This window comes from Salmo salar, chromosome ssa03 (assembly GCF_905237065.1).
Source record: "Salmo salar chromosome ssa03, Ssal_v3.1, whole genome shotgun sequence".
Taxonomy (NCBI): Eukaryota; Metazoa; Chordata; class Actinopteri; order Salmoniformes; family Salmonidae; genus Salmo; species Salmo salar.
This window is the reverse complement of record NC_059444.1, coordinates 95371205-95659562: the sequence shown is the minus strand read 5'-3', so window position 1 is coordinate 95659562 and position 288358 is coordinate 95371205. Positions and strand designations below refer to the sequence as shown.

The following is a 288358-nucleotide window of genomic DNA, read 5'->3' as shown; positions in this document are numbered from 1 at the left end:
GACTCCTAGTGGGGGAACACAGCCTTTACTAGACTCCTAGTGGGGAACACAGCCTTTACTAGACTCCTAGTGGGGGAACACAGCCTTTACTAGACTCCTAGTGGGGGAACACAGCCTTTACTAGACTCCTAGTGGGGGAACACAGCCTTTACTAGACTCCTAGTGGGGAACACAGCCTTTACTAGACTCCTAGTGGGGACACAGCCTTTACTAGACTCCTAGTGGGGGAAAACAGCCTTTACTAGACTCCTAGTGGGGACCACACCCTTTACTAGACTCCTAGTGGGACCACACCCTTTACTAGACTCCTAGTGGGGGACCACACCCTTTACTAGACTCCTAGTGGGGGAACACACCTTTACTAGACTCCTAGTGGGGGACCACACCCTTTACTAGACTCCTAGTGGGACCACACCCTTTACTAGACTCCTAGTGGGACCACACCATTTACTAGACTCCTAGTGGGGGAACACCCTTTACTAGACTCCTACTGGGGACCACACCCTTTACTAGACTCCTAGTGGGGAACACACCCTTTACTAGACTCCTAGTGGGGGAACACAGCCTTTACTAGACTCCTAGTGGGGGAACACAGCCTTTACTAGACTCCTAGTGGGGGAACACAGCCTTTACTAGACTCCTAGTGGGGGACACAGCCTTTACTAGACTCCTAGTGGGGGAACACAGCCTTTACTAGACTCCTAGTGGGGGAACACAGCCTTTACTAGACTCCTAGTGGGGGACCACACCCTTTACTAGACTCCTAGTGGGGGAACACAGCCTTTACTAGACTCCTAGTGGGGGAACACAGCCTTTACTAGACTCCTAGTGGGACCACACCCTTTACTAGACTCCTAGTGGGGGACCACACCATTTACTAGACTCCTAGTGGGGCACACCCTTTACTAGACTCCTAGTGGTACCACACCCTTTACTAGACTCCTAGTGGGACCACACCCTTTACTAGACTCCTAGTGGGACCACACCCTTTACTAGACTCCTAGTGGGGGACACACCTTTACTAGACTCCTACTGGGGGAACACACCCTTTACTAGACTCCTAGTGGGGAACACACCCTTTACTAGACTCCTAGTGGGGAACACACCCTTTACTAGACTCCTAGTGGGGGAACACAGCCTTTACTAGACTCCTAGCGGGGAACACACCCTTTACTAGACTCCTAGTGGGGAACACAGCCTTTACTAGACTCCTAGTGGGGAACACAGCCTTTACTAGACTCCTAGTGGGACCACACCCTTTACTAGACTCCTAGTGGGGACCACACCCTTTACTAGACTCCTAGTGGGGGAACACCCTTTACTAGACTCCTAGTGGGACCACACCCTTTACTAGACTCCTAGTGGGACCACACCATTTACTAGACTCCTAGTGGGGGAACACCCTTTACTAGACTCCTACTGGGACCACACCCTTTACTAGACTCCTAGTGGGACCACACCCTTTACTAGACTCTTAGTGGGGACCACACCCTTTACTAGACTCCTAGTGGGAACACAGCCTTTACTAGACTCCTAGTGGGGGACCACACCCTTTACTAGACTCCTAGTGGGGACCACACCCTTTACTAGACTCCTAGTGGGGACCACACCCTTTACTAGACTCCTAGTGGGGGAACACAGCCTTTACTAGACTCCTAGTGGGGGAACACAGCCTTTACTAGACTCCCTAGTGGGGACCACACCCTTTACTAGACTCCTAGTGGGGAACACAGCCTTTACTAGACTCCTAGTGGTACCACACCCTTTACTAGACTCCTAGTGGGACCACACCCTTTACTAGACTCCTAGTGGGGACCACACCCTTTACTAGACTCCTAGTGGGGGACCACACCCTTTACTAGACTCCTAGTGGGGGAACCACACCCTTCCTAGACTCCTAGTGGGACCACACCCTTTACTAGACTCCTAGTGGGGAACACACCCTTACTTACTAGACTCCTAGTGGGACCACACCCTTTACTAGACTCCTAGTGGGACCACACCCTTTACTAGACTCCTAGTGGGGACACACAGCCTTTACTAGACTCCTAGTGGGGACCACACGCCTTTACTAGACTCCTAGTGGGGGAACCACCCTACACCCTTTACTAGACTCCTAGTGGGGACCACACACCTTTACTAGACTCCTAGTGGGGGAACACACCCTACTAACACCCTTTACTAGACTCCTAGTGGGGACCACACCCTTTACTAGACTCCTAGTGGGGAACCACAGCCTTTACTAGACTCCTAGTGGGGGAACACACCCTTACTAAACCCTTTACTAGACTCCTAGTGGGGGAACACAGCCTTTACTAGACTCCTAGTGGGGAACACAGCCTTTACTAGACTCCCAGTGGGGGAACACGCCTTTACTAGACTCCTAGTGGGACCACACCCTTTACTAGACTCCTAGTGGGACCACACCCTTTACTAGACTCCTAGTGGGACCACACCCTTTACTAGACTCCTAGTGGGACCACACCCTTTACTAGACTCCTAGTGGGGACCACACCCTTTACTAGACTCCTAGTGGGACCACACCCTTTACTAGACTCTTAGTGGGGACCACACCCTTTACTAGACTCCTAGTGGGGGAACACAGCCTTTACTAGACTCCTAGTGGGGGAACACAGCCTTTACTAGACTCCTAGTGGGGGAACACAGCCTTTACTAGACTCCTAGTGGGGGAACACAGCCTTTACTAGACTCCTAGTGGGGGGAACACAGCCTTTACTAGACTCCTAGTGGGGAACACAGCCTTTACTAGACTCCTAGTGGGGAACACAGCCTTTACTAGACTCCTAGTGGGGGACACAGCCTTTACTAGACTCCTAGTGGGGGAACACAGCCTTTACTAGACTCCTAGTGGGGACCACAGCCTTTACTAGACTCCTAGTGGGGACCACACCCTTTACTAGACTCCTAGTGGGGGAACACAGCCTTTACTAGACTCCTAGTGGGGGACCACACCCTTTACTAGACTCCTAGTGGGGAACACAGCCTTTACTAGACTCCTAGTGGGGGAACACAGCCTTTACTAGACTCCTAGTGGGACCACACCCTTTACTAGACTCCTAGTGGGACCACACCATTTACTAGACTCCTAGTGGGGGGAACACCCTTTACTAAACTCCTACTGGTACCACACCCTTTACTAGACTCCTAGTGGGGGAACACAGCCTTTACTAGACTCCTAGTGGGGGAACACAGCCTTTACTAGACTCCTAGTGGGGGAACACAGCCTTTACTAGACTCCTAGTGGGGAACACACCCTTTACTAGACTCCTAGTGGGGAACACAGCCTTTACTAGACTCCTAGTGGGGGAAAACAGCCTTTACTAGACTCCTAGTGGGGAACACACCCTTTACTAGACTCCTAGTGGGGACCACACCCTTTACTAGACTCCTAGTGGGGGAACACACCCTTTACTAGACTCCTAGTGGGAGAACACAGCCTTTACTAGACTCCTAGTGGGACCACACCCTTTACTAGACTCCTAGTGGGACCACACCCTTTACTAGACTCCTAGTGGGAACCACACCCTTTACTAGACTCCTACTGGTACCACACCCTTTACTAGACTCCTAGTGGGACCACACCCTTTACTAGACTCCTAGTGGGACCACACCCTTTACTAGACTCCTAGTGGGGACCACACCCTTTACTAGACTCCTAGTGGGGAACACACCCTTTACTAGACTCCTAGTGGGGGAACACACCCTTTACTAGACTCCTAGTGGGGGAACACAGCCTTTACTAGACTCCTAGTGGGGGAACACAGCCTTTACTAGACTCCTAGTGGGGGAACACAGCCTTTACTAGACTCCTAGTGGGGAACACAGCCTTTACTAGACTCCTAGTGGGGGAACACAGCCTTTACTAGACTCCTAGTGGGGAACACACCCTTTACTAGACTCCTAGTGGGGGGACCACACCCTTTACTAGACTCCTAGTGGGGAACACCCTTTACTAGACTCTAGTGGGACCACACCCTTTACTAGACTCCTAGTGGGACCACACCATTTACTAGACTCCTAGTGGGGGGAACACCCTTTACTAGACTCCTACTGGTACCACACCCTTTACTAGACTCCTAGTGGGACCACACCCTTTACTAGACTCTTAGTGGGACCACACCCTTTACTAGACTCCTAGTGGGGGAACACAGCCTTTACTAGACTCCTAGTGGGGGACCACACCCTTTACTAGACTCCTAGTGGGGAACACACCCTTTACTAGACTCCTAGTGGGGGAACACACCCCTTTACTAGACTCCTAGTGGGGGAACACAGCCTTTACTAGACTCCTAGCGGGGGAACACAGCCTTTACTAGACTCCTAGTGGGGAACACACCCTTTACTAGACTCCTAGTGGGGGGAACACAGCCTTTACTAGACTCCTAGTGGTGGACCACACCCTTTACTAGACTCCTAGTGGGACCACACCCTTTACTAGACTCCTAGTGGGGGAATACCCTTTACTAGACTCCTAGTGGGGAAACACCCTTTACTAGACTCCTAGTGGGGGAACACACCCTTTACTAAACACCCTTTACTAGACTCCTAGTGGGGACACACCCTTTACTAGACTCCTAGTGGGGGAACACACCCTTTACTAAACACCCTTTACTAGACTCCTAGTGGGACCACACCCTTTACTAGACTCTTAGTGGGACCACACCCTTTACTAGACTCCTAGTGGGGGGAACACAGCCTTTACTAAACTCCTACTGGTACCACACCCTTTACTAGACTCCTAGTGGGGAACACACCCTTTACTAGACTCCTAGTGGGGAACACAGCCTTTACTAGACTCCTAGTGGGGGAACACAGCCTTTACTAGACTCCTAGTGGGGGGAAAACAGCCTTTACTAGACTCCTAGTGGGGGAACACAGCCTTTACTAGACTCCTAGTGGGGGAACACAGCCTTTACTAGACTCCTAGTGGGGACCACACCCTTTACTAGACTCCTAGTGGGGGACCACAGCCCCTTTACTAGACTCCTAGTGGGGGGAACACAGCCTTTACTAGACTCCTACTGGTGGACCACACCCTTTACTAGACTCCTAGTGGGACCACACCCTTTACTAGACTCCTAGTGGGGACCACACCCTTTACTAGACTCCTAGTGGGGGAACACACCCTTTACTAGACTCCTAGTGGGACCACACCCTTTACTAGACTCCTAGTGGGACCACACCCTTTACTAGACTCCTAGTGGGACCACACCCTTTACTAGACTCCTAGTGGGGGACCACACCCTTTACTAGACTCCTAGTGGGGACCACACCCTTTACTAGACTCCTAGTGGGACCACACCCTTTACTAGACTCCTAGTGGGGAACACACCCCTTTACTAGACTCCTAGTGGGGGAACACAGCCTTTACTAGACTCCTAGTGGGGGAACACAGCCTTTACTAGACTCCTAGTGGGGGAACACAGCCTTTACTAGACTCCTAGTGGGGGAACACAGCCTTTACTAGACTCCCTAGTGGGGACCACACCCTTTACTAGACTCCTAGTGGGACCACACCCTTTACTAGACTCCTAGTGGGGACCACACCCTTTACTAGACTCCTAGTGGGGGAACACACCCTTTACTAGACTCCTACTGGGACCACACCCTTTACTAGACTCCTAGTGGGACCACACCCTTTACTAGACTCCTAGTGGGGAACACACCCTTTACTAGACTCCTAGTGGGGGACCACACCCTTTACTAGACTCCTAGTGGGGGACCACACCCTTTACTAGACTCCTAGTGGGACCACACCCTTTACTAGACTCCTAGTGGGGGACCACAGCCTTTACTAGACTCCTAGTGGGGGAACACAGCCTTTACTAGACTCCTAGTGGGGACCACACCCTTTACTAGACTCCTAGTGGGGGAACACACCCTTTACTAGACTCCTAGTGGGGACCACACCCTTTACTAGACTCCTAGTGGGGAACACCCTTTACTAACTCCTAGTGGGACCACACCCTTTACTAGACTCCTAGTGGGACCACACCCTTTACTAGACTCCTAGTGGGACCACACCCTTTACTAGACTCCTAGTGGGGACCACACCCTTTACTAGACTCCTAGTGGGACCACACCCTTTACTAGACTCCTAGTGGGGACCACACCCTTTACTAGACTCCTAGTGGGGGAACACAGCCTTTACTAGACTCCTAGTGGGGGAACACAGCCTTTACTAGACTCCTAGTGGGGGAACACCCTTTACTAGACTCCTAGTGGGGAACACACCCTTTACTAGACTCCTAGTGGGGTTACACCCTTTACTAGACTCCTAGTGGGGGAACACACCCTTTACTAGACTCCTAGTGGGGGGAACACAGCCTTTACTAGACTCCTAGTGGGGAACACAGCCTTTACTAGACTCCTAGTGGGGGAACACAGCCTTTACTAGACTCCTAGTGGTACCACACCCTTTACTAGACTCCTAGTGGGACCACACCCTTTACTAGACTCCTAGTGGGGGAACACACCCTTTACTAGACTCCTAATGGGACCACACCCTTTACTAGACTCCTAGTGGGGGAACACCCTTTACTAGACTCCTAGTGGGGGAACACACCCTTTACTAAACACCCTTTACTAGACTCCTAGTTGGGGAACACAGCCTTTACTAGACTCCTAGTGGGGGAACACACCCTTTACTAGACTCCTAGTGGGGAAACACCCTTTACTAGACTCCTAGTGGGACCACACCCTTTACTAGACTCCTAGTGGGACCACACCCTTTACTAGACTCCTAGTGGGACCACACCCTTTACTAGACTCCTAGTGGGACCACACCCTTTACTAGACTCCTAGTGGGGACCACACCCTTTACTAGACTCCTAGTGGGACCACACCCTTTACTAGACTCCTAGTGGGGACCACACCCTTTACTAGACTCCTAGTGGGGGAACACAGCCTTTACTAGACTCCTAGTGGGGGAACACAGCCTTTACTAGACTCCTAGTGGGGGAACACAGCCTTTACTAGACTCCTAGTGGGGGAACACAGCCTTTACTAGACTCCTAGTGGGGGAACACAGCCTTTACTAGACTCCTAGTGGGGGAACACAGCCCTTTACTAGACTCCTAGTGGGGGAACACAGCCTTTACTAGACTCCTAGTGGGGACACAGCCTTTACTAGACTCCTAGTGGGGGAAAACAGCCTTTACTAGACTCCTAGTGTGGGACCACACCCTTTACTAGACTCCTAGTGGGACCACACCCTTTACTAGACTCCTAGTGGGGGAACACAGCCTTTACTAGACTCCTAGTGGGGGACCACACCCTTTACTAGACTCCTAGTGGGACCACACCCCTTTACTAGACTCCTAGTGGGGACCACAGCCTTTACTAGACTCCTAGTGGGGAACACAGCCTTTACTAGACTCCTAGTGGGGGAACACAGCCTTTACTAGACTCCTAGTGGGGGAACACAGCCTTTACTAGACTCCTAGTGGGGGAACACAGCCTTTACTAGACTCCTAGTGGGGGAACACAGCCTTTACTAGACTCCTAGTGGGGAAACACAGCCTTTACTAGACTCCTAGTGGGGGAAAACAGCCTTTACTAGACTCCTAGTGGGGACCACACCCTTTACTAGACTCCTAGTGGGGGAACACAGCCCTTTACTAGACTCCTAGTGGGGGAACACACCCTTTACTAGACTCCTAGTGGGGGAACACAGCCTTTACTAGACTCCCTAGTGGGACCACACCCTTTACTAGACTCCTAGTGGGACCACACCATTTACTAGACTCCTAGTGGGGGGAACACCCTTTACTAAACTCCTACTGGTACCACACCCTTTACTAGACTCCTAGTGGGACCACACCCTTTACTAGACTCTTAGTGGGACCACACCCTTTACTAGACTCCTAGTGGGGGAACACCCTTTACTAGACTCCTAGTGGGGATCACACCCTTTACTAGACTCCTAGTGGGGGAACACACCCTTTACTAGACTCCTAGTGGGGGGAACACACCCTTTACTAGACTCCTAGTGGGGGGAACACAGCCTTTACTAGACTCCTAGCGGGGGAACACCCTTTACTAGACTCCTAGTGGGGGAACACCCTTTACTAGACTCCTAGTGGGGGAACACAGCCTTTACTAGACTCCTAGTGGTACCACACCCTTTACTAGACTCCTAGTGGGACCACACCCTTTACTAGACTCCTAGTGGGGGAATACCCTTTACTAGACTCCTAGTGGGGGAACACCCTTTGCTAGACTCCTAGTGGGGGAACACACCCTTTACTAAACACCCTTTACTAGACTCCTAGTGGGGGAACACCCTTTACTAGACTCCTAGTGGGGGAACACACCCTTTACTAAACACCCTTTACTAGACTCCTAGTGGGACCACACCCTTTACTAGACTCCTAGTGGGACCACACCCTTTACTAGACTCCTAGTGGGGGGAACACCCTTTACTAGACTCCTACTGGTACCACACCCTTTACTAGACTCCTAGTGGGGACACACCCTTTACTAGACTCCTAGTGGGGGGACACAGCCTTTACTAGACTCCTAGTGGGGGACACAGCCTTTACTAGACTCCTAGTGGGGGAAAACAGCCTTTACTAGACTCCTAGTGGGGGAAAACAGCCTTTACTAGACTCCTAGTGGGGGAACACAGCCTTTACTAGACTCCTAGTGGGACCACACCCTTTACTAGACTCCTAGTGGGACCACACCATTTACTAGACTCCTAGTGGGGGGAACACCCTTTACTAAACTCCTACTGGTACCACACCCTTTACTAGACTCCTAGTGGGACCACACCCTTTACTAGACTCCTAGTGGGGGAACACAGCCTTTACTAGACTCCTAGTGGGACCACACCCTTTACTAGACTCCTAGTGGGACCACACCCTTTACTAGACTCCTAGTGGGACCACACCCTTTACTAGACTCCTAGTGGGACCACACCCTTTACTAGACTCCTAGTGGGACCACACCCTTTACTAGACTCCTAGTGGGACCACACCCTTTACTAGACTCCTAGTGGGACCACACCCTTTACTAGACTCCTAGTGGGACCACACCCTTTACTAGACTCCTAGTGGGGGGAACACAGCCTTTACTAGACTCCTAGTGGGGGAAAACACCCTTTACTAGACTCCTAGTGGGGGAAACACCCTTTACTAGACTCCTAGTGGGGGGGAACACCCTTTACTAGACTCCTAGTGGGGACCACACCCTTTACTAGACTCCTAGTGGGGACCACACCCTTTACTAGACTCCTAGTGGGACCACACCCTTTACTAGACTCCTAGTGGGGACCACACCCTTTACTAGACTCCTAGTGGGGACCACACCCTTTACTAGACTCCTAGTGGGGGACCACAGCCTTTACTAGACTCCTAGTGGGGACCACACCCTTTACTAGACTCCTAGTGGGAACCACCTTTACTGAAACTCCTCTGACCACAGCCTTTACTAGACTCCTAGTGGGGGAACACACCCTTTACTAGACTCCTAGTGGGACCACACCCTTTACTAGACTCCTAGTGGGACCACACCCTTTACTAGACTCCTAGTGGGGAACACCCTTTACTAGACTCCTACTGGTACCACACCCTTTACTAGACTCCTAGTGGGGAACACACCCTTTACTAGACTCCTAGTGGGGGGGACACAGCCTTTACTAGACTCCTAGTGGGGGAACACAGCCTTTACTAGACTCCTAGTGGGGGAACACAGCCTTTACTAGACTCCTAGTGGGGGAAAACAGCCTTTACTAGACTCCTAGTGGGGGAACACAGCCTTTACTAGACTCCTAGTGGGACCACACCCTTTACTAGACTCCTAGTGGGACCACACCATTTACTAGACTCCTAGTGGGGGGAACACCCTTTACTAAACTCCTACTGGTACCACACCCTTTACTAGACTCCTAGTGGGACCACACCCTTTACTAGACTCCTAGTGGGGGAACACAGCCTTTACTAGACTCCTAGTGGGACCACACCCTTTACTAGACTCCTAGTGGGACCACACCCTTTACTAGACTCCTAGTGGGACCACACCCTTTACTAGACTCCTAGTGGGACCACACCCTTTACTAGACTCCTAGTGGGACCACACCCTTTACTAGACTCCTAGTGGGACCACACCCTTTACTAGACTCCTAGTGGGACCACACCCTTTACTAGACTCCTAGTGGGACCACACCCTTTACTAGACTCCTAGTGGGGGGAACACAGCCTTTACTAGACTCCTAGTGGGGGAACACACCCTTTACTAGACTCCTAGTGGGGGGAACACCCTTTACTAGACTCCTAGTGGGGGAACGCAGCCTTTACTAGACTCCTAGTGGTACCACACCCTTTACTAGACTCCTAGTGGGGACCACACCCTTTACTAGACTCCTAGTGGGGCGACACCCTTTACTAGACTCCTAGTGGGGGAACACAGCCTTTACTAGACTCCTAGTGGGACCACACCCTTTACTAGACTCCTAGTGGGACCACACCCTTTACTAGACTCCTAGTGGGACCACACCCTTTACTAGAATCCTAGTGGGGGGAACACCCTTTACTAGACTCCTAGTGGGACCACTAGACTCCTAGTGGGACCACAGCCTTTACTAGACTCCTAGTGGGAACACACCCTTTACTAGACTCCTAGTGGGGGAACACAGCCTTTACTAGACTCCTAGTGGGACCACAGCCTTTACTAGACTCCTAGTGGGAACACACCCTTTACTAGACTCCTAGTGGGGGAACACAGCCTTTACTAGACTCCTAGTGGGGGAACACACCTTTACTAGACTCCTAGTGGGACCACAGCCTTTACTAGACTCCTAGTGGGACCACACCCTTTACTAGACTCCTAGTGGGACCACACCCTTTACTAGACTCCTAGTGGGACCACACCCTTTACTAGACCCCTAGTGGGGGAACACAGCCTTTACTAGACTCCTAGTGGGGGAACACACCTTTACTAGACTCCTAGTGGGACCACAGCCTTTACTAGACTCCTAGTGGGAACACACCCTTTACTAGACTCCTACTGGGGGAACACAGCCTTTACTAGACTCCTAGTGGGGGAACACCCTTTACTAGACTCCTAGTGGGACCACACCCTTTACTAGACTCCTAGTGGGACCACACCCTTTACTAGACTCCTAGTGGGGGAACACCCTTTACTAAACTCCTACTGGTACCACACCCTTTACTAGACTCCTAGTGGGGGAACACAGCCTTTACTAGACTCCTAGTGGGACCACAGCCTTTACTAGACTCCTAGTGGGACCACACCCTTTACTAGACTCCTAGTGGGACCACACCCTTTACTAGACTCCTAGTGGGACCACACCCTTTACTAGACTCCTAGTGGGACCACACCCTTTACTAGACTCCTAGTGGGACCACACACTTTACTAGACTCCTAGTGGGGGGAACACCCTTTACTAAACTCCTACTGGTACCACACCCTTTACTAGACTCCTAGTGGGGGACCACAGCCTTTACTAGACTCCTTGTGGGACCACACCCTTTACTAGACTCCTAGTTGGACCACACCCTTTACTAGACTCCTAGTGGGGGAACACCCGTTACTAGACTCCTAGTGGGGGAACACCCTTTACTAGACTCCTAGTGGGGGAACACAGCCTTTACTAGACTCCTAGTGGGGTTACACCCTTTACTAGGCTCCTAGTGGGGGAACACACCCTTTAATAGACTCCTAGCGGGGGGAACACAGCCTTTACTAGACTCCTAGTGGGGAACACAGCCTTTACTAGACTCCTAGTGGGACCACACCCTTTACTAGACTCCTAGTGGGACCTCTCCTACTGGGACCACACCCTTTACTAGACTCCTACTGGGACCACACCCTTTACTAGACTCCTAGTGGGACCACACCCTTTACTAGACTCCTAGTGGGACCACACCCTTTACTAGACTCCTAGTGGGACCACACCCTTTACTAGACTCCTAGTGGGACCACACCCTTTACTAGACTCCTAGTGGGACCACACCCTTTACTAGACTCCTAGTGGGGGAACACAGCCTTTACTAGACTCCTAGTGGGGGAACACAGCCTTTACTAGACTCCTAGTGGGGGAACACCCTTTACTAGACTCCTAGTGGGGGAACACATCCTTTACTAGACTCCTAGTGGGGTTACACCCTTTACTAGACTCCTAGTGGGGGAACACACCCTTTACTAGACTCCTAGTGGGGGAACACAGCCTTTACTAGACTCCTAGTGGGGGAACACAGCCTTTACTAGACTCCTAGTGGGGAACACAGCCTTTACTAGACTCCTAGTGGTACCACACCCTTTACTAGACTCCTAGTGGGACCACACCCTTTACTAGACTCCTAGTGGGGGAACACAGCCTTTACTAGACTCCTAATGGGACCACACCCTTTACTAGACTCCTAGTGGGGGAACACCCTTTACTAGACTCCTAGTGGGGGAACACCCTTTACTAGACTCCTAGTGGGGGAACACACCCTTTACTAAACACCCTTTACTAGACTCCTAGTGGGACCACACCCTTTACTAGACTCCTAGTGGGGGAACACACCCTTTACTAAACACCCTTTACTAGACTCCTAGTGGGGGAACACAGCCTTTACTAGACTCCTAGCGGGGGAACACAGCCTTTACTAGACTCCTAGTGGGGGAACACAGCCTTTACTAGACTCCTAGTGGGGTTACACCCTTTACTAGGCTCCTAGTGGGGGAACACACCCTTTAATAGACTCCTAGCGGGGGGAACACAGCCTTTACTAGACTCCTAGTGGGGGAACACAGCCTTTACTAGACTCCTAGTGGGACCACACCCTTTACTAGACTCCTAGTGGGACCACACCCTTTACTAGACTCCTAGTGGGGGAACACCCTTTACTAAACTCCTACTGGTACCACACCCTTTACTAGACTCCTAGTGGGACCACACCCTTTACTAGACTCCTAGTGGGACCACACCCTTTACTAGACTCCTAGTGGGACCACACCCTTTACTAGACTCCTAGTGGGACCACACCCTTTACTAGACTCCTAGTGGGACCACACCCTTTACTAGACTCTTAGTGGGACCACACCCTTTACTAGACTCCTAGTGGGGGAACACAGCCTTTACTAGACTCCTAGTGGGGTTACACCCTTTACTAGACTCCTAGTGGGGGAACACACCCTTTACTAGACTCCTAGTGGGGGGAACACAGCCTTTACTAGACTCCTAGTGGGGGAACACAGCCTTTACTAGACTCCTAGTGGGGGAACACAGCCTTTACTAGACTCCTAGTGGTACCACACCCTTTACTAGACTCCTAGTGGGGGAACACCCTTTACTAGACTCCTAGTGGGGGAACACAGCCTTTACTAGACTCCTAGTGGGGACCACACCCTTTACTAGAACACCCTTTACTAGACTCCTAGTGGGGACCACACCCTTTACTAGACTCCTAGTGGGGGAACACACCCTTTACTAAACACCCTTTACTAGACTCCTAGTGGGGACCACACCCTTTACTAGACTCCTAGTGGGGGAACACACCCTTTACTAACACCCTTTACTAGACTCCTAGTGGGGGAACACAGCCTTTACTAGACTCCTAGTGGGGGAACACAGCCTTTACTAGACTCCTAGTGGGGGACACACCCTTTACTAGACTCCTAGTGGGGACCACACCCTTTACTAGACTCCTAGTGGGACCACACCCTTTACTAGACTCCTAGTGGGACCACACCCTTTACTAGACTCTTAGTGGGACCACACCCTTTACTAGACTACTAGTGGGACCACACCCTTTACTAGACTCCTAGTGGGACCACACCCTTTACTAGACTCCTAGTGGGGACCACACCCTTTACTAGACTCCTAGTGGGGGAACACAGCCTTTACTAGACTCCTAGTGGGGGAACACAGCCTTTACTAGACTCCTAGTGGGGGAACACAGCCTTTACTAGACTCCTAGTGGGGGAACACAGCCTTTACTAGACTCCTAGTGGGGGAACACAGCCTTTACTAGACTCCTAGTGGGGGAACACAGCCTTTACTAGACTCCTAGTGGGGGAACACAGCCTTTACTAGACTCCTAGTGGGGGACACAGCCTTTACTAGACTCCTAGTGGGGGAACACAGCCTTTACTAGACTCCTAGTGGGGAACACAGCCTTTACTAGACTCCTAGTGGGGACCACACCCTTTACTAGACTCCTAGTGGGGGAACACAGCCTTTACTAGACTCCTAGTGGGGGAACACAGCCTTTACTAGACTCCTAGTGGGGGAACACAGCCTTTACTAGACTCCTAGTGGGACCACACCCTTTACTAGACTCCTAGTGGGACCACACCATTTACTAGACTCCTAGTGGGAGGAACACCCTTTACTAGACTCCTACTGGTACCACACCCTTTACTAGACTCCTAGTGGGGGAACACACCCTTTACTAGACTCTTAGTGGGAACACACCCTTTACTAGACTCCTAGTGGGGGAACACAGCCCTTTACTAGACTCCTAGTGGGGGAACACACCCTTTACTAGACTCCTAGTGGGGGAACACACCCTTTACTAGACTCCTAGTGGGGGAACACAGCCTTTACTAGACTCCTAGTGGGGGGAACACAGCCTTTACTAGACTCCTAGTGGGGGAACACACCCTTTACTAGACTCCTAGTGGGGGAACACACCCTTTACTAGACTCCTAGTGGGGACCACACCCTTTACTAGACTCCTAGTGGGGGACCACACCCTTTACTAGACTCCTAGTGGGGAACACAGCCTTTACTAGACTCCTAGTGGGGGACCACACCCTTTACTAGACTCCTAGTGGGGAACACACCCTTTACTAAACCTTTACTAGACTCCTAGTGGGGGAACACCCTTTACTAGACTCCTAGTGGGGGAACACACCCTTTACTAAACACCTTTACTAGACTCCTAGTGGGGGACCACACCCTTTACTAGACTCCTAGTGGGGACCACACCCTTTACTAGACTCCTAGTGGGGGAACACCCTTTACTAGACTCCTAGTGGGGGACCACACCCTTTACTAGACTCCTAGTGGGACCACACCCTTTACTAGACTCCTAGTGGGGGGAACACAGCCTTTACTAGACTCCTAGTGGGGGACACACCCTTTACTAGACTCCTAGTGGGGAACACACCCTTTACTAGACTCCTAGTGGGGGAACACACCCTTTACTAGACTCCTAGTGGGGACCACACCCTTTACTAGACTCCTAGTGGGACCACACCCTTTACTAGACTCCTAGTGGGGGAACACAGCCTTTACTAATAGACTCCTAGTGGGGGAACACAGCCTTTACTAGACTCCTAGTGGGGGAACACAGCCTTTACTAGACTCCTAGTGGGGGAACACACCCTTTACTAGACTCCTAGTGGGGGAACACCCTTTACTAGACTCCTACTGGTACCACACCCTTTACTAGACTCCTAGTGGGACCACACCCTTTACTAGACTCTTAGTGGGACCACACCCTTTACTAGACTCCTAGTGGGGAACACACCCTTTACTAGACTCCTAGTGGGGACCACACCCTTTACTAGACTCCTAGTGGGGGACACACACCTTTACTAGACTCCTAGTGGGGACCACACCCTTTACTAGACTCCTAGTGGGGAACACGCCTTTACTAGACTCCTAGTGGGGGAACACACCCTTTACTAGACTCCTAGTGGGGGAACACAGCCTTTACTAGACTCCTAGTGGGGGACCACACCCTTTACTAGACTCCTAGTGGGGACCACACCCTTTACTAGACTCCTAGTGGGGAACACAGCCTTTACTAGACTCCTAGTGGGGGAACACACCTTTACTAGACTCCTAGTGGGGAACACACCCTTACTAACACCCTTTACTAGACTCCTAGTGGGGGAACACAGCCTTTACTAGACTCCTAGTGGGGGAACACAGCCTTTACTAGACTCCTAGTGGGGAACACAGCCTTTACTAAAGACTCCCTAGTGGGGACCACACCCTTTACTAGACTCCTAGTGGGGACCACACCCTTTACTAGACTCCTAGTGGGGGAACACAGCCTTTACTAGACTCCTACTGGGGACCACACCCTTTACTAGACTCCTAGTGGGGGAACACACCCTTTACTAGACTCCTAGTGGGGGAACACAGCCTTTACTAGACTCCTAGTGGGGGACACAGCCTTTACTAGACTCCTAGTGGGGGAACACACCCTTTACTAGACTCCTAGTGGGGGAACACACCCTTTACTAGACTCCTAGTGGGGGAACACAGCCTTTACTAGACTCCTAGTGGGGACCACACCCTTTACTAGACTCCTAGTGGGGGAACACAGCCTTTACTAGACTCCTAGTGGGGGAACACAGCCTTTACTAGACTCCTAGTGGGACCACACCCTTTACTAGACTCCTAGTGGGGACCACACCCTTTACTAGACTCTTAGTGGGGACCACACCCTTTACTAGACTCCTAGTGGGGGAACACCCTTTACTAGACTCCTAGTGGGGGAACACGCCCTTTACTAGACTCCTAGTGGGGGAACACACCCTTTACTAGACTCCTAGTGGGGAACACACCCTTTACTAGACTCCTAGTGGGGGAACACACCCTTTACTAGACTCCTAGTGGGGGAACACAGCCTTTACTAGACTCCTAGTGGGGACCACACCCTTTACTAGACTCCTAGTGGGGACCACACCCTTTACTAGACTCCTAGTGGGGGAACACACCTTTACTAGACTCCTAGTGGGGGAACACCCTTTACTAGACTCCTAGTGGGGGAACACCTTTACCTTTACTAGACTCCTAGTGGGGAACACAGCCTTTACTAGACTCCTAGTGGGGAACACAGCCTTTACTAGACTCCTAGTGGGGGAACCACACCCTTTACTAGACTCCTAGTGGGACCACACCCTTTACTAGACTCCTAGTGGGACCACACCCTTTACTAGACTCCTAGTGGGGGAACACACCTTTACTAGACTCCTACTGGTGACCACACCCTTTACTAGACTCCTAGTGGGACCACACCCTTTACTAGACTCCTAGTGGGGGGAACACACCCTTTACTAGACTCCTAGTGGGGAACACAGCCTTTACTAGACTCCTAGTGGGGGAACACACCCTTTACTAGACTCCTAGTGGGGAACACACCCTTTACTAGACTCCTAGTGGGGGAACACACCCTTTACTAGACTCCTAGTGGGACCACACCCTTTACTAGACTCCTAGTGGGGGAACACAGCCTTTACTAGACTCCTAGTGGGGGGAACACAGCCTTTACTAGACTCCTAGTGGGACCACACCCTTTACTAGACTCCTAGTGGGGGAACCAACACCCTTTACTAGACTCCTAGTGGGGGAACACCCTTTACTAGACTCCTAGTGGGGGAACACCTTTACTAAACACCCTTTACTAGACTCCTAGTGGGGGAACACAGCCTTTACTAGACTCCTAGTGGGGACCACACCCTTTACTAGACTCCTAGTGGGGGAACACACCTTTACTACACCCTTTACTAGACTCCTAGTGGGACCACACCCTTTACTAGACTCCTAGTGGGACCACACCCTTTACTAGACTCCTAGTGGGAACACCCTTTACTAGACTCCTACTGGTACCACACCCTTTACTAGACTCCTAGTGGGACCACACCCTTTACTAGACTCTTAGTGGGGACCACACCCTTTACTAGACTCCTAGTGGGGGAACACACCCTTTACTAGACTCCTAGTGGGGGAACACACCCTTTACTAGACTCCTAGTGGGGGAACACACCCTTTACTAGACTCCTAGTGGGGGAACACACCCTTTACTAGACTCCTAGTGGGGGAACACACCCTTTACTAGACTCCTAGTGGGGGAACACAGCCTTTACTAGACTCCTAGTGGGGACCACACCCTTTACTAGACTCCTAGTGGGGGAACACAGCCTTTACTAGACTCCTAGTGGGGAACACAGCCTTTACTAGACTCCTAGTGGGGGAACACCCTTTACTAGACTCCTAGTGGGGAACACCCCACACTACTAGACTCCTAGTGGGGACCACAGCCTTTACTAGACTCCTAGTGGGGACCACACCCTTTACTAGACTCCTAGTGGGGGAACACACCTTACCTTTACTAGACTCCTAGTGGGGACCACACCCTTTACTAGACTCCTAGTGGGACCACACCCTTTACTAGACTCCTAGTGGGGACCACACCCTTTACTAGACTCCTAGTGGGGACCACACCCTTTACTAGACTCCTAGTGGGGAACACACCCTTTACTAGACTCCTAGTGGGGAACACACCCTTTACTAGACTCCTAGTGGGGGAACACAGCCTTTACTAGACTCCTAGTGGGGGAACACACCCTTTACTAGACTCCTAGTGGGGGAACACACCCTTTACTAGACTCCTAGTGGGGGAACACACCCTTTACTAGACTCCTAGCGGGGGAACACCCTTTACTAGACTCCTAGTGGGGGAACACAGCCTTTACTAGACTCCTAGTGGGGACCACACCCTTTACTAGACTCCTAGTGGGACCACACCCTTTACTAGACTCCTAGTGGGGGAACACCCTTTACTAGACTCCTAGTGGGGGAACACCCTTTACTAGACTCCTAGTGGGGGAACACACCCTTTACTAAACACCCTTTACTAGACTCCTAGTGGGGGAACACAGCCTTTACTAGACTCCTAGTGGGGGAACACACCCTTTACTAAACACCCTTTACTAGACTCCTAGTGGGACCACACCCTTTACTAGACTCCTAGTGGGACCACACCCTTTACTAGACTCCTAGTGGGGAACACCCTTTACTAGACTCCTACTGGGACCACACCCTTTACTAGACTCCTAGTGGGGACCACACCCTTTACTAGACTCCTAGTGGGGGAACACACCCTTTACTAGACTCCTAGTGGGGAACACAGCCTTTACTAGACTCCTAGTGGGGGACCACAGCCTTTACTAGACTCCTAGTGGGGACACCACCCTTTACTAGACTCCTAGTGGGGGAACACAGCCTTTACTAGACTCCTAGTGGGGACCACACCCTTTACTAGACTCCTAGTGGGGAACACAGCCTTTACTAGACTCCTAGTGGGGGAACACAGCCTTTACTAGACTCCTAGTGGGACCACACCCTTTACTAGACTCCTAGTGGGGACCACACCATTTACTAGACTCCTAGTGGGGGACCACACCCTTTACTAGACTCCTAGTGGGGAACACACCCTTTACTAGACTCCTAGTGGGGGAACACAGCCTTTACTAGACTCCTAGTGGGGACCACACCCTTTACTAGACTCCTAGTGGGGAACACACCCTTTACTAGACTCCTAGTGGGGGACCACACCCTTTACTAGACTCCCTAGTGGGGAACACACCCTTTACTAGACTCCTAGTGGGGGAACACACCCTTTACTAGACTCCTAGTGGGACCACACCCTTTACTAGACTCCTAGTGGGGACCACACCCTTTACTAGACTCCTAGTGGGGACCACCCTTTACTAGACTCCTAGTGGGGACCACACCCTTTACTAGACTCCTAGTGGGCACACCAACACCCTTTACTAGACTCCTAGTGGGACCACACCCTTTACTAGACTCCTAGTGGGGACCACACCCTTTACTAGACTCCTAGTGGGGGACCACACCCTTTTTACTAGACTCCTAGTGGGGGACCACACCCTTTACTAGACTCCTAGTGGGGGACCACACCCTTTACTAGACTCCTAGTGGGGGAACACAGCCTTTACTAGACTCCTACTGGGGGACCACAGCCTTTACTAGACTCCTAGTGGGGGAACACACCCTTTACTAGACTCCTAGTGGGGAACACAGCCTTTACTAGACTCCTAGTGGGGGAACACAGCCTTTACTAGACTCCTAGTGGGGAACACAGCCTTTACTAGACTCCTAGTGGGGAAACACACCCTTTACTAGACTCCTAGTGGGGGAACACAGCCTTTACTAGACTCCTAGTGGGGGACCACACCCTTTACTAGACTCCTAGTGGGGGAACACAGCCTTTACTAGACTCCTAGTGGGGAAACACAGCCTTTACTAGACTCCTAGTGGGACCACACCCTTTACTAGACTCCTAGTGGGACCACACCATTTACTAGACTCCTAGTGGGGGGAACACCCTTTACTAAACTCCTACTGGTACCACACCCTTTACTAGACTCCTAGTGGGACCACACCCTTTACTAGACTCTTAGTGGGACCACACCCTTTACTAGACTCCTAGTGGGGGAACACAGCCTTTACTAGACTCCTAGTGGGGGAACACAGCCTTTACTAGACTCCTAGTGGGGGAACACCCCTTTACTAGACTCCTAGTGGGGGAACACACCCTTTACTAGACTCCTAGTGGGGGACACACCCTTTACTAGACTCCTAGTGGGGGAACACCCTTTACTAGACTCCTAGTGGGGGAACACACCCTTTACTAGACTCCTAGTGGGGGAACACAGCCTTTACTAGACTCCTAGCGGGGGGAACACACCCTTTACTAGACTCCTAGTGGGGGAACACGCCTTTACTAGACTCCTAGTGGGGGAACACAGCCTTTACTAGACTCCTAGTGGTACCACACCCTTTACTAGACTCCTAGTGGGACCACACCCTTTACTAGACTCCTAGTGGGGAACACCCTTTACTAGACTCCTAGTGGGGGAACACACCCTTTACTAAACACCCTTTACTAGACTCCTAGTGGGGGAACACCCTTTACTAGACTCCTAGTGGGGGAACACACCCTTTACTAAACACCCTTTACTAGACTCCTAGTGGGACCACACCCTTTACTAGACTCCTAGTGGGGACCACACCCTTTACTAGACTCCTAGTGGGACCACACCCTTTACTAGACTCCTAGTGGGGGACCACACCCTTTACTAAACTCCTAGTGGTACCACACCCTTTACTAGACTCCTAGTGGGGAACACACCCTTTACTAGACTCCTACTGGGGACCACACCCTTTACTAGACTCCTAGTGGGGAACACACCCTTTACTAGACTCCTAGTGGGGGAACACAGCCTTTACTAGACTCCTAGTGGGGGAAAACAGCCTTTACTAGACTCCTAGTGGGGGAACACAGCCTTTACTAGACTCCTAGTGGGGGAACACAGCCTTTACTAGACTCCTAGTGGGGGAACACAGCCTTTACTAGACTCCTAGTGGGACCACACCCTTTACTAGACTCCTAGTGGGGGAACACAGCCTTTACTAGACTCCTAGTGGGGGAACACAGCCTTTACTAGACTCCTAGTGGGGACCACACCCTTTACTAGACTCCTAGTGGGACCACACCCTTTACTAGACTCCTAGTGGGGGACACACCCTTTACTAGACTCCTACTGGGACCACACCCTTTACTAGACTCCTAGTGGGACCACACCCTTTACTAGACTCCTAGTGGGACCACACCCTTTACTAGACTCCTAGTGGGACCACACCCTTTACTAGACTCCTAGTGGGACCACACCCTTTACTAGACTCCTAGTGGGACCACACCCTTTACTAGACTCCTAGTGGGGACCACACCCTTTACTAGACTCCTAGTGGGGACCACAGCCTTTACTAGACTCCTAGTGGGGGAACACACCCTTTACTAGACTCCTAGTGGGGGAACACAGCCTTTACTAGACTCCTAGTGGGGGAACACAGCCTTTACTAGACTCCTAGTGGGGAACACAGCCTTTACTAGACTCCTAGTGGGGGAACACAGCCTTTACTAGACTCCTAGTGGGGGAACACAGCCTTTACTAGACTCCTAGTGGGGACACAGCCTTTACTAGACTCCTAGTGGGGGAAAACAGCCTTTACTAGACTCCCAGTGGGGGAACACAGCCTTTACTAGACTCCTAGTGGGGACCACACCCTTTACTAGACTCCTAGTGGGGGAACACAGCCTTTACTAGACTCCTAGTGGGACCACACCCTTTACTAGACTCCTAGTGGGGACCACACCCTTTACTAGACTCCTAGTGGGGGGGAACACCCTTTACTAAACTCCTACTGGTACCACACCCTTTACTAGACTCCTAGTGGGACCACACCCTTTACTAGACTCTTAGTGGGACCACACCCTTTACTAGACTCCTAGTGGGGGAACACAGCCTTTACTAGACTCCTAGTGGGGAACACAGCCTTTACTAGACTCCTAGTGGGGGAACACACCCTTTACTAGACTCCTAGTGGGGGAACACACCCTTTACTAGACTCCTAGTGGGGGAACACACCCTTTACTAGACTCCTAGTGGGGGAACACACCTTTACTAGACTCCTAGTGGGGGAACACACCCTTTACTAGACTCCTAGCGGGGGAACACACCCTTTACTAGACTCCTAGTGGGGAACACAGCCTTTACTAGACTCCTGCGGGGGAACACAGCCTTTACTAGACTCCTAGTGGGGGAACACACCTTTACTAGACTCCTAGTGGGGAACACACCCTTTACTAGACTCCTAGTGGTACCACACCCTTTACTAGACTCCTAGTGGGGACCACACCCTTTACTAGACTCCTAGTGGGGGAACACCCTTTACTAGACTCCTAGTGGGGGAACACACCCTTTACTAAACACCCTTTACTAGACTCCTAGTGGGGGAACACCCTTTACTAGACTCCTAGTGGGGGAACACACCCTTTACTAAACACCCTTTACTAGACTCCTAGTGGGGACCACACCCTTTACTAGACTCCTAGTGGGACCACACCCTTTACTAGACTCCTAGTGGGGGACCACACCCTTTACTAGACTCCTACTGGTGACCACACCCTTTACTAGACTCCTAGTGGGAACACACCCTTTACTAGACTCCTAGTGGGGAACACACCCTTTACTAGACTCCTAGTGGGGGAACACAGCCTTTACTAGACTCCTAGTGGGGAACACACCCTTTACTAGACTCCTAGTGGGGGAACACAGCCTTTACTAGACTCCTAGTGGGGGAACACAGCCTTTACTAGACTCCTAGTGGGGGACCACACCCTTTACTAGACTCCTAGTGGGGGAACACACCCTTTACTAGACTCCTAGTGGGGGAACACACCCTTTACTAGACTCCTAGTGGGGGGACCACACCCTTTACTAGACTCCTAGTGGGGGACCACACCCTTTACTAGACTCCTAGTGGGGACCACACCCTTTACTAGACTCCTAGTGGGGAACACACCCTTTACTAGACTCCTAGTGGGGAACACACCCTTTACTAGACTCCTAGTGGGGGAACACACCCTTTACTAGACTCCTAGTGGGGGAACACACCCTTTACTAGACTCCTAGTGGGGAACACACCCTTTACTAGACTCCTAGTGGGGGAACACAGCCTTTACTAGACTCCTAGTGGGGGAACACAGCCTTTACTAGACTCCTAGTGGGGACCACACCCTTTACTAGACTCCTAGTGGGGGAACACAGCCTTTACTAGACTCCTAGTGGGGAACACAGCCTTTACTAGACTCCTAGTGGGGACCACACCCTTTACTAGACTCCTAGTGGGACCACACCATTTACTAGACTCCTAGTGGGGGGAACACCCTTTACTAGACTCCTACTGGTACCACACCCTTTACTAGACTCCTAGTGGGGGACCACACCCTTTACTAGACTCCTAGTGGGACCACACCCTTTACTAGACTCCTAGTGGGGGAACACACCCTTTACTAGACTCCTAGTGGGGGACCACACCCTTTACTAGACTCCTAGTGGGGGACACACCCTTTACTAGACTCCTAGTGGGGGACCACACCCTTTACTAGACTCCTAGTGGGGGAACACACCCTTTACTAGACTCCTAGTGGGGAACACACCCTTTACTAGACTCCTAGTGGGGAACACAGCCTTTACTAGACTCCTAGTGGGGAACACAGCCTTTACTAGACTCCTAGTGGGGGAACACAGCCTTTACTAGACTCCTAGTGGGGACCACACCCTTTACTAGACTCCTAGTGGGGGACCACACCCTTTACTAGACTCCTAGTGGGGGAACACAGCCTTTACTAGACTCCTAGTGGGGACTCAACACCCTTTACTAGACTCCTAGTGGGGAACACCCTTTACTAGACTCCTAGTGGGGGAACACACCCTTTACTAAACACCCTTTACTAGACTCCTAGTGGGGACCACACCCTTTACTAGACTCCTAGTGGGACCACACCCTTTACTAGACTCCTAGTGGGGACCACACCCTTTACTAGACTCCTAGTGGGGGAACACGCCTTTACTAGACTCCTACTGGTACCACACCCTTTACTAGACTCCTAGTGGGGAACACACCCTTTACTAGACTCCTAGTGGGGGAACACAGCCTTTACTAGACTCCTAGTGGGGAACACAGCCTTTACTAGACTCCTAGTGGGGGAAAACAGCCTTTACTAGACTCCTAGTGGGGGAACACAGCCTTTACTAGACTCCTAGTGGGGACCACACCCTTTACTAGACTCCTAGTGGGGGAACACAGCCTTTACTAGACTCCTAGTGGGGGAACACAGCCTTTACTAGACTCCTAGTGGGACCACACCCTTTACTAGACTCCTAGTGGGGACCACACCCTTTACTAGACTCCTAGTGGGGGGAACACAGCCTTTACTAGACTCCTACTGGTACCACACCCTTTACTAGACTCCTAGTGGGGACCACACCCTTTACTAGACTCTTAGTGGGGACCACACCCTTTACTAGACTCCTAGTGGGGAACACAGCCTTTACTAGACTCCTAGTGGGGGAACACAGCCTTTACTAGACTCCTAGTGGGGGAACACCCTTTACTAGACTCCTAGTGGGGGAACACACCCTTTACTAGACTCCTAGTGGGGGAACACCCTTTACTAGACTCCTAGTGGGAACACACCCTTTACTAGACTCCTAGTGGGGACCACACCCTTTACTAGACTCCTAGTGGGGGAACACAGCCTTTACTAGACTCCTAGCGGGGGAACACAGCCTTTACTAGACTCCTAGTGGGGAACACAGCCTTTACTAGACTCCTAGTGGGGGAACACAGCCTTTACTAGACTCCTAGTGGGACCACACCCTTTACTAGACTCCTAGTGGGGACCACACCCTTTACTAGACTCCTAGTGGGGAACACAGCCTTTACTAGACTCCTAGTGGGGAACACAGCCTTTACTAGACTCCTAGTGGGGACACACCCTTTACTAACACCCTTTACTAGACTCCTAGTGGGACCACACCCTTTACTAGACTCCTAGTGGGACCACACCCTTTACTAGACTCCTAGTGGGACCACACCCTTTACTAGACTCCTAGTGGGGGGAACACCCTTTACTAAACTCCTACTGGTACCACACCCTTTACTAGACTCCTAGTGGGGAACACACCCTTTACTAGACTCCTAGTGGGGGAACACAGCCTTTACTAGACTCCTAGTGGGGGAACACACCCTTTACTAGACTCCTAGTGGGGGAACACAGCCTTTACTAGACTCCTAGTGGGGAACACACCCTTTACTAGACTCCTAGTGGGGGAACACAGCCTTTACTAGACTCCTAGTGGGGAACACACCTTTACTAGACTCCTAGTGGGGGACCACACCCTTTACTAGACTCCTAGTGGGGGAACACACCCTTTACTAGACTCCTAGTGGGGGAACACCCTTTACTAGACTCCTAGTGGGGACCACACCCTTTACTAGACTCCTAGTGGGGACCACACCCTTTACTAGACTCCTAGTGGGGGAACACACCCTTTACTAGACTCCTAGTGGGGGACCACAGCCTTTACTAGACTCCTAGTGGGGGAACACACCCTTTACTAGACTCCTAGTGGGGACCACACCCTTTACTAGACTCCTAGTGGGGACCACACCCTTTACTAGACTCCTAGTGGGACCACACCCTTTACTAGACTCCTAGTGGGACCACACCCTTTACTAGACTCCTAGTGGGGGACCACACCCTTTACTAGACTCCTAGTGGGGACCACACCCTTTACTAGACTCCTAGTGGGACCACACCCTTTACTAGACTCTTAGTGGGGACCACACCCTTTACTAGACTCCTAGTGGGGAACACAGCCTTTACTAGACTCCTAGTGGGGGGAACACAGCCTTTACTAGACTCCTAGTGGGGGAACACACCCTTTACTAGACTCCTAGTGGGGGAACACAGCCTTTACTAGACTCCTAGTGGGGGAACACAGCCTTTACTAGACTCCTAGTGGGGGAACACAGCCTTTACTAGACTCCTAGTGGGGGAACACAGCCTTTACTAGACTCCTAGTGGGGGACACAGCCTTTACTAGACTCCTAGTGGGGGAACACAGCCTTTACTAGACTCCTAGTGGGGAACACAGCCTTTACTAGACTCCTAGTGGGACCACACCCTTTACTAGACTCCTAGTGGGGGAACACAGCCTTTACTAGACTCCTAGTGGGACCACACCCTTTACTAGACTCCTAGTGGGACCACACCATTTACTAGACTCCTAGTGGGGGGAACACCCTTTACTAAACTCCTACTGGTACCACACCCTTTACTAGACTCCTAGTGGGACCACACCCTTTACTAGACTCTTAGTGGGACCACACCCTTTACTAGACTCCTAGTGGGGGAACACAGCCTTTACTAGACTCCTAGTGGGGGAACACAGCCTTTACTAGACTCCTAGTGGGGAACACCCTTTACTAGACTCCTAGTGGGGGAACACACCCTTTACTAGACTCCTAGTGGGGGAACACCCTTTACTAGACTCCTAGTGGGGAACACACCCTTTACTAGACTCCTAGTGGGGGAACACAGCCTTTACTAGACTCCTAGCGGGGGAACACAGCCTTTACTAGACTCCTAGTGGGGGAACACCCTTTACTAGACTCCTAGTGGGGGAACACAGCCTTTACTAGACTCCTAGTGGTACCACACCCTTTACTAGACTCCTAGTGGGACCACACCCTTTACTAGACTCCTAGTGGGGAATACCCTTTACTAGACTCCTAGTGGGGGAACACCCTTTACTAGACTCCTAGTGGGGGAACACACCCTTTACTAAACACCCTTTACTAGACTCCTAGTGGGGGAACACCCTTTACTAGACTCCTAGTGGGGGAACACACCCTTTACTAAACACCCTTTACTAGACTCCTAGTGGGACCACACCCTTTACTAGACTCCTAGTGGGACCACACCCTTTACTAGACTCCTAGTGGGGGGAACACCCTTTACTAAACTCCTACTGGTACCACACCCTTTACTAGACTCCTAGTGGGAACACACCCTTTACTAGACTCCTAGTGGGGGAACACAGCCTTTACTAGACTCCTAGTGGGGGACACAGCCTTTACTAGACTCCTAGTGGGGAACACAGCCTTTACTAGACTCCTAGTGGGGAACACAGCCTTTACTAGACTCCTAGTGGGGACCACACCCTTTACTAGACTCCTAGTGGGGGAACACAGCCTTTACTAGACTCCTAGTGGGGGAACACAGCCTTTACTAGACTCCTAGTGGGACCACACCCTTTACTAGACTCCTAGTGGGGGACCACACCATTTACTAGACTCCTAGTGGGGGGAACACCCTTTACTAGACTCCTACTGGTACCACACCCTTTACTAGACTCCTAGTGGGGACCACACCCTTTACTAGACTCCTAGTGGGGACCACACCCTTTACTAGACTCCTAGTGGGGGAACACACCCTTTACTAGACTCCTAGTGGGGGAACACAGCCTTTACTAGACTCCTAGTGGGGGACACACCCTTTACTAGACTCCTAGTGGGAACACACCCTTTACTAGACTCCTAGTGGGGAACACACCCTTTACTAGACTCCTAGTGGGGAACACACCCTTTACTAGACTCCTAGTGGGGGAACACACCCTTTACTAGACTCCTAGTGGGGGAACACACCCTTTACTAGACTCCTAGTGGGGGAACACAGCCTTTACTAGACTCCTAGTGGGGGAACACAGCCTTTACTAGACTCCTAGTGGGGGAACACACCTTTACTAGACTCCTAGTGGGGGAACACAGCCTTTACTAGACTCCTAGTGGTACCACACCCTTTACTAGACTCCTAGTGGGGACCACACCCTTTACTAGACTCCTAGTGGGGGAACACCCTTTACTAGACTCCTAGTGGGGGAACACCCTTTACTAGACTCCTAGTGGGGGAACACACCCTTTACTAAACACCCTTTACTAGACTCCTAGTGGGGGAACACCCTTTACTAGACTCCTAGTGGGGAACACACCCTTTACTAAACACCCTTTACTAGACTCCTAGTGGGACCACACCCTTTACTAGACTCCTAGTGGGACCACACCCTTTACTAGACTCCTAGTGGGACCACACCCTTTACTAGACTCCTAGTGGGGGAACACCCTTTACTAAACTCCTACTGGTACCACACCCTTTACTAGACTCCTAGTGGGAACACACCCTTTACTAGACTCCTAGTGGGGGAACACAGCCTTTACTAGACTCCTAGTGGGGGAACACAGCCTTTACTAGACTCCTAGTGGGGGAACACAGCCTTTACTAGACTCCTAGTGGGGGAACACACCCTTTACTAGACTCCTAGTGGGGGAACACACCCTTTACTAGACTCCTAGTGGGGAACACACCCTTTACTAGACTCCTAGTGGGGGAACACAGCCTTTACTAGACTCCTAGTGGGGGACCACACCCTTTACTAGACTCCTAGTGGGGACCACACCCTTTACTAGACTCCTAGTGGGGGAACACAGCCTTTACTAGACTCCTAGTGGGGGAACACACCCTTTACTAGACTCCTAGTGGGACCACACCCTTTACTAGACTCCTAGTGGGGGAACACACCCTTTACTAGACTCCTAGTGGGGAACACACCCTTTACTAGACTCCTAGTGGGGAACACACCTTTACTAGACTCCTAGTGGGACCACACCCTTTACTAGACTCCTAGTGGGGACCACACCCTTTACTAGACTCCTAGTGGGGGAACACCCTTTACTAAACTCCTACTGGTACCACACCCTTTACTAGACTCCTAGTGGGACCACACCCTTTACTAGACTCCTAGTGGGGACCACACCCTTTACTAGACTCCTAGTGGGGACCACACCCTTTACTAGACTCCTAGTGGGGACCACACCCTTTACTAGACTCCTAGTGGGGACCACACCCTTTACTAGACTCCTAGTGGGGACCACACCCTTTACTAGACTCCTAGTGGGGACCACACCCTTTACTAGACTCCTAGTGGGGGAACACAGCCTTTACTAGACTCCTAGTGGGGAACACAGCCTTTACTAGACTCCTAGTGGGGGAACACACCCTTTACTAGACTCCTAGTGGGGGGAACACAGCCTTTACTAGACTCCTAGTGGGGGAACACAGCCCCTAGTACCACACCCTCCTAGTGGTGAACACCCTTTACTAGACTCCTAGTGGGGACCACACCCTTTACTAGACTCCTAGTGGGGGAACACAGCCTTTACTAGACTCCTAGTGGGGACCACAGCCCTTTACTAGACTCCTAGTGGGGACCACACCCTTTACTAGACTCCTAGTGGGGGAACACACCCTTTACTAGACTCCTAGTGGGGCAACACACCCTTTACTAGACTCCTAGTGGGACCACACCCTTTACTAGACTCCTAGTGGGGGAACACACCCTTTACTAGACTCCTAGTGGGGGAACACACCCTTTACTAGACTCCTAGTGGGGAACACACCCTTTACTAGACTCCTAGTGGGGGAACACAGCCTTTACTAGACTCCTAGTGGGACCACACCCTTTACTAGACTCCTAGTGGGGACCACACCCTTTACTAGACTCCTAGTGGGGGACCACAGCCTTTACTAGACTCCTAGTGGGGACCACACCCTTTACTAGACTCCTAGTGGGGGAACACACCCTTTACTAGACTCCTAGTGGGGAACACACCCTTTACTAGACTCCTAGTGGGGGACACACCCTTTACTAGACTCCTAGTGGGGACACACCCTTTACTAGACTCCTAGTGGGGGAACACACCCTTTACTAGACTCCTAGTGGGGACCACACCCTTTACTAGACTCCTAGTGGGGACCACACCCTTTACTAGACTCCTAGTGGGGACCACACCCTTTACTAGACTCCTAGTGGGGGAACACACCCTTTACTAGACTCCTAGTGGGGGACCACACCCTTTACTAGACTCCTAGTGGGGGACCACACCCTTTACTAGACTCCTAGTGGGGAACACACCCTTTACTAGACTCCTAGTGGGGGAACACACCCTTTACTAGACTCCTAGTGGGGGAACACCCTTTACTAGACTCCTAGTGGGGAACACACCTCTAAACACCCTTTACTAGACTCCTAGTGGGGACCACACCCTTTACTAGACTCCTAGTGGGGGAACACACCCTTTACTAGACTCCTAGTGGGGAACACACACCCTTTACTAGACTCCTAGTGGGACCACACCCTTTACTAGACTCCTAGTGGGACCACACCCTTTACTAGACTCCTAGTGGGGGAACACCCTTTACTAGACTCCTAGTGGGACCACACCCTTTACTAGACTCCTAGTGGGGAACACACCCTTTACTAGACTCCTAGTGGGGGAACACAGCCTTTACTAGACTCCTAGTGGGGACACACCCTTTACTAGACTCCTAGTGGGGGAACACACCCTTTACTAGACTCCTAGTGGGGGAACACACCCTTTACTAGACTCCTAGTGGGGGAACACAGCCTTTACTAGACTCCTAGTGGGACCACACCCTTTACTAGACTCCTAGTGGGGGAACACACCCTTTACTAGACTCCTAGTGGGGGAACACAGCCTTTACTAGACTCCTAGTGGGACCACACCCTTTACTAGACTCCTAGTGGGACCACACCCTTTACTAGACTCCTAGTGGGGGGAACACCCTTTACTAGACTCCTACTGGTACCACACCCTTTACTAGACTCCTAGTGGGACCACACCCTTTACTAGACTCTTAGTGGGACCACACCCTTTACTAGACTCCTAGTGGGGGAACACACCCTTTACTAGACTCCTAGTGGGGGAACACACCCTTTACTAGACTCCTAGTGGGGGAACACACCCTTTACTAGACTCCTAGTGGGGGAACACACCCTTTACTAGACTCCTAGTGGGGGAACACCCTTTACTAGACTCCTAGTGGGGGAACACACCCTTTACTAGACTCCTAGTGGGGGAACACACCCTTTACTAGACTCCTAGTGGGGGAACACCCTTTACTAGACTCCTAGTGGGGGAACACACCCTTTACTAGACTCCTAGTGGGGGGAACACAGCCTTTACTAGACTCCTTGCGGGGGAACACAGCCTTTACTAGACTCCTAGTGGGGGAACACCCTTTACTAGACTCCTAGTGGGGGAACACAGCCTTTACTAGACTCCTAGTGGTACCACACCCTTTACTAGACTCCTAGTGGGACCACACCATTTACTAGACTCCTAGTGGGGGAATACCCTTTACTAGACTCCTAGTGGGGGAACACACCCTTTACTAAACACCCTTTACTAGACTCCTAGTGGGGGAACACCCTTTACTAGACTCCTAGTGGGGGAACACACCCTTTACTAAACACCCTTTACTAGACTCCTAGTGGGGGAACACCATTTACTAGACTCCTAGTGGGACCACACCCTTTACTAGACTCCTAGTGGGACCACACCCTTTACTAGACTCCTAGTGGGACCACACCCTTTACTAGACTCCTAGTGGGACCACACCCTTTACTAGACTCCTAGTGGGGGGAACACCCTTTACTAAACTCCTACTGGTACCACACCCTTTACTAGACTCCTAGTGGGAACACACCCTTTACTAGACTCCTAGTGGGGGAACACAGCCTTTACTAGACTCCTAGTGGGGGAACACAGCCTTTACTAGACTCCTAGTGGGGGAACACAGCCTTTACTAGACTCCTAGTGGGGGAAAACAGCCTTTACTAGACTCCTAGTGGGGGAACACAGCCTTTACTAGACTCCTAGTGGGGGACCACACCCTTTACTAGACTCCTAGTGGGGGAACACAGCCTTTACTAGACTCCTAGTGGGGGAACACAGCCTTTACTAGACTCCTAGTGGGACCACACCCTTTACTAGACTCCTAGTGGGACCACACCCTTTACTAGACTCCTAGTGGGGGGAACACCCTTTACTAAACTCCTACTGGTACCACACCCTTTACTAGACTCCTAGTGGGACCACACCCTTTACTAGACTACTAGTGGGACCACACCCTTTACTAGACTCCTAGTGGGACCACACCCTTTACTAGACTCCTAGTGTGACCACACCCTTTACTAGACTCTTAGTGGGACCACACCCTTTACTAGACTCCTAGTGGGGGAACACAGCCTTTACTAGACTCCTAATGGGGGAACACAGCCTTTACTAGACTCCTAGTGGGGGAACACAGCCTTTACTAGACTCCTAGTGGGGGAACACAGCCTTTACTAGACTCCTAGTGGGGGAACACAGCCTTTACTAGACTCCTAGTGGGGGAACACAGCCTTTACTAGACTCCTAGTGGGGGAACACAGCCTTTACTAGACTCCTAGTGGGGAACACAGCCTTTACTAGACTCCTAGTGGGGAAAACAGCCTTTACTAGACTCCCAGTGGGGGAACACAGCCTTTACTAGACTCCTAGTGGGACCACACCCTTTACTAGACTCCTAGTGGGGGAACACCCTTTACTAGACTCCTAGTGGGACCACACCCTTTACTAGACTCCTAGTGGGACCACACCATTTACTAGACTCCTAGTGGGGGGAACACCCTTTACTAAACTCCTACTGGTACCACACCCTTTACTAGACTCCTAGTGGGACCACACCCTTTACTAGACTCTTAGTGGGACCACACCCTTTACTAGACTCCTAGTGGGGGAACACAGCCTTTACTAGACTCCTAGTGGGGGAACACAGCCTTTACTAGACTCCTAGTGGGGGAACACACCCTTTACTAGACTCCTAGTGGGGGAACACACCCTTTACTAGACTCCTAGTGGGGGAACACCCTTTACTAGACTCCTAGTGGGGGAACACACCCTTTACTAGACTCCTAGTGGGGGAACACCCTTTACTAGACTCCTAGTGGGGGAACACCCTTTACTAGACTCCTAGTGGGGGAACACACCCTTTACTAGACTCCTAGTGGGGGAACACACCCTTTACTAGACTCCTAGTGGGGGAACACAGCCTTTACTAGACTCCTAGCGGGGGAACACAGCCTTTACTAGACTCCTAGTGGGGGAACACCCTTTACTAGACTCCTAGTGGGGGAACACAGCCTTTACTAGACTCCTAGTGGTACCACACCCTTTACTAGACTCCTAGTGGGACCACACCCTTTACTAGACTCCTAGTGGGGGAATACCCTTTACTAGACTCCTAGTGGGGGAACACCCTTTACTAGACTCCTAGTGGGGGAACACACCCTTTACTAAACACCCTTTACTAGACTCCTAGTGGGGGAACACCCTTTACTAGACTCCTAGTGGGGGAACACACCCTTTACTAAACACCCTTTACTAGACTCCTAGTGGGACCACACCCTTTACTAGACTCCTAGTGGGACCACACCCTTTACTAGACTCCTAGTGGGGGGAACACCCTTTACTAAACTCCTACTGGTACCACACCCTTTACTAGACTCCTAGTGGGAACACACCCTTTACTAGACTCCTAGTGGGGGAAAAAAGCCTTTACTAGACTCCTAGTGGGGGAACACAGCCTTTACTAGACTCCTAGTGGGACCACACCCTTTACTAGACTCCTAGTGGGGGAACACAGCCTTTACTAGACTCCTAGTGGGGGAACACAGCCTTTACTAGACTCCTAGTGGGACCACACCCTTTACTAGACTCCTAGTGGGACCACACCATTTACTAGACTCCTAGTGGGGGGAACACCCTTTACTAAACTCCTACTGGTACCACACCCTTTACTAGACTCCTAGTGGGACCACACCCTTTACTAGACTCCTAGTGGGGGAACACAGCCTTTACTAGACTCCTAGTGGGGGAACACAGCCTTTACTAGACTCCTAGTGGGGGAACACACCCTTTACTAGACTCCTAGTGGGGGAACACCCTTTACTAGACTCCTAGTGGGGGAACACACCCTTTACTAGACTCCTAGTGGGGGAACACACCCTTTACTAGACTCCTAGTGGGGGAACACACCCTTTACTAGACTCCTAGTGGGGGAACACAGCCTTTACTAGACTCCAAGTGGGGGAACACAGCCTTTACTAGACTCCTAGTGGGGGAACACCCTTTACTAGACTCCTAGTGGGGGAACACACCCTTTACTAGACTCCTAGTGGGGGAACACCCTTTACTAGACTCCTAGTGGGGGAACACAGCCTTTACTAGACTCCTAGCGGGGGAACACAGCCTTTACTAGACTCCTAGCGGGGGAACACAGCCTTTACTAGACTCCTAGTGGGACCACACCCTTTACTAGACTCCTAGTGGGGGAACACAGCCTTTACTAGACTCCTAGTGGGGGAACACAGCCTTTACTAGACTCCTAGTGGGACCACACCCTTTACTAGACTCCTAGTGGGACCACACCATTTACTAGACTCCTAGTGGGGGGAACACCCTTTACTAAACTCCTACTGGTACCACACCCTTTACTAGACTCCTAGTGGGACCACACCCTTTACTAGACTCTTAGTGGGACCACACCCTTTACTAGACTCCTAGTGGGGGAACACAGCCTTTACTAGACTCCAAGTGGGGGAACACAGCCTTTACTAGACTCCTAGTGGGGGAACACCCTTTACTAGACTCCTAGTGGGGGAACACACCCTTTACTAGACTCCTAGTGGGGGAACACCCTTTACTAGACTCCTAGTGGGGGAACACAGCCTTTACTAGACTCCTAGCGGGGGAACACAGCCTTTACTAGACTCCTAGTGGGGGACACCCTTTACTAGACTCCTAGTGGGGGAACACAGCCTTTACTAGACTCCTAGTGGTACCACACCCTTTACTAGACTCCTAGTGGGACCACACCCTTTACTAGACTCCTAGTGGGGGAATACCCTTTACTAGACTCCTAGTGGGGGAACACACCCTTTACTAAACACCCTTTACTAGACTCCTAGTGGGGGAACACCCTTTACTAGACTCCTAGTGGGGGAACACACCCTTTACTAAACACCCTTTACTAGACTCCTAGTGGGACCACACCCTTTACTAGACTCCTAGTGGGACCACACCCTTTACTAGACTCCTAGTGGGGGGAACACCCTTTACTAAACTCCTACTGGTACCACACCCTTTACTAGACACCTAGTGGGAACACACCCTTTACTAGACTCCTAGTGGGGGAACACAGCCTTTACTAGACTCCTAGTGGGGGACACAGCCTTTACTAGACTCCTAGTGGGGGAAAACAGCCTTTACTAGACTCCTAGTGGGGGAACACAGCCTTTACTAGACTCCTAGTGGGACCACACCCTTTACTAGACTCCTAGTGGGGGAACACAGCCTTTACCAGACTCCTAGTGGGGGAACACAGCCTTTACTAGACTCCTAGTGGGACCACACACTTTACTAGACTCTTAGTGGGACCACACCCTTTACTAGACTCCTAGTGGGGGAACACAGCCTTTACTAGACTCCTAGTGGGGGAACACAGCTTTTACTAGACTCCTAGTGGGGGAACACCCTTTACTAGACTCCTAGTGGGGGAACACACCCTTTACTAGACTCCTAGTGGGGGAACACACCCTTTACTAGACTCCTAGTGGGGGAACACAGCCTTTACTAGACTCCTAGTGGGGGGAACACAGCCTTTACTAGACTCCTAGCGGGGGAACACAGCCTTTACTAGACTCCTCGTGGGGGAACACCCTTTACTAGACTCCTAGTGGGGGAACACAGCCTTTACTAGACTCCTAGTGGTACCACACCCTTTACTAGACTCCTAGTGGGACCACACCCTTTACTAGACTCCTAGTGGGGGAATACCCTTTACTAGACTCCTAGTGGGGGAACACCCTTTACTAGACTCCTAGTTGGGGAACACACCCTTTACTAAACACCCTTTACTAGACTCCTAGTGGGACCACACCCTTTACTAGACTCCTAGTGGGACCACACCCTTTACTAGACTCCTAGTGGGACCACACCCTTTACTAGACTCCTAGTGGGGGGAACACCCTTTACTAAACTCCTACTGGTACCACACCCTTTACTAGACTCCTAGTGGGAACACACCCTTTACTAGACTCCTAGTGGGGGAACACAGCCTTTACTAGACTCCTAGTGGGGGAACACCCTTTACTAGACTCCTAGTGGGGGAACACAGCCTTTACTAGACTCCTAGTGGGAACACACCCTTTACTAGACTCCTAGTGGGGGAACACAGCCTTTACTAGACTCCTAGTGGGGGGAACACCCTTTACTAGACTCCTAGTGGGGGACCACACCCTTTACTAGACTCCTAGTGGGGGAACACACCCTTTACTAGACTCCTAGTGGGGGGAACACCCTTTAATAGACTCCTAGTGGGACCACACCCTTTACTGGACTCTAGTGGGACCACACCCTTTACTAGACTCCTAGTGGGGGAACACAGCCTTTACTAGACTCCTAGTGGGGGAACACAGCCTTTACTAGACTCCTAGTGGGGGAACACAGCCTTTACTAGACTCCTAGTGGGACCACACCCTTTACTAGACTCCTAGTGGGACCACACCCTTTACTAGACTCTTAGTGGGACCACACCCTTTACTAGACTCCTAGTGTGACCACACCCTTTACTAGACTCTTAGTGGGACCACACCCTTTACTAGACTCCTAGTGGGGGAACACAGCCTTTACTAGACTCCTAGTGGGGGAACACAGCCTTTACTAGACTCCTAGTGGGGGAACACAGCCTTTACTAGACTCCTAGTGGGGGAACACAGCCTTTACTAGACTCCTAGTGGGGGAACACAGCCTTTACTAGACTCCTAGTGGGGGAACACAGCCTTTACTAGACTCCTAGTGGGGGAACACAGCCTTTACTAGACTCCTAGTGGGGGAACACAGCCTTTACTAGACTCCTAGTGGGGGACACAGCCTTTACTAGACTCCTAGTGGGGGAAAACAGCCTTTACTAGACTCCCAGTGGGGGAACACACCCTTTACTAGACTCCTAGTGGGACCACACCCTTTACTAGACTCCTAGTGGGGGAACACCCTTTACTAGACTCCTAGTGGGACCACACCCTTTACTAGACTCCTAGTGGGACCACACCATTTACTAGACTCCTAGTGGGGGGAACACCCTTTACTAAACTCCTACTGGTACCACACCCTTTACTAGACTCCTAGTGGGACCACACCCTTTACTAGACTCTTAGTGGGACCACACCCTTTACTAGACTCCTAGTGGGGGAACACAGCCTTTACTAGACTCCTAGTGGGGAACACAGCCTTTACTAGACTCCTAGTGGGGAACACCCTTTACTAGACTCCTAGTGGGGGAACACACCCTTTACTAGACTCCTAGTGGGGGAACACCCTTTACTAGACTCCTATTGGGGGAACACACCCTTTACTAGACTCCTAGTGGGGGGAACACAGCCTTTACTAGACTCCTAGCGGGGGAACACAGCCTTTACTAGACTCCTAGTGGGGGAACACCCTTTACTAGACTCCTAGTGGGGGAACACAGCCTTTACTAGACTCCTAGTGGTACCACACCCTTTACTAGACTCCTAGTGGGACCACACCCTTTACTAGACTCCTAGTGGGGGAATACCCTTTACTAGACTCCTAGTGGGGAACACCCTTTACTAGACTCCTAGTGGGGGAACACACCCTTTACTAAACACCCTTTACTAGACTCCTAGTGGGGGAACACCCTTTACTAGACTCCTAGTGGGGGAACACACCCTTTACTAAACACCCTTTACTAGACTCCTAGTGGGACCACACCCTTTACTAGACTCCTAGTGGGACCACACCCTTTACTAGACTCCTAGTGGAGGAACACAGCCTTTACTAGACTCCTAGTGGGGAACACAGCCTTTACTAGACTCCTAGTGGGACCACACCCTTTACTAGACTCCTAGTGGGGGAACACACCCTTTACTAAACTCCTACTGGTACCACACCCTTTACTAGACTCCTAGTGGGACCACACCCTTTACTAGACTCTTAGTGGGACCACACCCTTTACTAGACTCCTAGTGGGGGAACACAGCCTTTACTAGACTCCTAGTGGGGGAACACAGCTTTTACTAGACTCCTAGTGGGGGAACACCCTTTACTAGACTCCTAGTGGGGGAACACACCCTTTACTAGACTCCTAGTGGGGGAACACCCTTTACTAGACTCCTAGTGGGGGAACACACCCTTTACTAGACTCCTAGTGGGGGAACACACCCTTTACTAGACTCCTAGTGGGGGAACACACCCTTTACTAGACTCCTAGTGGGGGAACACACCCTTTACTAGACTCCTAGTGGGGGAACACAGCCTTTACTAGACTCCTAGCGGGGGAACACAGCCTTTACTAGACTCCTCGTGGGGGAACACCCTTTACTAGACTCCTAGTGGGGGAACACAGCCTTTACTAGACTCCTAGTGGTACCACACCCTTTACTAGACTCCTAGTGGGACCACACCCTTTACTAGACTCCTAGTGGGGGAATACCCTTTACTAGACTCCTAGTGGGGAACACCCTTTACTAGACTCCTAGTGGGGGAACACACCCTTTACTAAACACCCTTTACTAGACTCCTAGTGGGGGAACACCCTTTACTAGACTCCTAGTTGGGGAACACACCCTTTACTAAACACCCTTTACTAGACTCCTAGTGGGACCACACCCTTTACTAGACTCCTAGTGGGACCACACCCCTTTACTAGACTCCTAGTGGGACCACACCCTTTACTAGACTCCTAGTGGGGGAACACCCTTTACTAAACTCCTACTGGTACCACACCCTTTACTAGACTCCTAGTGGGAACACACCCTTTACTAGACTCCTAGTGGGGGAACACAGCCTTTACCAGACTCCTAGTGGGGGGAACACCCTTTACTAGACTCCTAGTGGGGGACCACACCCTTTACTAGACTCCTAGTGGGGGAACACCCTTTACTAGACTCCTAGTTGGGGAACACACCCTTTACTAAACACCCTTTACTAGACTCCTAGTGGGACCACACCCTTTACTAGACTCCTAGTGGGACCACACCCTTTACTAGACTCCTAGTGGGACCACACCCTTTACTAGACTCCTAGTGGGGGAACACCCTTTACTTAAACCCTACTGGTACCACACCCTTTACTAGACTCCTAGTGGGGAACACACCCTTTACTAGACTCCTAGTGGGGGAACACAGCCTTTACCAGACTCCTAGTGGGGGGAACACCCTTTACTAGACTCCTAGTGGGGGACCACACCCTTTACTAGACTCCTAGTGGGGGAACACACCCTTTACTAGACTCCTAGTGGGGGAACACACCCTTTACTAGACTCCTAGTGGGGGGAACACCCTTTAATAGACTCCTAGTGGGACCACACCCTTTACTAGACTCCTAGTGGGGGAACACAGCCTTTACTAGACTCCTAGTGGGGGAACACAGCCTTTACTAGACTCCTAGTGGGGGAACACAGCCTTTACTAGACTCCTAGTGGGACCACACCCTTTACTAGACTCCTAGTGGGACCACACCCTTTACTAGACTCTTAGTGGGACCACACCCTTTACTAGACTCCTAGTGTGACCACACCCTTTACTAGACTCTTAGTGGGACCACACCCTTTACTAGACTCCTAGTGGGGGAACACAGCCTTTACTAGACTCCTAGTGGGGGAACACAGCCTTTACTAGACTCCTAGTGGGGGAACACAGCCTTTACTAGACTCCTAGTGGGGGAACACAGCCTTTGCTAGACTCCTAGTGGGGGAACACAGCCTTTACTAGACTCCTAGTGGGGGAACACAGCCTTTACTAGACTCCTAGTGGGGGAACACAGCCTTTACTAGACTCCTAGTGGGGGAACACAGCCTTTACTAGACTCCTAGTGGGGGACACAGCCTTTACTAGACTCCTAGTGGGGGAAAACAGCCTTTACTAGACTCCCAGTGGGGGAACACAGCCTTTACTAGACTCCTAGTGGGACCACACCCTTTACTAGACTCCTAGTGGGGGAACACCCTTTACTAGACTCCTAGTGGGACCACACCCTTTACTAGACTCCTAGTGGGACCACACCATTTACTAGACTCCTAGTGGGGGGAACACCCTTTACTAAACTCCTACTGGTACCACACCCTTTACTAGACTCCTAGTGGGACCACACCCTTTACTAGACTCTTAGTGGGACCACACCCTTTACTAGACTCCTAGTGGGGGAACACAGCATTTACTAGACTCCTAGTGGGGGAACACAGCCTTTACTAGACTCCTAGTGGGGGAACACCCTTTACTAGACTCCTAGTGGGGGAACACACCCTTTACTAGACTCCTAGTGGGGGAACACCCTTTACTAGACTCCTATTGGGGGAACACACCCTTTACTAGACTCCTAGTGGGGGGAACACAGCCTTTACTAGACTCCTAGCGGGGGAACACAGCCTTTACTAGACTCCTAGTGGGGGACACCCTTTACTAGACTCCTAGTGGGGGAACACAGCCTTTACTAGACTCCTAGTGGTACCACACCCTTTACTAGACTCCTAGTGGGACCACACCCTTTACTAGACTCCTAGTGGGGGAATACCCTTTACTAGACTCCTAGTGGGGGAACACCCTTTACTAGACTCCTAGTGGGGGAACACACCCTTTACTAAACACCCTTTACTAGACTCCTAGTGGGGGAACACCCTTTACTAGACTCCTAGTGGGGGAACACACCCTTTACTAAACACCCTTTACTAGACTCCTAGTGGGACCACACCCTTTACTAGACTCCTAGTGGGACCACACCCTTTACTAGACTCCTAGTGGGGGAACACAGCCTTTACTAGACTCCTAGTGGGGGAACACAGCCTTTACTAGACTCCTAGTGGGACCACACCCTTTACTAGACTCCTAGTGGGGGGAACACCCTTTACTAAACTCCTACTGGTACCACACCCTTTACTAGACTCCTAGTGGGACCACACCCTTTACTAGACTCTTAGTGGGACCACACCCTTTACTAGACTCCTAGTGGGGGAACACAGCCTTTACTAGACTCCTAGTGGGGGAACACAGCTTTTACTAGACTCCTAGTGGGGGAACACCCTTTACTAGACTCCTAGTGGGGGAACACACCCTTTACTAGACTCCTAGTGGGGGAACACCCTTTACTAGACTCCTAGTGGGGGAACACACCCTTTACTAGACTCCTAGTGGGGGAACACACCCTTTACTAGACTCCTAGTGGGGGAACACACCCTTTACTAGACTCCTAGTGGGGGGAACACAGCCTTTACTAGACTCCTAGCGGGGGAACACAGCCTTTACTAGACTCCTCGTGGGGGAACACCCTTTACTAGACTCCTAGTGGGGGAACACAGCCTTTACTAGACTCCTAGTGGTACCACACCCTTTACTAGACTCCTAGTGGGACCACACCCTTTACTAGACTCCTAGTGGGGGAATACCCTTTACTAGACTCCTAGTGGGGGAACACCCTTTACTAGACTCCTAGTGGGGGAACACACCCTTTACTAAACACCCTTTACTAGACTCCTAGTGGGGGAACACCCTTTACTAGACTCCTAGTTGGGGAACACACCCTTTACTAAACACCCTTTACTAGACTCCTAGTGGGACCACACCCTTTACTAGACTCCTAGTGGGACCACACCCTTTACTAGACTCCTAGTGGGACCACACCCTTTACTAGACTCCTAGTGGGGGGAACACCCTTTACTAAACTCCTACTGGTACCACACCCTTTACTAGACTCCTAGTGGGAACACACCCTTTACTAGACTCCTAGTGGGGGAACACAGCCTTTACCAGACTCCTAGTGGGGGGAACACCCTTTACTAGACTCCTAGTGGGGGACCACACCCTTTACTAGACTCCTAGTGGGGGAACACACCCTTTACTAGACTCCTAGTGGGGGAACACACCCTTTACTAGACTCCTAGTGGGGGGAACACCCTTTAATAGACTCCTAGTGGGACCACACCCTTTACTGGACTCTAGTGGGACCACACCCTTTACTAGACTCCTAGTGGGGGAACACAGCCTTTACTAGACTCCTAGTGGGGGAACACAGCCTTTACTAGACTCCTAGTGGGACCACACCCTTTACTAGATTCCTAGTGGGGGAACACACCCTTTACTAGACTCCTAGTGGGGGAACACAGCCTTTACTAGACTCCTAGTGGGGGAACACCCTTTACTAGAGTCCTAGTGGGACCACACCCTTTACTAGACTCCTAGTGGGACCACACCCTTTACTAGACTCCTAGTGGGGGGAACACCCTTTACTAAACTCCTACTGGTACCACACCCTTTACTAGACTCCTAGTGGGACCACACCCTTTACTAGACTCCTAGTGGGACCACACCCTTTACTAGATTCCTAGTGGGACCACACCCTTTACTAGACTCTTAGTGGGACCACACCCTTTACTAGACTCCTAGTGGGACCACACCCTTTACTAGACTCCTAGTGGGACCACACCCTTTACTAGACTCTTAGTGGGACCAAACCCTTTACTAGACTCCTAGTGGGGGAACACAGCCTTTACTAGACTCCTAGTGGGGGAACACCCTTTACTAGACTCCTAGTGGGGGAACACACCCTTTACTAGACTCCTAGTGGGGGGAACACAGCCTTTACTAGACTCCTAGTGGGGGAACACAGACTCCTAGTGGGACCACACCCTCCTAGTGGTATAACACCCTTTACTAGACTCCTAGTGGGACCACACCCTTTACTAGACTCCTAGTGGGGGAACACAGCCTTTACTAGACTCCTAGTGGGACCACGCCCTTTACTAGACTCCTAGTGGGACCACACCCTTTACTAGACTCCTAGTGGGGTAACACAGCCTTTACTAGACTCCTAGTGGGGCAACACAGCCTTTACTAGACTCCTAGTGGGGCAACACCCTTTACTAGACTCCTAGTGGGACCACACCCTTTACTAGACTCCTAGTGGGGGAACACACCCTTTACTAGACTCCTAGTGGGGGAACACACCCTTTACTAGACTCCTAGTGGGGGAACACAGCCTTTACTAGACTCCTAGTGGGGGAACACAGCCTTTACTAGACTCCTAGTGGTACCACACCCTTTACTAGACTCCTAGTGGGACCACACCCTTTACTAGACTCCTAGTGGGGGACCACAGCTTTTACTAGACTCCTAGTGGGACCACACCCTTTACTAGACTCCTAGTGGGGGAACACCCTTTACTAGACTCCTAGTGGGGGAACACCCTTTACTAGACTCCTAGTGGGGGAACACACCCTTTACTAGACTCCTAGTGGGGGAACACCCTTTACTAGACTCCTAGTGGGACCACACCCTTTACTAGACTCCTAGTGGGGGAACACACCCTTTACTAGACTCCTAGTGGGACCACACCCTTTACTAGACTCCTAGTGAGACCACACCCTTTACTAGACTCCTAGTGGGACCACACCCTTTACTAGACTCCTAGTGGGGGGAACAGCCTTTACTAGAATCCTAGTGGGGGGAACACCCTTTACTAGACTCCTAGTGGGGGACCACACCCTTTCCTAGACTCCTAGAGGGGGAACACACCCTTTACTAGACTCCTAGTGGGGGAACACACCCTTTACTAGACTCCTAGTGGGGGAACACCCTTTACTAGACTCCTAGTGGGACCACACCCTTTACTAGACTCCTAGTGGGGGAACACACCCTTTACTAGACTCCTAGTGGGACCACACCCTTTACTAGACTCCTAGTGAGACCACACCCTTTACTAGACTCCTAGTGGGACCACACCCTTTACTAGACTCCTAGTGGGGGGAACAGCCTTTACTAGAATCCTAGTGGGGGGAACACCCTTTACTAGACTCCTAGTGGGGGACCACACCCTTTCCTAGACTCCTAGAGGGGGAACACACCCTTTACTAGACTCCTAGTGGGGGAACACACCCTTTACTAGACTCCTAGTGGGACCACACCCTTTACTAGACTCCTAGTGGGACCACACCCTTTACTAGACTCCTAGTGGGGGAACACAGCCTTTACTAGACTCCTAGTGGGGGGAACACAGCCTTTACTAGACTCCTAGTGGGGGAACACAGCCTTTACTGGACTCCTAGTGGGGGAACACCCTTTACTAGACTCCTAGTGGGACCACACCCTTTACTAGACTCCAAGTGGGGGAACACACCCTTTACTAGACTCCTAGTGGGGGGAACACAGCCTTTACTAGACTCCTAGTGGGGGAACACAGCCTTTACTAGACTCCTAGTGGTACCACACCCTTTACTAGACTCCTAGTGGGGGAACACACCCTTTAGTAGACTCCTAGTGGGGGGGAACACAGCCTTTACTAGACTCCTAGTGGGACCACACCCTTTACTAGACTCCTAGTGGGGGGAACACCCTTTACTAGACTCCTAGTGGGACCACACCCTTTACTAGACTCCTAGTGGGGGAACACACCCTTTACTAGACTCCTAGTGGGGGAACACCCTTTACTAGACTCCTAGTGGGGGGAACACCCTTTACTAAACTCCTACTGGTACCACACCCTTTACTAGACTCCTAGTGGGACCACACCCTTTACTAGACTCTTAGTGGGACCACACCCTTTACTAGACTCCTAGTGGGGGAACACAGCCTTTACTAGACTCCTAGTGGGGGAACACAGCTTTTACTAGACTCCTAGTGGGGGAACACCCTTTACTAGACTCCTAGTGGGGGAACACACCCTTTACTAGACTCCTAGTGGGGGAACACCCTTTACTAGACTCCTAGTGGGGGAACACACCCTTTACTAGACTCCTAGTGGGGGAACACACCCTTTACTAGACTCCTAGTGGGGGGAACACAGCCTTTACTAGACTCCTAGTGGGGGAACACCCTTTACTAGACTCCTAGTGGGGGAACACACCCTTTACTAGACTCCTAGTGGGGGGAACACAGCCTTTACTAGACTCCTAGTGGGGGAACACAGACTCCTAGTGGGACCACACCCTCCTAGTGGTATAACACCCTTTACTAGACTCCTAGTGGGACCACACCCTTTACTAGACTCCTAGTGGGGGAACACAGCCTTTACTAGACTCCTAGTGGGGCAACACAGCCTTTACTAGACTCCTAGTGGGGCAACACCCTTTACTAGACTCCTAGTGGGACCACACCCTTTACTAGACTCCTAGTGGGGGAACACACCCTTTACTAGACTCCTAGTGGGGGAACACACCCTTTACTAGACTCCTAGTGGGGGAACACAGCCTTTACTAGACTCCTAGTGGGGGAACACAGCCTTTACTAGACTCCTAGTGGTACCACACCCTTTACTAGACTCCTAGTGGGACCACACCCTTTACTAGACTCCTAGTGGGGGACCACAGCTTTTACTAGACTCCTAGTGGGACCACACCCTTTACTAGACTCCTAGTGGGGGAACACCCTTTACTAGACTCCTAGTGGGGGAACACACCCTTTACTAGACTCCTAGTGGGGGAACACCCTTTACTAGACTCCTAGTGGGACCACACCCTTTACTAGACTCCTAGTGGGGGAACACACCCTTTACTAGACTCCTAGTGGGACCACACCCTTTACTAGACTCCTAGTGAGACCACACCCTTTACTAGACTCCTAGTGGGACCACACCCTTTACTAGACTCCTAGTGGGGGGAACAGCCTTTACTAGAATCCTAGTGGGGGGAACACCCTTTACTAGACTCCTAGTGGGGGACCACACCCTTTCCTAGACTCCTAGAGGGGGAACACACCCTTTACTAGACTCCTAGTGGGGGAACACACCCTTTACTAGACTCCTAGTGGGGGGAACACCCTTTACTAGACTCCTAGTGGGACCACACCCTTTACTAGACTCCTAGTGGGGGAACACACCCTTTACTAGACTCCTAGTGGGACCACACCCTTTACTAGACTCCTAGTGAGACCACACCCTTTACTAGACTCCTAGTGGGACCACACCCTTTACTAGACTCCTAGTGGGGGAACAGCCTTTACTAGAATCCTAGTGGGGGAACACCCTTTACTAGACTCCTAGTGGGGGACCACACCCTTTCCTAGACTCCTAGAGGGGGAACACACCCTTTACTAGACTCCTAGTGGGGGAACACACCCTTTACTAGACTCCTAGTGGGACCACACCCTTTACTAGACTCCTAGTGGGACCACACCCTTTACTAGACTCCTAGTGGGGGAACACAGCCTTTACTAGACTCCTAGTGGGGGGAACACCCTTTACTAGACTCCTAGTGGGGGGGAACACCCTTTACTAGACTCCTAGTGGAGGAACACAGCCTTTACTAGACTCCTAGTGGGGGAACACAGCCTTTACTAGACTCCTAGTGGGGGAACACAGCCTTTACTAGACTCCTAGTGGGGGAACACAGCCTTTACTGGACTCCTAGTGGGGGAACACCCTTTACTAGACTCCTAGTGGGACCACACCCTTTACTAGACTCCAAGTGGGGGAACACACCCTTTACTAGACTCCTAGTGGGGGGAACACAGCCTTTACTAGACTCCTAGTGGGGGAACACAGCCTTTACTAGACTCCTAGTGGTACCACACCCTTTACTAGACTCCTAGTGGGGGAACACACCCTTTAGTAGACTCCTAGTGGGGGGAACACAGCCTTTACTAGACTCCTAGTGGGACCACACCCTTTACTAGACTCCTAGTGGGGGGAACACCCTTTACTAGACTCCTAGTGGGACCACACCCTTTACTAGACTCCTAGTGGGGGAACACACCCTTTACTAGACTCCTAGTGGGGGAACACCCTTTACTAGACTCCTAGTGGGGGGAACACCCTTTACTAAACTCCTACTGGTACCACACCCTTTACTAGACTCCTAGTGGGACCACACCCTTTACTAGACTCTTAGTGGGACCACACCCTTTACTAGACTCCTAGTGGGGGAACACAGCCTTTACTAGACTCCTAGTGGGGGAACACAGCTTTTACTAGACTCCTAGTGGGGGAACACCCTTTACTAGACTCCTAGTGGGGGAACACACCCTTTACTAGACTCCTAGTGGGGGAACACCCTTTACTAGACTCCTAGTGGGGGAACACACCCTTTACTAGACTCCTAGTGGGGGGAACACACCCTTTACTAGACTCCTAGTGGGGGAACACAGCCTTTACTAGACTCCTAGCGGGGGAACACAGCCTTTACTAGACTCCTCGTGGGGGAACTCCCTTTACTAGACTCCTAGTGGGGGAACACAGCCTTTACTAGACTCCTAGTGGTACCACACCCTTTACTAGACTCCTAGTGGGACCACACCCTTTACTAGACTCCTAGTGGGGGAATACCCTTTACTAGACTCCTAGTGGGGGAACACCCTTTACTAGACTCCTAGTGGGGGAACACCCTTTACTAGACTCCTAGTGGGGGAACACCCTTTACTAGACTCCTAGTTGGGGAACACACCCTTTACTAAACACCCTTTACTAGACTCCTAGTGGGACCACACCCTTTACTAGACTCCTAGTGGGACCACACCCTTTACTAGACTCCTAGTGGGACCACACCCTTTACTAGACTCCTAGTGGGGGGAACACCCTTTACTAAACTCCTACTGGTACCACACCCTTTACTAGACTCCTAGTGGGAACACACCCTTTACTAGACTCCTAGTGGGGGAACACAGCCTTTACTAGACTCCTAGTGGGGGGAACACCCTTTACTAGACTCCTAGTGGGGGAACACAGCCTTTACTAGACTCCTAGTGGGAACACACCCTTTACTAGACTCCTAGTGGGGGGAACACCCTTTACTAGACTCCTAGTGGGGGAACACAGCCTTTACTAGACTCCTAGTGGGGGGAACACCCTTTACTAGACTCCTAGTGGGGGACCACACCCTTTACTAGACTCCTAGTGGGGGAACACACCCTTTACTAGACTCCTAGTGGGGGGAACACCCTTTAATAAACTCCTAGTGGGACCACACCCTTTACTGGACTCTAGTGGGACCACACCCTTTACTAGACTCCTAGTGGGGGAACACAGCCTTTACTAGACTCCTAGTGGGGGAACACAGCCTTTACTAGACTCCTAGTGGGGGAACACAGCCTTTACTAGACTCCTAGTGGGGGAACACAGCCTTTACTAGACTCCTAGTGGGGGAACACACCCTTTACTAGACTCCTAGTGGGGGAACACCCTTTACTAGACTCCTAGTGGGGGAACACACCCTTTACTACACTCCTAGTGGGGGGAACACAGCCTTTACTAGACTCCTAGTGGGGGAACACAGACTCCTAGTGGGACCACACCCTCCTAGTGGTACCACACCCTTTACTAGACTCCTAGAGGGACCACACCCTTTACTAGACTCCTAGTGGGGGAACACAGCCTTTACTAGACTCCTAGTGGGACCACGCCCTTTACTAGACTCCTAGTGGGACCACACCCTTTACTAGACTCCTAGTGGGACCACACCCTTTACTAGACTCCTAGTGGGGCAACACAGCCTTTACTAGACTCCTAGTGGGGCAACACAGCCTTTACTAGACTCCTAGTGGGACCACACCCTTTCCTAGACTCCTAGTGGGACCACACCCTTTACTAGACTCCTAGTGGGGGAACACACCCTTTACTAGACTCCTAGTGGGGGAACACAGCCTTTACTAGACTCCTAGTGGGGGAACACAGCCTTTACTAGACTCCTAGTGGTACCACACCCTTTACTAGACTCCTAGTGGGACCACACCCTTTACTAGACTCCTAGTGGGGGACCACAGCTTTTACTAGACTCCTAGTGGGGGAACACCCTTTACTAGACTCCTAGTGGGGGAACACACTTTACTAGACTCCTAGTGGGGGAACACACCCTTTACTAAACACCCTTTACTAGACTCCTAGTGGGACCACACCCTTTACTAGACTCCTAGTGGGGGAACACACCCTTTACTAGACTCCTAGTGGGACCACACCCTTTACTAGACTCCTAGTGGGACCACACCCTTTACTAGACTCCTAGTGGGACCACACCCTTTACTAGACTCCTAGTGGGACCACACCCTTTACTAGACTCCTAGTGGGGGGAACACCCTTTACTAAACTCCTACTGGTACCACACCCTTTACTAGACTCCTAGTGGGAACACACCCTTTACTAGACTCCTAGTGGGGGAACACAGCCTTTACTAGACTCCTAGTGGGGGGAACACCCTTTACTCGACTCCTAGTGGGGGAACACAGCCTTTACTAGACTCCTAGTGGGGGAACACAGCCTTTACTAGACTCCTAGTGGGGGAACACAGCCTTTACTAGACTCCTAGTGGGGGAACACAGCCTTTACTAGACTCCTAGTGGGGGAACACAGCCTTTACTAGACTCCTAGTGGGGGAACACCCTTTACTAGACTCCTAGTGGGACCACACCCTTTACTAGACTCCAAGTGGGGGAACACACCCTTTACTAGACTCCTAGTGGGGGGAACACAGCCTTTACTAGACTCCTAGTGGGGGAACACAGCCTTTACTAGACTCCTAGTGGTACCACACCCTTTACTAGACTCCTAGTGGGGGAACACACCCTTTAGTAGACTCCTAGTGGGGGGAACACAGCCTTTACTAGACTCCTAGTGGGACCACACCCTTTACTAGACTCCTAGTGGGGGGAACACCCTTTACTAGACTCCTAGTGGGACCACACCCTTTACTAGACTCCTAGTGGGGGAACACAGCCTTTACTAGACTCCTAGTGGGGGAACACAGCCTTTACTAGACTCCTAGTGGGGGAACACCCTTTACTAGACTCCTAGTGGGGGAACACACCCTTTACTAGACTCCTAGTGGGGGAACACCCTTTACTAGACTCCTAGTGGGGGAACACACCCTTTACTAGACTCCTAGTGGGGGGAACACAGCCTTTACTAGACTCCTGGTGGGGGAACACAGCCTTTACTAGACTCCTAGTGGGGGAACACAGCCTTTACTAGACTCCTAGTGGTACCACACCCTTTACTAGACTCCTAGTGGGACCACACCCTTTACTAGACTCCTAGTGGGGGAACACAGCCTTTACTAGACTCCTAGTGGGACCACACCCTTTACTAGACTCCTAGTGGGGGAACACCCTTTACTAGACTCCTAGTGGGAGAACACACCCTTTACTAAACACCCTTTACTAGACTCCTAGTGGGGGAACACCCTTTACTAGACTCCTAGTGGGGGAACACACCCTTTACTAAACACCCTTTACTAGACTCCTAGTGGGGGAACACAGCCTTTACTAGACTCCTAGTGGGGGAACACAGCCTTTACTAGACTCCTAGTGGGGGAACACCCTTTACTAGACTCCTAGTGGGACCACACCCTCCTAGTGGTACCACACCCTTTACTAGACTCCTAGTGGGACCACACCCTTTACTAGACTCCTAGTGGGACCACACCCTTTACTAGACTCCTAGTGGGACCACACCCTTTACTAGACTCCTAGTGGGGCAACACAGCCTTTACTAGACTCCTAGTGGGGCAACACAGCCTTTACTAGACTCCTAGTGGGACCACACCCTTTACTAGACTCCTAGTGGGACCACACCCTTTACTAGACTCCTAGTGGGGGAACACAGCCTTTACTAGACTCCTAGTGGGGGAACACAGCCTTTACTAGACTCCTAGTGGGGGAACACAGCCTTTACTAGACTCCTAGTGGGGGAACACAGCCTTTACTAGACTCCTAGTGGGACCACACCCTTTACTAGACTCCTAGTGGGGGACCACAGCTTTTACTAGACTCCTAGTGGGACCACACCCTTTACTAGACTCCTAGTGGGGGAACACACCCTTTACTAGACTCCTAGTGGGGGAACACACCCTTTACTAGACTCCTAGTGGGGGAACACACCCTTTACTAGACTCCTAGTGGGGGAACACCCTTTACTAGACTCCTAGTGGGGGAACACACCCTTTACTAAACACCCTTTACTAGACTCCTAGTGGGACCACACCCTTTACTAGACTCCTAGTGGGGGAACACACCATTTACTAGACTCCTAGTGGGGACCACACCCTTTACTAGACTCCTAGTGGGACCACACCCTTTACTAGACTCCTAGTGGGGGGAACACCCTTTACTAGACTCCTAGTGGGGGGAACACCCTTTACTAAACTCCTACTGGTACCACACCCTTTACTAGACTCCTAGTGGGAACACACCCTTTACTAGACTCCTAGTGGGGGAACACAGCCTTTACTAGACTCCTAGTGGGGGGAACACCCTTTACTCGACTCCTAGTGGGGGAACACAGCCTTTACTAGACTCCTAGTGGGGGAACACAGCCTTTACTAGACTCCTAGTGGGGGGAACAGCCTTTACTAGAATCCTAGTGGGGGGAACACCCTTTACTAGACTCCTAGTGGGGGACCACACCCTTTACTAGACTCCTAGTGGGGGACCACACCCTTTACTAGACTCCTAGTGGGGGAACACACCCTTTACTAGACTCCTAGTGGGGGGAACACCCTTTACTAGACTCCTAGTGGGGGGAACACCCTTTTCTAGACTCCTAGTGGGACCACACCCTTTACTAGACTCCTAGTGGGGGAACACAGCCTTTACTAGACTCCTAGTGGGGGGAACACCCTTTACTAGACTCCTAGTGGGGGGAACACCCTTTACTAGACTCCTAGTGGGGGGGAACACCCTTTACTAGACTCCTAGTGGAGGAACACAGCCTTTACTAGACTCCTAGTGGGGGAACACAGCCTTTACTAGACTCCTAGTGGGGGAACACAGCCTTTACTAGACTCCTAGTGGGTGAACACAGCCTTTACTAGACTCCTAGTGGGGGAACACAGCCTTTACTAGACTCCTAGTGGGGGAACACAGCCTTTACTAGACTCCTAGTGGGGGAACACAGCCTTTACTAGACTCCTAGTGGGACCACACCCTTTACTAGACTCCAAGTGGGGGAACACACCCTTTACTAGACTCCTAGTGGGGGGAACACACCCTTTACTAGACTCCTAGTGGGGGAACACAGCCTTTACTAGACTCCTAGGGGGAACACACCCTTTACTAGACTCCTAGTGGGGGAACACACCCTTTAGTAGACTCCTAGTGGGGGGAACACAGCCTTTACTAGACTCCTAGTGGGGGAACACCCTTTACTAGACTCCTAGTGGGGGGAACACCCTTTACTAGACTCCTAGTGGGACCACACCCTTTACTAGACTCCTAGTGGGGGAACACAGCCTTTACTAGACTCCCAGTGGGGGAACACAGCCTTTACTAGACTCCTAGTGGGGGAACACCCTTTACTAGACTCCTAGTGGGGGAACACACCCTTTACTAGACTCCTAGTGGGGGAACACCCTTTACTAGACTCCTAGTGGGGGAACACCCTTTACTAGACTCCTAGTGGGGGAACACACCCTTTACTAGACTCCTAGTGGGGGGAACAAAGCCTTTACTAGACTCCTGGTGGGGGAACACAGCCTTTACTAGACTCCTAGTGGGGGAACACAGCCTTTACTAGACTCCTAGTGGGGGAACACAGCCTTTACTAGACTCCTAGTGGTACCACACCCTTTACTAGACTCCTAGTGGGACCACACCCTTTACTAGACTCCTAGTGGGGGAACACAGCCTTTACTAGACTCCTAGTGGGACCACACCCTTTACTAGACTCCTAGTGGGGGAACACCCTTTACTAGACTCCTAGTGGGAGAACACACCCTTTACTAAACACCCTTTACTAGACTCCTAGTGGGGGAACACCCTTTACTAGACTCCTAGTGGGGGAACACACCCTTTACTAGACTCCTAGTGGGGGAACACCCTTTACTAGACTCCTAGTGGGGGAACACACCCTTTACTAAACACCCTTTACTAGACTCCTAGTGGGACCACACCCTTTACTAGACTCCTAGTGGGGGAACACAGCCTTTACTAGACTCCTAGTGGGGGAACACCCTTTACTAGACTCCTAGTGGGGGAACACCCTTTACTAGACTCCTAGTGGGACCACACCCTTTACTAGACTCCTAGTGGGACCACACCCTTTACTAGACTCCTAGTGGGGGGGAACACCCTTTACTAAACTCCTACTGGTACCACACCCTTTACTAGACTCCTAGTGGGACCACACCCTTTACTAGACTCCTAGTGGGACCACACCCTTTACTAGACTCCTAGTGGGGGAACACAGCCTTTACTAGACTCCTAGTGGGGGAACACAGCCTTTACTAGACTCCTAGTGGGGGAACACAGCCTTTACTAGACTCCTAGTGGGGGAACACAGCCTTTACTAGACTCCTAGTGGGGGAACACCCTTTACTAGACTCCTAGTGGTACCACACCCTTTACTAGACTCCTAGTTTCTTGAACACACCCTTTAGTAGACTCCTAGTGGGGGGAACACAGCCTTTACTAGACTCCTAGTGGGACCACACCCTTTAATAGACTCCTAGTGGGGGGAACACCCTTTACTAGACTCCTAGTGGGACCACACCCTTTACTAGACTCCTAGTGGGGGAACACAGCCTTTACTAGACTCCTAGTGGGGGAACACAGCCTTTACTAGACTCCTAGTGGGGGAACACCCTTTACTAGACTCCTAGTGGGGGAACACACCCTTTACTAGACTCCTAGTGGGGGAACACCCTTTACTAGACTCCTAGTGGGGGAACACACCCTTTACTAGACTCCTAGTGGGGGCAACACAGCCTTTACTAGACTCCTAGTGGGGGAACACAGCCTTTACTAGACTCCTAGTGGGGGAACACAGCCTTTACTAGACTCCTAGTGGGGGAACACAGCCTTTACTAGACTCCTAGTGGGACCACACCCTTTACTAGACTCCTAGTGGGGGAACACAGCCTTTACTAGACTCCTAGTGGGGGAACACAGCCTTTACTAGACTCCTAGTGGGAACACACCCTTTACTAGACTCCTAGTGGGGGAACACCCTTTACTAAACACCCTTTACTAGACTCCTAGTGGGACCACACCCTTTACTAGACTCCTAGTGGGGGAACACCCTTTACTAGACTCCTAGTGGGGGAACACACCCTTTACTAAACACCCTTTACTAGACTCCTAGTGGGACCACCCCCTTTACTAGACTCCTAGTGGGGGAACACAGCCTTTACTAGACTCCTAGTGGGGGGGACACTTTAGTGGGGCGACTGAGGTGTTCAAACTCACAACATAAGCACATTGCACTTTAATTTTAAAGTGGCAATCTGCGATTGGTACATCCATTTTATATATTTTTTTAATTGATATACACTGAGTGAACAAAGCATTAGGAACACCTTCCTAATATTGAGTTGCACCCTCTTTTACCCTCAGAACAGCCTCAATTCATCAGGACATGGACTCTACAAGGTGTTGAAAGCGTTCCACAGGGATGCTGGCCCATGTTGACTCCAATGCTTCCCACAGTTGTGTCCAGTTGGCTGGATGTCCTTTGGGTGGTGGACCATTCTTGATACACACAGGAAACTGTTGAGCGTGAAAAACCCAGCAGCGTTGCAGTTCTTGACACAAACCGCTGCCCCTGACACCTACTACTCTACCCTGTTCAAAGTCACTTAAATCTGTTGTCTTGCCCATTCACCCTCTGAATAGCACACAGACACAATCCATGTCTCAATTGTCTCAAGGCTTCAACATCATTCTCTAACCCGTCTCCTCCCCTTCATCTACACCAGGGTTCCCCAACTGGCGGCTGCAAAAAAAGTTTGAGAAAAAAAGTGTGTAATTTTCATTGCTGGACATAAAATACTGTAAAAGAACACCAGGAAATCAGCTCCAAGTGATTTGAATTGAATAAATATGTTCAAGTATTCCCATGCATAATAGAGAGACGTGATTGTGTACAAATGTAAGCAAGGTTTGAAATGATTATGTTTTAGTCAAACACTATATCTGTTTGGGCTTCTTGCAGTGAATTTGCAGTGTACAATTATTTGTAATTAAGATCCGCACTACAGCGCATTTGAAATTTGAAGGCAATGTTAAAATCAATGTTCCCGTGTTTGTAGAGACTGCATTCACCGGTAAATGCTTTCAGCTCCATCGGAAATTACCTTTCAATTTCAACCGCGGTATAGCAAACCAACACTGTATAGCCTCAAATCGTGGAACTAGATTCAATCCGATCGCCCCTTTCAATGGCAATATTTTCTCGTTTGCGGAGACCGCACTAACTGTACATGCCACATATGTCAGTAATTGGAAAATTACCTTTAAAATACTGCATTGTCCAAATCCCTGATGGTCTTGAATCTTGGCTGAGGTTAAAACTACCATTCTGATCTCATGGATGGTTCTAGCATTGAAAGCTCCGTTTATGAATTTCAACATGTCTAATGTCAGAGTGGTTACATTTCTCCAGACCCATCACTCAGCTGTTTACCAAAACAGTGGCGGGGTTTCCGCGTTGTTGTTGTTTGAACTGCAGATCGTAATTCACCTTAGCCAACATCCTCAACATTTAACTTGAATGCGATCTCCATAAACATCACAAAAGAATTGCCTTTAAAAGTCAAGTGCAGTCTGCTTGTCGACAATGTGCCTTTGTCAGTTTATTCATGGGTTTGATCAAACAGAAAAGACAGATTAATAGTCGTTCAATAACAATGTTAAAATCAGACATGGTTAGTGAACAATGAACCTTCACAAAACAAAAACAAAAGTGTCCTTTTGAGATATAATACCACTCAGGACACTGTCTTCTATCATAGATGAACAGGGTTGAGATATAATACCACTCAGGACACTGTCTTCTATCATAGATGAACAGGGTTGAGATATAATACCACTCAGGACACTGTCTTCTATCATAGATGAACAGGGTTGAGATATAATACCACTCAGGACACTGTCTTCTATCATAGATGAACAGGGTTGAGATATAATACCACTCAGGACACTGTCTTCTATCATAGATGAACAGGGTTGAGATATAATACCACTCAGGACACTGTCTTCTATCATAGATGAACAGGGTTGAGATATAATACCACTCAGGACACTGTCCTCTATCATAGATGAACAGGGACTCCTGGTGCCAGGACACTGACTGACTGCTCTCTATGAAAACAACTGACTTTCTACCATGTTCTACAAGTTCAGTCAATTTTTAAAGCAGTTGCAGCGGAAGGACCTGACAACGTTTCTCTCCAGAGTGAACTCCCTGGTGGTTTCAGATAACCTGACAACGTTTCTCTCCAGAGTGAACTCCCTGGTGGTTTCTGATAACCTGACAACGTTTCTCTCCAGAGTGAACTCCCTGGTGGTTTCAGATAACCTGACAACGTTTCTCTCCAGAGTGAACTCCCTGGTGGTTTCAGATAACCTGACAACGTTTCTCTCCAGAGTGAACTCCCTGGTGGTTTCTGATAACCTGACAACGTTTCTCTCCAGAGTGAACTCCCTGGTGGTTTCAGATAACCTGACAACGTTTCTCTCCAGAGTGAACTCCCTGGTGGTTTCTGATAACCTGACAACGTTTCTCTCCAGAGTGAACTCCCTGGTGGTTTCTGATAACCTGACAACGTTTCTCTCCAGAGTGAACTCCCTGGTGGTTTCTGATAACCTGACAACGTTTCTCTCCAGAGTGAACTCCCTGGTGGTTTCAGATAACCTGACAACGTTTCTCTCCAGAGTGAACTCCCTGGTGGTTTCTGATAACCTGACAACGTTTCTCTCCAGAGTGAACTCCCTGGTGGTTTCTGATAAACTGCACATCACTATTGCGTTGTCAGGTTGCAAACAATTCTTTCTTTGTGAACGACTGTTTTTACGGACTCATTTTTCTGAGTGACTCGTTCATTTTAGTTGTTCGTTTGACCTGCTGGCCGCATTGAGTCCTACTATAGGATTGACACACGCTCCTCCTCCTCCGGCTCAGCGGCTCCAGAGACGTGCTCTGATCAACAGCTGTCTGTCATATAGCCAGGCAGGGAAAATATAAGCCTGCAGAGAGCGCAGTGAACAAAAATACCTGTTTAGATCTGATAACTGAACGCATGGTGCAAGAATTAATACAATTATCATTTTTTACCTTTATTTAACAAAAGGCAAGTCAGTTAAGAACAAATTCTTATTTTCAATGACGGCCTACCGGGGAACAGCGGGTTAACTACCTTGTTCAGGGGCAGAACGACAGATTTTTATCTTGTCAGCTCAGGGATTCGATCTTGCAATCTTTCGGTTACTAGTCCAACGCTCTAACCACTAGGCTACCTGCCGCCCCTAACTCATTAATAATTGAATGTTATGATGATACACTGCCTCTGCTCAACAAACTGGAACACAAATCGTTTGGGGGTGCTGCAGTGTGTGAATTATATTGTGCATATTACCCTCACAGCAGTCAAGCCTCTGTAACGACTCTTGACGGAATGCCTTGTCAATCTGGTCAGGCCGTACCTAGTCCTCCTTCCTGGTCAGGCCGTACCTAGTCCTCCTTCCTGGTCAGACCGTACCTAGTCCTCCTTCCTAGTCAGGCCGTACCTAGTCCTCCTTCCTGGTCAGGCCGTACCTAGTCCTCCTTCCTGGTCAGGCCGTACCTAGTCCTCCTTCCTGGTCAGGCCGTACCTAGTCCTCCTTCCTAGTCAGGCCGTACCTAGTCCTCCTTCCTAGTCAGGCCGTACCTAGTCCTCCTTCCTGGTCAGGCCGTACCTAGTCAGGCCGTACCTAGTCCTCCTTCCTAGTCAGGCCGTACCTAGTCCTCCTTCCTGGTCAGGCCGTACCTAGTCCTCCTTCCTAGTCAGGCCGTACCTAGACCTCCTTCCTAGTCAGGCCGTACCTAGTCAGGCCGTACCTAGTCCTCCTTCCTAGTCAGGCCGTACCTAGTCCTCCTTCCTAGTCAGGCCGTACCTAGTCCTCCTTCCTAGTCAGGCCGTACCTAGTCCTCCTTCCTGGTCAGGCCGTACCTAGTCCTCCTTCCTAGTCAGGCCGTACCTAGTCCTCCTTCCTAGTCAGGCCGTACCTAGTCCTCCTTCCTGGTCAGGCCGTACCTAGTCCTCCTTCCTAGTCAGGCCGTACCTAGTCCTCCTTCCTAGTCAGGCCGTACCTAGTCCTCCTTCCTGGTCAGGCCGTACCTAGTCAGGCCGTACCTAGTCCTCCTTCCTAGTCAGGCCGTACCTAGTCCTCCTTCCTAGTCAGGCCGTACCTAGTCCTCCCTTCCTGGTCAGGCCGTACCTGGTCCTCCTTCCTAGTCAGGCCGTACCTAGACCTCCCTTCCTAGTCAGGCCGTACCTAGTCAGGCCGTACCTAGTCCTCCTTCCTAGTCAGGCCGTACCTAGTCCTCCTTCCTAGTCAGGCCGTACCTAGACCTCCCTTCCTGGTCAGGCCGTACCTAGTCCTCCTTCCTAGTCAGGCCGTACCTAGTCCTCCTTCCTAGTCAGGCCGTACCTAGACCTCCTTCCTAGTCAGGCCGTACCTAGTCAGGCCGTACCTAGTCCTCCTTCCTAGTCAGGCCGTACCTAGTCCTCCTTCCTAGTCAGGCCGTACCTAGACCTCCTTCCTGGTCAGGCCGTACCTAGTCCTCCTTCCTAGTCAGGCCGTACCTAGTCCTCCTTCCTAGTCAGGCCGTACCTAGACCTCCTTTTACAAGGCATCAATAAATAATATAATTTGTATGTATGGCAATCACAAATGTACATTGCTTAAAGCCACTTTTACAAATGACAGCTCCAATAAGCCCCTTATAGTGAACGAGAGACTTGTAGAATCATTTCATCATTCACCGGGAGTGGGTCCTGCATGCTCTGGGCATTACTGACTCGAAAGAAATTTGGCAAAAGATTAGTTATTTTGATTTAAACGAGTCAAAAGATCAGAGTCTGTAAAAAGAGCCAAACTTCCCATCACTACAATGCAAAATATTTCCCACAAACAGAACACTGGTGGGGTTTCTCTCCAGTGTGAACTCTCTGGTGAACTTTAAGAGAACCCAATGACATAAAAACATCTCCACAAACAGAGCACTGATGCCTTCTTTCTTCATGTGTGGTCCTCATATGGTCTCTCAGGGTTTTCATAGTTGGGAAGCATTTGCCACAATCGCTGCAGAGGCACGATGGATTCTCTGGTTGGTCGGTCTCTGGTTTCTCTCCCAAGTTAATATGTTTTAGTTCATTTGATGACATAAGGGAACTGACACAAAGAGGACATTTATATGGATTCTCTCCTGTGTGAGTTCTCATATGCCTCGTCAGAACCATCATGTTTTGGAAACATTTGCCACATGCTTTGCAGGTATATGATTTCTCCCCTGTGTGTATTCTCATGTGCAGTCTCAGGCTAATGTTATGAAGGAAACATTTGCTACATTCTTTGCAGCTATTAGATTTCTCCCCTGTGTGCGTTATCATGTGTTTAACCAGGAGAGATTTGATGGGAAAACGTTTGTTGCATTGAGTACATCCATGAAGATTCTCTCCACCACTGTGAGTCATCATATGCAGTCTCAGGCTAATTTTATGACGGAAACATTTACCACATTCTTGGCAACAAAACGATTTCTCTCCTGTGTGAATTTTCATGTGCATTCTCAGGTTACTGTTAACAGAAAAACATTTGCCACATTCTTTGCAGCTGTATGGTTTCACCCCTGTGTGAGTTCTCATGTGCAGTCTCAGGCTAATGTTATGACTGAAACATTTGTCACATTCTTTACAGCTAAAAGGTTTCTCCCCTGTGTGAGTTCTCATGTGTTTAACCAGGTCTGATTTGACAGGGAAGCATTTGTTGCATTGTGTGCATCCATGTGGTTTCTCTCCACTGTGAGTTCTCTCATGGCGTCTTAGAATGGTTGTTGAAGTAAAGCACTTTTCACACACAGAACACTTAAAAGGTTTCTCTCCTGTGTGAGTCCTCACATGCTCTTCTAAGCCTGTCTTGGTCCTGTAGCACTTGACACAATCATTGCAGCTATACAATTTCTCTTCGGTGTGAATTTTCTTGTGGTGTTTAAGATTGTACTTTGACTTAAAGCATTTTGCACACGTTGGACACTGGTATAGTTGATCTTCAATGTGAATTCTCTGATGTTTCTTTAGATCTTTTGCTAATGTAAAGCATTTTTCACATGTCGGACACGGATACGATTTCTCTCCAGTGTGAATTCTCTGGTGAATCTCTAGGTCTTTCGCTGATTTAAAGTGTTTTTCACATGTTGGACACTGACTGGATTTCTCTACGGTGTGGCACCTCATATGAGTTTGCAGATGGTTTGGTAGTTTAAAACTTTTACTGCACACATGACATGTAGGTGATTCCTCCTCTGTGTGAGTCTGCATATGGTTCTTCCACTGCTGCAACAAGTTAAATGATTTGCCACATTTCTTGCAGTGATGATTATTTTTAGTTGAGTGAATTCTCTGATGTGTTTTTAACCCGCCTAGTGTCCTATAGCGTTTACTGCACACAGGACATTTGAATGGCTTCTTATTTGTGTTAGACTTCAGTGGTTCTTTCAGCTCACTGGTTGTCTTGGCCTCAGTGAAGACTTGAGAGCGTTGTCGTTTCTCTGCCTGTGTCCTCCTTGATTTGAGGGTCTTTAACACAGGTTCCTCGCTCTCATCCTCATCCACACTTACAATGATTTCACTGTGAGCTGCAGAACAGTCTGGATTTACTGCAGAGAGGAACAGAGAGTCACTGGTTGGTTCTGATACTCTGTAGTCCTCTCCATTAGGTTCTGTTTGGATCTGTTCAGTTGTGTTGATGGGTAGAGTGTACCTCTCTCTGTCCTGATCAGAGTACTTTTCCACACAGCGAGGAGCAAGAAATATGAACTCTACAACATCTGTGGAATCAGACTCAAGTCTGTGAAGCTGCTCTTCCTCCTGACTCGTCCTGAGTTCCTCCTGTTCCTCTTTAATCTGTGTGGGCTCTGGGTCCTGCTCCCCCAGACTGGGGCTCCACTCCTGCTCACAGTGCTGCTCCTCAGGGGGAACCTCCTCTTCAGGGACAGTTAGCTGCTGGGGGTCTGGAGAGGAGATGGAATAATTAGCCAGTTAGACAAAAACAAAGACATTTCAAATGTATCCAAATACACTCATGTGTCTATGCTCTGCTGAGGCTGAAGGGATATCATAAAGCATATAGTAGTGAATCTAGCCAGGAGGCTGGCTGCTCTTGCTTTGGCAACAATGAGAAATGACAAGGGATGAGAGGGCTTAGATACTTACATTAGGCTACATCACATCCCAGAGGCCTTAGCTACTTACATTAGGCTACATCACATCCCAGAGGCCTTAGCTACTTACATTAGGCTACATCACATCCCAGAGGCCTTAGCTACTTACATTAGGCTACATCACATCCCAGAGGCCTTAGCTACTTACATTAGGCTACATCACATCCCAGAGGGCTTAGCTACTTACATTAGGCTACATCACATCCCAGAGGGCTTAGCTACTTACATTAGGCTACATCACATCCCAGAGACCTTAGCTACTTACATTAGGCTACATCACATCCCAGAGGGCTTAGCTACTTACATTAGGCTACATCACATCCCAGAGACCTTAGCTACTTACATTAGGCTACATCACATCCCAGAGACCTTAGCTACTTACATTAGGCTACATCACATCCCAGAGGGCTTTGCTACTTACATTAGGCTACATCACATCCCAGAGAGCTTAGCTACTTACATTAGGCTACATCACATCCCAGAGACCTTAGCTACTTACATTAGGCTACATCACATCCCAGAGACCTTAGCTACTTACATTAGGCTACATCACATCCCAGAGACCTTAGCTACTTACATTAGGCTACATCACATCCCAGAGGGCTTAGCTACTTACATTAGGCTACATCACATCCCAGAGGCCTTAGCTACTTACATTAGGCTACATCACATTACTCTTATATGCGGTCGGCCAGCAACATACCACCCTGCATACCACTGCTGGTTAACCACTCAAGCTAAGCAGGGTCAGTCCTGGTTGGTCTTTGGATGGGAGACCAGCTGGAAGTGGTGTTGGAGGGACAGTAGGAGGCACTGTTTCCTCTAGTTTAAAAAAATATCCCAAGGCAGTGATTGGGGACATTGCCCTGTGTAGGGTGCTGTCTTTCAGATGGGACGTTAAGCAGGTGTCCTGACACTCTGTGGTCACTAAAGATTTTGGATAATTGGAAAATTAATTTGGCGTTTTCCGAGACACATTTTGCCCCAGTGCCTCAGTTAGACTACTCAGAACAAGCCATTTCCAACAGCAGAACTGCAGGTGGGAATCTATTCTAGCTTAGCTGCTAACGGAAAGTCTGCTTAATAATACATGCCTTTAGATATTTTATTTCAAATTCCCCGTTATAATGACCAACAGTCCAAGTCCACCGCCACAGGAAATGTAATTGTACTTAATTAACTTCTGGCTTCCCACGGACTGTTCAGGTTTTTTGCAAGGCAATTCAAAGCAACACCAGCGTAAATACGCCAATGGCAATTTGAATAGACAAAGCCATCCATCACGTGACACCATTCATTCCTATGTGAAGACTCAATAGCACATTTGAAGCCGGTTCTGATGGCTTCTCAAGTGGGAAATGTATGTAGACTAATGCCTCGTTTAAAACTGGGAACTCGGTAATATCCGACTTCAGTGCGTTCAAAACAACTGGCAACTCGGGAAAAAACGAGCTCAGATTGGGAAAAATCGATTTTAACAGTCATCCATTTCTAGAGCTCCGACTTTCCGATCACTGACGTCATGATTTGAACTCGTATTTTTCCGAGTTCCCAGTTGTTTTCAACGCACTGAAGTCGGATATTACCGAGTTCCCAGTTGATGTAAACGCACTGAAGTCGGATATTACCGAGTTCCCAGTTGTTGTAAACGCACTGAAGTCGGATATTACCGAGTTCCCAGTTGATGTAAACGCACTGAAGTCGGATATTACCGAGTTCCCAGGTGTCTTGAACGCGGCAATAACACGCGCTGTTTCAGCTACTCCAGAAAGTGACGTTGCAGGCAGCTCAGTGGCGCCCCTCTCATTGAGTGTGTCAAGCTGATGTTCAACCGGGGTACTGCAGGCTGCCATTAGCTACTAAATAATCCTTAACTTGTGTACATCTGCAGTAATGGAAGCATTTATTGGTACAATAATTGTTTTCGAAATGTGTTTATTTACACGAAAACTGGCATTTTCCTATTCACTATAATGGGTTATCTTGTTTTCTGCTAACAATAACGGCAGTACCGCGGGCGGCCTTGAAGTTCGTGCGGTGGCTTCGTTCTCCCCAGAAATACACCAGCGTTGCTTAAAAACAGCGCATTCTAGCCATGCTATGGGCTAAACTAGCTGCCCCTCTGGTGGTTATTTGTTACCCGTGTAAACCACCCCCTCTCGCTCTCTTTCAAGACCTATCTACGAACCTGCTCCCAACTCCAGAAGAAGCCTCCGTAGACGTTCAATCTCCTCCTTTGAACGAGAGAGCTCTTGTTCAATCGTCGTTTCCACCGCCGCCATTATCTCAACAGTCACTGCTGCTAGTGGCTCCTGGTACTGGGCTATCCACCTTTCCTCTATCCCAAATATGTTAACGGCTGCCGATATTAATCGCTTGGCTATAAACACAGTCAACAACCGTGGTTTCGACATTTTGAAGAAACATTTAACTTGACACTGTCGTCCATGGGTTTCTTCTTCTTCTTTAAGGTTTACAGACTACATCCTAAAAGGTATATTGCCGCCACCTATTGGGTGGCGTAAAAACTGATACTTTAACAAAAAACTAAATAATTATACATACAGTACCAATCAAAAGTTTGGAAACACCTACTCATTCAAGGGTTTTTCTTTATTTTTACTATTTTCTACATTGTAGAAAAATAGTGAAGACATCAGAACTATGAAATAACACATATGGTATCATGTAGTAACCAAAAAAGTGTTAAACAAATCAAAATATATTTTAGATTCTTCAAAGGAGCCAACCTTTGCCTTGATGACAGCTTTGCACACTATTGACATTCTCTCAACCAGCTTCATGAGGTAGTCACCTGGAATGCATTTAAATTAACAGTTGTGCCTTGTTAAAAGTTAATTTCTGGAATTTCTTTCCTTCATAATGTGTTTGAACCAATCTGTTGTGTTGTGACAAGGTAGGGGTGGTATACAGAAGATAGCCCGATTTGGTAAAAGACCAAGTCCATATTATGGCAAGAACAGCTCAAATAAGCAAAGAGAAATGACAGTCCATCATTACTTTAAGACATGGTGAGTCAATATGGAAAATGTCAAGAATTTTTTAAGTTTCTTCAAGTGCAGTCGCAAAAACCATCAAGCGCTATGATGAAACTGGCTCTCATGAGGACCTATTAAATAATAAAAGTAAGACAACTAGACTTAGCTTTTATTCTCCTCTCTAGGTTTCTTCCTAGGTTTTGGCCTTTCTAGGGAGTTTTTCCTAGCCACCGTGCTTGTACATCTGCATTGCTTGCCGTTTGGGGTTTTAGGCTGGATTTCTGTACAGCACTTTGTGACATCAGCTGATGTAAGAATGGCTTTATAAATAAATTTGATTGATAATCTTCTACTGGGGTAACTACTGCCCCTTTTCTAAAAACAAAGTTTCATGAAATAACAAAAAAAGTGTAAACTGTAGATATTTATTTCCCTTTATAGTTTATTCGCCTACGCATAACCTTCATCCACATACCATTTCTTTTCCAAACATTGCTTTCTTGTGTCAGCAATTAGACATTGATCTTAGGAGAGGGCAAGTTACCCCCCAGTACCCTATGTAATAAACTGAGCTGCCTGTTGGATGCATAGACTAGAGCAAAACCTAGACATTATAATAGCCTCTCTAATAGACCCAATTAAATGAGCGATGCGCATGGTTATTTGTTGCATAGCTACTTTGGGAATATGAACTCATCATGGCCAGAAAAGGTGAGAAATGTGTAATGCAGCGATTATGATATCCAGTGCATTCGCAAAGTATTCAGACCCCTTGACTTTTTCCACATTTTGTTACGTCAATTAATCTACACACAATACCCCATAATGACAAATCAAAAACAGGTTTTAGAATATTTTAAGACCCTTAACTCAGTACTTTGTTGAAGCACCTTTGGCAGTGATTACAGCCTTGAGTCTTCTTGGGTATGACACTACAAGCTTGGCACACCTGTATTTGGGGAGTTTCTCCCATTCTTCTCAGCAGATAGATCCTCTCAAGCTCTGTCATGTTGGATGGGGAGAATCGCTGCACAGCTATTTTTCTCTCCATGGATGTTTGATCGGGTTCAAGTCCGGCATCTGGCTGGGCCACTCAAGGACATTCAGAGACTTGTCCCGAAGCCACTCCTGCGTTATCTTGGCTGTGTGCTTAGGGTCGTTGTCCTGTTGGAAGGTGAACCTTCGCCCCAGTCTGAGGTCCTGAGCACTCTGGAGCAGGTTTCATCAAGGATCTCTCTGTACTTTGCTCCGTTCATCTTTCCCTCGATCCTGACTAGTCTCCCAGTCCCTGCTGCTGAAAAACATCCCCACAGCATGATGCTGCCACCACCATGCTTCACCGTAGGGATGTTGCCAGGTTTCCTCCAGACGTGATGCTTCGCATTCAGGCCAAAGAGTTCAATCTTGGTTTCTTCAGATCAGAGAATCTTGTTTCTCATGGTCTGAGAGTCTTTAGGTGCCTTTTGGCAAACTCCAAGTGGGCTGTCATGTGCTTTTTACTGAGGAGTGGCTTCTGTCTGGCCACTCTACCATAAAGGCCTGATTGGTGGAGTGCTGCAGAGAGGGTTCTCCACAGAGGAACTCTGGAGCTCTGTCAGAGTGACCATCGGGTTCTTGGTCACCTCCCTGACCAAGGCCCTTCTCCCATGATTGTTCAGTTTTGCTGGGCGGCCAGCTCTTGGAAGAGTCTTGATGGTTTCAAACTTCTTCCATTTAAGAATGATGGAGGCCACTGTGTTCTTGGGGACCTTTAATACTGCAGAAATGTTTAAGTGCCCTTCCCCAGATCTGTGCCCTGACACAATTCTGTCTCGGATCTCTATGGGAAATTCCTTCGACCTCATGGCTTGGTTTTTGCTCTGACAACTGTGGGACCTTATATAGACAGGTGTGTGCCTTTCCAAATCATATCCAATCAATTGAATTTACCACAGGTGGACTCAAATCAAATTGTAGAAACATCTCAAGGATGATCAATGGAAACAGGATGCACCTGAGCTCAGTTTCGAGTCAAATATCAAAGGGGCTGAATACTTATGTAAATAAGGTATTTCTTTTTTGCTTTGACTTTGTCATTATGGGGTATTGTGATGTCATTATGGGGTATTGTGATGTCATTATTGGGTATTGTGATGTCATTATGGGGTATTGTGATGTCATTATGGGGTATTGTGTGTATATTGATATGTTTTTATTTTTTATTTAACCCATTTTAGAATAAGGCTGTAATGTAACAAAATCTGGAAAATGTCAAGTGCTCTGAATACTTTCAGAATGCACTGTATGTATTATGTTTATAAATTACATTTAGTCTACTTCAGTATTCAGATGCATAGCCGCAGGAAGTAGGGTTGCTGAAGCACCCCGAGAAATCGTAATAATAATAATAATAAAATAAAAAAATAATAAAAAAATAATAAAAAAAATATATATATATATTTCTCACAAAAGTAGCACACTGGACCTTTACTAGTCCTGTATTAACGGACCGATATAGCCATCTGTAGCGAGGGCAAATTACTGCATCTTGTTATTCTATTTAGCTACCTGTTTTTTGTTATAAGAGTTTCATTATATATTCTCCATTTACGCAAGGTTACTACTACTAGGCTACGTTTGCCTTCTTGCAAAGCAATAGACCTACTTCAACCACTGGACACTGCACACGCATGGTCTAACGTTCGCGTGAGGATGAGCACGTCAAGTTCAGTTTTTATAAATGCCTTTTGTGTGAAAACTGGCGTACTGATGTTTTGGGAAATATTTTGTGGGTATGCAACGTTTCTAAATGAGTCACCTGCGTCTCAATATGACTGACTCCAAGCTAAAAAGAATAATAATACAAACAAAAACAATCCAGTGCCACTCAGGTACTAAAATGTCGTAATGCTAAAAGTGGTCTCTCCTGTCTTTTAATTCTATATCTATGTTGTTGCTAGAATTGTTTACTTGTATCCATAACAACAGAAGTTCCAACAATGATTTTTGTGCTTCTTGGCTGGAGTTTGGGTAAGTACAAAACATTACCGAGAAGAACGTCTTTATTAGTTACTGTATGAAGCTATGCCATTACATTTTTTCACATGATAACATTTGGTTTAATAAATCATTTCCTTATAACAGTGTATCTTAAAATAAAATGAAGGATTTTATTTTTGTCAACAATGGTGGGGACTGTGTTTAGGCTACAAATAGAAAATACAAATAATAATCACATTATTCTTTATTGCATTGCGATTTATTACAACAATCGAATTCATGAAAATGTTGGGCTGTTACTGTACAGACAACCAGGTAGCCTGGACCCTGGTCAAAAGTAGTGCACTATACATGGAATAGGGTGCCATTGGGTTCTGGTCAAAAGTAGAGCACTATATAGGGAATAGGGTACAATTTGGGACTAATCCTTGATAGATAAAATGATATGTTGTTTTCCAGGGGACTGGCCAGCAGTATGTCTGAGAACTGGCAAACAGCCGTGGTGACAGTAGGCTTCGTCCAGGGTAGTAAGGTGGACAGTGTGCCCATGGGCAGCCGGATGACCCACATCCGAGAGGCCCCGGCTGGGCAGCGGGGTCCAGGCAAGCCCCAGTCTTCAGGGCCGAGGCATGGGCGTCTGATGCACCAGAGCACCCTGTCACTAGGGGACCCACAGGGATCTGGGACCAGCTACACTACCACACACACTCAGGTCAGGACTGTACCACTAGATGGTATTATAGAACTGTACCAACACCACACACACTCAGGACTGTACCACTAGATGGTATTATAGAACAGTACCAACACCACACACACTCAGGACTGTACCACTAGATGGTATTATAGAACTGTACCAACACCACACACACTCAGGTCAGGACTGTACCACTAGATGGTATTATAGAACAGTACCACAACCACACACTCAGGTCAGGACTGTACCACTAGATGGTATTATAGAACTGTACCAACACCACACACACTCAGGTCAGGACTGTACCACTAGATGGTATTATAGAACTGTACCACAACCACACACGTGTGTGTCTTTGGTATGACGTGTCCTGAGATCCTCTTCCTGGTTCTCTCCAGAGTTACTGTGGGCGGGAGGCCGACGGCCAACCGCTGGTCTTCTTTCCCCGAGATCCCGCCTACCCCTCCCAGCACACCAGTCAGCTGGACCTGAGTCACACATCCAGCAGCCAATCACAGACACACAGCAGAGACATCCATAACCCCAAAGCCATCATCCCGGTACGACCAACTGTCATTCTGAATGGATGAATGAAGGACCATCAGTTGAGCTTTATTTCATTCTGTGTTGTCTCAGTGCAACACGTAAGTTCATGTAGTCACTATAATGGTCATAGAGGCAGCTGCCTTCCACAGTACATGGTCATAGAGGCAGCTGTCTTCAGTACTCAATGTCACCATTAGAGGGTGCTGTAGCCTCAGAGGAAGGAAACCACTGAACAACTGAATAGAATGGAACACCTCAATTCATCTCCCTCTTTCCCACACCTCTCCATTCTCCCAACGATTTCTTCCTCTACTCATCCCCTGTATCTTTTTCTCATATTCCCTGTATCTTTCTATTTCGCCCCGTTCTCTCTCGCTGTCCCCCCAAACCCCTATTCTTATTTTCTCTCTCTGGCCCCTTCTCCTCTATCCTTCTACCCCCCCTCTCTCTGGCCCTTCCTCCTCTATCCTTCTACCCCTCTCTCTCTCTCTCTCTCTCTCTGGCCCTTCCTCCTCTATCCTTCTACCCCTCTCTCTCTCTCTCTCTCTGGCCCTTCCTCCTTCTCTCTGGCCCTTCCTCCTCTATCCTTCTACCCCTCTCTCTCTCTCTCTCTCTCTCTGGCCCTTCCTCCTCTATCCTTCTACCCCCCCTCTCTCTCTCTCTCTCTCTGGCCCCCCTCTCTCTCTCTCTCTCTCTGGCCCTTCCTCCTCTATCCTTCTACCCCTCTCTCTCTCTCTCTCTGGCCCTTCCTCCTCTATCCTTCTACCCCCCCTCTCTCTCTCTCTCTGGCCCCCCTCTCTCTCTCTCTCTCTCTGGCCCTTCCTCCTCTATCCTTCTACCCCTCTCTCTCTCTCTCTCTGGCCCTTCCTCCTCTATCCTTCTACCCCCCCTCTCTCTCTCTCTCTCTGGTCTCTCTTCTATCCTTCTACCTCTATCTCTCCCCCCCTTTCCCCCTATATCTTTCTCTCCAGTTCAATGTTCTTCATAGGCTGGGTCAGAGTAATTGGTCTCGTAATCGCGACGGCGTGGCCATGAGAGAGGTGACCAATCCCAAGGAGCCCACCCCCTACTGGACGACCTATCGCAGTGAGCACAGGAGTCCTAGCCCCTCTCCCTCACCACACGACCCCACTGGTAGACCAACACTGTGGCATCAACATGATATACTGACAGGTAACACACACACTTTCTTTCCCGCTTACATTTTCTCATGTAAACCCACAGTATCCTGTACTAACCACAGCTGTGTGTACATACGTTGTGTGTGTGTACATATGTTGTGTGTGTGTGTGTACATATGTTGTGTGTGTGTGTGTACATATGTTGTGTGTGTGTGTGTACATATGTTGTGTGTGTACATATGTTGTGTGTGTACATATGTTGTGTGTGTTTCAGGTGAGGCCAGGAGTCCAGCAGGTCCAGGTGAGGCCAGGAGACAGTCTGGAGAGAGAGTCCTGTGGGCAACGAGACGCTGGGAGACGGACTGCTGTTCCCTCCGACTCTACTAAACACACACAATTCAACTGTACGTACACACACACACACACACACACACGACCACACACGCACACAAAACCAACTCTGACCCAACTGAGTGCAGTTCAGTCCAACAACACTCAAAGACAAAACACTGAAATACTACCAAAACCACTCCACTAACTCTCCATCTAGTCAGAACAACTCCCTGGAATAACACTACTTCAGATGGACTAATAAACCTGCTCCCTGAACATCACTGTACTGGCAGATCTGGGTTAAAACGCTGTACTGGAGGGGGCTTTTCACTTAATAAAATAAATCATTACTGGGAACTGTGTGAGAGAATGTGTGCAGAGGAGACTGAAAGGGTGTGTGTGCTTGCGTGTGAAAAGTGTGTGTCCAGTGGCAGGAGTAGAACCGTACATCTAACCACGTCTGTCTGACAGGACATTTAACATGGAGGGTTGGCCCTGGGGGGGGACCCAGTCAGTGCTATGTACAGCATCAACACCCCTCCCTCTCCTTCTCTAACTTCAACAACATTCAACACCCGAGGGATAAACTACAAAGCAGGATCAATGAGTGAGCCGCCATCCATGTTCATTTAAATCAGACTTTATTCATTGTTTGTAGAGAACTCAAACAGATGAAATAGAGGAGAGGAACAGCGAGATAGTAGGTAAAGAATATAACAGACAAGACAGAGAGATAAAGACAGGAAGAGGATTGGCGTATTTACAATCACAGGCCCCCTGACCAGAGAGAGAGAGAGAGAGAGAGGGACAGATAAAGGACTCTAGCAGGTCCAGCTAACAGCGTTATTAGTAGATTTCATCAAGCGTTGGACTGTTCACCCACTAATAGGGAACGTGAGCTGGGTTTAGACCGTGGTGAGACAGGGATAGAGGAGGGACAGATAAAGGACTCTTGCAGCAGTGGGACTAGTAGGATAAAGATCACCTAGACTAGACAGTAAGGTCAGGGTAGGGGGCAGGTTACGCTGATCCTAGGTCTGTGCCTCTGAACCAGTGTCAGCTCACACCAGGGCGGCGTCTTAAATAGCACCCTATTCCCTAGATAGTGCACTACTGTTGACCAGGGCCTATAGGGGTAGTGCACTACATAGGGAATAGGGTGCCACTTCAGACACACACCCAGAATTATATATTCCAAATGTCACCAGACTAGGCTTGAGTCCCAAATGGCACCCTACTCCCTAGATAATGCACTACTGTTGACCAGGGCCTATAGGTGTAGTGCACTACATAGGGAATAGGGTGCCACGTGGGACGTCACCTAGGTCTGCTTCTCTACTCTAAACTCCAGTTCCAGCTACGGTTTCAGTGCAATCTTAAAAACAGACAGAAGCAGGAATCTGAAAGGTAAAGGAACGATGGCAGCAACAACGACAGCTGTGTCCCAGCCTCCTGAAACAATACTGACACTACACTAACCATCCTCACTGGGAGATTTAATTACTGACACTACCTACCATCAGTATGTCCATTACACTGACCATCCTCACTGGGAGATTTAATTACTGACACTACCTACCATCAGTATGTCCATTACACTAACCATCCTCACTGGGAGATTTAATTACTGACACTACCTACCATCAGTATGTCCATTACACTGACCATCCTCACTGGGAGATTTAATTACTGACACTACCTACCATCAGTATGTCCATTACACTAACCATCCTCACTGGGAGATTTAATTACTGACACTACCTACCATCAGTATGTCCATTACACTAACCATCCTCACTGGGAGATTTAATTACTGACACTACCTACCATCAGTATGTCCATTACACTAACCATCCTCACTGGGAGATTTAATTACTGACACTACCTACCATCAGTATGTCCATTACACTGACCATCCTCACTGGGAGATTTAATTACTGACACTACCTACCATCAGTATGTCCATTACACTAACCATCCTCACTGGGAGATTTAATTACTGACACTACCTACCATCAGTATGTCCATTACACTAACCATCCTCACTGGGAGATTTAATTACTGACACTACCTACCATCAGTATGTCCATTACACTGACCATCCTCACTGGGAGATTTAATTACTGACACTACCTACCATCAGTATGTCCATTACACTAACCATCCTCACTGGGAGATTTAATTACTGACACTACCTACCATCAGTATGTCCATTACACTGACCATCCTCACTGGGAGATTTAATTACTGACACTACCTACCATCAGTATGTCCATTACACTAACCATCCTCACTGGGAGATTTAATTACTGACACTACCTACCATCAGTATGTCCATTACACTGACCATCCTCACTGGGAGATTTAATTACTGACACTACCTACCATCAGTATGTCCATTACACTAACCATCCTCACTGGGAGATTTAATTACTGACACTACCTACCATCAGTATGTCCATTACACTAACCATCCTCACTGGGAGATTTAATTACTGACACTACCTACCATCAGTATGTCCATTACACTAACCATCCTCACTGGGAGATTTAATTACTGACACTACCTACCATCAGTATGTCCATTACACTGACCATCCTCACTGGGAGATTTAATTACTGACACTACCTACCATCAGTATGTCCATTACACTGACCATCCTCACTGGGAGATTTAATTACTGACACTACCTACCATCAGTATGTCCATTACACTAACCATCCTCACTGGGAGATTTAATTACTGACACTACCTACCATCAGTATGTCCATTACACTAACCATCCTCACTGGGAGATTTAATTACTGACACTACCTACCATCAGTATGTCCATTACACTAACCATCCTCACTGGGAGATTTAATTACTGACACTACCTACCATCAGTATGTCCATTACACTAACCATCCTCACTGGGAGATTTAATTACTGACACTACCTACCATCAGTATGTCCATTACACTAACCATCCTCACTGGGAGATTTAATTACTGACACTACCTACCATCAGTATGTCCATTACACTAACCATCCTCACTGGGAGATTTAATTACTGACACTACCTACCATCAGTATGTCCATTACACTGACCATCCTCACTGGGAGATTTAATTACTGACACTACCTACCATCAGTATGTCCATTACACTGACCATCCTCACTGGGAGATTTAATTACTGACACTACCTACCATCAGTATGTCCATTACACTAACCATCCTCACTGGGAGATTGAGTTGTATTATATATTGTATTGTGATGGTATTATATGTGTGGGGTGTTGGATAATAATAATATTGCTAGAGGTTTCTGTTCAGTAGTCTTTCCTCGGACTTCAAAAGTAATAAGTGACTGGCTTCTTAAACACCTTCATATAGGATCTAGAGACAGACACAGCTGGGGGCCACCTCCATGTGGGGGGGTTCATATCTGTGCGTTGTAATGTTTCAGTGTGGTCTACTCGTGAACTAAAGCCTTGACCGACATGGCGACTGACTGCATGCGTGGGAGGATAGGTGGAAAAACACTTCCTGTTGAAAAACAAATCCCGCCAGGTGATTGGTTGGTTAGGTGACAGGTCAGATGTCAAGGGGGGAGAGGGCGTGTGTAGAGTTGGTCTGAGCAGACTGAGGAAGAACAGAAGTACTTAGTTGAAGCTTTTCTTTTATTGTTTGATCTACGGGCTTCTCCTTCCTCTCATTTTCTTCTCTCTCGTTCATCTCACAGATCCCCTCTTCTTCTCCTTTCTTTCTACTCGTTCTTCTTCTCCTTCTGTTTCAGCAGTTTGTTGATCTCCCTCTTGGCCATGCCAGCATACTTGCTTATGACGCCATGCTGGTTCAGACCAGGAAGCAGGAGCAGGAAACTCACTGGGAACAAAGGAAACGGTCACTACAGTTGAAGTCGGAAGTTTACATACACCTTAGCCAAATACATTTAAACTCAGTTTCACAATTCCTGAAATTTAATCCTGGTAAAAATTCCTTGTCTTAAGTCAGTTAGGATCACCACTTTATTTTAAGAATGTGAAATGTCAGAATAATTAGTAGAGAATGATTTATTTCAGCTTTAATTTCTTTAATCATATTCCCAGTAGGTCAGAAGTTTACATACACTCAATTAGTATTTGGTAGCATTGCCTTTAAATTGTTTAACTTGGGTCAAACGTTTTTGGTAGCCTTCAACAAGCTTCCCACAATAAGTTGCCGATCTTACTTTGCTACCTGACGGTTTTTTACTTTTTCATTACCGTATATTTTTACTTTTTCCCTCACTCAACTTTTTTCATTCATATTTTTACTTTTTCCCTCACTCAACTTTTAAACCCCGGAGGTTTTATCTGGACATGGTTCGTCAGGACTTCAAACAGCCGAAGCTAAGTAACATTAACACGATGCCTTCTAATTGCAGTCGTTGTACTTATAATATACAGGAGAACGATCGCCTTACGGCAAGGATAGCTGTGCTGCAAGCCCAGCTTCAGACGCGATCGTTAGGCAAGGGTAATTTCAGTGTAGGAAAGGATGAAACAGCGTCTGTGCCACCAGTAAGTACAGATAGTAACGTTAGTATAAACCCCCTCGCACGGTCCCCGCAGCCGGACAACTTTCTCATGGCTTCTGGAGGGAAACGCTGTAGGAATGCTCAACCGGTGTCGCTTATTCAGCCGACAGAAACTTTCAACCGGTTCTCCCCATTAAGCGAGTCGGAGTCGGAGGCCGAGACTTCTCTGGTCTCTACTCCTCCCGTTGTGGGGTCTGAGACGCCGACGGCTCCCACCATTAGCTCTGACAAATTGAAAACCCTAGTCATTGGCGACTCCATTACCCACAGTATTAGACTAAAAACGACTCATCCATCGATCATACACTGTTTACCAGGGGGCAGGGCTACCGACGTTAAGGCTTATCTAAAGACGGTGCTGGCTAAAGCTAAAACTGGCGAGTGTAGAGAGTATAGAGATATTGTTATCCACGTCGGCACCAACGATGTTAGGATGAAACAGTCAGAGGTCACCAAGCGCAACATAGCTTCAGCGTGTAAATCAGCTAGAAAGATGTGTCGGCATCGATTAATTGTCTCTGGCCCCCTCCCAGTTAGGGGGAGTGATGAGCTCTACAGCAGAGTCTCAACTCAATCGCTGGTTGAAAACTGTTTTCTGCCCCTCCCAAAAGATAGAATTTGTAGATCATTGGCCCTCTTTCTGGGACTCACCCACAAACAGGACCAAGCCTGGCCTGTTGAGGAGTGACAGACTCCATCCTAGCTGGAGGGGTGCTCTCATCTTATCTACGAACATAGACAGGGCTCTAACTCCTCTAGCTCCACAATGAAATAGGGTGCAGGCCAGGCAGCAGGCTGTTAGCCAGCCTACCAGCTTAGTGGAGTCTGCCACTAGCACAGTCAGCGTAGTCAGCTCAGCTTTCCCCATTGAGACCGTGTCTGTGCCTCGATCTAGGTTGGGCAAAATTAAAAATGGCGGTGTTCGCTTTAGCAATCTCACTAGTATAAAGACCTCCTCCATTCCTGCCATTGTTGAAAGAGATTGTGATACCTCACATCTCAAAATTGGGTTACTTAATGTTAGATCCCTCACTTCCAAGGCAGTTATAGTCAATGAACTAATCACTGATAATAATCTTGATGTGATTGGCCTGACTGAAACATGGCTTAAGCCTGATGAATTTACTGTGTTAAATGAGGCCTCACCCCCTGGTTACACTAGTGACCATATCCCCCGTGCATCCCGCAAAGGCGGAGGTGTTGCTAACATTTACGATATCAAATTTCAATTTACACAAAAAAAAACAATGACGTTTTCGTCTTTTGAGCTTCTAGTCATGAAATCTATGTAGCTACTCAATCACTTTTTATAGCTACTGTTTACAGGCCTCCTGGGCCATATGCAGTGTTCCTCACTGAGTTCCCTGAATTCCTATCGGATCTTGTAGTCACAGCAGATAATATTCTAATTTTTGGTGACGTCAACATTCACATGGAAAACTCCACAGACCCACTCCAAAAGGTTTTCGGAGCCATCATCGACTCAGTGGGTTTTGTCCAACATGTCTCTGGACCTACTCACTGCCACAGTCATACTCTGGACCTAGTTTTGTCCCATGGAATAAATGTTGTGGATCTTAATGTTTTTCCTCAAAATCCTGGACTATCGGACCACCATTTTATTACGTTTGCAATTGCAACAAATAATCTGCTCAGACCCCAACCAAGGAGCATTAAAAGTCGTGCTATAAATTCTCAGACAACCCAAAGATTCCTTGATGCCCTTCCAGACTGCCTCTGCCTACCCAAGGACGTCAGAGGACAAAAATCAGTTAACCACCTAACCGAGGAACTCAATTTAACCTTGCGCAATACCCTAGATGCAGTTGCACCCCTAAAAATGAAAAACATCTGTCATAAGAAACTAGCTCCCTGGTATACAGAAAATACACGAGCTCTGAAGCAAGCTTCCAGAAAATTGGAACGGAAATGGCGCCACACCAAACTGGAAGTCTTCCGACTAGCTTGGAAAGACAGTACCGTGCAGTATCGAAGAGCCCTCACTGCTGCTCGATCATCCTATTTTTCCAACTTAATTGAGGAAAATAAGAACAATCCGAAATTTCTTTTTGATACTGTCGCAAAGCTAACTAAAAAGCAGCCTTCGCAAATGGAGGATGGCTTTCACTTCAGCAGTAATACATTTATGAACTTCTTTGAGGAAAAGATCATGAGAAAGCAAATTACAGACTCATCTTTAAATCAGGGTATTCCTCCAAAGCTCCATTGTCCTGAGTCTACACAACTCTGCCAGGACCTAGGATCAAGGGAGATACTAAAGTGTTTTAGTACTATATCTCTTGACACAATGATGAAAATAATCATGGCCTCCAAACCCTCAAGCTGCATACTGGACCCTATTCCAACTAAACTACTGAAAGAGCTGCTTCCTGTGCTTGGCCCTCCTATGTTGAACATAATAAATGGCTCTCTATCCACCGGATGTGTACCAAACTCACTAAAAGTGGCAGTAATAAAGCCTCTCTTAAAAAAGCCGAATCTTGATCCAGAAATTATAAAAAACTAATCGGCCTATATCGAATCTTCCATTCCTCTCCAAAATTTTAGAAAAAGCTGTTGCACAGCAACTCACTGCCTTCCTGAAGACAATGTATACGAAACGCTTCAGTCTGGTTTTAGACCCCATCATAGCACTGAGACTGCACTTGTGAAGGTGGTAAATGACCTTTTAATGACGTCAGACCGAGGTTCTGCATCTGTCCTCATGCTCCTAGATCTTAGTGCCGCTTTTGATACCATCGATCACCACATTCTTTTGGAGAGATTGGAAACCCAAATTGGTCTACATGGACAAGTTCTGGCCTGGTTTAGATCTTATCTGTCGGAAAGATATCAGTTTGTCTCTGTGAATAGTTTGTCCTCTGACAAATCAGTTGTAAATTTCGGTGTTCCTCAAGGTTCCGTTTTAGGACCACTATTGTTTTCACTATATATTTTACCTCTTGGGGATGTCATTCAAAAACATAATGTTAAATTTCACTGCTATGCGGACGACACACAGCTGTACATTTCAATGAAACATGGTGAAGCCCCAAAATTGCCCTCGCTAGAAGCCTGTGTTTCAGACATAAAGAAGTGGATGGCTGCAAACTTTCTACTTTTAAACTCGGACAAAACAGAGATGCTTGTTCTAGGTCCCAAGAAACAAAGAGATCTTCTGTTGAATCTGACAATTAATCTGGATGGTTGTACAGTCGTCTCAAATAAAACTGTGAAGGACCTCGGCGTTACTCTGGACCCTGATCTCTCTTTTGAAGAACATATCAAGACTGTTTCAAGGACAGCTTTTTTCCATCTACGTAACATTGCAAAAATCAGAAACTTTCTGTCCAAAAATTACGCAGAAAAATTAATCCATGCTTTTGTTACTTCTAGGCTGGACTACTGCAATGCTCTACTTTCCGGCTACCCGGATAAAGCACTAAATAAACTTCAGTTAGTGCTAAATACGGCTGCTAGAATCCTGACTAGAACCAAAAAATTTGATCATATTACTCCAGTGCTAGCCTCCCTACACTGGCTTCCTGTTAAGGCAAGGGCTGATTTCAAGGTTTTACTGCTAACCTACAAAGCATTACATGGGCTTGCTCCTACCTATCTTTCCGATTTGGTCCTGCCGTACATACCTACACGTACGCTACGGTCACAAGACACAGGCCTCCTAATTGTCCCTAGAATTTCTAAGCAAACTGCTGGAGGTAGGGCTTTCTCCTATAGAGCTCCATTTTTATGGAATGGTCTGCCTACCCATGTGATAGACGCAGACTCAGTCTCAACCTTTAAGTCTTTACTGAAGACTTATCTCTTCAGTAGGTCCTATGATTAAGTATAGTCTGGCCCAGGAGTGTGAAGGTGAACGGAAAGGCTGGAGCAACGAACCGCCCTTGCTGTCTCTGCCTTGCCGGTTCCCCTCTTTCCACTGGGATTCTCTGCCTCTAACCCTTTTACAGGGGCTGAGTCACTGGCTTACTGGTGTTCTTCCATGCCGTCCATGGGAGGGGTGCGTCACTTGAGTGGGTTGAGTCACTGACGTGGTCTTCCTGTCTGGGTTGGCGCCCCCCCGTTGGGTTGTGCCATGGCGGAGATCGTTGTGGGCTATACTCGGCCTTGTCTTAGGACGGTAAGTTGGTGGTTGGAGACATCCCTCTAGTGGTGTGGGGGCTGTGCTTTGGCAAAGTGGGTGGGGTTATATCCTGCCTGTTTGGCCCTGTCCGGGGTATCATCGGATGGGGCCACAGTGTCTTCTGATCCCTCCTGTCTCAGCCTCCAGTATTTATGCTGCAGTAGTTTATGTGTCGGGGGCTAGGGTCAGTCTGTTACATCTGGAGTATTTCTCTTGTCTTATCCGGTGTCCTGTGTGAATTTAAATATGCTCTCTCTAATTCTCTCTTTCTGTCTTTCTCTCGGAGGACCTGAGCCCTAGGACCATGCCTCAGGACTACCTGGTATGATGACTCCTTGCTGTCCCCAGTCCACCTGGCCGTGCTGCTGCTCCAGTTTCAACTGTTCTGCCTGCGGCTATGGAACCCTGACCTGTTCACCGGACGTGCTTGTTGCACCCTCGACAACTACTATGATTATTATTATTTGACCATGCTGGTCATTTATGAACATTTTAACATCTTGACCATGTTCTGTTATAATATCCACCCTGCACAGCCAGAAGAGGACTGGCCACCCCTCATAGCCTGGTTCCTCTCTAGGTTTCTTCCTAGGTTTTTGGCCTTTCTAGGGAGTTTTTCCTAGGGAGTTTTTCCTAGCCACCGTGCTTCTTTCACATGCTTTGCTTGCTGTTTGGGGTTTTAGGCTGGGTTTCTGTACAGCACTTTGAGATATCAGCTGATGTACGAAGGGCTATATAAAAATAAATTTGATTGATTGATTGATTTGATTGATTTGAATAAGTTGGGTGCATTTTGGCCCATTCCTCCTGACAGAGCTGGTGTAACTGAGTCAGGTTTGTAGGCCTCCTTGTTCGCACACACTTTTTCAGTTCTGCCCACAAATTGTCTATAGGATTGAGGTCAGGCCTTTGTGATGTCCACTCCAATACCTTGACTTTGATGTCCTTAAGCCGTTTTTCCACAACTTTGGAAGTATGCTTGGGGTCATTGTCCATTTGGAAGACCCATTTGCGACCAAGCTTTAACTTCCTGACTGATGTCTTAAGATGTTGCTTCAATATATCCACATAATTTTCCTTCCTCATGATGCCATCCATTTTTTGAAGTGCACCAGTCCCTCCTGGAGCAAAGCACCCCCACAACATGATGCTGCCACCCCCGTGCTTCACGGTTGGGATGGTGTTATTTGGCTTGCAAGCCTCCCCCTTTTTCTTCCAAACATAACAATGGTCATTATGGCCAAACAGTTCTATTTTTGTTTCATCAGACCAGAGGACATTTCTCCAAAAAGTATGATCTTTCTCCCCATGGCTTTCTTTTAATGGTGGTTTTGGAGCAGTGGCTTCTTCTTTGCTGAGCGGCCTTTCAGCTTATGTTGATATAGGACTCATTTTACCTCCAGCATCTGCACAAGGTCCTTTGCTGTTCTGGGATTGATTTGCACTTTTCGCACCAAAGTAGGTTCATCTCTAGGAGACAGAACGCGTCTCCTTCCTGAGCGGTATGACGGATGCGTGGTCTCATGGTGTTTATACTTGCGTACTATTGTTTGTACAGATGAACGTGGTACCTTCAGGCGTTTGGAAATTGCTCCCAAGGATGAACCAGACTTGGAGGTCTACAATTTTTTTTCTGAGGTCTTGGCTTATTTATTTTGATTTTCCCATGATGTCAAGCAAAGAGGCACCGAGTTTGAAGGTAGGCCTTGAAATACATCCACAGGTACACCTCCAATTGACTCAAATGTCAATTAGTCTATCAGAAGCTTCTAAAGCCATGACATCATTTTCTGGAATTTTCCAAGCTGTTTAAAGGCACAGTCAACTTAGTGTATGTAAACTTCTAACCCACTGGAATTGTGATACAGTGAATTATAAGTGAAATAATCTGTCTGTAAACAATTTTTTGAAAAATTACTTGTCATGCACAAAGTAGATGTCCTAACCGACTTGTCAAAACTATAATTTGTTAACAAGAAATTTGTGGACTGATTGAAAAACGAGTTAATGACTCCATCCTAAGTGTATGTAAACTTCCGACTTAAACTGTACATGTCATGTGGCCATGAGTGTCCCAATAATATCTGTTTTGGTGGGAGCAGCCGACCAGTCAGAGCTGTTTAACTGGCAGTAATATGACAGTCAACAACATTATTCCCTGAGCAAGGAGGACCAAACTAAACAGCATACTGCTTAAAGAAGGGCTGTTTTCATTAGTGCATACTGTAGCAAAACGAGCCTCTCTTATTGGACAAGCTCAGGTTAGTCCCTCCCCCACTGTGCAGTTTGGTTCCTAACGGGTCTATTAAACAATCTACTCCATGTTTAGTGGAACAATGTCTCACCACATTTAAACAAGTCAGGATTCTGTAGGAGAGTTTGTTTGGTGAACTGGGTAAAGAGACTAGGTCTGCCTCCCAAAGGGCACCCTATTCCCTATGTAGTGCACTACTTTTGACCAGAACCCTATGGGGTTCCCCTAATGGGGACTGATGCTATGATATATAACCCTTTCTCTAAGTGGTATTTTACAGTTGGAGGATGACTACTGAACAGCTGTCAGCTGGCTATGGGGCCTTGTGCTTGTCTGTTACAGCTATGCAGTCAGACCACCAATTAGACAAAGTCTCCGGTGATGTTTGGAATATATAGCTAATGCTGGGTCACAGTCTGAAATGGCACCCTATTCCCTATATAGTGCACTACCCCTATAGACCCTGGTCAAAAGTAGTACACTATATAGTGAGAATAAGGTGCCAATCAATACTTGTGCTGGCCTGGTATGCAAAGACATTTATGTTTAAACCAAGTAACATTTGAGTCAGTATTTGACTTGTGTTGGGAAACATCCATAAACTGACAGTGTGTGTATCCCAAATGACACCCTATTCCCCATGTAGTGCACTACTTTTGACCAGAGCCCTATATACCATGACCAGAGCCCTAGAGAGAATAGGGTGCCATTTGGGACATGGCAAAGGACTTCCGTTACTGTCAACCTTTGTACATCCTTCCTATGTGGTCACTTCTCTAGTGGTGTCAGCTGGTTTAACTGTCACTATAATCATTACTATAGCAACAGAAGAAAGCAGAAGAGAGCAGCTACAACGTCACACACCAGAATACTACTGATAGTATGTATTCATTTAACCTTTATTTAACAAGGCAAGTCAGTTAACAACTAATTCATATTTACAATGACGGCCTACCGGGGAACAGCGGGTTAACTGCCTTGTTCAAGGGCAGAACAACAGATTATTACCTCGTCAGTTCAGGGATTCGATCTAGCAACCTTTCAGTTACTAGTGCAACGCTCTAACCACTAGGCTACCTGATTGGACCTAAATACTACTGCTTGTATTAACCTGATTGTCTGAACTCAGAAGAACATCAGTACTTTGTCAAATAATGTAGCAATGAGTAAACTACAGTCGTGGAACTTTTTGGCTGAGTTAGCCATTAGCCCAGATTGGTTTAGTACAGGTTGGCTGAGTTAGCCATTAGCCCAGATTGGTTTAGTACAGGTTGGCTGAGTTAGCCATTAGCCCAGGTTGGTTTAGTACAGGTTGGCTGAGTTAGCCATTAGCCCAGGTTGGTTTAGTACAGGTTGGCTGAGTTAGCCATTAGCCCAGGTTGGTTTAGTACAGGTTGGCTGAGTTAGCCATTAGCCCAGGTTGGTTTAGTACAGGTTGGCTGAGTTAGCCATTAGCCCAGGTTGGTTTAGTACAGGTTGGCTGAGTTAGCCATTAGCCCAGGTTGGTTTAGTACAGGTTGGCTGAGTTAGCCATTAGCCCAGGTTGGTTTAGTACAGGTTGGCTGAGTTAGCCATTAGCCCAGGTTGGTTTAGTACAGGTTGGCCGAGTTAGCCATTAGCCCAGGTTGGTTTAGTACAGGTTGGCTGAGTTAGCCATTAGCCCAGGTTGGTTTAGTACAGGTTGGCTGAGTTAGCCATTAGCCCAGGTTGGTTTAGTACAGGTTGGCTGAGTTAGCCATTAGCCCAGGTTGGTTTAGTACAGGTTGGCCGAGTTAGCCATTAGCCCAGGTTGGTTTAGTACAGGTTGGCTGAGTTAGCCATTAGCCCAGGTTGGTTTAGTACAGGTTGGCTGAGTTAGCCATTAGCCCAGGTTGGTTTAGTACATGCTGAGTTAGCCATTAGCCCAGGTTGGTTTAGTACAGGTTGGCCGAGTTAGCCATTAGCCCAGGTTGGTTTAGTACAGGTTGGCTGAGTTAGCCATTAGCCCAGGTTGGTTTAGTACAGGTTGGCTGAGTTAGCCATTAGCCCAGGTTGGTTTAGTACAGGTTGGCTGAGTTAGCCATTAGCCCAGGTTGGTTTAGCCTGAGTTAGCCATTAGCCCAGGTTGGTTTATCTTGCTGAGTTAGCCATTAGCCCAGGTTGGCTGAGTTAGCCATTAGCCCAGGTTGGTTTAGTACAGGTTGGCTGAGTTAGCCATTAGCCCAGGTTGGTTTAGTACATGTAGGTACAATGTCTTCAGACTGTATTCTTTCCCCTTGACTTATTTCACATTTTGTTGTGTTGTATCTACACATAATATCCTATCATGATAAAGTAAAAACATGTTTTTAGAAATGATTGTAAATGTATAAAATTAAATACATACATCTCATTTGCATAAGTATTCACAACCCTGAGTCAATAGATGTTAATAATCTTTGGCAGTGATTACAGCTGTGAGTCTTTCTGGGTGAGTCTCTAAGAGCTTTACACACCTGGATTGTACAATATTTGCACAATTATTTTCAAAATTCTTCAAGCTCTGTCAAATTGGTTGTTTATCATTACTAGGCAAACATTTCAAGTATTGCCAAAGATTGTCAAGCAGATTTAAGTCAAAACTGCCACTCAGGAACATTCAATGTCTTCTTATAAAGTGTAGATTTGGCCTTGTGTTTTAGGTTATTGTCCTGCTGAAAAGTGAATTCATCTCCCAGTATCTGGAGAAAGCAGACTGAACCAGGTTTTCCTCTAGGATTATGCCTGTACTTAGCTCCATTCAGTTTGACCCAAGCATTAAACTGCATATTCAGGACAAAAAGTGAATTGATTTGACCCATTTTTTGCAGTATTACTTTAGTGGATTGTTGTGAACAGGATGCATGTTATGGAATATTTTTTTACTCTGTACAGGCTTCCTTTTCACTCTGTCGTTTAGGTCAGTTTTCTCCTATCACAGCCATTAAACTAATGGTTTTAAAATCACCACTGTGAATTCCCTGAGCGGTTTCCTTCCTCTCCGGCAACTGAGTTGCCTGAAGGACGCCTGTATCTTTGTAGTGGCTAGGTGTACTGATACGCCATCCGAAGTGTAATTAATAAGTTCACCATGCTCAGAAAGGGACATTCAATTACTGCTTTTTTGTTGTTTTTACCCATCTACCAATAGGTGCATTCTTTGAGAGGTATTGGAAAACCTCCCTGGTCCTTGTGGTTGAACCGGTGTTTGACTGAGGGACCTGACAGATAAACTGTATGTAATAGATGAGGTAGTCATTCTAAAAATCATCTTAAAACACTGTTACTGCCCACAGAGCGAGTCCATGCAATTTATTATGTGACTGGTTAAGGACATTTTTACTTCTGAACTTATTTAGGCTTGCAATAACAATGGGGTTGAACAGTTATTAATTAGTACAAAAAATATATATATTAACTTAATTCCACTGACATTATGGAGTATGGTGTGTAGATCAGAGACACAAAATCTCAATTTAGTCCATTTTAATCCAGTCAAAGGATGTGAATACAGGCACGTCGGTAGGCTACAGATGGGTCGGTAGGGTACAGGCACTGTAGGTAGGGTACAGGCACTGTAGGTAGGGTACAGGCACTGTAGGTCGGTCGGTAGGGTAAGAGGAGGTAGGTTGGTCAGTAATGTACAAGTAGGTAGGTAGGTTGGTAGGGTACAGGTAGATAGGTTGGTCAGTAATGTACAAGTAGGTAGGTGGGTTGGTAGGGTACAGGTAGGTAGGTAGGTCACAGGTAGGTAGGTAGGTCAGTAATGTACAAGTAGGTAGATAGGTTGGTAGGGTACAGGTAGGTAGGTAGTTTGGTAGGGTACAGGTAGGTAGGTCGGTCAGTAATATACAGGTAGGTAGGTAGGTTGGTAGGGTACAGGTAGGTAGGTCGGTCAGTCAGTAATGTACAGGTAGGTAGGTAGGTTGGTAGGGTACAGGTAGGTAGGTAGGTCAGTAATGTACAGGTAGGTAGGTTGGTAGGGTACAGGTAGGTAGGTAGGTCGGTTGGGTACAGGTAGGTAGGTAGGGTGGTAGGGAACAGGTAGAGCGGTAGGGTACAGGTAGGTAGGTAGTGTACAGGTTGGTTATGAGTGTACATGTAGATAAGGTAGGTAGGTAGGGTGCATGTAGGTAAGTAAGTAAGTAGGTAGGGAGGTAGGGTACAGGTGAGTAGTGTACATGTAGATAAAGGTAGGTAGGGTGCATGTAGGTAAGTAGGTAGGGAGGTAGGGTACAGGTACAGGCAGGTAGACAGGTGTTGGTACGTACCAATCAGGTAGGTGAGGAAGAGGTTGTGGACTTGCTGTCCCATCCAGGCCACCGCCACCAGACTGCTGATCACCGACGCAAAGTACTGTGGGAAGACAACCGGAAGTGACATCACTTCCCCGTTCCAAAACAGACGACAGGCCCCCGTTCCATAACAGACGACAGACGAGACCCTGTTCTAAAACAGTGGGTCTCGGTGTGTGTGTGTGGTGTGTGTGTGTACCATCTTGGGTTTCTCCTCCTTGAGTGAGAAGAGTCTTTTCCACCAGCCCAGGATGCGACGCTGAGTCTTCACCAGGTTACCACAGATCTCATGGAAACGCTGCTGCTGCTCTGAAGACCTGGAGAGAGGGAGGAGAAAGAGAGGGAGGAGAAAGAGAGGAGAGAGAAGGAGGAGAAGGGAGGGGAGGAGAAAGAGAAGGAGGAGAAGGGAGGGGAGAGAGAAGGAGGAGAAGGGAGGGGAGGAGAGAGACGGAGGAGAAGGGAGGGGAGGAGAGAGACGGAGGAGAAGGGAGGGGAGGAGAGAGACGGAGGAGAAGGGAGGGGAGGAGAGAGACGGAGGAGAAGGGAGGGGAGGAGAGAGACGGAGGAGAAGGGAGGGGAGGAGAGAGACGGAGGAGAAGGGAGGGGAGGAGAGAGACGGAGGAGAAGGGAGGGGAGGAGAGAGACGGAGGAGAAGGGGAGGGGAGGAGAGAGACGGAGGAGAAGGGAGGGGGAGAGAGAGGAGGAGAAGGGAGGGGAGGAGAGAGACGGAGGAGAAGGGAGGGGAGGAGAGAGACGGAGGAGAAGGGAGGGGAGGAGAGAGACGGAGGAGAAGGGAGGGGAGGAGAGAGACGGAGGAGAAGGGAGGGGAGGAGAGAGACGGAGGAGAAGGGGAGGGGAGGAGAGAGACGGAGGAGAAGGGAGGGGAGGAGAGAGACGGAGGAGAAGGGAGGGGAGGAGAGAGACGGAGGAGAAGGGAGGGGAGGAGAGAGACGGAGGAGAAGGGAGGGGAGGAGAGAGACGGAGGAGAAGGGAGGGGAGGAGAGAGACGGAGTAGAAGGGAGGGGAGGAGAGAGACGGAAAAGAGGGAGGGAGGGGAGGAGAGAGACGGAGGAGAAGGGAGGGAGGAGAGAGACGGAGGAGAAGGGAGGGGAGGAGAGAGACGGAGGAGAAGGGAGGGGAGGAGAGAGACGGAGGAGAAGGGAGGGGAGGAGAGAGACGGAGGAGAAGGGAGGGGAGGAGAGAGAAGGAAAAGAGGGAGGGAGGGAGGAGAGAGACGGAGGAGAAGGGAGGGGAGGAGAGAGACGGAGGAGAAGGGAGGGGAGGAGAGAGACGGAGGAGAAGGGAGGGGAGGAGAGAGACGGAGGAGAAGGGAGGGGAGGAGAGAGAAGGAAAAGAGGGAGGGAGGGAGGAGAGAGACGGAGGAGAAGGGAGGGGAGGAGAGAGACGGAGGAGAAGGGAGGGGAGGAGAGAGAAGGAAAAGAGGGAGGGAGGGGAGGAGAGAGACGGAGGAGAAGGGAGGGGAGGAGAGAGACGGAGGAGAAGGGAGGGGAGGAGAGAGACGGAGGAGAAGGGAGGGGAGGAGAGAGAAGGAAAAGAGGGAGGGAGGGAGGAGAGAAGGAAAAGAGGGAGAGGAAGGAGGAGGAGTGATATTATTACCATTATATCCCAGACCAGTGGTTTTATTCAGTCAACAGCTATCTCTATATCTCTCCATCCATCTGAGCAGGAACCCTTGATCAGAACCAGCTCAGTAGAATGAGATGAGTCTATCAGATATCATATGGGCCCATCGATAAGGCAGTTGGGAAGTGCCCTTCATTTCTGCTGAGCCACAACTACCTATTTCAGGCTCAGGTCAGAACATGGGCTTATGAACCAGCAGGACTCACTGCCAGACACTGAAATAGACCCAGTGTGTGTGTGTAGGGCTTGTATTTATGCAGGTCCTCTGAGTAAGTGTGTGTGTGTATGCATGCATGCGTCTGCAAACCCGGCTCTAAATCCATCTCTCTAATGGGCTACATAGACATACCTCTAAATCCTCTAATGGGCTACATAGACATACCTCTAAATCCTCTAATGGGCTACATAGACATACCTCTAAATCCTCTAATGGGCTACATAGACATACCTCTAAATCCTCTAATGGGCTACATGGACATACCTCTAAATCCTCTAATGGGCTACATAGACATACCTCTAAATACATCTCTCTAATGGGCTACATAGACATATCTCTAAATCCTCTAATGGGCTACATAGACATACCTCTAAATCCTCTAATGGGCTACATAGACATACCTCTAAATCCATCTCTCTAATGGGCTACATAGACATACCTCTAAATCCTCTAATGGGCTACATAGACATACCTCTAAATCCTCTAATGGGCTACATAGACATACCTCTAAATCCTCTAATGGGCTACATAGATATACCTCTAAATCCTCTAATGGGCTACATAGATATACCTCTAAATCCTCTAATGGGCTACATAGACATACCTCTAAATCCTCTAATGGGCTACATGGATATACCTCTAAATCCTCTAATGGGCTACATAGACATACCTCTAAATCCTCTAATGGGCTACATAGACATACCTCTAAATCCTCTAATGGGCTACATAGACATACCTCTAAATCCTCTAATGGGCTACATAGATATACCTCTAAATCCTCTAATGGGCTACATAGACATACCTCTAAATCCATCTCTCTAATGGGCTACATAGATATACCTCTAAATCCTCTAATGGGCTACATAGACATACCTCTAAATCCATCTCTCTAATGGGCTACATAGACATACCTCTAAATCCATCTCTCTAATGGGCTACATAGACATACCTCTAAATCCTCTAATGGGCTACATAGACATACCTCTAAATCCTCTAATGGGCTACATAGACATACCTCTAAATCCTCTAATGGGCTACATAGACATACCTCTAAATCCTCTAATGGGCTACATAGACATACCTCTAAATCCTCTAATGGGCTACATAGACATACCTCTAAATCCTCTAATGGGCTACATAGATATACCTCTAAATCCTCTAATGGGCTACATAGATATACCTCTAAATCCTCTAATGGGCTACATAGATATACCTCTAAATCCTCTAATGGGCTACATAGACATACCTCTAAATCCATCTCTCTAATGGGCTACATAGACATACCTCTAAATCCTCTAATGGGATACATAGACATACCTCTAAATCCTCTAATGGGCTACATAGATATACCTCTAAATCCTCTAATGGGCTACATAGACATACCTCTAAATCCTCTAATGGGCTACATAGACATACCTCTAAATCCTCTAATGGGCTACATAGACATACCTCTAAATCCTCCAATGGGCTACATAGACATACCTCTAAATCCTCCAATGGGCTACATAGATATACCTCTAAATCCTCTAATGGGCTACATGGATATACCTCTAAATCCTCTAATGGGCTACATGGATATACCTCTAAATCCTCTAATGGGCTACATGGAGGCAAATCTAAATCCTCTAATGGGCTACATGGATATACCTCTAAAGGGCTACATGGATATACCTATAAATCCTCTAATGGGCTACATGGACATACCTCTAAATCCTCTAATGGGCTACATGGACATACCTCTAAATCCTCTAATGGGCTACATGGACATACCTCTAAATCCTCTAATGGGCTACATGGACATACCTCTAAATCCTCTAATGGGCTACATGGACATACCTCTAAATCCTCTAATGGGCTACATGGATATACCTATAAATCCTCTAATGGGCTACATGGAGGCAAATCTAAATCCTCTAATGGGCTACATGGAGGCAAATCTAAATCATACCCCCTCTCATCTCCTTTCCTTCCAGAGGGCGGCAGGTAGCCTAGCGGTTCAGAGCAGGTAGCCTAGCGGTTCAGAGCAGGTAGCCTAGCGGTTCAGAGCAGGTACCCTAGCGGTTCAGAGCAGGTAGCCTAGCGGTTCAGAGCAGGTAGCCTAGCGGTTAAGAGCAGGTAGCCTAGCGGTTAAGAGCAGGTAGCCTAGCTGTTAAGAGCAGGTAGCCTAGCTGTTCAGAGCAGGTAGCCTAGCGGGTCAGAGCAGGTAGCCTAGCGGGTCAGAGCAGGTAGCCTAGCGGGTCAGAGCAGGTAGCCTAGCGGTTCAGAGCAGGTAGCCTAGCGGTTCAGAGCAGGTAGCCTAGCGGTTCAGAGCAGGTAGCCTAGCGGTTCAGAGCAGGTAGCCTAGCGGTTCAGAGCAGGTAGCCTAGCGGTTAAGAGCAGGTAGCCTAGCTGTTAAGAGCAGGTAGCCTAGCTGTTAAGAGCAGGTAGCCTAGCGGTTCAGAGCAGGTAGCCTAGCGGTTCAGAGCAGGTAGCCTAGCGGTTCAGAGCAGGTAGCCTAGCGGTTCAGAGCGTTGGGCCAGTAACCAAAAAGTTGCTGGTTTGAATCCCCGAGCAGACTAGGTGAAACATCTGTGGATGTGCCCTTGAACAAGGCACTTAACCCTAATTGCTCCTGTAAGTCGGTCTGGATAAGAGCGTCTGTTAAATGACTAAAATGTCATATTGATTATTGCCTTGTTGGGAAAGAGCTTGTAAGAAAGTAATTTCACTGTACTTGTGCATGTGAGTTATACATGAAATTCACTACTAATGTTTGCCAGATAACTTGTAGTTAGATAAATAAGTAACATATGCCGAAAACCTTTTCTCCAGCTCAGGGCTCCAGCTTTGCATTTGGTTTGCTAGTTCTAACATTAGACCAGAGACAGTCCTGATACACCACTAACTGTAGACCGAGCCAGAGACAGTCCTGATACACCACTAACTGTAGACCGGAGCCAGAGACAGTCCTGATACACCACTTAACTGTAGACCAGAGACAGTCCTGATACACCACTAACTGTAGACCAGAGACAGTCCTGATACACCACTAACTGTAGACCGGAGCCAGAGACAGTCCTGATACACCACTAACTGTAGACCAGAGACAGTCCTGATACACCACTAACTGTAGACCGGAGCCAGAGACAGTCCTGATACACCACTAACTGTAGACCGGAGACAGTCCTGATACACCACTAACTGTAGACCAGAGACAGTCCTGATACACCACTAACTGTAGACCGGAGCCAGAGACAGTCCTGATACACCACTAACTGTAGACCGGAGACAGTCCTGATACACCACTAACTGTAGACCAGAGACAGTCCTGATACACCACTAACTGTAGACCGGAGCCAGAGACAGTCCTGATACACCACTAACTGTAGACCGGAGCCAGAGACAGTCCTGATACACCACTAACTGTAGACCAGAGACAGTCCTGATACACCACTAACTGTAGACCAGAGACAGTCCTGATATACCACTAACTGTAGACCAGAGACAGTCCTGATACACCACTAACTGTAGACCAGAGACAGTCCTGATACACCACTAACTGTAGACCGGAGACAGTCCTGATACACCACTAACTGTAGACCAGAGACAGTCCTGATACACCACTAACTGTAGACCGGAGCCAGAGACAGTCCTGATACACCACTAACTGTAGACCGGAGCCAGAGACAGTCCTGATACACCACTAACTGCAGACCGGAGCCAGAGACAGTCCTGATACACCACTAACTGTAGACCAGAGACAGTCCTGATACACCACTAAGTGTAGACCAGAGCCAGTCCTGATATACCACTAACTGCAGACCGGAGCCAGAGACAGTCCTGATACACCACTAACTGTAGACCGGAGCCAGAGACAGTCCTGATACACCACTAACTGTAGACCGGAGCCAGAGACAGTCCTGATACACCACTAACTGCAGACCGGAGCCAGAGACAGTCCTGATACACCACTAACTGTAGACCAGAGACAGTCCTGATACACCACTAACTGTAGACCAGAGACAGTCCTGATACACCACTAACTGTAGACCAGAGACAGTCCTGATACACCACTAACTGTAGACCAGAGACAGTCCTGATACACCACTAACTGTAGACCAGAGACAGTCCTGATACACCACTAACTGTAGACCGGAGACAGTCCTGATACACCACTAACTGTAGACCACAGACAGTCCTGATACACCACTAACTGTAGACCGGAGCCAGAGACAGTCCTGATACACCACTAACTGTAGACCAGAGACAGTCCTGATACACCACTAAGTGTAGACCAGAGCCAGTCCTGATATACCACTAACTGCAGACCGGAGCCAGAGACAGTCCTGATACACCACTAACTGTAGACCGGAGCCAGAGACAGTCCTGATACACCACTAACTGTAGACCGGAGCCAGAGACAGTCCTGATACACCACTAACTGTAGACCAGAGACAGTCCTGATACACCACTAACTGTAGACCAGAGACAGTCCTGATACACCACTAACTGTAGACCAGAGACAGTCCTGATACACCACTAAGTGTAGACCAGAGCCAGTCCTGATACACCACTAACTGTAGACCGGAGCCAGAGACAGTCCTGATACACCACTAACTGTAGACCAGAGACAGTCCTGATACACCACTAACTGCAGACCGGAGCCAGAGACAGTCCTGATACACCACTAACTGCAGACCAGAGACAGTCCTGATACACCACTAACTGTAGACCAGAGACAGTCCTGATACATCACTAACTGTAGACCAGAGACAGTCCTGATACACCACTAAGTGTAGACCAGAGCCAGTCCTGATACACCACTAACTGCAGACCGGAGCCAGAGACAGTCCTGATACACCACTAACTGTAGACCAGAGACAGTCCTGATACACCACTAAGTGTAGACCAGAGCCAGTCCTGATATACCACTAACTGCAGACCGGAGCCAGAGACAGTCCTGATACACCACTAACTGTAGACCAGAGACAGTCCTGATACACCACTAACTGCAGACCAGAGACAGTCCTGATATACCACTAACTGCAGACCGGAGCCAGAGACAGTCCTGATACACCACTAAGTGTAGACCAGAGACAGTCCTGATACACCACTAACTGTAGACCAGAGCCAGAGACAGTCCTGATACACCACTAAGTGTAGACCAGAGCCAGTCCTGATACACCACTAACTGCAGACCGGAGCCAGAGACAGTCCTGATACACCACTAACTGTAGACCGGAGCCAGAGACAGTCCTGATACACCACTAACTGTAGACCAGAGACAGTCCTGATACACCACTAACTGTAGACCGGAGCCAGAGACAGTCCTGATACACCACTAACTGTAGACCGGAGCCAGAGACAGTCCTGATACACCACTAACTGTAGACCAGAGACAGTCCTGATACACCACTAAGTGTAGACCAGAGACAGTCCTGATACACCACTAACTGTAGACCGGAGCCAGAGACAGTCCTGATACACCACTAACTGTAGACCAGAGACAGTCCTGATACACCACTAACTGTAGACTGGAGCCAGAGACAGTCCTGATACATCACTAACTGTAGACCAGAGACAGTCCTGATACACCACTAACTGCAGACCGGAGCCAGAGACAGTCCTGATACACCACTAACTGTAGACCGGAGACAGTCCTGATACACCACTAACTGTAGACCAGAGACAGTCCTGATACACCACTAAGTGTAGACCAGAGACAGTCCTGATACACCACTAACTGCAGACTGGAGCCAGAGACAGTCCTGATACACCACTAACTGTAGACCGGAGCCAGAGACAGTCCTGATACACCACTAACTGTAGACCAGAGACAGTCCTGATACACCACTAACTGTAGACCGGAGCCAGAGACAGTCCTGATATACCACTAACTGTAGACCGGAGACAGTCCTGATACACCACTAACTGTAGACCAGAGACAGTCCTGATACACCACTAACTGTAGACCGGAGCCAGAGACAGTCCTGATACACCACTAACTGTAGACCAGAGACAGTCCTGATACACCACTAACTGTAGACCAGAGACAGTCCTGATACACCACTAACTGTAGACCAGAGACAGTCCTGATATACCACTAACTGTAGACCAGAGACAGTCCTGATACACCACTAACTGTAGACCAGAGACAGTCCTGATACACCACTAACTGTAGACCAGAGACAGTCCTGATACACCACTAACTGTAGACCGGAGCCAGAGACAGTCCTGATACACCACTAACTGTAGACCGGAGACAGTCCTGATACACCACTAACTGTAGACCGGAGCAGAGACAGTCCTGATACACCACTAACTGTAGACCAGAGACAGTCCTGATACACCACTAACTGTAGACCGGAGCCAGAGACAGTCCTGATACACCACTAACTGTAGACCGGAGCCAGAGACAGTCCTGATACACCACTAACTGTAGACCGGAGCCAGAGACAGTCCTGATACACCACTAACTGTAGACCAGAGACAGTCCTGATACACCACTAACTGTAGACCAGAGACAGTCCTGATACACCACTAACTGTAGACCAGAGACAGTCCTGATACACCACTAACTGCAGACCGAGCCAGAGACAGTCCTGATACACCACTAACTGTAGACCGGAGCCAGAGACAGTCCTGATACACCACTAACTGTAGACCGGAGCCAGAGACAGTCCTGATACACCACTAACTGCAGACCGAGAGAGACAGTCCTGATACACCACTAACTGTAGACCAGAGACAGTCCTGATACACCACTAACTGTAGACCGGAGCCAGAGACAGTCCTGATACACCACTAACTGTAGACCAGAGACAGTCCTGATACACCACTAACTGTAGACCAGAGACAGTCCTGATACACCACTAACTGTAGACCAGAGACAGTCCTGATACACCACTAACTGCAGACCAGAGACAGTCCTGATACACCACTAACTGCAGACCAGAGACAGTCCTGATACACCACTAACTGTAGACCAGAGACAGTCCTGATACACCACTAACTGTAGACCAGAGACAGTCCTGATACACCACTAAGTGTAGACCAGAGACAGTCCTGATACACCACTAACTGTAGACCAGAGACAGTCCTGATACACCACTAAGTGTAGACCAGAGACAGTCCTGATACACCACTAAGTGCAGACCAGAGACAGTCCTGATACACCACTAAGTGTAGACCAGAGACAGTCCTGATACACCGCTAACTGTAGAACGTCACTTAATCCGGTCCTGGTTCCCTGTTACGACTGAACCACTGAAGGAGAGGGGATGGGGGGGTAAGAGAGCGGGAGAAAGAATTAAAGCGAGGGAGAAAGAATTAAAGTGAGGGAGAAAACGCAGACTACGTCCCAAATGGCACCCTATTCGCTATGGGCCCTGGGTAAAAGTAGCGCACTAAATGGGGAATAGGGTGCCATTGGGCCCTGGGTAAAAGTAGCGCACTAAATGGGGAATAGGGTGCTATTTGGGAAACAGCCCAACACACTACACTAGGAGTACATGTTAGCCGTGTGAGAGTTTGTAGGACAGACCCAAGAGGTTGATTAGAGCTGGAAAACGCTGGTAACTTTCCTCCTCTCTCTCATTTGTACATCAGCACTGCTTTAATAACTGTAATTACAAGTGATTTAACACAACACTGCCTGGATCCGTTAGATGTACGCTGGTGTCATGTTCAACTAATATCACACCATGTTCCCAAACACACCGTCCCGTCCCCAGAACCCCTACAAACAAGCCCTACTCCCTGCCAACAACCCCTAAAGTTCTGCTGCCCTCCCCCCTAAGCAGACACCCCCACCCCTTCACCCACAAATGATACCAAACTCCTCTGCCCTAGATATACCCCTTCCACCCTATACCCTAGATATACCCACCCTGTACCCCAGATATACCCACCCACCCTGTACCCCCGATATACCCACCCACCCTGTACCCCAGATATACCCCAGATATACCCACCCACCCCGTACCCCGATATACCCACCCTGTACCCTCGATATACACACCCACCCCGTACCCCAGATATACCCACCCACCCCGTACCCCGATATACCCACCCACCCCGTACCCCCGATATACCCACCCACCCCGTACCCCCGATATACCCACCCACCCCGTACCCCAGATATACCCACCCACCCTGTACCCCAGATATACCCACCCACCCTGTACCCCAGATATACCCCCAGGCTCTCACCACTTGTTGGATCCGAAGATGCGGGGTGCGAGGGTAGGCACCAGGTAGTCAGACAGACACAGCAGCATGACAGTGCAGGATAGGCCGGTCAGCACCGAGGGGTCCAGGTAGTAGATCATCCTGGAGGAAGGAGGGGCGAGAGAGGGGAGGGAGAGGGGAGAGAGAGAGGGGAGAGAGAGAGAGAGAGAGAGAGAGGGAGAGAGAGAGGGGGAGAGAGAGAGAGAGAGAGAGAGAGGGTCAGATGTCTCAATTCCACTGCAAGTCAAAACAAGCGGACACCAGAGAAATGAGGTATTCTATCAAGGGTTCTGAAAAGCTACATTACTATACTGAACAAAAATATAACGCAACTTGCATTTTTACAGTTTTTTTTTTTTTACTGTTATTTTACCGAGTTACTGTTCAAATAAGGAAATCAGTCAATTGAAATAAATTCATTAGGCCCTATGAATGGCACGACAATGGGCCTCAATCTCATCACAGTCTCTCTGTGCATTCAAATTGCTGTCGATAAAATGCAATTGTGTTGGTCGTCCGTAGCTTATGCCTGCCCATTACCCCACCGAAGGGCACCGTGTTCACAATGTTGACATCAGCAAACCGCTCAACCACACGACGCCAACACGTGGTCTGCAGTTGTAAAGCTGGTTGGACGTACTGCCAAATTCTCTAAAATGACTTTGGAAGCGGCTTATGGTTGAGAAATTAACATTAAATTCTCTAGTAACAGCTCTGGCGGACATTCCTGCAGTCAGCATGTCAATTGCACGCTCCCTCAAAACAAAATGCCACAGATCTCTAGATATGTGACAAAACTCCACATTTTTGAGTGGCCTTTTACATAAAAAGTGCATGTATGACCCTTATTCACAATCACAGATGCAAGTCTTTTTTCTGGGCAGAAGTGAAGACAGCAGCCTAGCGTTACAGATGAGTTATACAGGCAGAAGTGAAGACAGTAGCCTAGCGTTACAGATGAGTTATACAGGGAGAAGTGAAGACAGTAGCCTAGCGTTACAGATGAGTTATACAGGGAGAAGTGAAGACAGTAGCATAGCGTTACAGATGAGTTATACAGGGAGAAGTGAAGACAGTAGCCTAGCGTTACAGATGAGTTATACAGGGAGAAGTGAAGACAGTAGCCTAGCGTTACAGATGAGTTATACAGGGAGAAGTGAAGACAGTAGCCTAGCGTTACAGATGAGTTATACAGGGAGAAGTGAAGACAGTAGCCTAGCGTTACAGATGAGTTATACAGGGAGAAGTGAAGACAGTAGCCTAGCGTTACAGATGAGTTATACAGGGAGAAGTGAAGACAGTAGCCTAGCGTTACAGATGAGTTATACAGGGAGAAGTGAAGACAGTAGCCTAGCGTTACAGATGAGTTATACAGGGAGAAGTGAAGACAGCAGCCTAGCGTTACAGATGAGTTATACAGGGAGAAGTGAAGACAGCAGCCTAGCGTTACAGATGAGTTATACAGGGAGAAGTGAAGACAGCAGCCTAGCGTTACAGATGAGTTATACAGGGAGAAGTGAAGACAGTAGCCTAGCGTTACAGATGAGTTATACAGGGAGAAGTGAAGACAGTAGCCTAGCGTTACAGATGAGTTATACAGGGAGAAGTGAAGACAGTAGCCTAGCGTTACAGATGAGTTATACAGGGAGAAGTGAAGACAGTAGCCTAGCGTTACAGATGAGTTATACAGGGAGAAGTGAAGACAGCAGCCTAGCGTTACAGATGAGTTATACAGGGAGAAGTGAAGACAGCAGCCTAGCGTTACAGATGAGTTATACAGGGAGAAGTGAAGACAGCAGCCTAGCGTTACAGATGAGTTATACAGGGAGAAGTGAAGACAGCAGCCTAGCGTTACAGATGAGTTATACAGGGAGAAGTGAAGACAGCAGCCTAGCGTTACAGATGAGTTATACAGGCAGAAGTGAAGACAGCAGCCTAGCGTTACAGATGAGTTATACAGGGAGAAGTGAAGACAGTAGCCTAGCGTTACAGATGAGTTATACAGGCAGAAGTGAAGACAGTAGCCTAGCGTTACAGATGAGTTATACAGGGAGAAGTGAAGACAGCAGATGGGTGGTGCAGTTGTGGCAACTGTGCTCCATTGCGAACTCATTAAGAATGCTTATACTGCAGAGAACGTGATTGATGAGGAACACAGGGATCTTGCTGCCCACATTAACTCTGGCGTCATGGAAACATTTGTCCGGATCTAAAAATGAAATTGCAGACAACTCCATTTCAGCTGAACCAAATGGACAGTTATCCATTTCAGCTGAACCAAATGGACAGTTATCCAGTTCAGCTGAACCAAATGGACAGTTATCCATTTCAGCTGAACCAAATGGACAGTTATCCATTTCAGCTGAACCAAATGGACAGTTATCCATTTCAGCTGAACCAAATGGACAGTTATCCATTTCAGCTGAACCAAATGGACAGTTATCCAGTTCAGCTGAACCAAATGGACAGTTATCCAGTTCAGCTGAACCAAATGGACAGTTACCCATTTCAGCTGAACCAAATGGACAGTTATCCATTTCAGCTGAACCAAATGGACAGTTATCCAGTTCAGCTGAACCAAATGGACAGTTATCCATTTCAGCTGAACCAAATGGACAGTTATCCATTTCAGCTGAACCAAATGGACAGTTATCCATTTCAGCTGAACCAAATGGACAGTTATCCATTTCAGCTGAACCAAATGGACAGTTATCCATTTCAGCTGAACCAAATGGACAGTTATCCAGTTCAGCTGAACCAAATGGACAGTTATCCATTTCAGCTGAACCAAATGGACAGTTATCCATTTCAGCTGAACCAAATGGACAGTTATCCATTTCAGCTGAACCAAATGGACAGTTATCCATTTCAGCTGAACCAAATGGACAGTTATCCATTTCAGCTGAACCAAATGGACAGTTATCCAGTTCAGCTGAACCAAATGGACAGTTATCCATTTCAGCTGAACCAAATGGACAGTTATCCATTTCAGCTGAACCAAATGGACAGTTATCCAGTTCAGCTGAACCAAATGGACAGTTATCCAGTTCAGCTGAACCAAATGGACAGTTATCCATTTCAGCTGAACCAAATGGACAGTTATCCTACAAGTAAGTACCGGTAGCTAAACTTGACTTTACTGAATGATCTCTGATCATAAACCTCTATGAGCTGGACGGTTCTGGGTTTTTCTTTTTATACTAGCCCAAACGCAGTGCAGGTATGTTTTCACATTAATCACAATCTTTTTGGCATATTTTATTGGAATAGGATATATAGGCCTACACATTGAACTTGAAATATCAAAACATAACTTGTGTCATATTGTGAAAAAAAGCAACTGTTCCAAGTACATGACTGCTGCTCCAGATTCTCAAATCCACCTGGTGATCTATAGTGGTCATCCCAGACAGTTCAGACTGGTCTCATACTGCAGCGTTTTGGAGTGGTTCCACCACAATGAGACAATGGGTCCAGAAGGTCCAGTCTCCTCTCTCATCATCCGTGGTCAATGTCATTCCAGTCTCCTTATGGGGTCTACCCTAGTTTTCAGGAAGCAGAAGACTCCCAGGACTCAGGTATGTCCTGCGCCCAGCCTGTGATGTGTGTGTTGTGTGTCAGGTTAGGTACAGTGACTGCAAAAATAAAGAATATCCATGCAAATGGACCAATAAAGCAAGTATTGTTACTTTTATAATATAAGTAAAAAATGGAACATTGAACCTCCACCCACCCAGAGAGAAAAGTGAAGACACTTGGTTGCATATAAAAAACTAAACACAATGTTAGTAAGTGTTGTATGTGCAGCCCAAAAGTCTGTGTGGCTATGTTCATCCTGGAGTGGTCTTCTAACCAGGTCCAAAAAGTGGTGGTAGTTTATATTACACTAGACATGTCTTCACAGTGATGTGGTGGTTTATATTACACTAGACACGTCTTCACAGTGATGTACATGTGGTTTATATTACACTAGACATGTCTTCACAGTGATGTGGTGGTTTATATTACACTAGACATGTCTTCACAGTGATGTGGTGGTTTATATTACACTAGACATGTCTTCACAGTGATGTGGTGGTTTATATTACACTAGACATGTCTTCACAGTGATGTGGTGGTTTATATTACACTAGACATGTCTTCACAGTGATGTGGTGGTTTATATTACACTAGACATGTCTTCACAGTGATGTGGTGGTTTATATTACACTAGACACGTCTTCACAGTGATGTGGTGGTTTATATTACACTAGACATGTCTTCACAGTGATGTGGTGGTTTATATTACACTAGACATGTCTTCACAGTGATGTGGTGGTTTATATTACACTAGACATGTCTTCACAGTGATGTGGTGGTTTATATTACACTAGACATGTCTTCACAGTGATGTGGTGGTTTATATTACACTAGACATGTCTTCACAGTGATGTGGTGGTTTATATTACACTAGACATGTCTTCACAGTGATGTGGTGGTTTATATTACACTAGACATGTCTTCACAGTGATGTGGTGGTTTATATTACACTAGACATGTCTTCACAGTGATGTGGTGGTTTATATTACACTAGACATGTCTTCACAGTGATGTACATGTGGTTTATATTACACTAGACATGTCTTCACAGTGATGTACATGTGGTTTATATTACACTAGACATGTCTTCACAGTGATGTGGTGGTTTATATTACACTAGACATGTCTTCACAGTGATGTACATGTGGTTTATATTACACTAGACATGTCTTCACAGTGATATGAGTTTATATTACACTAGACATGTCTTCACAGTGATGTGGTGGTTTATATTACACTAGACATGTCTTCACAGTGATGTGGTGGTTTATATTACACTAGACACGTCTTCACAGTGATGTACATGTGGTTTATATTACACTAGACATGTCTTCACAGTGATGTGGTGGTTTATATTACACTAGACATGTCTTCACAGTGATGTGGTGGTTTATATTACACTAGACATGTCTTCACAGTGATGTGGTGGTTTATATTACACTAGACATGTCTTCACAGTGATGTGGTGGTTTATATTACACTAGACATGTCTTCACAGTGATGTGGTGGTTTATATTACACTAGACATGTCTTCACAGTGATGTGGTGGTTTATATTACACTAGACATGTCTTCACAGTGATGTGGTGGTTTATATTACACTAGACATGTCTTCACAGTGATGTACATGTGGTTTATATTACACTAGACATGTCTTCACAGTGATGTACATGTGGTTTATATTACACTAGACATGTCTTCACAGTGATGTGGTGGTTTATATTACACTAGACATGTCTTCACAGTGATGTACATGTGGTTTATATTACACTAGACATGTCTTCACAGTGATGTGGTGGTTTATATTACACTAGACATGTCTTCACAGTGATGTGGTGGTTTATATTACACTAGACATGTCTTCACAGTGATGTGGTGGTTTATATTACACTAGACATGTCTTCACAGTGATGTGGTGGTTTATATTACACTAGACACGTCTTCACAGTGATGTGGTGGTTTATATTACACTAGACACGTCTTCACAGTGATGTACATGTGGTTTATATTACACTAGACATGTCTTCACAGTGATGTACATGTGGTTTATATTACACTAGACATGTCTTCACAGTGATGTGGTGGTTTATATTACACTAGACATGTCTTCACAGTGATGTGGTGGTTTATATTACACTAGACATGTCTTCACAGTGATGTGGTGGTTTATATTACACTAGACATGTCTTCACAGTGATGTGGTGGTTTATATTACACTAGACATGTCTTCACAGTGATGTGGTGGTTTATATTACACTAGACATGTCTTCACAGTGATGTGGTGGTTTATATTACACTAGACATGTCTTCACAGTGATGTGGTGGTTTATATTACACTAGACATGTCTTCACAGTGATGTACATGTGGTTTATATTACACTAGACATGTCTTCACAGTGATGTACATGTGGTTTATATTACACTAGACATGTCTTCACAGTGATGTACATGTGGTTTATATTACACTAGACATGTCTTCACAGTGATGTGGTGGTTTATATTACACTAGACATGTCTTCACAGTGATGTGGTGGTTTATATTACACTAGACATGTCTTCACAGTGATGTGGTGGTTTATATTACACTAGACATGTCTTCACAGTGATGTGGTGGTTTATATTACACTAGACATGTCTTCACAGTGATGTGGTGGTTTATATTACACTAGACATGTCTTCACAGTGATGTGGTGGTTTATATTACACTAGACATGTCTTCACAGTGATGTGGTGGTTTATATTACACTAGACATGTCTTCACAGTGATGTACATGTGGTTTATATTACACTAGACATGTCTTCACAGTGATGTGGTGGTTTATATTACACTAGACATGTCTTCACAGTGATGTGGTGGTTTATATTACACTAGACATGTCTTCACAGTGATGTGGTGGTTTATATTACACTAGACATGTCTTCACAGTGATGTGGTGGTTTATATTACACTAGACATGTCTTCACAGTGATGTACATGTGGTTTATATTACACTAGACATGTCTTCACAGTGATGTGGTGGTTTATATTACACTAGACATGTCTTCACAGTGATGTGGTGGTTTATATTACACTAGACATGTCTTCACAGTGATGTGGTGGTTTATATTACACTAGACATGTCTTCACAGTGATGTGGTGGATTATATTACACTAGACATGTCTTCACAGTGATGTGGTGGTTTATATTACACTAGACATATCTTCACAGTGATGTGGTGGTTTATATTACACTAGACATGTCTTCACAGTGATGTGGTGGTTTATATTACACTAGGCATGTCTTCACAGTGATGTACATGTGGTTTATATTACACTAGACATGTCTTCACAGTGATGTGGTGGTTTATATTACACTAGACATGTCTTCACAGTGATGTGGTGGTTTATATTACACTAGACATGTCTTCACAGTGATGTGGTGGTTTATATTACACTAGACATGTCTTCACAGTGATGTACATGTGGTTTATATTACACTAGACATGTCTTCACAGTGATGTGGTGGTTTATATTACACTAGACATGTCTTCACAGTGATGTGGTGGTTTATATTACACTAGACATGTCTTCACAGTGATGTGGTGGTTTATATTACACTAGACATGTCTTCACAGTGATGTACATGTGGTTTATATTACACTAGACATGTCTTCACAGTGATGTGGTGGTTTATATTACACTAGACATGTCTTCACAGTGATGTGGTGGTTTATATTACACTAGACATGTCTTCACAGTGATGTGGTAGTTTATATTACACTAGACATGTCTTCACAGTGATGTACATGTGGTTTATATTACACTAGACATGTCTTCACAGTGATGCACATGTGGTTTATATTACACTAGGCATGTCTTCACAGTGATGTGGTGGTTTATATTACACTAGACATGTCTTCACAGTGATGTGGTGGTTTATATTACACTAGACATGTCTTCACAGTGATGTACATGTGGTTTATATTACACTAGACATGTCTTCACAGTGATGTGGTGGTTTATATTACACTAGACATGTCTTCACAGTGATGTACATGTGGTTTATATTACACTAGACATGTCTTCACAGTGATGTACATGTGGTTTATATTACACTAGACATGTCTTCACAGTGATGTGGTGGTTTATATTACACTAGACATGTCTTCACAGTGATGTGGTGGTTTATATTACACTAGACATGTCTTCACAGTGATGTGGTGGTTTATATTACACTAGACATGTCTTCACAGTGATGTGGTGGTTTATATTACACTAGACATGTCTTCACAGTGATGTGGTGGTTTATATTACACTAGACATGTCTTCACAGTGATGTACATGTGGTTTATATTACACTAGACATGTCTTCACAGTGATGTGGTGGTTTATATTACACTAGACATGTCTTCACAGTGATGTGGTGGTTTATATTACACTAGACATGTCTTCACAGTGATGTGGTGGTTTATATTACACTAGACACGTCTTCACAGTGATGTGGTGGTTTATATTACACTAGACATGTCTTCACAGTGATGTACATGTGGTTTATATTACACTAGACATGTCTTCACAGTGATGTGGTGGTTTATATTACACTAGACATGTCTTCACAGTGATGTACATGTGGTTTATATTACACTAGACATGTCTTCACAGTGATGTGGTGGTTTATATTACACTAGACATGTCTTCACAGTGATGTGGTGGTTTATATTACACTAGACATGTCTTCAAAGTGATGTGGTGGTTTATATTACACTAGACATGTCTTCACAGTGATGTACATGTGGTTTATATTACACTAGACATGTCTTCACAGTGATGTGGTGGTTTATATTACACTAGACATGTCTTCACAGTGATGTACATGTGGTTTATATTACACTAGACATGTCTTCACAGTGATGTGGTGGTTTATATTACACTAGACATGTCTTCACAGTGATGTACATGTGGTTTATATTACACTAGACACGTCTTCACAGTGATGTGGTGGTTTATATTACACTAGACATGTCTTCACAGTGATGTACATGTGGTTTATATTACACTAGACATGTCTTCACAGTGATGTGGTGGTTTATATTACACTAGACACGTCTTCACAGTGATGTACATGTGGTTTATATTACACTAGACATGTCTTCACAGTGATGTACATGTGGTTTATATTACACTAGACATGTCTTCACAGTGATGTGGTGGTTTATATTACACTAGACATGTCTTCACAGTGATGTGGTGGTTTATATTACACTAGACATGTCTTCACAGTGATGTACATGTGGTTTATATTACACTAGACATGTCTTCACAGTGATGTGGTGGTTTATATTACACTAGACATGTCTTCACAGTGATGTGGTGGTTTATATTACACTAGACATGTCTTCACAGTGATGTGGTGGTTTATATTACACTAGACATGTCTTCACAGTGATGTGGTGGTTTATATTACACTAGACATGTCTTCACAGTGATGTACATGTGGTTTATATTACACTAGACATGTCTTCACAGTGATGTGGTGGTTTATATTACACTAGACATGTCTTCACAGTGATGTGGTGGTTTATATTACACTAGGCATGTCTTCAAAGTGATGTGGTGGTTTATATTACACTAGACATGTCTTCACAGTGATGTACATGTGGTTTATATTACACTAGACATGTCTTCACAGTGATGTGGTGGTTTATATTACACTAGACACGTCTTCACAGTGATGTACATGTGGTTTATATTACACTAGACATGTCTTCACAGTGATGTACATGTGGTTTATATTACACTAGACATGTCTTCACAGTGATGTGGTGGTTTATATTACACTAGACATGTCTTCACAGTGATGTGGTGGTTTATATTACACTAGACATGTCTTCACAGTGATGTGGTGGTTTATATTACACTAGACATGTCTTCACAGTGATGTACATGTGGTTTATATTACACTAGACACGTCTTCACAGTGATGTGGTGGTTTATATTACACTAGACATGTCTTCACAGTGATGTACATGTGGTTTATATTACACTAGACATGTCTTCACAGTGATGTGGTGGTTTATATTACACTAGACATGTCTTCACAGTGATGTGGTGGTTTATATTACACTAGACATGTCTTCACAGTGATGTACATGTGGTTTATATTACACTAGACATGTCTTCACAGTGATGTGGTGGTTTATATTACACTAGACATGTCTTCACAGTGATGTACATGTGGTTTATATTACACTAGACATGTCTTCACAGTGATGTGGTGGTTTATATTACACTAGACACGTCTTCACAGTGATGTGATGGTTTATATTACACTAGACATGTCTTCACAGTGATGTGGTGGTTTATATTACACTAGACATGTCTTCACAGTGATGTGGTGGTTTATATTACACTAGACATGTCTTCACAGTGATGTGGTGGTTTATATTACACTAGACATGTCTTCACAGTGATGTGGTGGTTTATATTACACTAGACATGTCTTCACAGTGATGTGGTGGTTTATATTACACTAGACATGTCTTCACAGTGATGTACATGTGGTTTATATTACACTAGACATGTCTTCACAGTGATGTGGTGGTTTATATTACACTAGACATGTCTTCACAGTGATGTGGTGGTTTATATTACACTAGACATGTCTTCACAGTGATGTGGTGGTTTATATTACACTAGACATGTCTTCACAGTGATGTGGTGGTTTATATTACACTAGACATGTCTTCACAGTGATGTGGTGGTTTATATTACACTAGACACGTCTTCACAGTGATGTGGTGGTTTATATTACACTAGACACGTCTTCACAGTGATGTGGTGGTTTATATTACACTAGACATGTCTTCACAGTGATGTGGTGGTTTATATTACACTAGACATGTCTTCACAGTGATGTGGTGGTTTATATTACACTAGACATGTCTTCACAGTGATGTGGTGGTTTATATTACACTAGACATGTCTTCACAGTGATGTGGTGGTTTATATTACACTAGACACGTCTTCACAGTGATGTGGTGGTTTATATTACACTAGACACGTCTTCACAGTGATGTGGTGGTTTATATTACACTAGACATGTCTTCACAGTGATGTGGTGGTTTATATTACACTAGACATGTCTTCACAGTGATGTGGTGGTTTATATTACACTAGACATGTCTTCACAGTGATGTGGTGGTTTATATTACACTAGACATGTCTTCACAGTGATGTGGTGGTTTATATTACACTAGACATGTCTTCACAGTGATGTACATGTGGTTTATATTACACTAGACATGTCTTCACAGTGATGTGGTGGTTTATATTACACTAGACATGTCTTCACAGTGATGTGGTGGTTTATATTACACTAGACATGTCTTCACAGTGATGTGGTGGTTTATATTACACTAGACATGTCTTCACAGTGATGTGGTGGTTTATATTACACTAGACATGTCTTCACAGTGATGTGGTGGTTTATATTACACTAGACATGTCTTCACAGTGATGTACATGTGGTTTATATTACACTAGACATGTCTTCACAGTGATGTGGTGGTTTATATTACACTAGACACGTCTTCACAGTGATGTGGTGGTTTATATTACACTAGACATGTCTTCACAGTGATGTACATGTGGTTTATATTACACTAGACATGTCTTCACAGTGATGTGGTGGTTTATATTACACTAGACATGTCTTCACAGTGATGTGGTGGTTTATATTACACTAGACATGTCTTCACAGTGATGTGGTGGTTTATATTACACTAGACATGTCTTCACAGTGATGTACATGTGGTTTATATTACACTAGACATGTCTTCACAGTGATGTGGTGGTTTATATTACACTAGACATGTCTTCACAGTGATGTGGTGGTTTATATTACACTAGACATGTCTTCACAGTGATGTACATGTGGTTTATATTACACTAGACATGTCTTCACAGTGATGTGGTGGTTTATATTACACTAGACATGTCTTCACAGTGATGTACATGTGGTTTATATTACACTAGACACGTCTTCACAGTGATGTGGTGGTTTATATTACACTAGACATGTCTTCACAGTGATGTACATGTGGTTTATATTACACTAGACATGTCTTCACAGTGATGTACATGTGGTTTATATTACACTAGACATGTCTTCACAGTGATGTGGTGGTTTATATTACACTAGACATGTCTTCACAGTGATGTGGTGGTTTATATTACACTAGACATGTCTTCACAGTGATGTACATGTGGTTTATATTACACTAGACATGTCTTCACAGTGATGTGGTGGTTTATATTACACTAGACATGTCTTCACAGTGATGTACATGTGGTTTATATTACACTAGACACGTCTTCACAGTGATGTGGTGGTTTATATTACACTAGACATGTCTTCACAGTGATGTACATGTGGTTTATATTACACTAGACATGTCTTCACAGTGATGTGGTGGTTTATATTACACTAGACATGTCTTCACAGTGATGTACATGTGGTTTATATTACACTAGACATGTCTTCACAGTGATGTGGTGGTTTATATTACACTAGACATGTCTTCACAGTGATGTGGTGGTTTATATTACACTAGACATGTCTTCACAGTGATGTGGTAGTTTATATTACACTAGACACGTCTTCACAGTGATGTGGTGGTTTATATTACACTAGACATGTCTTCACAGTGATGTGGTAGTTTATATTACACTAGACATGTCTTCACAGTGATGTACATGTGGTTTATATTACACTAGACATGTCTTCACAGTGATGTGGTGGTTTATATTACACTAGGCATGTCTTCACAGTGATGTGGTGGTTTATATTACACTAGACACGTCTTCACAGTGATGTGGTGGTTTATATTACACTAGACACGTCTTCACAGTGATGTGGTGGTTTATATTACACTAGACATGTCTTCACAGTGATGTACATGTGGTTTATATTACACTAGACATGTCTTCACAGTGATGTGGTGGTTTATATTACACTAGACATGTCTTCACAGTGATGTGGTTTATATTACACTAGACATGTCTTCACAGTGATGTACATGTGGTTTATATTACACTAGACACGTCTTCACAGTGATGTGGTGGTTTATATTACACTAGACATGTCTTCACAGTGATGTACATGTGGTTTATATTACACTAGACATGTCTTCACAGTGATGTACATGTGGTTTATATTACACTAGACATGTCTTCACAGTGATGTGGTGGTTTATATTACACTAGACATGTCTTCACAGTGATGTGGTGGTTTATATTACACTAGACATGTCTTCACAGTGATGTACATGTGGTTTATATTACACTAGACATGTCTTCACAGTGATGTGGTGGTTTATATTACACTAGACATGTCTTCACAGTGATGTACATGTGGTTTATATTACACTAGACACGTCTTCACAGTGATGTGGTGGTTTATATTACACTAGACATGTCTTCACAGTGATGTACATGTGGTTTATATTACACTAGACATGTCTTCACAGTGATGTGGTGGTTTATATTACACTAGACATGTCTTCACAGTGATGTACATGTGGTTTATATTACACTAGACATGTCTTCACAGTGATGTGGTGGTTTATATTACACTAGACATGTCTTCACAGTGATGTGGTGGTTTATATTACACTAGACATGTCTTCACAGTGATGTGGTAGTTTATATTACACTAGACACGTCTTCACAGTGATGTGGTGGTTTATATTACACTAGACATGTCTTCACAGTGATGTGGTAGTTTATATTACACTAGACATGTCTTCACAGTGATGTACATGTGGTTTATATTACACTAGACATGTCTTCACAGTGATGTGGTGGTTTATATTACACTAGGCATGTCTTCACAGTGATGTGGTGGTTTATATTACACTAGACATGTCTTCACAGTGATGTGGTGGTTTATATTACACTAGACACGTCTTCACAGTGATGTGGTGGTTTATATTACACTAGACATGTCTTCACAGTGATGTACATGTGGTTTATATTACACTAGACATGTCTTCACAGTGATGTGGTGGTTTATATTACACTAGACATGTCTTCACAGTGATGTGGTTTATATTACACTAGACACGTCTTCACAGTGATGTACATGTGGTTTATATTACACTAGACATGTCTTCACAGTGATGTGGTGGTTTATATTACACTAGACACGTCTTCACAGTGATGTACATGTGGTTTATATTACACTAGACATGTCTTCACAGTGATGTGGTGGTTTATATTACACTAGACATGTCTTCACAGTGATGTGGTGGTTTATATTACACTAGACATGTCTTCACAGTGATGTGGTGGTTTATATTACACTAGACATGTCTTCACAGTGATGTGGTGGTTTATATTACACTAGACATGTCTTCACAGTGATGTGGTGGTTTATATTACACTAGACATGTCTTCACAGTGATGTGGTGGTTTATATTACACTAGACATGTCTTCACAGTGATGTGGTAGTTTATATTACACTAGACATGTCTTCACAGTGATGTGGTGGTTTATATTACACTAGACATGTCTTCACAGTGATGTGGTGGTTTATATTACACTAGACATGTCTTCACAGTGATGTACATGTGGTTTATATTACACTAGACATGTCTTCACAGTGATGTGGTGGTTTATATTACACTAGACACGTCTTCACAGTGATGTGGTGGTTTATATTACACTAGACATGTCTTCACAGTGATGTGGTAGTTTATATTACACTAGACATGTCTTCACAGTGATGTACATGTGGTTTATATTACACTAGACATGTCTTCACAGTGATGTGGTGGTTTATATTACACTAGGCATGTCTTCACAGTGATGTGGTGGTTTATATTACACTAGACATGTCTTCACAGTGATGTGGTGGTTTATATTACACTAGACATGTCTTCACAGTGATGTGGTGGTTTATATTACACTAGACATGTCTTCACAGTGATGTGGTGGTTTATATTACACTAGACATGTCTTCACAGTGATGTGGTGGTTTATATTACACTAGACATGTCTTCACAGTGATGTACATGTGGTTTATATTACACTAGACACGTCTTCACAGTGATGTGGTGGTTTATATTACACTAGACATGTCTTCACAGTGATGTACATGTGGTTTATATTACACTAGACATGTCTTCACAGTGATGTGGTGGTTTATATTACACTAGACATGTCTTCACAGTGATGTGGTGGTTTATATTACACTAGACATGTCTTCACAGTGATGTACATGTGGTTTATATTACACTAGACATGTCTTCACAGTGATGTGGTGGTTTATATTACACTAGACATGTCTTCACAGTGATGTACATGTGGTTTATATTACACTAGACATGTCTTCACAGTGATGTGGTGGTTTATATTACACTAGACATGTCTTCACAGTGATGTGGTGGTTTATATTACACTAGACATGTCTTCACAGTGATGTGGTGGTTTATATTACACTAGACATGTCTTCACAGTGATGTACATGTGGTTTATATTACACTAGACATGTCTTCACAGTGATGTACATGTGGTTTATATTACACTAGACATGTCTTCACAGTGATGTGGTAGTTTATATTACACTAGACATGTCTTCACAGTGATGTGGTGGTTTATATTACACTAGACATGTCTTCACAGTGATGTGGTGGTTTATATTACACTAGACATGTCTTCACAGTGATGTACATGTGGTTTATATTACACTAGACATGTCTTCACAGTGATGTACATGTGGTTTATATTACACTAGACATGTCTTCACAGTGATGTGGTGGTTTATATTACACTAGACACGTCTTCACAGTGATGTGGTGGTTTATATTACACTAGACATGTCTTCACAGTGATGTGGTGGTTTATATTACACTAGACATGTCTTCACAGTGATGTACATGTGGTTTATATTACACTAGACATGTCTTCACAGTGATGTGGTGGTTTATATTACACTAGACATGTCTTCACAGTGATGTGGTGGTTTATATTACACTAGACATGTCTTCACAGTGATGTGGTGGTTTATATTACACTAGACATGTCTTCACAGTGATGTGGTGGTTTATATTACACTAGACATGTCTTCACAGTGATGTGGTGGTTTATATTACACTAGACATGTCTTCACAGTGATGTACATGTGGTTTATATTACACTAGACATGTCTTCACAGTGATGTGGTGGTTTATATTACACTAGACATGTCTTCACAGTGATGTGGTGGTTTATATTACACTAGACATGTCTTCACAGTGATGTACATGTGGTTTATATTACACTAGACACGTCTTCACAGTGATGTACATGTGGTTTATATTACACTAGACACGTCTTCACAGTGATGTGGTGGTTTATATTACACTAGACATGTCTTCACAGTGATGTGGTGGTTTATATTACACTAGACATGTCTTCACAGTGATGTGGTGGTTTATATTACACTAGACATGTCTTCACAGTGATGTGGTGGTTTATATTACACTAGACATGTCTTCACAGTGATGTACATGTGGTTTATATTACACTAGACATGTCTTCACAGTGATGTACATGTGGTTTATATTACACTAGACATGTCTTCACAGTGATGTGGTGGTTTATATTACACTAGACATGTCTTCACAGTGATGTGGTGGTTTATATTACACTAGACATGTCTTCACAGTGATGTGGTGGTTTATATTACACTAGACATGTCTTCACAGTGATGTACATGTGGTTTATATTACACTAGACATGTCTTCACAGTGATGTGGTGGTTTATATTACACTAGACACGTCTTCACAGTGATGTGGTGGTTTATATTACACTAGACATGTCTTCACAGTGATGTACATGTGGTTTATATTACACTAGACATGTCTTCACAGTGATGTACATGTGGTTTATATTACACTAGACATGTCTTCACAGTGATATCAAGACTGTTTCAAGGACAGCTTTTTTCCATCTACGTAACATTGCAAAAATCAGAAATTTTCTGTCCAAAAATGACGCAGAAAAATTAATCCATGCTTTTGTTACTTCTAGGCTGGACTACTGCAATGCTCTACTTTCCGGCTACCCGGATAAAGCACTAAATAAACTTCAGTTAGTGCTAAATACGGCTGCTAGAATCCTGACTAGAACCAAAAAATTTGATCATATTACTCCAGTGTTAGCCTCCCTACACTGGCTTCCTGTTAAGGCAAGGGCTGATTTCAAGGTTTTACTGCTAACCTACAAAGCATTACATGGGCTTGCTCCTACCTATCTTTCCGATTTGGTCCTGCCGTACATACCTACACGTACGCTACGGTCACAAGACGCAGGCCTCCTAATTGTCCCTAGAATTTCTAAGCAAACGGCTGGAGGTAGGGCTTTCTCCTATAGAGCTCCATTTTTATGGAATGGTCTGCCTACCAATGTGAGAGACGCAGACTCAGTCTCAACCTTTAAGTCTTTACTGAAGACTTATCTCTTCAGTAGGTCCTATGATTAAGTATAGTCTGGCCCAGGAGTGTGAAGGTGAACGGAAAGGCTGGAGCAACGAACCGCCCTTGCTGTCTCTGCCTTGCCGGTTCCCCTCTTTCCACTGGGATTCTCTGCCTCTAACCCTTTTACAGAGGCTGAGTCACTGGCCTACTGGTGTTCTTCCATGCCGTCCATGGGAGGGTGCGTCACTTGAGTGGGTTGAGTCACTGACGTGGTCTTCCTGTCTGGGTTGGCGCCCCCCCTTGGGTTGTGCCATGGCGGAGATCGTTGTGGGCTATACTCGGCCTTGTCTTAGGACGGTAAGTTGGTGGTTGGAGACATCCCTCTAGTGGTGTGGGGGCTGTGCTTTGGCAAAGTGGGTGGGGTTATATCCTGCCTGTTTGGCCCTGTCCGGGGTATCATCGGATGGGGCCACAGTGTCTTCTGATCCCTCCTGTCTCAGCCTCCAGTATTTATGCTGCAGTAGTTTATGTGTCGGGGGCTAGGGTCAGTCTGTTACATCTGGAGTATTTCTCTTGTCTTATCCGGTGTCCTGTGTGTATTTAAATATGCTCTCTCTAATTCTCTCTTTCTCTCTTTCTGTCTTTCTCTCGGAGGACCTGAGCCCTAGGACCATGCCTCAGGACTACCTGGTATGATGACTCCTTGCTGTCCCCAGTCCACCTGGCCGTGCTGCTGCTCCAGTTTCAACTGTTCTGCCTGCGGCTATGGAACCCTGACCTGTTCACCGGACGTGCTTGTTGCACCCTCGACAACTACTATGATTATTATTATTTGACCATGCTGGTCATTTATGAACATTTTAACATTTTAACATTTTGACCATGTTCTGTTTTAATATCCACCCTGCACAGCCAGAAGAGGACTGGCCACCCCTCATAGCCTGGTTCCTCTCTAGGTTTCTTCCTAGGTTTTTGGCCTTTCTAGGGAGTTTTTCCTAGGGAGTTTTTCCTAGCCACCGTGCTTCTTTCACATGCTTTGCTTGCTGTTTGGGGTTTTAGGCTGGGTTTCTGTACAGCACTTTGAGAATATCAGCTGATGTACGAAGGGCTATATAAAAATAAATTTGATTTGATTTGATTTGATGTACATGTGGTGGTTTATATTACACTAGACACGTCTTCACAGTGATGTGGTGGTTTATATTACACTAGACATGTCTTCACAGTGATGTGGTGGTTTATATTACACTAGACATGTCTTCACAGTGATGTGGTGGTTTATATTACACTAGACATGTCTTCACAGTGATGTACATGTGGTTTATATTACACTAGACATGTCTTCACAGTGATGTACATGTGGTTTATATTACACTAGACATGTCTTCACAGTGATGTGGTAGTTTATATTACACTAGACATGTCTTCACAGTGATGTGGTGGTTTATATTACACTAGACATGTCTTCACAGTGATGTGGTGGTTTATATTACACTAGACATGTCTTCACAGTGATGTGGTGGTTTATATTACACTAGACACGTCTTCACAGTGATGTGGTAGTTTATATTACACTAGACACGTCTTCACAGTGATGTGGTGGTTTATATTACACTAGACATGTCTTCACAGTGATGTGGTGGTTTATATTACACTAGACATGTCTTCACAGTGATGTGGTGGTTTATATTACACTAGACATGTCTTCACAGTGATGTGGTAGTTTATATTACACTAGACATGTCTTCACAGTGATGTGGTGGTTTATATTACACTAGACATGTCTTCACAGTGATGTGGTGGTTTATATTACACTAGACATGTCTTCACAGTGATGTACATGTGGTTTATATTACACTAGACATGTCTTCACAGTGATGTGGTGGTTTATATTACACTAGACACGTCTTCACAGTGATGTGGTGGTTTATATTACACTAGACATGTCTTCACAGTGATGTGGTAGTTTATATTACACTAGACATGTCTTCACAGTGATGTACATGTGGTTTATATTACACTAGACATGTCTTCACAGTGATGTGGTGGTTTATATTACACTAGGCATGTCTTCACAGTGATGTGGTGGTTTATATTACACTAGACATGTCTTCACAGTGATGTGGTGGTTTATATTACACTAGACATGTCTTCACAGTGATGTGGTGGTTTATATTACACTAGACATGTCTTCACAGTGATGTGGTGGTTTATATTACACTAGACATGTCTTCACAGTGATGTGGTGGTTTATATTACACTAGACATGTCTTCACAGTGATGTACATGTGGTTTATATTACACTAGACACGTCTTCACAGTGATGTGGTGGTTTATATTACACTAGACATGTCTTCACAGTGATGTACATGTGGTTTATATTACACTAGACATGTCTTCACAGTGATGTGGTGGTTTATATTACACTAGACATGTCTTCACAGTGATGTGGTGGTTTATATTACACTAGACATGTCTTCACAGTGATGTACATGTGGTTTATATTACACTAGACATGTCTTCACAGTGATGTGGTGGTTTATATTACACTAGACATGTCTTCACAGTGATGTACATGTGGTTTATATTACACTAGACATGTCTTCACAGTGATGTGGTGGTTTATATTACACTAGACATGTCTTCACAGTGATGTGGTGGTTTATATTACACTAGACATGTCTTCACAGTGATGTGGTGGTTTATATTACACTAGACATGTCTTCACAGTGATGTACATGTGGTTTATATTACACTAGACATGTCTTCACAGTGATGTACATGTGGTTTATATTACACTAGACATGTCTTCACAGTGATGTGGTAGTTTATATTACACTAGACATGTCTTCACAGTGATGTGGTGGTTTATATTACACTAGACATGTCTTCACAGTGATGTGGTGGTTTATATTACACTAGACATGTCTTCACAGTGATGTACATGTGGTTTATATTACACTAGACATGTCTTCACAGTGATGTACATGTGGTTTATATTACACTAGACATGTCTTCACAGTGATGTGGTGGTTTATATTACACTAGACACGTCTTCACAGTGATGTGGTGGTTTATATTACACTAGACATGTCTTCACAGTGATGTGGTGGTTTATATTACACTAGACATGTCTTCACAGTGATGTACATGTGGTTTATATTACACTAGACATGTCTTCACAGTGATGTGGTGGTTTATATTACACTAGACATGTCTTCACAGTGATGTGGTGGTTTATATTACACTAGACATGTCTTCACAGTGATGTGGTGGTTTATATTACACTAGACATGTCTTCACAGTGATGTGGTGGTTTATATTACACTAGACATGTCTTCACAGTGATGTGGTGGTTTATATTACACTAGACATGTCTTCACAGTGATGTACATGTGGTTTATATTACACTAGACATGTCTTCACAGTGATGTGGTGGTTTATATTACACTAGACATGTCTTCACAGTGATGTGGTGGTTTATATTACACTAGACATGTCTTCACAGTGATGTGGTGGTTTATATTACACTAGACATGTCTTCACAGTGATGTACATGTGGTTTATATTACACTAGACACGTCTTCACAGTGATGTGGTGGTTTATATTACACTAGACATGTCTTCACAGTGATGTGGTGGTTTATATTACACTAGACATGTCTTCACAGTGATGTGGTGGTTTATATTACACTAGACATGTCTTCACAGTGATGTGGTGGTTTATATTACACTAGACATGTCTTCACAGTGATGTGGTGGTTTATATTACACTAGACATGTCTTCACAGTGATGTGGTGGTTTATATTACACTAGACATGTCTTCACAGTGATGTGGTGGTTTATATTACACTAGACATGTCTTCACAGTGATGTGGTGGTTTATATTACACTAGACATGTCTTCACAGTGATGTACATGTGGTTTATATTACACTAGACATGTCTTCACAGTGATGTGGTGGTTTATATTACACTAGACACGTCTTCACAGTGATGTGGTGGTTTATATTACACTAGACATGTCTTCACAGTGATGTACATGTGGTTTATATTACACTAGACATGTCTTCACAGTGATGTACATGTGGTTTATATTACACTAGACATGTCTTCACAGTGATGTACATGTGGTGGTTTATATTACACTAGACACGTCTTCACAGTGATGTGGTGGTTTATATTACACTAGACATGTCTTCACAGTGATGTGGTGGTTTATATTACACTAGACATGTCTTCACAGTGATGTGGTGGTTTATATTACACTAGACATGTCTTCACAGTGATGTACATGTGGTTTATATTACACTAGACATGTCTTCACAGTGATGTACATGTGGTTTATATTACACTAGACATGTCTTCACAGTGATGTGGTAGTTTATATTACACTAGACATGTCTTCACAGTGATGTGGTGGTTTATATTACACTAGACATGTCTTCACAGTGATGTACATGTGGTTTATATTACACTAGACATGTCTTCACAGTGATGTGGTGGTTTATATTACACTAGACATGTCTTCACAGTGATGTGGTGGTTTATATTACACTAGACATGTCTTCACAGTGATGTACATGTGGTTTATATTACACTAGACATGTCTTCACAGTGATGTGGTGGTTTATATTACACTAGACATGTCTTCACAGTGATGTGGTGGTTTATATTACACTAGACATGTCTTCACAGTGATGTACATGTGGTTTATATTACACTAGACATGTCTTCACAGTGATGTACATGTGGTTTATATTACACTAGACATGTCTTCACAGTGATGTGGTGGTTTATATTACACTAGACATGTCTTCACAGTGATGTGGTGGTTTATATTACACTAGACATGTCTTCACAGTGATGTGGTGGTTTATATTACACTAGACATGTCTTCACAGTGATGTACATGTGGTTTATATTACACTAGACATGTCTTCACAGTGATGTGGTGGTTTATATTACACTAGACATGTCTTCACAGTGATGTGGTGGTTTATATTACACTAGACATGTCTTCACAGTGATGTACATGTGGTTTATATTACACTAGACACATCTTCACAGTGATGTGGTGGTTTATATTACACTAGACATGTCTTCACAGTGATGTGGTGGTTTATATTACACTAGACATGTCTTCACAGTGATGTGGTAGTTTATATTACACTAGACATGTCTTCACAGTGATGTGGTGGTTTATATTACACTAGACATGTCTTCACAGTGATGTACATGTGGTTTATATTACACTAGACATGTCTTCACAGTGATGTGGTGGTTTATATTACACTAGACATGTCTTCACAGTGATGTGGTGGTTTATATTACACTAGACATGTCTTCACAGTGATGTGGTGGTTTATATTACACTAGACATGTCTTCACAGTGATGTGGTGGTTTATATTACACTAGACATGTCTTCACAGTGATGTGGTGGTTTATATTACACTAGACATGTCTTCACAGTGATGTGGTGGTTTATATTACACTAGACATGTCTTCACAGTGATGTGGTGGTTTATATTACACTAGACATGTCTTCACAGTGATGTGGTGGTTTATATTACACTAGACATGTCTTCACAGTGATGTGGTAGTTTATATTACACTAGACATGTCTTCACAGTGATGTGGTGGTTTATATTACACTAGACATGTCTTCACAGTGATGTACATGTGGTTTATATTACACTAGACATGTCTTCACAGTGATGTGGTGGATTATATTACACTAGACACATCTTCACAGTGATGTACATGTGGTTTATATTACACTAGACATGTCTTCACAGTGATGTGGTGGTTTATATTACACTAGACATGTCTTCACAGTGATGTACATGTGGTTTATATTACACTAGACATGTCTTCACAGTGATGTGGTAGTTTATATTACACTAGACATGTCTTAACAGTGATGTGGTAGTTTATATTACACTAGACATGTCTTCACAGTGATGTGGTGGATTATATTACACTAGACACGTCTTCACAGTGATGTACATGTGGTTTATATTACACTAGACACATCTTCACAGTGATGTACATGCCTGATCCATTTTATAATAGGAGGTATCATGTCAAAACGGGTTTATCCATTCCTTCAACTTCTTTACGTACCAGTCAGTGGCAGTTCCTTGCCCACATTTTCAAACAAATATTTTTTTTCTCCCATTTTAACACACACAAGTCAAGTGACATGTTTACAATCTGTCAAACGTTTTTGTTATGGCCATTGTGCTAAAAGTAATTATATTGTTAGGATATTAAATTGCCCCTATCGACATGGGGAGGGGTTACAAATAGAGATGTTAACCGCTAATCAGTTAGCCACCGAAAATATATTTGACCATGCTAAATCAGTCCATAGGTAAATTTGCATTGTTTAATTTTATTAAATTGGCTTGCAGCATACAGAACCTAGTCTGAGGAGCGGAATAGCCCTTCACCTGTCAGACAGCGTGAGCGGCAGCTTCACAGACATGCTCCTGGAGTAAAACAGCCTTTTGGAAGACAAGTCATTGTGCAACAAATAACAATTCTAAATTCAATAGTGTGTTGACTTGATGGCCAAGATAAAGTAGTATGTTGGGCAATCTTAACTGGTAATTAAAGCCTCCCATTCGCCATTCCAGTGCGTATGCTAGTCAACGGTAGGCAGGCCATCACCACGACACCCTCCACTGTGAGCGGGAGGCAGGCCATCACCACGACACCCTCCACTGTGAGCGGGAGGCAGGCCAACACCACGACACCCTCCACTGTGAGCGGGAGGCAGGCCAACACCACGACACCCTCCACTGTGAGCGGGAGGCAGGCCATCACCACGACACCCTCCACTGTGAGCGGGAGGCAGGCCATCACCACGACACCCTCCACTGTGAGCGGGAGGCAGGCCATCACCACGACACCCTCCACTGTGAGCGGGAGGCAGGCCATCACCACGACACCCTCCACTGTGAGCGGGAGGCAGGCCATCACCACGACACCCTCCACTGTGAGCGGGAGGCAGGCCATCACCACGACACCCTCCACTGTGAGCGGGAGGCAGGCCATCACCACGACACCCTCCACTGTGAGCGGGAGGCAGGCCATCACCACGACACCCTCCACTGTGAGCGGGAGGCAGGCCATCACCACGACACCCTCCACTGTGAGCGGGAGGCAGGCCATCACCACGACGCCCTCCACTGTGAGCGGGAGGCAGGCCATCACCACGACGCCCTCCACTGTGAGCGGGAGGCAGGCCATCACCACGACACCCTCCACTGTGAGCGGGAGGCAGGCCATCACCACGACGCCCTCCACTGTGAGCGGGAGGCAGGCCATCACCACGACACCCTCCACTGTGAGCCGGGAGGCAGGCCATCACCACGACACCCTCCACTGTGAGCGGGAGGCAGGCCATCACCACGACACCCTCCACTGTGAGCGGGAGGCAGGCCATCACCACGACACCCTCCACTGTGAGCGGGAGGCAGGCCATCACCACGACACCCTCCACTGTGAGCGGGAGGCAGGCCATCACCACGACACCCTCCACTGTGAACTGTGAACGGGAGGCAGTATAAATTGTTTGAACGCTGTTTTACTTTAATTCAAATAAAAAGGCAAGTCTTACCTTGCTTCTAAAGGAGCCTAGTCAAAATCCATCCATAGAACCGTGGAGGAAATTATTTGATATAAAAATAAACGTAGTCATTCATTACCCAGTACTTGTCTCCTAGTCATATTAGCACCACATCCTAGTTGTTGATAATAGATGCCCCTCAGTTTCTAATGGAGATGCTCATCTCTGTCACATATAGAACCCCTCCTATTAGGTGAGCTGTTTACAACAGTGTTGTCCTGAGATTTGCATTTTGGTAAATGTTTGAAAATGATGTTCTATAAGCTGCTTCATTACAGCCGTTGAATGTTCAATACCAGGCTATAGCCCTTTGACTGGAAGGCGATAGGCTTGATATTGTTGCATGTTTCCATTAATAAGCGCTGAATGAAAAAAGTCCGTTCCTTGTATGCACATATAGTATTTTTATACCCCAGGTGGTTCCTGGAGCCAGGTATTATGGGCAATATACCCCGGGTGGTTCCTGGAGCCAGGTATTATGGGCAATATACCCCAGGTGGTTCCTGGGGCCAGGTATTATGGGCAATATACCCCAGGTGGTTCCTGGAGCCAGGTATTATGGGCAATATACCCCAGGTGGTTCCTGGAGCCAGGTATTATGGGCAATAATGTTAAGGCAATGGGGCAAAAAGTAATTATATCATTAGGATAATCATGGCCACTATGGACAGGTGGGGGTTATGAATACACAATAGACCAGACTACTTGCAACCTAATAGGCCTACACCAAGGGGTTTCTGGGGCCTTGCATTCCACGCTAATAGGCCTACACCAAGGGGTTTCTGGGGCCATACATGCCACGTTAATAGGCCTACACCAAGGGGTTCCTGGGACCATGCATTCCACGCTAATAGGCCTACACCAAGGGGTTTCTGGGGCCATACATGCCACGCTAATAGGCCTACACCAGGGGGTTCCTGGGGCCATGCATTCCACGCTAATAGGCCCACTGTAGCTCAGTTGGTAGAGCATGGCACTTGCAACGCCAGGGTTGTCGGTTCGATTCCCACAGGGGACCAGTATTTAAAAAAATGTATGCACTCTACTGTAAGTCGCTCTGGATAAGAGCGTCTGCTAAGTGACAAAAATGCTAATAGGCCTACACCAGGGGGTTCTCCTGGGGCCATGCATTCCACGCTAATAGGCCTACACCAGGGGGGTTCTCCTGGGGCCATGCATTCCACGCTAATAGGCCTACACCAGGGGGTTCTCCTGGGGCCATGCATTCCACGCTAATAGGCCTACACCAGGGGGGTTCTCCTGGGGCCATGCATTCCACGCTAATAGGCCTACACCAGGGGGGTTCTCCTGGGGCCATGCATTCCACGCTAATAGGCCTACACCAGGGGGGTTCTCCTGGGGCCATGCATTCCACGCTAATAGGCCTACACCAGGGGGTTCTCCTGGGGCCATGCATTCCACGCTAATAGGCCTACACCAGGGGGTTCTCCTGGGGCCATGCATTCCACGCTAATAGGCCTACACCAGGGGGTTCCTGGGACCATGCATTCCATGCTAATAGGCCTACACCAGGGGGTTCCTGGGACCATGCATTCCATGCTAATAGGCCTACACCAGGGGGTTCCTGGGACCATGCATTCCATGCAAGGCTATAGAGTTGTTAAAAGCATGAAATGATGCCATGCAAATAAACCATGGCTGGCCAACACAGACATTGTAGATTGATAACAAGTAGACAAGACCCTAAATAATTTAAATGCAAAACTTTTATTCTGTGTATTCTGCAATGTAAGATGACACAATTACTATCTGTTATCTCCTCAACCCCGTGTCATAAAGACAGGGCACATCTGCTAACTGGCTGTCTACATGATATGGTGCAATGGTTACAACACAATAAGATCCACTCAAACTGCAATGAGAAACTACATACCTCTGCAGCACCCTCCATTTTGGAGCAGCAGCATATCCAGCCCATGAGAATACAGAAGCAAGAGCTGTCAGAGTTCTACGTTTTCCCCAGCATTTCTGACTCTTAGTCGTCGATGATGAAGTGCTTAGGCTACTACACACATCTGTCTCTTACTAAGAAAAACTGCGACATTTTGTTCCTTCTTCCCTAGAATTCTTAAAGCCATGGACTGAAAGCACATGCACAGTTGTTACCCATCTCCAATGTTATTGCAGTCAGCCACAAAATAATACCAATCACTTTAGGTGGAAAAGTACACATTTCCTCACTCAAAACCTAGAATACTTTTGATTATTATATATATTTTTTTAAGAGCTCATTTGGCCGTATCCTTTCAATAAAACAAAGAATTTGTCCACAATTCACAGGTTTCTCAATCACTCTGACGACGGAGCAGCGCTAGTGCACAAAAAACGTCACGTGACCCTTTTATTTTGGCAGCTTGCCAGTTCTATAGACCCCAGGGAGAGAAGGCACAGTCCACCTAACTAGTTCATGTATGGAATCACTTGGGAAATTTAGAGTTTTAGGTAAACTTACCCTTTAAAAACGGCAAAATATCTCAAGACTCATGACAAAATGTGTATATAGAATAGCATGAAAATGCAAATTTCTCTGCACCATAGCAAAATAATGATGCAGGAAGTTAGCAAAATGTGTTAATGTAGGAAGCCAGCAAAATGTGTTAATGTAGGAAGCCAACTATGGGGCAGAGAAATTTTCACTTATACTGCGTTTTCAAAATACCTTTCAAGAGAGGCATAATGTCAAACTGTGGAACTGCAGGAAATGCATTTTAACATGTGAAAATAATTATCTGGAGGACCTGGAGCTGCTTTCCTGTCAAGACATTGACATCCCTTACTGATTAAATAGAGCTAAATATTACTTTAATTTAACTAGGCAAGTCAGTTAAGAACAAATTCTTATTTACAATGACGGCCTACCGGGGAACAGTGAGTTAACTAACCCTAACCCTTGTTCAGGGGCAGAAACCCAGAATTTTTCTCTTATCAGCTCAGGGATTTGATCTAGCTACCTTTCAGTTACTTGCCCAATGCTCTAACCACTAGGCTACCTGCCGCCCCAAAATATCAACTGTATGGTGGCAAGATCACACAACTGCTTACACAGATGAGTGATGTGTGGAAAGATGTGTTCCAATAAGCCTAGTCACTGGACAACATGTCTAAATGCAATCTTGGGAAAAGACAACAGTTTTGATGGTAATTATTGAAAAGAGGATCCCAGCTTTCCACAGCTGTAGGATCTATTCCTCAACTCCAATTGGCAGTGTTTCACAATAGGAGTGTCTGGCATGACAAAAAGGAACTGCGAGAAGCGCATCGGCCATTCAAATGCATATACGGTAGGTCCTACATTCCCTTTAAAATGTACACAGTTAAACTATTTATAAACAAGGTAAATATCTAATGATAATTGGGTAAACAAGCTGCCTCATGCTACAGAAACAGGATGGGTTCCTGTCTTATGTACTGTTCTGGCTCGTACAAGGCTACTTACTAAACTCAGTCTGTGTGTGTGTACGCGCCTGTCCATCGTGTGCGAGTCCTTCGTTTTTCTCTGTGGTGTGTCCCTTCTCTGTGTGGTGTTCAGTGATAATGCAGTAAATAATGCTGATTATAACCCGCTCTTGCATCAGACTACAGGTCATCATGCTGATTGTATCCCCCCGTTGCATCAGGCTACAGGTCATCATGCTGATTATAACCCGCTCTTGCATCAGACTACAGGTCATCATGCTGATTGTATCCCCCCGTTGCATCAGGCTACAGGTCATCATGCTGATTGTAACCCCCCGTTGCATCAGACTACAGGTCATCATGCTGATTGTAACCCCCGTTGCATCAGACTACAGGTCATCATGCTGATTGTATCCCCCGTTGCATCAGGCTACAGGTCATCATGCTGATTGTAACCCCCGTTGCATCAGGCTACAGGTCATCATGCTGATTGTATCCCCCGTTGCATCAGGCTACAGGTCATCATGCTGATTGTAACCCCCGTTGCATCAGACTACAGGTCATCATGCTGATTGTAACCCCCCGTTGCATCAGGCTACAGGTCATCATGCTGATTGTAACCCCCCGTTGCATCAGACTACAGGTCATCATGCTGATTGTAACCCCCGTTGCATCAGACTACAGGTCATCATGCTGATTGTATCCCCCCGTTGCATCAGGCTACAGGTCATCATGCTGATTGTAACCCCCCGTTGCATCAGGCTACAGGTCATCATGCTGATTATAACCCGCTCTTGCATCAGACTACAGGTCATCATGCTGATTGTAACCCCCGTTGCATCAGGCTACAGGTCATCATGCTGATTATAACCCCCCGTTGCATCAGACTACAGGTCATCATGCTGATTGTATCCCCCCGTTGCATCAGGCTACAGGTCATCATGCTGATTATAACCCGCTCTTGCATCAGACTACAGGTCATCATGCTGATTGTAACCCCCCGTTGCATCAGGCTACAGGTCATCATGCTGATTGTAACCCGCTCTTGCATCAGGCTACAGGTCATCATGCTGATTGTAACCCCCCGTTGCATCAGGCTACAGGTCATCATGCTGATTGTATCCCCCGTTGCATCAGGCTACAGGTCATCATGCTGATTGTAACCCCCGTTGCATCAGGCTACAGGTCATCATGCTGATTGTATCCCCCCGTTGCATCAGACTACAGGTCATCATGCTGATTGTATCCCCCGTTGCATCAGGCTACAGGTCATCATGCTGATTGTAACCCCCCGTTGCATCAGGCTACAGGTCATCATGCTGATTATAACCCGCTCTTGCATCAGGCTACAGGTCATCATGCTGATTGTAACCCCCGTTGCATCAGGCTACAGGTCATCATGCTGATTGTATCCCCCGTTGCATCAGGCTACAGGTCATCATGCTGATTGTAACCCCCGTTGCATCAGGCTACAGGTCATCATGCTGATTGTAACCCCCGTTGCATCAGGCTACAGGTCATCATGCTGATTGTAACCCCCCGTTGCATCAGGCTACAGGTCATCATGCTGATTGTATCCCCCGTTGCATCAGACTACAGGTCATCATGCTGATTGTAACCCCCGTTGCATCAGGCTACAGGTCATCATGCTGATTGTAACCCCCGTTGCATCAGGCTACAGGTCATCATGCTGATTGTAACCCCCGTTGCATCAGGCTACAGGTCATCATGCTGATTATAACCCCCCGTTGCATCAGACTACAGGTCATCATGCTGATTGTAACCCCCGTTGCATCAGGCTACAGGTCATCATGCTGATTGTAACCCCCGTTGCATCAGGCTACAGGTCATCATGCTGATTGTAACCCCCCGTTGCATCAGGCTACAGGTCATCATGCTGATTGTATCCCCCGTTGCATCAGGCTACAGGTCATCATGCTGATTGTAACCCCCGTTGCATCAGGCTACAGGTCATCATGCTGATTGTAACCCCCGTTGCATCAGGCTACAGGTCATCATGCTGATTGTAACCCCCGTTGCATCAGGCTACAGGTCATCATGCTGATTATAACCCGCTCTTGCATCAGACTACAGGTCATCATGCTGATTGTATCCCCCGTTGCATCAGGCTACAGGTCATCATGCTGATTGTATCCCCCCGTTGCATCAGGCTACAGGTCATCATGCTGATTGTAACCCCCGTTGCATCAGGCTACAGGTCATCATGCTGATTGTATCCCCCGTTGCATCAGACTACAGGTCATCATGCTGATTGTATCCCCCGTTGCATCAGGCTACAGGTCATCATGCTGATTGTATCCCCCGTTGCATCAGACTACAGGTCATCATGCTGATTGTATCCCCCGTTGCATCAGACTACAGGTCATCATGCTGATTGTATCCCCCCGTTGCATCAGGCTACAGGTCATCATGCTGATTATAACCCGCTCTTGCATCAGGCTACAGGTCATCATGCTGATTGTATCCCCCCGTTGCATCAGGCTACAGGTCATCATGCTGATTGTATCCCCCCGTTGCATCAGGCTACAGGTCATCATGCTGATTGTATCCCCCCGTTGCATCAGGCTACAGGTCATCATGCTGATTATAACCCGCTCTTGCATCAGACTACAGGTCATCATGCTGATTGTATCCCCCGTTGCATCAGGCTACAGGTCATCATGCTGATTGTAACCCCCCGTTGCATCAGGCTACAGGTCATCATGCTGATTGTAACCCCCCGTTGCATCAGGCTACAGGTCATCATGCTGATTGTAACCCCCGTTGCATCAGGCTACAGGTCATCATGCTGATTGTAACCCCCCGTTGCATCAGGCTACAGGTCATCATGCTGATTGTAACCCCCCGTTGCATCAGGCTACAGGTCATCATGCTGATTGTAACCCCCGTTGCATCAGGCTACAGGTCATCATGCTGATTGTAACCCCCGTTGCATCAGGCTACAGGTCATCATGCTGATTGTAACCCCCGTTGCATCAGGCTACAGGTCATCATGCTGATTGTATCCCCCCGTTGCATCAGGCTACAGGTCATCATGCTGATTGTAACCCCCGTTGCATCAGGCTACAGGTCATCATGCTGATTGTATCCCCCGTTGCATCAGGCTACAGGTCATCATGCTGATTGTATCCCCCGTTGCATCAGGCTACAGGTCATCATGCTGATTGTAACCCCCCGTTGCATCAGGCTACAGGTCATCATGCTGATTGTAACCCCCCGTTGCATCAGGCTACAGGTCATCATGCTGATTGTATCCCCCCGTTGCATCAGGCTACAGGTCATCATGCTGATTGTATCCCCCCGTTGCATCAGACTACAGGTCATCATGCTGATTGTATCCCCCCGTTGCATCAGACTACAGGTCATCATGCTGATTGTAACCCCCGTTGCATCAGGCTACAGGTCATCATGCTGATTGTATCCCCCCGTTGCATCAGGCTACAGGTCATCATGCTGATTGTATCCCCCCGTTGCATCAGACTACAGGTCATCATGCTGATTGTAACCCCCCGTTGCATCAGGCTACAGGTCATCATGCTGATTGTAACCCCCCGTTGCATCAGACTACAGGTCATCATGCTGATTGTAACCCCCCGTTGCATCAGACTACAGGTCATCATGCTGATTGTATCCCCCGTTGCATCAGACTACAGGTCATCATGCTGATTGTATCCCCCCGTTGCATCAGGCTACAGGTCATCATGCTGATTGTATCCCCCGTTGCATCAGGCTACAGGTCATCATGCTGATTGTAACCCCCCGTTGCATCAGACTACAGGTCATCATGCTGATTGTATCCCCCCGTTGCATCAGGCTATAGGTCATCATGCCTGCAATATGGACCATATCACAGGCCCTAAAGACATGACATTTCATCAATGTTATTGGGCTCATTTCTGGATTTTATGGTTGGCTATAATATAATTGCCCAGACTTCAAATGAAACATGAAATCACCCATGATTAAAATCCTGCCTAAACTTTCTCCTGTGATCTCGCCCACGAGCCAGTAGTTGTCACTTGGTACTGCCCTGGTGTGCTACTGGCAAATTTACCTGAATGTCAAGCCCTGGTGTGCGCTAGAGCGAGGACAGGTGTATGCTAGAGACAGGACAGCTGTATGCATCGTGTGTGTGTGTGAGAGCGTGACAGGACAGCTGTATGCATCGGGTGTGTGTGTGAGAGCGTGACAGGACAGCTGTATGCATCGGGTGTGTGTGTGAGAGCGTGACAGGACAGCTGTATGCATCGGGTGTGTGTGTGTGAGAGCGTGACAGGACAGCTGTATGCATCGGGTGTGTGTGTGAGAGCGTGACAGGACAGCTGTATGCATCGGGTGTGTGTGTGAGAGCGTGACAGGACAGCTGTATGCATCGGGTGTGTGTGTGAGAGCGTGACAGGACAGCTGTATGCATCGGTGTGTGTGTGTGAGAGCGTGACAGGACAGCTGTATGCATCGGTGTGTGTGTGAGAGCGTGACAGGACAGCTGTATGCATCGGGTGTGTGTGTGAGAGCGTGACAGGACAGCTGTATGCATCGGGTGTGTGTGTGAGAGCGTGACAGGACAGCTGTATGCATCGGTGTGTGTGTGAGAGCGTGACAGGACAGCTGTATGCATCGGGTGTGTGTGTGAGAGCGTGACAGGACAGCTGTATGCATCGGGTGTGTGTGTGAGAGCGTGACAGGACAGCTGTATGCATCGGGTGTGTGTGAGAGCGTGACAGGACAGCTGTATGCATCGGGTGTGTGTGTGAGAGCGTGACAGGACAGCTGTATGCATCGGTGTGTGTGTGAGAGCGTGACAGGACAGCTGTATGCATCGTGTGTGTGTGAGAGCGTGACAGGACAGCTGTATGCATCGGTGTGTGTGTGTGAGAGCGTGACAGGACAGCTGTATGCATCGGGTGTGTGTGTGAGAGCGTGACAGGACAGCTGTATGCATCGGTGTGTGTGTGAGAGCGTGACAGGACAGCTGTATGCATCGGGTGTGTGTGTGAGAGCGTGACAGGACAGCTGTATGCATCGGTGTGTGTGTGAGAGCGTGACAGGACAGCTGTATGCATCGGGTGTGTGTGTGAGAGCGTGACAGGACAGCTGTATGCATCGTGTGTGTGTGTGAGAGCGTGACAGGACAGCTGTATGCATCGGTGTGTGTGTGAGAGCGTGACAGGACAGCTGTATGCATCGTGTGTGTGTGTGAGAGCGTGACAGGACAGCTGTATGCATCGTGTGTGTGTGTGAGAGCGTGACAGGACAGCTGTATGCATCGGTGTGTGTGTGAGAGCGTGACAGGACAGCTGTATGCATCGGGTGTGTGTGTGAGAGCGTGACAGGACAGCTGTATGCATCGGTGTGTGTGTGAGAGCGTGACAGGACAGCTGTATGCATCGGGTGTGTGTGTGAGAGCGTGACAGGACAGCTGTATGCATCGTGTGTGTGTGTGAGAGCGTGACAGGACAGCTGTATGCATCGTGTGTGTGTGTGAGAGCGTGACAGGACAGCTGTATGCATCGTGTGTGTGTGTGAGAGCGTGACAGGACAGCTGTATGCATCGTGTGTGTGTGTGAGAGCGTGACAGGACAGCTGTATGCATCGTGTGTGTGTGTGAGAGCGTGACAGGACAGCTGTATGCATCGGTGTGTGTGTGAGAGCGTGACAGGACAGCTGTATGCATCGTGTGTGTGTGTGAGAGCGTGACAGGACAGCTGTATGCATCGGTGTGTGTGTGTGAGAGCGTGACAGGACAGCTGTATGCATCGGTGTGTGTGTGAGAGCGTGACAGGACAGCTGTATGCATCGGGTGTGTGTGTGAGAGCGTGACAGGACAGCTGTATGCATCGTGTGTGTGTGTGAGAGCGTGACAGGACAGCTGTATGCATCGTGTGTGTGTGTGAGAGCGTGACAGGACAGCTGTATGCATCGTGTGTGTGTGTGAGAGCGTGACAGGACAGCTGTATGCATCGGGTGTGTGTGTGAGAGCGTGACAGGACAGCTGTATGCATCGTGTGTGTATGTGAGAGCGTGACAGGACAGCTGTATGCATCGGGTGTGTGTGTGAGAGCGTGACAGGACAGCTGTATGCATCGTGTGTGTGTGTGAGAGCGTGACAGGACAGCTGTATGCATCGGGTGTGTGTGTGAGAGCGTGACAGGACAGCTGTATGCATCGGGTGTGTGTGTGAGAGCGTGACAGGACAGCTGTATGCATCGTGTGTGTGTGTGAGAGCGTGACAGGACAGCTGTATGCATCGGTGTGTGTGTGAGAGCGTGACAGGACAGCTGTATGCATCGTGTGTGTGTGTGAGAGCGTGACAGGACAGCTGTATGCATCGGGTGTGTGTGTGAGAGCGTGACAGGACAGCTGTATGCATCGGTGTGTGTGTGAGAGCGTGACAGGACAGCTGTATGCATCGGGTGTGTGTGTGAGAGCGTGACAGGACAGCTGTATGCATCGGGTGTGTGTGTGAGAGCGTGACAGGACAGCTGTATGCATCGTGTGTGTGTGTGAGAGCGTGACAGGACAGCTGTATGCATCGTGTGTGTGTGTGAGAGCGTGACAGGACAGCTGTATGCATCGGTGTGTGTGTGAGAGCGTGACAGGACAGCTGTATGCATCGTGTGTGTGTGTGAGAGCGTGACAGGACAGCTGTATGCATCGGGTGTGTGTGTGAGAGCGTGACAGGACAGCTGTATGCATCGTGTGTGTGTGTGAGAGCGTGACAGGACAGCTGTATGCATCGGTGTGTGTGTGAGAGCGTGACAGGACAGCTGTATGCATCGTGTGTGTGTGTGAGAGCGTGACAGGACAGCTGTATGCATCGGGTGTGTGTGTGAGAGCGTGACAGGACAGCTGTATGCATCGGGTGTGTGTGTGAGAGCGTGACAGGACAGCTGTATGCATCGGTGTGTGTGTGAGAGCGTGACAGGACAGCTGTATGCATCGGGTGTGTGTGTGAGAGCGTGACAGGACAGCTGTATGCATCGTGTGTGTGTGTGAGAGCGTGACAGGACAGCTGTATGCATCGGTGTGTGTGTGAGAGCGTGACAGGACAGCTGTATGCATCGGGTGTGTGTGTGAGAGCGTGACAGGACAGCTGTATGCATCGTGTGTGTGTGTGAGAGCGTGACAGGACAGCTGTATGCATCGGGTGTGTGTGTGAGAGCGTGACAGGACAGCTGTATGCATCGTGTGTGTTGTGAGAGCGTGACAGGACAGCTGTATGCATCGGTGTGTGTGTGAGAGCGTGACAGGACAGCTGTATGCATCGGTGTGTGTGTGAGAGCGTGACAGGACAGCTGTATGCATCGTGTGTGTGTGTGAGAGCGTGACAGGACAGCTGTATGCATCGTGTGTGTGTGTGAGAGCGTGACAGGACAGCTGTATGCATCGGGTGTGTGTGTGAGAGCGTGACAGGACAGCTGTATGCATCGGGTGTGTGTGTGAGAGCGTGACAGGACAGCTGTATGCATCGTGTGTGTGTGTGAGAGCGTGACAGGACAGCTGTATGCATCGGTGTGTGTGTGAGAGCGTGACAGGACAGCTGTATGCATCGGGTGTGTGTGTGAGAGCGTGACAGGACAGCTGTATGCATCGTGTGTGTGTGTGAGAGCGTGACAGGACAGCTGTATGCATCGTGTGTGTGTGTGAGAGCGTGACAGGACAGCTGTATGCATCGTGTGTGTGTGTGAGAGCGTGACAGGACAGCTGTATGCATCGTGTGTGTGTGTGAGAGCGTGACAGGACAGCTGTATGCATCGGGTGTGTGTGTGAGAGCGTGACAGGACAGCTGTATGCATCGGGTGTGTGTGTGAGAGCGTGACAGGACAGCTGTATGCATCGGGTGTGTGTGTGAGAGCGTGACAGGACAGCTGTATGCATCGGGTGTGTGTGTGAGAGCGTGACAGGACAGCTGTATGCATCGGTGTGTGTGTGAGAGCGTGACAGGACAGCTGTATGCATCGGGTGTGTGTGTGAGAGCGTGACAGGACAGCTGTATGCATCGTGTGTGTGTGTGAGAGCGTGACAGGACAGCTGTATGCATCGGTGTGTGTGTGAGAGCGTGACAGGACAGCTGTATGCATCGTGTGTGTGTGTGAGAGCGTGACAGGACAGCTGTATGCATCGGGTGTGTGTGTGAGAGCGTGACAGGACAGCTGTATGCATCGGGTGTGTGTGTGAGAGCGTGACAGGACAGCTGTATGCATCGGGTGTGTGTGTGAGAGCGTGACAGGACAGCTGTATGCATCGGGTGTGTGTGTGAGAGCGTGACAGGACAGCTGTATGCATCGGGTGTGTGTGTGAGAGCGTGACAGGACAGCTGTATGCATCGGTGTGTGTGTGTGAGAGCGTGACAGGACAGCTGTATGCATCGGGTGTGTGTGTGAGAGCGTGACAGGACAGCTGTATGCATCGGTGTGTGTGTGAGAGCGTGACAGGACAGCTGTATGCATCGGGTGTGTGTGTGAGAGCGTGACAGGACAGCTGTATGCATCGGTGTGTGTGTGAGAGCGTGACAGGACAGCTGTATGCATCGGTGTGTGTGTGAGAGCGTGACAGGACAGCTGTATGCATCGTGTGTGTATGTGAGAGCGTGACAGGACAGCTGTATGCATCGGGTGTGTGTGTGTGAGAGCGTGACAGGACAGCTGTATGCATCGGGTGTGTGTGTGAGAGCGTGACAGGACAGCTGTATGCATCGGTGTGTGTGTGTGAGAGCGTGACAGGACAGCTGTATGCATCGGTGTGTGTGTGTGAGAGCGTGACAGGACAGCTGTATGCATCGGTGTGTGTGTGAGAGCGTGACAGGACAGCTGTATGCATCGGTGTGTGTGTGAGAGCGTGACAGGACAGCTGTATGCATCGTGTGTGTGTGTGAGAGCGTGACAGGACAGCTGTATGCATCGGTGTGTGTGTGTGAGAGCGTGACAGGACAGCTGTATGCATCGTGTGTGTGTGTGAGAGCGTGACAGGACAGCTGTATGCATCGGTGTGTGTGTGAGAGCGTGACAGGACAGCTGTATGCATCGGGTGTGTGTGTGAGAGCGTGACAGGACAGCTGTATGCATCGGTGTGTGTGTGAGAGCGTGACAGGACAGCTGTATGCATCGGTGTGTGTGTGTGAGAGCGTGACAGGACAGCTGTATGCATCGTGTGTGTGTGTGAGAGCGTGACAGGACAGCTGTATGCATCGGGTGTGTGTGTGAGAGCGTGACAGGACAGCTGTATGCATCGGTGTGTGTGTGAGAGCGTGACAGGACAGCTGTATGCATCGGGTGTGTGTGTGAGAGCGTGACAGGACAGCTGTATGCATCGGGTGTGTGTGTGAGAGCGTGACAGGACAGCTGTATGCATCGGTGTGTGTGTGTGAGAGCGTGACAGGACAGCTGTATGCATCGGTGTGTGTGTGAGAGCGTGACAGGACAGCTGTATGCATCGGGTGTGTGTGTGAGAGCGTGACAGGACAGCTGTATGCATCGGGTGTGTGTGTGAGAGCGTGACAGGACAGCTGTATGCATCGGGTGTGTGTGTGAGAGCGTGACAGGACAGCTGTATGCATCGGGTGTGTGTGTGAGAGCGTGACAGGACAGCTGTATGCATCGGTGTGTGTGTGAGAGCGTGACAGGACAGCTGTATGCATCGGGTGTGTGTGTGAGAGCGTGACAGGACAGCTGTATGCATCGGTGTGTGTGTGAGAGCGTGACAGGACAGCTGTATGCATCGGGTGTGTGTGTGAGAGCGTGACAGGACAGCTGTATGCATCGGGTGTGTGTGTGAGAGCGTGACAGGACAGCTGTATGCATCGGGTGTGTGTGTGAGAGCGTGACAGGACAGCTGTATGCATCGTGTGTGTGTGTGAGAGCGTGACAGGACAGCTGTATGCATCGGGTGTGTGTGTGAGAGCGTGACAGGACAGCTGTATGCATCGGTGTGTGTGTGAGAGCGTGACAGGACAGCTGTATGCATCGTGTGTGTGTGTGAGAGCGTGACAGGACAGCTGTATGCATCGGTGTGTGTGTGAGAGCGTGACAGGACAGCTGTATGCATCGTGTGTGTGTGTGAGAGCGTGACAGGACAGCTGTATGCATCGTGTGTGTGTGTGAGAGCGTGACAGGACAGCTGTATGCATCGGGTGTGTGTGTGAGAGCGTGACAGGACAGCTGTATGCATCGGGTGTGTGTGTGAGAGCGTGACAGGACAGCTGTATGCATCGGGTGTGTGTGTGAGAGCGTGACAGGACAGCTGTATGCATCGGTGTGTGTGTGAGAGCGTGACAGGACAGCTGTATGCATCGTGTGTGTGTGTGAGAGCGTGACAGGACAGCTGTATGCATCGTGTGTGTGTGTGAGAGCGTGACAGGACAGCTGTATGCATCGGTGTGTGTGTGAGAGCGTGACAGGACAGCTGTATGCATCGGTGTGTGTGTGTGAGAGCGTGACAGGACAGCTGTATGCATCGGGTGTGTGTGTGAGAGCGTGACAGGACAGCTGTATGCATCGGTGTGTGTGTGAGAGCGTGACAGGACAGCTGTATGCATCGGTGTGTGTGTGAGAGCGTGACAGGACAGCTGTATGCATCGGTGTGTGTGTGAGAGCGTGACAGGACAGCTGTATGCATCGGGTGTGTGTGTGAGAGCGTGACAGGACAGCTGTATGCATCGGGTGTGTGTGTGAGAGCGTGACAGGACAGCTGTATGCATCGGGTGTGTGTGTGAGAGCGTGACAGGACAGCTGTATGCATCGGGTGTGTGTGTGAGAGCGTGACAGGACAGCTGTATGCATCGGGTGTGTGTGTGAGAGCGTGACAGGACAGCTGTATGCATCGGGTGTGTGTGTGAGAGCGTGACAGGACAGCTGTATGCATCGGGTGTGTGTGTGTGAGAGCGTGACAGGACAGCTGTATGCATCGTGTGTGTGTGTGAGAGCGTGACAGGACAGCTGTATGCATCGGGTGTGTGTGTGTGAGAGCGTGACAGGACAGCTGTATGCATCGGGTGTGTGTGTGAGAGCGTGACAGGACAGCTGTATGCATCGGGTGTGTGTGTGAGAGCGTGACAGGACAGCTGTATGCATCGGGTGTGTGTGTGAGAGCGTGACAGGACAGCTGTATGCATCGGGTGTGTGTGTGAGAGCGTGACAGGACAGCTGTATGCATCGGTGTGTGTGTGAGAGCGTGACAGGACAGCTGTATGCATCGGTGTGTGTGTGAGAGCGTGACAGGACAGCTGTATGCATCGGGTGTGTGTGTGAGAGCGTGACAGGACAGCTGTATGCATCGGGTGTGTGTGTGAGAGCGTGACAGGACAGCTGTATGCATCGGGTGTGTGTGTGAGAGCGTGACAGGACAGCTGTATGCATCGGGTGTGTGTGTGAGAGCGTGACAGGACAGCTGTATGCATCGTGTGTGTGTGTGAGAGCGTGACAGGACAGCTGTATGCATCGGGTGTGTGTGTGAGAGCGTGACAGGACAGCTGTATGCATCGGGTGTGTGTGTGAGAGCGTGACAGGACAGCTGTATGCATCGGGTGTGTGTGTGAGAGCGTGACAGGACAGCTGTATGCATCGGTGTGTGTGTGAGAGCGTGACAGGACAGCTGTATGCATCGGGTGTGTGTGTGAGAGCGTGACAGGACAGCTGTATGCATCGGTGTGTGTGTGTGAGAGCGTGACAGGACAGCTGTATGCATCGGTGTGTGTGTGAGAGCGTGACAGGACAGCTGTATGCATCGGTGTGTGTGTGAGAGCGTGACAGGACAGCTGTATGCATCGTGTGTGTGTGTGAGAGCGTGACAGGACAGCTGTATGCATCGGTGTGTGTGTGAGAGCGTGACAGGACAGCTGTATGCATCGGTGTGTGTGTGAGAGCGTGACAGGACAGCTGTATGCATCGGGTGTGTGTGTGAGAGCGTGACAGGACAGCTGTATGCATCGTGTGTGTGTGTGAGAGCGTGACAGGACAGCTGTATGCATCGTGTGTGTGTGAGAGCGTGACAGGACAGCTGTATGCATCGGGTGTGTGTGTGAGAGCGTGACAGGACAGCTGTATGCATCGTGTGTGTGTGAGAGCGTGACAGGACAGCTGTATGCATCGTGTGTGTGTGAGAGCGTGACAGGACAGCTGTATGCATCGGGTGTGTGTGTGAGAGCGTGACAGGACAGCTGTATGCATCGTGTGTGTGTGAGAGCGTGACAGGACAGCTGTATGCATCGGGTGTGTGTGTGAGAGCGTGACAGGACAGCTGTATGCATCGTGCGTGTGTGAGAGCGTGACAGCACAGCTGTATGCATCGCGTGTGTGTGTATGAGTACTACTCACATGAAGACCAGTGTGGTGGCTGCCATCAGGGCTCCAGGGAACCATGGTTTCTTCCAGCGCAGGACCTGGTCCCCAGCCAGGATCACCTCTCCCCAGCCCTGCAGCTGCTCCTCCAGCTGGGCCGTCTCCTGGGCCTGGAACACACACACACCAGAACGGTCCATAAGACAGGAGCCCATCTCCTGTTTCTGTCGAGTGAGGCAGCTTGATCTACAACCCCCTGGACAGGACACTAGTCTATTATAGAGCCAGGTGTTATTAACCCCCTGGACAGGACACTAGTCTATTATAGAGCCAGGTGTTATTAACCCCCTGGACAGGACACTAGTCTATTGTAGAGCCAGGTGTTATTAACCCCCTGGACAGGACGCTAGTCTATTATAGAGCCAGGTGTTATTAACCCCCTGGACAGGACGCTAGTCTATTGTAGAGCCAGGTGTTATTAACCCCCTGGACAGGACACTAGTCTATTGTAGAGCCAGGTGTTATTAACCCCTGGACAGGACACTAGTCTATTGTAGAGCCAGGTGTTATTAACCCCTGGACAGGACACTAGTCTATTGTAGAGCCAGGTGTTATTAACCCCCTGGACAGGACACTAGTCTATTGTAGAGCCAGGTGTTATTAACCCCCTGGACAGGACACTAGTCTATTGTAGAGCCAGGTGTTATTAACCCCCTGGACAGGACACTAGTCTATTGTAGAGCCAGGTGTTATTAACCCCCTGGACAGGACACTAGTCTATTGCAAAGCCAGGGGTTAAGCGTTGCTTAAAAACATGCATAAACCCCAGCTCCCAACATGGCAAAGTAGCAATTTGACCAGTCTCATTAATTTTCTATTTCACCTTTATTTAACCAGGTAGGCCAGTTGAGAACAAGTTGTCATTTACAACTGCGACCTGGCCAAGATAGCAGTGCGACAAAAACAGAGTTACACATAGGATAAACAAAAGTACAGTCAATAACACAACAGAAAATCTATATACAGGATGTGCAAATGGAGTAAGGAGGTAAGGCAATAAATAGGCCATAGTAGTAGTCCCCCAAGGTGTGTGAAAACACAGCCTGATAACGGGTCAGGTTGAAAAAGGACTCAAGATGCACTGGTGGACTCAGAAGAAAAGCCATTTAACTCTCAGTCCAGACAACGCTGAACTCCAGTTAACATAGAGTTAACAGTTTAGCCTGTTAATCTAAGGAGCTAGGCCAAGTCCCAAATGACACCCTATTCCCTATAGGGCTCTGGTCAATGAAGTGCACTATATAGGGCCTAGGGTGCCATTTGGATGCATCAGACTGCACAACAGAAATACCACTGTTTAATGGCTAGCTAATACCTTAAGCCCTGCTGACTTCCAAACATCCATCTACCACTATCAGTTGGTGGCTGAGCAGAGCCACAGGGCCACAGGGTGGAGGAAAACAGAGGTGTCATTGTGAATGGTCGGGGAAGTGAAATAATCCCACATTGTGCTGGCACCACAAAGACCCGTCTTCATACAGACCCGTCTTCATACAGACATCTCATTCCAAGGGCACTAAACACCATGTGGTCTCATGACGCACAGCCAGCCAGGAAAAGGAATAGCTATTAACGTTAGACTTGTTTTGCCACACAGCTCACCATCGTGATCCACCCTAGTTTTCAAATGATCCTCTGTGGGAGGTTTGTTCAGTGTTGAATGTAATCAACGACAGACGAGGCCTGACTGCCGCATCTGAGAGCTGTCAAAGCACGATTTGACTGAAGACAGTCTCAACCAGATTCTAGAGTGTACACTCACTGTTCTAGAACAGAGGTTCCCAAACCTTCTCCCACTCAGGCTCCATTGCCAGCATTGGGGAACAATCCCCCTGCACGCCCAGAACATCTATTTCTACGGCCACAAACTGTTTACGCCCCTTTTGTTGCTAGACAATTTATTTTTGCAGGTTAAAAGCTTATTTCCGTCAATTCTACAAACAAAGAAATCATGGTGTACTGAGAAAATTCAGTTTTTAAGCTAATTGTCTTGCAATTCCATACATTTTGCCATGGCTAATGTGTATTCATGTGATATTTGAGTGACTAACATTACTACAAAATCTATAAGCAAAAAAAACTAGCAAAAAAACATGACCCAACATGGGCTAGCTGATCAGGAAATTAGTTATAAGTGGCAGGTAGCCTAGTGGTTAGAGCGTTGCGTCAGTAAGCGAAAGGTTGCTGGATCGAATCCCTGAGCTGATAAGGTAACAATCTGTCGTTCTGCCCTGAACAAGGCACTGTTCCCTGGTAGGCCGTCATTGTAAATAAGAATTTGTTCTTAACTGACATGCCTAGTTAAATAAAGGTAAAAAAAATAAATAGCTCTAAGAAATGCAATGACAGACAAGAGGAAAACTGATGCACATACCAATTTCAAAACAGTCCAGATTAACCTGGACTGAGTTTCAGTTTGGGAACCACTGCTGGAGAATCTAGTGAAATACAGATCAATTGAAGCGGGTGCTACGACTGTGATCAAACTCTCCGTAGCCGATGTGAGCAAGACCTTTAAAACAGGTCAACATCCACAAGGCCACGGGGCCAGACGGATTACCAGGACGTGTACTCAGAGCATGCGCGGACCAACCTCTCCCGGACCGGGTCTGTAATAGCTACACGTTTCAAGCAGACCTCCATAGTACCTGTGCCCAAGAAAGCGAAGGTTACCTGCCTAAATGACTACCGCCCCATAGCACTCATGTAGGTAGCCATGAAGTGCTTTGAAAGGCTGGTCATGGCTCACATCAACACCATCAGCCCAGAAACCTTAGAACCACTCCAATTCGCATACCACCCCAACAGATCCACAGATGATTGCACTCCACACTGCCCTTTCACACCTGGACAAAAGGAACACCTATGTGAGAATGTTCATTGACTACAACTCAACACCATAGGCCCACGAAGCGCATCACTAAGGTAAGGACCCTGGGACTAAACACCTCCCTCTGCAACTGGATCCTGGAGTTCCTGAAGGGCCACCCCCAGGTTGTAAGACTATGCAACAATACATCTGACACATTGATCCTCAACACGGGGGCCCCTCAGGGGTACGTGTTTAGTCCCCTCCTGTACTCCCTGTTCACCCACAACTGCATGGCCAAGCACGATTCCAGCACCATCATTAAGTTTGCTGACGACACAACAGCGGTAGGCCTGATCACCAGCAACAATAAGACGGCCTATAGGGAGGAGGTCAGAGACCTGGCAGTGTGGTGCCAGGACAACAACCACTCCCTCAATGTGAGCAAGACAAAGGAGCTGATCGTAGACTACAGGAAAAGTAGGGCCGAACACACCCCCATTCACATCGATGGGGCTGTAGTGGAGCAGGTTGAGAGCTTCAAGTGTCCACATCACCAAACTATCATAGTCCAAACAGACCAAGACAGTCCTGAAGAGGGCACAACAACGCCTTTTCCCCCTCAGGAGACTGAAAAGATATTGCATGGGTCCCTAGATCCTCAAAAAGTTCTACAGCTGCATCCGACCACAAGGCGCTACAGAGGGTAGAGCGCACGGCCCAGTACATCACTGGGGCAAAGCTTCCTGCCATCCAGGACCTCTATACGAGGCGGTGTCAGAGGAAGGCCCCCCAAAAATTGGCAAAGACCAAGTAATAGACTGCATTGTTGGTTAAGGGCTTGTAAGTAGTAAAAAGATTGTTCTCTACAATATTACAACCTTAATCTGTTTGTACTTAAGTGTTGATTAAATGAGAACGTTAGTTTGATGTGACCTTCGCTAGTTTTTAATCGCCCAGCTCTAGGATGCATCTCGTCCATATTTCGGCATTTGTAGATGTAACATTGGGAGGCGTTTCTGCGCTTTGGATAAATGATACCCTCATCTTTTCATCTTCCAGATCTGTGGCTTTCTATTCCTCTAACCCTAATCAATCAATGTTGCGAGGGGCCGTTTCTATGGCAATTTATACAACTGGTGGGTCTAAACAGCATTCCAGCCTGAGTCTACGCCACAAATTACCACCTGCTAAATCCATGACCTTAAAATGCCTATTTGTCTCGGGACTATATATTGTGGAAGGATGAAATTGTATGAACAAATTAATCAAGATAACGTTAATGAAAATATGTCAATCATTATTTGAACATGTTCCTAACCCGTTGTATAAATGCCCTCGAAGCCGGTGTTTGGAGGAAAGTATTTGTCTCCGCACACCACCTGCCCTCGACTACAAGCATTTCGCTACCCTCGCAATAACATCTGCTAACCATGTGTATGTGACCAATAAAACGTGATTTTATCTCGGGCCTAACACCACCAGTGCCAATATAGTCTCATCGGGCATTATCATTTAATTAAAAAGGTTAGACTCAAATGCACAATGAAAACTGGAAGAAATTTTTTTCTGGGAAGGGTATATACTGAATTTCAGTTTTAACGTTCATTAATATATAGGCTCAATTTTGTTTTGTATTCCGCGGATTTCGTTTAGAAAATGTCTATGTTATCACTCAGGAACATACAGGCACCATGTAGGTTGTCATTTAGCGCCGTTCTGTCCTCGGTCCGAGCAGTGACAGGTCTCTAGAGCAGCGACCACTTCTGAACAGGCGCTTAATTACACTAGTCACTCTAATCAGGCGAAATTATTCAGTAAGTCGTCTAATATATATATATATATATCTCATCTGTCGGTGACTAATCACATAGTTAAGGTAACGCAAATTTGGTAATTTTAAGGGGGATGTTAAATAATGTCACAAGATAGAAATTCGCCAGACATGGGCTCTCTCGGCTTGTCAGCTGAACGTTTGTCACATTTAAAATAACCTTAGGGACAGCCGCTTTGTTGGGTAGCCAGCCAAATAAACAGCTAGCTGTATGCTAGCTACAAAAACACCTTTCTTCAATTAGCGGTATCATGCGTTAATAGCTAGTTAGCCAAGCAATAATGTTAGCTAAAAGGCCAATATTAGACTGCATAACTAATTGTTAGTGTAGATAATGTTAATTATCTAACATTACAAACCATGTAATGCATGGCTTGGTTAATTTGCTCAGATTAATGATTTCATTTTCACTAATCTTCCTTCGCTAGCATAGCTGGTTAATTGTTAGCATTTCGAAGGCCGTTGACAAGCGAACGACAGCAGTCAAGCACACTACGACGTTAACGTTACCTAATTCAGGAACAAGAGCTTGTCAAGTCGAAAGTGGGATAACGTTACTTACGATTACGTTGGCGCTTTTGTTGTCTCCCTCTGCCATAGCTAGCAGTTGTTTAAGTTTACGATGTTTAAGGTTTCAGTGATGTTTCAAAGGCAAATTTAAAACGACCCAAGGGGCGCAGCAGTGGCTTCCCTCTCTTTGTGGATTTTGCAGTTCACAAACCAACCGTTAACCGCCTGGCAGGATGGATTTATGAACAACAAAAAACCGTCATGGCTAAAGGCTTTATGGGTAATGTAGTTCACACCCCTTTTCTCGGCATTGCCCAAAATAAAACTATTCGGCTGACATTTATGACCCAATTCATTTTAAACAATTTGTTTCGGAGGAGGAAACTCCTACCACCAGGAAATTAGTAGAATGAGCAATAATTGAATTGGTGAACCTCTGACCAATTTCACAAATCACTTGATTGATTAGGTTTAGCTTAAATGGAATTGGATGATTAATTTAATATCAGTCAGGCGTTTGGATCACTGACCACTGCTGAAGTCCTCAATGTTCTCTGTGTTACATTTCCCCCTCACTGACTGGATATTGATTGGCTGCTAGCCCAGTGAGCTCATTCACCAGTCTATAACCATTACCCAATAGTCTGAGGTGAATTCCTTTCCTTGGCCAAGTCCCAAACTGTACCCTATTCCCTTGGTCAGAAGTCTGGGACACAACCCTCAGTCTCTTTTAGACCACTGAAAACCGTTAGCCAGCTTTCTCCAGCAATCCTATTTCCACATCAGTGTAAATACCAGATTGTTGAAAACAGTGTGGCTTCTCATCCAAAGCAGCGAAGTACATGCACCTTTCAGTCTGTGTAGTTATGAGAGTATGGGACGTAGAAAAACAATTGAAAAGTGTACGGAGAGGGTAGAGTCCTAAAAAATGTTCTTTCCATTATCCATTTTCTATGTACATGCAGTTCATATGTTCAGTTTACAGTATCAATCTTTCCACCTGGAGAAATAATTCTAGAACTAAATTACTTTTACTGTATTTTCATTGGCATCACCGTACAATGAAAAATATATCAGCCATCAAATCATCAACATAAAAAAAATAGTTTAACACAAATACATGGGGCTCCCAAGTGGCGCAGCGGTCTAAGGCACTGCATCTCAGTGCTAGAGGCGTCACTACAGACACCCTGGTTTGAATCCAGGCTGTAACACAACCGGCCGTGATTCGGAGTCCCATAGAGCGGCACACAATTGTCGTCCGGGTTTGGCCGGTGTAGGCCATCAATATAAGAATTTGTTCTTAACTGACTTGCCTAGTTAGTTAATACATGGGTGTATTTATATTTATTATGTTTTGTATTTGCAGAACATATGCAGAGACGGAAACAGACAACCATTTTAAATGCAATTTTATTTCAAACTAAATCCAATAAAACATTAAGAAATAGCAGTTTTTCACGACCATCAAAAAACATCCACTATTCCTTCACTTATCTATTGTAATTATTTCTCCCACTAAAAAGGTAAAACTAGAGGGTCAGTTAATAAGGATCAGTAAAACACAGGCTGGGGGAGTATACATCCCATATTAGGAAGGGTACTACTACTACTACTAGTACTACTCACAGGCAAGGCAGCAAGTCAAAAAAAGGAATCAATCTAGTCTAAAGCTTTTCTATTTTATAAACAAGGGATAGGCAGGAGAGAAGCCTACAAATACAACAGATATGAATAAAGATTCACATTGAAGAAAAAGGATTATACATGGATTTCTCTCAGGTCAAGGCTTGCATTCCAAATGGCACCCTATTCCCTATTTAGGGCACGACCTTTGACCCATATGTCTCTGGTCAAAAGTAGTGCACTGTATAGGGGATATGGTGCTGTTTGGGACGTAGACCAAGGTTCAGATAGTAACTAGCTAGAACTTTGCCCACTTTGTTATCCTTTCTCAGTCAATCCCGAAATCTTAACTCCCCTCAACAAAAAAAAGGTAACTTCAGACAATAGGATTAGTTAACTTGAGGCACATCGTTACGCAGTGCCGAAACGTATAAATAAAAAGAAAACACCACACGACTGAATCTTCTCCCCCCAAAAAAACATCTCCACTTGATAATCCATTTTTAATGTCAAACTTGTGTGATACACAATTTCTAAAGAGCTTTGTAAAATAAGTATTTTTTTCTTCAGTTTTACAATAAATGTTTAAGAGAAGAAAAAAAGAAAAAAGACAGTCTGATTACACCATTTTATTTCCTGGAATCATTTTCCCTCTCAGGCTTGGATGGAGTCCATTGAGCCAACAGATTCTTCCCTTTCCCCCACTCCACACCTGCCCAATCACAACTCACGCAGCTCAGTCGCTGGCCAATCAGAATCACTGTACCATCAGGGAGGAGATTGCTTTAAAAACAGGCGCAGCCAATCAGCTCTTCAGACCACACCTGGCAAAGCCTCCTGTTTCTCCGCCCCTTTAAAATGAGGTCCAAACCCAACGGCATTGCTGGGTAAACCAGCTCAACTGTTAAAGGGGGGGTTGTCATCGGTGGTAACAGTGAGTGGAGGGTGGTGGTGGTTTTCATTAGGGGAGGGTAAAGGTTATTCAAAACATAGGGTAGAGGGGGAGGGCCTTATCACCATACCTTCCCTACCAATTCCTCTGCTCCCCTTCCTGTCCCAGACAGACCCCCCCACCCGTACAGACAAGCAGAGTGGTCAGATCTGGCTGCAGACAGACTGCAGAGTGACCCTTTAGCTGGTTGTGTTAGCTTGGTCTATTGCCAGGTGGCAGGTTGGGTGGGACTGGGTTTAGCCAGCCAATCAGCCAGGCAGACAGCTCTAGTGCTGCTACGGTACAGGAGTAGGGGTTCCATGGTGGACCCCTAGGAGGTTATATCGGGGTGGGGGGAGTATCTTGACCCCCCCCCTCTCCCCCTCCTTCCCCATCAGCGTGTGGCACGGTTGGGTGCTGCTGCTCCAGTGGCTCCTCCTCTCCTTCCTTCACCCCCAGGCCCAGACAGACACACCTAACCCTAACCCTGCCAGAACAGGGCAGGAACGTATCCGGGTGTCTGGTCTGGAGGTTGGGTTGGATGTCTAACCCTCCCTCTGCGAGGCTCTGTTGTGTGCTGGAACCACAGGGAGACACCATTCACACCCAGGCTGTCCAGCCCTCGTACAGCTGGGACAGGTTGTCCACATTGGTGGCCTCCTTTATCACACAGTCCACCTGGAGAGGAGAGGGAGAGAGGGGAGGTGGGGAGACAGGTAGGGGAGAGAGGGATGGAGTAGGAGGAGAGGGAGAGCAGGAGAAGAGGAGAGAGAGAGAGACCGGGATAAGGCAAAAGAGGAAAGTGTAGTCAGCGTGTAAAGCAGCGTGTAGCTGGCTGCTCAGCGTGTAAAGCAGCGTGTTGCTACCTGCTCAGCGTGTAAAGCAGCGTGTTGCTACCTGCTCAGCGTGTAAAGCAGCGTGTTGCTACCTGCTCAGTGTGTAAAGCAGCGTGTTGCTACCTGCTCAGTGTGTAAAGCAGCGTGTTTCTACCTGCTCAGTGTGTAAAGCAGCGTGTTGCTACCTGCTCAGTGTGTAAAGCAGCGTGTTGCTACCTGCTCAGTGTGTAAAGCAGCGTGTTGCTACCTGCTCAGTGTGTAAAGCAGCGTGTTGCTACCTGCTCAGTGTGTAAAGCAGCGTGTTGCTACCTGCTCAGTGTGTAAAGCAGCGTGTTGCTACCTGCTCAGTGTGTAAAGCAGCGTGTTGCTACCTGCTCAGTGTGTATAGCAGCGTGTTGCTACCTGCTCAGTGTGTAAAGCAGCGTGTTGCTACCTGCTCAGTGTGTAAAGCAGCGTGTTGCTACCTGCTCAGTGTGTAAAGCAGCGTGTTGCTACCTGCTCAGTGTGTAAAGCAGCGTGTTGCTACCTGCTCAGTGTGTAAAGCAGCGTGTTTCTACCTGCTCAGTGTGTAAAGCAGCGTGTTGCTACCTGCTCAGTGTGTAAAGCAGCGTGTTGCTACCTGCTCAGTGTGTAAAGCAGCGTGTTGCTACCTGCTCAGTGTGTAAAGCAGCGTGTTGCTACCTGCTCAGTGTGTAAAGCAGCGTGTTGCTACCTGCTCAGTTGATAAAGCAGCGTGTTGCTACCTGCTCAGTTGATAAAGCAGCGTGTTGCTACCTGCTCAGTGTGTAAAGCAGCATGTTGCTACCTGCTCAGTGTGTAAAGCAGCGTGTTGCTACCTGCTCAGTGTGTAGTTACCTGCTCAGTGTGTAAAGCAGTGTGTTTCTACCTGCTCAGTGTGTAGTTACCTGCTCAGTGTGTAAAGCAGTGTGTTTCTACCTGCTCAGTGTGTAGTTACCTGCTCAGTGTGTAAAGCAGTGTGTTTCTACCTGCTCAGTGTGTAGTTACCTGCTCAGTGACACTCATCCTCCTGTTGGGGTCCACGTCTCTCCCCTCCAGCTTGGCTTTCACCCTCTTCCACACGCTCACCGCGTACGAGTTCCTCTCCTGGACAGCTGCAGCACACACACACCACCACGTCAGAGTCACCACACACCACCACGTCAGAGTCAACCACCACAACAGATTTGGCATGGGTCCCCAGATCCTCAAAAAGTTCTACAGCTGCACCGTTGAGAGCATCCTGACCGGTTGCATCACTGCCTGGTATGGCAACTGCTCGGCATCTGACCTTAAGGTGCTACAGAGGGTAGTGCGTACGGCCCAGTACAGCACTGGGGCCAAGCTTCCTGCCATCCAGGACCTATATACAATAGGCGGTGTCAGAGGAAAGCCCAAAAAATTGTCAGAGACTCCAATCACCCAAGTTATAGACTGTTTTCTCTGCCCCCCGCACGGCAAGCGGTATTGGAGCGCCAAGTCTAGGATCAAAAGGCTCCTTACCAGCTTCTTCCCCCAAGCCATAAGACTGCTGAACAATTCATCAAATGGCCACTGGACTATTTACGATAACACCCCCCCCCCCCTCTTTATTTTGTACACTGCTGCTACTCGCAGTTTATTATCTATGCATAGTCACTTCACCCCTACCTACATGTACAAATTACCTCAACCAACCTGTACCCTGCACACTGACTCAGTACTGGTGCCCCCTGTATATAACCTCTTATTGTTATGTTATTGTGTTACTTTTTATATTTTATTTCCCGAGTGGCGCAGCAATCTAAGGCACTGCATCTCAGTGCTTGAGGTGTCACTACAGACACCCTGGTTTGAATCCAGGCCGTATCACAACCGGCCGTGATTGGGAGTCCCCGTAGGGTGGTGCACAATTGGCCCAGCGTCGTCCGGGTATGGCCGTCATTGTAAATAAGAATTTATTCTTAACGGACTTGCTTAGTTAAATAAAAATATATATATATATATACACACATATTGACGTCATTTATTAAATCCACTTCAAATCAGTGTAGATGAAGGGGAGAGACAGGTTAAATAAGGATTTTTAAGCCTTGAGACAATTGAGACATGGATTGTCTACAGTCGTGGCCAAAAGTTTTGAGAATGACACTAATATTAATTATCACAAAGTCTGATGCCTCAGTTTGTATGATGGCAATTTGCATATACTCCAGAATGTTATGAAGAGTGATCAGATGAATTGCAATCAATTGCAAAGTCCCTCTTTGCCATGCAAATTAACTGAAAAAAACAATTCCACTGCATTTCAGCCCTGCCACAAAAAGACCAGCTGACATCATGTCAGTGATTCTCTCGTTAACACAGGTGTGAGTGTTGATGAGGACAAGGCTGGTGATCACTGTCATGCTGATTGAGTTCAAATAAAAGACTGGAAGCTTCAAAAGGAGGGTGGTGTTTGGAATCATTGTTCTTCCTCTGTCAACCATGGTTACCTGCAAGGAAACACGTGCTGTCATCATTGCTTTGCACAAAAAGGGCTTCACAGGCAAGGATATTGCTGCCAGTAAGATTGCACCTAACTCAACCATTTATCGGATCATCAAGAACTTCAAGGAGAGTGGTTCAATTGTTGTGAAGAAGGCTTCAGGGCACCCAAGAAAGTCCAGCAAGCACCAGGACCATCTCCTAAAGTTGATTCAGCTGCAGGATCGGGGCACCACCAGTACAGAGCTTGCTCAGGAATGGCAGCAGGCAGGTGTGAGTGCATCTGCACGCACAGTGAGGCGAAGGCTTTTGGAGGATGGCTTGGTGTCAAGAAGGGCAGCAAAGAAGCCACTTCTCTCCAGGAAAAACATCAGGGACAGACTGATATTCTGCAAAAGGTACAGGGATTGGATTGCTGAGGACTGGGGTAAAGTCATTTTCTCTGATGAATGCCCTTTCTGATTGTTTGGGACATCTGGAAAAAAGCTTGTCCGGAGAAGACAAGGTGAGCGCTACCATCAGTCCTGTGTCATGCCAACAGTAAAGCATTCTGAGACCATTCATGTGTGGGGTTGCTTCTCAGCCAAGGGAGTGGGCTCACTCACAATTTTGCCTAAGAACACAGCCATGAATAAAGAATGGTACCAACACATCCTCCGAGAGCAACTTCTCCCAACCATCCAGGAACAGTTTGGAGACGAACAATGCCTTTTCCAGCATGATGGAGCACCTTGCCATAAGGCAAAAGTGATAACTAAGTGGCTCGGGAAACAAGACCGATATTTTGGGTCCATGGCCAGGAACCTCCCCAGACCTTAATCCCATTCAGAACTTGTGGTCAATCCTCAAGAGGCGGGTGGACAAACAGAAACCCACAAATTCTGACAAGCTCCAAGCATTGATTATGCAAGAATGGGCTGCCATCAGTCAGGATGTGGCCCAGAAGTTAATTGACAGCATGCCAGGGCGGATTGCAGAGGTCTTGAAAAAGAAGGGTCAACACTGCAAATATTGACTCTTTGCATCAACTTCATGTAATTGTCAATAAAAGCCTTTGACACTTATGAAATGCTTGTAATTATACTTCAGTATTCCATAGTAACATCTGACAAAAATATCTAAAGACACTGAGGCAGCAGACTTTGTGGAAATTAATATTTCTGTCATTCTCAAAACTTTTGGCCACAGCTGTATGTGTGCCATTCAGAGGGTGAATGGGCAAGACAAAATATTGAATTGACTTTTAACGGGGTATGGTAGTAGATGCCAGGTGCACCGGTTTGTGTCAAGAAATGCAACGCTGCTGGGTTTTCACGCTCCACAGTTTCCGTGTGTATCAAGAATGGTCCACCACCCAAAGGACATCCAGCCAACTGGACACAACTGTGGGAAGCATTGGAGTCAACATGGGCCAGCATCCCTGTGGAATGCTTTCAACACCTTGTGGAGTCCAAACCCCGACGAATTGAGGCTGTTCTGAGGGCAAAGAGGGGTGCAACTCAATATTAGAGAGGTGTTCCTAATGTTTTGTACAGTCAGTGCTCTACTGTTGTACTATATCGAATAGGGTACCATTTGGGACAGTTGGGCAGCAGACTATATGGAATAGGGTCCCGTTTGGGACAGTTGGGCAGCAGACTATATGGAATAGGGTCCCGTTTGGGACAGTTAGGGTAGCAGTCTATATGGAATAGGGGGCCATTTGGGACAGTTAGGCAGCAGTCTATATAGAATAGGGGGCCATTTGGGACAGTTAGGCAGCAGTCTATGTGGAATAGGGTCCCATTTGGGACAGTTAGGCAGCAGTCTATATGGAATAGGGGGCCATTTGGGACAGTTAGGCAGCAGTCTATATAGAATAGGGGGCCATTTGGGACAGTTAGGCAGCAGTCTATATGGAATAGGGGGCCATTTGGGACAGTTAGGCAGCAGTCTATATAGAATAGGGGGCCATTTGGGACAGTTAGGCAGCAGTCTATATGGAATAGGGGGCCATTTGGGACAGTTAGGCAGCAGTCTATATGGAATAGGGGGCCATTTGGGACAGTTAGGCAGCAGTCTATATGGAATAGGGGGCCATTTGGGACAGTTAGGCAGCAGTCTATATGGAATAGGGGGCCATTTGGGACAGTTAGGCAGCAGTCTATATAGAATAGGGGGCCATTTGGGACAGTTAGGCAGCAGTCTATATGGAATAGGGGGGCATTTGGGACAGTTAGGCAGCAGTCTATATGGAATAGGGGGCCATTTGGGACAGTTAGGCAGCAGTACTGCTGCTCCTTCTAATTATACACTCATTGAATTGAAGGTCAGGGGTTAGATGGAGGTTAGGGGTCGTACCTCGTCCCGTCTTGGGGTCGCGTACAGCCCGTTTGGGGCTGGGATTCAGACCCTTGCTGGTCATCATCTGAGCGCTGGGGGGGGTGTCCGCCGGGGTGCCAAGGTTACGGGGGAGGAGCTTGCGTGAATTCTGGGACATTGAGTCCGTCTGAGTCTTCACACCACTGCACCTCACCGCTGGGGGGAGAAGGGGGAAAAGAAAGAAAGAAAAGAAAGAAAGAAAGAAAGAAAGAGAGAAAGAAAGAAAGGCAGGAAGAGAGACAGAAAGAAAGAAAGAAAGAAAGAGAGAGAGAGAGAGAAAGAGAGAGAGAGAGAGAGAGAGAGAGAGAGAGAGAGAGAGGAAAGGAAAGAGCAAGAAGGAGAGAAAGATCGTAAAGAGAAGAGAACGGGAGAGAGTAATCATTGCCTGTGAGCTCTGAAGCGAGATGCCATTTTTAATCATTCTGGTATTTAACACAGGTTATCACATTAAACAAAGGGCCCCCTATTCCCTATGTAGTGCCCTACTTTTGACCTAGTGCCCATAGTAGTGCACCACATTGGGAGTAGGGTGCCCTCAGCCAGGGTAGCGCACAATAAGGGCGATGTAGTTACCTGCAGCGAAGCTGGTCTGAGCCGTAGAGGTGGGGCTGGAACAGTCTCCACCCCTCTCTGTCACCAACGGAGACGCAAAGCCAACCAGGCGGTTATACACACTGAAGACAGAGGGACAGGGTGGCCACTGTCAGTACAGGTAGGGGTGTTTGTAGCTCATTCAGGGTGTGTGTGTGTGTGTGTGTGTGTGTGTGTGTGTGTGTGTGTGTGTACCTGGTGCTCTGTGTGTGTAGCTCCTTCAGGGTAGCAGGTATCTCCTGCAGTAGCTCCACCCCCTCCTGACTGGCCCCTCCCCCTCGGGGCTGGCCCGTTGCCTGGACGACAGTGAACAGCACGATCTGCACGTTGTCCTGCCACGCCTTGTACTCCAACAGGAACTGGCGGACGCTGCCCTCGTAGGTCACTTCCTCCCCCTCCGCCAGCGCGTTCTCCTCGTCCTACGGGAGAGACAGAAGAGAAAGACATTTCACTGGTTCATCTACCGTCAATGAACTAAGTAGACCAGACCCAGCTGTTATCTGGTTCATATTATAAAGTCAATGAACTAAGTAGACCAGACCCAGCTGTTATCTGGTTCATATTATACAGTCAATGAACTAAGTAGACCAGACCCAGCTGTTATCTGGTTCATCTACAGTCAATGAACTAAGTAGACCAGACCCAGCTGTTATCTGGTTCATATTATACAGTCAATGAACTAAGTAGACCAGACCCAGCTGTTATCTGGTTCATCTACAGTCAATGAACTAAGTAGACCAGACCCAGCTGTTATCTGGTTCATATTATACAGTCAATGAACTAAGTAGACCAGACCCAGCTGTTATCTGGTTCATATTATACAGTCAATAAACTAAGTAGACCAGACCCAGCTGTTATCTGGTTCATCTACAGTCAATGAACTAAGTAGACCAGACCCAGCTGTTATCTGGTTCATATTATACAGTCAATGAACTAAGTAGACCAGACCCAGCTGTTATCTGGTTCATATTATACAGTCAATGAACTAAGTAGACCAGACCCAGCTGTTATCTGGTTCATATTATACAGTCAATGAACTAAGTAGACCAAACCCAGCTGTTATCTGGCTCATATTATACAGTCAATGTACTAAGTAGACCAGACCCAGCTGTTATCTGGTTCATATTATACAGTCAATGAACTAAGTAGACCAGACCCAGCTGTTATCTGGTTCATCTACAGTCAATGAACTAAGTAGACCAGACCCAGCTGTTATCTGGTTCATATTATACAGTCAATGAACTAAGTAGACCAGACCCAGCTGTTATCTGGTTCATCTACAGTCAATGAACTAAGTAGACCAGACCCAGCTGTTATCTGGTTCATATTATACAGTCAATGAACTAAGTAGACCAGACCCAGCTGTTATCTGGTTCATCTACAGTCAATGAACTAAGTAGACCAGACCCAGCTGTTATCTGGTTCATCTACAGTCAATGAACTAAGTAGACCAGACCCAGCTGTTATCTGGTTCATATTATACAGTCAATGAACTAAGTAGACCAGACCCAGCTGTTATCTGGTTCATATTATACAGTCAATAAACTAAGTAGACCAGACCCAGCTGTTATCTGGTTCATATTATACAGTCAGTGAACTAAGTAGACCAGACCCAGCTGTTATCTGGTTCATATTATACAGTCAATGAACTAAGTAGACCAGACCCAGCTGTTATCTGGTTCATATTATACAGTCAATGAACTAAGTAGACCAGACCCAGCTGTTATCTGGTTCATATTATACAGTCAATGAACTAAGTAGACCAGACCCAGCTGTTATCTGGTTCATCTACAGTCAATGAACTTAGGTAGACCAGACCCAGCTGTTATCTGGTTCATATTATACAGTCAATGAACTAAGTAGACCAGACCCAGCTGTTATCTGGTTCATATTATACAGTCAATGAACTAAGTAGACCAGATCCAGCTGTTATCTGGTTCATCTACAGTCAATGAACTAAGTAGACCAGACCCAGCTGTTATCTGGTTCATATTATACAGTCAATGAACTAAGTAGACCAGACCCAGCTGTTATCTGGTTCATCTACAGTCAATGAACTAAGTAGACCAGACCCAGCTGTTATCTGGTTCATATTATACAGTCAATGAACTAAGTAGACCAGACCCAGCTGTTATCTGGTTCATATTATACAGTCAATGAACTAAGTAGACCAGACCCAGCTGTTATCTGGTTCATCTACAGTCAATAAACTAAGTAGACCAGACCCAGCTGTTATCTGGTTCATATTATACAGTCAATGAACTAAGTAGACCAGACCCAGCTGTTATCTGGTTCATCTACAGTCAATGAACTAAGTAGACCAGACCCAGCTGTTATCTGGTTCATATTATACAGTCAATGAACTAAGTAGACCAGACCCAGCTGTTATCTGGTTCATCTACAGTCAATGAACTAAGTAGACCAGACCCAGCTGTTATCTGGTTCATATTATACAGTCAATGAACTAAGTAGACCAGACCCAGCTGTTATCTGGTTCATATTATACAGTCAATGAACTAAGTAGACCAGACCCAGCTGTTATCTGGTTCATCTACAGTCAATAAACTAAGTAGACCAGACCCAGCTGTTATCTGGTTCATATTATACAGTCAATGAACTAAGTAGACCAGACCCAGCTGTTATCTGGTTCATATTATACAGTCAATGAACTAAGTAGACCAGACCCAGCTGTTATCTGGTTCATATTATACAGTCAATGAACTAAGTAGACCAGACCCAGCTGTTATCTGGTTCATCTACAGTCAATGAACTAAGTAGACCAGACCCAGCTGTTATCTGGTTCATATTATACAGTCAATGAACTAAGTAGACCAGACCCAGCTGTTATCTGGTTCATCTACAGTCAATGAACTAAGTAGACCAGACCCAGCTGTTATCTGGTTCATCTACAGTCAATGAACTAAGTAGACCAGACCCAGCTGTTATCTGGTTCATCTACAGTCAATGAACTAAGTAGACCAGACCCAGCTGTTATCTGGTTCATCTACAGTCAATGAACTAAGTAGACCAGACCCAGCTGTTATCTGGCTCATATTATACAGTCAATGAACTAAGTAGACCAGACCCAGCTGTTATCTGGTTCATCTACAGTCAATGAACTAAGTAGACCAGACCCAGCTGTTATCTGGTTCATATTATACAGTCAATGAACTAAGTAGACCAGACCCAGCTGTTATCTGGTTCATATTATACAGTCAATGAACTAAGTAGACCAGACCCAGCTGTTATCTGGTTCATATTATACAGTCAATGAACTAAGTAGACCAGACCCAGCTGTTATCTGGTTCATATTATACAGTCAATGAACTAAGTAGACCAGACCCAGCTGTTATCTGGCTCATATTATACAGTCAATGAACTAAGTAGACCAGACCCAGCTGTTATCTGGTTCATCTTATACAGTCAATGAACTAAGTAGACCAGACCCAGCTGTTATCTGGTTCATCTTACAGTCAATGAACTAAGTAGACCAGACCCAGCTGTTATCTGGTTCATATTATACAGTCAATGAACTAAGTAGACCAGACCCAGCTGTTATCTGGTTCATCTACAGTCAATGAACTAAGTAGACCAGACCCAGCTGTTATCTGGTTCATCTACAGTCAATGAACTAAGTAGACCAGACCCAGCTGTTATCTGGTTCATATTATACAGTCAATGAACTAAGTAGACCAGACCCAGCTGTTATCTGGTTCATATTATACAGTCAATGAACTAAGTAGACCAAACCCAGCTGTTATCTGGTTCATCTACAGTCAATGAACTAAGTAGACCAGACCCAGCTGTTATCTGGTTCATATTATACAGTCAATGAACTAAGTAGACCAGACCCAGCTGTTATCTGGTTCATATTATACAGTCAATGAACTATGTAGACCAAACCCAGCTGTTATCTGGTTCATATTATACAGTCAATGAACTAAGTAGACCAGACCCAGCTGTTATCTGGCTCATATTATACAGTCAATGAACTAAGTAGACCAGACCCAGCTGTTATCTGGTTCATATTATACAGTCAATGAACTAAGTAGACCAGACCCAGCTGTTATCTGGTTCATATTATACAGTCAATGAACTAAGTAGACCAAACCCAGCTGTTATCTGGCTCATATTATACAGTCAATGAACTAAGTAGACCAGACCCAGCTGTTATCTGGTTCATCTACAGTCAGTGAACTAAGTAGACCAGACCCAGCTGTTATCTGGTTCATATTATACAGTCAATGAACTAAGTAGACCAGACCCAGCTGTTATCTGGTTCATCTACAGTCAATGAACTAAGTAGACCAGACCCAGCTGTTATCTGGTTCATATTATACAGTCAATGAACTAAGTAGACCAGACCCAGCTGTTATCTGGTTCATCTACAGTCAATGAACTAAGTAGACCAGACCCAGCTGTTATCTGGTTCATATTATACAGTCAATGAACTAAGTAGACCAGACCCAGCTGTTATCTGGTTCATATTATACAGTCAATGAACTAAGTAGACCAGACCCAGCTGTTATCTGGTTCATATTATACAGTCAATGAACTAAGTAGACCAGACCCAGCTGTTATCTGGTTCATCTACAGTCAATGAACTAAGTAGACCAGACCCAGCTGTTATCTGGTTCATCTACAGTCAATGAACTAAGTAGACCAGACCCAGCTGTTATCTGGTTCATCTACAGTCAATGAACTAAGTAGACCAGACCCAGCTGTTATCTGGTTCATCTACAGTCAATGAACTAAGTAGACCAGACCCAGCTGTTTTTTGTTATAGTAAACAGCCTGATTAAAGACATCTTCATTTATCCACCATCTTTGCTACGGTATGGGGGCCCCGCAGGGACAAACAGAGTGGGTGGAGGTCAGATCAGTTAGGAAGGTGTTTCTAACAAATAAATCATTGTGAAAGTTGCGTAGTGGATTGCTGAGAGTATCATGCATCTGTACATGTCTCCCTGTTTGTGTCACTGCCCGTACCTTAGCCATGGCCGGCAGCAGGTGGTGTGTGTATCCATCTCTCTGTGTGTGTGTGTGTGTCCATCGCTCTGTGTGTGTCTGCCCCGTACCTTGGCCATGGCCGGCAGCAGGTGGTGTGTGTGTATCCATCTCTCTGTGTGTGTGTGTGTGTGTGTGTGTGTGTGTGTGTGTGTGTGTGTGTGTGTCCATCGCTCTGTGTGTGTGTGTCTCCCGTACCTTGGCCATGGCCCTCAGAAGGTGGTGTGTGTGTGTATCCATCTCTCTGTGTGTGTCTGCCCCGTACCTTGGCCATGGCCGGCAGCAGGTGGTGTGTGTGTATCCATCTCTCTGTGTGTGTGTGTATCCATCTCTCTGTGTGTGTGTGTATCCATCTCTGTGTGTGTGTGTATCCATCTCTCTGTGTGTGTCTGCCCCGTACCTTGGCCATGGCCCTCAGAAGGTGTTTGACGTCAGACAGCTGGCGGTTGTGATTGGACAGGATGCCCTTGATGCTGTCCACCAATAGCTGCAGTGATTCCGTGGCAACGTCCAGCTGCTGCTCGCGCTCCTCTTGCACAGCCCCCTGGGTAGCCAGCTCCTGACCCAGCTGTTTCTGGGCACAAGCTAGCCAATCAGGGCTGCCGATGGGCAGCTCCAACGCCGGGCTCTGAGTTTGAGGAGAGATGGGAGAGTAAGGAAAGTCCCTAATGGTACCCCCATATCAGCCCTGTCCCTGGAGAGGTACCCTCCTGTAGGATTTGGTACCCCTATATCAGCCCTGTCCCTGGAGAGGTACCCTCCTGTAGGATTTGGTACCCCTATATCAGCCCTGTCCCTGGAGAGATACCCTCCTGTAGGATTTGGTACCCCTATATCAGCCCTGTCCCTGGAGAGGTACCCTCCTGTAGGATTTGGTACCCCTATATCAGCCCTGTCCCTGGAGAGGTACCCTCCTGTAGGATTTGGTACCCCTATATCAGCCCTGTCCCTGGAGAGCTACCCTCCTGTAGGATTTGGTACCCCTATATCAGCCCTGTCCCTGGAGAGATACCCTCCTGTAGGATTTGGTACCCCTATATCAGCCCTGTCCCTGGAGAGATACCCTCCTGTAGGATTTGGTACCCCTATATCAGCCCTGTCCCTGGAGAGGTACCCTCCTGTAGGATTTGGTACCCCTATATCAGCCCTGTCCCTGGAGAGATACCCTCCTGTAGGATTTGGTACCCCTATATCAGCCCTGTCCCTGGAGAGATACCCTCCTGTAGGATTTGGTACCCCTATATCAGCCCTGTCCCTGGAGAGATACCCTCCTGTAGGATTTGGTACCCCTATATCAGCCCTGTCCCTGGAGAGCTACCCTCCTGTAGGATTTGGTACCCCTATATCAGCCCTGTCCCTGGAGAGATACCCTCCTGTAGGATTTGGTACCCCTATATCAGCCCTGTCCCTGGAGAGGTACCCTCCTGTAGGATTTGGTACCCCTATATCAGCCCTGTCCCTGGAGAGATACCCTCCTGTAGGATTTGGTACCCCTATATCAGCCCTGTCCCTGGAGAGCTACCCTCCTGTAGGATTTGGTACCCCTATATCAGCCCTGTCCCTGGAGAGATACCCTCCTGTAGGATTTGGTACCCCTATATCAGCCCTGTCCCTGGAGAGATACCCTCCTGTAGGATTTGGTACCCCTATATCAGCCCTGTCCCTGGAGAGATACCCTCCTGTAGGATTTGGTACCCCTATATCAGCCCTGTCCCTGGAGAGATACCCTCCTGTAGGATTTCTCTAACCCCAGTTGTAACTAAGCCGATTCAGCATATCGACCAGCTAAAATACTTGAAATCAGGTGTGCTAGACTAGGCTTGGAGTGAAAACCTAGTGTCAGAGGGCAGAGTGTCTGCTGGTTTCTGGCATTTCCTTTCAATGTGTGTCCAATTAACACGTAAGTACTCACCAGTCTGTGGAGCAGCTGTAGCTAGGGGTCAGTACTCACCAGTCTGTGGAGCAGCTGTAGCTAGGGGTCAGTACTCACCAGTCTGTGGAGCAGCTGTAGCTAGGGGTCAGTACTCACCAGTCTGTGGAGCAGCTGTAGCTAGGGGTCAGTACTCACCAGTCTGTGCAGCAGCTGTAGCTAGGGGTCAGTACTCACCAGTCTGTGCAGCAGCTGTAGCTAGGGGTCAGTACTCACCAGTCTGTGGAGCAGCTGTAGCTAGGGGTCAGTACTCACCAGTCTGTGGAGCAGCTGTAGCTAGGGGTCAGTACTCACCAGTCTGTGCAGCAGCTGTAGCTCTATGGAGGAGACGGAGGTGTTGAACTGGGCAGCGTAGGAGCAGGTCTGCTGGCACCTCTTCAGCAGCTCAAACAGAGCAGAGTCCATGCTCAGGGCCTCAGGGGTCCGCATCCGCAGACCCTCAAAGTTCAGTATGGTACTGCACAGGAACGTCACCTGGGAACAGGAAGAATAAAGTTGAGGAATGTCACCTGGTACTGGGAATAATAAAGTTCAGGAACGTGAACTGGTAGTGGGAATAATAAAGTTTAGATAGATATATATTTAAATAGCTCTCCAGGGCCAGGCTTGAAGAACACACAGTTACTATCTTTAACAGGGCCCTGGTCGAAAGATGTGAACTAAACAAAGGTTTTCCATAAGCGCCGTTTGTCGGCTAAATAACACATTGTAAGCCGCCTACTTTTTCTACTTCATAAATTAACATGGCTTCTTTTTATTCAAAAATTTAAATTCGCTAGTCAGAAATGTCCGTTTAGCCTTCTCCCGCTAGAATGACCGATATGCATCTTCTAGTGTTGATAGGACAGTCGCCTGTCAGTCACAGAGCGAGCGATGGCAGAGAAACACTGGCGTTTTGTCAATCTGTTCTCTGCCCCGCCTCCAACAAGCGGCGTTACACCAGCGTTACACCAGCGTTACACCAGCGTTACAGCGGTGGTTGGATGCGCTCAAATTTCTTTTCACGGAGGAGGGAGAGCATGATACATCTTCATTGTCTGGTGTGAATGAATTTACACGTCCCGTTTACATGGTAACGAAGAGTTCAAATCCACTTATTGTTTTGCTGCATTTCATTAGGATCCCCATTAGCTGTTGCGAAAGCAGCAGCTACTCTTCCTGGGCTCCACACAAAACATGAAACATGACATAATAGAGAACATTAAATAGACAAGAACAGCTCAAGCACAAAACACATTTTTTTTAAATGGTACATAACTTACATATCAATACACACAACAAATATCTAGGTCAAATAGGGGAGAGGCCGTGAGGTGTTGCTTCATCTGGGGTTTTTTAAACCACATTCCTTACAGCTTAGGGAATGATTTCTACCAAATATAAAGCTCTTGGTTCAGGACCAGTTTATTACTGGTCCCCTATTCCTCAACAGACTGCAGCTCCCCTATTCCTCAACAGACTGCAGCTCCCCTATTCCTCAACAGACTGCAGCTCCCCTATTCCTAAACCAGACTGCAGCTCACCTATTCCTCAACAGACTGCAGCTCCCCTATTCCTAAACCAGACTGCAGCTCCCCTATTCCTAAACAGACTGCAGCTCCCCTATTCCTCAACAGACTGCAGCTCCCCTATTCCTCAACAGACTGCAGCTCCCCTATTCCTCAACAGACTGCAGCTCCCCTATTCCTCAACAGACTGCAGCTCCCCTATTCCTCAACAGACTGCAGCTCCCCTATTCCTCAACAGACTGCAGCTCCCCTATTCCTAAACAGACTGCAGCTCACCTATTCCTCAACAGACTGCAGCTCCCCTATTCCTCAACAGACTGCAGCTCCCCTATTCCTCAACAGACTGCAGCTCCCCTATTCCTCAGACTGCAGCTCCCCTATTCCTAAACAGACTGCAGCTCCCCTATTCCTAAACCAGACTGCAGCTCACCTATTCCTAAACAGACTGCAGCTCACCTATTCCTCAACAGACTGCAGCTCACCTATTCCTCAGACTGCAGCTCCCCTATTCCTCAGACTGCAGCTCCCCTATTCCTCAGACTGCAGCTCCCCTATTCCTAAACAGACTGCAGCTCCCCTATTCCTAAACCAGACTGCAGCTCACCTATTCCTAAACAGACTGCAGCTCCCCTATTCCTCAACAGACTGCAGCTCCCCTATTCCTCAACAGACTGCAGCTCCCCTATTCCTCAACAGACTGCAGCTCCCCTATTCCTCAACAGACTGCAGCTCCCCTATTCCTCAACAGACTGCAGCTCCCCTATTCCTCAACAGACTGCAGCTCACCTATTCCTCAACAAACTGCAGCTCCTTAAGGGTTTCAGTGACTTCATTAGATGTGGTGGCTGACATGTAGATGGTTGAATCATCAGCATACATGGACACACAGGCTTTGTTTAATGGGCACATTCATTCATTCATTCATTCTCTTGTGTGTTTCATAAGACTATACAACAAGGGTGTTGGGTAACAGGCTTTGTATTGTGCTTTGATTGACGACCAAACCAGCAAGCGGACTAGTTTATAAAAAGGTGTCTGACTGACTGAATAATTCAAGCCTATACATCCCTTTCCTATTCATAAATCACACAACGTAGTTCTATGTTCATGGTATCGCGTCGGGACACGTAAACCAAAATACCTGGCTTGTATTTAACTAGGATTCGAAGCCCATGTCGAGACTTGCCAGTGACCCGTCAGTGTAGACTTGTGATGGGTTGTTCAAAACAAACAGCTCTATTTGAACAGATGTTTTATGTGAACTGAATCGGTGAGAGAGCTGTTCATTTACTCACTAATGTGCATACTGGTAGGCTACTACTGATTCTCTTCAGATCAATTATGAAAACATTCGGTGAAGATGTTGAGTCCTCACTGCAGGAACAATAGTAGAGCCTTATTCTGGTCCAAAACATGATAAAAAAACAAACAGATTGAAGGTTATAAAAGCTAATGTCATGATACTTAAGGATATTGGTCTACTGATTTGATTTAAAGTGTTGACATTGGCGTTATGAACTGCTGCTTTCTGTGAAGTAAAGCCCATGTTTAACACCTGCTTCATTCTTCAATCATACCTGTTGGTCTATTCATGGCCTCCTGACTTTGTATAAAAGTGGGAGTGCATAATATTGCAGGGGTTCTAGTGGGTCCTCCCCCTGAATTATTTTTGCATTTTAAATGTTTTTTTCCCCCCTGCAATTCTATACTGAACAAAAATATAAATGCAACATGCAAAAATTTCAAAATGTTTTAGTGCGTTACAGTTCATATAAGAAAATCAGTCAATTGAAATAAATTAATTAGGTCCTAATCTATGAATTTCACATGACTGGGAATACATATATGCATCGGTCGGTCAAAGATACCTTTTTGTTTTTAAAGGTAGTGGCGTGGATCAGAAAACCAGTCAGTATCTGGTGTGACCATAATTTAGCTCATGCAGTGCAACACATCTCCTTCACATAGTTGATCAGGCTGTTGATTGTGGCCTGTGGAATGTTGTCCCACTCCTCTTCAATGGCTGTGTGTTGCTGGATATTGGTGGGAATTAGAACACACTGTCAAACACGTCGATTCAGAGCATCCCAAACATGCTCAATGGGTGAGATGTCTGGTGAGTAAGCAAGCCATGGAAGAACATTTTCAGCTTGCAGGAATTGTGTACAGATCCTTGCGACATGAGGCTGTGCATTATCGTAATGAAACATGAGATGATGGCGGCAGATGAATGGCACGACAATGGGCCTCAGGATCTCATCACGGTATCTCTGTGCATTCAAATTGCCATCATAAAATGCAATTGTGTTCATTGTCCGTAGCTTATGCCTGTCCATACCATAACCCCAGCGCCACCATGGGGCACTCTGTTCACAACGTTGACATCAGCAAAACGCTCACCCACACGACGCCGTACACGTTGTCTGTGGTTGAGGCCGGTTGGACATACTGCCAAATTCTTTAGAACAACGTTGAGGCAGCTTATGGTAGAGAAATTAACATTCAATTATCTGGCAACATTCCTGCAGTCAGTATGCCAATTGCACACACCCTCAAAACTTGAGACATCTGTGGCATTGTGTTGTGTGACAAAACTACAGCCTTTTATTGTCCCCAGCACAAGGTGCACCTGTGAAATGATCATGCTGTTTAATCAGCTTCTTGATATTCCACACCTGTCAGGTGGATGGAATATTTTGGCAAAGGAGAAATGCTCACTAACAGGGATGTAAACTAATTTGTGCACAGAATGAGAGAAATAAGCTTTTTGTGCGTATGGAACATTTCTGGGATCTTTTACTTCAGCTCATGAAACAAACTTTACATGTTGCATTTATATTTTTGTTCAGTGTATATTGTTTCTCAATAGGGAATCCATGTTTACTTGACAGAACACAATCTTTTAGGTTTTAACCACAAACTAAATTGAAAGATTTAGTTTTTGCTACAAAAAACTAAATTGAAAGAGAAGACTTTTTCTGACTAGATTAATAATCTAGTGCCTTCCCTCAAAGTTCCACCCACAGCGGATTGATTGATAGGTCTGAAACTCTGAATCAAACATCCTGCCCCCTCCCCTGACAATCCCACCCACAGAGACGTAAACACAGAAGGTGAGCAGCGTGGGAGGTGTACCTGGCTGGTACGCTGGCTCTCCCGGGCCACTAGGGCACGGCGCTCTGCGATGGTCAGATCAAAGTCCTGGAGCACCGGGGCCAGGGCAGGGTTGGCCCCTCCGGCCCACTTCAGCCGCTGCTCTATACTGCCCTCTAGTGATGCCAGCTTCTCCTGCAGGGGGAAGAGGACAGATCCAATTTTTAAAAAACACAGCTACACAGTCATTAAAGGACTCAGACCAGAGAGAGAAAGAGAGCATTTTATTTACAGGAGTAGCTAAGAGTAACGGTCTAGTTAGCTATCAAGGTTGACAGATTGGTCAGCAGGTATCCTAGTGGTTAGAGCGTTGGACCAGTAACTGAAAGGTAGCTAGATCGAATCCCTGAGCTGAAAAGGTACACATCTGTCGTTCTGCCCCTGAACAAGGCAGTTAACTCACTGTTCCCCGGTAGGCCGTCATTGTAAATAAGAATTTGTTCTTAGCTGACTTGCCTAGTTAAATAAAGGTTAAATAAAAAATAAAAATAACAATTGGTGATGACTGTACTGACCTGTACAGCAGCGATGGCTGCCTCGTCCTGGCTGAGTTTGTAAATCTTCTTCTTCATACTACTGAGGATGATGGAGCGAGGAGGAGGGCTCACACTCATAGGCTGGGTCCTAGGGCCGAGCACGTCCTCATGCTGCCACTGGAATACAGAGAGAGGACAGGGTTGAAGGGATAATCCACCCCAAAACACTACTTCCTATGATTAACAGTGTTTAAATAACACTAATATGTGAAAACAATATTTTTGTGAATGAATATTTAATTTTTGTCATTATAACAAGGTTGGTAGCAACATGTGAAAATCGATGTGGAAATTTGTTGCAGCTCAAGTCGACTACAAAACCCACAGTGCAATACTGTCTCTGGGTTGGCTAGCTAGCAAACGTAGCTACACAGAATAATACCAAAGTCAATATCAGCATGTGAAGTAGCTAGCTAGATGTAAAAACTAAACGTGCAACTCTGCTACCCAGAGAGAGTGCAGAGAATGACAACAAGGACCCTTTCCTCAGACACACAGGGGAGCATTACGAGATGGTACTTGGAGAAACCGAGTTGAATAATTTGGTACACTGTAGATTGAGCACATGTAAGTGAAATATATACATTGTCATTACCATATAAACTTGATATATACTTGTTCTAGAACAAGTATGACCGTACTATCTACTGGCTGATACAGCCATTTGGAGTGAAGGTAATGGTATTAAAACAGTTAATAAATGTGATAGGGGATGTCACACCATCTCCTGTGACAGAACCATGCACTCTACATGACCAAAAGTATGTGGACACCTGGTCATCAAACATCTCATTACAAAATCATGGGCATTAATATGGAGTTGGTCCCCCCTTTGCTGCTACAACAGCCTCCACTCTTCTGGGAAGGCTTTCCACTAGATGTTGGAACATTACTGTGGGGGCTTGTTTCCATTCAGCCAAGAGCATTAGTGAGGTCGGGCACTGATGTTGGGCGATTAGGCCTGGCTGACAGTCGACGTTCCAATTCATCCTGACGGTGTTCAGGTCAGGGCTCTGTGCAGGCCAGTCAATATCTTCCAGACTGAGCTCGACAAACCATATCTGCATGGACCTGGCTGTGTGTACGGGGAAATTGTCGTGCTGAAACAGGAAAGGCCCTTCCCCAAACTGTTGCCACAAAGTTGGAAGCACAGAATCGTCTAGAATGTCATTGTATGCTGTAGCGTTAAGATTTCCCTTCACTGGAACTAAGGGGCCTAGCCCGAATCCATTATTCCTCCTCCACCAAACTTTACAGTTGGCACTATGTATTGGGGCAGGTAGTGTTCTCCTGGCATCCGCCAAACCCAGATTCATCTGTCGGACTGCCAAATGGTGAAGTGTGATTCATCACTCCAGAGTCCAGTGCGGCGAGCTTTACACCACTCCAGCCGACGCTTGACATTGAGCATGGTGATCTTAGGCTTGTGTGCGGCTGCTCGGCCATGGAAACCCATTTCATGACGCTCCCGACAAACAGTTCTGTGCGGACGTTGCTTCCAGAGCCAGTTTTGAACTCAGCAGTGAGTGTTGCAACCGAGGACAGATGATTCTTAAGAGCTCCGCGCTTCAGCACTCTGAGGTCCTGTTCAGCTTGTGTGGCCTACCACTTCACAGCTGAGCCGTTGTTGCTCCTAGATGTTTCCACTTCACAATAACAGCACTTACAGTTGACCGGGGCAGCTCTAGCAGGGCAGAAATTTGTCATGTCAAACTGACTTGTTGGAAAGGTGGCATCCTATGACGGTGCCACGTTGTAAGTCACTGAGCTCTTCAGTAAGGCTATTCTACTGCCAATGTTTGTCTATGGAGATTGCATAGCAGTGTGCTCGATTTTATACACCTGTCAGCAACAGGGTGTGGCTTAAATAGCTGAATCCACTAATTTTAATGGGTGTCCATATACTCTTGTATATATAGTGTAGCTATGACGCGCTCCTACACGATTTCTTAGACGGACCACTTAGTAGTTAAATCATGTTATTTAACCCACTGATACAACACAGGCTTTTACCAAATTGACATGAGTTTATTTCTGAGGGTGGATTATCCTTTTAACACACACACACACACACACACACACACACACACACACGCTCGCTCGCTCGCTCGCTCGCTGGGTCCTAGGACCTATCACGTCTTCATGCTGCTACTGGGATAGTCAGAGATAGGCCAGGGTTAACCCACACACCCCCTCCTCTCACCTGGAACATGGTGATGTGTAGCTGGGTGCGTTGCAGGGAGACCTTGGCAGCGTCCAGGCTGGACTCCAAGCGTCTGAGCAGGTCCAGTTTCTTCCAGGCCGTGTCGTAGGAGGATGCCAGCACCGTACCTCTGTTCAGTAGCAGCTGAGACAGACGGCCTGCGCCCAGACCCTGCACCACCGTCTGCTTACACAGCTCATCTAACGACACCTGGACGATTAACAGTTACACATTTTACTTCATCAGGACAGAACAGAAAATGTATGAAGACAATATAACATTTTGATCAATCAAGTACATAACATTCCACGGCCTCCTTCCTACCTTGCCGTCGGCTCCAAAGTCCTTGGCGTCCACCTGTGCTGTCAGGTCCAGGCCCAGGGCAGACAGGGTGCTGCAGAGAGCCAGGCCCAGGGTCTGGGTGGGAAGACCAATCAGCATCTGACGGACAAACTCTGCTGTGAACGCCTTGATGGGCCGGGTCATCTGCTCCTCGCTCACTACCACCGCCGCAGCCCCCCCGGAACAGGGGCTTCCCTGGTAGACCTACACCCCCCAGACCCACTACTGGGCCGTTGGAGGGAGGAGGGTCGTCAGCCGCTGGGGGGCACGTACCTGGGGAGGGAGGGGGGGAGGGAGAGAGAGGGGGTCAAACTCACTCTATACACTGTCTGAGATACTGTTTCATAGGGCTGGGAATTGCCAGGGACCTCGTGATACAATACATTCATGATACGTATTTAGATTCCTACGATTCTATATGGATTGCTATTCCATAGTGATTTTATTGTGATTTGATGTTCCAAACATACTGCTCACTATACGTCTGCTGCAGAGAGACGAGAGAGAACCGTGAGAAAACACGTTTAGGTCAGCCATGGACGTAGGTGCTCAAAACCAACTGGCTCCATTTAGACAGTTGGAGAACAAGCTGAGGGAAAATCCTGGAGTTGTGAAGCAGGAACAGACAACTAGCGATCGTCAAAACGGTACGATATATGGTCAATAATAATATCCTGATAAGAAACTGTACGGATTTCAACCGTTTCTCTAGTTGAAAGAAATGTAAAAAACAGAGTGGATGAAACGTTGTTTCCTAAGACCCCCTTTCTTCCTCTGACAAAGTAGCTCTCAGATAGCATCTTTACGGTGTTGACCTCTACTGCTGTTCTACAGCTGAGTGACAGCACAACTTTCATTACATTTCAAATGTCTTTATTCTTTTCTAACTTGAGGGAGTGTAATATTTACGGTTTTAACTTTTTATTTCACTTTTATTTATTATCTAGTTCACTTGCTTTGGCAATGTAAACATATGTTTTCCATGCCAATAAAGCCCCTTGAATTGAAAATGAATTGTGACACAGAGACTATAAAGCCATCAGTGTTCTCACCAGAGAGTGTCTGAGCGAAGGATCCACAGAGCCTGAAAAACTCCCTGATGGTTTGGAGTCTCTTGAGGAAGAAGATCTCCTCCAGAACATGTCTGTGAGGACCGCTGTGGAAGAAATGGACCTGGGCCGCCCTCGCCTCACGCATCACATCCACCTTCCGCCACGCCGGCGGCACCTCCATGGAAATCATCTAGAGAGGAGAGGGAATAACATAGACAGGAGAGTGAGAAGAAAGGAATAGCCCGAGATAAAAGTGACAAAGAAATGACATGTGGAGTGAAGAGGAATAACAAGACAGGGACGAGAGAGAAAGAGACTGAGGAAAGAGCTTGAGGAAACGAGAGGGTGAGAGAGGGGAAAGAGCTTGAGGAAACGAGAGGGTGAGAGAGGGGAAAGAGCTTGAGGAAACGAGAGGGTGAGAGAGGGGAAAGAGCTTGAGGAAACGAGAGGGTGAGAGAGGGGAAAGAGCTTGAGGAAGCGAGAGGGTGAGAGAGGGGAAAGAGCTTGAGGAAACGAGAGGGTGAGAGAGGGGAAAGAGCTTGAGGAAAGAGAGAGGGTGAGAGAGGGGAAAGAGCTTGAGGAAACGAGAGGGTGAGAGAGGGGAAAGAGCTTGAGGAAACGAGAGGGTGAGAGAGGGGAAAGAGCTTGAGGAAACGAGAGGGTGAGAGAGGGGAAAGAGCTTGAGGAAACGAGAGGGTGAGAGAGGGGAAAGAGCTTGAGGAAACGAGAGGGTGAGAGGGGAAAGAGCTTGAGGAAACGAGAGGGTGAGAGAGGGGAAAGAGCTTGAGGAAACGAGAGGGTGAGAGAGGGGAAAGAGCTTGAGGAAACGAGAGGGTGAGAGAGGGGAAAGAGCTTGAGGAAACGAGAGGGTGAGAGAGGGGAAAGAGCTTGAGGAAACGAGAGGGTGAGAGAGGGGAAAGAGCTTGAGGAAAGAGAGAGGGTGAGAGAGGGGAAAGAGCTTGAGGAAACGAGAGGGTGAGAGAGGGGAAAGAGCTTGAGGAAACGAGAGGGTGAGAGAGGGGAAAGAGCTTGAGGAAACGAGAGGGTGAGAGAGGGGAAAGAGCTTGAGGAAACGAGAGGGTGAGAGAGGGGAAAGAGCTTGAGGAAACGAGAGGGTGAGAGAGGGGAAAGAGCTTGAGGAAGCGAGAGGGTGAGAGAGGGGAAAGAGCTTGAGGAAACGAGAGGGTGAGAGAGGGGAAAGAGCTTGAGGAAACGAGAGGGTGAGAGAGGGGAAAGAGAGAGGGTGAGAGGGGAAAGAGCTTGAGGAAACGAGAGGGTGAGAGAGGGGAAAGAGCTTGAGGAAACGAGAGGGTGAGAGAGGGGAAAGAGCTTGAGGAAACGAGAGGGTGAGAGAGGGGAAAGAGCTTGAGGAAACGAGAGGGTGAGAGAGGGGAAAGAGCTTGAGGAAACGAGAGGGTGAGAGAGGGGAAAGAGCTTGAGGAAGCGAGAGGGTGAGAGAGGGGAAAGAGCTTGGGAAAGAGGAAGGACATTGAGGAAGTAGGTGTGCTACCTTCTCTGTGAGCTGCCCGAAGGCGGTCTCTAGCTGAGCAAACATGCCATCGAAGGCCACCAGCAGCATCTGACCGGCGGACATCTTAGGAGAGTCCTGTCCCACTGCGTCCATACTGCCCCCTGGAGGCTGCATCAGCTGGGAGTACTGGGCCCTCAACATCCTGCAATATCATCACATATAACATAACCAATTAACACTAACCCTACTGCCTGTCTGTTCCCCTGTTCTAACCTGGTGATGTGGAGACACTGTGTTCCCCTGTTCTAACCTGGTGATGTGGAGACACTGTGTTCCCCTGTTCTAACCTGGTGATGTGGAGACACTGTGTTCCCCTGTTCTAACCTGGTGATGTGGAGACACTGTGTTCCCCTGTTCTAACCTGGTGATGTGGAGACACTGTGTTCCCCTGTTCTAACCTGGTGATGTGGAGACACTGTGTTCCCCTGTTCTAACCTGGTGATGTGGAGACACTGTGTTCCCCTGTTCTAACCTGGTGATGTGGAGACACTGTGTTCCCCTGTTCTAACCTGGTGATGTGGAGACACTGTGTTCCCCTGTTCTAACCTGGTGATGTGGAGACACTGTGTTCCCCTGTTCTAACCTGGTGATGTGGAGACACTGTGTTCCCCTGTTCTAACCTGGTGATGTGGAGACACTGTGTTCCCCTGTTCTAACCTGGTGATGTGGAGACACTGTGTTCCCCTGTTCTAACCTGGTGATGTGGAGACACTGTGTTCCCCTGTTCTAACCTGGTGATGTGGAGACACTGTGTTCCCCTGTTCTAACCTGGTGATGTGGAGACACTGTGTTCCCCTGTTCTAACCTGGTGATGTGGAGACACTGTGTTCCCCTGTTCTAACCTGGTGATGTGGAGACACTGTGTGTCCGCCTCGTGCTCCAGGCCCATGGCGGCGCTGCGGAGGTGTGTGTGCAGGGCGTCGGCCAGCCCCTGCAGGGAGACCCCGTCTGCACACTGCTCCACTAAGAGGTCCAGCTCAGACAGCATGGTCTCCAGGGTGGCCTCGCCCTTCAACATGCAGCGTAGAGCCTCCGGGAAGATGATCTGACGGAAGTTAGTGTTCAGCTCCTGGAGGAAGGAAGGAAGGAAGGAGAGATCAGCCAGAAAGACAAGTGGACCAGTAAAGGTGGACAACGCCATTCTGATAACATTAGTGAGGGGTTCTGTTACACTTCCCAAGTTGGAGACCCACTTTTACCAGAACGCAACACTTCAAAATGTAGCTAGCTGTCTTCTACATATTGTCCTCTAACCCAGGGTTTCCCAAACTCTGTCCCGGGGCCCCCTCTGTGTAAACCTTTACAGGTTCCCCCCTAGCACTACACAGCCCATTCAAATAATCACAGCTTGATAAGTTGGTCATTTGAGTCAGTTGTGTAGTGCTAGGGGAAAAACAAAATGTGAACCCCGGGGGGGTCTAGATAGATATGTCTAGATGGTATATTAGGTTTCAACATGTCCTGTATGTCTAGATGGTATATTAGGTTTCAACATGTCCTGTATGTCTAGATGGTATATTAGGTTTCAACATGTCTAGATGGTATATTAGGTTTCAACATGTCCTGTATGTCTAGATAGTATATTAGGTTTCAACATGTCCTGTATGTCTAGATGGTATATTAGGTTTCAACATGTCCTGTATGTCTAGATGGTATATTAGGTTTCAACATGTCCTGTATGTCTAGAGGGTATATTAGGTTTCAACATGTCTAGATGGTATATTAGGTTTCAACATGTCTAGATGGTATATTAGGTTTCAACATGTCTAGATGGTATATTAGGTTTCAACATGTCCTGTATGTCTAGATGGTATATTAGGTTTCAACATGTCCTGTATGTCTAGAGGGTATATTAGGTTTCAACATGTCTAGATGGTATATTAGGTTTCAACATGTCTAGATGGTATATTAGGTTTCAACATGTCCTGTATGTCTAGATGGTATATTAGGTTTCAACATGTCCTGTATGTCTAGATGGTATATTAGGTTTCAACATGTCCTGTATGTCTAGATGGTATATTAGGTTTCAACATGTCTAGATGGTATATTAGGTTTCAACATGTCTAGATGGTATATTAGGTTTCAACATGTCTAGATGGTATATTAGGTTTCAACATGTCTAGATGGTATATTAGGTTTCAACATGTCTAGATGGTATATTAGGTTTCAACATGTCTAGATGGTATATTAGGTTTCAACATGTCTAGAGGGTATATTAGGTTTCAACATGTCCTGTATGTCTAGATGGTATATTAGGTTTCAACATGTCCTGTATGTCTAGATGGTATATTAGGTTTCAACATGTCCTGTATGTCTAGATGGTATATTAGGTTTCAACATGTCCTGTATGTCTAGATGGTATATTAGGTTTCAACATGTCCTGTATGTCTAGATGGTATATTAGGTTTCAACATGTCCTGTATGTCTAGATGGTATATTAGGTTTCAACATGTCTAGATGGTATATTAGGTTTCAACATGTCCTGTATGTCTAGATGGTATATTAGGTTTCAACATGTCCTGTATGTCTAGATGGTATATTAGGTTTCAACATGTCCTGTATGTCTAGATAGTATATTAGGTTTCAACATGTCCTGTATGTCTAGATAGTATATTAGGTTTCAACATGTCCTGTATGTCTAGATAGTATATTAGGTTTCAACATGTCCTGTATGTCTAGATGGTATATTAGGTTTCAACATGTCCTGTATGTCTAGATAGTATATTAGGTTTCAACATGTCCTGTATGTCTAGATGGTATATTAGGTTTCAACATGTCCTGTATGTCTAGATAGTATATTAGGTTTCAACATGTCCTGTATGTCTAGATAGTATATTAGGTTTCAACATATCACAAACTGGTTCTGCATATCCGTTATGTGGAGACAGATTTGGACACTTTAAAACTGTGTGTTTTGACATTGGGCATCATTTAACTTACGTTTTAGGACTATAACCTTTCAACATTAATTTCCAATGGTATTGTACTTAAGGTAAAAACTGCTGATTTGAGTCCCAAAATGTGCTGTGATTGATTTATTATGATGATAGACCAGAAATCACCAAAGCATGTTTGTCCTGCGTAACCTTAGCAATCAGGGCTTTAAATTGTCTTATTTATTAAAGACAGACAGACCAGGAAAAGTCAAACTTTATTTCCCCCCTCATTTACTTTTCCTATTGTAAACATTGAGCTAGGATGCATACCAGGTAATCTGGAGAGAGAAGGAAATGCATTGCTTTACAGGGTGGTCCCTTTCCAAGCATACTAAAATGTGGGTACTTTGGGGACTCTACCTACATTAACTACTAAGAATATGACCATAGAGAGTGATTTATGGACTTCATGGGGGGCAGGGGAGATTCTTATGACCATAGAGAGTGATTTATGGACTTCATGGGGAGTGGGGGAGGTTCCTATGACCATAGAGAGTGATTTATGGACTTCATGGGGGGTGGGGGAGATTCCTATGACCATAGAGAGTGATTTATGGACTTCATGGGGGGCAGGGGAGATTCCTATGACCAGAGAGTGATTTATGGACTTCATGGGGGGCGGGGGAGATTCTTATGACATCACCAGCAGGAACATTTGAGTTTGATTTCCAAAAGACAAGGACTGTAGCTTTCAAATGATGTCACTTTCTATGGGGGGGGGGGACCCGGTTCCGGGTCCAAAACAACCACTTCGAGTTAACAGGTTAAATTACGTTTTTAAACCCAAAATAAAATGGTAGGAATTGTGTTTTTTTTCTTTCTTCTGTGAAGGCTGAGAGATTTTTAGCTGAGTGGGGGAAAGGACATTGAGCGAGATTTCTGACCGCTCAACTCCGTCCACATCCTCGGACACACACACACACACACACACGTCTCCACCCCCATTACACCGTACCTGTAGACAGGTGTAGACGGCGTTGGCCAGGTACACGGTCTGGGCGGTCTCCTGCGGTGAGGGCAGGTCCAGGTCGTGTGGGAGGAGCTGACACTGCCCCAGCAGCTGGACCAATGAGGTGATATTACCGCTCATGGAACACAGCTCCTCCAGGAACCAGGCCCCGTCACGAGACGTCAACTCTACCAGCTGCCCCCCTGCTGCTGCCGCCGCTCCTTCCATCACCAGGTTACGCCTGAGCAGGACCAGACACAAAGTTATACACACCCACCCTTCTACCCCCCACCACACACCCCTGCCACAAGACATCAGGAACACTAGTTGCTCCCTCAACCATCAGGTTAGTCTCGTTATCCACACACACACACACACGTCTATCCCCAGCACACAGCCAGCCAGACAGACCTGGTGAGGGTGCAGAGGGCTGATGAGATGATGGTGGCCAGGCTGAGAGAGCCCTGCTCTGGGTTCTCTAGGAGGAACACACTGATGCAACGCTCGATCTCCTGCAGCTGTTCTTCACACGCGTGGACCGTGGCTCCCTCTGCCTTGACGCGCTCCGCCTGGCGCAGAACACGCGTGTTGGTCTCTGACGCCTGGTGCTGCAAGGCCAGCTCAACGCTGGACAGGAACTGGCACGACGCAAGGGGAGGCTGGGGGGCAAACTGGACCTCATATCTGGAGGGAGGGAAGTTTGGAGAGGAAGGTAGAGCACAGATTGATAAAATAACTGTCCATTTAATGAAAATAATAAAATATTAAAGTAGAGAGAAGCAGTAAGAAATACAGAGAAATGGAGCCAGTTAACCCCAGAGGACCCCGACAGAGAGGGAGACGGAGAGAGAGAGAGAGAGCGTGAGAATGAGAAGGAAAGACATGGCGTGAGATGGCAAGAAAGAGAGGAGAGGAGAAAGCCAGCATGTGTCCACTCCAACTCACTGTCTGGAAATCTGCTGGCAGTGCTCAACAGTCATGTCACAGAGCAGCTCTTCCAGCCACTGTTTCCAGAGGTGGGCCCTGTGGCGCAGCAGAACGGCCCGCGGGTACAGCAGGGCCACAGTGGCATAGCTGTGCAGCTGCTCCAGACAGCCTCGCAGGGCCCCACGGCGCTGCTGCAGCAGGGAGCCCAACTCAGCCTCCAGGCCCTCGCACTGGCTGATTAGGTGGGCCTGGCCGGCGTTCTGCAGGAAGGCTGTGGCCGGGACGTAGCTGGGAGGGCCTGGGGGAGGGAGGAAGAGAGAGAAGGTTAATCAATCAGGTCTATATGACTGCTGATGTCCTGCAGTAGACTGGCTAGCTGGAACCACACAGAACCCCCTCTACCATCTCTACAGACACTAACCCAGGTCTATATGACTGCTGATGTCCTGCAGTAGACTGGCTAGCTGGAACCACACAGAACCCCCTCTACAGACACTAACCCAGGTCTATATGACTGCTGATGTCCTGCAGTAGACTGGCTAGCTGGAACCACACAGAACCCCCTCTACAGACACTAACCCAGGTCTATATGACTGCTGATGTCCTGCAGTAGACTGGCTAGCTGGAACCACACAGAACCCCCTCTACCATCTCTACAGACACTAACCCAGGTCTATATGACTGCTGATGTCCTGCAGTAGACTGGCTAGCTGGAACCACACAGAACCCCCTCTACCATCTCTACAGACACTAACCCAGGTCTATATGACTGCTGATGTCCTGCAGTAGACTGGCTAGCTGGAACCACACAGAACCCCCTCTACCATCTCTACAGACACTAACCCAGGTCTATATGACTGCTGATGTCCTGCAGTAGACTGGCTAGCTGGAACCACACAGAACCCCCTCTACAATCTCTACAGACACTAACCCAGGTCTATATGACTGCTGATGTCCTGCAGTAGACTGGCTAGCTGGAACCACACAGAACCCCCTCTACAGACACTAACCCAGGTCTATATGACTGCTGATGTCCTGCAGTAGACTGGCTAGCTGTGTGGCCTCCAGGCTGCTGAAGGCTGCTTGGTACTGAGACATCCACTGGTCCAGGTCACCCTGCTTCCCCTGGATCAACTCCTGGACCGTACGCTGACGAGATGCTAGCTGGGTGTGCTCAGAGTACCTGGTGGGGGAGGGGGGAGAGAGAGAGAGAGAGAGGAGAACAATCACATACAGAGCTCTGTGTACCTACAGAGAGAGGGGAGATCACATACAGAGCTGTGTACCTACAGAGAGAGGGGAGATCACATACAGAGCTGTGTACCTACAGAGAGAGGGGAGATCACATACAGAGCTGTGTACCTACAGAGAGGGGAGATCACATACAGAGCTCTGTGTACCTACAGAGAGAGGGGAGATCACATACAGAGCTGTGTACCTACAGAGTGAGGGGAGATCACATACAGAGCTCTGTGTACCTACAGAGAGAGGGGCCATGTTCAAGAGCATCTAATCCATGTTGCATTGTGACCAACTTCCTGATGTACAAATAATAAGAACCCTGGGTCTGAACACCTCCCTCTGCAACTGGATCCTGGACTTCCTGATAAGAACCCTGGGTCTGAACACCTCCCTCTGCAACTGGATCCTGGACTTCCTGATGGGCTGCTCCAGGCGGTGAGGGTAGCCAACAACACATCTGCTATGCTGATGCTCAACCCAGGGGCCCCTCAGGGGTAAGTGCTTAGTGCCCTCCTATACATCATGTTCACTTACGACTGAGTGGCCGCGCACAACTTCGTGTTGCAGTCTTCTGACGACACGACTGTTGTAGGACTGATCATCGACGATGAGACCTCCCTATAGACAGGGAAGTCTGGTGCCAAGACAACCGCCCCCTCAAAGTCAGCAAGACAGACAAAGGAGCTGATCGTGGACTACAGAAAACATGGGGACGAGCAGCCCCCCATCCACATTGATGGAGCTGTAGTGGAGCAGGTCGAGATCTTCAAGTTCCTCGGTGTCCACATCACAAGGAATTAGCATGGTCAACACACCAACATAGTCGTGAAGAGGGCGCGACAGCACCTCTTCCCCCTCAGGAGGATGAAAACATTTGGCATGGGCCCTCCAACCCTCAAAGTTGAACAGCTGGACCATTACGAGCATCTTGGCTGGCGCTACAGAGGGTGGTGCGTACGGCCCAGTACATCCAAGACCTCTATACCAGGCGGTGCCAAAGGAAGGCCCAAACAATTGTCAAAGACTCCAGCCACCCAAGTCATAGACTGTTCTCTCTGCTACAGCACAGCAAGCGGTACCGATGTACCAAGTCTAGAACCAACAGGACCCTAAACAGCTTCTATCCCCAAGCCTGGCAGCAGTTACCACAGCAGTTTATTTCTGGGCCAGTAACCAAAAGGTTGCTGGTTCGAAATACCTGCCGATGTGCCCTTGAGCAAGTTGTAAATGTAAGCTATAAGTTATTACCTGGTACTCCCTGTATATAGCCATGTTATTACCTGGTACTCCCCGTATATAGCCATGTTATTACCTGGTACTCCCCGCATATAGCCATGTTATTACCTGGTACTCCCCGCATATAGCCATGTTATTACCTGGTACTCGCCGTATATAGCCATGTTATTACCTGGTACTCGCCGTATATAGCCATGTTATTACCTGGTACTCGCCGCATATAGCCATGTTATTACCTGGTACTCCCCGCATATAGCCATGTTATTACCTGGTACTCCCCGCATATAGCCATGTTATTACCTGGTACTCGCCGTATATAGCCATGTTATTACCTGGTACTCGCCGTATATAGCCATGTTATTACCTGGTACTTCCTGTATATAGCCATGTTATTACCTGGTACTCCCTGTATATAGCCATGTTATTACCTGGTACTTCCTGTATATAGCCATGTTATTACCTGGTACTCCCTGTATATAGCCATGTTATTACCTGGTACTCCCTGTATATAGCCATGTTATTACCTGGTACTCCCTGTATATAGCCATGTTATTATCTGCTCCCTGTATATAGCCATGTTATTACCTGGTACTTCCTGTATATAGCCATGTTATTACCTGGTACTCCCTGTATATAGCCATGTTATTACCTGGTACTCCCTGTATATAGCCATGTTATTACCTGGTACTCCCTGTATATAGCCATGTTATTATTACCTGGTACTCCCTGTATATAGCCATGTTATTACCTGGTACTCCCTGTATATAGCCATGTTATTACCTGGTACTTCCTGTATATAGCCATGTTATTACCTGGTACTCCCTGTATATAGCCATGTTATTACCTGGTACTCCCTGTATATAGCCATGTTATTACCTGGTACTTCCTGTATATAGCCATGTTATTACCTGGTACTCCCTGTATATAGCCATGTTATTACCTGGTACTTCCTGTATATAGCCATGTTATTACCTGGTACTCCCTGTATATAGCCATGTTATTACCCGGTACTCCCTGTATATAGACATGTTATTACCTGGTACTTCCTGTATATAGCCATGTTATTACCTGGTACTCCCTGTATATAGCCATGTTATTACCCGGTACTCCCTGTATATAGCCATGTTATTACCTGGTACTCCCTGTATATAGCCATGTTATTACCTGGTACTTCCTGTATATAGCCATGTTATTACCTGGTACTCCCTGTATATAGCCATGTTATTACCCGGTACTCCCTGTATATAGCCATGTTATTACCTGGTACTTCCTGTATATAGCCATGTTATTACCCGGTACTCCCTGTATATAGCCATGTTATTACCTGGTACTCCCTGTATATAGCCATGTTATTACCTGGTACTCCCTGTATATAGCCATGTTATTACCCGGTACTCCCTGTATATAGCCATGTTATTACCTGGTACTTCCTGTATATAGCCATGTTATTACCCGGTACTCCCTGTATATATGCCATGTTATTACCTGGTACTCCCTGTATATAGCCATGTTATTACCTGGTACTCCCTGTATATAGCCATGTTATTACCTGGTACTCCCTGTATATAGCCATGTTATTACCCGGTACTCCCTGTATATAGCCATGTTATTACCTGGTACTCCCTGTACATAGCCATGTTATTACCTGGTACTCCCTGTATATAGCCATGTTATTACCTGGTACTCCCTGTATATAGCCATGTTATTTTTAGTCGTTATTGTTATTCACTGTGTATTTATTCCTCGTGTCACTAAGATCATCTTTATCTTAACGCTTCATTGTTGGAAAAGGACCGTGTCAGCGTTTCACTGTTAGTCTACACCGGTTGTTAACAAAGCATGTGACAAAATGTGATTGAAGTAGTTACTTATGATGAGCATTGATTGGTAGATCAGTCAGACTGTCGGCTGCAATGTCAAACAAGCCCAGGGAGATACTCAAACTTCTGTCTCTATGGCAGAGGTCAGGGGTTACATAACTGTGTTCCAGGGTGAGTATGAGGTGGTCTGGGGTTAGAGGTCAGGGGTGTAACAGACCGGTGTTCCAGGGTGAGTATGAGGTGGTCTGGGTTAGAGGTCAGGGGTTACATAACGGTGTTCCAGGGTGAGTATGAGGTGGTCTGGGGTTAGAGGTCAGGGGTGTAACAGACCGGTGTTCCAGGGTGAGTATGAGGTGGTCTGGGGTTAGAGGTCAGGGGTGTAACAGACCGGTGTTCCAGGGTGAGTATGAGGTGGTCTGGGGTTAGAGGTCAGGGGTTACAGACCTGTGTTCCAGGGTGAGTATGAGGTGGTCTGGGGTTAGAGGTCAGGGGTGTAACAGACCTGTGTTCCAGGGTGAGTATGAGGTGGTCTGGGTTAGAGGTCAGGGGTTTAACAGACCGGTGTTCCAGGGTGAGTATGAGGTGGTCTGGGGTGTAACAGACCGGTGTGCCAGGGTGAGTATGAGGTGGTCAGGGGTGTAACAGACCTGTGTTCCAGGGTGAGTATGAGATGGTCTGAGCAGCTCTCAGCCCCCTCCAGGAAGCTCATCTCCTCCAGGATCTTGGTGGTCATCTTGTCCCCCTGAGAGAGCAGCTTCTGCAGGGTGAGGTACTCCTCCACTGCCCCCTCCACCTGTGGCAGGACCCCCAACATCTCCTCACGGTTCTTAAACCAGTTCACCTGGAGGGAGGGAGAATGGGAGGGGGTGAGGTAGTGAAGGAGGGAGAAAGGGAGGTAGTGAAGGAGGGAGAAAGGGAGGTAGTGAAGGAGGGAGAAAGGGAGGTAGTGAAGGAGGGAGAAAGGGAGGTAGTGAAGGAGGGAGAAAGGGAGGTAGTGAAGGAGGGAGAAAGGGAGGTAGTGAAGGAGGGAGAAAGGGAGGTAGTGAAGGAAGGAGAAAGGGAGGTAGTGAAGGAGGGAGAAAGGGAGGTAGTGAAGGAGGGAGAAAGGGAGGTAGTGAAGGAGGGAGAAAGGGAGGTAGTGAAGGAGGGAGAAAGGGAGGTAGTGAAGGAGGGAGAAAGGGAGGTAGTGAAGGAGGGAGAAAGGGAGGCAGATTTCAGTGGCCTTGTCATTTCAGCTCCAAACAGAACATCTGGTAAGGGGAATGACAGGTGGTCTGAATTGGCGAATTCACAACATACAGGACTACTTCTATAAGGAACAGAGTGCCATTTCAGACAGATAGAGCTGGATGTGTGTCTGTCTCCCCTGCTCACCTTGATCTCAGCGACGCGGGAGGAGAAGAGGGAGCGTGTGATGTCTCTCTCCATCTCTCTCTTGCTCTGCTTGTTCTCCGCCTGCTGACCCCCCCCTCCGTACACGGCCCCGGCGAAGCCCACCTCCCCCCCGGCCGTCCAGTCCACCAGAGGGTCGTACACAAACGCCTCCAGCAGGGTCAGCAGCGTCTCCCGCCCACGACGCATCATCTGAATCACCTGACCAATCAGAGAGGAGGGAGGTTAGCATCATCTGGACCACCTGACCAATCAGAAAAGAGATTCCAGGAATGTCTTTAAATGTGTCAGGAACGTTTTAGAAATGTTTAGAAGTAAACAAGACTAAGTTGTAAGTGAAGTTTGAGGTGATGAACAGCACCACAGCTGACATAGAGTCTCCTAAATAGTAGCTGTTCACAGGACAGTCTGTTTCACTAGCTAGTAGCTGTTCACAGGACAGTCTGTTTCACTCGCTAGTAGCTGTTCACAGGACAGTCTGTTTCACTCGCTAGTAGCTGTTCACAGGACAGTCTGTTTCACTCGCTAGTAGCTGTTCACAGGACAGTCTGTTTCACTCGCTAGTAGCTGTTCACAGGACAGTCTGTTTCACTCGCTAATAGCTGTTCACAGGACAGTCTGTTTCACTAGCTAATACCTGTTCACAGGACAGTCTGTTTCACTAGCTAATACCTGTTCACAGGACAGTCTGTTTCACTAGCTAGTACCTGTTCACAGGACAGTCTGTTTCACTAGCTAGTACCTGTTCACAGGACAGTCTGTTTCACTAGCTAGTAGCTGTTCACAGGACAGTCTGTTTCACTAGCTAATACCTGTTCACAGGACAGTCTGTTTCACTAGCTAGTACCTGTTCACAGGACAGTCTGTTTCACTAGCTAGTACCTGTTCACAGGACAGTCTGTTTCACTAGCTAGTACCTGTTCACAGGACAGTCTGTTTCACTAGCTAGTACCTGTTCACAGGACAGTCTGTTTCACTAGCTAGTACCTGTTCACAGGACAGTCTGAAGACTGTTTCACTAGCTAGTAGCTGTTCACAGGACAGTCTGTTTCACTAGCTAGTACCTGTTCACAGGACAGTCTGTTTCACTAGCTAGTACCTGTTCACAGGACAGTCTGTTTCACTAGCTAGTAGCTGTTCACAGGACAGTCTGTTTCACTAGCTAGTAGCTGTTCACAGGACAGTCTGTTTCACTAGCTAGTAGCTGTTCACAGGACAGTCTGTTTCACTAGCTAGTAGCTGTTCACAGGACAGTCTGTTTCACTAGCTAATACCTGTTCACAGGACAGTCTGTTTCACTCACTAGTAGCTGTTCACAGGACAGTCTGAAGACTGTTTCACTAGCTAGTAGCTGTTCACAGGACAGTCTGAAGACTGTTTCACTAGCTAGTAGCTGTTCACAGGACAGTCTGAAGACTGTTTCACTCACTAGTACCTGTTCACAGGACAGTCTGAAGACTGTTTCACTAGCTAGTAGCTGTTCACAGGACAGTCTGAAGACTGTTTCACTAGCTAGTACCTGTTCACAGGACAGTCTGAAGACTGTTTCACTAGCTAGTACCTGTTCACAGGACAGTCTGAAGATGCCCTCCACCCCAGTGACTCCCAGGGCCGTCTCTATGTTGTGGGTCATACGGAACGGAACTTTCTCTGGCACACGCAGGCTCTTCCCTGGAGACCACACACACACACACACACACACACCAGAGAGAGAGAAACATCACACATCAGTAGGACAAACAGCAGTGAAATCCACAGAGCGACTTGTCTAAACCAGGAGGGTTGCTGCTTGTTCAAACCTCTAAATAGAACTATTTATTTACCTTTCTCGAAGCAGACGTTGTAGTCGATGTGCACCACCTCTCCTGTCGTCATGTCAATCAGCACGTTGTCAAGGTGACGGTCACCGAGGCCAATGATGTAGCCCACCATAGACATCACAGCAGTGGACCTGGCGTAGGACTGTAGCAGGAGGAAGAAGAGGAGGAGGAAGACCGTTCATTTACCATTAATTAGCCACCAGTAAGGTTTCATTTATGACGTCTCCACTTCCCAAGCATATTAGTCCAACATGGCTTCCTTTCCTTCATCTGCACTAGTCAGAGAGCCCTAGCCAGGTGGATCCATAGAGTAAGATAGAGGACCTTTTAGTACGGAAATTAACAGAGCTACAAAGATGAGTCCTCTATCCAACTCTGAGTGGATCCTATATCCAATCTTAGTTAAGCCATGTTTTCAGCTTTGTGTTATTTTCAGATCAGTGCAGATGAAGGAAAGGATACGAGAAGAAGCAGCCACCCAACCTGTGTAACCTCGAACCCTTGACTGACGACAGTAAACCCTGTTTGACCCCAGCTCACCTGTGTGACCCTCCACCACTCACTAGACGTGGTACAGGAGCACCACAGCTCTTTGGCCAGCAGGTTAGGGGGCGTGGATGCCATCAGCTCCTTAAGCACATCCCTCATCACGCTGAGCGGCCAATCACGCCGTGAAACATCCAGGCTGAGCCCCACCCCCTTCAGGGCGGGGCCTATCTTGCTGTAGTAGAGCTCACTGGGCCGTGGAACCAGAGGGAGGGGCTGGGGCTGCTGCTGGAACGAATCCTGGGCCTGGGGGAGGAGCGAGAGACAGACAGAGAGACAGACAGTGATGAGTACAGAGAGAACACAAGGCTCATGGCCCAACCAGAGTGTTTGGCTTTGCCATAGTTTCAATGTTGAATGTTGTATTTATTGAGCTCTACACATTGAGGAAGTTCCTACAAAAGATCACACACACACACACACACACACACATATTACCTTCTGTGCCTGCAGCACGGCCTCTCTCTGCTGCCAGCGCTTGTAGAGGCCGAACAGCGGCGTGGCGCCGTCCACCCATTGGATGAGTCCTGAGCGTGTCCCCAGCGGGGTGACGGAGTAGTGGCGGGCGTGGAAGTGGGGGCGCTCCTGCTGGTTCACCTAGAGAAGAACAGAGTTATGCTTGGCAGACAACAGTAGCAGTTAATATGACTGGAACAAGCCTTCAGGTTGAATCACCTATTATACTACTTTATCATTGTTTAAATGTTTGGTGTATTTTTCCACAGATGAACTACACTCTGGTGTTGTCTCTGGCTGGATCAGCCTTGTATTTTAAATGATCAATAAGTGATGTACCTTGGTGAACATGGTGTTGACTATGGAAAGGAACTGCATGATTCGCTCATCTAGGTGGAGGTCCTCCAGACCTGAAAGAGGGAGAGAGGATACAAGAAAAGGAAGGAATAGATGAGGGTCAAATCAGAGAGAGGGAAAGAGAGGAGGAAGGAGAATTAGGTTCAGACTTATATTCCTGCTGGTCGTCTGCCTGGAGGTTGTTCTGTCTGGAAGATGTAGGGCTAGTTGCTTTCATCGTGTGTGTGTGTGTTCGCTACCTTTGAAGAGGTAAGGGTAGTTGCTTTCATCGTGTGTGTGTGTGTTCGCTACCTTTGAAGAGGTAAGGGTAGTTGCGTCCATCATATATGTGTGTGTGTGTTCGCTACCTTTGAAGAGGTAAGGGTAGTTGCGTCCATCATATATATGTGTGTGTGTTCGCTACCTTTGAAGAGGTAAGGGTAGTTGCGTCCATCATATATATGTGTGTGTGTTCGCTACCTTTGAAGAGGTAAGGGTAGTTGCGTCCATCATATATATGTGTGTGTGTTTGCTACCTTTGAAGAGGTAAGGGTAGTTGCGTCCATCATATATATGTGTGTGTGTTCGCTACCTTTGAAGAGGTAAGGGTAGTTGCGTCCATCATATATATGTGTGTGTGTTCGCTACCTTTGAAGAGGTAAGGGTAGTTGCGTCCATCATATATATGTGTGTGTGTTCGCTACCTTTGAAGAGGTAAGGGTAGTTGCGTCCATCATATATATGTGTGTGTGTTCGCTACCTTTGAAGAGGTAGGGATAGTTGAGTCATGTATGTATGTATGTATGTATGTATGTATGTATGTATGTATGTATGTATGTATGTAGGTATGTATGTAGGTATGTATGTATTCGCTACCTTTGAAGAGGTAAGGGTAGTTGCGTCCGTCGGAGCCCAGGAAGTGTAGTTTCTTGGGCTTGGTCTTGGTTGGCAGGATGGTGATGGTGTTGCCAACACTTTGGATGGTCAACGCGTCCGTTGCCGACACCTCGCCCGGCAACGCCATCTCAGTGGTCGCCATGGCAGCCAGGCGGGGGCTGATGTGGTCCAGACGTAGCAGATAGCTGGTCCTCTTCTGAGCCCTCTGCTGTAGACTCAGCATGATCTAGGAGACATTTTAAACACCATTTCAATCCATTTCAACAAAACAGTACAGTATACATTTGAAAAGGTTACAGATACATTGGACACTCACGGAAACAACAAGCACCTTCACACACACGGACCAAGTTTCCCCTAAGCACAGATCTAGGATCAGCTTCCCTTCCCCCAATCCTAATGGGGACTGGAAACACTTCAGGAAGTAAAGCAAAGAGATGTCTTCAATCCACTAAACATCTGCCTTTAACATAGAAACATCTGTATTTGGGGGATTTTGATCTGGAACCAATGTTTATTAGAGGTGTTGTTGAATTTACCACACTAGAACGTATCGACTACTTTACATGTATAAGGAATATACACGGCAAGGGGAACTGCGTGACGGGGCAAGTCACTGCGTGACGGGGCAAGTCACTGCGTGACGGGGCAAGTCACTGCGTGACGGGGCAAGTCACTGCGTGACGGGGCAAGTCACTGCGTGACGGGGCAAGTCACTGCGTGACGGGGCAAGTCACTGCGTGAGGAAAAAGGGGAAGTGCAGAAAGTTCATATTCTATTCAAATATATTATTGTTGAATATGAATGTTCCTTGGGAGGGATGCAAAGGACAACAGTCTGGTTTCAGTTCCTGATAAGGCAGACCGGTTGCTGAGGAACCAGGACCTTTAGGGATGTGGAACTCAACTGGAGATGAGGTCAACAGATGGAGAGAAGACACTGCTGGGAGGGGGGTCACAGGGGCCCACCCTGAAGACCATCTGATTATAGTCCTATTTCCACACCCATGAGGGTCCTAGACTCAGGCAGGGCCATGACAACACCAGTGAGAGGAACCTACTGTGTTTCTGCCTAGCAACAGAGAAGGTGTGTATCTTAGATGCTCAAGGAGATGATGGCTCCTAGTCAGAAGGTATAAAGATGTGTTTGTGTGATGTCTTGTATGTTGTCTTTGCAGCTGTATGACCCAGCGGGTGAATAAACTTGGGTTTGAGCTTTATCTAGGTCGTCCATGAGTTTTCACTCTATTAAGACCCTAACAATATGGGTAGCACCATCTTGAATTGCTATAGTAACAACTGACGCCCCTTTCCCAATGCGTCATAGGCAGGATTGAGCAAATTGTGAGTTTAGGCGCGGTGACTGAAAGTGGCACCTGGCCTCCACTGAGCTCTGTCATTGAGATCAGGACAGTAACATTAGGGTAAGAAACTGTACACCATGTTTTTATGTTGGCAATTATAACATTTACATTTTTAAAGTATTTATTCTGATGGACAAGATGAGTGCGAAATTAACTTTGGCTTTGATAACAAGCTGAGCAGACAGCCAAAAGCAGACACGCTAGCCAGCTAGGTTTATTACGTTTACATTTTAGCCATTTAGCAGACGCTCTTATCCAGAGCGACTTACAGTAGTGAATGCATACATTTCATTTCATTTCATGCATTTTTAATTTTTTTCCCTTCTTTTTGTACTGGCCCCCCGTGGGAATCAAACCCACAACCCTGGTGTTGCAAACACCATGCTCGACCAACTGAGCCACAGGGAAGGCCCAGTTCCCTGTTTATCTCTAGTCTTTATGATGCTAATGTTCTCTTTGTCAATATGAGCATTTTATTTTGTACAGTTACCAATTTGAAGACCATTTGTCATTAGCTAGATATCTCAATATCTGAGGTGCTGTTCGTTTTAACATCAACTCCCTGAGTCTACCTTTAACCATTAGTGGAGGAATATCTGAGGTGCTGTTCGTTTTAACGTCAACTCCCTGAGTCTACCTTTAACCATTAGTGGAGGAATATCTCCCTGAGTCTACCTTTAACCATTAGTGGAGGAATATCTGAGGTGCTGTTCGTTTTAACGTCATCTCCCTGAGTCTACCTTTAACCATTAGTGGAGGAATATCTCCCTGAGTCTACCTTTAACCATTAGTGGAGGAATATCTGAGGTGCTGTTCGTTTTAACGTCAACTCCCTGAGTCTACCTTTAACCATTAGTGGAGGAATATCTGAGGTGCTGTCCGTTTTAACGTCAACTCCCTGAGTCTACCTTTAACCATTAGTGGAGGAATATCTGAGGTGCTGTTCGTTTTAACATCATCTCCCTGAGTCTACCTTTAACCATAAGTGGAGGAATATCTGAGGTGCTGTTCGTTTTAACGTCAACTCCCAGAGTCTACCTTTAACCATTAGTGGAGGAATATCTGAGGTGCTGTTCGTTTTAACATCATCTCCCTGAGTCTACCTTTAACCATTAGTGGAGGAATATCTGAGGTGCTGTTCGTTTTAACATCATCTCCCAGAGTCTACCTTTAACCATTAGTGGAGGAATATCTCCCTGAGTCTACCTTTAACCATTAGTGGAGGAATATCTGAGGTGCTGTTCGTTTTAACGTCATCTCCCTGAGTCTACCTTTAACCATTAGTGGAGGAATATCTCCCTGAGTCTACCTTTAACCATTAGTGGAGGAATATCTGAGGTGCTGTTCGTTTTAACGTCAACTCCCTGAGTCTACCTTTAACCATTAGTGGAGGAATATCTGAGGTGCTGTCCGTTTTAACGTCAACTCCCTGAGTCTACCTTTAACCATTAGTGGAGGAATATCTGAGGTGCTGTTCGTTTTAACGTCAACTCCCTGAGTCTACCTTTAACCATTAGTGGAGGAATATCTGAGGTGCTGTTCGTTTTAACGTCAACTCCCTGAGTCTACCTTTAACCATTAGTGGAGGAATATCTCCCTGAGTCTACCTTTAACCATTAGTGGAGGAATATCTCCCTGAGTCTACCTTTAACCATTAGTGGAGGAATATCTCCCTGAGTCCACCTTTAACCATTAGTGGAGGAATATCTCCCTGAGTCTACCTTTAACCATTAGTGGAGGAATATCTGAGGTGCTGTTCGTTTTAACATCAACTCCCTGAGTCTACCTTTAACCATTAGTGGAGGAATATCTGAGGTGCTGTTCGTTTTAACGTCATCTCCCTGAGTCTACCTTTAACCATTAGTGGAGGAATATCTGAGGTGCTGTTCGTTTTAACGTCATCTCCCTGAGTCTACCTTTAACCATTAGTGGAGGAATATCTCCCTGAGTCCACCTTTAACCATTAGTGGAGGAATATCTCCCTGAGTCTACCTTTAACCATTAGTGGAGGACAATGCAAAGCCGACCCAAGACCCAGCTTATAGGGACAACGTCACCCTACACCCCCCCGGTCCTGGTCCTACTTGTTTGAACGGGACCCAGCTGCTGGCGGGGTTGGCTGGGTTGTGAGGGCTCTTCAGTCTCTCCAGGGCCGAGGTGATGGCGTCCCCGTAGGTCTGCTGGAACCAGGTCTCGTGGGGGGTCTCTGCGGGCGTGGTGGTGATGCCCCTCACGTGGTCCAGAGCGAACACCACGGGACGCATCAGAGCAGAGTGCTTCTCACACATGATGGCCACCTTCTCCTCCCTGACAGAGGAGACACACTGTTCATCTATGTTCCTTTAACAGGGTTAAAACATACATGTTGAGACAGGACAGTGTTGTATAGTCAGCGAGTGAGAAGTGCAGTGGGTCAGAATGAAACCCATGACCTCTGGCAGCCTAGGCTACCCAGTACCTGAGCCAGGGACTAACCTCTCTGGCAGCCTAGGCTACCCAGTACCTGAGCCAGGGACTAACCTCTCTGGCAGCCTAGGCTACCCAGTACCTGAGCCAGGGACTAACCTCTCTGGCAGCCTAGGCTACCCAGTACCTGAGCCAGGGACTAACCTCTCTGGCAGCCTAGGCTACCCAGTACCTGAGCCAGGGACTAACCTCTGGCAGCCTAGGCCACCCAGTACCTGAGCCAGGGACTAACCTCTCTGGCAGCCTAGGCTACCCAGTACCTGAGCCAGGGACTAACCTCTGGCAGCCTAGGCCACCCAGTACCTGAGCCAGGGACTAACCTCTGGCAGCCTAGGCTACCCAGTACCTGAGCCAGGGACTAACCTCTCTGGCAGCCTAGGCTACCCAGTACCTGAGCCAGGGACTAACCTCTGGCAGCCTAGGCTACCCAGTACCTGAGCCAGGGACTAACCTCTCTGGCAGCCTAGGCTACCCAGTACCTGAGCCAGGGACTAACCTCTCTGGCAGCCTAGGCCACCCAGTACCTGAGCCAGGGACTAACCTCTGGCAGCCTAGGCTACCCAGTACCTGCAGAGCTAACCTCTGGCAGCCTAGGCTACCCAGTACCTGAGCCAGGGACTAACCTCTGGCAGCCTAGGCTACCCAGTACCTGAGCCAGGGACTAACCTCTGGCAGCCTAGGCTACCCAGTACCTGAGCCAGGGACTAACCTCTGGCAGCCTAGGCCACCCAGTACCTGAGCCAGGGACTAACCTCTCTGGCAGCCTAGGCTACCCAGTACCTGAGCCAGGGACTAACCTCTCTGGCAGCCTAGGCTACCCAGTACCTGAGCCAGGGACTAACCTCTGGCAGCCTAGGCTACCCAGTACCTGCAGAGCTAACCTCTGGCAGCCTAGGCTACCCAGTACCTGAGCCAGGGACTAACCTCTGGCAGCCTAGGCTACCCAGTACCTGAGCCAGGGACTAACCTCTGGCAGCCTAGGCTACCCAGTACCTGAGCCAGGGACTAACCTCTGGCAGCCTAGGCTACCCAGTACCTGAGCCAGGGACTAACCTCTCTGGCAGCCTAGGCTACCCAGTACCTGCAGAGCTAACCACTGGCAGCCTAGGCTACCCAGTACCTGCAGAGCTAACCACTGGCAGCCTAGGCTACCCAGTACCTGCAGAGCTAACCACTGGCAGCCTAGGCTACCCAGTACCTGCAGAGCTAACCACTGGCAGCCTAGGCTACCCAGTACCTGCAGAGCTAACCACTGGCAGCCTAGGCTACCCAGTACCTGCAGAGCTAACCACTGGCAGCCTAGGCTACCCAGTACCTGCAGAGCTAACCACTGGCAGCCTAGGCTACCCAGTACCTGCAGAGCTAACCACTGGCAGCCTAGGCTACCCAGTACCTGCAGAGCTAACCACTGGCAGCCTAGGCTACCCAGTACCTGCAGAGCTAACCACTGGCAGCCTAGGCTACCCAGTACCTGCAGAGCTAACCACTGGCAGCCTAGGCTACCCAGTACCTGCAGAGCTAACCACTGGCAGCCTAGGCTACCCAGTACCTGCAGAGCTAACCACTGGCAGCCTAGGCTACCCAGTACCTGCAGAGCTAACCACTGGCAGCCTAGGCCACCCAGTACCTGAGCCAGGGACTAACCACTGGCAGCCTAGGCTACCCAGTACCTGCAGAGCTAACCACTGGCAGCCTAGGCTACCCAGTACCTGCAGAGCTAACCACTGGCAGCCTAGGCTACCCAGTACCTGAGCCAGGGACTAACCACTGGCAGCCTAGGCTACCCAGTACCTGCAGAGCTAACCACTGGACCACCACACACTATTCTGCTACTTGTGTGCATTAATGAACTGTTTTGTGACTGGAGTTGGGTCATTCTGAAACCTGTGTTTGATTAATCAAATCCTATTCTTCGTGTACCCTAGTAGTGTGTGACTCACTTGCGTAGTGTGTTGTTGTTCTGCACTCTCTTGACCTCGTCCTCCAGCTGCTGTATCCTGCGCAGGACGTGCATGTGCTGCTGCTGCAGGACGCCCAGCCACAACTCATCCCACAGCAGAGTCACACGGCGCAGCTCTCCCACTAGCATCTGCACCTGGGGACCCACAGACAGACACACACAGAGTCACACAGCGCAGCTCTCCCACTAGCATCTGCACCTGGGGACCCACAGACAGACACACAGAGTCACGCGGCGCAGCTCTCCCACTAGCATCTGCACCTGGGGACCCACAGACAGACACACACAGAGTCACACGGCGCAGCTCTCCCACTAGCATCTGCACCTGGGGACCCACAGACAGACACACACAGAGTCACACGGCGCAGCTCTCCCACTAGCATCTGCACCTGGGGACCCACAGAGTCACACGTGGTTAGCACAGGTCACCACCAGACACAAGTAGGGCCAAAATGTCATATCCCGATATTAGTCTCATTTTAGACAGTATGACAGTATTTTGTGTTTCTGAATAATAGAAGTTGTAAATACTCTTAATGACCATTGCATGACCCTAGGTCTACCTGTAACATAATAGTGGTGATGGAGTAGGGAGAAGTTTTTGCCTATAACACCATAGTGGGGTTGGCTGCAGTAGGGGGAAGTATTTACCCGTAACACCATAGTGGGGTTGGCTGCAGTAGGGGGAAGTATTTACCCGTAACACCATAGTGGGGTTGGCTGCAGTAGGGGGAAGTATTTACCCGTAACACCATAGTGGGGTTGGCTGCAGTAGGGGGAAGTATTTACCCGTAACACCATAGTGGGGTTGGCTGCAGTAGGAGGAAGTATTTACCCGTAACACCATAGTGGGGTTGGCTGCAGTAGGGGGAAGTGTTTACCCGTAACACCATAGTGGGGTTGGCTGCAGTAGGGGGAAGTGTTTACCCGTAACACCATAGTGGGGTTGGCTGCAGTAGGGGGAAGTGTTTACCTGTAACACCATAGTGGGGTTGGCTGCAGAAAGCTTGTCCACTATCTTGCTGTAGCAGTCATGCATCATGGCCTGGTCCTGGCTGGAACACAGAGCAGGAAACTCCTCACCTCGCCCATCTTCTTCCTGGGAGGCGGGGTTACTTCCCAGTGTCCCCTCCCCTTCCTCACATAGCCCCTCCCCCTGCATGCTGCCCAGGAAGGTGGGCAGGGCCGACGGGAGCTTGTTTCCTGGGAAACAAAGATGTTATGGCGAGTTGAGAGTATGTGTGTGTTTTAGAGGCCGACTGATTATGATTTTTCAACGCCAATACCGATTATTGGAGGACCAGAAAAATCCAATACCGATTAAATCGGACGATTTTTATATATTTGTAATAATGACAATTACAATACTGATTGAACAGTTATTTTAACTTAATATAATACATCAATAAAATCTATTTAGCCTCAAATAAATAATGAAACATGTTCAATTTGGTTTAAATAATGCATAAACAAAGTGTTGGAGAAGAAAGTAAAAGTGCAATATGTGCCATGTAAGAAAGCTAACGTTTAAGTTCCTTGCTCAGAACATGAGAACATATAAAAGCTGGTGGTTCCTTTTAACATGAGTCTTCAATATTCCCTGGTTAGAAGTTTTAGATTGTATTTATTATAGTAATTATAGGGCTATTTCTCTCTTCCATTTGTATTTCATATACCTTTGACTATTGGATGTTCTTATAGGCACTATAGTATTGCCAGCCTAATCTCGGGAGTTGATAGGCTTGAAGTCATAAACAGTGCAATGCTTGAACCATTGGGAAGAGCTGCTGGCAAATGCATGAAAGCTTACGAGCCTGCTGCTGCCTACCATCGCTCAGTCAGACTGTTGTATCAAATCATAGACTTAATTATAATAAACACACAAATACGAGGCGTAGGTCATTAATATGGTAGAATCCGGAAACTATCATTTTGAAAACAAAATGTTTATTATTTCAGTGAAATACGGAACCGTTCCGTATTTTATCTAACGGGTGGCATCCCTAAGTCTAAATATTCCTGTTACATTGCACAACCTTCAATGTTATGTCATAATTACGTAACATTCTGGCAAATTAGTTCGCAACGAGCCAGGCAGCCCAAACTGTTGCATATACCCTGACTCTGCTCGCACAGAACGCAAGAGAAGTGACACAATTTCCCTAGTTAATATTGCCTGCTAACATGAATTTCTTTTAACTAAATATGCAGGTTAAAGAATATATACTTGTGTATTGATTTTAAGAAAGGCATTGATGTTTATAGTTAGGTACATTCGCGCAACGATTGTGCTTTTTTTAAATCATCACCCGTTTGTCGAAGTAGGCTGTGATTCAATGATAAATTAACAGGCACCGCATCGATTATATGCAACACAGGACAAGCTAGTTAAACTAGTAATATCGTCAACCATGTGTAGTTAACTAGTGATTATGTGAAGATTGATAGTTTTTTTATAAGATAAGTTTAATGCTAGCTAGCAACTTACCTTGGCTCCTTGCTGCACTTGTGTAACAGGTGGTCAGCCTGCCACGCAGGCTGCTCGTGGAGTGCAATGTAATTGGCCATAATCGGCGTCCAAAAATACCGATTACCGATCTTTATGAAAACTTGAAATCGGCCATAATTAATCGGCCATGCCAATTAATCGGTCGACCTCTAGTGTGTGTGTGTGTGTGTGTGTGTGTGTGTGTGTGTATATACCTGCGTGCTGTGCCTCTCCTCCCAGAGACAGTGATCCGACTATAGCAGGGTACAGGATGAGGTGTGGCGAGTCCTGGGCAACGCGACACAGCAGACTACAGATACTCTGTCTGATGTAAGCCTCTGGATGGTTCAGACGAGAGAACAGCTGGGGGATGATGCCTGGGGGGGAGAGGGGGTGAATTAGCAGGAGACAGGAGAGAGAACAGCTGGGGGATGATGCCTGGGGGAGAGGGGGTGAATTAGCAGGAGAGAGAACAGCTGGGGGATGATGCCTGGGGGAGAGGGGGTGAATTAGCAGGAGACAGGAGAGAGAATAGCTGGGGGATGATGCCTGGGGGAGAGGGGGTGAATTAGCAGGAGACAGGAGAGAGAACAGCTGGGGGATGATGCCTGGGGGGAGAGGGGGTGAATTAGCAGGAGACGAAGGTCTCAACTAACTGGAGATGATCTCTCCATAACGTGTTCTAGGTCTTATACTAGAATGTCAGTTTAATAAATATTAATTCATTTCTAGAGTCTAACAGGAGCCTTCAGAGAAATAGAGAGCTCCCTCTGGGTCTGTGTGTGTTACCTCTCCAGGGGCCAGTGGGGGTCTGAGTGTGTGTTACCTCTCCAGGGGCCAGTGGGGGTCTGTGTGTGTTTTACCTCTCCAGGGGCCAGTGGGGGTCTGAGTGTGTTACCTCTCCAGGGGCCAGTGGGGGTCGGAGAGTGTGTTACCTCTCCAGGGGCCAGTGGGGGTCTGTGTGTGTTACCTCTCCAGGGGCCAGTGGGGGTCTGTGTGTGTTTTACCTCTCCAGGGGCCAGTGGGGGTCTGAGTGTGTTACCTCTCCAGGGGCCAGTGGGGGTCTGTGTGTGTTTTACCTCTCCAGGGGCCAGTGGGGGGTCTGTGTGTGTTTTACCTCTCCAGGGGCCAGTGGGGGTCTGAGTGTGTTACCTCTCCAGGGGCCAGTGGGGGTCTGTGTGTGTTTTACCTCTCCAGGGGCCGGTGGGGGTCTGTGTGTGTGTTACCTCTCCAGGGGCCAGTGGGGGTCTGAGTGTGTGTTACCTCTCCAGGGGCGGTGGGGGTCTGTGTGTGTTTTACCTCTCCAGGGGCCAGTGGGGGTCTGTGTGTGTGTTACCTCTCCAGGGGCCAGTGGGGGTCTGTGTGTGTGTTACCTCTCCAGGGGCCAGTGGGGGTCTGTGTGTGTTTTACCTCTCCAGGGGCCAGTGGGGGTCTGTGTGTGTGTGTTACCTCTCCAGGGGCCAGTGGGGGTCTGAGTGTGTGTTACCTCTCCAGGGGCCAGTGGGGGTCTGTGTGTGTTTTACCTCTCCAGGGGCCAGTGGGGGTCTGTGTGTGTGTGTTACCTCTCCAGGGGCCAGTGGGGGTCTGTGTGTGTGTTACCTCTCCAGGGGCCAGTGGGGGTCTGAGTGTGTGTTACCTCTCCAGGGGGCGGTGGGGGTTGAGGCGAGCCCAAGCTCAAGCCCCTCCCTCAGCTCCCCGGCGTGCTTCACCAGCAGCCGTAGCAACCGCAGCGTCGCCATGACGATGATATCGTCGTTACTCTGCTTGCTGTTCTGATTGGTCAGCAGCAGCTTGGGGTCATCCTCATCGATGGGTACCTGACGGAGGAAGAAGAGAGACATGGAGGGACAGAGGAAGAGATGGATGGATAGGAGAGATGCAGGGAAAGGGACAAGGCATCTCCTACAACATCCCAAACTTCCTCAAGTCCTAGATGAATAGAAACAGTGAATAGCAATACCGGGATGAAAAACATCAATTCTACTTTAACATTCATCTTATAGACAGTACTCGTAGGGCCAGGTTCCCAGACACAGATTAAGCGTCATCCCGGACTAAAAAGAACGCCCAATGGAAAATTCCCATGGAAATAGTGTCGGACTAAGCAGTCCCAGTCCCCCCTGCCAGTCCGTATCCCCTGCCAGTCCCCCTGCCAGTCCCAGTCCCCCCTGCCAGTCCCCCCTGCCAGTCCCAGTATCCCCTGCAAGTCCGTATCCCCTGCCAGTCCCAGTCCGTATCCCCTGCCAGTCCCAGTCCGCCCTGCCAGTCCGTATCCCCTGCCAGTCCCAGTCCGCCCTGCCAGTCCGTATCCCCTGCCAGTCCACCCTGCCAGTCCCAGTCCCCCTGCCAGTCCCCCCTGCCAGTCCCAGTCCCCCTGCCAGTCCCCCCTGCCAGTCCCAGTATCCCCTGCCAGTCCCCCCTGCCAGTCCCAGTATCCCCTGCCAGTCCCCCCTGCCAGTCCCAGTATCCCCTGCCAGTCCCCCCTGCCAGTCCCAGTATCCCCTGCCAGTCCGTATCCCCTGCCAGTCCGTATCCCCTGCCAGTCCCAGTCCGCCCTGCCAGTCCGTATCCCCTGCCAGTCCCAGTCCGCCCTGCCAGTCCGTATCCCCTGCCAGTCCCCCCTGCCAGTCCCAGTCCGCCCTGCCAGTCCGTATCCCCTGCCAGTCCACCCTGCCAGTCCGAGTCCCCCCTGCCAGTCCGTATCCCCTGCCAGTCCCAGTCCGCCCTGCCAGTCCCAGTCCGCCCTGCCAGTCCCAGTCCGCCCTGCCAGTCGGTATCCCCTGCCAGTCCCAGTCCGCCCTGCCAGTCCGTATCCCCTGCCAGTCCCCCCTGCCAGTCCCAGTATCCCCTGCCAGTCCGTATCCCCTGCCAGTCCGTATCCCCTGCCAGTCCCAGTCCGCCCTGCCAGTCCGTATCCCCTGCCAGTCCACCCTGCCAGTCGCAGTCCCCCCTGCCAGTCCCCCCTGCCAGTCCCAGTATCCCCTGCCAGTCCGTATCCCCTGCCAGTCCGTATCCCCTGCCAGTCCGTATCCCCTGCCAGTCCCCCCTGCCAGTCCCAGTCCTCCCTGCCAGTCCCAGTCCTCCCTGCCAGTCCCAGTCCTCCCTGCCAGTCCCCCCAGGAGAGAGCGTGAGTTCCACCCACCTGTCCAGCGTTGAGTTTGAGGAAGGTGAAGTAGGCACCGCAGGAGACCTTGTAGAGACTGAAGATCCGGTCCACCACCCTCCTCCAGACCCGGATCAGACCCTCCATCACCCCACTACCCCCACCCTGGACCCCCTCCCCCTGCTCCTCCAGCCAGGGACAGGCAGACAGCAGCTGTCTCCAGATCACATCCACCATGTCATCCTCCTCCTCATCCTCCTGCTGCAGGGCCATGTCCTCATCCTGGAGGGAGAGAGAGGGGGTGGGGGGAGAGAGGGGGGTGGGAGAGAGAGGGAGGGTGGGAGAGAGAGGGGAGAGAGAGGGGGTGGGAGAGAGAGGGGGGTGGGGAGAGAGAGAGAGAGGGGGTGGGGAGAGAGAGAGAGAGAGGGGGTGGGGAGAGAGAGAGAGAGAGGGGTGGGGGAGAGAGAGAGAGAGAGAGGGGGTGGGGAGAGAGGGAGAGAGAGAGAGGGGGTGGGGAGAGAGAGAGAGGGGTGGGGGGAGAGAGAGGGGGAGAGAGAGAGGGGAGAGAGAGAGAGAGAGAGGGGAGAGAGAGAGAGGGGGGAGAGAGAGAGAGAGAGGGGGGAGAGAGAGAGAGAGGGGGAGAGAGAGAGAGGGGGGGTGGGGAGAGAGAGGGGGGTGGAGGAGAGAGAGGGGGGGTGGAGGAGAGAGAGGGGGTGGGGGAGAGAGAGAGGGGGGGTGGGGGAGAGAGAGGGGGGTGGGGGAGAGAGAGGGGGGTGGGGGAGAGAGAGGGGGGTGGGGAGAGAGAGAGGGGGTGGGGAGAGAGAGAGGGGGTGGGGAGAGAGAGAGGGGGTGGGGGAGAGAGAGAGGGGGTGGGGGAGAGAGAGAGGGGGGGTGGGGGAGAGAGAGATGGGGTGGGGGAGAGAGAGGGGGTGGGGAGAGAGAGGGGGGTGGGGAGAGAGAGGGGGGTGGGGAGAGAGAGGGGGGTGGGGGAGAGAGAGAGGGGGGTGGGGGAGAGAGAGAGGGGGGTGGGGGCGAGAGAGAGAGTTATAGCAGGCTGGAAGTGAATCCCAAACCCAGACCTGCCAAGACACGTGCGGCAAATTGGAGATGTAGCACGAGCAGAATTGGGGTTCCCCCCCGCATGCTCGTGCGCGCGCTGTTTGTGAGTCTGATCTCAATTATAGAAGTGTACTAAATCAAGTCTATAAAAGGTTGGAATACTTTCTTGACAGCATTCCATTCAACACGGTAAACGTCACTAACATGTAAATAGAACGAACACACCAAAGTACTTTATTCTTGGAGGTTTTTTCTGAATGCTGTTCGCTGTTTCAGCCTAGGTTAAGGTCCCTATTGGATTTCTTTACAGAACATACATCATTTCAGATTTTCAAAATTGATAAAAATCGCAAATCTAGTGCCAAGGTATTTTAGAAGCATTGCCTCTATAGCTAATATCTGACAGTCATTCATTCTTCATCACAGTCTTCTAAACTCCCCACTCCAGTTAACGCCAAGATGGTTGTATTTATTTTGGATTATACTTTGTGACGTGGATCATAATTACAGTTACAGTCTATCAGGTTGCGTGATCCTCGAGTATAAAAGAGGTAGAGAGACTGTCAGGAATCAAGACTAGAGAGTCTAAAAGGAGGTAGAGAGTCAGGAATCAAGACTAGAGAGTCTAAAAGGAGGTAGAGAGTCAGGAATCAAGACTAGAGAGTCTAAAAGAGGTAGAGAGTCAGGAATCAAGACTAGAGAGTCTAAAAGAGGTAGAGAGATACATGGAAAGAGACAGACACACATACCAAGCCACTTAGTTATGCAGTTCCAAGTAGAGTCCAGTTCTAAACTTCTATCCTGGATGAACTATGATATTCTCAGAACACTGGGAGAAAGTACGAGATGTGTACATACTAAAACAATAGTTACTAATTCATTCCTCATGAGCGCACACACACACACACCTGTATTCCAGCAGGTCGACACATGGCCTGACCCAGGATGCTGAAGATGTTCTCCTTGTCCTCCTCACTGGTGCATTCTGGGAGAAGCTCCTCGATCTCCTTCTTCTCTCCCGGGAGCAGGGGCACACCTTCACCTTGACTGGAGGGATGGAGGGAGGAGATGGGAGGAGAAAGGAATGGACGGACGTAGGGGAGGAGAGATGAAAGGAGAGAGAGAGGGTAAAGAGGAGAGAAGTATGAGAGGAGAGGGGGATGGGAAGAGAGGGAGACAGAGGAACATCAATATTGCATAAGAATTTAAAAAATAATGTTTAAATCAGCAACGTCTTTTACCACAGAACACACCACGTCTGTATTCATGTTATCAGCTTTTACCACAGAACGCACCACATCTGTATTCATGTTATCAGCTTTTACCACAGAACACACCACATCTGTATTCATGTTATCAGCTTTTACCACAGAACGCACCACATCTGTATTCATGTTATCAGCTTTTACCACAGAACGCACCACATCTGTATTCATGTTATCAGCTTTTACCACAGAACGCACCACATCTGTATTCACGTTATCAGCTTTTACCACAGAACACACCACATCTGTATTCATGTTATCAGCTTTTACCACAGAACGCACCACGTCTGTATTCACGTTATCAGCTTTTACCACAGAACGCACCACGTCTGTATTCACGTTATCAGCTTTTACCACAGAACGCACCACGTCTGTATTCACGTTATCAGCTTTTACCACAGAACGCACCACATCTGTATTCATGTTATCAGCTTTTACCACAGAACGCACCACATCTGTATTCACGTTATCAGCTTTTACCACAGAACGCACCACATCTGTATTCACGTTATCAGCTTTTACCACAGAACGCACCACGTCTGTATTCACGTTATCAGCTTTTACCACAGAACGCACCACGTCTGTATTCACGTGTGTTTCAGGATAACTGCTGAGTGACAACGGTCAGAATATGTACCTGGCGTTGTCGACCACCTTCCGTCCCCAACGATAGGCCCAGCTGGCGAGAGCCGCCCAGGACTTGGCCACCTCCGGAGCCTGACTGGTGGACAACTGGTAGAGCTGCCCCAGGACCAAGTCTGGTTCTCCTACACCCACACTCACTATGGAGGCAGAGAGAGAGGGGTTAGGGTACAGACTGGAGGAAGAGAGGGTGTAGGGTACAGACTGGAGGAAGAGAGGGGTTAGGGTACAGACTGAAGGAAGAGAGGGTGTAGGGTACAGACTGGAGGAAGAGAGGGGTTAGGGTACAGACTGGAGGAAGAGAGGGGTTACGGTACAGACTGGAGGAAGAGAGGGGTCAGGGTACAGACTGGAGGAAGAGAGGGGTTAGGGTGTAGGGTACAGACTGGAGGAAGAGAGGGGTTAGGGTACAGACTGGAGGAAGAGAGGGGTTAGGGTACAGACTGGAGGAAGAGAGGGGTTAGGGTACAGACTGGAGGAAGAGAGGGGTCAGGGTGTAGGGGTTAGGGTACAGACTGAAGGAAGAGAGGGGTTAGGGTGTAGGGGTTAGGGTACAGACTGAAGGAAGAGAGGGGTTAGGGTGTAGGGGTTAGGGTACAGACTGGAGGAAGAGAGGGGTTAGGGTGTAGGGGTTAGGGTACAGACTGGAGGAAGAGAGGGGTTAGGGTGTAGGGGTTAGGGTACAGACTGAAGGAAGAGAGGGGTTAGGGTGTAGGGTACAGACTGGAGGAAGAGAGGGGTTAGGGTACAGACTGGAGGAAGAGAGGGGTCAGGGTACAGACTGGAGGAAGAGAGGGGTTAGGGTACAGACTGGAGGAAGAGAGGGGTTAGGGTACAGACTGAAGGAAGAGAGGGGTTAGGGTGGAGGGTACAGACTGGAGGAAGAGAGGGGTCAGGGTGTAGGGGTTAGGGTACAGACTGAAGGAAGAGAGGGGTTAGGGTACAGACTGGAGGAAGAGAGGGGTTAGGGTACAGACTGAAGGAAGAGAGGGGTTAGGGTACAGACTGAAGGAAGAGAGGGGTTAGGGTACAGACTGGAGGAAGAGAGGGGTTAGGGGTTAGGGGTTAGGGTACAGACTGGAGGAAGAGAGGGGTTAGGGTACAGACTGGAGGAAGAGAGGGGTTAGGGTACAGACTGGAGGAAGAGAGGGGTCAGGGTGTAGGGGTTAGGGTACAGACTGGAGGAAGAGAGGGGTTAGGGTACAGACTGAAGGAAGAGAGGGGTCAGGGTACAGACTGAAGGAAGAGAGGGGTCAGGGTACAGACTGGAGGACGAGAGGGGTCAGGGTACAGACTGGAGGAAGAGAGGGGTTAGGGTACAGACTGGAGGAAGAGAGGGGTCAGGGTACAGACTGGAGGAAGAGAGGGGTCAGGGTACAGACTGGAGGAAGAGAGGGGTCAGGGTACAGACTGGAGGAAGAGAGGGGTTAGGGTACAGACTGGAGGAAGAGAGGGGTTAGGGTACAGACTGGAGGAAGAGAGGGGTTAGGGTACAGACTGGAGGAAGAGAGGGGTTAGGGTACAGACTGGAGGAAGAGAGGGGTCAGGGTACAGACTGGAGGAAGAGAGGGGTCAGGGTACAGACTGGAGGAAGAGAGGGGTTAGGGTACAGACTGGAGGAAGAGAGGGGTTAGGGTACAGACTGGAGGAAGAGAGGGGTTAGGGTGTAGGGGTACAGACTGGAGGAAGAGAGGGGTTAGGGTACAGACTGGAGGAAGAGAGGGGTTAGGGTGTAGGGGTTAGGGTACAGACTGGAGGAAGAGAGGGGTCAGGGTAGGGTACAGACTGAAGGAAGAGAGGGGTTAGGGTGTAGGGGTTAGGGTACAGACTGAAGGAAGAGAGGGGTTAGGGTGTAGGGGTTAGGGTACAGACTGGAGGAAGAGAGGGGTTAGGGTACAGACTGGAGGAAGAGAGGGGTTAGGGTTGGGTACAGACTGAAGGAAGAGAGGGGTTAGGGTGTAGGGTACAGACTGGAGGAAGAGAGGGGTTAGGGTACAGACTGGAGGAAGAGAGGGGTCAGGGTACAGACTGGAGGAAGAGAGGGGTTAGGGTACAGACTGGAGGAAGAGAGGGGTTAGGGTACAGACTGAAGGAAGAGAGGGGTTAGGGTGGAGGGTACAGACTGGAGGAAGAGAGGGGTCAGGGTGTAGGGGTTAGGGTACAGACTGAAGGAAGAGAGGGGTTAGGGTACAGACTGGAGGAAGAGAGGGGTTAGGGTACAGACTGAAGGAAGAGAGGGGTTAGGGTACAGACTGAAGGAAGAGAGGGGTTAGGGTACAGACTGGAGGAAGAGAGGGGTTAGGGTACAGACTGGAGGAAGAGAGGGGTCAGGGTGTAGGGGTTAGGGTACAGACTGGAGGAAGAGAGGGGTTAGGGTACAGACTGAAGGAAGAGAGGGGTCAGGGTACAGACTGGAGGAAGAGAGGGGTCAGGGTACAGACTGGAGGAAGAGAGGGGTCAGGGTACAGACTGGAGGAAGAGAGGGGTTAGGGTACAGACTGGAGGAAGAGAGGGGTCAGGGTACAGACTGGAGGAAGAGAGGGGTCAGGGTACAGACTGGAGGAAGAGAGGGGTCAGGGTACAGACTGGAGGAAGAGAGGGGTCAGGGTACAGACTGGAGGAAGAGAGGGGTCAGGGTACAGACTGGAGGAAGAGAGGGGTTAGGGGTTAGGGTACAGACTGAAGGAAGAGAGGGGTTAGGGTACAGACTGGAGGAAGAGAGGGGTTAGGGTACAGACTGAAGGAAGAGAGGGTGTAGGGTACAGACTGAAGGAAGAGAGGGTGTAGGGTACAGACTGGAGGAAGAGAGGGGTCAGGGTACAGACTGGAGGAAGAGAGGGGTTAGGGTACAGACTGAAGGAAGAGAGGGTGTAGGGTACAGACTGGAGGAAGAGAGGGGTTAGGGTACAGACTGGAGGAAGAGAGGGGTTAGGGTACAGACTGGAGGAAGAGAGGGGTCAGGGTACAGACTGGAGGAAGAGAGGGGTCAGGGTACAGACTGGAGGAAGAGAGGGGTCAGGGTACAGACTGGAGGAAGAGAGGGGTCAGGGTACAGACTGGAGGAAGAGAGGGGTTAGGGTACAGACTGGAGGAAGAGAGGGGTTAGGGTACAGACTGGAGGAAGAGAGGGGTTAGGGTACAGACTGGAGGAAGAGAGGGGTTAGGGTACAGACTGGAGGAAGAGAGGGGTTAGGGTACAGACTGGAGGAAGAGAGGGGTCAGGGTGTAGGGGTTAGGGTACAGACTGGAGGAAGAGAGGGGTTAGGGTACAGACTGGAGGAAGAGAGGGGTCAGGGTGTAGGGGTTAGGGTACAGACTGAAGGAAGAGAGGGGTTAGGGTGTAGGGGTTAGGGTACAGACTGGAGGAAGAGAGGGGTCAGGGTGTAGGGGTTAGGGTACAGACTGAAGGAAGAGAGGGGTCAGGGTGTAGGGGTTAGGGTACAGACTGAAGGAAGAGAGGGGTTAGGGTGGAGGGTACAGACTGGAGGAAGAGAGGGGTTAGGGTGTAGGGGTTAGGGTACAGACTGAAGGAAGAGAGGGGTTAGGGTGTAGGGTACAGACTGGAGGAAGAGAGGGGTTAGGGTACAGACTGGAGGAAGAGAGGGGTTAGGGTACAGACTGGAGGAAGAGAGGGGTTAGGGTACAGACTGAAGGAAGAGAGGGGTTAGGGTGGAGGGTACAGACTGGAGGAAGAGAGGGGTCAGGGTGTAGGGGTTAGGGTACAGACTGAAGGAAGAGAGGGGTTAGGGTACAGACTGGAGGAAGAGAGGGGTTAGGGTACAGACTGAAGGAAGAGAGGGGTTAGGGTACAGACTGAAGGAAGAGAGGGGTTAGGGTACAGACTGGAGGAAGAGAGGGGTTAGGGGTTAGGGGTTAGGGTACAGACTGGAGGAAGAGAGGGGTTAGGGTACAGACTGGAGGAAGAGAGGGGTTAGGGTACAGACTGGAGGAAGAGAGGGGTCAGGGTGTAGGGGTTAGGGTACAGACTGAAGGAAGAGAGGGGTTAGGGTACAGACTGGAGGAAGAGAGGGGTTAGGGTACAGACTGAAGGAAGAGAGGGGTCAGGGTACAGACTGGAGGAAGAGAGGGGTCAGGGTACAGACTGGAGGAAGAGAGGGGTTAGGGTACAGACTGGAGGAAGAGAGGGGTTAGGGTACAGACTGAAGGAAGAGAGGGGTTAGGGTACAGACTGGAGGAAGAGAGGGGTTAGGGTACAGACTGGAGGAAGAGAGGGGTTAGGGTACAGACTGGAGGAAGAGAGGGGTTAGGGTACAGACTGGAGGAAGAGAGGGGTTAGGGTACAGACTGGAGGAAGAGAGGGGTTAGGGTGTAGGGTACAGACTGGAGGAAGAGAGGGGTCAGGGTGTAGGGGTTAGGGTACAGACTGAAGGAAGAGAGGGGTTAGGGTGTAGGGTACAGACTGGAGGAAGAGAGGGGTTAGGGTGTAGGGGTTAGGGTACAGACTGGAGGAAGAGAGGGGTTAGGGTGTAGGGTACAGACTGGAGGAAGAGAGGGGTTAGGGTGTAGGGGTTAGGGTACAGACTGAAGGAAGAGAGGGGTTAGGGTACAGACTGAAGGAAGAGAGGGGTTAGGGTGTAGGGGTTAGGGTACAGACTGAAGGAAGAGAGGGGTTAGGGTGTAGGGGTTAGGGTACAGACTGGAGGAAGAGAGGGGTTAGGGTGTAGGGGTTAGGGTACAGACTGGAGGAAGAGAGGGGTTAGGGTGTAGGGGTTAGGGTACAGACTGGAGGAAGAGAGGGGTCAGGGTGTAGGGTACAGACTGGAGGAAGAGAGGGGTTAGGGTACAGACTGGAGGAAGAGAGGGGTCAGGGAGGGCTGTGTCCTACCTGTGGTCTCAGCTGTGATTCGGGGCATGCCCTGGTCCTCTAGGGGTAGCTCCAGCAGGGCTGTGATGTTCTGGCTGATGGGGGGCAAGGCGGCGACCCCTGGGGTCATGACCCCTGACCTCTTCACCACCTGTTTGAGCTGAGGGGTCATGTCCTTCCAGTCCGCCAGCAGCCACTTACCTACAGACAGAGACAGACGGTTGGAACAGGGCCGAGTCAAACACACATGGGAGGTTTTCTAAAAAGGCAGGCATCCATTACCCAGCATGCACAGGACAGAGAGACTGGTACCAACCCTGGTAGGCCTGCATCTCAAATGGCACTCTATTCCCTCCAATAAGAGCCCTACGTAGGGAATAGGGGGCCATTTGGGACACACTAGAATCACTACTTACACAGAGTGAGGACGGAGCGACAGGCAGCACGCTCACACTTCCCTGAGCGACAGAAAGACAGAGCACAGGAACTCAACATCTCCATGGCTGCCATGGACTGACCTGGAGGGGAGAGGAGAGAGAGGGAGGGGAGGAGAGGAGGGAGAGAGGTGGAGCATGAGAGAGAGTTGGGGAGGAATAAGTGGGTAAAGAGAAAGACGAGTAAGCCAAACACTAACACACACTCACCCGCGGTGCAGAGGACTTTAGCCTTCTCGATCTGTAGTTCAGGTCCCCACTTCTCCCCCACAACACCCGCTAGTGACAAACGCCTGAACGCACGGCTCAACCCTTCCTCTCCTCCCTCCTCCTCCTCCTCTCCCTCGCTGCACTGGCCCAGCAGACGCGTTGCCAGGGCGATGTTCCCCTGTTTCCGGGCGAACTTGACGGCCGTCAGACATAGTTCCATCAGGTGGCCATCCAGCGGAGCAGAGGAGCCTGGGTAATGGAACACAGGAAGAGGGTTAACGTGAGTCACATGACAAAGACACAGCGATGGGGACAACACACACCCAGTAGATATAAAGCACAGTGTTTAAGAGCAGAAAGACCTCCCACAGACACAGGGAGGTTGTCTACCTTTCAGCCTGAGCAGTAGCTGTCTCTGGTAGATGGTGTATCTCAGTGTGTGGAGCCACGGCTGGACATCCTGTTGTTTACAGGTGCTGAGAGCTTCACTGTACAGGGGGATCAGACAGTCCTGGAGAGGAGGAGAGGGTTAGGGGGGTGTACACACACACACACACACAGCATTATGTGGACACCCCTTCAAATTAGTGAATTTGGCTATTTCAGCCACACCCGTTGCTGACAGGTGTATAAAATCGAGCACACTGCTAGACAAACATTGGCAGTTGAATAGCCTTACTGAAGAGCTCAGTGACTTACAACGTGGCACCGTCATAGGATGCCACCTTTCCAACAAGTCAGTTTGACATGACAAATTTCTGCCCTGCTAGAGCTGCCCCGGTCAACTGTAAGTGCTGTTATTGTGAAGTGGAAACATCTAGGAGCAGCAACGCCTCAGCTGAGAAGTGGTAGGCCACACAAGCTCACTAAAACAGGACCGCTGAGTACTGAATCATCTGTCCTCGGTTGCAAGACTCACTACCGAGGTCCAAACTGCCTCTGGAAGCAACATCAGCACAAGAACTGTTGGTCGGGAGCGTCATGAAATGGGTTTCCATGGCGATGTAAATGATGGAGTTGCGTGAAGCTTGTCACCACTGGACTCTGGAACAGTGGAAACGTTTTCTCTGGAGTGATGAATCATGCTTCACCATCTGTCAGTCCGATGGACTAATCTGGGTTTGACGGATGCCAGGAGAACGCTACCTGCCCAAATGCGTAGTGCCAACTGTAAAGTTTGGTGGAGGAGGAATAATGGTCTGGGGCTGTTTTTCACGGTTCGGTCTAGGCCCCTTAGTTCCAGTGAAGGGAAATCTTAAAGCATACAATGACATTCTAGACGATTCTTTGCTTCCAACTTTGTGGCAACAGTTTGGGGAAGGGCCTTTCCTGTTTCAGCACGACAATTTCCCCGTACACACAGCCAGGTCCATGCAGATATGGTTTGTCGAGCTCAGTCTGGAAGATATTGACTGGCCTGCACAGAGCCCTGACCTGAACACCGTCAGGATGAATTGGAACGTCGACTGTCAGCCAGGCCTAATCGCCCAACATCAGTGCCCGACCTCACTAATGCTCTTGGCTGAATGGAAACAAGCCCCCACAGTAATGTTCCAACATCTAGTGGAAAGCCTTCCCAGAAGAGTGGAGGCTGTTGTAGCAGCAAAGGGGTGACCAACTCCATATTAATGCCCATGATTATTGAATGAGATGAAGAGCAGATGTCCACATACTGTTGGTCATGTAGAGTCATGTTCTCCAGGGCAGAGCAGCAGTGTAGCTGCAGGGTGGTGAGGGTCTGTGTGTGTGTGTGTGTGTGTGTGTGTATACCTCCTGTCCGCTGAGTGGTTCTCCAGGGCAGAGCAGCAGTGTAGCTGCAGGCTGGTGAGGGTCTGTGTGTGTGTGTGTGTGTGTGTGTGTACCTCCTGTCCGCTGAGTGTGTTCTCCAGGGCAGAGCAGCAGTGTAGCTGCAGGGTGGTGAGGGTCTGTGTGTGTGTGTGTGTGTGTGTGTGTGTGTATACCTCCTGTCCGCTGAGTGTGTTCTCCAGGGCAGAGCAGCAGTGTAGCTGCAGGGTGGTGAGGGTCTGTGTGTGTGTGTGTGTGTGTGTGTGTGTGTGTGTGTGTGTGTGTGTGTGTGTGTGTGTGTGTATACCTCCTGTCCGCTGAGTGTGTTCTCCAGGGCAGAGCAGCAGTGTAGCTGCAGGGTGGCCAGAGTGGGCAGGCCGTCAGAGAGGGTGAGGGTGGAGAGGCGGAGGGGACCCAGACAGATACGACCCGTCTGCTTCAGGTAACGGACCAGGGTACTGTAACACACACACACAAGACGTAAGCTATTATCTCTCCTTCCTCCCAGTGTCTTCACTTCCTGTCACTGATTGAAAAGGAAATGACTGGTATCAGAAACAAGGTGGCAACTCCCACTAAGTCTCCACCAATACAAAGCTTTTAAATTGGTGGGATGTAGTGAACGAGAGTGTACATAGTCTGTCCCAAATGGTTCCTTAGTTTTGACCAGGGCCCATTGGTTCCCTATTCCCTATATAGTGCACTAGTTTTGACCAGGGCCCATTGGGCAGCACAGACAGAACCTGCAGCCAGTCCAACAGAACTCAACCTAAATGGAATGTAGAAGACATCATGGAAGAGCTCAAAGAAATACTGGTGTCTCCTCAGTCTCCCTCTTACAACCCATTGGATGACAAAGCCAGAGGTCCCGCACCCTCACCTCCTCCAATGGGTTTTGAGAAGGAGACGAGGTGTATGCTATTGAGCTCTTCCCAATGAAGTGTCCCACAATCCAGCAGGTTTTTGTTCCTACCCAGCACTAACACATTAATACAGGATTCATCAAAAAGTGTTCACCACGATCCAATGAGAGACTCACTCCGAGGTGGGCATGGCCTTCTGTTCCTGCTCGTGATTGGCCGTTGTCATGGCGGCCACAGCGCTGCGCAGCAGCTGCACCTCGATGGCCTTCTGCAGTTCTGAGGGGTCCGGACTCAACACTGCCGGGAGGAGACGCTTCAGGTCTACACACACACACACACACACACACACACACCCACTAAGGAGTCAAGACTCAAAACTGAAGGGGGCAGTCTGACACCCTCCTAACTAGTATATCAGTTGAACAGGTGGAGTTGAGCAGGCCTTAGTCCTCTCTCGCTCTTTCTCTCCCTCCCTACCTAGTTTATCCTTGGAGCCAGTAGAGGTGGAGTTGAGCAGGCCTTAGTCCTCTCTCTCCCCCTCCCCTCCTACCTAGTTTATCTTTGAAGCAGGTGGAGTTGAGCAGGCCTTAGTCCTCTCTCGCTCTCTCTCTCCCTCCCCTCCTACCTAGTTTATCTTTGAAGCAGGTGGAGTTGAGCAGGCCTTAGTCCTCTCTCTCCCCCTCCCCTCCTACCTAGTTTATCTTTGAAGCAGGTGGAGTTGAGCAGGCCTTAGTCCTCTCTCGCTCTCTCTCTCCCTCCCCTCCTACCTAGTTTATCTTTGAAGCAGGTGGAGTTGAGCAGGCCTTAGTCCTCTCTCTCCCCCTCCCCTCCTACCTAGTTTATCTTTGAAGCAGGTGGAGTTGAGCAGGCCTTAGTCCTCTCTCGCTCTCTCTCTCCCTCCCCTCCTACCTAGTTTATCTTTGAAGCAGGTGGAGTTGAGCAGGCCTTAGTCCTCTCTCTCTCTCTCCCTCCCTCTCTCTCCCTCCCTCCCTCCCTCCTACCTAGTTTGTCCTTGGAGCCCGTAGAGGTGGAGTTGAGCAGGCCGTAGTCGTCTCTCTCCCCCGCCAGGAGCTCCAGCTGAGCACGGCATTCTTGGAAGTCTCCGTCCTCGAAGCAGCTCAGAGCCCGTACGTAGTTGAAGTCTGTCTTCAGGTGCACGCTCGCTGCGGCAGGGTTACCAGGGTTCTTCTTGAGGGCGTGCACGCTGGCCTGCCACTCCTGCACCGAGGACCAATCGCCGAGGGCCACATAGCACTGGCATGCCTTATTGGCAAGGAGGTTGAGCACCTCGGAGGAACACTCGTTGGACTTGAGGAGAACCGTCTTCCTGCCGTCACCTGAAGGAGGAAGAGAGGAGGGGAGAGACGGAAGGAGAAGAGAGGAAAGGGGGAGGAGAAGAGAGAAGAGGGGAGGGGAGAGACGGAAGGAGAAGAGAGGAAAGGGGGAGGAGAAGAGAGAGGAGGGGAGAGACGGAAGGAGAAGAGAGAGGAAAGGGGGAGGAGAAGAGAGAGAGGAGGGGAGAGACGGAAGGAGAAGAGAGGAAAGGGGGAGGAGAAGAGAGAGAGGAGGGGAGAGACGGAAGGAGAAGAGAGGAAAGGGGGAGGAGAAGAGAGAGAGGAGGGGAGAGACGGAAGGAGAAGAGAGGAAAGGGGGAGGAGAAGAGAGAGGAGGGGAGAGACGGAAGGAGAAGAGAGGAAAGGGGGAGGAGAAGAGAGAGAGGAGGGGAGAGACGGAAGGAGAAGAGAGGAAAGGGGGAGGAGAAGAGAGAGAGGAGGGGAGAGACGGAAGGAGAAGAGAGGAAAGGGGGAGGAGAAGAGAGAGAGGAGGGGAGAGACAGAAGGAGAAGAGAGGAAAGGGGGAGGAGAAGAGAGAGAGGAGGGGAGAGACAGAAGGAGAAGAGAGGAAAGGGGGAGGAGAAGAGAGAAGAGGGGAGGGGAGAGACGGAAGGAGAAGAGAGGAAAGGGGGAGGAGAAGAGAGAGGAGGGGAGAGACGGAAGGAGAAGAGAGGAAAGGGGGAGGAGAAGAGAGAGGAGGGGAGAGACAGAAGGAGAAGAGAGGAAAGGGGAGGAGAAGAGAGAGGAGGGGAGGGGAGAGACGGAAGGAGAAGAGAGGAAAGGGGGAGGAGAAGAGAGAGGAGGGGAGAGACAGAAGGAGAAGAGAGGAAAGGGGAGGAGAAGAGAGAGGAGGGGAGGGGAGAGACGGAAGGAGAAGAGAGGAAAGGGGGAGGAGAAGAGAGAGGAGGGGAGAGACAGAAGGAGAAGAGAGGAAAGGGAGAGGAGAAGAGAGAGAGGAGGGGAACACTTGGTTATTATCGGCTAATGGTTGCCTCTGAAATGTCTTCCTATTCCCTGTGTTTTCACCGTTGTGTTTGGGGCTGGCTGTGTTAAAGCTGTGTGTGTGTGTGTGTGTGTGTGTGTGTGTGTGTGTGTGTGTGTGTGTGTGTGTGTGTGTGTGTGTCTCACCGTTGCCGTTGTGTTTGGGGCTGGCTGTGTTAGAGCTGTTGGCTCCGGCCAGTTTGAGGAGTGAGCGGTCAAAGCCCTTAATGGAACAGTCCATCCCTGTCACGGCACACAGCTGTTCCTGGTACTCCACCGCAGCCTTCTCAAACCTAGAGAGGTATGGGTTACTATATGGTCTTTACAGAGAGAGGTATGGGCTACTATATGGTCTTTACAGACAGAGGGGTATGGGTTATTATATGGTCTTTACAGAGAGAGGTATGGGTTACTATTTTACAGACAGAGGGGTATTATATGGTCTGAACATACCATGTAACAGCATCTAGCCATGACGTCACAGAGCAACATTCCAGTTGTAACCAGCCATGACGTCATAGAGCAACATTCCAGTTGTAACCATCCATGACGTCATAGAGCAACATTCTAGTTGTAACCAGCCATGACGTCATAGAGCAACATTCTAGTTGTAACCAGCCATGACGTCATAGAGCAACATTCTAGTTGTAACAAGCCATGACGTCATAGAGCAACATTCTAGTTGTAACCAGCCATGACGTCATAGAGCAACATTCCAGTTGTAACCATCCATGACGTCATAGAGCAACATTCCAGTTGTAACCAGCCATGACGTCATAGAGCAACATTCTAGTTGTAACCAGCCATGACGTCATAGAGCAACATTCTAGTTGTAACCAGCCATGACGTCATAGAGCAACATTCTAGTTGTAACCAGCCATGACGTCATAGAGCAACATTCTAGTTGTAACCAGCCATGACGTCATAGAGCAACATTCTAGTTGTAACAAGCCATGACGTCATAGAGCAACATTCTAGTTGTAACCAGCCATGACGTCATAGAGCAACATTCCAGTTGTAACCATCCATGACGTCACAGAGCAACATTCCAGTTGTAACCATCCATGACGTCATAGAGCAACATTCCAGTTGTAACCAGCCATGACGTCATAGAGCAACATTCTAGTTGTAACCAGCCATGACGTCATAGAGCAACATTCTAGTTGTAACCAGCCATGACGTCATAGAGCAACATTCTAGTTGTAACCAGCCATGACGTCATAGAGCAACATTCTAGTTGTAACCAGCCATGACGTCATAGAGCAACATTCTAGTTGTAACCAGCCATGACGTCATAGAGCAACATTCTAGTTGTAACCAGCCATGACGTCATAGAGCAACATTCTAGTTGTAACCAGCCATGACGTCATAGAGCAACATTCTAGTTGTAACCAGCCATGACGTCATAGAGCAACATTCTAGTTGTAACAAGCCATGACGTCATAGAGCAACATTCTAGTTGTAACCAGCCATGACGTCATAGAGCAACATTCCAGTTGTAACCATCCATGACGTCATAGAGCAACATTCCAGTTGTAACCAGCCATGACGTCATAGAGCAACATTCTAGTTGTAACCAGCCATGACGTCATAGAGCAACATTCTAGTTGTAACCAGCCATGACGTCATAGAGCAACATTCTAGTTGTAACCAGCCATGACGTCATAGAGCAACATTCTAGTTGTAACCAGCCATGACGTCATAGAGCAACATTCTAGTTGTAACCAGCCATGACGTCATAGAGCAACATTCCAGTTGTAACCAGCCATGACGTCATAGAGCAACATTCCAGTTGTAACCAGCCATGACGTCATAGAGCAACATTCCAGTTGTAACCAGCCATGACGTCATAGAGCAACATTCTAGTTGTAACCAGCCATGACGTCATAGAGCAACATTCTAGTTGTAACCAGCCATGACGTCATAGAGCAACATTCCAGTTGTAACCATGGTGAGGCTATATAGTGTTTGTTTATATTTTCTTTGTTTCAAAACATTTGTGTAAAACAAGCTTATATTTTAGGTTCTGATGGGGTACGGCTGGGGAACAAAGTTTATGAGGCATTTATAAAGTTAAAGTCTTCAAGAATTGCCGCCTAAAGACACTGAGCTTGGCCTCCACTTACACGCAGACAAACACACACACACACACACACACACACACACACACACACACACACACACACACACACACACACACACACACACACACACACACACACACAGGTGTTTTTCCTTACCGCCCCTCAGCCTGTAGTGCCACAGAGCTGACCCAAGCCAGACTCTTGCCAGTGTTGGTGAGACTCCAGGCAGCTAAACCCTGGATAGCCTCAGGACAGTGAAGTTCACACAGAGCCTCTACCAGCATCACCAGAGGAGCCTCCAACTCCGGACCCTAGAGAGGAGACATGGGGGGGTCAGTTACAGGTAACCAGAAGAGACCTGGACCCTACAGAGAGGAGACATGGGGGTCAGTTACAGGTAACCAGAAGAGACCTGGACCCTACAGAGAGGAGACATGGGGGTCAGTTACAGGTAACCAGAAGAGACCTGGACCCTACAGAGAGGAGACATGGGGGGGTCAGTTACAGGTAACCAGAAGAGACCTGGACCCTACAGAGAGGAGACATGGGGGGGTCAGTTACAGGTAACCAGAAGAGACCTGGACCCTACAGAGAGGAGACATGGGGGGGGTCAGTTACAGGTAACCAGAAGAGATCTGGACCCTACAGAGAGGAGACATGGGGTCAGTTACAGGTAACCAGAAGAGACCTGGACCCTACAGAGAGGAGACATGGGGGGTCAGTTACAGGTAACCAGAAGAGACCTGGACCCTACAGAGAGGAGACATGGGGGGTCAGTTACAGATAACCAGAAGAGACCTGGACCCTACAGAGAGGAGACATGGGGTCAGTTACAGGTAACCAAAAGAGACCTGGACCCTACAGAGAGGAGACATGGGGGGGTCAGTTACAGGTAACCAAAAGAGACCTGGACCCTACACAGAGGAGACATGGGGGGTCAGTTACAGGTAACCAGAAGAGACCTGGACCCTACAGAGAGGAGACATGGGGGGTCAGTTACAGGTAACCAGAAGAGACCTGGACCCTACAGAGAGGAGACATGGGGGGTCAGTTACAGGTAACCAGAAGAGACCTGGATCCTACAGAGAGGAGACATGGGGGAGGGGTCAGTTACAGGTAACCAGAAGAGACCTGGACCCTACAGAGAGGAGACATGGGGTCAGTTACAGGTAACCACAAGAGACCTGGACCCTACAGAGAGGAGACATGGGGGGGTCAGTTACAGGTAACCACAAGAGACCTGGACCCTACAGAGAGGAGACATGGGGGGGTCAGTTACAGGTAACCACAAGAGACCTGGACCCTACAGAGAGGAGACATGGGGTCAGTTACAGGTAACCAGAAGAGACCTGGACCCTACAGAGAGGAGACATGGGGGTCAGTTACAGGTAACCAGAAGAGACCTGGACCCTACAGAGAGGAGACATGGGGGTCAGTTACAGGTAACCAGAAGAGACCTGGACCCTACAGAGAGGAGACATGGGGGGTCAGTTACAGGTAACCAGAAGAGACCTGGACCCTACAGAGAGGAGACATGGGGGGTCAGTTACAGGTAACCAGAAGAGACCTGGACCCTACAGAGAGGAGACATGGGGGGGTCAGTTACAGGTAACCAGAAGAGACCTGGACCCTACAGAGAGGAGACATGGGGGGTCAGTTACAGGTAACCAGAAGAGACCTGGACCCTACAGAGAGGAGACATGGGGGTCAGTTACAGGTAACCAGAAGAGACCTGGACCCTACAGAGAGGAGACATGGGGGTCAGTTACAGGTAACCAGAAGAGACCTGGACCCTACAGAGAGGAGACATGGGGGTCAGTTACAGGTAACCAGAAGAGACCTGGACCCTACAGAGAGGAGACATGGGGGTCAGTTACAGGTAACCAGAAGAGACCTGGACCCTACAGAGAGGAGACATGGGGGGGGTCAGTTACAGGTAACCAGAAGAGACCTGGACCCTACAGAGAGGAGACATGGGGGGGTCAGTTACAGGTAACCAGAAGAGACCTGGACCCTACAGAGAGGAGACATGGGGGGGTCAGTTACAGGTAACCAGAAGAGACCTGGACCCTACAGAGAGGAGACATGGGGGGTCAGTTACAGGTAACCAGAAGAGACCTGGACCCTACAGAGAGGAGACATGGGGGGTCAGTTACAGGTAACCAGAAGAGACCTGGACCCTACAGAGAGGAGACATGGGGGGTCAGTTACAGGTAACCAGAAGAGACCTGGACCCTACAGAGAGGAGACATGGGGGGTCAGTTACAGGTAACCAGAAGAGACCTGGACCCTACAGAGAGGAGACATGGGGGGTCAGTTACAGGTAACCAGAAGAGACCTGGACCCTACAGAGAGGAGACATGGGGGGGTCAGTTACAGGTAACCAGAAGAGACCTGGACCCTACAGAGAGGAGACATGGGGGGTCAGTTACAGGTAACCAGAAGAGACCTGGACCCTACAGAGAGGAGACATGGGGGGTCAGTTACAGGTAACCAGAAGAGACCTGGACCCTACAGAGAGGAGACATGGGGGGTCAGTTACAGGTAACCAGAAGAGACCTGGACCCTACAGAGAGGAGACATGGGGGTCAGTTACAGGTAACCAGAAGAGACCTGGACCCTACAGAGAGGAGACATGGGGGGTCAGTTACAGGTAACCAGAAGAGACCTGGACCCTACAGAGAGGAGACATGGGGGTCAGTTACAGGTAACCAGAAGAGACCTGGACCCTACAGAGAGGAGACATGGGGGGTCAGTTACAGGTAACCAGAAGAGACCTGGACCCTACAGAGAGGAGACATGGGGGTCAGTTACAGGTAACCAGAAGAGACCTGGACCCTACAGAGAGGAGACATGGGGGGTCAGTTACAGGTAACCAGAAGAGACCTGGACCCTACAGAGAGGAGACATGGGGGGTCAGTTACAGGTAACCAGAAGAGACCTGGACCCTACAGAGAGGAGACATGGGGGGTCAGTTACAGGTAACCAGAAGAGACCTGGACCCTACAGAGAGGAGACATGGGGGGTCAGTTACAGGTAACCAGAAGAGACCTGGACCCTACAGAGAGGAGACATGGGGGGTCAGTTACAGGTAACCAGAAGAGACCTGGACCCTACAGAGAGGAGACATGGGGGTCAGTTACAGGTAACCAGAAGAGACCTGGACCCTACAGAGAGGAGACATGGGGGGTCAGTTACAGGTAACCAGAAGAGACCTGGACCCTACAGAGAGGAGACATGGGGGGTCAGTTACAGGTAACCAGAAGAGACCTGGACCCTACAGAGAGGAGACATGGGGGGTCAGTTACAGGTAACCAGAAGAGACCTGGACCCTACAGAGAGGAGACATGGGGGGTCAGTTACAGGTAACCAGAAGAGACCTGGACCCTACAGAGAGGAGACATGGGGGGGTCAGTTACAGGTAACCAGAAGAGACCTGGACCCTACAGAGAGGAGACATGGGGGGGTCAGTTACAGGTAACCAGAAGAGACCTGGACCCTACAGAGAGGAGACATGGGGGGTCAGTTACAGGTAACCAGAAGAGACCTGGACCCTACAGAGAGGAGACATGGGGGGTCAGTTACAGGTAACCAGAAGAGACCTGGACCCTACAGAGAGGAGACATGGGGGGTCAGTTACAGGTAACCAGAAGAGACCTGGACCCTACAGAGAGGAGACATGGGGGGGTCAGTTACAGGTAACCAGAAGAGACCTGGACCCTACAGAGAGGAGACATGGGGGGGTCAGTTACAGGTAACCAGAAGAGACCTGGACCCTACAGAGAGGAGACATGGGGGGGTCAGTTACAGCAAACCAGAAGAGACCTGGACCCTACAGAGAGGAGACATGGGGGGTCAGTTACAGGTAACCAGAAGAGACCTGGACCCTACAGAGAGGAGACATGGGGGTCAGTTACAGGTAACCAGAAGAGACCTGGACCCTACAGAGAGGAGACATGGGGGGTCAGTTACAGGTAACCAGAAGAGACCTGGACCCTACAGAGAGGAGACATGGGGGGGTCAGTTACAGGTAACCAGAAGAGACCTGGACCCTACAGAGAGGAGACATGGGGGGTCAGTTACAGGTAACCAGAAGAGACCTGGACCCTACAGAGAGGAGACATGGGGGGTCAGTTACAGGTAACCAGAAGAGACCTGGACCCTACAGAGAGGAGACATGGGGGGTCAGTTACAGGTAACCAGAAGAGACCTGGACCCTACAGAGAGGAGACATGGGGGGGTCAGTTACAGGTAACCAGAAGAGACCTGGACCCTACAGAGAGGAGACATGGGGGGTCAGTTACAGGTAACCAGAAGAGACCTGGACCCTACAGAGAGGAGACATGGGGGGTCAGTTACAGGTAACCAGAAGAGACCTGGACCCTACAGAGAGGAGACATGGGGGGTCAGTTACAGGTAACCAGAAGAGACCTGGACCCTACAGAGAGGAGACATGGGGGGGGTCAGTTACAGGTAACCAGAAGAGACCTGGACCCTACAGAGAGGAGACATGGGGGGGTCAGTTACAGGTAACCAGAAGAGACCTGGACCCTACAGAGAGGAGACATGGGGGGTCAGTTACAGGTAACCAGAAGAGACCTGGACCCTACAGAGAGGAGACATGGGGGGGGTCAGTTACAGGTAACCAGAAGAGACCTGGACCCTACAGAGAGGAGACATGGGGGGGTCAGTTACAGGTAACCAGAAGAGACCTGGACCCTACAGAGAGGAGACATGGGGGGTCAGTTACAGGTAACCAGAAGAGACCTGGACCCTACAGAGAGGAGACATGGGGGGTCAGTTACAGGTAACCAGAAGAGACCTGGACCCTACAGAGAGGAGACATGGGGGGGTCAGTTACAGGTAACCAGAAGAGACCTGGACCCTACAGAGAGGAGACATGGGGGGTCAGTTACAGGTAACCAGAAGAGACCTGGACCCTACAGAGAGGAGACATGGGGGGTCAGTTACAGGTAACCAGAAGAGACCTGGACCCTACAGAGAGGAGACATGGGGGGGTCAGTTACAGGTAACCAGAAGAGACCTGGACCCTACAGAGAGGAGACATGGGGGGGTCAGTTACAGGTAACCAGAAGAGACCTGGACCCTACAGAGAGGAGACATGGGGGGTCAGTTACAGGTAACCAGAAGAGACCTGGACCCTACAGAGAGGAGACATGGGGGGTCAGTTACAGGTAACCAGAAGAGACCTGGACCCTACAGAGAGGAGACATGGGGGGTCAGTTACAGGTAACCAGAAGAGACCTGGACCCTACAGAGAGGAGACATGGGGGGGTCAGTTACAGGTAACCAGAAGAGACCTGGACCCTACAGAGAGGAGACATGGGGGGGTCAGTTACAGGTAACCAGAAGAGACCTGGACCCTACAGAGAGGAGACATGGGGGGTCAGTTACAGGTAACCAGAAGAGACCTGGACCCTACAGAGAGGAGACATGGGGGGTCAGTTACAGGTAACCAGAAGAGACCTGGACCCTACAGAGAGGAGACATGGGGGGTCAGTTACAGGTAACCAGAAGAGACCTGGACCCTACAGAGAGGAGACATGGGGGGGTCAGTTACAGGTAACCAGAAGAGACCTGGACCCTACAGAGAGGAGACATGGGGGGTCAGTTACAGGTAACCAGAAGAGACCTGGACCCTACAGAGAGGAGACATGGGGGGTCAGTTACAGGTAACCAGAAGAGACCTGGACCCTACAGAGAGGAGACATGGGGGGGTCAGTTACAGGTAACCAGAAGAGACCTGGACCCTACAGAGAGGAGACATGGGGGGGTCAGTTACAGGTAACCAGAAGAGACCTGGACCCTACAGAGAGGAGACATGGGGGGTCAGTTACAGGTAACCAGAAGAGACCTGGACCCTACAGAGAGGAGACATGGGGGGTCAGTTACAGGTAACCAGAAGAGACCTGGACCCTACAGAGAGGAGACATGGGGGGGTCAGTTACAGGTAACCAGAAGAGACCTGGACCCTACAGAGAGGAGACATGGGGGGTCAGTTACAGGTAACCAGAAGAGACCTGGACCCTACAGAGAGGAGACATGGGGGGTCAGTTACAGGTAACCAGAAGAGACCTGGACCCTACAGAGAGGAGACATGGGGGGGTCAGTTACAGGTAACCAGAAGAGACCTGGACCCTACAGAGAGGAGACATGGGGGGTCAGTTACAGGTAACCAGAAGAGACCTGGACCCTACAGAGAGGAGACATGGGGGGTCAGTTACAGGTAACCAGAAGAGACCTGGACCCTACAGAGAGGAGACATGGGGGTCAGTTACAGGTAACCAGAAGAGACCTGGACCCTACAGAGAGGAGACATGGGGTCAGTTACAGGTAACCAGAAGAGACCTGGACCCTACAGAGAGGAGACATGGGGGGGTCAGTTACAGGTAACCAGAAGAGACCTGGACCCTACAGAGAGGAGACATGGGGGTCAGTTACAGGTAACCAGAAGAGACCTGGACCCTACAGAGAGGAGACATGGGGGGTCAGTTACAGGTAACCAGAAGAGACCTGGACCCTACAGAGAGGAGACATGGGGGGTCAGTTACAGGTAACCAGAAGAGACCTGGACCCTACAGAGAGGAGACATGGGGGGGTCAGTTACAGGTAACCAGAAGAGACCTGGACCCTACAGAGAGGAGACATGGGGGGGTCAGTTACAGGTAACCAGAAGAGACCTGGACCCTACAGAGAGGAGACATGGGGGTCAGTTACAGGTAACCAGAAGAGACCTGGACCCTACAGAGAGGAGACATGGGGGGGTCAGTTACAGGTAACCAGAAGAGACCTGGACCCTACAGAGAGGAGACATGGGGGGTCAGTTACAGGTAACCAGAAGAGACCTGGACCCTACAGAGAGGAGACATGGGGGGTCAGTTACAGGTAACCAGAAGAGACCTGGACCCTACAGAGAGGAGACATGGGGGGTCAGTTACAGGTAACCAGAAGAGACCTGGACCCTACAGAGAGGAGACATGGGGGGTCAGTTACAGGTAACCAGAAGAGACCTGGACCCTACAGAGAGGAGACATGGGGGGGTCAGTTACAGGTAACCAGAAGAGACCTGGACCCTACAGAGAGGAGACATGGGGGGTCAGTTACAGGTAACCAGAAGAGACCTGGACCCTACAGAGAGGAGACATGGGGGTCAGTTACAGGTAACCAGAAGAGACCTGGACCCTACAGAGAGGAGACATGGGGGTCAGTTACAGGTAACCAGAAGAGACCTGGACCCTACAGAGAGGGAGACATGGGGGGGTCAGTTACAGGTAACCAGAAGAGACCTGGACCCTACAGAGAGGAGACATGGGGGTCAGTTACAGGTAACCAGAAGAGACCTGGACCCTACAGAGAGGAGACATGGGGGGTCAGTTACAGGTAACCAGAAGAGACCTGGACCCTACAGAGAGGAGACATGGGGGTCAGTTACAGGTAACCAGAAGAGACCTGGACCCTACAGAGAGGAGACATGGGGGGGTCAGTTACAGGTAACCAGAAGAGACCTGGACCCTACAGAGAGGAGACATGGGGGGTCAGTTACAGGTAACCAGAAGAGACCTGGACCCTACAGAGAGGAGACATGGGGGGGTCAGTTACAGGTAACCAGAAGAGACCTGGACCCTACAGAGAGGAGACATGGGGGTCAGTTACAGGTAACCAGAAGAGACCTGGACCCTACAGAGAGGAGACATAGGGGTCAGTTACAGGTAACCAGAAGAGACCTGGAACCTACAGAGAGGAGACATGGGGGGGTCAGTTACAGGTAACCAGAATAGATCTGGACCCTACAGAGAGGAGACATGGGGGGGTCAGTTACAGATAACCAGAAGAGACCTGGACCCTACAGAGAGGAGACATGGGGGTCAGTTACAGGTAACCAGAAGAGACCTGGACCCTACAGAGAGGAGACATGGGGGGGTCAGTTACAGGTAACCAGAAGAGACCTGGATCCTACAGAGAGGAGACATGGGGTCAGTTACAGGTAACCAGAAGAGACCTGGACCCTACAGAGAGGAGACATGGGGTCAGTTAAAGGTAACCAGAAGAGACCTGGACCCTACAGAGAGGAGACATGGGGGGGTCAGTTACAGGTAACCAGAAGAGACCTGGACCCTACAGAGAGGAGACATGGGGGTCAGTTACAGGTAACCAGAAGAGACCTGGACCCTACAGAGAGGAGACATGGGGGTCAGTTACAGGTAACCAGAAGAGACCTGGACCCTACAGAGAGGAGACATGGGGGGTCAGTTACAGGTAACCAGAAGAGACCTGGACCCTACAGAGAGGAGACATGGGGGGGTCAGTTACAGGTAACCAGAAGAGACATGGACCCTACAGAGAGGAGACATGGGGGTCAGTTACAGGTAACCAGAAGAGACCTGGACCCTACAGAGAGGAGACATGGGGGTCAGTTACAGGTAACCAGAAGAGACCTGGACCCTACAGAGAGGAGACATGGGGGTCAGTTACAGGTGATGTATTTAGGAACTTCAGGTAAAGGGGTCGTGGTTGAAAACAGTTGACTGACTGATGGAGCCAGGTGATGCTGAGTGTGTGTCTCTGTGTGGTCAAGTACACTAGGTTCAGTTGGGGCTCTGGTCAAAAGTAGTGCACTATATAGGGAATAGGGTGTGGTTTAGGACACAGGCCTGGGACTGTGTCTCTCCTCCCGTTACCAGAGTGCTGCTGTTTTGGATCTCAGTGAGCAGGTCCAAGCCATGGCGGACGGTGACTGCTGGTTGGCCGGACAGAAGCCCCACCCTCATCAGGGCCAGGCGGATACGAGTCAGCCAATCCTGGCAGGTCTGACGGTTGGTATAGAAGAATGTTCTGATACCCTGGATACAGAGGGAAGGAGAGAGAGAGGGAAGGAGAGAGAGAGGGAAGGAGAGAGAGAGGGAAGGAGAGAGAGAGGGAAGGAGAGAGAGAGAGGGAAGGAGAGAGAGAGAGGGAAGGAGAGAGAGAGGGAAGGAGAGAGAGAGGGAAGGAGAGAGAGAGGGAAGGAGAGAGAGAGGGAAGGAGAGAGAGAGGGAAGGAGAGAGAGAGGGAAGGAGAGAGAGAGGGAAGGAGAGAGGGAGAAAAATATAGTTAACATTAGGGGCTGGGGGGCACTTGGGCGGTGCGGTCAGCACATTGGCACAGCCCTCGTAGGCGTTGGACATCAGTTTCTCAAAGTGTAGGTGTGTGTGTGTACCTTGGGCGGTGCGGTCAGAGCGTTGGCACAGCCCTCGTAGGCGTTGTACATCAGTTTCTCCAGGTTTTCCAGGAACTGCAAGAGCAGCGCCAGACGCAGCTGGTTGCTATGGTGACCGTCATCCGTGTCGCCGCCGCTCCATTGGCTGAGCTCCTGTTCAGTGTTCAGACTGTGGGCCGCCAGGCTGCGGATCATACCTGGAGAGAGGGAGGGGAGGAGCGAGGGGGGAGGGAGGAGCGGGAGGGAAGAGGGAGGGGAGGAGCGGAGGGAAGAGGGAGGGAGGAGCGAGGGAGGAGAGGAGGGAGGAGAGGAGGGAGGAGAGGAGGGAGGAGAGGAGGGAGGAGAGGAGGGAGGAGAGGAGGGAGGAGCGAGGGAGGAGCGAGGGAGGAGCGAGGGAGGAGAGGAGGGAGGAGCGAGGGAGGGGAGGAGGGAGGAGCGAGGGAGGGGAGGAGGGAGGAGCGAGGGAGGGGAGGAGGGAGGAGCGAGGGAGGGGAGGAGGGAGGAGCGAGGGAGGGGAGGAGGGAGGAGCGAGGGAGGAGAGAGGGGAGGTTATGTTCTTGAAAGAGGCAGCATGTACATCCAGAATGTGTATAGGATGGAATGGGGGGTCAATATACTTTAAAATGACTCAAACCAAATGGAAACTGTAGAAATGATAATGGACCTGCATTTCGTACAGTTTGACTGTGTCCAGCTGGCTAATAGAAATATCACCGACATGAAGCTAGACAGTCAGGGAGCATCGGAAATTCCCAAAATGATTTTGACTGTGAAAGAAATAACACATTTTCAGTGCGGCCCTCCGGAACTTACTGAAAAGTAAATGTGGCTCACGGGGCAAAATGAGTTTGCACCCCTGGTTTACGGGTCTACCTGGCAGTTACCGGGGTGGAGTTACCGGGGTGGAGTTACCGGGGTGGAGTTACCGGGGTGGAGTTACCGGGGTTCAGAAATACAAAGAACAGCCCCTCTCCAGGCCTCCCCCAACTTATCAGCAACATGTTAAAAACATCATGGGGAAAACTCTGGACTCTGTCTGTGTCTGTGTCTGTGTCTGTGTGTGTGTGTGTCTGTGTGTGTGTGTGTGTGTGTGTGTCTGTGTGTGTGTGTGTGTGTGTGTGTGTGGGGAATCTTCCAACCAGGATTTTTGGAAAACCTGATTCCCTGCAGTGTGTGTGTGTGTGTGTGTGTGTGTGTGTGTGTGTGTGTGTGTGTGTGTGTGTGTGTGTGAGTGTGTAACAGCCCGTACCCTCTATGGTCTGGAAGGTGTCCTGTGCCCGTCCCAGCGGGTACGGAGTTTAGACAACACTGTGAACTGAGCTGCCTCCCACACCGCCCACTGCCACAGCACCGCCTCAGTCTTCAGCAGACCCCGCGGTACACACACACCGCCAGCCGCACCGGAGACACCCTCACGCTTCTCCAGACGCTGACAGCTGTGGTACAGACGCTCCAGCCACGGTTCTTTACTGTAGGAAGACACACAGGTAGCATATATCAACACACACACGTTAGCAGAACACACACACACACGTTAGCAGAACACACACGTTAGCAGAACACACACACGTTAGCAGAACACACACACGTTAGCAGAACACACACACACACGTTAGCAGAACACACACATGTAGCATATATCAACACACACGTTAGCAGAACACACACACACACGTTAGCAGAACACACACGTTAGCAGAACACACACACGTTAGCAGAACACACACACGTTAGCAGAACACACACACGTTAGCAGAACACACACACACACGTTAGCAGAACACACACATGTAGCATATATCAACACACACGTTAGCAGAACACACACACAGGTTATGAGATGATACACACATTTACATTGTCATTTATCAGACCCTCTTATCCAGAGTGACTTACAGTACAGTAGTGATTGCATACATTTTCATAGTTTCCCCTCCCATCCTGGTCCCCCGTGGGAATCAAACCCCCAACCCTGGTGTTGTAAGCCCCATGCTCTACCAACTGATCCACACGGGACCCACAACCCTGGTGTTGTAAGCCCCATGCTCTACCAACTGATCCACACGGGACCCCCAACCCTGGTGTTGTAAGCCCCATGCTCTACCAACTGATCCACACGGGACCCCCAACCCTGGTGTTGTAAGCCCCATGCTCTACCAACTGATCCACACTGGACCCCCAACCCTGGTGTTGTAAGCCCCATGCTCTACCAACTGATCCACACGGGACCCCCAACCCTGGTGTTGTAAGCCCCATGCTCTACCAACTGATCCACACGGGACCCACAACCCTGGTGTTGTAAGCCCCATGCTCTACCAACTGATCCACACGGGACCCCCAACCCTGGTGTTGTAAGCCCCATGCTCTACCAACTGATCCACACGGGACCCCCAACCCTGGTGTTGTAAGCCCCATGCTCTACCAACTGATCCACACTGGACCCACAACCCTGGTGTTGTAAGCCCCATGCTCTACCAACTGATCCACACTGGACCCACAACCCTGGTGTTGTAAGCCCCATGCTCTACCAACTGATCCACACGGGACCCACAACCCTGGTGTTGTAAGCCCCATGCTCTACCAACTGATCCACACGGGACCCACAACCCTGGTGTTGTAAGCCCCATGCTCTACCAACTGATCCACACGGGACCCACAACCCTGGTGTTGTAAGCCCCATGCTCTACCAACTGATCCACACGGGACCCACAACCCTGGTGTTGTAAGCCCCATGCTCTACCAACTGATCCACACGGGACCCACAACCCTGGTGTTGTAAGCCCCATGCTCTACCAACTGATCCACACTGGACCCACAACCCTGGTGTTGTAAGCCCCATGCTCTACCAACTGATCCACACTGGACCCACAACCCTGGTGTTGTAAGCCCCATGCTCTACCAACTGATCCACACGGGACCCACAACCCTGGCGTTGTAAGCACCATGCTCTACCAACTGATCCACACTGGACCCACAACCCTGGTGTTGTAAGCCCCATGCTCTACCAACTGATCCACACTGGACCCACAACCCTGGTGTTGTAAGCACCATGCTCTACCAACTGATCCACACGGGACCCACAACCCTGGCGTTGTAAGCACCATGCTCTACCAACTGATCCACACTGGACCCACAACCCTGGCGTTGTAAGCCCCATGCTCTACCAACTGATCCACACTGGACCCACAACCCTGGTGTTGTAAGCCCCATGCTCTACCAACTGATCCACACGGGACCCACAACCCTGGTGTTGTAAGCCCCATGCTCTACCAACTGATCCACACGGGACCCACAACCCTGGTGTTGTAAGCCCCATGCTCTACCAACTGATCCACACTGGACCCACAACCCTGGTGTTGTAAGCCCCATGCTCTACCAACTGATCCACACGGGACCCACAACCCTGGTGTTGTAAGCCCCATGCTCTACCAACTGATCCACACGGGACCCCCAACCCTGGTGTTGTAAGCACCATGCTCTACCAACTGATCCACACGGGACCCACAACCCTGGTGTTGTAAGCCCCATGCTCTACCAACTGATCCACACGGGACCCACAACCCTGGCGTTGTAAGCACCATGCTCTACCAACTGATCCACACTGGACCCACAACCCTGGTGTTGTAAGCCCCATGCTCTACCAACTGATCCACACTGGACCCACAACCCTGGTGTTGTAAGCCCCATGCTCTACCAACTGATCCACACGGGACCCACAACCCTGGTGTTGTAAGCCCCATGCTCTACCAACTGATCCACACTGGACCCACAACCCTGGTGTTGTAAGCCCCATGCTCTACCAACTGATCCACAACACACACGTTAGCAGAAGGACCCCCCCCCCACACACACACACAGAGCCAGGTAGCCTACCCTCCGCGGTGCTGGCTGCCATAGAGGATGAAGCTGATGAGGTCACTGAAGTCCTGGGGGTGAAAGGTGCTGCTGGGGGGGCGGCTCATGTGGCGACGGACCACCAGGGAGATCTCCTCTATCTCTGGGTGGCTGTGGTTACTGCAGGGTCACACACACATTAAGGTCACACACACACATTATGGTTACTGCAGGGTCACACACGCACATTATGGTCACTGCAGGGTCACACACACATTAAGGTCACACACACATTATGGTTACTGCAGGGTCACACACACACATTATGGTTACTGCAGGGTCACACACACACACACACACATTATGGTTACTGCAGGGTCACACACACACACACACACACACATTATGGTTACTGCAGGGTCACACACACACACACACACACACACACACATTATGGTTACTGCAGGGTCACACACACACACACACACACACACACACACACACACTTATGGTTACTGCAGGGTCACACACACACATTATGGTTACTGCAGGGTCACACACACACATTATGGTCACTGCAGGGTCACACACACACACTAAGGTCACTGCAGGGTCACTGCATGGTCACACACACATTAAGGTCACTGCAGGGAGGTGGACACATTAAGGCCACTGCAGAGAGGTAGACACATTAAGGCCACTGCAGGGAGGTAGACACATTAAGGTCACTGCAGGGAGGTAGACACATTAAGGTCACTGCAGGGAGGTGGACACATTAAGGCCACTGCAGGGAGGTAGACACATTAAGGCCACTGCAGAGAGGTAGACACATTAAGGCCACTGCAGAGAGGTAGACACATTAAGGCCACTGCAGAGAGGTAGACACATTAAGGCCACTGCAGAGAGGTAGACACATTAAAGTCACTGCAGAGAGGTAGACACATTAAGGTCACTGCAGAGAGGTAGACACATTAAGGCCACTGCAGGGAGGTAGACACATTAAGGTCACTGCAGAGAGGTAGACACATTAAGGTCACTGCAGAGAGGTAGACACATTAAGGCCACTGCAGGGAGGTAGACACATTAAGGCCACTGCAGGGAGGTAGACACATTAAGGCCACTGCAGAGAGGTAGACACATTAAGGTCACTGCAGAGAGGTAGACACATTAAGGTCACTGCAGGGAGGTAGACACATTAAGGTCACTGCAGGGAGGTAGACACATTAAGGCCACTGCAGGGAGGTAGACACATTAAGGCCACTGCAGAGAGGTAGACACATTAAGGCCACTGCAGGGAGGTAGACACATTAAGGTCACTGCAGGGAGGTAGACACATTAAGGTCACTGCAGGGAGGTGGACACATTAAGGTCACTGCAGGGAGGTAGATGGACAACAAAAGGCAGCAGCCAGAACCATTGTCTGAAAATTACAGATTGAGATTATGGTTTTTCAAATGGGAGTCATCTGTTGAGATGTCTGTAGCCTGGGCACCAGTCCGTTTCTGGACAACAGAGATGTCTGTAGCCTGGGCACCAGTCCGTTTCTGGACAACAGAGATGTCTGTAGCCTGGGCACCAGTCCGTTTCTGGACAACAGAGATGTCTGTAGCCTGGGCACCAGTCCGTTTCTGGACAACAGAGATGTCTGTAGCCTGGGCACCAGTCCGTTTCTGGACAACAGAGAGGTCTGTAGCCTGGGCACCAGTCCGTTTCTGGACAACAGAGAGGTCTGTAGCCTGGGTACCAGTCCGTTTCTGGACAACAGAGATGTCTGTAGCCTGGGCACCAGTCCGTTTCTGGACAACAGAGATGTCTGTAGCCTGGGCACCAGTCCGTTTCTGGACAACAGAGATGTCTGTAGCCTGGGTACCAGTCCGTTTCTGGACAACAGAGATGTCTGTAGCCTGGGCACCAGTCCGTTTCTGGACAACAGAGATGTCTGTAGCCTGGGTACCAGTCCGTTTCTGGACAACAGAGATGTCTGTAGCCTGGGCACCAGTCCGTTTCTGGACAACAGAGATGTCTGTAGCCTGGGTACCAGTCCGTTTCTGGACAACAGAGATGTCTGTAGCCTGGGCACCAGTCCGTTTCTGGACAACAGAGATGTCTGTAGCCTGGGCACCAGTCCGTTTCTGGACAACAGAGATGTCTGTAGCCTGGGTACCAGTCCGTTTCTGGACAACAGAGATGTCTGTAGCCTGGGCACCAGTCCGTTTCTGGACAACAGAGAGGTCTGAAAGATATGATCCCTTATTGATGTCACCTGTTAAATCCACTTCAGTCAGTGTAGATGAAGGGGAGGAGACAGGTTAAAGGATTTTTAATTGAATGGCACACATACACAATCCGAGGGTGAAATGGCAAGACCTAAGTGATTTAAGTGCCTTTGAACGGGGTATGGTAGTAGGCGCCAGGTGCAGCGGATTGAGTCAAGAGCTGCAACGCTGCTGGTTTTTCACTCTCATGTGTATCAAGTATGGTCCTCCACCCAACTTGACAACTGTGGGAAGCATTAGAGGCCCACATTGGCCAGCATCCCTGTGGAATGCTCCCAAGTGGTGCAGTGGTCTAAGGCACTGCATCTCAGTGCTAGAGGCGTCACAGACCCTGGTTCAATCCTGGGCTTTATCACAACCGGCCATGATTGGGAGTCCCGGCCTTAGAGCAGTCCCAGTCAGTCACTGGCAGAGTCCCGGCCTTAGAGCAGTCCCAGTCAGTCACTGGCAGAGTCCCGGCCTTAGAGCAGTCCCAGTCAGTCACTGGCAGAGTCCCGGCCTTAGAGCAGTCCCAGTCAGTCACTGGCAGAGTCCCGGCCTTAGAGCAGTCCCAGTCAGTCACTGGCAGAGTCCCGGCCTTAGAGCAGTCCCAGTCAGTCACTGGCAGAGTCCCGGCCTTAGAGCAGTCCCAGTCAGTCACTGGCAGAGTCCCGGCCTTAGAGCAGTCCCAGTCAGTCACTGGCAGAGTCCCGGCCTTAGAGCAGTCCCAGTCAGTAATTGAGGAAAGAGGAGGGTGTTCGGTCTGTGTTGTGTGCTGACCTGAGCGTCACGTCCAGAGGGATTGTCCTCAGCAGCTTGCCGTACGCCTGCCTCACCCTCACCGCAGAGTGCACCAGCTGGACACGACAAACATCCACACACCTGGGAGGCACAGGACAGAGACATCGTTATACACACCTTTGGGTTAGGCTTTTGTGTATTTGGGCTTGGTTTAGGTGTGTGTGTGTGTGAGCGTTACCTCTGCAGCAGCTCTGTGTTGAGTGAGGAGGAGATGACCTGAAGGCTGTTGCAGGTCTGGAGGCAGATGACTGGGTCCTCATTCAGGGCTGCAGACCGACAGAGAACAGAGTCAACACACACACACACACACACACACACACACACACACACACACACACACACACACACACACACACACACACACACACACACACACACACACACACACACACACACACACACAGCAGGGAATCAGGTTTTCCAAAAATCCTGGTTGGAAGATTCCCCAGAATCAGGATGAATCATCCATCTAGAATATCTGGAACACCTGGGGATTGACCTGATTTTAACAACCCCAAAGTAAACAATTATGATTATTACCCTCTATAGATACACAGTATTTACCGTTGTGGAACAGACCCTCTCTATAGATCCACAGTATTTACCGTTGTGGAACAGACCCTCTCTATAGATCCAGTATTTACCGTTGTGGAACAGACCCTCTCTATAGATACACAGTATTTACCGTTGTGGAACAGACCCTCTCTATAGATCCACAGTATTTACCGTTGTGGAACAGACCCTCTCTATAGATCCAGTATTTACCGTTGTGGAACAGACCCTCTCTATAGATACAGTATTTACCGTTGTGGAACAGACCCTCTCTATAGATACAGTATTTACCGTTGTGGAACAGACCCTCTCTATAGACACAGTATTTACCGTTGTGGAGCAGACCCTCTCTATAGATACACAGTATTTACCGTTGTGGAACAGACCCTCTCTATAGATACACAGTATTTACCGTTGTGGAACAGACCCTCTCTATAGATCCACAGTATTTACCGTTGTGGAGCAGACCCTCTCTATAGATACAGTATTTACCGTTGTGGAACAGACCCTCTCTATAGATCCACAGTATTTACCGTTGTGGAACATACCCTCTCTATAGATACACAGTATTTACCGTTGTGGAACAGACCCTCTCTATAGATCCACAGTATTTACCGTTGTGGAACAGACCCTCTCTATAGATACAGTATTTACCGTTGTGGAACAGACCCTCTCTATAGATACACAGTATTTACCGTTGTGGAACAGACCCTCTCTATAGATCCACAGTATTTACCGTTGTGGAACAGACCCTCTCTATAGATACAGTATTTACCGTTGTGGAACAGACCCTCTCTATAGATCCACAGTATTTACCGTTGTGGAACAGACCCTCTCTATAGATACAGTATTTACCGTTGTGGAACAGACCCTCTCTATAGATACAGTATTTACCGTTGTGGAACAGACCCTCTCTATAGATACACAGTATTTACCGTTGTGGAACAGACCCTCTCTATAGATACAGTATTTACCGTTGTGGAACAGACCCTCTCTATAGATACACAGTATTTACCGTTGTGGAACAGACCCTCTCTATAGATACACAGTATTTACCGTTGTGGAACAGACCCTCTCTATAGATACACAGTATTTACCGTTGTGGAACAGACCCTCTCTATAGATCCACAGTATTTACCGTTGTGGAACAGACCCTCTCTATAGATACACAGTATTTACCGTTGTGGAACAGACCCTCTCTATAGATCCACAGTATTTACCGTTGTGGAACAGACCCTCTCTATAGATCCACAGTATTTACCGTTGTGGAACAGACCCTCTCTATAGATACAGTATTTACCGTTGTGGAACAGACCCTCTCTATAGATACACAGTATTTACCGTTGTGGAACAGACCCTCTCTATAGATACAGTATTTACCGTTGTGGAACAGACCCTCTCTATAGATCCACAGTATTTACCGTTGTGGAACAGACCCTCTCTATAGATCCACAGTATTTACCGTTATGGAACAGACCCTCTCTATAGATACACAGTATTTACCGTTGTGGAGCAGACCCTCTCTATAGATCCACAGTATTTACCGTTGTGGAGCAGACCCTCTCTATAGATACAGTATTTACCGTTGTGGAGCAGACCCTCTCTATAGATACAGTATTTACCGTTGTGGAACAGACCCTCTCTATAGATACAGTATTTACCGTTGTGGAACAGACCCTCTCTATAGATACACAGTATTTACCGTTGTGGAACAGACCCTCTCTATAGATACAGTATTTACCGTTGTGGAACAGACCCTCTCTATAGATCCACAGTATTTACCGTTGTGGAACAGACCCTCTCTATAGATCCACAGTATTTACCGTTGTGGAGCAGACCCTCTCTATAGATACACAGTATTTACCGTTGTGGAACAGACCCTCTCTATAGATACAGTATTTACCGTTGTGGAGCAGACCCTCTCTATAGACACAGTATTTACCATTGTGGAACAGACCCTCTCTATAGATACACAGTATTTACCGTTGTGGAACAGACCCTCTCTATAGATACACAGTATTTACCGTTGTGGAACAGACCCTCTCTATAGATACAGTATTTACCGTTGTGGAACAGACCCTCTCTATAGATACACAGTATTTACCGTTGTGGAGCAGACCCTCTCTATAGATCCACAGTATTTACCGTTGTGGAACAGACCCTCTCTATAGATACAGTATTTACCGTTGTGGAACAGACCCTCTCTATAGATCCACAGTATTTACCGTTGTGGAACAGACCCTCTATAGATCCACAGTATTTACCGTTGTGGAGCAGACCCTCTCTATAGATCCACAGTATTTACCGTTGAGGAACAGACCCTCTCTATAGTTCCACAGTATTTACCGTTGTGGAACAGACCCTCTCTATGTATTTACCGTTGTGGAGCAGACCCTCTCTATAGATACAGTATTTACCGTTGTGGAGCAGACCCTCTCTATAGTTCCACAGTATTTACCGTTGTGGAGCAGACCCTCTATAGATCCACAGTATTTACCGTTGTGGAACAGACCCTCTCTATAGATACAGTATTTACCGTTGTGGAACAGACCCTCTCTATAGATACAGTATTTACCGTTGTGGAACAGACCCTCTCTATAGATACAGTATTTACCGTTGTGGAACAGACCCTCTCTATAGATACACAGTATTTACCGTTGTGGAACAGACCCTCTCTATAGATACAGTATTTACCGTTGTGGAACAGACCCTCTCTATAGATACAGTATTTACCGTTGTGGAACAGACCCTCTCTATAGATACAGTATTTACCGTTGTGGAACAGACCCTCTCTATAGATACACAGTATTTACCGTTGTGGAGCAGACCCTCTCTATAGATACAGTATTTACCGTTGTGGAACAGACCCTCTCTATAGATACAGTATTTACCGTTGTGGAACAGACCCTCTCTATAGATCCACAGTATTTACCGTTGTGGAACAGACCCTCTCTATAGATCCACAGTATTTACCGTTGTGGAGCAGACCCTCTCTATAGATACAGTATTTACCGTTGTGGAACAGACCCTCTCTATAGATACAGTATTTACCGTTGTGGAACAGACCCTCTCTATAGATACAGTATTTACCGTTGTGGAACAGACCCTCTCTATAGATCCACAGTATTTACCGTTGTGGAACAGACCCTCTCTATAGATACACAGTATTTACCGTTGTGGAACAGACCCTCTCTATAGATACAGTATTTACCGTTGTGGAGCAGACCCTCTCTATAGACACAGTATTTACCATTGTGGAACAGACCCTCTCTATAGATACAGTATTTACCGTTGTGGAGCAGACCCTCTCTATAGATACACAGTATTTACCGTTATGGAACAGACCCTCTCTATAGATACACAGTATTTACCGTTGTGGAACAGACCCTCTCTAATAGATACACAGTATTTACCGTTGTGGAACAGACCCTCTCTATAGATACAGTATTTACCGTTGTGGAACAGACCCTCTCTATAGATACACAGTATTTACCGTTGTGGAACAGACCCTCTCTATAGATACAGTATTTACCGTTGTGGAGCAGACCCTCTCTATAGATACACAGTATTTACCGTTGTGGAACAGACCCTCTCTATAGATACACAGTATTTACCGTTGTGGAACAGACCCTCTCTATAGATACACAGTATTTACCGTTGTGGAACAGACCCTCTCTATAGATACAGTATTTACCGTTGTGGAACAGACCCTCTCTATAGATACAGTATTTACCGTTGTGGAACAGACCCTCTCTATAGATACAGTATTTACCGTTGTGGAACAGACCCTCTCTATAGATCCACAGTATTTACCGTTGTGGAACAGACCCTCTCTATAGATCCACAGTATTTACCGTTGTGGAACAGACCCTCTCTATAGATACACAGTATTTACCGTTGTGGAACAGACCCTCTCTATAGATACACAGTATTTACCGTTATGGAACAGACCCTCTCTATAGATACACAGTATTTACCGTTGTGGAACAGACCCTCTCTATAGATACACAGTATTTACCATTGTGGAACAGACCCTTTCTATAGATCCACAGTATTTACCGTTGTGGAGCAGACCCTCTCTATAGATACACAGTATTTACCGTTATGGAACAGACCCTCTCTATAGTTCCACAGTATTTACCGTTGTGGAGCAGACCCTTGCAGAACTTGTGGAAGAAGGGCAGGGAGAAGAGAGGGGTGTAGGTATCAGACCTCTTCATCATCAGGCACATCTCTAGAGACCACGTCAACAACAGCTTCCTGTTTGGAGCACAAGATTTGGTTATATGGTGGAGAAATTACAAGATTATGTTATAATACTGTCATAGCATCAAATGGTTGTTTTATGCAACAGAATAGAGGGTTCTGAGAACACGTTCATCTCTGTGTGTTCTGAGGATGGGCCTCTGGGAGATTTAACACTGACAGGAGATGTACCATGTCTTTGGGTGATACCACATTCCAGAGCATGAGTTAATGTTTCTGTACTGTGGGGCCAGGGGGAGATGGCTCCAGTATGGAGTTGGGGGTCCCAGGGGGAGATGGCTCCAGTATGGAGTTGGGGGTCCCAGGGGGAGATGGCTCCAGTATGGAGTTGGGGTCCCAGGGGGAGATGGCTCCAGTATGGAGTTGGGGTCCCAGGGGGAGATGGCTCCAGTATGGAGTTGGGGTCCCAGGGGGAGATGGCTCCAGTATGGAGTTGGGGGTCCCAGGGGGAGATGGCTCCAGTATGGAGTTGGGGTCCCAGGGGGAGATGGCTCCAGTATGGAGTTGGGGTCCCAGGGGGAGATGGCTCCAGTATGGAGTTGGGGTCCCAGGGGGAGATGGCTCCAGTATGGAGTTGGGGTCCCAGGGGGAGATGGCTCCAGTATGGAGTTGGGGGTCCCAGGGGGAGATGGCTCCAGTATGGAGTTGGGGTCCCAGGGGGAGATGGCTCCAGTATGGAGTTGGGGTGCCAGGGGGAGATGGCTCCAGTATGGAGTTGGGGGGCCAGACCCTGGTCTCTACACAATGAGAACAGTCTTTACAGCAGATACTGACTGCTGTGAATTATTAGTATCTTTCATACGAATGTTAACCTCGTGACCCATTCCATACATCTGTTGTTTGTCATGAACATCCAGGAGGATTAACTGTTCTATAAAATGCTGCGTCTCAAATCCCCTCGTTGGGCTCTCAACCAATCACCTACGGGAGGATCGCTGACAAGCTCCATTACTGCACTAATTAACTAATACAACTTGGATTGTTTTGAAGAAATGTAAAAGTCTCTCCTTTTGATTCCACCACAGTTATCTTTCAACTATACCTGTGTGTGACATGTATGTATGTGTGTGTGTATATACACCTGGCCTCAGTGTAGAGCTGCTCCTTCCTCAGCAGGGCTCCCAGCAGGGACAGCAGAGTGCTGAAGTGTTTCCTGGTTGCCGTGGTTACCGTGCTGATGACCGCCCCGTCAAAGAGAGAAGGGGAGGAGGAGGACAGGCTGGACGAGATGAAGTGATCATGTCTGAAAAACAGAGGGAGCGACAGAGAGACAGAGGATTGAAAGAGAAGACCAATTAGAATGTGGTGAACTATGTTTAAAGGAAGGATCAAAGTTTTGTATTAAAGTGTGACTGTTACCTGGTACATTGTGAGTACAGGGTATATAACACAGCATACTGAACAGCAGGGTGGTAGAGTGTGTTACATGGTACAGTGTGAGTACAGGGTATATAACACAGCATACTGAACAGCAGGGTGGTAGAGTGTGTTACATGGTACAGTGTGAGTACAGGGTATATAACACAGCATACTGAACAGCAGGGTGGTAAGTGTGTGTTACCTGGTACAGTGTGAGTACAGGGTATATAACACAGCATACTGAACAGCAGGGTGGTAAGTGTGTGTTACCTGGTACAGTGTGAGTACAGGGTATATAACACAGCATACTGAACAGCAGGGTGGTAGTGTGTGTTACCTGGTACAGTGTGAGTACAGGGTATATAACACAGCATACTGAACAGCAGGGTGGTAGAGTGTGTTACCTGGTACAGTGTGAGTACAGGGTATATAACACAGCATACTGAACAGCAGGGTGGTAGTGTGTGTTACCTGGTACAGTGTGAGTACAGGGTATATAACACAGCATACTGAACAGCAGGGTGGTAGTGTGTGTTACCTGGTACTGTGTGAGTACAGGGTATATAACACAGCATACTGAACAGCAGGGTGGTAGTGTGTGTTACCTGGTACAGTGTGAGTACAGGGTATATAACACAGCATACTGAACAGCAGGGTGGTAGTGTGTGTTACCTGGTTCAGTGTGAGTACAGGGTATATAACACAGCATACTGAACAGCAGGGTGGTAGTGTGTGTTACCTGGTACAGTGTGAGTACAGGGTATATAACACAGCATACTGAACAGCAGGGTGGTAGTGTGTGTTACCTGGTACAGTGTGAGTACAGGGTATATAACACAGCATACTGAACAGCAGGGTGGTAGTGTGTGTTACCTGGTACAGTGTGAGTACAGGGTATATAACACAGCATACTGAACAGCAGGGTGGTAGTGTGTGTTACCTGGTACAGTGTGAGTACAGGGTATATAACACAGCATACTGAACAGCAGGGTGGTAGAGTGTGTGTTACCTGGTACAGTGTGAGTACAGGGTATATAACACAGCATACTGAACAGCAGGGTGGTAGACGGCCAGGTCAGAGTGGACCAACATCAGGTTCTGACTCAACAACGCAAACACCGTCGGAGACAGAGCCCACATCTACAGAGAGGGGGAAAGGAGGGGGACGATGAGACGGGAGAGAGCAGAGGTACATTTTAAGTTACAGTTCAGTCATGTTACTTGGTGTTGCTGATGGTAGTGCAGTGTGTGTGTTACGTAACGTACCCCTATGAGTGAGTTCTTGGTGTTGCCGATGGTGGTGAGGGCTGACAGGTTGAAGATGAGGGTGAACTCTGCCCTCTCTGGGGTGAGGGTGAGGGGGGCGAAGACAGGGTGCTGGATGCCGGGAAAGGGTGGAGGGGTCGGGGAGGGGGTACCAGGGGTCGGGGAGAGGCCCAGGGGGACCAGAAGGCTGGACAGGGCACAGGCCATCTCTCCCAGAACCAGTTTATACGCAGCTTCCAGAATGGGAATGTTCTTTAGGCTCAAAACAGACTGGTACACACCCAGGGCTGCTGACATCACCTGGAGAAAAAGAAAGAGAGAAAGAGAGAGAGAAAGAGAAAGAGAGAGAGAGAAAGAGAGATACAGACACACAGAGAAAGAGAAGACAGACAGAAACACCCAGTAAAAACATGTCTTAATGGTTTCCAATCAACCTTTCTGATTGAAAACTAAACCAATAGAACGGTCACGCTAACAGGATTATAGAAAGCTGCAAACAGACACACAACTCCCCTTTACAGAAAACAGAGAGCCTACAACTTCCCCCTGACAGAAAACAGAGAGCCTACAACTTCCCCCTGACAGAAAACAGAGAGCCTACAACTTCCCCCTTACAGAAAACAGAGAGCCTACAACTTCCCCCTGACAGAAAACAGAGAGCCTACAACTTCCATCTAACCATTACAGAAACATACCGTACAATACAGTCGCCCAATCTGAATCGGAGGCCTACACACCCCTCTTTCCATTTCATTTAGGTGGTGTCAAGCACCCACACCTCTATAAACCTGGTCTCTCACACACACTCACTCACTCCAGGGGTTTCAACATTCAAACATTAAAAGGAAATAGGGAATTTAAAGTTTAGAAAACAATCCCTAAACAAAAGACTGCTGCTGAGCTGAGAGTTTACCTGACCCAACCTTACAACGTAGCGATTGGTGCTTTGGAAACAGGCTGAAGTACGGACTGACTGCTGGGAACATGTCTACAAATTCATCAGCAAGCTGTCAAACTATCCTAAATAAGTGACGAGCTACATGCTGTTTATCAGTGCAGTGCCCAACATCCGTAGCTAGCTAGCTAACATTACATCTGTGTTTATCAGAGTCCAACATCCTTAGCTAGCTAGCTAACATTACATCTCTGTGTTTATCAGTGCCCAACATCCAAAGCTAGCTAGCTAACATTACATCTCTGTGTTTATCAGAGCCCAACATCCTTAGCTAGCTAGCTAACATTACATCTGTGTTTATCAGTGCCCAACATCCTTAGCTAGCTAGCTAACATTACATCTGTGTTTATCAGAGCCCAACATCCTTAGCTAGCTAACATTACATCTGTGTTTATCAGAGCCCAACATCCTTAGCTAGCTAGCTAACATTACATCTGTGTTTATCAGAGCCCAACATCCAAAGCTAGCTAGCTAACATTACATTTGTGTTTATCAGAGTCCAACATCCAAAGCTAGCTAGCTAACATTACATCTCTGTGTTTATCAGAGCCCAACATCCTTAGCTAGCTAGCTAACGTTACATCTCTGTGTTTATCAGAGCCCAACATCCTTAGCTAGCTAGCTAACGTTACATCTCTGTGTTTATCAGAGCCCAACATCCTTAGCTAGCTAGCTAACATTAAATCTCTGTGTTTATCAGAGCCCAACATCCTTAGCTAGCTAGCTAACATTACATCTCTGTGTTTATCAGAGCCCAACATCCTTAGCTAGCTAGCTAACGTTACATCTCTGTGTTTATCAGAGCCCAACATCCTTAGCTAGCTAGCTAACGTTACATCTCTGTGTTTATCAGAGCCCAACATCCTTAGCTAGCTAGCTAACATTACATCTGTGTTTATCAGAGCCCAACATCCTTAGCTAGCTAGCTAACATTACATCTCTGTAACGTTAGTGTTCATCGTCTCCTTTGGCAAAACTTTTGCAGACTCAAATGATCACTATCGAACACAACAGCAAGTGGCCACTCGATAAAGGGCTTAGGGGCCAAGTGGCCACTCGATAAAGGGCTTAGGGGCCAAGTGGCCACTCGATAAAGGGCTTAGGGGCCCTGTTGGGTCTGAGAATCAGCCTACGGCTGTGGTAGATGGAACTTCATTGCCCCCTAGGTCACAATTTTACACATTTTTTCTTATCGTTTTAACTGAAAACGGCAGTTTAAAGGTTAAGAAAATGTTTCCATTTGTCACATCCCTGACAAACACACTCACCTCTCTGTCCCTGTTGAAGCGTAGCTCCAGGAGCTGTGATGTCGGTGCCAGCAGCTTCTCCACAAACCAAGCTGGAAGCTTAGTGTTGATCTGGTCCACAATCTACAACACACACACACACAGAGAGAGAGAGAGACAGAGAGAGAGAGAGAGAGAGAGACAGAGAGACAGAGAGACAGAGAGAGACAGAGAGAGAGACAGAGAGAGAGACAGAGAGAGAGACAGAGAGAGAGACAGAGAGAGAGACAGAGAGAGAGACAGAGACAGAGACAGAGAGACAGAGAGAGAGAGAGAGAGAGAGACAGAGACAGAGAGACAGAGAGACAGAGAGAGAGAGAGAGAGAGAGAGAGAGAGAGAGAGAGAGAGAGAGAGAGAGAGAGAGAGAGAGAGAGAGAGAGAGAGAGAGAGAGAGAGAGAGAGAAGAGACCATTAGAAGCAGATAATCAATATGGGGTTATTATTAGGAGGACAGGCAAAACGTTGAATGACCAACCAGTTCTCTGCATTCGGGCAGACATGCATAAAATTGTCAACATGTTTCAGAATGTAGGCCTACATTGACGCAACATTCAAGTTTCCGCTCACAAGACTTGAAATTTGCTGTTTGAGGAAACATTCTTCCTAACCGGTTTAAACCAGTTGTCACCTGTATAAAACAGTTGTCACCCGTATGCAAACCAGTACTAGAAACAGTTCCTACCAATGTGATGAGGCTGAGGACGGCCAGGCTGTACTCTGGGCCACAGGCCCGGCAGGCATCCAGCTGGTCCAGGCCGTAGGTGATGACGGTGTCGGTCAGCTGTGCGGACGGCTCCAAGCTCACCAGCAGGACACACACACACTCGTTCCCCGCCGTCAACACCGGCTCAGAGAACAACACCTGCTTGGCCGTCGACACGCACGCCAACACCCGGTTCAAAACCTGGGGAAAGGGCGGAAGTAGAGGGAGGAAGGAGAGAGGGAGGAGGTAAGGTTGTGTTGGTAACAAATGATATGTGACATATGCCTGGTTAATTACGAGAGTCTGTGTGTGTCCTTCTCCCCATCTCGCCTTACATCAGACATGCATGTCTGTGTGATGGGTGTGTGTGTGTGTGTCTCTCCTTATATCAGAGACGTATGCCTGTGTGATGGATGTGTGTGGGTGTGTGTGTCTCTCTCCTTACATCAGAGGCGTATGTCTGTGTGATGGGAGTGTGTGTGTGTGTGTGTCTCTCCTTATATCAGAGACGTATGTCTGTGTGATGGGGGTGTGTGTGTGTGTCTCTCTCCTTACATCAGAGACGTATGCCTGTGTGATGGGTGTGTGTGTGTGTCTCTCCTTACATCAGAGACGTATGTCTTTGTGATGGGTGTGTGTGTGTGTGTGTGTCTCTCTCCTTACATCAGAGACGTATACCTGTGTGATGAGTGTGTGTGTTTCAGGGTGTATCTCTCCTTACATCAGAGACGTATGCCTGTGTGATGGGTGGTCCTCTAATGGGGTTGAAGCGCTGTCCGATGCAGCGCACCACGGTGCTGAACACCCTCAGCAGGGCGGCCAGTTTGGGCAGAGACACCGTGGGTGGAGGGATGTCCTCGTCTACCGCCTCGCCAGAACCCACGTGACCCAGGTCCTGGAGACAACATGGGACAGAAGTCCATAGATTTGTTCATCACATTTCAAATGTAATACAATAGGATGTCAGCGACACCAACATATTCCATAACTTGCAACACAGTCTTCAGAAAGTATTCAGACCCCTTGACTTATTCTACATGTTGTGTTAAAGCCTGAAATGTAAATGGATTAAATACATTTCCATTAATCATCCTGAGAGATGTCAATACAACTTCATTGGAGTCCACCGGTGGCAAATTCAATAGTTATATAGATTTATAAAGAAACACGTCCGTCTATATAAAAATGTCCTACAGTTGACAGAGCATGTCAGAGGAGCAACCCCACCCCGACGTCAGAGGAGCGACCCCACCCCGACGTCAGAGGAGCGACCCCACCCCGACGTCAGAGGAGCGACCCCACCCCGACGTCAGAGGAGCGACCCCACCCCGACGTCAGAGGAGCAACCCCACCACGACGTCAGAGGAGCAACCCCACCACGACGTCAAATGGAAAAAATATGGAGCTACCCAGAATGCCTAGACGTGGCTGTCTGACCAAACTCAGCAACCAGGCAAGAAGGACCTTGGTCAGGGAGGTGAACGAGATCCCAATGACCACTGACAGAACTACAGAGTTCCTTGGGGTGATATGGAAGAACCTGCCAGAAGGACAACAGTCTCTACAGCACTTTACCAATCTGGGCTTTATGAGAGAGTGGCCAGACGGAAGACACTCCTGTGAAAAATGCACATGACAGAACGCCCGGAGTTTGCGGCAGCATCCCTACCGCGAAGCACGGTGGCGGCAGCATCCCTACCGCGAAGCACGGTGGCGGCAGCATCCCTACCGCGAAGCACGGTGGAGGCAGCATCCTGCTATGGGGATGCATTTCAGCAGCAGGGACTGGGAGATTGGTAAGGATAGAGGGATCAATGGACAAAGCCAAAACACAGGCAGGCACATCCTTGATGAGAACCTACTTCAGCGTGCAAACGACCTTACACTGGGGCAAAGATTTACGTTCCAACAGGACAACGACCCCAAGCATACAGCCAAAGCAACGCTGGAATGGATTCAGAACAAGCATGTGAAAGTGTGAGTGGCCCAGCCAAAGCCCAGACTTGAATCCCATTGAACATCTATGGAAACATTTGAATATTGCTGTTCACTGCCACTCCTCATCTTAACAGAGCTTGAGAAAATCTGCCAGGAACAAAATGAGAGAAAATCCCCATAGCCAGGCTGACTCATAGCTGATTCAGACATACCCAGGCTGACTCATAGCTGATTCAGACATACCCAGGCTGACTCATAGCTGATTCAGACATACCCAGGCTGACTCATAGCTGATTCAGACATACCCAGGCTGACTCATAGCTGATTCAGACATACCCAGGCTGACTCATAGCTGATTCAGACATACCCAGGATGATTCATAGCTGTAATCGCCGCCAAAGGGGCATCTACAAAGTATTGACTCGGGATGTGAATACTTATGTAAATGAGATATCTATTTCATTTACAATACATTTGCAACAATTTCTAAAAACATGTTTTCACTGTCATTATGGGTTATTGTATGTGGAATAAGTCAAGGGGTATGAATACTTTCTGAAGGCCCTGCATGTTTGCCTGGAGCCTTATCTTGTTATGGATAGGGGGCAGTATTTTCACGGCCGGATAAAAAAACGTACCTGATTTAATCTGATTATTACTCCTGCCCAGAAATTAGAATATGCATATAATTATTAGCTTTGGATAGAAAACACTCCAAAGTTTCTAAAACTGTTTGAATGGTGTCTGTGAGTATAACAGAACTCATTTGGCAGGCCAAAACCTGAGAAGATTCCAAACAGGAAGCGCCCTCTCTGACCATTTCTTGGCCTTCTTGATCATCTCTATCCAAAACAGGGGATCTCTGCTGTAACGTGACATTTTCTAACGCTCCCATAGGCTCTCAGAAGGCGCCAGAACGTTGAATGATGACTTTGCAGGCCATGGCTGAAAAACAGTAGCGTGTTTGGTAAGTGGTCGATCTGAGAACAATGAGACTGGTGCGCGCGTGCACGAGACGACTCCATGTTTACATTTTCAGTCTTTGAACGAAAACAACGACTCCCGGTCGGAATATTATCACTTTTTTACGAGAAAAATCGCATAAAAATTGATTTTAAACAGCGTTTGACATGCTTCGAAGTACGGTAATGGAAAATGTTGAATTTCTTTGTCACGAAACGCGCCGGGCGCGTCACCCTTCGTTACCCTTTGGATAGTGTCTTGAACGCACAACAAAACGCCGCTATTTGGATATAACTATGGATTATTTGGAACCAAACCAACATTTGTTATTGAAGTAGAAGTCCTGGAAGTGCATTCTGACGAAGAACAGCAAAAGGTAATCCAATTTTTCTTATAGTAAATCTGAGTTTGGTGAGTACCAAACTTGGTGGGTGTCAAAATAGCTTGCCCGTGATGGCGAGCTATCTACTCAGAATATTGCAAAAGGTGCTTTCACCGAAAAGCTATTTTAAAATCGGACATAGCGATTGCATAAAGGAGTTCTGTATCTATAATTCTTAAAATAATTATGTTTTTTGTGAACGTTTATCGTGAGTAATTTAGTAAATTCACCGGAAGTGTTCGGTGGGAATGCTAGTTCTGAATGTCACATGCTAATGTAAAAAGCTGGTTTTTGATATAAATATGAACTTGATTGAACAAAACATGCATGTATTGTATAACATAATGTCCTAGAGTTGTCATCTGATGAAGATCAAAGGTTAGTGCTGCATTTAGCTGTGGTTTTGTTTTTTGTGACATTATATGCTAGCTTGAAAAATGGGTGTCTGATCATTTCTGGCTGGGTAGTCTGCTGACATAATCTAATGTTTTGCTTTCGCTGTAAAGCCTTTTTGAAATTGGACAGTGTGGTTAGATAAAGGAGAGTCTTGTCTTTAAAATGGTGTAAAATAGTCATATGTTTGAAAAATGTAAGTTTTCGGATTTGAGGAATTTGTATTTCGCGCCACGCCCATCATTGGATATTGGAGCAGGTGTTCTGCTAGCGGAACGTCTAGATGTAAGAGGTTATACTGCTAGTTTGGATGACTGGTCAGTCCGTATCGCTGAAGTTCTACTGTAATAAGGGAACACCGTTACCTTTGCCTAGGCATCCATGTAATAGCGTAGTGTGTATACACAGTGGCCAGTTTATTAGGTACACCCTAACCCCCTGTTCATGAAAATGGTTTGTGCCTACAGACAGTGAAACGTGGCTTGTTATATAAACACACAGAGGCATTCAGTTACTGTCCTAACTGGGACATTATAAAATGGGCAAAACCAGTGACCAAAGCGACTTTGAGCGTGGTATGATCGCCGGTGCCAGGCGTGCCGGTTCCAGTATCTCAGAAACATCTGCCCTCCTGGGCTTTTCACGTACGACAGTGTCTAGGGTTTATCCAGAATGGAATACAAACACAAAACATCCAGTCAGCAGCAGACCTGTGGGAGAAAACAGCTCGTTGATGAGAGAAGACGAAGAAGAACGGCAAGAACGGTGCAAGCTGACAGGCGGAGCCACAAACAGACCAATAGCGGAGCAGTACAACAGTGGTGTGCAGAACGGCATCTCAGAATGCACATCTCATTGGTCCTTGTCACGGATTGGCTATTGCAGCAGACGACCACACCGGGTTCCACTCCCATCAGCTACAAACAAGGAAGTGTCTCCATTTGGCACGTGTTCACCAACACTGAACAATTGAAGAGTGGAAAAACATTGCCTGGTCCAACAAATCCCAGTTCCTGATGTGTCAAGAATGAGTCCATGGCCCCATCCTGCCTGGTGTCAACGGTACAGGCTGGTGGTGGTGGTGTACTGGTGTGGAGAAGTCCCTTGATACCAATTGAGCAATGTTTCCATGCCCTGAAGAATTACAGCTGTTCGGGAGGCAAAGGAGGGACCAGGTACTAGATGGGTGTACCTAATAAACGGGCCACAGTGTGTGTGTGTGTGTGTGTGTGTGTGTGTAGTGGTGTTACTGACCTCTGCGTAGGCCTCCATGTCCTCTAGAAACTGTCCCAACAGCGTGGTGGAGAAGGTCAGGTCTGCTACCCAGAACTGCTCCAGGCTCTGCAGCCAGCCTGCACACACACAGGTCACACACATACAGTTGACTTGTGTAAAACCAGAGGTGTCCAACTCATTTTGTCCCAGTGGCTGTATTCCGTCTTCAAAGAGGTTCGGATGGCCGCACTCTATTTATTTATTTTTTATTTCCTCAAAGTCCATTTCCAGAAAATGACTCCACTATTGATAGTGTTGGGAATTTGATGGTCCTTGACTGTCAATAAACTATGAATATAGTAAATATAGTAATATTTGCGGGCCTTATTGGATCCCCCGTGACACCCCTGGTGTAAAACATACAACTACAGACTTGCAGCCATCTGTCCAACCCCACTAAATTCTGATTATATTCTATACTGAGAGGAAGATGGAAAACATTTGTGTGTACTGACCTGAGACCTGCTGAGTCAGAGACTGTTTCTGTGTGTGGTCAATGTGCCAGCCCACCAAGATATCCACCGTATCCTATCACACACAACAGGCAAGGTCAACACAACACACTTCACTGTAGACACTCTGGAGGTCATTAAGAACACCTGCTAGTAGGGACAGACAGGGAGCGAGCCCGGCAGTAGGAGACAGGGGGAGCGAGCCCGGCAGTAGGAGACAGGGGGGAGCGAGCCCGGCAGTAGGAGACAGGGGGGAGCGAGCCCGGCAGTAGGAGACAGGGGGGAGCGAGCCCGGCAGTAGGAGACAGGGGGAGCGAGCCCGGCAGTAGGAGACAGGGGGAGCGAGCCCGGCAGTAGGAGACAGGGGGAGCGAGCCCGGCAGTAGGAGACAGGGGGAGCGAGCCCGGCAGTAGGAGACAGGGGGAGCGAGCCCGGCAGTAGGAGACAGGGGGAGCGAGCCCGGCAGTAGGAGACAGGGGGAGCGAGCCCGGCAGTAGGAGACAGGGGGAGCGAGCCCGGCAGTAGGAGACAGGGGGAGCGAGCCCGGCAGTAGGAGACAGGGGGAGCGAGCCCGGCAGTAGGAGACAGGGGAGCGAGCCCGGCAGTAGGAGACAGGGGGAGCGAGCCCGGCAGTAGGAGACAGGGGGAGCGAGCCCGGCAGTAGGAGACAGGGGGAGCGAGCCCGGCAGTAGGAGACAGGGGGAGCGAGCCCGGCAGTAGGAGACAGGGGGAGCGAGCCCGGCAGTAGGAGACAGGGGGAGCGAGCCCGGCAGTAGGAGACAGGGGGGAGCGAGCCCGGCAGTAGGAGACAGGGGGGAGCGAGCCCGGCAGTAGGAGACAGGGGGGAGCGAGCCCGGCAGTAGGAGACAGGGGGGAGCGAGCCCGGCAGTAGGAGACAGGGGGAGCGAGCCCGGCAGTAGGAGACAGGGGGGAGCGAGCCCGGCAGTAGGAGACAGGGGGGAGCGAGCCCGGCAGTAGGAGACAGGGGGGAGCGAGCCCGGCAGTAGGAGACAGGGGGAGCGAGCCCGGCAGTAGGAGACAGGGGGAGCGAGCCCGGCAGTAGGAGACAGGGGGGGAGCGAGCCCGGCAGTAGGAGACAGGGGGGAGCGAGCCCGGCAGTAGGAGACAGGGGGGAGCGAGCCCGGCAGTAGGAGACAGGGGGAGCGAGCCCGGCGGTAGGAGACAGGGGGAGCGAGCCCGGCAGTAGGAGACAGGGGAGCGAGCCCGGCAGTAGGAGACAGGGGAGCGAGCCCGGCAGTAGGAGACAGGGGAGCGAGCCCGGCAGTAGGAGACAGGGGGAGCGAGCCCGGCAGTAGGAGACAGGGGGAGCGAGCCCGGCAGTAGGAGACAGGGGGGAGCGAGCCCGGCAGTAGGAGACGGGGGGAACGAGCCCGGCAGTAGGAGACGGGGGGGAGCGAGCCCGGCAGTAGGAGACAGGTGGGAGTGAGCCCGGCAGTAGGAGACAGGGGGAGCGAGTGAGGGAAGGAGTCAGGCAGTAGGAGATGAGGAAGAGAAAGAAAACACCACCAGATGCTCACATTTGAAGTCTGAAGTTGGCGCAAGAGTGTGTGTTGTGTGTATGTGTGTGTGTGTTGCCACTCACTCTGAAGTTGGTGCTGAAGACGTGTGGGTAGCAGCGGGCCACCTGCAGGATGCAGCGGACGCTCTGACACAGCAGCTCTGGCGTGTCCAGGTTCTCCAGGATGGACTGCAGGCTACTCATCACCAGCTGAAAAAACATGGACGCCACAATGTTACCCACCCACCCACTCTCTCAACCCCGTCCCTAACAACTACCCTGGGCCTCATACATAACAAACACATATCAGGGTACGAGTGCAGACCTAGGATGAGCCCCCGTCGTCGACAATGTCATGTTACTCATTGTGATCTAACAGGTGAAACTGATCCCAAGTCAGCCCTCCTACTGTGAGAGACTATGAATAGAGCCCTGGTTCCTCTTACCTGCATGACAGGTGAGAAGGCCTTCCTCTCTCCGGCTGCCTCCAGGGCTCGGTACGCTGCCACCAGGTAGAGCAGCCTGACCTCGTCCCGGGTGCTGGAGCTGAACTTAACAAACATCCACTTGAAGATGCGCTCTGCTTCATAGCTCAGAGCGGTGCACAGCAGACCCAGGCAGACCGCAGCTTCCTGACGCAGCTCTGACAGCAGCTTACTGCTACAGGGGAAAGACGGAGGAGAGACGGGGGAGAGACGGGGGAGTCAGTACAAACCAACACAACCTGACAAAGATCCTAAAACATCTAAAAAGGTCTACATTGTCTGGATGGCTGGTTTCCATTTAACACCCATCTAAACATGGTCTCTAGAAATGAAGACTGGTTTCCATTTAACACCCATCTAAACATGGTCTCTAGAAATGAAGACTGGTTTCCATTTAACACCCATCTAAACATGGTCTCTAGAAATGAAGACTGGTTTCCATTTAACACCCATCTAAACATGGTCTCTAGAAATGAAGACTGGTTTCCATTTAACACCCATCTAAACATGGTCTCTAGAAATGAAGACTGGTTTCCATTTAACACCCATCTAAACATGGTCTCTAGAAATGAAGACTGGTTTCCATTTAACACCCATCTAAACATGGTCTCTAGAAATGAAGACTGGTTTCCATTTAACACCCATCTAAACATGGTCTCTAGAAATGAAGACTGGTTTCCACTTAGCACCTTCCCTCTCAGAGACACCAAGCCCCTCCTCCTTCCATTTACTGTGCACCTTCCCTCTCAGACACCAAGCCCAAGTTATATAATACCACTAGCAGCATCTGAACCAGACTGTTATACTGACTGTCTGGTCTGTGTTATATAATACCACTAGCAGCATCTGAACCAGACTGTTATACTAGCTGTCTGGTCTGTGTTATATAATACCACTAGCAGCATCTGAACCAGACTGTTATACTAGCTGTCTGGTCTGTGTTATATAATACCACTAGCAGCATCTGAACCAGACTGTTATACTGACTGTCTGGTCTGTGTTATATAATACCACTAGCAGCATCTGAACCAGACTGTTATACTGGCTGTCTGGTCTGTGTTATATAATACCACTAGCAGCATCTGAACCAGACTGTTATACTGGCTGTCTGGTCTGTGTTATATAATACCACTAGCAGCATCTGAACCAGACTGTTATACTGGCTGTCTGGTCTGTGTTATATAATACCACTAGCAGCATCTGAACCAGACTGTTATACTGGCCGTCTGGTCTGTGTTATATAATACCACTAGCAGCATCTGAACCAGACTGTTATACTGGCTGTCTGGTCTGTGTTATATAATACCACTAGCAGCATCTGAACCAGACTGTTATACTGGCCGTCTGGTCTGTGTTATATAATACCACTAGCAGCATCTGAACCAGACTGTTATACTGGCCGTCTGGTCTGTGTTATATAATACCACTAGCAGCATCTGAACCAGACTGTTATACTGGCCGTCTGGTCTGTGTTATATAATACCACTAGCAGCATCTGAACCAGACTGTTATACTGACTGTCTGGTCTGTGTTATATAATACCACTAGCAGCATCTGAACCAGACTGTTATACTGGCTGTCTGGTCTGTGTTATATAATACCACTAGCAGCATCTGAACCAGACTGTTATACTAGCTGTCTGGTCTGTGTTATATAATACCACTAGCAGCATCTGAACCAGACTGTTATACTGACTGTCTGGTCTGTGTTATATAATACCACTAGCAGCATCTGAACCAGACTGTTATACTGGCTGTCTGGTCTGTGTTATATAATACCACTAGCAGCATCTGAACCAGACTGTTATACTGGCTGTCTGGTCTGTGTTATATAATACCACTAGCAGCATCTGAACCAGACTGTTATACTGGCTGTCTGGTCTGTGTTATATAATACCACTAGCAGCATCTGAACCAGACTGTTATACTGGCCGTCTGGTCTGTGTTATATAATACCACTAGCAGCATCTGAACCAGACTGTTATACTGGCCGTCTGGTCTGTGTTATATAATACCACTAGCAGCATCTGAACCAGACTGTTATACTGGCTGTCTGGTCTGTGTTATATAATACCACTAGCAGCATCTGAACCAGACTGTTATACTGACTGTCTGGTCTGTGTTATATAATACCACTAGCAGCATCTGAACCAGACTGTTATACTGACTGTCTGGTCTGTGTTATATAATACCACTAGCAGCATCTGAACCAGACTGTTATACTGGCCGTCTGGTCTGTGTTATATAATACCACTAGCAGCATCTGAACCAGACTGTTATACTAGCCGTCTGGTCTGTGTTATATAATACCACTAGCAGCATCTGAACCAGACTGTTATACTAGCCGTCTGGTCTGTGTTATATAATACCACTAGCAGCATCTGAACCAGACTGTTATACTGACTGTCTGGTCTGTGTTATATAATACCACTAGCAGCATCTGAACCAGACTGTTATACTGGCTGTCTGGTCTGTGTTATATAATACCACTAGCAGCATCTGAACCAGACTGTTATACTGGCTGTCTGGTCTGTGTTATATAATACCACTAGCAGCATCTGAACCAGACTGTTATACTGGCTGTCTGGTCTGTGTTATATAATACCACTAGCAGCATCTGAACCAGACTGTTATACTGGCTGTCTGGTCTGTGTTATATAATACCACTAGCAGCATCTGAACCAGACTGTTATACTGGCTGTCTGGTCTGTGTTATATAATACCACTAGCAGCATCTGAACCAGACTGTTATACTGGCTGTCTGGTCTGTGTTATATAATACCACTAGCAGCATCTGAACCAGACTGTTATACTGGCTGTCTGGTCTGTGTTATATAATACCACTAGCAGCATCTGAACCAGACTGTTATACTGGCCGTCTGGTCTGTGTTATATAATACCACTAGCAGCATCTGAACCAGACTGTTATACTGGCTGTCTGGTCTGTGTTTCATAAATGTGCAATGAGCATAAAACACAATTACATAAGGAATTGGCAACTCATTGTAATTGTGAGAGATAAACATGTTATCCAGGTAGGCCACATGATTTCAACATGAAAAGGAAGTGAACAGGCTGTTGTTTAAACAGTTGGAGACAGACTGTTGTAGCTTGTTAACAAGCTAATAGAGCCAGGTTGGCTAGACATATTAAGATATGCTGGCTACCCACTAGCATGTGGGCTTATGCTGCAGAGATGGTTGATGAGATCTGTGCTAATTGTCTATAATGTCTGTTACCAGAAGTTGGTCATTATTAGTGAATGTGCATTATGCATACTTCTGCTAAGAATTATTTACTAAAAAGGGCATTTTTCATTGACATCACTGATCTGGCTTTCAAGTCTTATTACAGAAACGCAGGTTAAACTATTTTTTATAAAATCATGAAACTATGAGTGTGTGTTGCGGAAGACTTGTATTTAACCTAGGTATTTAACACAAGCCCTGAAGTGATTAGATTATTCCTGACTGTTTGAAATGCTGTGTATGGATCTTTAAATCACACAACGACACTTAGATGTTTTTATTTAACAAGGCAAGTCAGATAACAGATTCTTAATTACAATGACGACCTACCCCGGTTAAACCCTAACCCGACGACGCTGGGACAACTGTGCGCCGCCGTACGAGACTCCCAATCACAGCCAGTTGTGACACAGCCTGGAATCGAACCAGGGTCTGTAGTGACTCCTCTAGTACTGAGATGCAGGGCCTTAGACCGCTGTGATACAGCCTGGAATGGAACCAGGGTCTGTAGTGACACCTCTAGTACTGAGATGCAGGGTCTTAGACCGCTGTGATACAGCCTGGAATGGAACCAGGGTCTGTAGTGACACCTCTAGTACTGAGATGCAGGGCCTTAGACCGCTGTGATACAGCCTGGAATGGAACCAGGGTCTGTAGTGACACCTCTAGTACTGAGATGCAGGGTCTTAGACCACTGCGCCACTCTGGAGCCCCAATAATAAAGTTAGAGACATGGTGAATGGGCCATACATGTATATGATCATTAGGCCATATCACCCAGCCCTATTCAGTCTCTCTGGATGAGCTGGGATCAGTTTGGCCTGTTAGATGATAAATTAGATGCAGCTCTTGAAATACATAAACCCCCCTTTCCAGTTTTTAATATGATAACTGATGATCAAATGGGCCCCATGCCAGTGGGTAATTCAACCATGTTGACTACACCTGTAGATAGCTGGCCATTACACTAACTTACCAATCCAAAACATGTTTTTGCTGACATGGGCTAATTGATCTACAGCACAACCACATTTCTAAATCGCACCTTGTGTATCTATTATTCTCTCTCTCAACAGTAAGTTGAGAACCTGACTGAGTTCCTAAAAAACAACAATTGTTGCCCATCCCTGCTGTAGACTATGGAGAGACCTTAAGGCCAGAGACCTTAAGGCCAGAGACCTTAAGGCCAGAGACCTTAAGGCCAGAGACCTTAAGGCCAGAGACCTTAAGGCCAGAGACATTAAGGCCAGAGACATTAAGGCCAGAGACATTAAGGCCAGAGACATTAAGGCCAGAGACATTAAGGCCAGAGACATTAAGACCAGAGACCTTAAGACCAGAGACCTTAAGACCAGAGACCTTAAGACCAGAGACCTTAAGACCAGAGACCTTAAGACCAGAGACATGACCTGGTCAGAAGTACTGTACTATAGAGGGAACAGGGTGCCATTTCAGATGGAGACTCTTTGGCTCTGATTGGGAACTTCCTCTTACCTTTCATTCAAAATATCATTCAGGGTACTGAGGATGGTATCCAACTGTTTCACCAGGGCCTGGTGAAGAGAGGGAGGGCGAGAGAGAGAAGGGCGAGAGAGAGAAGGGGGCGGGCGAGAGAGAGAGAGAGAAGGGCGAGAGAGAGAAGGGGGAGGGCGAGAGAGAGAAGGGGGAGGGCGAGAGAGAGAAGGGGAGGGCGAGAGAGAGAAGGGGGAGGGCGAGAGAGAGAAGGGGGAGGGCGAGAGAGAGAAGGGGGAGGGCGAGAGAGAGAAGGGGGAGGGCGAGAGAGAGAAGGGGGAGGGCGAGAGAGAGAAGGGGAGGGCGAGAGAGAGAGAAGGGGGAGGGGGAGAGAGAGAAGGGGGAGGGCGAGAGAGAGAAGGGGGAGGGCGAGAGAGCGGAACACAATCAGTGTCAAACAGGGAGAGAACACAGTTCTACAGTGGAGCTGCACCACCACTACCCCTGGTAAACACACTGCTTAAAAAAATAAAGGGAACACTTAAACAACACATCCTAGATCTGAATGAAAGAAATAATCTTATTAAATACTTTTTTCTTTACATAGTTGAATGTGCTGACAACAAAATCACACAAAAATAATCAATGGAAATCCAATTTATCAACCCATGGAGGTCTGGATTTGGAGTCACACTCAAAATTAAAGTGGAAAACCACACTACAGTCTGATCCAACTTTGATGTAATGTCCTTAAAACAAGTCAAAATTAGGCTCAGTGGTGTGTGTGGCCTCCACGTGCCTGTATGACCTCCCTACAACGCCTGGGCATGCTCCTGATGAGGTGGCGGATGGTCTCCTGAGGGATCTCCTCCCAGACCTGGACTAAAGCATCCGCCAACTCCTGGACAGTCTGTGGTGCAACGTGGCGTTGGTGGATGGAGCGAGACATGATGTCCCAGATGTGCTCAATTGGATTCAGGTCTGGGGAACGGGCGGGCCAGTCCATAGCATCAATGCCTTCCTCTTGCAGGAACTGCTGACACACTCCAGCCACATGAGGTCTAGCATTGTCTTGCATTAGGAGGAACCCAGGGCCAACCGCACCAGCATATGGTCTCACAAGGGGTCTGAGGATCTCATCTCGGTACCTAATGGCAGTCAGGCTACCTCTGGCGAGCACATGGAGGGCTGTGCGGCCCCCCAAAGAAATGCCACCCCACACCATGACTGACCCACCGCCAAACCGGTCATGCTGGAGGATGTTGCAGGCAGAACGTTCTCCACGGCGTCGCAAGACTCTGTCACATGTGCTCAGTGTGAACCTGCTTTCATCTGTGAAGAGCACAGGGCGCCAGTGGCGAATTTGCCAATCTTGGTGTTCCCTGGCAAATGCCAAACGTCCTGCACGGTGTTGGGCTGTAAGCACAACCCCCACCTGTGGACGTCAGGCCCTCATACCACCCTCATGGAGTCTGTTTATGACCGTTTGAGCAGACACATGCACATTTGTGGCCTGCTGGAGGTCATTTTGCAGGGCTCTGGCAGTGCTCCTCCTGCTCCTCCTTGCACAAAGGCGGAGGTAGCGGTCCTGCTGCTGGGTTGTTGCCCTCCTACGGCCTCCTCCACGTCTCCTAATGTCCTGGCCTGTCTCCTGGTAGCGCCTCCATGCTCTGGACACTACGCTGACAGACACAGCAAACCTTCTTGCCACAGCTCGCATTGATGTGCCATCCTGGATGAGCTGCACTACCTGAGCCACTTGTGTGGGTTGTAGACTCCGTCTCATGCTACCACTTGAGTGAAAGCACCGCCAGCATTCAAAAGTGACCAAAACATCAGCCAGGAAGCATAGGAACTGAGAAGTGGTCTGTGGTCACCACCTGCAGAACCACTCCTTTATTGGGGGTGTCTTGCTAATTGCCTATAATTTCCACCTGTTGTCTATTCCATTTGCACAACAGCATGTGAAATGTATTGTCAATCAGTGTTGCTTCCTAAGTGGACAGTTTGATTTCACAGAAGTGTGATTGACTTGGAGTTACATTGTGTTGTTTAAGTGTTCCCTTTATTTTTTTGAGCAGTGTACAACCCCTCCAGTCTAAACACAGCCCTGGTAAACACAACCCCTCCAGTTTAAACATGATTTACATGATTTATTTCTGATTTAATTTATTTTATCACATTCCCAGTGGGTCAGAAGTTTACATACACTCAATTAGTATTTGGTAGCATTGCCTTTAAATTGTTTAACTTGGGTCAAACGTTTCGGGTAGCCTTCCACAAGCTTCCCACAATAAGTTGGGTGAATTTTGGCCCATTCCTCCTGACAGGTCTGGTGTAACTGAGTCAGGTTTGTAGGCCTCCTTGCTCGCACACGCTTTTTCAGTTCTGTCCACAAATGTTCTATAGGATTGAGGTCAGGGCTTTGTGATGACCACTCCAATACCTTGACTTTGTTGTCCTTAAGCCGTTTTGCCACAACTTTGGAAGTATGCTTGGTGTCATTGTCCATTTGGAAGACCCATTTGCGACCAAGCATTTAACTTCCTGACTGATGTCTTGAGATGTTGCTTCAATATATCCACAATTTTCCTGCCTCATGATGCCATTTATTTTGTGAAGTGCACCAGTCTCTCCTGCAGCAAAGCACCCCCTATTTTTGTTTCATCAGACCAGAGGACATTTCTCCAAAAAGTACGATCTTTGTCCCCATGTCCAGTTACAAACCGTAGTCTGTCTTTTTTATGGCGGTTTTGGAGCAGTGGCTTCTTTCTTGCTGAGTGGCCTTTCAGGCTATGTTGATATAGGACTCATATTGTGGGTATAGATACTTTTGTACCCATTTCGTCCAGCATCTTGACAAGGTCTTTTGCTGCTGTTCTGGGATTGATTTGCACTTTTCGCACCAAAGTAAGTTAATCTCTAGGAGACAGAACGCGTCTCCTTCCTGAGCGGTATGACGACTGCCTGGTCCCATGGTGTTTATACTTGCGTACTATTGTTTGTATAGATGAACGTGGTACCTTCAGGCATTTGGAAATTGCTCCCAAGGAAGAACCAGACTTGTGGAGGTCTACAATTATTTTTCTGAGGTCTTGGCTGATTTCTTTTGAGTTTCCCATGATGTCAAGCAAAGATGCACTGAGTTTGAAGGTAGGCCTTGAAATACATCCACAGGTACACCTCCAATTGACTCAAATTATGTCAATTAGCCTATCAGAAGCTTCTAAAGCCATTTTCCAAGCTGTTTAAAAGGCACAGTCAACTTGGTGTATGTAAACTTCTGACCCACTGGAATTGTGATAGTGAATTATAAGTGAAATAATCTGTGCGTAAACAGTTGTTGGAAAAATTACTTGTGTCGTGCACAAAGTAGATGTCCTAACCGACTTGCCAAAACTATAGTTTGGTAAGACATTTGTGGAGTGGTTGAAAAACGAGTTTTAATGACTCAACCTAAGTGTATGTAAACTTCCGAATTTAACTGTAGATATGATTGATGACCTCACCACTTTGTTGTCAGAGTGAGTGATGAACTCCCGGAGCTGTCTGACAGTGGCCAGCCGGCGGTCCCTGTCCTCCTCACGGGACACACGGCGCAGGAGGTTGGACAGGCGAGACTCATCAGAGTGAGACATCCCTCTGTCTGTAAGGGGGGGGGGACAGAGAGAGGGATGGAAAGAACAAGAAAGAGGGAGGATGTAAAGAGAGATGGAGAAAGAGATTGAAAGAGGAGAATGGAGAGATGAAATGGAGATCAGAAATAGAATTCAGCAATTGTGCCATTATATCTAGGAGAACCAAGTAGTGGTTTCCAAACCCATCCTCAGAACCCCCAGACGTTCCAGGGATTTGATCTATTCCCCAGCTAGCACCGGATTCAACTGGTCAACTAATCATCAAGACCTTGACTAGGTGAATCAGGTGTTTTAAGACTGGGGAGAGGGTTGGACGACAGCCCCCGGGGGGGAGAGGGTTGGACGACAGCCCCCGGGGGGGAGAGGGTTGGACGACAGCCCCCGGGGGGGAGAGGGTTGGACGACAGCCCCCGGGGGGGAGAGGGTTGGACGACAGCCCCGGGGGAGAGGGTTGGACGACAGCCCCGGGGGAGAGGGTTGGACGACAGCCCCGGGGGAGAGGGTTGGACGACAGCCCCGGGGGAGAGGGTTGGACGACAGCCCCGGGGGGAGAGGGTTGGACGACAGCCCCGGGGGAGAGGGTTGGACGACAGACCCCGGGGGAGAGGGTTGGACGACAGACCCCGGGGGAGAGGGTTGGACGACAGCCCCGGGGGAGAGGGTTGGACGACAGCCCCCGGGGGGAGAGGGTTGGACGACAGCCCCCGGGGGGAGAGGGTTGGACGACAGCCCCCGGGGGGAGAGGGTTGGACGACAGCCCCCGGGGGAGAGGGTGGACGACAGCCCCTGGTGTAGACTGTATACTCACCGTGGGATTTCCTCATGTCCTTAGAAGCTAAAGCACGGTTTCCATGCTGCTGAAAAGTGGTCAAATCGGCGGTCGCATCGTTGATCCTCAACTCTTGCCCCAACGACTTCCAACCAAAAGTATCATCACTGAACCCTCCTGCAGCTTCATATCCTCCTGGAGACAGAGAGGGGGAAACACATGAGAGAGGAGGAGGGCGTTAGTCTTCCACCAGAAAGCATACGGTGTTGGCTCCACCAGAGCCAGTGTTCTGGGTATACAGTGAACGAAGGACAGAGAAACCAGCACCATCATTACTGCTGTATGAGAGAGGAGGAGGAGAGCGTTAGTCTTCCACCAGAAAGCATACGGTGTTGGCTCCACCAGAGCCAGTGTTCTGGGTATACAGTGAACGAAGGACAGAGAAACCAGCACCATCATTACTGCTGTATGAGAGAGGAGGAGGAGGAGGGCGTTAGTCTTCCACCAGAAAGCATACGGTGTTAGCTCCACCAGAGCCAGTGTTCTGGGTATACAGTGAACGAAGGACAGAGAAACCAGCACCATCATTACTGCTGTATGAGAGAGGAGGAGGAGAGCGTTAGTCTTCCACCAGAAAGCATACGGTGTTAGCTCCACCAGAGCCAGTGTTCTGGGTATACAGTGAACGAAGGACAGAGAAACCAGCACCATCATTACTGCTGTATGAGCCCATGGATGAAACATGGAACAGGTGGTCATTCCACTCAGCAGTCTCAGAAGGACACTTCCTGTCACTATGATAAAACGCTGGCTGCACCAGAGATGCCGCTCTTTCGCACTACTTTTGACCAGGGCCCGTATCCACCAAGCGTCTCAGAGTGCCGATCTAGGATCAGTTTAACCTTTTTGATCATAATGAACAGGAGGACCTGATCCTAGATCATAATGAACAGGAGGACCTGATCCTAGATCATAATGAACAGGAGGACCTGATCCTAGATCATAATGAACAGGAGGACCTGATCCTAGATCATAATGAACAGGAGGACCTGATCCTAGATCATAATGAACAGGAGGACCTGATCCTAGATCATAATGAACAGGAGGACCTGATCCTAGATCATAATGAACAGGAGGACCTGATCCTAGATCATAATGAACAGGAGGACCTGATCCTAGATCATAATGAACAGGAGGACCTGATCCTAGATCATAATGAACAGGAGGACCTGATCCTAGATCATAATGAACAGGAGGACCTGATCCTAGATCATAATGAACAGGAGGACCTGATCCTAGATCATAATGAACAGGAGGACCTGATCCTAGATCATAATGAACAGGAGGACCTGATCCTAGATCATAATGAACAGGAGGACCTGATCCTAGATCATAATGAACAGGAGGACCTGATCCTAGATCATAATGAACAGGAGGACCTGATCCTAGATCATAATGAACAGGAGGACCTGATCCTAGATCATAATGAACAGGAGGACCTGATCCTAGATCATAATGAACAGGAGGACCTGATCCTAGATCATAATGAACAGGAGGACCTGATCCTAGATCATAATGAACAGGAGGACCTGATCCTAGATCATAATGAACAGGAGGACCTGATCCTAGATCATAATGAACAGGAGGACCTGATCCTAGATCATAATGAACAGGAGGACCTGATCCTAGATCATAATGAACAGGAGGACCTGATCCTAGATCATAATGAACAGGAGGACCTGATCCTAGATCATAATGAACAGGTCCTAAATCAGAACCCCTACTCTGATATGTAAAAGAAATTGTCAGACTCCAGCCACCCAAGTCATAGACTGTTCTCTCTGCTACAGCACAGCAAGCGGTACCGATGCACCAAGTCTGGAACCAACAGGACCCTGAACAGCTTCTATCCCCAAGTCATAGACTGTTCTCTCTGCTACAGCACAGCAAGCGGTACCGATGCACCAAGTCTAGAACCAACAGGACCCTGAACAGCTTCTATTCACAAATCATAAGACTGCTAAGTAGTTAGTTAAATAGTTAACCAAGTCATCAGACTGATCAATAGTTAAATAATAGAACACAGACCATCTGTATTGACTCTTTTTACACTAACTCTATTGACTCATCACATACGCTGCTGTTACTGTTTATCCTGTTGCCTAGTCACTTTATCCCTGCCTATATGTACATATCTACCTCAATTACCTCGTACCCCTACACATCAACTCAGTACTGGTAAACCCTGTATATAACCAAGTAATCATTGACTGGGTACTGGTAACCCCAGTATATAACCAAGTAATCATTGACTGGGTACTGGTAACCCGTGTATATAACCAAGTTATCATTGACTGGGTACTGGTACCCTGTGTATATAACCAAGTAATCATTGACTGGGTACTGGTAACCCCAGTATATAACCAAGTAATCATTGACTAGGTACTGGTACCCCGTGTATATAACCAAGTTATCATTGACTAGGTACTGGTACCCCGTGTATATAACCAAGTTATCATTGACTAGGTACTGGTACCCCGTGTATATAGCCAAGTTATCATTGACTAGGTACTGGTACCCCGTGTATATAGCCAAGTTATCATTGACTAGGTACTGGTACCCCATGTATATAACCAAGTTATCATTGACTAGGTACTGGTACCCCGTGTATATAGCCAAGTAATCATTGACTGGGTACTGGTACCCCGTGTATATAGCCAAGTTATCATTGACTAGGTACTGGTACCCCGTGTATATAACCAAGTTATCATTGACTAGGTACTGGTACCCCGTGTATATAGCCAAGTTATCATTGACTGGGTAACCAGAAAGCATACGGTGTTGGCTCCACCAGAGCCAGTGTTCTGGGTATACAGTGAACGAAGGACAGAGAAACCAGCACCATCATTACTGCTGTATGAGAGAGGAGGAGGAGAGCGTTAGTCTTCCACCAGAAAGCATACGGTGTTGGCTCCACCAGAGCCAGTGTTCTGGGTATACAGTGAACGAAGGACAGAGAAACCAGCACCATCATTACTGCTGTATGAGAGAGGAGGAGGAGAGCGTTAGTCTTCCACCAGAAAGCATACGGTGTTGGCTCCACCAGAGCCAGTGTTCTGGGTATACAGTGAACGAAGGACAGAGAAACCAGCACCATCATTACTGCTGTATGAGAGAGGAGGAGGAGAGCGTTAGTCTTCCACCAGAAAGCATACGGTGTTGGCTCCACCAGAGCCAGTGTTCTGGGTATACAGTGAACGAAGGACAGAGAAACCAGCACCATCATTACTGCTGTATGAGAGAGGAGGAGGAGGAGGGCGTTAGTCTTCCACCAGAAAGCATACGGTGTTGGCTCCACCAGAGCCAGTGTTCTGGGTATACAGTGAACGAAGGACAGAGAAACCAGCACCATCATTACTGCTGTATGAGAGAGGAGGAGGAGAGCGTTAGTCTTCCACCAGAAAGCATACGGTGTTAGCTCCACCAGAGCCAGTGTTCTGGGTATACAGTGAACGAAGGACAGAGAAACCAGCACCATCATTACTGCTGTATGAGAGAGGAGGAGGAGAGGCGTTAGTCTTCCACCAGAAAGCATACGGTGTTAGCTCCACCAGAGCCAGTGTTCTGGGTATACAGTGAACGAAGGACAGAGAAACCAGCACCATCATTACTGCTGTATGAGAGAGGAGGAGGGCGTTAGTCTTCCACCAGAAAGCATACGGTGTTGGCTCCACCAGAGCCAGTGTTCTGGGTATACAGTGAACGAAGGACAGAGAAACCAGCACCATCATTACTGCTGTATGAGCCCATGGATGAAACATGGAACAGGTGGTCATTCCACTCAGCAGTCTCAGAAGGACACTTCCTGTCACTATGATAAAACGCTGGCTGCACCAGAGATGCCGCTCTTTCGCACTACTTTTGACCAGGGCCCGTATCCACCAAGCGTCTCAGAGTGCCGATCTAGGATCAGTTTAACCTTTTTGATCATAATGAACAGGAGGACCTGATCCTAGATCATAATGAACAGGAGGACCTGATCCTAGATCATAATGAACAGGAGGACCTGATCCTAGATCATAATGAACAGGTCCTAAATCAGAACCACTACTCTGATATGTAAAAGAAATTGTCAGACTCCAGCCACCCAAGTCATAGACTGTTCTCTCTGCTACAGCACAGCAAGCGGTACCGATGCACCAAGTCTAGAACCAACAGGACCCTGAACAGCTTCTATTCACAAATCATAAGACTGCTAAGTAGTTAGTTAAATAGTTAACCAAGTCATCAGACTGATCAATAGTTAAATAATAGAACACAGACCATCTGTATTGACTCTTTTTACACTAACTCTATTGACTCATCACATACGCTGCTGTTACTGTTTATCCTGTTGCCTAGTCACTTTATCCCTGCCTATATGTACATATCTACCTCAATTACCTCGTACCCCTACACATCAACTCAGTACTGGTAAACCCTGTATATAACCAAGTAATCATTGACTGGGTACTGGTAACCCCAGTATATAACCAAGTAATCATTGACTGGGTACTGGTACCCCGTGTATATAACCAAGTTATCATTGACTGGGTACTGGTACCCTGTGTATATAACCAAGTAATCATTGACTGGGTACTGGTAACCCCAGTATATAGCCAAGTTATCATTGACTTGGTACTGGTAAACCCTGTATATAACCAAGTTATCATTGACTAGGTACTGGTACCCTGTGTATATAACCAAGTAATCATTGACTGGGTACTGGTAACCCCAGTATATAACCAAGTAATCATTGACTAGGTACTGGTACCCCGTGTATATAACCAAGTAATCATTGACTGGGTACTGGTAACCCCAGTATATAACCAAGTAATCATTGACTAGGTACTGGTACCCCGTGTATATAACCAAGTAATCATTGACTGGGTACTGGTAACCCCAGTATATAACCAAGTTATCATTGACTAGGTACTGGTACCCTGTGTATATAACCAAGTAATCATTGACTGGGTACTGGTAACCCCAGTATATAACCAAGTAATCATTGACTAGGTACTGGTACCCCGTGTATATAACCAAGTAATCATTGACTGGGTACTGGTAACCCCAGTATATAACCAAGTAATCATTGACTAGGTACTGGTACCCCGTGTATATAACCAAGTAATCATTGACTGGGTACTGGTACCCTGTGTATATAACCAAGTAATCATTGACTGGGTACTGGTAACCCCAGTATATAACCAAGTAATCATTGACTGGGTACTGGTACCCCGTGTATATAACCAAGTAATCATTGACTAGGTACTGGTACCCTGTGTATATAACCAAGTAATCATTGACTGGGTACTGGTACCCCGTGTATATAACCAAGTTATCATTGACTAGGTACTGGTACCCTGTGTATATAACCAAGTAATCATTGACTGGGTACTGGTACCCCGTGTATATAACCAAGTAATCATTGACTGGGTACTGGTAACCCCAGTATATAACCAAGTAATCATTGACTGGGTACTGGTAACCCCAGTATATAACCAAGTAATCATTGACTGGGTACTGGTAACCCCTGTATATAACCAAGTTATCATTGACTAGGTACTGGTACCCTGTGTATATAACCAAGTAATCATTGACTAGGTACTGGTACCCTGTGTATATAACCAAGTAATCATTGACTGGGTACTGGTAACCCGTGTATATAACCAAGTAATCATTGACTAGGTACTGGTACCCCGTGTATATAACCAAGTTATCATTGACTAGGTACTGGTACCCCGTGTATATAGCCAAGTTATCATTGACTGGGTACTTTTTAAAATGTATTTTTTTATTATTTATTGAATATTCGAAACATACAATGTACTTGCAGTGAAGCCGCTCAGTAACTACATCATACCAGTCATCCAACAGATTCCCATTCAGAGCAACACACAGAAGCATCCAGAGTCAATGCCCTTCTCCTTCTCACTGCACCTGTTCATAGCCCATCTGTATACAGCCCATCTACCTCATCCCCATACTGTATTTATTTAGCTCCTTTTGCACCCCAGTATCTCTACTTGCACATCCATCTTTTCCACATCTACCACTCCAGTGTTTAATTGCCATATTATAATTACTTCACCACCATGGCCTATTTATTGCCTTAACTCCCTTATCTTACATCATTTGCACTCACTGTATATAGACTTTTTGTTTTCTTTTTTCTACTGTATTATTGACTGTATGTTTTGTTTACTCCATGTGTAACTCTGTGTTGTTGTATGTGTCGAACTGCTTTGCTTTATCTTGGCCAGGTCGCAGTTGCAAATGAGAACTTGTTCTCAACTAGCATACCTGGTTAAATAAAGGTGAAATAAAATTTAAAAAAATAATATCTGACTAAACTACACTTACCGTTAGCTTACACACAGGTGTTAGGAGCGCAGCAGATGGCTAATTAGCACAGGTGGTCAAGCTCGGTCTTCCATCAGTTTTCCGTAAACAAGCGTTGTAATATGGAGATATGGCCGTGAGGGAAAACTAACCCCAAGTAGTAGTAGTAGTATAGAGAGAATAGGGTGCCATTGGGCCCTGGTCTAAAGTAGTGCACTACATAGGGAATAGGGTGTCATTGGGTCCTGGTCTAAAGTAGTGCACTACATAGGGAATAGGGTGCCATTTGAGACCCGGACTTCTCTACCATCTGTGGGGGAACCGGTGCTTTCCTTCTTCCAGATGCCTGGGACAGATACGCACTACAGAGATGAGAGGTCGCTTTCTCTTTCACTTCAACAGAAACATTAAGCCAACGTGAGTCTGAGGACCCAGGAAGGAAAGAGGGAGAGAAGCTGGGTGTGTCCTAAAGACACCACTACCAGTTTATTAGTCATTTACACAGAACACACAGGGTGTCTACAGTCCAATGACATGACTACAGGTTCACCTCTGGACAATGTGACCATAACAATAGATACACTAATACAAACAGGGCCCTTGTCTAAAGCAGTGCACTATATATCAAATCAAACTTTATATCTCACATGTTCTGAATACAAAATAGGGCCCTTGTCTAAAGCAGTGCACTATATATCAAATCAAACTTTATTTCTCACATTTTCTGAATAAAACAAGTGTAGACCTTACAGTGAAATGATTACTTACAAGCCCTTAACCAGTTCAAGAAGGGTTAAGAAATTATTTACCAAATAAACGAAAGTAAAAAATAAAAACACAATAACATAACGAGGCTATATACAGGGGTACCGGTACTGAGTCAGTGCGCGGGGGTACAGTTTAGAAGTAATTTGTACATGTAGGTAGGGGTGAAGTGACTATGCATAGATATAGGGAATAGGGTGCCATTGGGCCCTGTTCTAAAGTAGTGCACTATATAGAGAATAGGGTGTAATTTCACACACAGCCGCTGTCAGGTGTGTCAGCATTTACTGCTAACCTGACCCCATAACAACCCAAGCCTGGTCTCATGTACTGCTAACCTGACCCCATAACAACCCAAGCCTGGTCTCATGTACTGCTAACCTGACCCCATAACAACCCAAGCCTGGTCTCATGTACTGCTAACCTGACCCCATAACAACCCAAGCCTGGACTCATGTACTGCTAACCTGACCCCATAACAACCCAAGCCTGGTCTCATGTACTGCTAACCTGACCCCATAACAACCCAAGCCTGGTCTCATGTACTGCTAACCTGACCCCATAACAACCCAAGCCTGGTCTCATGTACTGCTAACCTGACCCCATAACAACCCAAGCCTGGTCTCATGTACTGCTAACCTGACCCCATAACAACCCAAGCCTGGTCTCATGTACTGCTAACCTGACCCCATAACAACCCAAGCCTGGTCTCATGTACTGCTAACCTGACCCCATAACAACCCAAGCCTGGTCTCATGTACTGCTAACCTGACCCCATAACAACCCAAGCCTGGTCTCATGTACTGCTAACCTGACCCCATAACAACCCAAGCCTGGTCTCATGTACTGCTAACCTGACCCCATAACAACCCAAGCCTGGACTCATGTACTGCTAACCTGACCCCATAACAACCCAAGCCTGGTCTCATGTACTGCTAACCTGACCCCATAACAACCCAAGCCTGGTCTCATGTACTGCTAACCTGACCCCATAACAACCCAAGCCTGGACTCATGTACTGCTAACCTGACCCCATAACAACCCAAGCCTGGTCTCATGTACTGCTAACCTGACCCCATAACAACCCAAGCCTGGTCTCATGTACTGCTAACCTGACCCCATAACAACCCAAGCCTGGTCTCATGTACTGCTAACCTGACCCCATAACAACCCAAGCCTGGTCTCATGTACTGCTAACCTGACCCCATAACAACCCAAGCCTGGTCTCAGATCTGTTTGTGCCGTCTTGCCAACTAGCTCCTATGGTCTTTGTCACTTGTTGTCCCTTGGCAAGGCGGCACAAACAGATCCGGAACCAGGCTACTATAATACACAGCACCCCTGCCTAGGTCAGCAGGCCTGAACCAGGCTACTATAATACACAGCACCCCTGCCAAGGTCGGCAGGCCTGGACCGGGCTACTATAATACACAGCACCCCTGCCTAGGTCGGCAGGCCTGGACCAGGCTACTATAATACACAGCACCCCTGCCTAGGTCGGCAGGCCTGGACCAGGCTACTATAATACACAGCACCCCTGCCTAGGTTGGTAGGCCTAAACCAGGCTACTATAATACACAGCACCCCTGCCTAGGTCGGCAGGCCTGGACCAGGCTACTATAATACACAGCACCCCTGCCTAGGTCGGCAGGCCTGAACCAGGCTACTATAATACACAGCACCCCTGCCTAGGTCGGCAGGCCTGGACCAGGCTACTATAATACACAGCACCCCTGCCTAGGTCGGCAGGCCTGGACCAGGCTACTATAATACACAGCACCCCTGCCTAGGTCGGCAGGCCTGGACCAGGCTACTATAATACACAGCACCCCTGCCTAGGTCGGCAGGCCTGGACCAGGCTACTATAATACACAGCACCCCTGCGTAGGTCGGCAGGCCTGAACCAGGCTACTATAATACACAGCACCTCTGCCTAGGCCGGCAGGCCTGTTACGAATCCCCTTTTACTCTTTAGAGCAATGGGTAGCAGGTCTGCCTACAGTGAGACCTGCAAGGGGCGTAACAGTCGTAGCTCACTTAAATCACTACAGTACCAACAACATGTTGCAGACAGGCAGTAGCACCCAACCCCAGCCCACACACACCCCAACATGCTGCAGACAGGCAGTAGCACCCAACCCCAGCCCACACCCACCCACACACACACCCCAACATGCTGCAGACAGGCAGTAGCACCCAACCCCAGCCCACACCCACCCCAACATGCTGCAGACAGGCAGTAGCACCCAACCCCAGCCCACACCCACCCCAACATGTTGCAGACAGGCAGTAGCACCCAACCCCAGCCCACACCCACAACACCCCAACATGCTGCAGACATGCAGTAGCACCCAACCCCAGCCCACACCCACCCCAACATGCTGCAGACAGGCAGTAGCACCCAACCCCAGCCCACACCCACACACACCCCAACATGCTGCAGACAGGCAGTAGCACCCAACCCCAGCCCACACACCCCAACATGCTGCAGACAGGCAGTAGCACCCACCCCCAGCCCACACCCACCCCAACATGCTGCAGACAGGCAGTAGCACCCAACCCCAGCCCGCACCCACCCCAACATGCTGCAGACAGGCAGTAGCACCCAACCCCAGCCCACACACACCCCAACATGCTGCAGACAGGCAGTAGCATCCAACCCCAGCCCACACACACCCCAACATGCTGCAGACAGGCAGTAGCACCCAACCCCAGCCCACACACACACACACCCCAACATGTTGCAGACAGGCAATAGCACCCAACCCCAGCCCACACACACCCCAACATGCTGCAGAAAGCCAGCCCACATGCGGCACCCAGAAGACAGTAACACCCACCACCTTCGTCCAGTGTGTCTGCGGTGTCTGGGAAGGCATCATTATGTAGGAGAGGTGGGGAGACAGGCCGGTCCGAGGTCGCTACTCCCACTGCTGTTGGGTCGTATACAGCTGCTGCAGCTGGACCCAGGTCTCTGGTGGCGATGCACTTCACACCGTCCTGGCTAGCTGCTGACACGCTGTCGCCTCTGAAGCAGGCGGACAGAGGAACAGACACACAGGGGGGGCAGGACACAAACACACAGTCAGGGCAACTTGAACGATGCTAAATGACTGTGGTTCAAAATTCTTATTTACAATGACGGCCTACCGGGGAACAGTGGGTTAACTGCCTTGTTCAGGGGCAGGAGGACAGATTTTTACCTTGTCAGCTCGGGATTCGATCCAGCAACCTTGCCACCCCATCATAACTTATATGGACACACTCCCTACAGTTTGACAATCTCACCCCAATCTGGTTTACAAGTCTAGGATTTAACAACTGGATACGTGGATGGAGAAATTATTCTAACTAATTTACAGCTCTGTAGAATAGTTTCTATAAGACTATGAGCATTTGTCTGAACAGAAACGTCAAATGGAGGTCTCAACTGAAGGAACGTTTTAACACCACCTCCCTCTCTTTGATCAAGAACTGATTAACTTGCATAATGTACTTTATTGATGTCCCTGTGCAATTCAAATCACGGAATTCAAACCGCTGACAGCATTGCTAAATCGCTTTCGTTTGCTGGTCAAGGGTGGTACCGCGCAAAATAGTAAAGCTAGCAGGTTAGCAATCAGTTAGCAAGCGTTAAAACCCAATAGCTAGTTAGTTAGTTCTCTTCTGGCTAGTTACTTTTGAGCGATTACTAGGTAGCCAATATCAACTGTCAAGCGGACGTTATCTAGTTAATCATTGTTGACCAGATAACGTTACACAAGACAGCAGGAAAGACAAACGTTGCCCACTGATGGCCAATCGTTCGGTAGCCAGCTAGAAAGACAATGTTGCCACACTATACGTTAGCACAGCATTTGATGTCAAATCAGTTTACTGTTCCGGGTACCACGTTATCAAAGCACAACCAACCAACCAACCAACCAACGACTGGTACTGTAGCTATCTATTTAACAAGCTCTGGGGACAAAGGGGAAGAAAGCTAGAACCTTGCTAACGAACACTAGCCATAGTTAGCTGCTAGTTAGTTAGCTAGTTGGCTAACGTCATATGCTGCCACGATGTGGGCTTTGAGTTAACTAACGTCAGCTAGCCAACTAACGTTAACTAGCTGGCTACCAAGTGAAGGTAACATGTCATCTCAGTGACAATGAATACTGGCTAATAATAGTAATAACTAGCAATAGCTAGCTAACACCACTTCCACTGTTACCGAAATAGCTTCCAAGCATTGGCTTCTCTTACCAGGTTAGCTAACTAGCCATGTATACCTAAACACGAGGAAAGCATAGCAATGCGGCAGGTTGTTTTGAGTCAGAAATGCGCAAAGTGTTGGTTAGCCTCGATAGTGTAGTTAGCTAATTTGGATAACGTTATCAAGCTTGAGCGTTAGCTGACTTGTTTGCTGGCTAGCTACTGTTATCAAGACATTTCCCTAACTGTGTGGGAGCCAAAGTGTCTTACTAGCTAGCTAGCTAAATAAAGAAGCTGAGGTTAGGCCCAGCGAATCCCCGTTCTATTTTAGACTGTCTCCCCCGTGGCGCGATACCAACCTGGGCTGCCAATCATTCCAGTTTCGCTGCAGTTTGTGGGCGCTGCTAAGCCGAAACCCAAGGGCTTTACGGCTCATTACCTTTGCGAGAACAGCATGACCTGCTCTCAACGGGATTAAATTCCGTGAACAAGCGTATTTGCTCGCTATCTGTTTATTCTATGTCCATTAATGGACCCGCTACAGCTATCGGTGTGCGTTATGTTTTGTGTCGGGTCGGCCTCCTTCCTTTTTTTTCTCCTTTATTTTTTGTCTTCCACTACTTCTTCGATTCTTGATGAAAGAGCCACTGTCTCCTTCTCTTTATAACAGCGCCATCTGCCGGACTTTAGAACGACCAAGTAAGAGCTGTGACTGCAACAGGTTTGGTCAAATAACCCAGAGATTTACCTAGCTAACTTCACTGACCCTCAAAAAAACATACAAAAAATATAAACCGATGTTCATGTTCTCTTCTTCTTCTCAATCTCCTCTGCAGCTAGTTGTTTTTTTGCACATCGCTTGGAATATGCGTTGCTAAGCGACAGCATCAGGAGTGGGAGTGAGGAGAGAGCATGCATGCAGCAACAGAGGATGCAAGGTAAAGATGAGCAGAATTCAAAGCATTATGGTGTGTGTAGTAGTGCAAACTTTTAAGTTTTTTTTCTCTCCATAAAATGTTCATATAGCACACACACACACACACACACACACACACACACACACACACACACACACACACACACACACACAGCTATGCCTTACTGTACCAACAATTGATTCCCATTCACACACACATACACATGTGTACACATTTGTACACATGAAATATGAAACTGTAAATAAGCTGTAACAGCTGACAAATGAACAACAGGGTAGGACAAAACCCCCTCGCTCTACTGTAAAGAAGCTGTAACAGCTGACAAATGAACAACAGGGTGGGACAAACCCCCTCCCTCTACTGTAAAGAAGCTGTAACAGCTGACAAATGAACCACAGGGTGGGACAAAACCCCCTCGCTCTACTGTAGAGAAGCTTCATTCTTGTCTCTTCTGTAGATGTTATAACCATGTATTGCTACCACTGTGTCTTCAAAGGAATGACGTAAGTGAGTTCCAGATGTGAATTTATGAATGTTATCTGTTACTAGCAAGTTATCAAATTTCATGAACCTTGTTTCTTAGGCTACGTATGTTAATGTGGCCTATTTTTAGCACTTTACTGGGATGTTTCATTGTTTTTATTGCTTTGCTTTACTTATCAGAAGACATGACAGCAATATTTACGGTGAACAAAAATATAAACGCAACATGCAACAATTTCAACAATTTTCATTTCATCTAAGGTAATCAGTCAATTGAAATAATTGATTTCACTTGACTGAGAAAACAGATATTCATCTGTTGGTCACAGATACCTTAAAAAAAAGGTAGTGGCGGGGATCAGAAAACCAGTCAGTATGTGGTGTGACCATCATTTGCCTCATGCAGGGCGACACATCTCCTTCACATAGAGTTGATCAGGCTGTTGATTGTGGCCTGTGGAATGTTGTCCCACTCCTCTTCAATGCCTGTGCAAAGTTTCTGGATATTGGCGGGAACTGGAACACGTTGTCATACACGTCGATCCAGAGCATCCCAAACATGCTCAATGGGTAACATGTCTGGTGAGTAGGCAGGCCATGGAAGAACTGGGACATTTTTAGCTTCCGGGAATTGTGTACAGATCCTTGCAACATGGGGTCGTGCATTATCATGCTGAAACATCAGGTGATGGCGGCAAATGAATGGCACGAAAATGGACCTCAGGATCTCTGTGCATTCAATTTGCCATCGATAAAATGCAATGTGTTCGTTGCCTGTAGCTTATGCCTCCCCATACCATAACCCCACCGACACCATGGGGAACTCTGTTCACAACGTTGACATCAGCAAACCGCTCTCCCACACGACGCCGTACACGTTGTCTGCCATCTGCCCGGAACAGTCAAAACCAGGATTCATCCGTGAAGAGCACACTTCTCCAGCGTGCCCACTGAAGTCGATTACAACGCCTAACTGCAGTCAGGTCAAGACCCTGGTGAGGACGATGAGCACGCAGATCAGCTTCCCTGAGACGGTTCTGGCAGTTTGTGCAGAAATTATTTGGTTGTGTAAACCCACAGTTTAATCAGCGGCTCAGGTGGCTGGTCAAATTGTAGAATCCAATTCCTACATTTGAATATAAAAATTGATATTATCAAACAAAACTATGCTACATTTTATCTCTGGGACCCTCAGGATGACAAATCAGAGCAAGATTACTGACTGTAAGTGCATTATTTACCTTCAGAGGTGAATGTATCAAACCAGTAGCCGTGATAAAAGTGTTTTGTTGTTGTGCATTCTCCTCAAACAATAGCATGGTATTTTTTTTCACTGTAATAGCTACTGTAAATTGGACAGCACATTTAGATTAACAAGAATTTAAGCTTTCTGCCAATATCAGATGTGTCTATGTCCTGGGAAATCTTCTTGTTACTTACAACCTCATGCTAATCACATTAGCGCACATTAGCTCAACCGTCCCGCGGGGGACACACCGATCCCGTAGAGGTTTTAACAGCCAATGACTCACAATACTCCTACTAGGGCAAACCGTCTGTAGTCGGCCTGTGTGTAGCTGGTGTGGAGGAGTCAGGCGCAGGACAGCAGAAATGAGTAAGGAACGTAATTTACTCAAGGAATCAATAAATACAACACAATAAACTAGCCCACAAAAACAGACCGTATACATACAAACAATCACTCACAAATAACCATGGGGGAGCAAAGGGTTAAATAAAGAACAAGTAATTGGGGGGATTGAAACCAGGTGTGTAAAACAAAGACAAAACAAATGGAAAATGAAAAGTGGATCGGCGATGGCTAGAAGGCCGGTGACGTCGACCGCCGAACGCCGCCCGAACAAGGAGAGGGACCGACTTCGGCGGAAGTCGTGCCACTGTCTCAGTGCTAACAGGATAACTCAGGTTTATAGGGTCATGATACTGCTGACAATAGCATTCAGGGGAGTTATAGAAACATAAATTAGGTTACCCTCATCACTGTCAAACGCTCCCTAAAACACTTCAGCGAGCAGGCCTTTCTAATCAACCTGGCCCGGGTATCCTGGAAGGATATTGACCTCATCCCGTCAGTAGAGGATGCCTGTAGCCTCCAACCTCTCTCATCCTATTGGAGAGTGGCTCCACACACCCGTGAAGACTGCCTGGGTCCTAAATGAATAGCGGCCAGGCAGTCTTCATGGGTGTATGGAGCCACAATCCAATTGGATGAGGGAGGTTGGAGGCTACAGGGAGCAGGGGACACATTAGTTAATGAATAGATCATTAGTGCACGTAGCAGCAAAATGTTTTGGCAACTGAAAGTCTTATTGCAACAAAAACAAGAGTTTCTTATTGGACAGATTCAGGTAGGTGGTCCCTCCCCTTTTCTGTCCGTTTTGGTGTCTAGTCAACACGAGCCTGACGATGATGTGCTATCACAGTATCCCACAAGATGGCAGCATAGAGCAGAGGTGGAGTTTGAACTAAGCATATACAAATAACAAATAATGTATTCAACCCACATATTCAAACTTCTGCAACTCATTACATTGGAATAGAGGAGAGCTTTGCAGGCTCATGTTCATCTGCAGTATCTCTCTCTTTCACACTCGCTCTCTCTCTCTCTCTTTCAATATCTCTTCTTTCTCGTCTCTCAGAATGTAATAACAGATGATTGGCCATGCAGCTCTCCTCACTATATAATAACAGATGATTGGCCATGCAGCTCTCCTCACTATATAATAACAGATGATTGGTCATACAGCTCTCCTCACTATATAATAACAGATGATTGGTCATACAGCTCTCCTCACTATATAATAACAGATGATTGGTCATACAGCTCTCCTCACTATATAATAACAGATGATTGGTCATACAGCTCTCCTCACTATATAATAACAGATGATTGGTCATACAGCTCTCCTCACTATATAATAACAGATGATTGGTCATGCAGCTCTCCTCACTATATAATAACAGATGATTGGTCATACAGCTCTCCTCACTATATAATAACAGATGATTGGTCATGCAGCTCTCCTCACTATATAATAACAGATGATTGGTCATGCAGCTCTCCTCACTATATAATAAACGATGATTGGTCATACAGCTCTCCTCACTATATAATAACAGATGATTGGTCATACAGCTCTCCTCACTATATAATAACAGATGATTGGTCATACAGCTCTCCTCACTATATAATAACAGATGATTGGTCATACAGCTCTCCTCACTATATAATAACAGATGATTGGTCATACAGCTCTCCTCACTATATAATAACAGATGATTGGTCATACAGCTCTCCTCACTATATAATAACAGATGATTGGTCATACAGCTCTCCTCACTATATAATAACAGATGATTGGCCATGCAGCTCTCCTCACTATATAATAACAGATGATTGGCCATGCAGCTCTCCTCACTATATAATAACAGATGATTGGTCATACAGCTCTCCTCACTATATAATAACAGATGATTGGTCATACAGCTCTCCTCACTATATAATAACAGATGATTGGCCATGCAGCTCTCCTCACTATATAATAACAGATGATTGGTCATACAGCTCTCCTCACTATATAATAACAGATGATTGGTCATACAGCTCTCCTCACTATATAATAACAGATGATTGGTCATACAGCTCTCCTCACTATATAATAACAGATGATTGGTCATACAGCTCTCCTCACTATATAATAACAGATGATTGGTCATGCAGCTCTCCTCACTATATAATAACAGATGATTGGTCATACAGCTCTCCTCACTATATAATAACAGATGATTGGTCATACAGCTCTCCTCACTATATAATAACAGATGATTGGTCATACAGCTCTCCTCACTATATAATAACAGATGATTGGTCATACAGCTCTCCTCACTATATAATAACAGATGATTGGTCATACAGCTCTCCTCACTATATAATAACAGATGATTGGTCATGCAGCTCTCCTCACTATATAATAACAGATGATTGGTCATACAGCTCTCCTCACTATATAATAACAGATGATTGGTCATACAGCTCTCCTCACTATATAATAACAGATGATTGGTCATACAGCTCTCCTCACTATATAATAACAGATGATTGGTCATACAGCTCTCCTCACTATATAATAACAGATGATTGGTCATACAGCTCTCCTCACTATATAATAACAGATGATTGGCCATGCAGCTCTCCTCACTATATAATAACAGATGATTGGTCATACAGCGCTCCTCACTATATAATAACAGATGATTGACCATGCAGCTCTCCTCACTATATAATAACAGATGATTGGTCATACAGCTCTCCTCACTATATAATAACAGATGATTGGTCATACAGCTCTCCTCACTATATAATAACAGATGATTGGCCATGCAGCTCTCCTCACTATATAATAACAGATGATTGGTCATACAGCTCTCCTCACTATATAATAACAGATGATTGGTCATACAGCTCTCCTCACTATATAATAACAGATGATTGGTCATACAGCTCTCCTCACTATATAATAACAGATGATTGGTCATACAGCGCTCCTCACTATATAATAACAGATGATTGGTCATACAGCTCTCCTCACTATATAATAACAGATGATTGGTCATACAGCGCTCCTCACTATATAATAACAGATGATTGACCATGCAGCTCTCCTCACTATATAATAACAGATGATTGGTCATACAGCTCTCCTCACTATATAATAACAGATGATTGGTCATGCAGCTCTCCTCACTATATAATAACAGATGATTGGTCATACAGCTCTCCTCACTATATAATAACAGATGATTGGTCATACAGCTCTCCTCACTATATAATAACAGATGATTGGTCATGCAGCTCTCCTCACTATATAATAACAGATGATTGGTCATACAGCTCTCCTCACTATATAATAACAGATGATTGGTCATACAGCTCTCCTCACTATATAATAACAGATGATTGGTCATACAGCTCTCCTCACTATATAATAACAGATGATTGGTCATACAGCTCTCCTCACTATATAATAACAGATGATTGGTCATACAGCTCTCCTCACTATATAATAACAGATGATTGGTCATGCAGCTCTCCTCACTATATAATAACAGATGATTGGTCATACAGCTCTCCTCACTATATAATAACAGATGATTGGTCATACAGCTCTCCTCACTATATAATAACAGATGATTGGTCATACAGCTCTCCTCACTATATAATAACAGATGATTGGTCATACAGCGCTCCTCACTATATAATAAGAAAATGATGAGGTTGTTTAACTGTCCACCCTCTCGCTCTCTCTCTCTGTCTCTCTCTCTCTCTCTCTCTTTTACCTGTCCTTGTGCTTGTCTCCACCCCCTCCAGGTGTCGCCCATCTTCCCCACTTATCCTCTGGGTATTTATACCTGTGTTTTCTGTCTGTCTGTGCCAGTTTGTCTTGTTTGTTCAAGTCAACCAGCAGTTTGTCTCAGTTCCTTTTTTCCCGTCTCTTTTTTTCTCGCCCTCCTGATTTTTGACCCTTGACTGTCCTGACCCTGTATCCGCCCGCCTGACCACTCTGCCTGACCCTGAGCCTGCTTGTCGTCCTGTACCTTCACGAGGAGTGGCTTCGCGGTCTGATGGAAGAGCTCCAGGCGGTGGCCGTACGTCACGACCTAGCCTTGGACGCAATGCGGGAGCAATTCCGTGGGTTGCCTACTAGGCAGCCTACCACAACAGTAATCTCCCAGCCCCTCAGTAACCCGGCTGGTAGCGGCGCCGTCACCCCGGTTTCCCGGGAACCCCGCTTACCTCCCCCGGAGCGCTACGATGGAGATTCCAGAACCTGCCGGGTCTTTCTCTTCCAGTGCTCCCTCGTTTTCGAGCTGCAGCCTTCTTCGTTCCCCTTGGACTGCTCGAAGATAGTGTACATTATTACGCTGATGACCGGGAGAGCACTCGCCTGCGCAATGGTGGTGTGTGAGCAACAATCCACCGTCTGCCTCAGTCTGGAGGTATTCGTGGCGGAGGTGAGAAGTTTTCGAGCCTCCGGTGTCCAGGAGAGAGGCTGCCCGGAAGTTACTCCACCTTCGGCAGGACACCCTCAGTGTGATAGACTATGCGTTGAAGTTCCGCACGCTAGCAGCGGAGGGTCCCTGAAACCAGAAAGTGCTGTTCGACATGTTCCTGCACGGATTATCTGAGGAGGTAAAGGATGAGCTGGCAGCCCAAGAACTGCAGACGGATCTCGACTCACTCGTCACTTTAACCATCCGGATCAATGGTCGGCTACCGGAATGTAGGAGGGAGAAGAGGTTCGATTGCGGTCCCAATCGCTCACTTAGGGATCCCACCTAGCATCTGATGAACTCCGAAAGTCCCCGGCATCTATGTCCCCGAGAGGATCCGAGCTTACCCGAGTCCCTCCAAGAGCCTCCGGAGACTGCCGATTCACCTCTTCCCGAGCCGATGCAGCTCAGCAGGGCTAGGCTGTGTCCACCTGTCCCTTCAAGAGACCTAGTTCATTCGTTGGAGTGAGTACACTGCTGGGTCTTAAAGATAATGGTTCTTCTCCCCTTACTCGCCCCCTCTCCATGCCACCCTGCTGTGGGGCGACCAGTCCAAGTCTCTCCAGGTACTTATCGACTCGGGTGCCGATGTGAGTCTCATGGACGTTCCTCTGGCGCACGAGCTGGGCATCCCCACTCAACCCCTCTCCATTCCCATGGGTTACAGCACTGGACGGGCGCTCTATAGGCCGGGTCACCCACCAGACAACCACAGCGAGACGATCCAATTCCTGCTGGTTGAGTCTCCGCAGGTTCCCGTGGTATTGGGATTCTCTTGGCTCCAGCGACACAATCCCTCCATTAACTGGACTACTGGTGCCATCGTGGGCTGGAGCCTGTCCTGCCACACTCATTGCCTGAAGTCAGCCCTGCCCGCCCCTGGACGTCTTCCTGGGGGCTTGGAGATTGCCCCGGACCTCTCCGCCAGCCTTGCAGAGTACCAGGACCTCTGGGAGGGGTTCAGTAAGGCCCGGGCCACTTCTCTTCTGCAGCACCGACCGGTATCCAAGAAGGTCAAGCCTAAGGCGCTGGCACGCCGCTATAGTGCCGTGGCCACACAACCTCGGAAGCCGAGACCGTCATCCCCCGCTCCAAGATCATTAGCCCCTCTGCTGTTTGTCCTCTGTTGCCCCGTACCCTCCGTAATTGTCCTACCTTTTCTGTGTCTAGAGACAAAACCATGTCTGACTGCCCTTTGTCTTCTGTTTCTAGGTCCATCCCTCCCCCGTGTCATCGATGGCCAGCCAGCGTACACGGTGAGACGCCTCCTGAGGGTTTGACCACGGGGCAGGGGTTCCCGCTAAAGACATCCTGGACCTGGCCCTCATCACCGTCTTTCACCGCCGGCACCCCAGTCAACCAGGTATCCGCCCAGGTGGAACACCAGGTGACGGCCTTAAGAGGGGGGGTACTGGCATGCCCTGATCTGTTTCACCTGTCTCTGTGTTTGTCTCCACCCCCTCCAGGTGTCGCCCATCTTCCCCACTTATCCTCTGGATATTTATACCGGTGTTTTCTGTGTGTGTCAGTTCGTCTTGTTTGTTCAAGTCAACCAGCGTTTTGTCTCAGCTCCTGTTTTTCCCCAGTCTCTCTTTTTCTTGTCCTCCTGGTTTTTGACCCTTGACTGTCCTGACCCTGTACCCGCCTGCCTGATCCTGACCCTGCCTGCCGTCCTGTACCTTTGCTCCACTTCTGGATTACCGACCTCTGCCTGACCTGAGCCTGCCTGCCGTCCTGTACCTTGACCTCTACTCTGGATTACCGACCCCTGCCTGCCTCGACCTGTCGTTTGCCTGCCTCTGTTGTTACTATAAACATTGTTACTTCACACAGTCTGCACTTGGGTCTTACCTTGATTCCTGATATAAACATGAAACTCCAAAGGAATAAAGACATTTCAAATGTCATATTATGTGCAAATAGTTCAAGTACAAAAGGAAATAAATAAACATAAATATGGGTTGTATATACAATGTTTGTTCTTCACTGGTTGCCCTTTTCTTGTGGCAACAGGTCACAAATGTTGCTGCTGTGATGGCACACTCTGGTATTTCACCCAATAGATATGGGATTCTATCAAAATTGGGTTTGTTTTTGAACTCTTTCTGGGTTTGTGTAATCTGAGAGAAATGTGTTTCTAATATGGTCATACATTTGGCAGCAGGTTAGGAAGTGCAGCTCAGTTTCAACCTCATTCTGTGGGCAGTGTGCACATAGCCTAGGCAGACTTGAGAGCCAAGTCTGCCTACTGCAGCCTTTCTCAATAGCAAGGCTATGCTCACTGAGTCTGTACAAAATGCTCTGTGGGGTCTGTTTGTGTTTGTGAACAGAGCCCCAGGACCAGCATGCTTAGGGGACTCTTCTCCAGGTTGCTACAGGACTCTTCTCCAGGCTACTACGGGACTCTTCTCCAGGTTGCTACGGGACTCTTCTCCAGGCTACTACGGGACTCTTCTCCAGGTTGCTATGGGACTCTTCTCCAGGCTGCTATGGGACTCTTCTCCAGGTTGTCCCTGATCTCTCTTTTGAAGAACATATCAAGACTGTTTCAAGGGCATCTTTTTTCCATCTACATAACATTGCAAAAATCAGAAACTTTCTGTCCAAAAATGATGCAGAAAAATGTATCAATGCTTTTGTTACTTCTAGGTTGGACTACTGCAATGTTCTACTTTCCAGCTACCCGGATAAAGCACTAAATAAACTTCAGTTAGTGCTAAATACGGCTGCTAGAATCCTGACTAGAACCCCAAAATTTGATCATATTACTCCAGTGCTAGCCTCCCTACACTGGCTTCCTGTTAAGGCAAGGGCTGATTTCAAGGTTTTACTGCTAACCTACAAAGCATTACATGGGCTTGCTCCTACCTATCTTTCTGATTTGGTCCTGTCGCACATACCTACACGTACGCTACGGTCACAAGACGCAGGCCTCCTAATTGTCCCTAGAATTTCTAAGCAAACAGCTGGAGGCAGGGCTTTCTCCTATAGAGCTCAATTTTTATGGAATGGTCTGCCTACCCATGTGAGAGATGCAGACTCGGTCTCAACCTTTAAGTCTTTACTGAAGACTCATCTCCTCAGTGGGTCCTATGATTGAGTGTAGTCTGGCCCAGGAGTGTGAAGGTGAACGGAAAGGCTCTGGAGCAACGAACCGCCCTTGCTGTCTCTGCCTGGCCGGTTCCCCTCTCTCCACTGGGATTCTCTGCCTCTAACCCTATTACAGGGGCTGAGTCACTGGCTTATTGGTGTTCTTCCATGCCGTCCCTAGGAGGGGTGCATCACTTGAGTGGGTTGAGTCACTGACGTGGTCTTCCTGTCTGGGTTGGCGCACCCCCTTGGGTTGTGCCGTGGCGGAGATCTTTGTGGGCTATACTCGGCCTTGTCTCAGGATGGTAAGTTGGTGGTTGAAGATATCCCTCTAGTGGTGTGGGGGTGGGGTTATATCCTTCCTGTTTGGCCCTGTCCGGGGGTATCGTCGGATGGGGCCACAGTGTCTCCTGACCCCTCCTGTCTCAGCCTCCAGTATTTATGCTGCAGTAGTTTATGTGTCGGGGGGCTAGGGTCAGTCTGTTATATCTGGAGTATTTCTCCTGTCTTATCCGGTGTCCTGTGTGAATTTAAGTATGCACTCTCTAATTCTCTCTTTCTCTCTTTCTTTCTTTCTCTCTCGGAGGACCTGAGCCCTAGGACCATGCCTCAGGACTACCTGACATGATGACTCCTTGCTGTCCCCAGTCCACCTGGCCGTGCTGCTGCTCCAGTTTCAACTGTTCTGCCTGCTGCTATGGAACCCTGACCTGTTCACCAGACGTGCTACCTGTCCCAGACCTGCTGTTTTCAACTGTCTAGAGACAGCAGGAGCGGTAGAGATACTCTCAATGATCGGCTATGAAAAGCCAACTGACATTTACTCTTGAGGTGCTGACTTGTTGCACCCTCGACAACTGTGATTATTATTATTTGACCATGCTGGTCATTTATGAACATTTGAACATCTTGGCCATGTTCTGTTATAATCTCCACCCGGCACAGCCAGAAGAGGACTGGCCACCCCTCATAGCCTGGTTCCTCTCTAGGTTTCTTCCTAGATTTTGGCCTTTCTAGGGAGTTTTTCCTAGCCACCGTGCTTCTACACCTGCATTGCTTGCTGTTTGGTGTTTTAAGCTGGGTTTCTGTACAGCACTTTGAGATATCAGCTGATGTAAGAAGGGCTATATAAATACATTTGATTTGATTTGATTTGTCCTATAACTGATTCAAGTATTTTTAGCCAGATCCTAATTGGTATGTAGAATTTTATGTTCCTTTTGATGGCATAGAAGGTCCTTCTTGCCTTGACTCTCAGATCGTTCACAGCTTTGTGGAAGTTACCTGTGGCGCTGATGTTTAGGCCGAGGTATGTATAGTTTTTTGTGTGCTCCAGGGCAACGGTATCTAGATGGAATTTGTATTCGTGGTCCTGGCAACTGGACCTTTTTTGGAAACCCATTATTTTTGTCCTACAGAGATTTACTGTCAGGGCCCAGGTCTGACAGAATCTGTGCAGAAGATCTAGGAGCTGCTGTAGCCCCCCCCCCTCTCTCTCCACACTAACTTTCCTTGGCTTCCACTTTGCACTCACACGTCATGTTGCCAGGAAACAGCACAGTACAATAAACAGTGTCCAAGTCAAGGGGTTTCTCTCTGACAGTGAAGGGCATGGCGGTGATGACAGCTGATGACTAAAGAAGGGGAACACTGGTTATAACTGTCTGGACATGGTAGAGAGGACAGAGGTTATAACTGTCTGGACATGGTAGAGAGGACAGAGGTTATAACTGTCTGGACATGGTAGAGAGGACAGAAGTTATAACTGTCTGGACATGGTAGAGAGGACAGAAGTTATAACTGTCTGGACATGGTAGAGAGGACAGAAGTTATAACTGTCTGGACATGGTAGAGAGGACAGAGGTTATAACTGTCTGGACATGGTAGAGAGGACAGAAGTTATAACTGTCTGGACATGGTAGAGAGGACAGAAGTTATAACTGTCTGGACATGGTAGAGAGGACAGAAGTTATAACTGTCTGGACATGGTAGAGAGGACAGAAGTTATAACTGTCTGGACATGGTAGAGAGGACAGAAGTTATAACTGTCTGGACATGGTAGAGAGGACAGAGGTTATAACTGTCTGGACATGGTAGAGAGGACAGAAGTTCTAACTGTCTGGACATGGTAGAGAGGACAGAAGTTCTAACTGTCTGGACATGGTAGAGAGGACAGAAGTTATAACTGTCTACATGGTAGAGAGGACAGAAGTTAACAACTTCACACTCCCATCAGATTCTCAGTGCTTCAATAACAAGTTAGGGAGTCCAACTGGGTCCAGGTTTGGTCGGGGTAGGCCACCATTGTAAATAAAAATGTGTTCTTAACCCACTTGCCTAGTTAAATTATACTTTTTTAAACCCTGTCCATCCATTCGGGCACGGACTGGGACCACAAATCGGTCTTAAAGCCCCCATTATCAGCGATCATTAGCCCCCGTTGTTATTAAAGTACTGAGCAGCTGATGGGAGTGTGAAAAGGTTGTGATCATTCTGTGCCAAACCTCCAATTGTGACAGGCCCACATAGACTAAAGATGACCCATCTGACGTTAGCCTGTAAAGGTAAATGTCCAGACTATCCATACATCTGTTCAACTGAAGCCAGTGAGTTACACATGTATTCTGGCCATCTTCTGGCATATAATTTTATCTATTTATTTATATTTACTCATTTCATATGTATATACTGTATTCTATTTTTCTGTATTTTAGTTAGTGCCACTCCGATGTTGCTCGTCCTGATATTTATACATTTCTTAATTCCATTATTTTACTTTTATATTAGTGTGTATTGTTGTGAACTGTTAGATATTACTGCACTGTTGGAGCTAGGAACACAAAGCATTTCACTACACCAGCAATAACATCTGCTAAACATGTGCATGTGAACAATAACATTTGATTTGATTTGTTTTTGATCGGTCCATAGTCCTTAGATTTGACTAAAAATCAATCCCAGAGTCCACCAGAACATTGCTTATATTTAGAACAAGACTGGCATATTTGGAAGCCTCAGCGTCATCGTCATCATCCTAACATGGCCAGTGTCCCAAATGGCACCCTATTCCTTATATAGTGCACTACCCATAGGGCTCTGGTCATAAGTAGTGCACCATGTAGGGAATAGGGTGCCATAGGGCTCTGGTCAAAAGTAGAGCACTATGTAGGGAATAGGGTGCCATAGGGCTCTGGTCAAATGTAGAGCACTATGTAGGGAATAACTTGCCATTTGGTACACATCCACGGAACAGGGATCCACCCTGTGAGGTAGTCTCTGGAAAACACCTCACACTGATTACGCACGCACGCACCCTGAAAATATCCATCCCTGCTCCACCCTTCAATCTGGGAGTATCTGGGTCACAGGTCCACCCACCCACCCACCCACCTACACACACACACACACAGTCATGAGAGGGCCAGGTATAATCACAACATCAGAACAGAATAACATGCTGTCAAGGAGAGGGTCAGTCTAATAATGTGGAGATCACTGGGCAAGATGACGAGGACTCTGTCTGTCTGTCTGTCTGTCTGTCTGTCTGTCTGTCTGTCTGTCTGTCTGTCTGTCTGTCTGTCTGTCTGTCTGTCTGTCTGTCTGTCTGTCTGTCTGTCTGTCTGTCTGTCTGTCTGTCTGTCTGTCTGTCTCTCTCTCTCTCTCTCTCTCTCTCTCTCTCTCTCTCTCACACACACACACACACACACACACACACACACAAAGGTCCTAGTTATTAGCCTGCTGGTCTCAGATCTATATAATCTGTACATATCCCAGAGCAGGCTAGATCCTAGTTATTAGCCAGGGATTTTTCTATAGAACATAGAACATAGAATGTCCTCTCACAATGCTGTTTCTAGGACACTCCAGCCTGACTCCTATGGATTTGACCTTTGACTCCTTTCCTCTTACCATCCCTGACCTGAGGAATTCTACCCCTCTGCCACCATCGATTTTCAGCACCCCATACTCTCCAACACACACACACACACACACACACACACACACACACACACACACACACACACACACACACACACACACACACACACACACACACACACACACACACACACACACACACACACACACACACACACACTTAACTCCATCCCAGACAGTCTCCTGGTCTGAGAGCACCATAGATGTCTGGAGCCAGTAGGGCACATTCCTCCCTCTGTACCCAGCTTAAGGGGTCAGGGGCTGAGAAGAACTATGCCACGATCCCCTGATCCAGAAACACTGTGGTGATCAGACCAGGAGACAGAAAGATGTTTTAGCCTTGAGACAATTGAGACATGGATTGTGTATGTGTTTCATTCAGAGGGTGAATGGGCAAGACAACATATTTAAGTGCCTTTGAACGGGGTATGGTAGTAGGTGCCAGGCGCACCAGTTTGTGTCAAGAACTGCAATGCTGCTGGGTTTTTCACACTCAACAGTTTCTCGTGTGTATCAAGAATGGTCAGCCACCCAAAGGACATCCAGACAACTTGACCCAACTGTGGGAAGCATTGGAGTCAACATGGGCCAGCATCCCTGTGGAACGCTTTCAACACCTTGTGGAGTCCAAACCCCGACGAATTGAGGCTGTTCTGAGGGCAAAAGGGGGTGCAACTCAATATTAGGAAGGTGTTCTTAGTGTTTGGTATAATCAGTGTAGATGCTATATAGAAAATATGGAATATATATAGTATCATTCTAGATTTGACCTCTGTGTTTGATATGTATGACAGCTTCTCTGTCTTGTCTCACGCCACCTCCTGTTGTGGTATGTCTATGTCTATGTCTATGTCTATGTCTATGGGCTCTCTAAATAGGTAAAGGGATAGTTCACTCATATTACTAAATTAGGTTTTGGTTTCCTTACTCTGTAAGCAGTCTGTGGACAGGAAACCAATATGTTATTTAGTCATTTGGGTGAACTACCCCTTTAAGTTAATTTGAGAGATGGCCTGCTCTGTGTGTCTCCTTTATCTACAGCAGGTTTACACATAGGATCCCCACTATCTGTGTGTGTGTGTGTGTGTGTGTGTGTGTGTGTGTGTGTGTGTGTGTGTGTGTGTGTGTGTGTGTGTGTGTGTGTGTGTGTGTGTGTGTGTGTGTGTAAGTGTACGTGTGTGTGTGTGTGTGTGTGTGTGTGTGTGTGTGTGTGTGTGTTATCCAGTAAACTCCACTGATCACAGTAAACCTTTGAGAGCCCTCTGTTAGTTCAAAGTTCCTAATATAATGTCACACACAGTGGCACGACATAGCAGACCTGGCTTCAAATACTATTTCAAATATCTCAATTACTTTCATATACATTTCAATGTGAGTATTCAGATATTTGTTTATTTGTAAACAATATTAATTTCACCTTTATTTATACATGTAAGTCAATTAAGAACAAATTGTTATTTACAATGACGACCTATCAAACACATCAATAAACACCACATCAATCATCAGCCATTACAGTATACATTCACATCAATAAACAGCACATCAATAAACAACACATCAATCATCAGCCATTACAGTATACATTCACATCAATAAACAGCACATCAATAAACAACACATCAATAAACACCACATCAATCATCAACCATTACAGTATACATTCACATCAATAAACAACCATTGCACTGTACATACATATCAATTACCCAGTACATGAAAAGCAAACACTAAAACATGAACATCTAAACCCAAACCCATTGTTCAGTAAAAGGCCCTCTAACATCCACCTGATCGCCCTAGAAGCACCAACTCCACCAACTTTCAGGACTGATCGCCCTAGAGGCACCAACTCCACCAACTTTCAGGACTGATCGCCCTAGAGGCACCAACTCCACCAACTTTCAGGACTGATCGCCCTAGAGGCACCAACTCCACCAACTTTCAGGACTTTTGGAGATCATTGCACATTCCACATTCCACAAAATTCTAAAAGCAGATTTAGTAACTGGGTGGAGATTGATGGGATTTCCAGGGTTAGCCATCCCTGAGTCTGGCTGTGGGAACTGGGTGGAGATTGATGGGATCTCCAGGGTTAGCCATCCCTGAGTCCGGGTGTGGTAACTCATGATACGTCTGAAGGTCAACAATGAGGTAAGGTATGGCAGAAGTTTATGCAAGAGGCCTTTAAAGACAAAAAGAGTGCAATGTATTGATCTCCGAGACTTCAAGGAGATGTACCCACTCATGGAGAAGTACCCACTCTGCTCGCGGATCCACCATCCTCGGTGGCGGCTCTGGTGCGGGACTTTGCCCCCGCCCAGACCACGGGTCCGGCCATGGAGGGGCGTGACAGAACGTCGTGCCCGGACTAGGCCTCGGCACAGAGGAAGGCTCCGGGCATGGAGCTGAGTTGGCCGCCGTGCCTGGACTGGACATCGGCGCAGAGGAAGGCTCCTGCCATGGAGCGGGACTGGACGCCGTGCCTGGACTGGGCACCGGCGCAGAGGAAGACTCCGGCCTTGGAGCTGGACTGGACACCGTGCCTGGACTGGGCATCGGCGCAGAGGAAGGCTCTGGCCTTGGAGCTGGACTGGACGCCGTGCCTGGACTGGGCACCGGCGCAAAGGAGGGCTCCAGCCTGTGGACCGTCATAGGAGGTTCCGGACTGTAGACCGTCGTAGGAGGTTCCGGACTGAGGACCGTCGTAGGAGGTTCCGGACTGAGGACCGTCGTAGGAGGTTCCGGACTGGGGACCGTCGCAGGAGGTTCCGGACTGTGGACCATCGCAGGAGGTTCCGGACTGTGAACCGTCGCCGGAAGCTCTGGACTGTGAACCGTCGCCGGAAGCTCTGGACTGTGAACCGTCGCCGGAAGCTCCGGACTGGGGACCGTCGCCGGAAGTTCTGGACTGGGGACCGTCGCCGGAAGCTCTGGATTGGGGACCGTCGCCGGAAGCTCAGGACTGGGGACCGTCGCCGGAAGCCTGGTGCGTGGAGCCGGCACAGGTGGCACCGGACTGGTGACATGCACTTTAGGGCGAGTGCGAGGAGCTGGCACAGGACTTACTGGGCTGTGGAGGCGCACTAGAGACCTGGTGCGTATAGCCGGCACAGGTTGTAACGGAATGATGACACACCTTGCACGACGAGTGCGAGGAGCTGGCACAGGACGTCCTGGGCTGTGAAGGCATACTGGAGACTTGGTGCGTAGAGCCGGCACAAATTGTACCGGAACGATGACATACTTCGCACGGCGAGTGCGAGGAGCTGGTACAGGACGTACTGGGCTGGGGACAGGCACTTCAGGGCAAGTGCGAGGAAGAGACACAAGATGTACCGGACTGGGGAGGCGCACTGGAGGCCTGATGCGTGGGACCGGCACAAGTTGCACCGGACTGGTGACACTCTCCTCCAAACGCCTGCGTTGCCGCATATTCCTAGCCAACTCTATTCTCCGGTATCCCTCCTCGCACTGTTCCATTGACTCCCAGGCGAGCTCTGGCACTCTTCTTGGGTCGACCGACCACCTCTCTACCTCCTCCCAGGTTGTCACTGGCTCACTCCCCGGCTCCGCTGACCACCCCGTGTGCCCCCCCCCCCCAAAAAAAAGTTTTTGGGCTGTCCTTTGGGCTTTCAATGAAAACCAGCTGCCTCTGATTGGGAACCATACCAGGCCAACATAGAACTAGACAACCTAGATCACCCCCTAGTCACGCCCTGACCTACTATACCATAGAGAACCAAGGGCTGATGGTCAGGGCGTGACACTGTGGGGCATGACTCGGGGGTGATCGCATAGCATACACCACAGTAGCATACACCACAGTGCCATCTGCATACAGGTCAAAGTTCATTTATTTTACAGATAAACCAATATTGTTAATGTAAATAGTGAAAAGAACCAGACCAAGAATCGATCTCTGTGGGCCATCCGTTGTTAGACAGGTCAATAAAAAGGGCCACACATTGTTTCTTCTTGTCCAAACATTTAACAAAATATTTTAAAACCAAAGAAGTAGCAGAGACGGTGCTATGACCTAGTCAGAGACGGTGCTATGACCTGGTCAGAGACGGTGCTATGACCTGGTCTGAGACGGTGCTATGACCTGGTCAGAGACGGTGCTATGACCTGGTCAGAGACGGTGCTATGACCTGGTCAGAGACGGTGCCATGACCTGGTCTGAGACGGTGCCATGACCTGGTCAGAGACGGTGCCATGACCTGGTCTGAGACGGTGCCATGACCTGGTCTGAGACGGTGCCATGACCTGGTCTGAGACGGTGCCATGACCTGGTCAGAGACGGTGCCATGACCTGGTCTGAGACGGTGCCATGACCTGGTCTGAGACGGTGCCATGACCTGGTCAGAGACGGTGCCATGACCTGGTCAGAGACGGTGCTATGACCTGGTCTGAGACGGTGCTATGACCTAGTCAGAGACGGTGCTATGACCTAGTCAGAGACGGTATTTACCAAGGATTCTAGCATCTTTGCTAGGCAAGAGAGTTTGGAAATAATTATCATTATTTAGGTCACACGGGTCACCACCTTTGTGAAGGCGGAGTATTTGGGCCTTCTTCTATTCCCTGGGGATGATACCAGGGGAAGTATATACAGTGGGGGAAAAAAGTAATTGATCCCCTACTGATTTTGTATCTTTGCCCACATACAAAGAAATGATCAGTCTATAATTTTAATGGTAGGTTTATTTGAACAGTGAGAGACAGAATAAGAACAAAAAAATCCAGAAAAACGCATGTCAAAAATGTTCTAAAATGATTTGCATTTTAATGAGGGAAATAAGTATTTGACCCCTCTGCAAAACATGACTTAGTACTTGGTGGCAAAACCCTTGTTGGCAATCACAGAGGTCAGACGTTTCTTGTAGTTGGCCACCAGGTTTGCACACATCTCAGGAGGGATTTTGTCCCACTCCTCTTTGCAGATCTTCTCCAAGTCATTAAGGTTTCGAGGCTGACGTTTGGCAACTCGAACCTTCAGCTCCCTCCACAGATTTTCTATGGGGTTAAGGTCTGGAGACTGGCTAGGCCACTCCAGGACCTTAATGTGCTTCTTCTTGAGCCACTCCTTTGTTGCCTTGGCCGTGTGTTTTGGGTCATTGTCATGCTGGAATACCCATCCACGACCCATTTTCAATGCCCTGGCTGAGGAAAGGAGGTTCTCACCCAAGATTTGACGGTACATGGCCCCGTCCATCGTCCCTTTGATGAGGTGAAGTTGTCCTGTCCCCTTAGCAGAAAAACACCCCCAAAGCATAATGTTTCCACCTCCATGTTTGACGGTGGAGATGGTGTTCTTGGGGTCATGGGCAGCATTCCTCCTCCTCCAAACACGGCGAGTTGAGTTGATGCCAAAGAGCTCCATTTTGGTCTCATCTGACCACAACACTTTCACCAGTTGTCCTCTGAATCATTCAGATGTTCATTGGCAAACTTAAGACGGGCATGTATATGTATTCTTGAGCAGGGGGACCTTGCGGGCGCTGCAGGATTTCAGTCCTTCACGGCGTAGTGTGTTAGCAATTGTTTTCTTGGTGACTATGGTCCCAGCTGCCTTGAGATCATTGACAAGATCCTCCCGTGTAGTTCTGGGATGATTCCTCACCGTTCTCATGATCATTGCAACCCCACGAGGTGAGATCTTGCATGGAGCCCCAGGCCGAGGGATATTGACAGTTCTTTTGTGTTTCTTCCATTTGCGAATAATCGCACCAAATGTCGTCACCTTCTTACCAAGCTGCTTGGTGATGGTCTTGTAGCCCATTCCAGCCTTGTGTAGGTCTACAATCTTGTCCCTGACATCCTTGGAGAGCTCTTTGGTCTTGGCCATGGTGGAGAGTTTGGAATCTGATTGATTGATTGCTTCTGTGGACAGGTGTCTTTTTTACAGGTAACAAGCTGCGGTTAGGAGCACTCCCTTTAAGAGTGTGCTCCTAATCTCAGCTCATTACCTGTATAAAAGACACCTAGGAGCCAGAAATCTTTCTGATTGAGATGGGGTCAAATACTTATTTCCCTCATTAAAATTCAAATCAATTTATAACATTTTTAACATGCGTTTTTCTGGATATTTTTATTGTTATTCTGTCTCTCACGGTTCAAATAAACCTACCATTAAAATTATAGACTGATCCTTTCTTTATCAGTGGGCAAACGTACAAAATCAGCAGGGGATCAAATACTTTTTCCCCCCACTGTAGGCCTCCTTCCACACCCTGGGGGTGGTACCAGGGGGAGTATATTGGCCTCCTTCCAGACCATGGGGATGGTACCAGGGGGAGTAAAAGGGGCCTCCTTCCAGACCATGGGGATGGTACCAGGGGGAGTATATGGGCCTCCTTCCAGACCCTGGGGATGGTACCAGGGGGAGTATATGGGCCTCCTTCCAGACCCTGGGGATGGTACCAGGGGGAGTATATAGACTGTCTTCCAAATCATGGGAATTGTACCAGGGGAAGTATATGGGCTGCCTTCCAGACCCTGGGGGTGGTACCAGAAATAATTATAAGGTTAAGAATATGTGTTAAAGATTCTGCAATCAGAGGAGCAGAAAGCTGCAGCAAGAAAGGATCAAGTAAATCAGCCCCTTTGGATTTAAAAAAAAATCTATCTTGCGCAACACACCTACTGTAGCACATCGCAAGTAGAACGTTGTTGAAATGAAAACAAAGATTTATTAGAAGTTGATGGAACTTCCATCGAGCCCACTAGACTCTGGGAGAGGGGCAGGCAGTCGACTGGCTGACCAGGGTCAATTAAACCACCATGTTTCTTTTACATAAAAAGCCTTCCGATATAAAATGAAGATTCTTTTTTAACCTTTATTTTACCAGGTAAGTTGACTGAGGACACATTCTCATTTACAGCAACAACCCGTCGAATCGTTACAGGGTAAAGGAGGGGGGATGAATGAGCCAAAGCTGGGGATGATTTGGTGGCCATGATGGTATGAGGGCCAGATTGGGAATTTAGCCAGGACACCAGGGTTAACACCCCTACTCTTACAATCCATGCCCTGGGATCTTTAGTGACCACAGAGAGTCAGGACACCAGTTTAACATCCCATCTTAAAGACAGCACCCTACACAGGGCAATGTCCCCAATCACTGCCCTGGGGCATTGGGATCTTTTTTTTTTTTTACCAGAGGAAAGAGTGTCTCCTACTGGCCCTCCAACACCACTTCCAGCAGCATCAGGTCTCCCAACTAGGACCAACCCTGCTTAGCTTCAGAGGCAAGCCAGCAGTGGGATGAAGGGTGGTATGCTGCTAATTAAAAGCATCACTTACAGTGCATTTGGAAATAAGTCAGACCTGTCAGGAATCCCGCTTCCTGAGTCTGTTTTCTGCCTGAGCTGACTTTTTTTTGGTTTTGGAGTCTGTTTCCTGAAGTTCCTGAACGCACCCTGTCTGGTTGCCAGGCGACGAAGCTAGGCGGGAGAACTCTTGATTACCCGCACCTGCATCTCATCAGCCATCTGCACACCTGGTCCTGATCATCACCTCTTCTCTTCATAAGCTCAGACCTGACATCCATTCCCTGCTGGATCGTTAGGAATGAACAGTATGTTGTGCCAGCGTATCAGCCTCAAGTTTCCAGAGTTAGTTTTGTTGTTCTGTACTTGTTGCCTGTTACTCACCCTCGTTTACTCTGTCTACAGTCATCCTCCTGGAACATTCACCCCCCTTGCCTGGCCATCGGTGGTTTCAGTGACATCATTGGATCTGCCTATTCACTCTCATCAACTCACCTCCGCTGCCGCTCCGTCTCCTGGATTATTCTATTTTCACCTCGAGACTGTAAATAAATACTCACCTTCATTTTACTCACCTTGTCCTGGTCTGCTTCTGGGTTCAGCTTTAGAGAATTGTGACAAGACCCCTTGCATTTTTCCACATTTAGTTACGTTACAGCCTTATTCTAAAATTGATTAAATTGTTTTACACACGATACCCCATAATGACAAAGCAAAAAACAGATTTTTTGCCATTTTTGCAAATGTTGAAATAAAAAACTAAAATATTACATTTACATAAGTATTCAGACCCTTTACTCAGTACTTTGTTGAAGCACCTTTGGCAGCGATTACAGCCTCGAGTCTTCTTGGGTATGGCGCTACAAGCTTGGCACACCTGTATTTGGGGAGTTTCTCCCATTCTTTTCTGCAGATCCTCTCAAGCTCTGTCAGGTTGGATGGGGAGCGTCGCTGCACAGCTATTTTCAGGTCTCTCCAGAGATGTTCGATCGGGTTCAAGTCCGAGCTCTGGCTGGGCCACTCAAGGACATTCAGAGATGTGTCCCGAAGCCACTCCTGCATTATCAATTGAATTTACCACAGGTGGACTCCAATCAATTTGTAGAAACATCTCAAAGAGGATCAATGGAAACCAGATGCACCTGAGCTTAATTTCACGTCTCTTGCAAAGGGTCTGAATACTTATGTAAATAAGGTATTTCTGTTTATTATTTTTAATAGATTTGCAAACATTTCTAAAAACCTGTTTTCACTTTTTCGTTATGGGATATTGTGTGTAGATGAGGGAAACAATAATTTAATCAATTTTAGGCTTCCAAATTGGGCTAACAGCCACAGAGCTAACAGTGAATTCAAATGTATGGTGACAAGATTATTACAGAGAATATCCCTGGGAATATCTGCAGTAGTACAATGATAACTCTGTGAAATAGTGGGAATGGGAAGAATTACCCGAGCAGGGGTTGAGCTGTTTTTGAGTCAATGTTTTTTAAGCACCTCCTCTATGTTGGTCCAGAGAACTCTTGCCCCTCTTCTATTTGGATGCAAGCCATCCCTCTTGTAAAACTGGGGCCGCCTGTCAATGTACTCCAAATCCATCGAGGCACGGTAGGATTTAAGCCAGTAGTGTAGCCAGAGAAGACTAAACCAATCAACTCTGTGACCTAGTGTTGGTAGAGGCCCGGAAATGAAACCCGCTTGTCAGTCTCCTTTAGCCTGCCTATGATGAGAACCCACCTGTCATTCTCCTTTAGCCTGACTATGAGAACCCGCCTGTCATTCTCCTTCAGCCTGCCTATGAGAACCCGCCTGTCATTCTCCTTTAGCCTGCCTATGATGAGAACCCACCTGTCATTCTTCTTTAGCCTGCCTATGATGAGAACCCACCTGTCAGTCTCCTTTAGCCTGCCTATGATGAGAACCCACCTGTCATTCTCCTTTAGCCTGACTATGAGAACCCGCCTGTCATTCTCCTTCAGCCTGCCTATGAGAACCCACCTGTCATTCTCCTTTAGCCTGCTATGAGAACCCGCCTGTCAGTCTCCTTTAGCCTGCCTATGATGAGAACCAGTTTGTCAGTCTCCTTTAGCCTGCCTATGATGAGAACCAGTTTGTCAGTCTCCTTTAGCCTGCCTATGATGAGAACCAGTTTGTCAGTCTCCTTTAGCCTGCCTATGATGAGAACCAGTTTGTCAGTCTCCTTTAGCCTGCCTATGATGAGAACCAGTTTGTCAGTCTCCTTTAGCCTGCCTATGATGAGAACCCGTTTGTCAGTCTCCTTTAGCCTGCCTATGAGCACTCTGAAGTCAGCTTTTAATTGCTCCGATTTATGAAGATTGATGTCGTTTTTAATGACTGCGTGAACATTCCGGTGCTTCTCCATCGCAGTAGGGACCTGATGATCTATGTCCTGAGCTGTGTGCTGAACTGGAGTGGGAAGGACGGGGGGAGCGGCGGAGAACCTGGTCTGAGGGCCCCGGTGAAGTCAGGGGGTTCAGAGCCGTTAAACGATTTGAGAGCCGCAGGTCTGGACAAGAGTGCAGACTAGAAAGAGGACACGTTGGAGCGTTCATTCCATCCTACCTCTAACTCGATTGCACTTTTCCTCCGATGGTGTAGAGCAGTACGCAGTAGTTCTTCCGGTCTCGCTGGTGGGATGTGTTAATAAGGGAAAGTGGTCCAATGTCTCTGACATATCACAGTTTCTCTGGCCCCCCGCAACGTCGCCCTTCGTAATAATGTAATACATTTTTCAGTAATTCAAGTTGGAAATTCAAACATTGCAGATTGTCAAATAAATTTTCAATACAACATAATACTAATCAGCTACCAATTGATTTTTTAAAAAATATACAGCTATCTTGTATAGGTTACCTGCACCTGCATGACATGAGCAGCCCCTTGCGCTTTCTCTCAGCTTGGATAAAAAGTTGTTGTGCGTAAAACCATTCTATTTATGCCAAATAATACAGTCAGTCGACCCTCAAAACACCACCTTACGAGGGATTGTTTCATTATGCAGTGTACTATCGTTTCTATATACAGTCTTTAGCTGCAATTTGGGTGCTATTTTGTCACACCCTGATCTGTTTCCCCTGTCTTTGTGCTTTTCTCCACCCCCCTCCAGGTGTCGCCAATCCCCATTTTCCCCAGTGTATTTATACCTGTGTTCTCTGTTTGTCTGTTGCCAGTTCGTTTTGTTTCGTGTTTCCCCTCGCTCCTGTCTGTTCTAGTTCCTGTTTTCTAGTTTTTCCTGGTTTTGACCTTTCTGCCTGCCCTGACCCTGAGCCTGCCGGCCGTTCTGTACCTTTTGGACTCTGATCTGGATTACTGACCTCTGCTTACCCTCTTACCCTTTGACCTGTCATTTTGCCTGCCCCTGTACTAGTAATACACTTTTGTTGCTTCGACACTGTCTGCATCTGGGTCTTACCTGAAACGTGATAGATGTATAACCTTTTTATAAAAATTACACATCATAACAATGAGGAAAAAGTAGTCAGTTTGAGGATAAATTCAGCCATTATTTATTGTTGAACTCAGCGGGTTTTGTCTGGTTAATAGCCTACACAAATGGGCTGCAATATTCAAGGTAAATTAAATCGAACTTGAAAAACTCCCCTGGTCTCTATATTGCCAACCCAGAAGTCTATATTGCCAACCCGGACAGTCCTTCCTGAAACATTGTGTGTTATATGTCTATTGCACTGCACACTATTTAAACTCAGTCTTGAATAATAAATGCCAAGATATACCAGAGATAAGGGACTGTTGATATTGCAACCACACAACTCAAACGCCGGTTCACCAGTATGAACGAAAATCTCAAACCGTTTTTTTGTTGTTGGTTTGT

General features: G+C 48.0%; 5 protein-coding genes and 3 long non-coding RNA genes across 14 annotated transcripts; 3 read left to right on the top strand and 5 right to left on the bottom strand.

The window, feature by feature from the left end:
- Nucleotides 1–55629: 55629 nt before the first annotated feature.
- Nucleotides 55630–58374, bottom strand: LOC123741757 (uncharacterized). Of its 4 annotated transcripts, none has more exons than XR_006769320.1 (4): nucleotides 58360–58374; nucleotides 57908–58315; nucleotides 57781–57864; nucleotides 55630–57737 (listed from the first exon to the last, which is right to left on the bottom strand). It is a non-coding gene; the product is annotated as an uncharacterized lncRNA (long non-coding RNA). The 4 variants fall into 4 exon arrangements; XR_006769321.1 differs by having other exon boundaries at nucleotides 55630–57765; nucleotides 57809–57864; XR_006769319.1 differs by having other exon boundaries at nucleotides 55630–57864.
- A 64-nt stretch (nucleotides 58375–58438) lies between these two features.
- On the bottom strand, nucleotides 58439–63782 carry LOC106601974 (oocyte zinc finger protein XlCOF6). 4 transcript variants are annotated; one of them, XR_006769317.1, is made up of 4 exons: nucleotides 63480–63782; nucleotides 58690–61081; nucleotides 58544–58605; nucleotides 58439–58500 (listed from the first exon to the last, which is right to left on the bottom strand). XR_006769317.1 is itself a non-coding variant. In XM_014194416.2 (2 exons), exons 1-2 carry the CDS (start codon nucleotides 63703–63705, stop codon nucleotides 58959–58961), a joined length of 2349 nt encoding a protein of 782 aa, XP_014049891.2. In that variant the 5' UTR covers nucleotides 63706–63782; the 3' UTR covers nucleotides 58445–58958. The 4 variants fall into 4 exon arrangements, 1 of the variants encoding a protein (XP_014049891.2); XR_006769316.1 differs by having other exon boundaries at nucleotides 58544–61081; XR_006769318.1 differs by lacking the exon at nucleotides 58544–58605 and having other exon boundaries at nucleotides 58441–58500; nucleotides 58628–61081.
- Nucleotides 63783–66768: 2986 nt separating this feature from the next.
- Nucleotides 66769–71599, top strand: LOC106601973 (uncharacterized). Its single transcript, XM_014194415.2, has 5 exons — nucleotides 66769–67299; nucleotides 67729–67981; nucleotides 68365–68526; nucleotides 69484–69685; nucleotides 69908–71599. Exons 1-5 carry the CDS (start codon nucleotides 67217–67219, stop codon nucleotides 70018–70020), a joined length of 813 nt encoding a protein of 270 aa, XP_014049890.2. The 5' UTR covers nucleotides 66769–67216; the 3' UTR covers nucleotides 70021–71599.
- Nucleotides 71600–73618: 2019 nt separating this feature from the next.
- On the bottom strand, nucleotides 73619–141042 carry arl6ip1 (ARL6 interacting reticulophagy regulator 1). Its single transcript, NM_001146645.1, is given in 6 exon segments — nucleotides 73619–73835; nucleotides 85196–85280; nucleotides 85419–85536; nucleotides 95271–95390; nucleotides 135692–135825; nucleotides 140921–141042. Coding segments are annotated over 6 exon segments (612 nt in total). The 5' UTR covers nucleotides 140957–141042; the 3' UTR covers nucleotides 73619–73716.
- Nucleotides 81507–120017, top strand: LOC123741756 (cell wall protein DAN4-like). Its single transcript, XM_045715890.1, has 2 exons — nucleotides 81507–81807; nucleotides 118948–120017. Coding segments are annotated over exons 1-2 (921 nt in total). The 5' UTR covers nucleotides 81507–81806; the 3' UTR covers nucleotides 119868–120017.
- A 1221-nt stretch (nucleotides 141043–142263) lies between the features above and the next one.
- On the bottom strand, nucleotides 142264–263334 carry smg1 (SMG1 nonsense mediated mRNA decay associated PI3K related kinase). Its single transcript, XM_045715889.1, is given in 67 exon segments — nucleotides 142264–144103; nucleotides 145267–145373; nucleotides 149065–149241; nucleotides 149659–149759; nucleotides 149872–150095; nucleotides 155084–155311; nucleotides 156908–157087; nucleotides 161257–161409; nucleotides 161790–161927; nucleotides 164014–164223; nucleotides 164338–164529; nucleotides 164531–164628; nucleotides 165408–165597; nucleotides 166918–167080; nucleotides 167781–168007; nucleotides 170830–171064; nucleotides 171235–171507; nucleotides 171769–172048; nucleotides 172761–172933; nucleotides 176696–176889; nucleotides 177423–177641; nucleotides 179002–179111; nucleotides 179264–179402; nucleotides 179801–180052; nucleotides 180245–180403; nucleotides 180602–180672; nucleotides 181475–181721; nucleotides 184943–185165; nucleotides 187265–187419; nucleotides 188258–188487; nucleotides 189988–190149; nucleotides 191409–191589; nucleotides 192915–193157; nucleotides 194843–194981; nucleotides 195837–195981; nucleotides 200688–200867; nucleotides 201083–201184; nucleotides 201311–201559; nucleotides 201701–201821; nucleotides 203403–203553; nucleotides 204135–204279; nucleotides 204960–205295; nucleotides 206421–206566; nucleotides 208514–208668; nucleotides 217057–217218; nucleotides 217575–217771; nucleotides 218824–218865; nucleotides 218868–219043; nucleotides 221448–221588; nucleotides 224444–224545; nucleotides 224643–224730; nucleotides 229158–229276; nucleotides 230364–230525; nucleotides 231651–231781; nucleotides 231908–232207; nucleotides 234131–234232; nucleotides 234832–235053; nucleotides 235574–235747; nucleotides 239783–239880; nucleotides 240259–240331; nucleotides 241859–241984; nucleotides 242221–242434; nucleotides 247001–247059; nucleotides 250468–250604; nucleotides 251405–251560; nucleotides 261352–261539; nucleotides 263065–263334. Coding segments are annotated over 67 exon segments (11127 nt in total). The 5' UTR covers nucleotides 263142–263334; the 3' UTR covers nucleotides 142264–144025.
- Nucleotides 144413–145260, bottom strand: LOC123741755 (uncharacterized). Its single transcript, XR_006769315.1, has 2 exons — nucleotides 145067–145260; nucleotides 144413–144973 (listed from the first exon to the last, which is right to left on the bottom strand). It is a non-coding gene; the product is annotated as an uncharacterized lncRNA (long non-coding RNA).
- LOC123741754 (uncharacterized) lies at nucleotides 263322–271676 on the top strand. Its single transcript, XR_006769314.1, has 3 exons — nucleotides 263322–263404; nucleotides 263542–263643; nucleotides 271411–271676. It is a non-coding gene; the product is annotated as an uncharacterized lncRNA (long non-coding RNA).
- Nucleotides 271677–288358: the final 16682 nt, after the last annotated feature.

Bases quoted from the DNA above. Each gene is read 5' to 3' on its own strand.
- LOC106601974 (XM_014194416.2), bottom strand. From the start codon at position 63,705: ATGTCGAAACCACGGTTGTTGACTGTGTTTATAGCCAAGCGATTAATA. The intron at 61,082-63,479 runs GTTCGTAGATAG...TCTCCTCTCCAG, and splicing joins TCTTCTGGAGTTGGGAGCAG to ACCCCCAGCAGCTAACTGTC.
- LOC106601973 (XM_014194415.2), top strand. From the start codon at position 67,217: ATGTTGTTGCTAGAATTGTTTACTTGTATCCATAACAACAGAAGTTCC. The intron at 67,300-67,728 runs GTAAGTACAAAA...GTTGTTTTCCAG, and splicing joins GCTTCTTGGCTGGAGTTTGG to GGGACTGGCCAGCAGTATGT. The intron at 69,686-69,907 runs GTAACACACACA...TGTGTGTTTCAG, and splicing joins TCAACATGATATACTGACAG to GTGAGGCCAGGAGTCCAGCA.